Below are 224,818 nucleotides of genomic sequence, written 5' to 3'. Positions count from 1 at the left end.
TTGCCCCCTGGTGGGCGTGCCGGGTGGATCCCGGTCGGGTGCATGCGGGAATCTGTCTGACTGTCTCTCCCCGTTTCCAGCTTCAGAAAAGTACAAAAAAAAGAAAAAAAAAAAGAAAGGTATCTTTAAAAAAAAAATTTTTTTTTTTTCATATTTAACCTCAGATATGTAATTTCAGATATTTTCTGTCATTCTGTAGATTGGCTTTTCACTTTTTTGATAATGTCCTTTGAAACACAAAGGTTTTTAATTTAAAATCCAAATTTTTTTCCTTTTGTTGATTATGCTTTTGTTGTCATATCTAAGAATAGTTAGTTGGCAAGTCCATGGTCTTGAAGATTTAACCAAATGTTTTCTTTTAAGAGTTTTATGTCTTATATTTAGGTTGTTGATTGACGTTGAGTTAATTTCTTATATATGGTGTAAGGTAGGGGTCCAACCTTATTCTTTTCCATGTGAGTTGTCCCAGCATCATGTATTGAAAAGACTTTTTTCTTCATTTGATTGTCTTAGCATTTTCACTGAAAATCAATTGACTATAAATGTGAGGGTTTTATTTCTGGACTCAAATTCTTTTCCATTGATCCAAATGTGTATCCTCATCCTAGCTTTTCTGATTCACTTCTTAGCCCTCTTTTCACTCTTCTTTTCCAATTCCATATTATGGTTCTCAAAGCAAAAGGACAACTGGGCAGGAAGTGACAAAAAAGTACGGTTAGAGTTAATGTCAAATTTTTTCCATAGTAATAAATACATTTATTGGCTCTTAAGTGTATAGACTTGACAAGAGTTAACATGACTTCTTAAAACAAAATACCTGTATTTTGCAAACAATTAGACATTTTCTCTGATGCTATTATATCAGGGGTCCCCACACTGCGGCCCCCTGAGGCCATTTATCCGGCCCCTGCCGCACTTCCGGAAGGGGCACCTCTTTCATTGGTGGTCAGTGAGAGGAGCATAGTTCCTGGTCAGTTTGCTGATTTAAATTTACTTGTTCTTTATTTTAAATATTGTATTTGTTCCCGTTTTGTTTTTTTACTTTAAAATAAGATATGTGCAGTGTGCACAGGGATTGTTCATAGTTTTTTTTTTATAGTACGGCCCTCCAACGGTCTGAAGGACAGTGAACTGGCCCCCTGTGTAAAAACTTTGGGGACTCCTGTATTATATTGAGTGTACCAATACCTCCAACCCTTATTTGAAAGTGTCCATGATTATGTTTGTGGATATGCATGACAGACAAAGCTCTACTTTTACTTAGGCACTGCACATGGACTTTGTGTATTATGTTGTAAACACAATTTAACATTGAACATTGAAGTCTCCATACTGTCCGCTTCCAGGAATTTACTGTGGTGCCATGCACATGGTGGGTACTCAAGAAATCCAAGAGTGAATCTTCCTGAAGTAGATTTCCTATGCAAAATATGTGCTAGTATCTACACATTGTCAATATAATTTATTTCCCTAATTTAAATTTGCCATTAAGATAAATTATTAATTTTGTGGCAGGCATTCATTTTATACTAATAAATTCATTTTGAAGCACCCCAGTGGGTTTCAGAGTCAGTTATGAATAGGAATTATGTCCAGTTGACTGAGAAATTAGTGACAATTCATAGGCGTCTGTGAAAAGAGCTGGCTTCATTAACGTAGGCGGCACCTCCTGCATCGGCCACATTTCTACCCAGATGAATGATGGAGCATATGTTTTCTGACGTCCTTTGCTGACAATAGATCTTCTTTGTTTGTAGTTACTCCAAAACTGATTGATCATTTCTTTGAAGGGTCTTGTGGTCAGCGTATAGAGAATTGGGTTCAAAGCACTGTTGATAGGCAGAATAAAAATCACTACCCAAGAGGTTATGGTACCTGGAAGAGAAAAAGAAAATAGTTTTAGTATTTATGGATATTTGCATGTTACAGAAACCCCTTTTTCTTGTTTCTCAGCCCCTTTTGAGTCTTTAGTTTTTCCATTTGATGTCATAATTAAATACGCAGTCTGTATGTGTTTCCAGGATGTCTTTCCAGGGTGCCAGTGTTTGAAGGGAGTGCTGGTGCTGCAAAGTAAAAGGGTCACTGCTAAATAGCTTTTTGCAAACCCAGCAGAAAAGTATTCCATTAGGTAGAACTATATTTCCATCCAGTGATTACCTATTATTATAATATAATACCATCCTAAGAAAAACTATTATTTAGCATTAAATCATACCCTTTGAAATGTTTCATTTACTAGGTAGCACATATAGTATTGCTCAGAATATATTCTTATCTTTAATATTTTTATACTTTTCAACTATTTATTTGGTTTTAAAAAGTAGATAAGCATTTTTAGGCTTTTCATTAGCCATTTCAGTAAATACACCTTTGACTAACCTTATCTTAGAAAATCACTATAGTATATATGAAACTACCAATCACTCAGATTTTTATTAACATTTAATTAATTAATGCTATCTTCTCAGTTGCTTATAAAATAACGTACAATCACCACTGACTGTGGGATAAAACAAAATTTAAAATATGTTTATAAATTTTAAAAAATGTAAATACATACTGCATTATACCTACAGTTAACAGGATTCAACACATTTCTAAAACAAGTGTATTAAGTACATTTCATATTGTTGTGCAAACATCAATCACCACTATACATCTGAACTTTTTCATCTTGCCAAAATGAAACTCGGTACCTATAATAATTTCCCATCCCCTTTTCCTCCCAACCCTTAACACCATTTACAACCTTTCTGTTTCTATGAATGTGACTACTCTAGTAACCTCCTAGAATTGAAATCATAATATTAGTCCATTTGTGATTGGCTTATTTCACTTAGCATCATGTTTTCAAGGTCCATCCATGTTGTAGCTAGCATGTATCAGAATTTTCTCCCTTTATGAGTCTAAATGAAATTACATTTTGCATATGTAACACATTTTGTTCATCCATTCATCTACTGATGGGCCTTGGGTTGTTTCCAACTTTTGGCTGTTGTGATAATGCTGCTATGAACATGCGTGTATGAATGTCTGAGTTACACTGCTTTCAACTCTTTTGGGTATATACCCATTAGTGGAATTGCTGGATCATATGGTAACTCTATGTTTAATTTTTTGAGAAACCACCATGTTGTTTTCTACAGCAGCTGTGCCATTTTACATTATTACCAGCAATGCACAAAAGTGCCACTTTCTCTACATCCTCACCAATACTTGTTCCTTTCTGTGTTTTGTATAACAGCCATCTTAATGAGTGTGATGCACATTATTTTTAAATATAAAGAGTGTTTTCTTCTATTATCTCTCATACTCTTGGATAATGTCTTGAATTGCTATGTATCCCAAGAAGAATTATTTATCTTTTGACATAATTATACAATAAGCATTTTGACCTATGTTCCTTTCTGGTCATTGTTAGTATGGGATTACCAGAATTTTTTTTTAACTTAGTTTATTTATTTCATTTATTCATTTTGGTGGGGGGGGGCAGGAAGCATTAACTCCCATATGTGCCTTGACCAGGCAAGTCCAAGGTTTCGAACTGGTGACCTCAGCTTTCCAGGTCCACACTTTATCCACTGCACCACCACAGGTCAGGCTGAGATGACCAGAATATCAACACCATGACTGTAATTATTCAAATCATTGTTCCTTTGTTCCAATAGTAACTGTGGTTTTAGGCATTTATGAAAAGAACTCAACAGCCTCCTTGCCGTTAATTTTTTTTAAATTTTAATGGGGTGACAATAAATCAGGGTACATATGTTCAAAGAAAACATCTCCAGGTTATCTTGGCATTCAATTATGTTGCATACCTGTCACCCAAAGTCAAATTGTCCTCCATCACCTTCTATCCAGTTTTCTTTGTGCCCCCTCCTCCCCCTGTAACCACCACACTCTTGTCCATGTCTCTTAGTCTTGTTTTTATGTCCCACTTATGTACGGAATCATGCAGTTCTTAGTTTTTTCTGATTTACTTATTTCACTCTGTATAATGTGATCAAGATCCATCCATTTTGTTGTAAATGATCTGATGTCATCATTTTAAGAAATTTTTTATTAATGAAGAGAACCTGAAGTTCTCTGACTTCTTGAAACAAATTAGTGTGAAGGATCTTAATTTTATTTCTTGGAGGAACACTACAGAAACAGAAACATTATTTCTTTACAGAAAAGGAAAAAAGTTGTACCTGGTATTTCTACCTGAAGCAGTGAAAGAAGTTTCAGTACAAAAATGGGTATCCAGCATAACGCATCAGTAAATACAATAAAGAAAAACCGTTTGGCAAGGACCATTTCCTTTTTAACTTGATTCTGTATTTCAGCTGCTGTTATGGCACTTTGATGAACGCTGTAAAACATGCTTCCATAGGAAAAAACTATGGTGATGAATGCCACCAAGTTAATACCTATTTAGAACACAAAGGTTATGATTAATGTATATAAAACATTCTTTCAAATCAAACATATCCTTAGCTGTTATTTTTAAGGAGAAGATACAAAGACCATGACATGTTTTTGTTCTTCATGAGAATTACTAGGGTACTCAGAAATCACTCATTTTAAAAAATTTGAAGTATTATTGACACAGCGAGGAATGATGAAATGTTTAATTTTTTTTTTTTGTGAGACAGACAATAGACAGGAACAGACAGACAGGAGGGGAGAGAGATGAGAAGCATCAATTCTTCGTTGTAGCACTTTAGTTGTTCATTAATTGCTTTTTCATATGTGCCTTGACCATGGGGCTCCAGCCGAGCCAGTGACCCCTTGCTCAAAGCCAGCGACCTTGGGCTCAAGATAGCAACCTTGGGCGTTAAGCCAGTGACCTTTGGGCTCAAGCCAGCAACCGTGGTGTCATGTCTATGATTCTACACTCAAGCTGGCCACCCTCCTCTCAAGCTTGATGAGCCCACGTTCAAGCTGGCAACCACAGCGTTTCCAACCTGGGTCCTCAGCGTCCCAGGCCAATGCTTTATCCACTGCCCCACCATCTGGTCAGGCAAAATGTTTAATTTTGAAATGGCGTATTAAAATGAGATAGTGATTCATTATATATCTTGGGCTTATTAAATTAATCTTTCTAAAATTATTTTTTCATAATTCAATTATGTTGCTATATTTTGAAAAAAAAATTATAAGAGAAAACACTTGCATGTCTACTCAAGCCAAAGACTTCTCTGGCTACTTTGAATTTGTTCATATTATAAAGGCAAAGAATTAAAATATATTTTGCTTAGAATTATTAGGGTGAATGCATGAAATACAAGTGTTTAGTGTCTTGTTTTTTATTAAGGTGCATCATGTTGGAATTTCTATGATAAAAGAACACTAAAAAATCCCTTTAAGGGATTCTCATAGAATCACCCCAATGCCAATGAGAAAAACTGGTTTGTAAACCTGAAATAAAAATTTTGTAAGCAATTAGAAGGTATAAATAGGTTTATGTTGTGATTTATTATAACATTTGCATGAAAGGGCTCATGATACAGAATTTCTTACCAAGAAAAATTGTCACTGAATAAATCTGGGCTCCAATACTTTCTGTATCTTCTGAATGAAGAGGAAAACAGACTCCATTGTTGCCATAGTAATTTTTGAAAATTTCCTTATTGCTCAATGGAACGAAAGCCACTATTACCCCAATAATCCAAATGAGAATCAGCACTGTAATTGTTCTGCGTTTTCTAGGTCTTAAACATCTAAATGGATACACGATACAGATATATTTTTCCAATGTCAGAAATGTTAGAAGTAATACTGATACTTCTGTAGACAGAATGGCCAAAGATCCCACAAGCTGACAATGAAAACTCTCTATCCACAGCTGTGCATGCTTATTGTATTCTCCACGAAACTTCAGGTCAAAGGCGCCAATCACAAACAAATATATTCCCATTAGGCAGTCCGCACCTAAGGGATCAGTAAATTTCACAAATTCAGAGAAATTAATCGGTATAATGAAATTATTAATAAGCATTAAATTTTAGTATATATTAATATCCTATATACATATAATATATTTAATATACATATTTTAGTAAAAAATAGCCAAGTTCCTTCTATCTTGGAGGGAGGGCTAATTTTTACTCTAAGATTTCATTTATAGGTAATGACCTCTTCATCAACTTTATTTGATAATCACTCTTGTATCACCCTTATTTCTCTGTTCTCCTTGAACATGCAAGTCTGTGAGTGTAGGGAACTTGTCTGTCTTGTTTTTCACTCTGGTCCCATCACCTCGAACTGTGTAATAAATGAATGAAATGCAATTATGTTGAGTACTAGATTAGGGACGAAGATGGGAGTGTTGTTTGGTTTACTTCTCCCACTGCAATTCTCTCAGTTTAGTAAGCTAAAGATATCATCCAGAATCCCAGAGAAATAGTTCAGGAATTGCTTTGATAGAGTAAGGACTGTGAATTTTGAAGCCCGCAATTTAGAAGACACGAATCATTATGACGTGCTTTGCAGTCAGTACAATTTTAAATTATTTACCCAGAACTGGCTTAATCAAGCCTGTTCTCTCTGATGTTCAGTCCCCATTATTATATCTTTATCTGTTTCATTTTAGGCTCTCCTTAATTTGGGGAAGCAAATCAGCTATCAATATGATGCCCTAATTACATATCTATAAAGAGATGAGATTCTTTATTGACTGCACAAGCAGGCTACACAAAGTTCTTAAAATCATACCACTGTAGAAATCATAAGGCTGACCCTAATCCTTAAATACTGAAGTTACATTCTAGCCTTCACAAGGGAAATTGAGAGTCCTCAAAATTTTGTGACTAACAATACAGTGGTAAATAATTTTTGAGTTCTGTTTCTTAGGTTGCTTGCAATAAAGAAAAAATAGACATTAGACTTTGAATGAGGAAGGGACTTAGACATGAGACAGCACACACAAAAAAGTACACTATCACGGAGATTGATGCTTGCTTGAGGGAATACAGACAAATTATAGGCCACTTTACTATACTATAAACACCTAATGACTAGTTTCTTGCTTATTTTTATTTGTAGTCCTCATTTAACATAATACCTTGCACTTATATTTCAAAAACTTTTTCAAAATTTCATATGAACTACAAAAATTTTCTTTAGCTATTTCAAATTATAACTGCAAAAGATTCTAGTAGCTCAGAGACCAGAAAGACAATTATCTACTAAGTCAATATTTATGTACTGGGCATTAAACAACAGAAAAAAGTAAATACAGCTCTGAATATAAAAATGTGATCATGAAAGGTTTTATTCATAGTGAAAGACTTTACAAGCTTCAGTACTATACTAAATTATGTCTCAGAGAAGAGAGTTATTGAATGAAGGTTTCATTATGAGACAAAGGTAACAAATGAAAGCTTCATTAATCTGTGTAAGGTGATTGAGTTTTTGTGTTTTAAAGCATTGTCTTTCTTATCACTAAAGTAATTTTATTTTCATTGTAGTGAATGTAAAAACACCATATAAGCAAAAGGGAGCCAATTTTAAAATCTCATAATTCTGTCCCTGTATACTTATTTTCTAATAGCAATGCTTTTCTATAGTTTGAAACTGTAGTTTCTTTTCAATCAGTAAATACTCACAGCAGAGAGATATGATTGGCATGGCATGCAGCTTGTTCTCAGACCTGATATAAGGTCGCATACAAATGACAAAGATGTTTCCCAAGCATGTGACCACAGACACGACCCAGACGAACACTCTCTGGACGATGTTTGCCAAGAGATTCTCTAGAGACGAGATTCCATCCGTGTTTGGTTTACAACTGCGAACATGAGGTGCGTATCCACAGTACTGGAATTTCTTAAAATAGCTGATGTGCAAAAAGAAGATTTTAAAATTAATTCAGCCTCACTATCCATTAATATTTAATTTCTACATTTTCTCAGTAGAAAGAAAATGCCTTCCTATGAAATTCAGAGGAATGTAAAACATTAGGAATACTGCTTTAAGCCTAAGTTTCTCACTACCTTGATTGTATTGTAAACATGTGTATGACAGCAGCAATTTGGCATAATGAATATCCAGGTGTCAGACATGTCTTAGGATATAGATTAGTTTAGTATGTGAACAAGAGATTCCATCAAGGAAAGTTTTATTTGGTCTTAGTGTCTAGTATTTTTAAGCACACTGTTACATGTCTCCTAGTGTTGCTGCAACTAATACCTGCTTTTTAACCTTTGGGGAAGAGAGAGTGAAGTGCTTTCTTCTCTGTGCGCTCATGGCTTTCCTATTACAGAAGTCACATGTTCTATAGCTTCTTGCCAGCATGCCTGTCTCTCATACTTGCTTTTGGTACATATTTGTTGAGTGAATTCTTTCATCAATAGAGAGACCTCCGTTGTTGGTAAAGACATTACCTATATAATAAAAAATTATTATGGTGTTACCACCAACACCAACACTATTTATTGAGCAGTGCTCTTGTAGGCTTCAATTTCTCAAATGATCTCCATGAGGTAGACATTGGTATTATCAGGAGGAGGTGACTCTTCAATGGAAGCAAATTATTTGCTAGGAAATTTTCTAATAAATGTAGAAATTGGGATAAAATGAGAAACATTTTTGGCCTCAAAAGCCATGTACTCTGCAAAAAATGTAAATGATCCTTACAGTATAAAGAGTTGTGGTAATACAAGACAAAAACTTAACACTTACAGTATGCTGTTTTGTTTAACTTTTTCTGCCTCTCTCCCTAGATCTGCCGTGGTTTCTGCCCAATTCAAGTCACTTCCTTGAGTTATTTCTTGGGTTTTGGTAGCTACACCATTCTCCTCTAAGAGACTCTGATTTGCTCATTTAGTTAGTGTTTTACACTGTGTGGAACCAAGGAAACTTTTATAAGCATTATCTCTGAGGAATTGTGGAAAACAAAAACAGAGCGTCCTATGTTAGATTTAAAGTGTAAGCAAGATTATAGAGTGGTGGGGGCTGATGTGACACTTTCTAAATTATTGAGAATGATCATGACAAGGAGATCAGCTTAATACCTGTTGTAAGATTGCAGTCAATTAAAGAAAATGTTTCTAAAGTATATAATCAATGGTACTTTAAGATACACTGTTTGAATAAAAGATTTTTCAGTTTACCGTTGAATCCACACACACTTGCTTCAGTCATGCCCTGACATTGTGGGCAATTTTAGCTTCCTCCATTTATAGCAATTATTTATTTATAATTATTATGTTGCTTATATAAATTCCTACAACTTTATCTGGTAGCACTTATACTACGTGTACACATTATTAGCTAATTGATCAAACATCAATATTTATGAATGGCATCAGAGCTGAGGACAACTTATAAGACTGAGTGGGTTCTGTCATGTTCTCTGACATTCAAAAATTTCCTTTGATCTACCAAACTATAGAAAGCTAAATATTGCCCTGCTCGATATTAACACTTAAGAGTTAATTATTGTTTAAGTAAATTAGTCACTAGAAAATAATAGATTTGATGCATTGAGAATAGATGTATTAGCACAATGCATGTGGAAATATAAAAGATTAAAATCAAGGTGAAGAACAAGAAAAATAACTGCTTACATATGAGTGAGATTCATAAGTGGGCTGAACATTCTTTGTTGGATATTTGAAATTTCAATTCCTTCTAGGCTGCTAAAAAAAGCAAATATATTATCAAAATAACATATGTTATACAGGGTATAATAAAATAAATTTTTGTGGAAGACAATTTAATAAAATGCTGTTAGTTAACACATACTCTGAACCAAACATTCATACTCAGCCTGCCCTAGGCACTTACTTCCCCAACTCCTCTTTGGTTCTGTTAGTTACATGCATCTACCCATATATATCTCCCTTATTTGAATTTTTTGAATACCCATAGATCATGGCACAATGCTTTGTGTATAGAACTACTCAATAAATGTTTTTGGAATAAATGAGCAGGCATTATCTTTCAGACAATTTTAAAATAGCAGAGGAGTTTAACATTTTTTAAAATTTCTTAATAATTTAAAAATGTTTTTAATAAAACACTATTTTACTGAGGTAATACTTAAATTAAATGAATTTACACTAATCTTTTAAGGCAATTCTCTGACCCTAAAAAAATATTTCTTTATGCAAATAATTGTTTATATAATCTAGATATACTATCTTGAGATAAAGATGGGTAAACAAATTCCTAGAAATCCAGGGCTAATGGAGGAATGAATATGCATTGATATCTTCAAAGGACTGAAGCAACCAATCCAATATAAGCTCCTAGTGATTATAAAAAAATATAACTGATTCACCATCATATAATTTTTCATTACCAATATATAAGATATACCAATATTTATCAATTTATAGTCCAGTGAGTACTCACATGTTTTTGTGGAGCTAAATTGATATCCTGGGGGAAAAGCTTCTGAATTTAAAGATTCTATAAATATTATTTTACAGAATTTATTAGCTATTAGTATGACAACAAGAATTTTTATCATAAAACATCCCCATAATCATTTACTTACAGAGACTTGAGTTTGACAAGAGAATCAAATTGGTTTGCTTGCATTTTCTGGATTGGGTTATAGGAAAGATTCCTGTTTTTTTAAAAAAAAGGCAGCAATAAGTCATTCCCAGAAAGGAGAGAGGAAGGTGTATCTGTTGACTTTGGATTATTTTTAAACACAAACAAGTACAGTAATAGCACATGCCTCAGAGGGTGTATCAAACATTTAAATGAATCAATGGAGATAAAACATTTAAAAGAGTTCCTGGCTCGAAGTAAATACTCTGTGATTGGGTTAATGATGTGTGTGTGTGTGTGTGTGTGTGTGTGTGTGTGTGTGTGTAGAGAGAGAGAGAGAGAGAGAGAGAGAGAGAGAGAGAAGGCTAAGGCATGATCATGGAGGTAGAGTTGTAAAGAAATAGCTCCCATCAAAAAGATGTGGTGCCTGACCAAGCAGTAGCACAGTGGATAAAGCATTGGATTGGGACGCGGAAGCCCCAGGTTTGACACCCTGAGGTCGCCGGCTTGAGTGCAGGCTCATCTAGTTTGAGCAAAGCTCACCGGCTTGAGCCCAGGGTCGCTGGCTCGAGCAAGGAGTCGCTCAGTCTGCTGTAGCCCCCCCCCGCCCCCCCACTCATCAGGGCGCATATGGGAAGACAGTCAATGAACAACTACGGTGCTACAGTGAGGAGTTGATGCTTCTCATCTCTCTCCCTGTCTGTCTGTCCCTATCTGTCCCTCTGTCGGATCAGGTGTGAAAAGAATCATCTTAGTCAAAATTTGAATTAATAAAATCACATAAAATATTTTTACATAAATTATATGTCAAAGAGCGGTATATTATATATATTGTGTTAGCAATTTGTGAGGCATAAAATCAAAGTAAAAGGCTCTAGCTAAGAACAAAGAGGTAGATCAGAGTTATAGTACAGCAGAATCTAAATGTAGAAAATTTAAAAATCTTTGTAAAAATAACACCTTGAAACAAGAATAATTGATTAAAGGGAGGTTCTCAGGGCAAGTTTTTTTTTTTTTTTTTTTTTTGAGCGCGAACGCAGTCCCCCACTACCACAAATTATCAAATTATGCAGTCGAGTTTCCCACATTTGGGTAAATCGCAGGGGTCAGCACATCCGGAGTGCAATGGATAAGCCTCGCCCTGGAAAAACCACCTTCGTGATCATGGTATCTCCCCTGCCAGGTAAGTATGGGGCAAGTTTTTTTTAAAAAATTTATTTTAGATTAGACTATTAGGTGGCGGAGGGGGTGGCTACTGGGGGTGGGGCATTCCAGAAAGAAGGAAAGAGAGGAAGAATGACAACAAAAAATGAGTTGTATGAAAGAAACAAAAGTGAAGTCAGCAATTTAGTAATTGAATGACACTATCACAACATATTGATATGAAGGCTATATGTGAAAGCCCACAGTAACCATTATATTCAGTGGTGAAAGGTTGAAAACTTTTTCTCTAAAATTAGTAACAAGACAAGGATGTCCATTTTCACTTCTATTCAACATAGTACTGGAAGTCCTAGCCACTGTAATTAAGCAAGGAAAAGAAATAAAAAGCATCAAGATTGGAAAGGGAGAAGTGAAATAAGCTCTAGTCACAGATGAAATGACCTTTTCTTTCTCTTTTCCTTTTCAACTGAAAAGAGGGGAGATAGAGAAACAGACTCCCACATGCACCCTAAACAGGATCCACCCAGCAACTCCCACCTGAGGCCAATGCTCTGCCCATCTGGGTCCATGCTTGCAACTGAGCTATTTTTAGCACCTGAGGCAGAAGCTCCACAAAGCTATCCTCAGTGCCCGGGACAGATGCATTCAAACCAATTGAGCTATGGCTGCAGGAGGGGAAGAGAGAGAGAGAGAGAGAGAGAGAGAGAGAGAGAGAGAGAGAGAGAAGAAGAAGAAGAAGAAGAAGGAGGAGGAGGAGGAGGAGGAGAAGGGGGGGGTAGAGAAGCAAATGGTGGCTTCTCCTGTGTGTCCTGTTTGGGAATTGAACCTGGAACATCCACATGCTGACACTCTACCACTGAGCCAACTGGCCAGGGCCTGATGAAATGATCTTTTTTTTTTTTTGAAATGATCTTATGTGTAGAAAACCCTAAAGATTTTACACACACACACACACACACACACACACACACACGTTATAACTACATAATAATAAAGAAATTCAGCAAAATTCCTAAATTCAAAAACAATGCACAAAAATCAAATTCCATATACTTTCTATACATTAACAACAAACAATTTAAAAATAAAATTAGGAGCCCTGGCCGGTTGGCTCAGCGGTAGAGTGTCGGCCTGGCGTGCGAGGAACCCGGGTTTGATTCCCGGCCAGGGCACATAGGGGAAGCGCCCATTTGCTTCTCCACCCCCCCCTCCTTCCTCTCTGTCTTCTCTCTTCCCCTCCCGCAGCCAAGGCTCCATCGGAGCAAAGATGGCCCGAGAGCTGGGGATGGCCCCTTGGCCGCTGCCCCAGGCACTAGAGTGGCTCTGGTCACGGCAGAACGACTCCCCGGAGGGGCAGAGCATCGCCCCCTGGTGGGCAGAGCTTCGCCCCTGGTGGGCGTGCCGGGTGGATCCCGGTCGGGCGCATGCGGGAGTCTGACTGTCTCTCCCCGTTTCCAGCTTCAGAAAAATACAAAATAAATAAATAAATAAATAAAATAAAATTAGGAAAACAATTCTATTTACAACAGCATCAAAAAGATAAAATACTTAGAAAAAAGCAATATATGTGAAAGACGTACTTTGAAAACAAAATGTTGCTGAAAGAAATTAAAGAGGATATCAGTAAATTCTGTGTTTATGAATTGGAAGGCTTAATATTGTTAAGCAGTCATTACCATCAAAGTATTCTACAGATTTAATGCAATTTCTTTTTTTTCTTTTTTTTTTTTCTGAAGCTGGAAACGGGGAGACAGACAGACTCCCGCATGCGCCCGACCGGGATCCACCCGGCACGCCCACCAGGGGGCGATGCTCTGCCCATCCGGGGCGTCGCTCTGTCGCGACCAGAGCCACTGTAGCGCCTGGGGAAGAGGCCAAGGAGCCATCTCCAGCGCCCAGACCATCTTTTTGGTCCAATGGAGCCTCGGTTGCGGGAGGGGAAGAGAGAGACAGAGAGGAATGAGAGGGGGAGGGGTGGAGAAGCAGATGGGCGCCTCTCCTGTGTGCCCTGGCGGGGAATCAAACCTGGGACTCCTGCACACCAGGCCAACGCTCTACCACTGAGCCAATCGGCCAGAGCCTTAATGCAATTTCTATCAAAATCCCAATATCTATTGCAGAACTAGAAAAATGTACCCTAAAACCCATGTGGAATCTCAAGGGAGCTTGAATAGCTAAAATAATCTTGAAAAAGAAGAACAACATTGGAGATCTCACATTTCCTGATTTCAGAATGTGCTTCAAAGGTACAATAATCAAACCATGTGGTACTGGCATAAAAATGGGTATATGTATGGATATATGTATAGACCAATGGAATAGAATAGCCCAGAAATACACTTATGCTTATATGGTCAAAAGATTTTCAACATGAGTGTCAAGTCTGTTCAGTGCGGAAAGGGAAGTCTTTTCAACAAATGGCACTAAGAAAACTAGATAGATATCCACATGCAAAAAAAAAGAACATAAGACTAGGGGTCCCCAAACTATGACCCACAGGCCGCATGCGGCCCCCTGAGGCCATTTATCCGGCCCCCACTGCACTTCCGGAAGGGGCACCTCTTTCATTGGTGGTCAGTGAGAGGAGCACATTGACCATCTCATTAGCCAAAAGCAGGCCCATAGTTCCCATTGAAATACTGGTCAGTTTGTTGATTTAAATTTACTTGTTCTTTATTTTAAATATTGTATTTGCTCTTGTTTTGTTTCTTTTACCTTAAAATAAGATATGTGCAGTATGCATAGGGATTTTGTTCATAGTTTTTTTTTATAGTCCAGCCCTCCAATGGTCTGAGGGACAGTGAACTGGCCCCCTGTGTAAAAAGTTTGGGGACCCCTGACATAGATCCTTAACTTACACCAGTGATTTTCAACCAAGTGCTGCGAAAAATTTTAAAACATTAAATACTGATTAAGTCAGGGACACTGACCTCTTTTCTTTTAGATTGTCAAATAAAATAACAAAATAACACAACAACTGCTGTCTGGTTGTGAATGAACAAAAAGTATACCTATTTTGTCATATCAGCAAAAAATATAAAATACTTTTCGATGTGCAGCAGAATTTTAGTAATTAGTTTATGTATGCCATGAGATGAAAAAAGTTGAAAATCGCCAGCTTACATCATTTACAAAATTAACTTAAAATAAATCAAAGACCTAAATATGAAATCTAAAACTATAAACTTTTTTTAAATAAATTTTTATTAATGTTAATGGGATGACATTAATAAATCAGGGTACATATATTCAAAGAAAACATTTCTAGGTTATCTTGTCATTAAATTATGTTGCATACCCCTCGCCCAGAGTCAGATTGTCCTCCGTCACCCTCTATCTAGTTATCTCTGTGCCCCTCCCCCTCCCCCTAACTCTCTCCCTCCCTCCCTCCTGCATCCTCCCTTCCCCCACCCCTGGTAACCACCACACTCTTGTCCATGTCTCTTAGTCTTGTTTTTATGTTCCACCAATGTATAGAATCATGTAGTTCTTGTTTTTTTCTGATTTATTTATTTCACTTCGTAAAATGTTATCAAGATCCCACCATTTTGCTGTAAATGATCTGATGTCATCATTTCTTATGGCTGAGTAGTATTCCATAGTGTATATGTGCCACATCTTCTTTATCTAGTCTTCTATTGAAGGGCTTTTTGGTTGTATCCATGTCTTGGCCACTGTGAACAGTGCTGCAGTGAACATGGGGCTACATGTGTCTTTACGTATCAATGATAAAACTATAAACTTTTAAAGAAAATATAGAGGAAAAGACCCATGATGTTGGATTAGGCAATGGTTTCTTGTATATCACACCAAAAGCACAGTTAACAAAAGAAAAAATAGAAAATTGTACTACATCTAAATTAAAAATATTTTCATCAAAAGATACTATCAACAGAGTGAAAGGCAACCTACAGAATGGGAGAAAATATTTGCAAATTATATCTGAAAAGGATTTAATATATAAAAAATATAAAGAACTCTTACAACTCAATAACAAAAAATATAAAAATGGGTAAAAGACTTGAATAAAAGTTTTCCAAAAAAATATTTACAAATAAATAAGTAGATTAAAAGATATTTAATATTGCCCTGGCCGGGTGGCTTCAGTGAACAGTCATGCTGGTGCACTGAAATTGTAGGTCCGATCCCTGGTCAGGGTACTTAGAAGAAGCAATAAATGAACACACAAGTAAATGGAACAACTAAGTGGAACAACAAGTTGACCGTTCCTCTTTCTCTCTCTCTCACTCTCAAATCAATGGACAAATTTTAAAAAAAGATATTCAATATCATTAATCATTAAGGAAATGCAAATTAAAGCCACCATGAGATACCATTTCATATCCAATAGGATAACTATTATTAACGAAATAGAAAATAAAAAGTGTTTTTGAAGTAGTGGAGAAATTGGAATATTATATACTGTGAGAATGTAAAATGATGTAGTGTTATGCAAAATAATATGGTGTGTCCTTGAAAAATTAAAAATAGAATTACCATATGATCCAGGAATTCTACTTCTTAGGCTATATACTGAAAAGAACTAAAAGTGAGGTCTTGAATTGGTATTTGTACACCCATGTTCATAACAGCATTACTTACAACAGCTAAAAGGTGGAAACACCCCAAATGTCCATCAGTGGATGAATGGATAAAGCCAATGTTTTATATACACACAGTGGATTATTACTGTGAACAATAATATAAATTTATTCATTATAAAATTAAATAAATACAATTAATGAATTCAGATTGTTATTTACAATAAAGTATTCAGAAATTCTGACACATACTACAATATGGGTAGGCCTTGAAGACATTATGTTAAATGACATAAGCCAGTCACAAAAGGATAAATGTTGTATGATTACCTATATGGGATACCTTGGGTAGTCAAATTTATAGAAACAGAACATGGAGTGGTGGATGCTGGTGTGTGTGGGGGTGATAAAAAATTACTGTTTAATAAGTATGGACTTTCAGTTTGGAAAGTAAAAAATGTCCTAGAAATAGATGGTGGTGATGGTTGCCCAATAATGTAAATATAGTTAATGCCATTGCACTGTACACTTAAAATTAGTTAAAATGAAAAATTTTATGTTGTGCATATTTTTATCACCATTTAAAACATAAAACAAATTTAAAATAAAGAAATGAAGAGATAAAATTAATAGCAGTCTTACAATTTCGTGAGCTCCTTCAGATCCTTAAATACATGCAATGGAAGATTTTCAATCTTATTATTTCCTAAATCCCTAGGGAAATAATTGCAAAAATCATATTATATATTTTCTTAAGACTTTATTGTTCTATAATTGATTAAGAAATCATGATACTTCTTTTAATAACAATGCTACTAATGAGTTATATTGATTACCAGAAGTCTAAAAGTTTTAAAAAAGGGAGTGACATGGGAAAAGATAAAAACATTTTATCCCATTTCATCATTCCCTCAAAGATAAATACTTGGTGGCATTTAATCTGCTTCTAATAAGTACAATTTTCTAATTCAATCAATATGTGCTGTGCCCCTTCATCTTCCTTCCTCCTTTCATCTTCCATCCTCCCTCCCTCTTTCCCTTTCCCTTTCCCTTCCCCTTTCCTCCCTCCCTCCCTCCCTTCCTTTCCTTCCTTCCATCCCTCCATTCATCCCTCCATTCATCCATCTTTCCATCATCATTCCATGTCAGTAAGAATTTGGTTGGAAGCTTTAATTTTTCATTTTGTTTGGGTTTATTATGATTTTGAAATTGAAGTGAATATTCAGGAGCAAGTTTCTTTCACAGCTGATACACACTTGATCATGCATATTCCTTGGGCAGGATATTTCGTGTGTTACCTCATGTATATATAGAGGTCAGATTGCCTAAATGTAAGAAGATTTTTGACTGTAGCAGTTCTTGTGCTAGTTTTGACAGTGGTAGCAATCATGAGAATGTCTTGAGATCCTTCTAAACAAAATATTTCAATAATCTTGAATTAATTCTCCAGTGTGATCAAGAGATACCGAGAAAGCTTATCCACTTTCCATATTTACCACCAAATACTGTTAGTTGCCACAGAACATTTAGGAGAATAGATATTTTTGTTATGTAAATTAAGTTATTATAAATTAAAGTTAGGTTATTAATCTTTAAAGGGCAGGATAGTTTTAGATTAAGTTTTTAAAACTGAAAATAAAAAGCTGATATACTCTAATGAACACTGTAAGTATCTTTGCTGTAAATTTTCACACTTTCAACTGAACCTTGAGAGTATTTTCATCATTTACATATTATGGGTGAATTGTCTATAAAGATACATGGTTCTGACTTGACAACCAAAGGAATCTTTCTTTTCATTCTTTTCTTAAAATCTTTCAATAATTCACGACTGCCTAAAAAATAATGTTTAAACTGCTTAAAGTGACATAAATAGCCTTCATTCTAAATACCTTGCCACTGTCCATCTTTCCAGCTTAGATTTCTACCACTCTCTATCCAGTTAAAATGACTTTCACCGTGGCCTGAATACATCTCAGTGTTCTAAACTTCATGATTTTGCATGGGTGCTTCCTTCCGCCTGTAACGAAGGAACTTTCCTCCTGGTCCTTCTGGTGAGCTACTCATTTTCCAAGATTCTGCTCCTAAGTCACTCCTTCGTAACCAGGGAGTTTGGGTGTTCTGTCCCCTGTTCTCCAGTATACTCCTTGTGTATACTTCTTTCATAGCACATGTAGTACATATAACACACAGTGTATATAACATTATATTAAAACATATGTTTCTGAACATATGTGCTCCTCTTCTGAAAGATGCAAGTTCTTTGAGTATAAGAACTATACTTATTCATCTTGGGTAATCCAGGTATCTAGTGTTAATTTTCAACTAGCCCTTCTTTTTTTTTTTTTTAAACTTTATCAACATAGAGTTGGCATAAAATATTATATTAATTTCAGATGTTCAACATCATTGGACTTGTTATTCTTTCTATCCTCAGGTAGAAGACTATTAGTAGACTGAATCTGTCTGCTTTATGTATAAGTAAAATACATATATAAAAGTGGTGGCACAATTCCAGTTCCTTGTATGGGAAACCAAGTAAAATATAGATCATATTAGTAAGGTAATGTGAAAAAATAGATTTAGAGCTGTCCACTAGCATATGAAAACTCCATATATAATGTTCAACAGTTTCAGGTGGGACTGCTGGCTATCAGAGCAAATTCCAACATATAGTGCTTACATCATACATTATGTAATAGCCTACATCATAAGTAACATGTAAAAGGGCCATTTTTTCAGTTTCAGCTTAGAAAAGTTGGTTTTAACTTAATTGGACTTGAGAACTATTTCTGAATAGGCTCCAGAAACACATTACCACTGAGAGTAGTTGGTTTTTAAAAGCACAAATTCAATCAGGCACATGGCAAATATTTTCTGCTACCAGAACTTCTTAAAGTCTACTGCAACATGTGAATCCCACCTGTCGCCAATTCATTTGCCATCATTAAGTCTGTTGGTGTGATCAGGCCTGGAGGGGCACTGAGTGTAGTCTCCAACCCTCTCTGAAAAGGAGAGTCATCTTATTTTACATCTAGACCTGTTCATTTAAAGCTATTGCCATTTTCATCCTGTAAATCTCATTTTTCAGGCCAGTGTTTAACATGGGATTAGGCAGGCGTTAGGCAGGACTAATTACTGGCTTTGGGAGCCCTTTCTGTGGCAATGGTTGCTCTTCCCTTTACCTCTGAACCTGAATCAGCACTGGTTATGGAGTAAGCTGTTCATGTTCCATGTTCACTGCTGGTTACCAAGACTCAGTAAAACCTTCCCCTTCCTGCCACCATGAAGGTTGGGGTTTAGAGGAACTTCCTTCTTCTATTCAGATAATGGTTACATGTAGGATAAAACCAGGAAAAGCATGAACCCCTTGGCTAACTTGTATTTGAATAGCTCAGTAACGCCTTTGTGTCCCTACACAAACCTCTCCCTACTACTGAGAATGAAATAATTTCCTGTGTTAGGAAGATGTGCTCTTTTGCCAGATACCAGGAGTTGTTATGACCGATGCTTGCTTCTAATATCTGTATTGAGATTTCCTTGCACATGTTGTGAATTATTGGTACTATCAAAAAGTGTTTCAAGCTTACAGTTATAAAAAAAATGTTGGGGTTTCAATGGCTTGTTTATTGATGTTTAGAGCAGAATTCAGGAGTGTTTTCTGAGGAATGTTCCCTGCACTTGTCTCAGTTCACAGGTAAGGTGCTCAGAGATACACTCTAGTTATGTCCTTTACTTTTTATGAAAAAGTATTAATAAATCAATGTTCTGCCCAGTGAATGGCCAAAACTTATAGATCTGTTCACACCTCAGATTCTTTCCAAAAAACACAAAATCAAACTAGTTGCAAGCCCCAACTTTAGCAAAAACCCAACTGAAAAAATTATACTAAAAAAAAAAAAACTGTCTGAAGGACATGTACTTCATCTATTGTTCACATATTGTATTCTGACAAGTAGGCGCTATGTGACTGGATCACAAGGCTTTGGTTTATCAGAGAGTGCTTTAAAGCCCTTTGGAACTGCGGCATGGATTTTTAAAAAGGGACATTATGAATAAATAGCTGTTTTAATTTATTTCTCTCCTCCATTATTATAGGTTGGAATGTTACTCAAGGTGGTGTCTCAATTCTTTATGAATCAAGAATTATCCTTTGGTTTCAGAATCAGCAAAGTGAAGTCTTTTTATCTTAATGGTCTCTGAATCCTAACTCCTTAGGAAACTTAAAGAGAAATTTGATGTTCTCCTAGCAGTGGAGCATATTTAATCAAACTTACAGTTCATCTAGTTTCTGAAGAGGTGTAAAAGTATTTTCCATTAGGTGATTAATTTTGTTTTTCCCCATTATCCTGAAAGTAAAAAGAAACATACATTGTAGCTTCTTGATGTAACTGATAAATGGGTTATTAGAGGAGATTAAAACCCTGCAAAAAAAATCAAAATATTTTGAAGTAGTTTGATAAATTACTCAATTTAATTTTAATCTTAAATTTCCAAATATTTTAATAATAATTAAAATAAAACATTCAAATTTTAAAATAGGGAAGAGTTTTGCAAGGGAAATAGTGGACATCTCAACTCTTGAGAACAGGCTGAATATCATACAACAATCAACAAAATATGTCTGTTTAACAAAATACCCTCCAAATGATAACACACACATTTGGTAGTTGATGTGAATTAGGGTGAAGTTGCCTAAGGAAGTCCAACCTAAGCTGGACAAAGTTAGATTTCTAGTTTGGAACGTTGAATGAGTATATATCTTTCCAGTTCAATTCTACACAGATCTTACGTGTATGAACTGGCACAAAGGACGACTCATAGAAAATTCAAAGGATTCCCAATCCTTTAAACATTATGTGACATCCTTGGAAACTGGCCTTGTCCCACCCTTAAGTATCTATTTCGTCCCCACACTCCAAATCATAACTACCTCCTCCCAATATCTCTGGACCAGAAAAGCACAAGCACTTGCCAAGAGGAAACTCATAAATAATTTCTTCATGCAGAGGTTCTTTAAAAACAAATACAAGTAGGCCCTGGCCAGTTGGCTCAGTGGTGGAGTGTCAGCCTGGCGTGCAGGGGTCCCGGGTTCGATTCCCGGCCAGGGCACACAGGAGAGGCGCCCATCTGCTTCTCCACCCCCCCTCCTTCCTCTCTGTCTCTTCCCCTCCCGCAGCGAGGCTCCATTGGAGCAGAGATGGCCCAGGCACTGGGGATGGCTCCTTGGCCTCTGCCCCAGGCACTATAGTGGCTCTGGTCGCAACAGAGCGATGCCCCAGAGTGGCAGAGCATCGCCCCCTGGTGGGCGTGCCGGGTGGATCCTGGTTGGGTGCATGCGGGAGTCTGTCTGACTGTCTCTCCCCATTTCCAGCTTCAGAAAAATACAAAAAACAAACAAACAAACAAACAACAAATACAAGTAGAACAGAAAAGAAGTTCTAAGTTTTCAGATATATATATGACGAATATGTTTTAGGTGAAATTTAATTTCCTTTGGGCAATTTAGCTGAGCTATTTTGCATGATAATATAGAGAATCTGGCATCTAAAGACTGTTGAATTTACTGTAGAAGAGTTCAAATATTACAGTGACTTCAATCCATTGTAAGGGGAGGAATAATTGGAACAAAATTATTGTTGTTTCAGTGGTAGTTATTACATTGCCTAGACACAGGGGTCCTATGTATTCTAGTATGATGGTTTTCAACCTTTTCATGGTAACCTACACTAAAAAATTAAGCATTTTACGTTGGGACATAAAATACAACCACACAATCCAAGATTCTCAAAACAATACATTTAATTATCTGAATTGCATTCTGATATTTGTATTCAATTCAATTCAATTTTATGGAAAAAAATATGATCAGGGCATACAATATTGCTTTCATCACTCACTTATGAATTGCAACCCATAGTTTGAAAAACACTGTCCTGGAAAAATAAACCATAAATTAGGCAGCTGTATTTTAATATTAAAGGAAGCCCCAGAATCCTTCACTTTCATGGGAGAAGCAATGCGAATTTAAAATAGGCCAGAGTGGCATAAGGATAAATTATATTCAATAACATTCTAAGCTTTAGCTTGGTATCCATAATTATATACTCAGAGGTATAAACATTCTGCAATACTTTTAAATTTTTTAAATTGTAATTACTCCCCCACCACAGTCTTTGCAATAATAATTTGTAAAGAGCAAACATTCTTATAGATTAAAACTTTAGCCCTGGCCAGAGAGCTTAGTTGGTTAGAGCATCATCCTGACTTGCCAAGGTTGCAGGTTTGATCCCCGGTCAGGGCACATACAGGAACAAATCGACATTCCTGTCTCTCTCTCCCGCTTCCTTTCTCAGTAAAAATCAATAAATAAAACACTTACAAAAAAAAGACTTTAACTTAGTGTTTCTCAAACTGAGGAGGTCCAAACAGATTCTAGTCTATGAGAATTACTTTCCATTAAAAAGGATATTAACTTAAGTTTGAGAAAAACATGCCTCAAATGATATACTACCATTGTGATGTTTTATGTATATTGTGACTCTGTAGTTACCCTTAATTTGAACTTAGTGATTCTGCCCATGTGTTTCAGTTTCAAAAAACAAGTCAAGAGTGAATATTTGCCATAATTACTATGCAGGATTCTGCTAGCTTCTGTTCACATACACAAAAAGATTCATGTTCTTTGTAAAGAGATATAGCATTATTTGGAAAGGATAAAATGTTACTTACAAAGCAGTTAAATCACTGCAGGAAATAAAAGTCAAATTACTTAAATTATGGACATGGTTGCCTTCAAAGTCCCTGAAACAGAAAAATAAAAGATGGTAATCAGAGACATAAATAAATTGGTTGAGAATTATTTGCTTTTTAATAAAATCATTTTTCATATGCTGTTTCTTTTTATAAATAAATTTTTATTTTAATGGGGTGACATCAGTAAATCAGGGTACATATATTCAAAGAAAACATGTCCAGGTTATCTTGTCATTCAATTCTGTTGCATACCCATCACCCAAAGTCAGATTGTCCTCCGTCACCTTCTATCTAGTTTTCTTTGTACCCCTCCCCTCCCCCTCCCCTTCTCCCTCCTTCCCTCCCCCCGCCCCCCCGTAACCACCACACTCTTGTCCATGTCTCTTAGTCTCGTTTTTATGTCCCACCAATGTATGGAATCCTGCAGTTCTTGTTTTTTTCTGATTTACTTATTTCACTCCGTATAATGTTATCAAGATCCCACCATTTTGTTGTAAGTGATCTGATGTCATAATTTCTTATGGCTGAATAGTATACCATGGTGTATATGTGCCACACCTTCTTTATCCAGTCTTCTATTTTTTTTTTACAGTGATTAAAGCCTTTAAGGAAACTCTTGGCCAGTACAGCAAGAATCCATAAAAGAGTAGTGTCCTTAACATGTTCACCAAGTCCAAGTTGGCCCAACACCATGCCAAATCCCTGAAAGATGCAGCCCAACCCCAGTTCAGTCTGTTAGGAGCTGTCACAAGGAGCAGGAGTCCAGGAAAAGTCCACATCCAGGAAAAGTCCGCGTGGCACTGGAATTGTTGTCACCATTCTATACTTTGCAGCTCATGTCCAAGTCCCAGTGACCGCTGCTTCTAGTGGTAATGATTCAGGTAGACTGGAAAAGCCATCTGCAGCATGTGTGGAGATGGAGCTTTTGTTCTCCTCTGCCTGGAGAGATGAGACCAGGTTGCTTTTCCCTGGAGCTCTGTGACTGTGGCTTGGTAAAGAGAACCTTGGGATACACTAAGCAGTCTCGGTGTGGCTTCTTCAGTGTTCCTTGGTTTAAGAGTCCTCTTAGTTTAGTCCAAAGTTGGTTTTTCCAGATGATAGTTCTTAAAATTAGTTTGTAATCCACTTTGGTTCTGGGCCACATGCTGTTTATTTAATATAGATTCTTATATGTAGTGATATAATAGCTAAAAATAATATTTATGTATATTTAATGTTTTTTTCTGTGTTAATAATAAAAATGGTTTGAATCACCATATCTGTATCTCATGATTATATGGGCACTTACCTTATCCTGAGAAACATGAAAAGAATGAGAAATCAAATAGAAAATTTTTGTTATGGTGAGCACTGACTAATAACAGAGATTTAACAGTGGACTGTATTGGATATCTGTCCAGAGTTGCCAGTGGTGTTTCTGTACATTGGTGTGACCCTATCTTGCTGCAGCCTGAAGAAGCTACTTCTGCCAAAACAATCTTCAGCCTCCATCTCCCTTGCCTGAACACTCCCCAGAAAACAATTTCAATAGCCTTGAGCACTGTAAATGACCTCGTTTGCTTTACTGTGTTGCCACACAGGTCAGGGCGAGGAAGACCCACAGGCTGCCCATGGCAGTCCACTCCCAGTTCAGAGAGCTGCACAGAGGCCCTCCTTGAACTCTCCTGCTGTGTGACTCTGTCACCACCAGGAGTCTGATCTGAGAAGCAAAATTTGTCAAAAATGTTATGCTTTATCATCCTTTTCTGGCAACCCCGAAGTTATTCTTTCAGTTCGCTCTTTTATTGTTAGGTTTTTAGTGAAAGTTTGTAGAGCAGATTAGCTGAAGTTAGGGATATACTTTCAAGAGTAAACGCTGATCCTTATATTTACTCAGTCTAAACCAACACTTAGTTTACTGGTCACCATATAACAGAGCTATAGGAATAACTGTCACTCAAATATGAGCTGAACTGTGACACCGCTACTATAATCTGTAAGGGAATCATGGGTAGCATTAATGAAAGTGTCCATATTCTGTTGGCTACACTGCATCTGGAATAGCCAGTTTTATTTTGGGCATTGCAATAAAAAATAGACATTGACAAATCAAACTATATCTGGAAGATCTGGACATGAGGAGTCTAGAAATCAAGTCAGTTGGAGAAATGGGTGTATTTTTAACAGAGGAGATCAAACCAAGAGAGATATATTTGAAGTCAAGTTGTAGAAGATATCATTGGGCTTTTCAAAATTAGATTTACTGGTCGAAAGGCACAAAACATTTTAAATTTAAACTCACAATCTGTGGGGTCCAGAGAAGAGGCTTCTTGTCACTATAGATATTTAACAGGGGCAATACCGTAACTCAAGAATTTTGTAGAAAGGATTTCTATACTACATGGAATATTAAAATCTTGAACCTTGATTCTAGAACATCCTTTTAAAGAAAATTTTCAATTATTTTATTAAATTGGAAACTAAGCACTTCTAGTACTGCTGGTTTGGTCATGAGGATTGGCCAAGGTTTTGGCCTCTCACGTATTAATGTCAGACAGTGTTTATTTCCTTTTCCTAATTTATTGCTGTTGCCATGAATCTACCACCAGGCGGTGATGCTCTCTTAAGCCTCACAAAAAATCCTTAGTGATCTTTTCTTGTTAGCAGCTACTTATGAAACGTTTTTTTATTTTAAGTTAGTATTTATGTTTAAGTTAGTATTATTTACTAATTTGGAAAATCAGTAGGAGATACACATGGAGGCATAAATTGAGGAATTTTGATGACATTGTTAGCTTTATTTAATTTTAAAATGATTTGAACTTTGAGTTATAAGTTTGCTTTGGCTTTCTTCCTACAATTAGAGGCTCCAGGCCTGATAGCACAGATGTGTGTGCAGCATACATACGAGCGGAGGCATACAGATCTGCTTCTCATTCCCAGCCCCAGCTCCCAGGGCGATGAAAAGGGTGGCTTTCGTTTGTTTGGTTTTCCTGTTTTTTTCATTATTTGTTTACTTTATGCCTGCATGACTTTTCCTACTTGATGAATGAACCTCTGACCTAACCATTTTATTTTTCTCTCTATGCATGGCAAAACTTGCCAAAAGTAAAAATTTGGTTCTTTGTAGAACAACAATAATGAAACAAAAACACCAATAATCTTGCCTGTTCCTTCTTAACTTTCTCTCTAATCACCTAGAGGTATTTTAACCATGCAACCTCCTTAATCTTTACTTCCTCTTTTAAACATTTCTGGCTCCTATTTTATAGAAAAATATTGAGGTGATCAAGGAAGAAAAAGCCCTTGACTTTCTGCCCGACTTCTAGACTTACCTGTAAATGCACCTGGTCTCCTTCTAGTCTCAAAGGAAGAGATGGCCCTTCTGCTTTAGGCTAATCCCTCTTTCTGCTTTCTTGGGTTTGCTTTATGTATGTGTATGTCCTAAAATATACGGTCAATTTTGGTAAATGTTCTTTGGGCATTCTTTGTTTGCAGTTTTTTATCTATTGGGATTAGATGCAGATACATATAACAAAGACCCAAATATAACAGTATAACTACATAAGGAATTTTTTTTTCAAGAAAAAAAATATCAAGAATTAGGCAGTCAAGGGTTAGTATGGTAGTTTACGAACTTGTTAGAAACCCAGACCTTTCGCTTTCACTGTTCACATGTCCTAGTCTTCATGGTTCAAGACAGTGCTAAAGCTTGGCCATAGCATCCATTGTTCAGAGTATCCATAAGGAAGAAAAAGAAGGGTGTGTGTGCCTTTTTCTCTTTAAGGAGATTTCCCAGCAATGCCACACTATACTTCTTTAACCTCTTCAGTTAGAGCTTAGTCACGTGGCTAGATCTAGATGTAGGAAAGTTTCAAAAGATAGTGTTTTAGTTGGGCACATTGCTGTCCCAAATAAACAAATTCTATTATTGAGAAGAGACACTGAAGTTGAATATACATCAATTAGGGTTAACTTATTAAGTATGTCATTTAGTTCTCCATATCCTTTTATGGTTTTACTTGATTTTTCATGTACTGAGAAAGGTGGATTATTATCTCTTATGGCTTATGTAGGTATATTTTGCTTCTGTTTTGGTTGCTATATGAATCTATTTGGGGAATATATACTCATAATGTGACATCTTTTATTACATTGTAATATTGAAAATTGCAAACAATTATATTTAAATATCCTTCTGCCCTGGCCAGATAGCTTGGTTGGAAGGGCAGACTGATGTTCCTGTCTCTCTCTCCCTTCTTCTCTCCCTAAATAAATCAATAATTTTTTTAAAATTTAAATATCCTTCTTACTGTTGTTTAATGCAAACTGGCCAGATTTCTATTTAGATAAAAACTATGATGCCTGCTTCTTTTTGGTTGCATCTACATGCATGCTTTTGACCAAGCTTTTGTTTTTAATATATCTTAATTACCTAGTTATAGTAGAATTTTATTTTTGTAAATAGTACTGAGTTAAGGTTTTATTTTGAGTCAATTTGAAAATCTTCTTTTTAATAGGTAAGTTTTGCCCACTTATGTTTACTAATATGTCTAATATATTTGATTTTAGTCTGCTATTTGAAAACATTATATGGTTTTATAGATTAAAAACAGTCAACAAATGGTTTGCTTTTAAAAAAATTATTTCTTCTAATATTAAGAAAGATTTGTGTAGTTTATGATTACCATAATAATTAAAACTTTACATAGTACACTATATTTTCTCATTCTCAGAGAATAACAATACTTATAATTCCCTATCACCAAAATGATTAAATTAGTATATACTATTTTCCTTTTTGTTCTATCTCTCTTCTACTATATGATTTTGATCAATTATATGCCTTTTTATTAATGTCCATCTTAGAATAGTCAAATATCTACATATTGGTGGATTTATTGGCTTGAAATGACATCTCTTGTCTTTTAGGTATTTTCCTTTATAGTTCTCCGGTTTTTACTTTTTCACTTTAAAACTGCTTATGCATTTAAGATTATTATATCTTCTTGCTTAATTGTCCATTTTATCATTATGTGATATCCCTCTTTATTTCTAGTGATAGTCTTTGTTCTGAAGTCTATTTCTTTTTTAAGTATTAACCTAGCCCCTTCAGATTCTTAAAAAGTTAGTGTTGCATTTCTTATGTTTGTTTTATAATATGCAACATTTCTATTTTCTCTAGTTGCCTTAAGGTTTTTTCTTTTTTTGGCTTTCAGCATTTTGACTATAATTTGTCTAGTTATTTTTTTACTATTTCTTGGGTGTCCATGAGATTCTAAGATTTCTGGTTTATTGTGCTATATTAATTTTGGAAGATTCTTGGCCATTACTTTTCAAATATTTCTTCTGTTCTTCCTCTTCCTCTTCTTTTTCTGTAACTCTACACAGTTTTAAGGCAATTTTATATCATCCCACAACTTTTGGATTATCTGTTCTGTCTTTATTTCACTCTCTTTCCTCTTTCTGATTCAAATGGAAAACTATCTATTGACCTGTCTTCAAGGTCCCGGGTTCCTTCATCAGTTGTGTTCAGTCTGCGGCTAAGCCTGCTGAACTACAATAGTTACGTATCTGATTCTCTTTAACGGCTTCCACCCCTCTTTGCACATATGTCCCAGGTGTTCAGACGTATCGGCCACCATTTCTACTCTATCATTTAACTATGAATTTTTAATTTACCTGTTTGGTGGTTGTAAAATCCGAGTTATCTCTGGGTCTGGTTCTGTTGATGGCTCTATAATTTGACATTGGATTTTGTTCTTGTACTTTCAGGGATGGGGCTAACTCAGCAGCACTGCTGGCCCCCCTGCCCCAGAATCCCCCACACATTTAAGCATTTTCCAGTGCTCTGCAGCAGCACAGATCCTGGGCTGGAGAGGTTCTTCTGTCCCCTCCCTGGAGCAGAGTGCTTTTGCTTCCACCTCTCCTTTGGAGGCAGTGAATCTATGCCTAGTCCCAGGCCACAGGAGGATTTTCTGTCCCTTTCCCAGTGGCTTCAAGTTTTGCTTCATATAAGAAAAGTCTAGAGAAGAAGGTGGGGTTTGGTGCCTGTGTGCCACCAAGGAGGACTCTCTCTGGTTTCCTTACCTGCTCCCAGGTTTTCTTGTGAACTGGTGGAGGCCAGCAGAAAACAGTCTGTTAGGAACAGCCGACTCCCCCGAGTGTGGGGTCCTCAGTTATACTAGCCCACACTTAGCCTTTATGAGTTTATTAAAAGTTTAGCAGTTTTCTTTATACATGCTCGATGATAGTCAGCTCTTCTCCCTGTGCTTTGCCAAAGGTGTGATATTATATATATCTCATCTCTCCTGGTTATAACTTAGAACTCTGATGGGCTTGAAGAAATGAGGGTTTTATAGATTGTAAAGTTCTTTCTCATCAGTAGGGAGGGAGCAATATTGTCTCGTGGCTTTCTATAGCCTAAAGCACAATATTGTTGGGAAGGAACTGTAATATATTACATATATAGAAGACACATACAGGGATTGGCAAAAGTAGGTTTACAGCTGTGAGTACATGAAACACAGAGTTTATTCTTATATTATTAGTTATTAATTATTGTATTATATATTTGTCTTATACCCTGCATATTTTCTTTATAATTTATATTATACTCTTGAAATTGAGCCAAGTTGAATGAAGGCTAGTTCATTCATTTTCATTGCTCTGTGTATTATATTTTATTTTTTCATCCTTTTCCATGTCTTCCAGTAACTTGCTCCATAATATATCCTCACTGTTTTCTATAGATTCAAATTATTTGCTGGTTTCTTCTACTCATAAATAAACTTGCTCAGTCTTATTTAAAATTAAAAGTTTACTTTTCTGTCATGATCTTTTGTTTATCTTTGGCTATTGCCCATCTGTTCATATGCTTATTTATTACTTATATTTCTTTTTATCAAAATTTTTCTATTTTTACTGTAGTATTTACAGTTTTAAATTGCTTTAGAAAATATAATAAAGGTTTTAATCTGTTGTCTGTTATATATTTTGCAAGCATATTATCCTGGGCTATCATATGTCTTTTTCATGTGCATTTTTCTGCTAAATCAGAGTTAAAAAATTTTTTGGCCAATATATCTTTCAGATTTTCTAGTTTATACTTGCTAAGTAAAAATTAATGGGTAAAGTAAAGATAATTACAGTTAGTTTTAAAATAAATAAATATTTATAATGCTAAAATTATTACTATTAGCATTAATATTGAGATAGTCACTATCAGAAATGCATATGGAAAGAGTTATTTTGGATAGCTAAAATTTAAAGATGGCAATTTTAATAATAAAACATTTAAAATTCTACATCTTAAGTAATAAGTCTTAATCATTTTTAGTTTTATCAGAACTATATAAATGGCTGCCTTTTTAAAAGCAAAAGGAAAGTTTATTATTATATATGCACAATATATTTCACATTTGCTTCTGGTCTCAATGCATGATTTTTTAATTGCTAATTTACTTATGTAAATATTAATTAATTTTATTTATGTAAATATTAATTTTTCTCTATGACTAAGTTTGGATTACTGAATATGAACAACTATTAATGTTTCATCTGAATCAAAATTTAATTACAACACAGGATATTAAACTTAATTTGCCCTTTCCTTAATTACTTTAGCTTGTCATCAGTGAGGACACTGTGACAATACCAACATGCCCTCTGGACTAAATAATGATTTTTGGGATGTTTGGCTTCCCCTAACTAGTTACAAACTGTATGTTTTGAATTATTGTCTGCCTTTTATAGCATTTCCCACTCCTACTTTATTATCAGGCTGATAATTGTCACTTCTTACAATATATATATGTGTGTGTGTGTGTGTGTGTGTAAAGGGAAGCATTCATTCGTTGCCCACTAGTTGTGCATTCATTGGTTGCTTCCCATATGTGCCCTGACTGGGGACGGAACCCTCAACCTTGTCGTTTTGGGATGACCCTATTAACTGATGAGCTAACATGCTGGGGCCTCAGCATTTCTTACTTTAACTTTCCCCCTACTTTTAATTTGGCATTTTAAATTTACTGTGGGCTTAAAAACTAAACAACAAAAGTTTTGAGAATTTCCTATACAATAAGAAACAGAAGGAGTTTTCATATGATATTGCATATGCCACTTATTGATCAAACATTTTGATAGTTATTTTGGTTACTTATTTCTTCATTTTACCTCTATTTAAAACAAGCAAGTTTGTGGGGTAATCGAGTTCCAAATAGGTGGAATAGTACTTATCCATAAGCAAAGCTATTCTGCAACAAATTCCATGGAATATATTCTATTGTGATTAGACTTCAAACATAAATTCTAAGTATCATATTTTTATTATGCAGAATTTAGAAACTTTAGTCTTTTTGTACCAAATTAATAAGTGAATAGGTCAGCAGGGGGAAAGGGAAAATGTTATATAGAAACCCTAACATCCCTTCTATCTTCTTTCTGCCTCCAAGTTTTATTTATTTTTGAGATGTTTATTTTTGTGAGAGTTTAGAGCAGTTAGTTTAGATAATAGGGATGTTAATAACAAAATCATGCTAAAGTAATTTGAGAAAATGTGATATGATATTAACAATTTATCATTTTACAAAACTGGATATCCAGATGAACTAGGCAAAAGAAAAGTTAATTGACTTCTTTAAGAAAAGATACAGCAACTTACAGCCAATTCAGTCTTGGTATGTGCTGACAAAGAGGGTTATTAGGCAAATGGGTGAGAACATTATTCGTCAGCAACCTGAAAAAAAAAAAAAAAGAAATTTGAGAAGTCACATTTCTCTAGTTCTTTTTTTAACTTAAGTCAAACATGGCATTATAGTTATTCTCATGAAATCATGAAAATCTACTAAGTGTCTTTAATTTTTTTCTGTAGGCGTTGTTATATGTAAGTGCTTGTTAGTAATAAAAATGCTATCTGATATGGAGGAAGCAGTAATGTCAGTAACTGAAAGAAAACCGGTGCCTTTTGATAGTGGGCAGTGAAAAGAAGTGATTTTAAATGAATGTTATTTTTCTTTACCTAGATTAATATAGGGTAGTAATGTTGTGCTTAAGAGTATTTTAATAAACTATCACCATGAGGCTGTGTTCAGTTTTGATGGGCTGACATTGTAGAAGACAGAGGATGTGATAAAAGTTGTGAGAACTACAAGACAGCCTCATTAACTATAATTCATTAAGAAATAGTTTTCAGTTGAAAAGCCTTTTTAGGGTTTAAACAATTCCAAGTTGAATGCTTTTAAACTTAAAGCAGTAATTTTCATTCATGTCTTTTCTCTTAATTAAAATATTTGCTTTAATTTTAGTACTTACAAGAGCATAAGAGAATTTAGTCCATAAAAAGTTAGTGGAGAAACTTGACTGAGGTGATTATCTTCAATTACCCTGCCAGCCAGAAGAAAAAAATAGATTCACTTATATATTTTTAAAACATAAAGACTAATACTATAAAATGTCACATAAAATAAACATACAGCCATTCTAGTTTGTGGAGATCTTCAAAAACACCTGGCTTCAAGAAGGTTATTCTGTTATGACTAAGAAACCTAAAAAAAAAAGAGAGAGAAATGACTACAATAAATTTAATATTCCTGTTACTTTACTGTAAAGAAATGAAAAGCAATAATCATCCATCTTAAAATTTCTTATATACTCTTCTCATCATGCCATTTCCCAGCCTTTGAATCTCTAAAAGTTCTTCATCATTTAGGTTTTTATGTCTAGTTTTTAATTCTCTCGTAATTAATAAATAAACCAATCAGTCACGTATTAAATTATCCATTTATTCTTCAAATTGTTTTGAGCACGTACTTTATGGCATTAGGTTAGATGTACCACCACCCATGTCTTTGAGGGGCTTTGAGTCTAGAGGGAAGACAGCGTGCGAACAGGTTACCGCAACACTGGGAAAAGAGAGAAGGGTACAATATATGGCTGCTCTGACACTGCAGAGGAGGAAGCACCTGGCTTTGCTGGGACGAGGACTGCAGAGCATGAAGGAGTGAGCAAACAGTAAGGCTTCACTAAAGGAGGCACAATTGAGAAGAATCTTGGATGAAGATATGTCATTCACAATGCAAAGAATGGGTAGGGATTATTCTGGGGAGAGGAGATCACTTATGCAAATGCAAGAGGTAGAGGGTGAGTTAAGGGATCACCAGGTAATTCAGCGTGGCCTCATTTTGGGGTTGTGAGGAGACACAAGAGATGAACCCAGGAGGCAGGCAGGGGCTTGGGTTCTGGATAACAGGACATTGCATGCTAAGGAGTTGTTTTTTTGTTTTTGTTTTTTTCCTGAAGTTGGAAACGGGAGGCAGTCAGACAGACTCCCGCATGCGCCCGACCGGGATCCACCCGGTACGCCCACCAGGGGGCGATGCTCTGGTCATCTTGGGGCGTCACTCTGCCGCAATCAGAGCCATTGCAGCACCTGAGGCAGAGGCCACAGAGCCATCCTCAGCACCCGGGCAAACTTTGCTCCAGTGGAGCCTCGGCTGCGGGAGGGGAAGAGAGAAACAGAGAGGAAGGAGAGGGGGAGGGGTGGAGAAGCAGATGGATGCTTCTTGTGTGTCCTGGCCGGGAATCGAACCTGGGACTCCCTCACGCCAGGCCGATGCTCTACCACTGAGCCAACTGGCCAGGGCTGCATGCTAAGGAGTTTGACCCCTTCTTCCCTACGCAACTTCTCACTCTATTGCAGAGTAAACCCCTCTCTTCTATGTTGATCTCTTCCTTTGGGTTCCTCTTGTTGACATCTAGCTCAGTCTCTTTGGTGCAGCAATTCACTGCTCTGAATCTGCTGCCAGACAGTTTGATTCCTAGCTTTGTCCCTTATGTATAATATGACCTTAAGCAAGCAATTAACTTCTGAAAGTCTCCATTTCTCCAACTCTAAAATGGAAATATTACTTCCTCCTCCTTTAGGTTGTAACATTTGAGATGATGCATGTCATCAGCACTGGCCAGTCATACTCAGAACTCAGTACGTATTTAATGAGCTTTCAGCTCATGCCTCCCACTCAGTGTTTTTGCTCTTCTTTCTCCTCTTTGCCTATGATTCATATACAAGTATTAGTTCAAATTTTACTTTCACTGATATATGGACCACACTGATTTCTTTCTTTTTTTTCTCCACTCTGACAGATCTTAATTTGACATCCTGTAACATTTCTCCTAAAGGAATCTCCCCTCCCCCTACCAAGTTTGACTTTTGCTTAGGGGTAGTAAGGGATGATGTCTCATATTAGAACCACTTCCTTCCCTTCTTTGCAAACATGGAGCCTCAAGTGGGCACAAAGAAGAGGTCAAGAATAGCTTCCACACTTCCCCTGAATACCATAGGGGGCTCCCTTAAAAGCCAATGGAAACCCTGTGGTAAAGATTTGACCCATCCATGCTCTGTGTTCAACTGAGCCGTTCTTCACTGCTCTGGACCCAAAATGGTCCCTCTTTCACTGAATCATAATAGCAGATTTGGTCTGAAAGACACAGGCTTAGGACTTAATTCATTAACCTCTTTATCATTCTCTATTGTCGGGTATGTGTTCTACCCAAGAGTATAATATAAGCTTCTGGAGAGCGAGAGACATGCCTCTCCCCAGTGGCAGTGCAGGCTCTACCAGAAACACTGGAGGAAGAGCTGCTGGGAGGAAGCTAGTGTGACTTAACTTTCTATGCCCCGCACAGGGTCTGGCTGAAGGACATGCACACTTTAAGGGCTGATGAATATTTCTGGATGAAGGAGGAGCAGGTATCTAATGATTAACTATGAAAAACTAGAAGTCTGTGAAATCTTTAGTATCAAACAATATTCCAGTTCTATAAAAAACAACCATGGAGAGATAGCAGACACTTCCATTAACTCCCCAGGTCTGTATCATGTTCTACATCCAGCTACACTCAACCAAGAAGATGATGTTTAGTAAGTTTTGAACAGTCATAGAAGGGTTGGAGAGAAAGATAGTGAAGAACTTAATGAGAATTAGTCTAATATCGACTTTGGCTAGGTTGCTAAGACACAAAAGAACAGGGATGGGGTAGAAGGGAAGAGAACAAGGTTAATGTGATTAATGTTAAGGCTCTGAGTCTACCACAGCTTCTTTCGTTTTCCTTGTAAAATGATTAGGTGGCCTTCAATCCCAAACTCTGATATGGTAAGTTAGGTATCTGACTGGAAAGAGTTTCTTGGGTTAGGACAGAAAGCAAGGGGGCAGAAATTGAAATACAGGGAGTGGTTTATTCATGTCATTTCTTTTGGTTATATTTCCATTCCATAACTTCTTTGAGAATCTTAGTTTCAGCTGCTTGGTAAGACTCAATGAAATAGAACTTTGAGAAAGCCTATTTCAAAAAGCTTTTGTCTCAACCATGAGATACCAGTTCACGTCCATTAGGATAGTGGTTATTAAAAAACAACCCAAACATCAACAATACCACAGAAAATAACAAGCTAATGAAGATTTGGAGGAATTGAAATCTATGTTCTTTGCTGGCAAGAATGTCAAACGGTGAAGGTGCAGTGGAAAAAAGTACGGAAGTTCCTCAAAAAATCAAATATAGAATTACTTTATGATCCAGCAATTCCATTTTTGGGTATATATCCAAAAAAATTGAAAACAAGAACTAAAACAGATATTTGTATATCTATATTCACAGCAGCATTATTCACAATAGACAAAAGGTAGAAACAACCTAAATGTCTATTGAAGGATGATGGATAAACAAAATGTGGTCTACACATACAATGAAAGGAAGAAAATTCTGACACATGCTGCAACTTGGATGAACCTTGAAGACATTGTGCTATGCAAAATAAGCCTGACACAAAAGGACAAATAATTATGGTTCCACCTATATGGGCTACCTAGGGTAGTTAAATTCACAGAGACAGAAAGTAGAATGGTGGTTGTCAGGCTTCAGGGGAGAAGGAATGGTGAGTTATTATTGAATAGATTCGGGCTTTTAGTTGAAGAAGATGAGGAAGTTCTGGAGATGGATGGTGCTGATCATTGCATAACAACATGAATGTACTTAGTGCCACTGAACCGCACACTTAACATCATTAAAATGGTAAATTTGATGTTAGTATATTTACCACATTTTAAAAAAGCTTTACTCTTTAAACCTTACAGTGTTTTATATATTTATAAAAGTAGAATTAGTAGAAAAAGAATAACGGGAAGTCTTTGGGTTTTCTCTTTCATAAATTTTAATTATCTTCAAGCTTTCTCATTTTGATTAAGTTCACCCAGTCATTATTCCTAATAATTAGTCACCATGACTAATGTAGTATGCAATAATCATTATTATTATGTGCCAGGCACAGTGTGCCCCATTCTTCCCATGAATTTTCTCATTTGTTTCTCACAACAACCTAAGGTAGGTACTGCTATAATCTGTATTTTACAGTACAGGAAATTAATGCTTAGAAAGGAAAGTAACTGCTAAGTTCACACACCTGAGTGAGAAGGCAGGATGAGAAAACCTGTGTGACCCAGGACCCCATGCTCTTAGCCCCAGTACTAGGTGCCCCTCTGCTCTTTGCCCACCTCCTAGGCATTGCTGTGGCAGGAGGGCTGGTAGAAGGTGGAATGGGGCAGGCTGGCAGACCACTGCGGAATGGGCAAATTAATTAGTACTTACAGTTTAGTAAGATTGTACAGTCCTCTGAAAGAATAGATGGATATGTATCTAATCCTATTGTTTTGCAGGAACCTGTAAAAATGATCATTAAAAGGCAAATATAATGGAACAGCCTTTAAGTTTTGCAACATGAAAAGAGTTCAGTGGTTGGGTGAACTTTGTTAAAAAATAGTTAAACATACCTAAATAATTAGTGAAGCCAGATATCATACAACCGTGTTTTGCTATTATATTTGTGCATAAATAGGCTAGCTTTTTTTTTTTTTTTTAAGATTTACTTATTGAGTTTGTAGAGAGAGAGAGAAAGAGAGAAAGAGAGAAGGGAGGTAGAAAAGGAGAGGAAATATCAATTCATAGTAGTTGTTTCCTGAATGTGCCTTGAGCAGGCAAGCCCAGGTTTTTGAACCAGCAACCTCAGCATCCCAGGTCGATGCTGTATCCACTGTGCCATCACAGGTCAGGGTTTATTTTTATTTTTTTAAAGAAATACTAGTTATAAAGCTAAACAGGTAGTAGTTCAAATTTAATATTTGAATTTTCCATGAATGAAACTTTAATGCACAGTAAGGCACTCACTAATAAAACAGAAGTCATACTTTTTAGCATTTCCTGCTATAATTTTTTAAACTTGTTGTTTGACACAGTGCTGGCAAAAGTACAAGCATGTGACATCTTTAAGACCCCCAAATATATTCCATGTTAATCACAAATCTGCCAAGTAAGTCAACTTTTAATTTTATTAATTTGACACCCAAAGTCTTACCCCCCCAAAACATCTGAGGAACCTTAAGAGCAGGGGTCCCCAAACTTTTTACACAAGGGGCCAGTTCACTGTCCCTCAGACCATTGGAGGGTTGCCACATACAGTGCTCCTCTCACTGACCACCAATGAAAGAGGTGACCCTTCAGGAAGTGCAGTGGGGGCGAATAAATGGCCTCAGGGGGCTGCATGCGGCCCGCGGGCCGTAGTTTGGGGACGCCTGCTTAAGAGTATACATGACAAAGAGAAAAATGAAAATGAACAGAGTCAGGACTAAGAAAATACAAATTAGATAGGAATATCAAGACGAGCATATAGGCTTACACAGTTAATTAACTGAAGTCACACTGGAAGTTGGGCTGTGAGTCAACTGGAGGGCAAAGCAAACAGGTACCAGGGCACAAGCAATTGTATCATATTCAGCCAGTGAGGCTTTGCACTTCTATGGCCCTGGGTGGTGGGGGGTGAGCAAGTAAGGGCTCCAAGCATATTCTTACTCTGAGTGCTGGTCGCCATTTTCCTTTATGGTATTCTGAGTGTGTGTAGATCTGCAGTATACATTTTAGGAACAATAAGGGAGAAACTGATATGAATGAACAATCAGTTAATTAAAAATTTTGACTAAACGAGATTCCCTATTTGTCCAACAAGCAAGAAAATCTAACTTTGATTGTAAAATGTTATTATTAAATTTATTAGGCAGTTAGCAATTTCACAGGACATGTTGTGGCCCAATCACATAGTAGGTAATGTATCTTTCTTACTAATACATAGAAAGACTTTAATATGTTATTTATTATTGGTTTCTAACTATGGTAATGAGCCAGCAATAGACTATACTTTGTGGAGGATGAGCCAAGCCACACATCTACTAACCAATTAGAATTTTTTAAAAATTAGGCTATTTTGATCTTATATTATTTGGAACAAATTGGCTGTTCACAAATTAATTGAGTGTTCATTGTTTAAAAAGCTTACACTACTGTGATACGGAAACCTAAATTTTGATATTTTAACTTGAAGTCCTAACTTCTTTTAAACATGTGAACATAAGGTGGTGCTACAGATCAGAAAAATTCTCCATATTACAGAAATCAGAAGATAGCATAAGGAAGTGTCATCTAGAAGTTTTTGCACCAGGCATAATTTTGAAAAGCTCTTTTTTGCTGATTGATAAATACCGAGAATAAAGTTCTAAAAAGTCATTTTTCTTGGAATTTTTATTTTCAGATATAAAATAAACTTTTTGTTGATTATCTGGTTTTTAAGAACATTTCACTGAAGTGGATTAATTTTGCTTCTTCTGATTCTGCTTTATTACTACTACCTGTTATTTTAAAGAAAAATGTATAGATATATACCTATGTTCTAAGTTTTTCTAGTGTAAAACCCAAACTAAAACCAATACAGGTATAAAAATGAAACTAGAAATTCTGTGATGAGTTCTAGATATTATGGCTCAGGCACAAAATATTTAAACTTAACAGTTCATGTATGTGACCATATGATTTAGTTACATGTTGGCCCAAATAACAGGTTAACATCACCTGGGCCATTATGGATTTTGAGAGTCCATACCTCACCCCAAAGTCCACCTAAACTAAAGAGAAGCTAGCATGTCAGATACTACTTGAGGCCAAAATAAAACTCAACCTGCAAGGCAGATGTGAAAATGGAATTAAGTCCCCAAAACAACATGCTCAGTGGTTTCAAACCGCAACGACTTGCTGTGTTCAGTGGAGACTGAGTTCACAAACCTAGGGGGGAAACCCTTCTCTTTCTAATCTTGACTGCAGATCTGGTAAAATGCCTTCACATCTTTCTTTGAGGTGTGTGTTGAGGTGGTCCACTGTAAAACAGTGCAGGAGTAAAACCTGGTGGTCCTCGTTTTGGCAGAGTGTGGCAGGAGGATTTACAGCACACATTGTCTAGTTTCTTTGGAGACAGGTATCTACCATTTTTCTAGAATGGCCTCTGGAACTATTACTAAAAAAAAAATGTTACCTGGTAGTCTCTAGCTAACAGCTAAATAAGTCCCCCAAGAAGGCTCAGATGTAAGCAGTACAGTGTTGGTGTCCACAGAAGTGGGAAGAAACAGACATGCCAGAAAATGTTAATTAGTTTTAATTCCAAGAATTAAACTTTTTCTTACAGACTCCGAAGATCATGGTACTTCTCGAAACCATTAGGAGGAAGTTTTCTTATTAAGTTCCTCTGAAGTGACCTGAAATGAAGGTAAATTTTGATTTTTACTTGAAGTTTTTTTTATTTTTAAACTACAACAATATGGATAATTATAAACTTTATTTACATTAGCAGCAGTTTTCAGGAAACATTTTATTTCATGATGTTGTGCTCATCATATTCATAGTATCATTTAAACTAGGTCTAACTGTCAATTTTATATTAAAGATATTCTTGGCCCTGGCTGGTTGGCTCAGTGGTAGAGCGTTGGCCCGGTGTATGGATGTGCAGGGTTCGATTCCTAGTCAGGACACACAGGAGAAGTGACCATCTGCTTCTCTACTCTTCCCCCTCTCCTTCTCTGTCTCTTTCTCTGTCTCTTTCTCTCTTCTCCTCCCACAGCCATGGCAGACTTGGTTCAAGGGAGTTGGCCTCGGGTGCTGAGGATGACTCTGTGGCCTTTACCTCAGACGCTAAAAAATGGCTCCATTGCTGAGCAAAGGAGCAACCGGCCAGATGGGCAGATCATCACCCCCTAGTGGGTTTGCCAGGTGGATCCCAGTCAGGGCATGTGTAGGAGTCTTTTTGCCTTCCCTCCTCTCACTAAAATAATAATAATAAATAGATGTAATTAGGTTATAGCACTATAATTCTGACACAAAAATTAAAAAAAATAAAACTGTGAAAAAATTTTTAGTTATGTCCTCCTTTTCTATATTTAGCTAACAAACATGAAAACACATCTCAGTTTTTGGGTGACAATAAAAATAGTGCTTCTCTTTAAAACACATTCAAGAACTTACATAACTATATATTCTTCAATATTTCATTGTTCAAATTCCACTACCTTTACTTCCTTCTAAAATTAGTTATGAAGTGTGGTGATGGCTGGGCTGGGGGAAGTGGAGGAGGGTATGGGGGGGTAAATGGTGACAGACACAGACTTGACTTGGGGGGGTGAACACACAATTCAGAGATGCTGTAGAACTGGGCACCTGACACCTGGCTAATTATGTTAACCGGTGTCTCCCCAATAAAATTCAATTAAAAAATAAATAAAATTCATTATGAAGGAAACTGCTAAATGGGTACATACAAATGAACCATCTTTATTCAATAGGGTCAATTTTAATTTCTAATAAATTATATATAAATATTTTCCCTTGTTTCACAATTTGAAAAGCAGCTTTACACAGACTAGGTTCACTTCATTGTGGTTTCATTGAAAAGGACATTTTTTTTTTTTAAGAAAAGCAATGTAATGTAGTAGTAACAATATAAACAAGCAAAAAACCCTCAAACATTGCAGCGAGGATCCCTTGCACGAATCACACATAATCGTTCCATGTCTGTCTCTTTCTTTAATTGTGGAAGAATGGATTTGGACTAGATTAGCTCTCATAATAGGATATTATTATTACTAACATTTTATAGGATGATGGGATAGATATATGCTCATTGATAAATTATCTGGATATTGTTGACAACTGTGTTTAGATCTTATTATATTTATACTTTGTTAGACACTTTAGAGGATATATTGAAAAACCAAATTTTAGGTCTCCATGGAGTTTATGGCATTTCCTTTTTTTCTGGTATAGAAGATTAGGACCCCAATCACGATATTATAAGAAGAATGCTTGCTGTACTTAGAAGAGACAAGATTGAGGTCCTATGAGGGAACCCAAGAGGAGGACGTTAATTGCACCTGAGTTGGAAGGCTACTCTAGAGGAAGGAGGGATCAGTAAAGGTCTCTTAGATAATTTCTCAGAAATTTTGGTTTTTATTCATTGTGCCTAGGATTTATAGGCTCCTTTTTTCTAAAGGATGGCAAATATTTTCACAAATAGCATTCTCTGTGTTGGCGTAGTGCTCATTGAAATGGAAGGAGTAGGTATTATTATTCACACTCAACAGAACAAACCAAAATACTTTTTAATAGATTCTTGTATTTTAAAATTTAATATTCCAAGTTAGACTCTTCACAAAGTGAAGTGTGTGAGTGAAAGATAACAAATACTGTTTTTATTATTATTGTCAAAGTCAGCTCTCATTTTATAAAGAAAGCTCTTATTATTGGATTATATAGTTTTAATGATTAAATTCCAGGACCTTCAAGTCAGCTTTCAAAGTTAATGTTCAGCAAGTTGGAACAATGCATAAATAACCATATTTCTCTGTTTGTCTCTTTTGCACATTAGCATTTATATGAAACATCTTCAAAAAAATCCCATCTTTAATAAGTATTACTTGGATTATTGGCTTCTTTAATACTTATTTAAGATTAAGTCCATTTCTATGATAGTTCCAACTGAAAATATGAAATGAGCTCAGTAATAAAATTTGATATTTACTCTTCTAATATATTTGCTCTAAAGCCTAGAGTTTCTTTTCTCTGTGGAACTGAACAAACACTGGGATGAGATGTGATGCTGAGTTGATGTTCTCTAGAGAAAAGTAGAAATGGACAACCTGAATCAAGCTGCTCAACCCAAAGTGCAAGAAAATGCTTAAAGAAACCAGCACAAAATAAAATAAAGTGGTACAGCTATCAACTCCTAGGCTTCATTCTCACACTTCCAAATTCCTGTTGGAAATCTCCACTGAGTGACCTGTTAACCTCAAATTGAAAGCAGCATTTAAAATTGGAGTCTTAATCTTCCCCACTTACTATCAGCAGTCTCCCCGTTCCTGCAGTCATTTTGGACCCCTCCTTCACCATGTCATTCATGATCCCTGTTTGGTTCCTATACCAAGGGTTGAAAACTGGTGGTTTTCAGGTCTGCACACATCCCTTTATGTACGTTTTGTATGTGTGTATGTATGTATGTATGAATGAATGAATATATGCACATATGTATGTGTGTACTGATTCAGAAAAGCTTTTTATTCATTGAATTAATAAGAATGCCTTTAGGTGGGACATGTACTTTCTAGTTAGTCATTGCCTTATCTTCTTCCATATCACCAGCTCTCTCCTTACGTTCCTCTTTTACAAAGGTTAGCTGAATTGTTTAAGAATGAAATCAAATTTTATTTGTGAAAAAATAAAGAATGAGATTGGTAACATCAAGGTATTCTGTGGTAGGAATTTTCTAGTAATCTGATATAAGCCATGGGAATAATAATATTTTTCTTTGAAAATAGAGTAAAATCACCTGACCTGTGGTGGCACAGTGGATAAAGCGTCGACCTGGTAACGCTGAGGTCGCCAGTTCGAAGCCCTGGGCTTGCCTGATCAAGGCACATATGAGTTGATGCTTCCTGCTCCTCCCCCTTCTCTCTCTCTCTCTGCTCTCTAAAATGAATAAATAAAGTCTTAAAAAATAAAAATAAAAACAACATAGAGTAAAATCATCATACATATAATCCAGCCACTGCAGTCAGAATTTAAATCATGGGAACTCTCTGTAGGACCTCAGACTTTGGTGTAAGGGGATTATTATTTTTCTTTCCCATAAGACTAATAACTATTAAAAAGAGCTTTGGTGAATTGAGGCTAGGATAGAATGCTATCCTTAGTTTTGGTGGGAATGTTGTGGTTTAACCTGCCTGGTGTTCTCAGTTCATTATCAATTTGGGTAGACTCCTTAGGTGACTATTAATTAGGTAAATTCCCCAGATCCTTTTAATTTGATGGTACCACTGACCCCACAGCTATTCCTCATCTCTTATTTGGGCCTAGCATATGAGTTGCTGTGTTAATGTGGTGTGGTCTGAAAAAGGCAGGACGTGCCAACATTTATAAATTTAACAATTACTCCTATTTTGTCCTCATGAACCCAAAAGTCAGAGCCATAAGTTACTAAAACATTGGATAAAACAAAACAAAACAAAACAAAAAAACCTCAGCAAACATATTGGATTAAAATATCTGTTTTATCACAGATTTCTTTGAAAGCTTCAGCCAAATATGTGTTATTTGTGTTGCTGAAGTTTGTTTAAAATAGTACTATAGTGACAAAACACTTATTATGAGGATTTACTTTTTTACATATGTAAGTATGAGTTACTTAGAAAAAAAATTCATCAAGATCTCTGAGTCAAATGGGATACAGAAAAATTAGATTTTAAATGTGAAGTTCTGGGAATATTTTATATTCAATTTATTTTACTTGTTTCCTTTTTAATCTATGCATAAGAATATATTAAAATTTATGTTCAGTAAAGTCTAAAAGAGTTCTTTCAATACATCAAGTAAAAACTCAATAAAATAAGAAAGCTCTATATAATAGTTTAATTGGCAGCTTTTTTTTTTTAGTAACACATACAATTGATAGCAGCATTTGTTTAGATGAGATATGGTGACACTATTACTTCATATTATTGTTAGGAGGGACTAAAGTTAGTAGGTTGAATAATTTTGACTGGGGGTAGCATTAATAAATGCAAAATAAGTATCAATAATCATAATCGACCGTGGAGCAAAGACATTATTTTTAAAGAAAAGTGCATTATTAACAACGACAAGGCCTTGATTCCGATAGTTTTACAGGTGATATTATGGCTGTCAAGTTGAAGCCCTTCTTCTCTACTTACATTGAAACCACATTTGAAGAAACTGATGGGACAGCTCGCAATTCAGTCTCATCGCAGTTAAACTCCAAACCTCGGCAAACACATTCCGTGGGCACCGAACTGAGCCCTGATCAAGAGGACGCAGTGAGGCGAGAGGACAGCGAGGGACCAGGAGAAGGAAGGTAGTGAAAAGAAAGACACGAAAATTATTTAGTATAAAATTATAGCATGTCTTTCCGGAGCAATGTGGGCAGTGCTTTAAATTAAGGTTCCAAAGTTTGCTTTTAATTTAACATTAAAATAGTATTAGAACATTAAGGTATGAACATATGCAGATTTAAATAGCAGACTGCAAGCCTCCATTTCTTTCTTCTTTTTTTTCTTTTTTTGCAAATGCATGAAGTCATCTGTTCTTACCTTGGGAGAGAAGCTATGTCTGAGGGTGATATGACAGTGTGTGACGGGTCTTACTGTCCACATTAAAGCTGCTGCTTAAGAATAAAGTATTTACTGATGGCATAATCATTACTTTAATGGAGAACTAAATCATTTTTAACTATCAGGAAAGGGAAGAAGTAAATACTGAGCTATATATAGTGTTGGTAGATTCTTTTATTCTGAAAAATTCAGGAGTTTCTCAAAGGATTTTTTTTTCCAAAGGATTTTTAACCAACCTTTTGGCTTTTGCAGGGATGGAAGAAAGTCTAAAACACCATTTACAGGAGCGGACATATTTTTATACAAAGCTATTCTATTTTCATTAGTTGGTGTTAGAAAGAGGGAGAATGGGATCTAGGCCTTTGGACTTCACGTGGGGCTAGAGTGATAACCTGAAAGATGTGATCCAATACTTCTAATGTCTATGACAGACTAGCAATAATGTGTTCATAAAGCTAAACAGTAAAATTGGATTATTATTAGGCATAATAAATCAAGTCTGATTCCTGCCTCTGTGGGGAGTCGACAACTATTGAGAGCATGGGGAGTGCTTCCTCATTACATTTACTTTGAAGCCCTGAACTGTATAGCAGAGATTACAGACTCAAATGTCTACAGAGAGCAGGCAAAGCAGGTGTGGAAAGTGACCAGATATCCCCGTGGAACAGCATTTCCTAACTGTTGCCATATTAGGATAGGAGCATATATAGCTAAGTCAACCAGCTCCCTTGAAGATGCCAGAAATACAGTGTTTTCTATAAAATTATAGAAATTTAACTTTAAAAATTATAACAGCTAACATTTTAAAAGATCATAGGATGAACAAGAATTTCTATGAGAATTTCCTGCTTGCAGGCTTCCAGGTTTGACTTTTACAATAAAGTGTCGGGCCTGGTTAGTACTTGGATGGGAGACTTTTACAATAAAGCTTCCAGCGTGTAGACATGTGCCTTACTGGCAAAGTAGAGTTTCCCGTGATGACGCTGGTGGATGACTGCTCACGGCACAATTGGCCACAGCCTTTGAGACAGCAATGGTTTTCCTTTGCTCAGATATAGGGTGACAGGTATTCTTCCTCTCTTCCCAAATAACTACAGACAGACACCTTTACAAGATTGTGAGAGATCAAGTTAGTAACTTAGGTTTTGTGTTTTCTTGTAAACAGTGTCTCTGCCAAGAACTTTTATCATGGTAGTTTTATCATGGTAGTAAGCGTTTAGGTTATGGGCCTCTGAAAACGGATTCTGTCTTGAAGTAAAGGCTATCCTAACCTGAGGGTGTTTATGTTGTGGGGCAGTGAGGGTTTGGCAGGAAGATAAAGGTGCTGGGAGGGAGAGTAAGAAGGGTAGTGAAATTAGCATTTATTCCAGTGTGTTTTTTTTCTGTTTTAATACTGAGTTAAAAAAATCCATACACGCTGATTACAGGATACCTACAATGGGAAAAAATAAAAAACAACACCTAAATATCTAACAACAAAAGAATGATTAAGCAAATTATGCCACTTAAAAACATATGTTATAAGCCCTGGCAGGTTGGCTCAGTGGTAGAGCGTCAGCCTGGCGTGCAGAAGTCCCGGGTTCGATTCCCGGCCAGGGCACACAGGAGAAGCACCCATCTGCTTCTCCACCCCTCCCCCTCTCCTTCCTCTCTGTCTCTCTCTTCCCCTGCCGCAGCTGAGGCTCCATTGGAGCAAAGATGGCCCGGGCGCTGGGGATAGCTCCTTGGCCTCTGCCCCAGGCGCTAGAGTGGCTCTGGTCACGGCAGAGCGACGCCCCGGAGGGGCAGAGCATCTCCCCCTGGTGGGCGTGCTGGGTGGATCCCGGTCGGGTGCATGCGGGAGTCTGACTGTCTCTCCCTGTTTCTAGCTTCAGAAAAATACAACCCCCCCCCAAAAAAAAACATGTTATAGTATATTTTAAAAAGGTTTATAATAACAACCTATTATATACTTATAGGAATATAAGCATGTGTTGCTTTTAGGTTATGCTGAAATGCTAATTGAAAATATAATAATAATGGTTTGTACAGGAAATATCAACTATGTTAAAATAAAAAAGAATGACTTATGCACCTGCTCATTAGTACTGGTAGCTTCTGAGTAGTGAAATTATGAATAATTCTTTCTAATAAAGAATTCTTTCCAAATCTCTGTACTTTCCAAATCCCTCAAATTTAAAGTTTATGAATATATTAGTTAATGGTAGGTATACTTTCTGTAATACTGTTCTTGAGAGGTGACTATAAATGGGAATTTCTCACATTCATTTCTTCAGCTACAAAAGATTACAATCCATTCTCAGTTTAATTTCTAATACATCCTTATAATAATCTCATTCAGATAAAGTGGCACAATAGGAACCTTCATTCAAGTACCACTCCCAGATTTTACACTACACTTGCTATCCCATTTTTATGTTGCTTTTAAGTTTCAGAAAGATATTTAATTATTACCACCTCTCCTTGAATTGTAATTGTCTCTAAAAAACTAATTAAAAATTATATATTTGTTATTTACTAAGTATGATACAAAACTGTATTTTTGATACATCATTTATTGCATAGCTCAATTCCTGTTGTGTAATTATACTTGTGACAAATTTCTCTCAGAGTTCAGGATTAGGGAAAAATTTCTCTTGCTGACTTAATCTGTTTTCCTCCCATTTGTTTTTACTTTATAATCTAGACTATGAAAGTTACACAGCCCATTTTTCCTATTTTTTTTTTTAATTTAGAAAATTAAAGTTAACAGGGTGACATTGATCATCAAAAGTACACAGATTTTGGGCAAACATCTCCACATCATTTGGACAGTTGATTATGTTGTATACCCATCACCCAAAGTCAGATCACCCTCAGTCACCTTATATTTGTCCCTCTTTATACTCTTCCCAATATTTCTCCATCTTTGACCTAAAACTTATAAAATTAAGAACTAAGCCTTGAATGCAGCTACCGAACTTTTTCTCAGTGAAGATTTCCTTACTTTTCATTTTTATTCCCTTTCCCATTCACCATTGAATTTTTGCCTTTTTTGTTGTTAAATGTTATAAGTCTGTTAGTAGCCATACTTTTTAATTTTTTAAAAATTATTTATTTATTTATTTATTTTACAGGGACAGAGAGAAAGTCAGATAGAGGGATAGATAGGAACAGACAGGAATGGAGAGAGATGAGAAACATCAATCATCAGTTTTTCATTGCGACACCTTAGTTGTTCATCGATTGCTTTCTCATATGTGCCTTGACTGCAGGCCTTCAGTAGACTGAGTGACCCCTTGCTCGAGCCAGCGACCTTGGGTCTAAGCTGGTGAGCTTTTTGCTCAAACCAGATGAGCCCGCGCTCAAGCTGGTGACCTCAGGGTCTTGAACCTGAGTCCTCCGCATCCCAGTCCGATGCTCTATCTATTGTGCCACCGCCTGGTCAGGCTGTTAGTAGCCATATTTTTAATATGAATTGTCTAAAATCCTTTTGAAAATAGGTGAGATATAAAAAGATTTAATTAGAATTTAAGGAATGAAAAGTTATTATATATCTGGAGCATTTCCTCAATCTGTTGAGATTTTGCTGCTGTCAATTGTCATCAGTTTGGCTCAACTAAACTCATAAAAAAACTTTTTTAATGAAAAGTATATGGCCTGACCTGTGGTGGCGCAGTGGATAAAGCGTCGACCTGGAAATGCTGAGGTCGCCGGTTCGAAACCCTGGGCTTGCCTGGTCAAGGCACATATGGGAGCTGATGCTTCCAGCTCCTCCCCCCTTCTCTCTCTCTGTCTCTCCTCTCTATCTCTCTCTCTCTCCCTCCCTCCCTCCCTGTCTCTCCCTCTCCTCTCTAAAATGAATAAAAAATAAATAAATAAATAAAAGATTTAAAAACAAAAAACAAGGTAAAAAAAAAAAGTATATATAATAAAAAGAAAATAAAAACTATGTTTTGAGATAATGTGGCTTAATCCATTAATTGTTTTCATCATGTTAGCAGTTAAATTATACCTGTTAACTTTTTTCTTTCCCCAAAGCTTTTAGCTTTTCAACGATCAAGTAATTTGGTCTTCATACTCTGGGAAAAGTGAGGCTGAGACAGATTGTGGAGTAACCTGTGAGACTTATAGGAACCATGTACAGCCCCTTAAACTGGGGATTATTAGTAGTTTTTATTAATCTTATTTGAGTACTAAAAATATTAAAAACTAAAAAAATCTATAATTTACAATTTGCGATAGAACATAACAAAAACAAATAAAGGACTCCACCCCTCTCCCCAACCCCTGCTTTTAAACTAAAGTTTTGAAAAGCTAGGATCAAAATGATAATTCCAAAGCACAAATTTACATTTGCACAATTTATTAGAACAGACTAAATTTATTTAAAAGGAATTATTTACATAGATATTCCCAATCTAAAGTGTTATAGACTTAATGGTTAGGGTTATACCCTCTGACACCCCTCCAGTGTTTATGTAAGTATTTGATATATCACTAAACATAGTAGGTTATAACTAATAAGGCTTTTTTTGGTAGCTCTAAAGTATAGTTTATCCCTCAGAAGATCTTTCAAAATCCATACATTTTGTATGCTCTTCAATTTCACAATTTTCTTTGTATCAGAGTTTATAGTGACTGTAAAAAGGAGACATATAAAATGGAAACCTTCATGGACAGTAATTTTGTTTACAACAATACCTAACATGATTTATTACGTTTACACTTAAGATCCCTGAGTCATTTTTAAATAAAATTCTCACACTAAGACTGCATGTCTAATAGAGCTTGCAACGGGAAAACTATAACTAACTTTTTTTAAATGTTGGATCCAATTTTTAAAGACACAGTGTTCTCTTATAAACTCATAGAAACAGAGACTCAACCCCTTTGATTACTCACGGCATTTCGGTGTTTCTAACTCAAAGAGATACGGGAAAGTCGTTCTGTTGTAATTGAAAACATGTTTCTCAAATTGCACAGGCCATCCACTGGTGTCTTCTAAAATAAAGTCAGAGAGTAGAAAAGTTCAAGAAAACAAAAATTCTGGTGTGTTGGAGAAAACAGGTTTTCACTTTAAAATAAATGAATGATTCTCAAACTTAGTGAGATAAACATTATCTGGGAGCTTGTTACAAAGAGAGTTTCGGGGTCCCCCTTCTACAGATACTGATTTCATATGTCTGAGATGAGTCTCCTAGTCTCCGTTCTTCACAGGCACTCTAGGTGAAAGTAGTGTTTGGCAACTATTGTTTGGACCATAGTTTAACAAACAGCACTTTTAATGTATTAAAACATAACACATAACACTGTTCTTGGCATATTAATTATAACCCCTCTGTCTTCAATATAAAAACTGATGTTGGAGATTATTAACCTGGATACATGGTCATGACAGTTAAATTTAAAATGAAGGAAAACTATATGAGTTGTCGAGAGGCAAATGCATGTGGATATTGACTCATCAAAAGGATAGATGATGAGAGACACGACAGTTGTATTATACAGCTGATTGTACTGCTGGAACAGACCTGTGGTGGATACTATAGATTCACTCACTCAGCTTCCATTCAACTCCCCCTTCCCTGGTGTGCACCTGTAGAGCAAAGACTAAAAAGCTTACAACTTTCATATCTGTATAAACAGGATTTGGGGTGTATGCACATGTATTTTGGTTAGGAGAAGAGAAAAAGAAGTCCTTTTCCTTTATGTAAGTATTTGATATATCACTAAACATAGTAGGTTATAACTAATAAGACTTTTTTTTGTAGCTCTAAAGTATAGTTTATCCCTCAGGGGTTGGAAAAAAAGACATTGTGTAAGATGCAGTTGTAGCCCAGCAGGGAAGTTCAGGTGTTGCCAGCATTGTGTGTGTCAAGAGGCAGTGGTGTTGATGGGAGGGGCAGAGGATGAGTGCTGTCTCAGATTCTGGATTGCAGCTATGGTGGCGTGCTCTTGGATTTAATGGCACCAATGGGGCCTAGCTGATTCTCAACTTTCCAGCCCTTATGAAATGATAGATACAGAGACTGACTGAATTATTGGATTAAAATATGACTTCAATGACAGTATATATTTGGTTAGCTTGAGGAGCTCAAGTGGAATCTTGTGAATGAGAACAAAGTAATATATCTTTTCTGAATACATGAGTTTCAGTGGAGTTTAGTTTTGTGGTCTTTCTACAGGAATGTTGGCAACATTTTTCAGCATTTCTCCTACTTCTCCCTTATGGGCTTTGGGGAGAGTCAAGAGTCTCACAAAGTGTTTTGCTCTACTGGGCTCCAGAACCATCTACATATTTCCCCATATATAAGACGCTCCCATGTATAAGATGCACCTTAATTTTGGGGCCTGAATTTTGAAAAAAATATATTACATAAAGTTATTAAACTCGAGTTTTATTCATCATAAAATTCATACAATTCCTCATCACTGTGAAAACTCCTATCCATTAGCTTGTCCTCATCTGTGTCTGATGACGAAACACTGTCTTCAACAATGAGCACCAAAACAAGCGCGAAAAAAGCAGGAAATGCAAGTAAAAAATCTACAGCCACTGTATAAGATGCACCCAGTTTTTAGACCCCAAAATTTTTGAAAAAAGGTGTGTCTTATACATGGGGAAATATGGTATTTGTTTCTACGCTCTCAGGTTTTGAAGTTTATGACATTAAATTGTCTCCTTTTCATAGTTTGGCTGAGTTTGTTGAGTTTTTGGCAAGATTTTACTTTTAAAAACTTGGTTCTTATCTTTACATATAGAAAAACAAAAATTTTGTGAGAGATTTTCAATCTCCCATTTTAATAGAGAAATTAAATATTAGCATTTGGTACTGAGAGAACTAATATTTAGCAAATACCTACTAACCTGTCCTGGGGACTTTATTTCATCCTTGTAATTACTCTATTTGGTCATCATTGTCATCTCCATTTAAAAATTAAAAAACTGATTCTGAGAAGTTTAAGTGATTCCCTAAGAAACAGAATTAGTTAAAATAACAAAAGAATTAGAACAATTATATTATTTGTTTTCTAGGCCAAAGAAATTAGTTTATATTCTATCTGTAGAACATGTCCAACTTTTGTGTGACATTAGGTTTAAATATTTAATTACTACTATTTGTTTTCTATTTTCCTCTTGTCTGTTTCATTTCTATTACTGAGGTTCTTACATCAGAATTATGTGACTTATACAAAAGTGCATTTAAACATCAAGCAAGTGATTCCAAACTGGAATTTAAGTTCATCATTATTGTTATTGATGGAATCGTAATTGAAAGTATCGTAAGTCAGTAAGGTACTACTAAGAAAACAATTTAAAAAAATTTTCAGCGCTGGCGAGTTGGCTTAGTGGTACAGCGTCAGCCCTGCGTGTGGAAGTCTTGGGTTCAATTCTGGCCATGGCACACAGGAGAAGCGCCCATCTGCTTCTCCACCCTTCCCTCTCTCCTTTCTTTCTATCTCTCTCTCCCTCCTGCAGACAAGGCTCCACTGGAGCAAAGTTGGCCCAGGCGCTGAGGATGGCTCCATGGCCTCCACCTCAGGTGCTAAAATGGCTTCAGTTGCATCGGAGCAAAGGGTCCAGATAGGCAAAGCATTGCCCCCTGGTGGGCATGCCGAGTGGGTCCCGGCCAGGTGCATGCGGGAGTCTGTCTCTTTGCTTTCCTGCTTCTCACTTCAGAAAAAATACAAAATATATATATACAAATAAATTAATCTTCATATTAATGTTATAAATATTTATATGTTGATAAATGTTTTAAAATAAAATATGTGGGTAAGATATGCGGTAGCATTTGGCTCTGGCTATGTCGAGGCGTTGATTGTTTTTATAAATAATCTTTTTGCAAATCTACAGAGTAAGGGTGAAAAGTGAGTTTGCAGGTGTCTGAGGCCTTAACCTTGCAGGTGGCTCTTTGTAGGAGTTGAAGGTGCTCATGTTCATGTTCATATTCCTGACACATAGGCCCAGACCTCAGGAAACAGCACACGGAATCAGGTGAGTTGATCGCATTCCATAGCGCAGGGCTGTTTCTGTGGGTAGGGCTTCACAGCCGCTGTGAGATTCATAAGATGGGGAGGTTGGGTGACCGCCAGAGATGCTGATTTATCTCTTACTCTGTTTTTTTTTAACAGGACTGTATTTAACTAAACTTTTACGAATGAACTATTTCAATTTGCTGCATTTTTACCAGTAATGCTAGTGTGGTGCTAAATTAAAATCATGGGCTTTATGTTCTTTTCTAACCCTTTGTACCCCTACCATCAACTAACTTTCTTGTTCTTCTATTTTAAGGTTTTCACTATATGTGGCCTTAGTTGAAACATTTTAGTCTGACAAATTCAAATGAGGTAGTAGTTATTTATATTGTTTTTCTTCTCTCTCTTAAGCTTCCTCTTTGTTCACCCTTTGTACCTCATTGGATCTTATGCCCTCTCCCCCCAATTAAAAAAGAGGGAAAGAGGAGAACAGAGGTGATGGCAGAGGGAAGTGGGGACGTACATTTAGAATGCAGAAACAGGACAAACCTGCTGATATTTCCCCAAGTCACAGCATATATTGTGTGTGGAGATTGAAGCAACATCGTCAAACAAATAAGCTTTTTAGTATTAGTATTTACCTTCCTCTCTGCATTCCCAAAACATTTTGTTCCTCCCACAAGAAGAAGGGAATATAGGACACAGGAAATGTAGCCAAAATTAAAAAGTTGGAAGCCTAGTGTTTTTTAAGAAAACAGCTTTTGGTATATGTGGTTCTATATTTTAAATCCTGTATCCTTTATATTTTAAGAATGTATGGGGCAATGAGCAGAATGGTTTTTCACACTTTAGTAATAACCCCACTGAAATTTGATTCTTTGATTGTTTTTGAGACATCATAGATTGTTGTAAGGTGCCAAAAGCTACAGAATTAATATTAATATTTTAAGAAGTTTAAAGAACATTTTATTGGTTTAGGTTAGGCGTGCAGAAAGATTTTGTAAGCATGATTTCTGTACTTGTGTGATTAGCATAAAACCACTGTGGCCGATGGCACTGTGTTGTAAATGCAGAAGAGGAAGGAGACTTGGATTTTCTGATGTTCCGCCATACCTATGGGGGAAGGGTGAATAGCTAGCCAGGCACAGGAAGAAAAAGATTAAATTAAATTTTTTCTTATACTGATGAACCATTTACAGGCATATGTCCCTATGGAAACCACCCCTCCCCTCCTGAAAGCATGTAGTTAATGTATGCATCTCTAAACAAAAGGTATAAACTTATGCCATGATGTCAGGTTTTTCCCCCCTACCATGTATAATTAGGAGTATGTAAACAGCCCCTGAACTATTTTTAGGGTCTGCACTATTTGAGTCTGTTGCCCTGTGTCAGCCATATGCGACTGGTATATTTAATAAATTGCCTCCTTTAATAAAACTTTTCAAAAACTTATTTGGACTACATGACTCTACTAAAACCTGCGGAATTGTGGATTGGGTACTTTACAACAAGATAAGTATCAAGAGCACTATACTAAGAGAATATTGTTAGGGGGATTGTTTTCCAGTACTTATTGGCAGTACTGTATGAATAGCTTTGTTAAAAATATATACATTTACTAAAGTTTTCTTGTTTTTTTTTTAGCTAAAAATGAATGTAATAGATCTGTAACTAAAAACTGATGATATAGATCAAGAAAAATCTGGTCTTGCATGCTACATGAACTTAATAGATATTTGCTAATTGAATGAATGACTCAATGAATAGATGAATGATGAGGTTATGTCCTCAAAGATAGAGAAAATTCAGTTTCTCTAATGCTACAATAAACTGTGGGAACCTGGCTACCTATCAAAAATACAGGTTTTCAGGCTCCTTTACTGGAGATTCTGACTTATGTGGTAAGTACAGAGCCATGAGTATCTATTTTTCATAAATGCCCCAGGTGAGTCTTAGAGATTTCGAAGAACTGCATTACGAGATTCACCCCAGTCAGTCTTCTCATGTTGTAGTGGAGGAGAGCTAGCTTTAGAAATGGAAAAATTCTGCCAATCAGAAGAAACATATTTCTTTGCTTTAGCAGAGTTGCTGATTATTAACTGTCAGGTGGTCCAAATCACTCAAATAAAATGAACAGAAGTGGTCCCTAATTTAAAGGCACTTTGCTTATTCCTCTTAATACACTTACTGTAAGTTTCACACTATGCTCATTTATATTGTAGCGTATCTCCTTATGACAATATGGTAGGAAATAAAGTTCTTAACCCATGTATTTTTTATATGTCTCAGTGACCTCTTAGATACTTTTAATTTATTGTTAAAATGTGGCTCTTGGCCTGACCTGTGGTGGTGCAGTGGATAAAGCGTTGACCTGGAAATGCTGAGGTCGCCAGTTCAAAACCCTGGGCTTGCCTGGTCAAGGCACATATGGGAGTTGATGCTTCCAGCTCCTCCCCCCCTTCTCTCTCTCTGTCTCTCCCTCTCCTCTCTAAAATGAATAAATAAATTAAAAAAATTTAAAAAAAGAAAAAAAAAGGAAAAGAATATTGCTGTTAAAATGTGGCTCTTCCTGGCACTCATGAAGTGTGTAAAGTATATGAAATACAAAAACATTATTTACACCAAGTATTAGTTATAATTTAGTTTTATGAAAAAAAGTGGGTTAGACTTTAGAATTTGAATTCTGGACAGTGCATCTCCCTCTCCTGTGTTCTCAGATTCGCCTCATGTTGTCATGGGAGGGGAGGCTGGTTCCACGGGATGGAAATGGGAAAGCCCAAGTTTCCTGAATATACTGTTTTGTTGTGGTTCTATATTAGGCTTTTCTAAGATAGTTTCCCAGGATTCTCCTTGAGAAGAGAGTTCTGCAGTAAAATATGTTTGAAAAACACTGTATTTTATCCTGCCCACTTGGAATTAATAATACTTGCTAGTCGGATGATAGGAGAACTCAGGCAGTATAGAAATATCTCTAATTTTGTTTAATAAGGTGACCAATCATCCTCCTTTAGGGAAGACAGTCCTTCTTTTGTAAGTTCCATCCTCCCTTGAAAAGTGTTTTCCTTTTTGATACTGGAAGACTAATCTGTAAATGTCCATATTTGAGCCATGCAGAGTCGATCCACTGCGTGTGATGTGAGATATTTGTATCTAAATGAGTACATTTTTCTTACAATTATTATTAAAAATTAATAGGTATGTAAGCATAATTACAATATAAAATATTACAAATGTTTTTTATTATGCATTTATCATATTATAATGTATTATTTTATTTATTTATTTATTTTTATTTTTTTTACAGGGACAGAGAGAGAAAGTCAGAGAGAGGGATAGATCGGGACAGAAAGACAGGAACGGAGAGAGATGAGAAGCATCAATCATCAGTTTTTTGTTGCAACACCTTAGTTGTTCATTGATTGCTTTCTCATATGTACCTTGACCATGGGCCTTCAGCAGACCAAGTAACTCCTTGCTTGAGCCAGTAACATTGGGTCCAAGCTGATGAGCTTTTTTTTTTTTTTTTTTTTTTTTTTTGCTCAAACCAGATGAGCCCATGCTCAAGCTGGCAACCTCGGGGTCTCGAACCTGGGTCCTTGGCATCCCAGTCCGACGCTCTATCCACTGAGCCACCGCCTGGTCAGGCATATTATAGTGTATTATTGTTGCAGTGAATAAAATGTCTTTTATTTATGATATTGTTTTCTTCAATTTATTTTTGCCCTCCTTTTCATTGTAAAAAAGTTGGTCACCTTATTTTAATAGGATGCCATGCAGGTTGAAAAGTGCTTGCTTTTTGCAAATTTCAATGCGTAGATTCTGGGCCAGCAGTATCAGCATTTCTTGTGATCTTCAAATACAGACAAATCCTTGGACTCCCTTCTAGTAGCTCTGAATCAGAAACTGTGTAAATGGGGCTCAGCAGCCTGTACTTTATACCAAGCCCTTCAGCTGACCTGATGCCTGCTAGTGTTTGAAAACCACTGCTGGACTAATGAATCAACTTTCTAGGTGTTTTGAAATAGGTGATAAAATTGTTTGCATTGCGAAGTGAATCACTTCCGAACTTTAACAGGTATGATATCTGTTTGGAGTGTCTATTAAAATGCAGGTTTCTGGGCTCCTCGTTTACCTACTAGATCAGCGTTTCCAAGGATGGGGCTTGTGAATCGGCACCTTCCACCAGCTCCCAGGGGACTCAGCTGCAGCTTGTCCTCACAGTAAGTGTCCTAAATGCTCCATAGAGACTCAGAAGCCACTCCCAGTTTCCCTTGATGTTTAGATTTTGAATAATCAAAAGTGGAGCAACTTGTGCTTCTGTCAGATAGGAGGCCAGAACAAAGGAGGGTGAGGTGATACTCTGTGCTAAATGGTCTTTTATTTAAATGAAGATATAAATGCTACCCTTACACTGTGTACATGCTTACTGATGGATGAATGAATGAATGAATGAATAGGTGGTTAATCTACAAGTATGAGTTTATGAAAAGCAGAGCATTCCTGATTCTAAGATTTTACTCAATTCTCAGCATCCATTTTTGGGACACAGTAGAGCATCTTTCTCAGAAAGTAATAATCCCCAATGGCCCTGGGCCATTGGAATACACCTCTGGATGCAGCCTGACCAGGCAGAGCAATTCATCAAACTAGCGTGGAATGTCTTTGAATTGGAATGAAAACAGCAGTCTGCCAGACAGAATGCATTTGCCTCTTTTTGGACTCTTAATATCTTTGGCGATAACTCTTTGCAGAAATTAAGGTTGTGACATTGTCCTGAGCTTATTTTAAAAAAAACTGAGGCCACTAAGAAACTACTTTGTGTCTTATCTAGTAAAAAGTACCTTGAGATGAAAAATCTTTGTGGAGTTAAACCAGACATCATTTAAGCTTTGTTAGATAAAAACATAAACATATCTGAAGTAAAAACTTGGCTTGTATTTATAGAAAAGTCAGGGGCTCAGCTACTTAAATATTTCAATTGCTATTTTGAGAATAATAAGTAGAAAACCAATCATTTTTGAACATACTATTGTTGTAAAGTACCCGTACCTCAATTCCGCGGGTTTACGTAGAGACACCAAGTCCAGATGAATTTTAAGGAGTTTTATTAAAGGAGATTTATTAAATATGCCGGCCACATATTACTAACACGGGCATTCGCAGACCCAAATAGTGTGTGTCTGGGTCCAGCCCTTGTGGCAAGTTATATACCTTTGTTCACACACACACAGGTTGGCAGGAAAAAGAGGAGGGGGACAGGACATAACTCATTAGCAAGCTTACAACATTTGTCTACAGGACTCATAAAAAACATTTCTACACATCAAAACCTACAAGGTAACACAATAGCAAAAATGTTATTCCACATATTAAAAGATATTCCTAAATTTTCTAGTGTTCATTTGCCATTCATTTGTTTAGAGATATATATACATTAATTATATGCATTCAGGAGGGGAGGGGTAGTTTCCATGGCGCTAGGGGATAAATACCTGCAAATGGCTCATCAAATAAGAAAAGATTTTTTCAATCTCTCCCTTCTTGCTCCTGGCTAGCTATTTACCTGCTTCCTTACAGGCCTGTGGGGAAGGGAGGGAATCTAAATCTCCTTCCCCTCTTCATTTACAATACAATGCTATCTGCCATCCTGACTTGGTGCAAATTACACAAGCATAAAAACCATATCTACAAAATCTCTCTGCATGCCTAGCCCAAATTAATAAAATGTTCTTTAAGCTTCCTAGTAGAAGGGAGCCTCCTACACAGTACGGTTCTGCAAGCCAGGAAACTTTCACATTTCTTTCCCTAAAATATTAATATTAGTTTTGTAGCTTTTTGGTACCTTACTACACCATGTGTGGTTGTTTATTACCACACATATTTATGACCCATGTTACTTTTCCTCCTGTGTTTTTAACCTTAAAAAAAAAGACAAACCATCATCTTTAATGGAGTAGTCTAAAATGAGAACAGCCCGCCCTGGCTGGGACAAGAGATGTGGATCAGGGAGGGAAAGTGGAAGGGTTTTCTTTCCCTTCTTTCTCCCTGGGCTGACTCTGGGGGAAACCAGAAACTCCTCTTAACCTCATTACACCTACAAGACCCATTTCCATAGAAGGTCATCTTCTGAGATTCTGGGTAGACGTTAACATTTAGTGGGTATTAACCAACTATACCATAGAAAATGTATGAAAAGAGGTTTCCAATTCCCCTAGGGATTACTGAAATACTAACACGAAAACAGAGTGACCAACATATTCAATCTTTTCCTGTAGACAGGCTGCTAAAGTGCAGATCAGGTGAGGATGCTCAGAGTCTACAGATGGGATGCATCAGAACTCAGGTCTTTATGGTGGAGTAAGGACTACAACCTGCCACCGGCAGGAATGAGGTTGGGTTGCTTGAACCGCAACAGGGAACACTCTTTTGTACAGCCATCTGTTTATAATATAGAAGGAATGCAAGCATTTCACTTTGGAAATGCAGAGATCCTTTTAAAATAAAAATCAGGTACAGCAAATAGATTCCATAGCATCTGAAAATTTGATGCTATATTAAAAATTTATTTAAATTTACTACTAAGTTGGCCCTGAGTTTAAAATGGACATAAATGATTCCTGAATGAGAGTCCTCACCTTTTGTAATCAGGTTCCTTTGGCATTTACCCAGATGTATTCTCTGAAGCAGCTGAGAATTTCAGCTGAAACTGTAAAAGGTCCCTCCTTTTTGATTTGTCACTGTTGCACCAACGACTGCTCTAATGACTCTTTAAGACTTTTTTGGCCTCTAATCTGCATCTGTGACAATTCTGAGTAGAGATGAAACATCAGTTAGTGATACATGACAGAAACATATGAATATTATATGAGAATTATATCAAATGGTGTAACTTAGGGGAAAATTATACATTTCCATTTTGAAGTTTATCAGTAGAGATCAAAGTTAATATAAAAAGGGTGCAATCAACTTTGACATATGTATGTCTCTATGTGTATATAAAATCTGTATTGCTCACATATTTTAGGAAGAAAGGAATTCCTGTGAATTCAACTGGAAACTTTAAATCTATTGCTTCTGCTTACATTGTGTCCTTGAAAAATGTTCAGTGACTTGATGTCTTATGCTTTTTGGGGTGAGATTTTTAAAAAATATTCAGTAAAGTGTTTTGTTATAAAGAAATTATGAGTTTTCTAAGAAAGCTAGAAACTTAATACTATGAGTACTTGTTTAAGATGCCTGTGATAATATGAATTCTTTATAAATATAATTACTTCATATTTAGCTCAATATATGGGGAGTCAATTTAATTTATCTGTGTTTCACTTCTTTAATGCTTCCTTAAATTTTATTTCCATTATTTCCATTTGACTTATTTCTCCATTTTAATAATTATTATTGGTGTCAATGTTTAAATAGCTAAAGAGAAAAGGAGAAGTTTTTGAAGCTATGTTTTTGTTTGTTTGTTTTGTTTTTTTTTTTTTTTTTTGTATTTTTCTGAAGTGAGAAGCAGGGAGGCAGAGAGACAGACACCCACATGTGCCCAACCTGGATCCACCTGGCAAGCCCACTGGAGGACAATGCTCTGCCTATTTGGGGAGTTGCTCCATTGCAACTGGAGCCATTCTAGTGCCTGGGGCGGAGGCCATGGAGCCATCCTCAGTGCCCAGGGCCAACTTTGCTCCAATGGAGCCTGGGCTGTGGGAGGAGAAGAGAGAGAGAGAAAGGAAAGGGCAAAGGATGGAGAAGCAGATGGGCGCTTCTCCTGTGTGCCATGGCCAGAATTGAACCCAAAACATCCACACGCTAGGTTTATGCTCTACCACTGAGCCAACCAGCCATGGTTTGAAGCTATGTTTTAAGATATATTTTAAAACATTTATTTAAGAAAGAATCCTCCTATCCATTAGAAAAAGATTTTTTTATTTCACAATATACTATTAAGTTATAAATGATCACTTTAAAGTGATTTTTAGCTGTGTTTTTAAAAAAATTATGTTAAGGTATTGCACTTTATGTGACTGTAAATATATTTAATGCTGCTTATTGAAAAAGCCTGAGAGACCCGTGGAGGCATAGTGGATAGAACGTTGACGTGGAACACTGAGGTCACTGGTTTAAAACCCTGGGCTTCGCTGGTCAATGTACAAAAGACAAACAAAAAAGCCCGACTTGTGTTAAAATCACAAAGCTCTTGAAATGCAACTAAATCAACTTTCTAAAAAGACAAACTTTCTGACAATTTAGTTAACATAAAGCAGAATTTAAATATAGATGTCTAAAAAATAAAAAGCTTGTGTAGCATAAGTTACTCAAATACTATAAAATGAAGGAAGAAAGCTCACAACTGAAGAAAATTAAAGCAACAAGAAGCAAGAAGAGGCGGAGTGAAGTCACGAAAATGGCGCCGTGAGCAGCGCATCCGACAGATCTCCCCAAAATCTCAACAAATTTATCAACTAGAAACAGAAAAGTTTATCCTTGGAGCATTCCGGAGTTCCACACACACTGAAAGTGAAAGGACTGTTATCACTTGAATCTGAGAGACGGGTCAGAGCTGACGGTGTGAAGGAAGCTAACTATTGCACGGACGTTCATTCAAGCAGAGGAGGGAGTGTGCCTGTGGTGAGTCAACCCATGCGTGCAACTGCCTGCCCACACTCAGGAGCAGCAGCCTGGGCTGCGAGTGGCCGCTGGCGTGCCCTGAGAAACCGTGCGCGTGCCCGTGCTGCGGTCCGGTTGCAGAGCGAGCTCCCTTGCACCGCCAGCGTCCCCAGTGGCCTGCACACTGCGAGTGAGAGTCCCCAGCCACCGGTGTGCTCTGAGAGACCACGCGCGCGCCCCCTGCCGCGGTCTAGGAGGGGCGCTAAGGCTGTCTTCCCTAATCGGGAGATTCTCTCTGTGGGCGGGGTACCTCACCCAGCCATTCAAGCTAACAATCAAGCATTGGGGGAGGGGCGCGCAGACAGCCTGAAATACTTTCTGGAGCACAGCTGCGGATCCAATCACTGAAATTAGCTTAACCCACGAAATCTGCGCACCCACGGGGCTCTAATTGATAAGATCTCTCTCAGTTCAGCGATCCAAGACAAGAGACGTGATATTTTTCAGTGCCTCTTGCTAAAGGGGCGGGGGCAACTTTTGATTGACAGAGACTCCATATTCAGGGATAAACGCTAACAAGAGGGACTTGGCAGATATTAAGATCTATACAGCAAGCAGCAACTAGTGCCTCTTCTTCCCAACCAAAACAGGCTACAAAGTGTGGAAAGCCTGGGTTGAGTGGTCCAACTGAATGCTAGGCGCTGAACAGTCACCTTGACAACAATTGACTCCCAGCCCCGCCTGATTACGCTGGAGTCAGAGCCTTACTCAGAGCCTTGCGCTGAGTGGGGATAGAGTGGGGATTTCCCAGCTCTTTAAGCCTCTTACTCCCCAAACAGAAGCAGTGGCAGCCTCATAGCTGGATCACCAGGCTGCTAATTCAGGAAGGGGAGACTAGGAGAGAGACTCTAGGAAAGCAAACTCTCTCATTGTTGGCCCCTGCAAACGCCAACAAGCCTTGACTACCAGTGAGACTAAAGCCAATTATATGACATTGCCATAGATTCCCATCAACTGCAAATCCCTACCTAAGTGTGACACAGGGGCAGAGCCTGGGGTACAGAGTCACCGACCAGGAAGAGGGAGAGAAAAGAAAAAGGAAGAAGTTAACCTCTCAAAATCAAGAAAAATCCACAGACTTTATAACTTGTTCCACTAATTCTTTGTTGTTGTTGTTTCTTTCTTCTATCTTATTGCCTTTATTATTATTTTTATTTCCTCCACCTCGGTCCTTTTATTCTCTGCCCATCTTATGCTTCCCTTTTCTTGAACTATAACACCCATGAGTGTTATATTTTATTTCTTTTCTTCATCCTTACTCTCCTTTAGGGTTATACTCCAAAACCCTTAACTCTCACTCTCTCCCCTTTTGTTTTTTTTTCTTTTCCTTTTTTTCTTTCTTCGTTTCTCTTTTTCTTATTTTTTCCTTTCTATTCGTTTCTTCTTTTCTCCTTTTACTTTTCCTCCCATTCAATCCTCAATCACGAACAAATTATTTAATTTGGGACTCAAGTTTTTTTTTTTGGTTCTTTTTTTTTTTTGGTTTTTGTTTTTGGTTTTCTTTTGTTTGTTTGTTTTTCTGGCTTTTTGGGTACTTTTTACATTGTTTTTTAACTCACTAGCATTCCTCCCAACCCAAGGTCTCCATTGTATTTAGTCTTCGCTCCACTTAATACAAGAAATTTTTACTTATTATTTTTACTTTTATTTTTTCTTCTTTAATTATTATTATTTTTTCTCTCCTTTTTTCTGTTTCCCTCTTATCCCTCTCATCATATCTCTTAGTCGACCAACACTTACAAGCAAATCATTTTATGCTTGTCTAAGATTTTCTCCTTTTTTTTTTTTTGCATTCAGTAGGTCCCTACTCCCTTTATTGCCCCTTGAACTCTTCAACCCAAATCAGGCCCTCTGTTATAGGCAGTTTTTGTTCCATTTAGCATAATATAATTCACAGGTCTTCACGATATTTCCCTAAGGAGGGGAGAGGAGGGGAAGAGAAGAAAGAAAAGGGGAAATAATAAATTATTACTTTTTTTGTGTGTGGGGTGTTTTCCTTTTTTTTTTCCTTTTTATTCTTTATTAATTCTAATTAATACTATCAACAAGACCACTCTCAGATGCCAATAAGAAAAAGGAAATCGAATATTATGGATACAAAAGATAGAGAGATAACACAAATAGATGTGGAAAAATCTATGGAGAAAAGATTTAACATATTGGAAGCCTTGGAGCCAAATGACAGAGAATTTAAAATAGAAATCTTAAAAATACTCAGAGATATACAAGAAAACACAGAAAGGCAATTTAGGGAAATCAGAAAACAACTTAACGATCACAAAGAAATCAAAACAGAAATGAAACAAATCAAAACAGAAATGAAAAACTCAATTCACGAGCTGAAAAACGAAGTAACAAGCTTAGCTAATAGAACAGCCCAGATAGACGATAGGATTAGTGAAATAGAAGACAAGCAACTTGAGGCACAACAGAGAGAAGAAGAAAGAGACTCAAAAATAATAAAAAACGAGAAAGCCCTACAGGAATTGTCTGACTCCATCAGAAAGAATAACATATAAATAATAGGTATATCAGAGGGAGAAGAGAAAGAAAATGGAATGGAGAATATACTCAAACAAATAATAGATGAGAACTTCCCAAGCCTGTGGAAAGAACTAAAGCCTCAAATTCAAGAAGCAAACAGAACACCGAGTTTTCTTAACCCAAACAAACCCACTCCAAGGCACATCATAATGAAGATGACACAAACCAATGGCAAAGAAAAAATTCTCAAGGCAGCCAGGGAAAAGAAGAATACAACATATAAAGGAAGGCCTATTAGATTATCATCAGATTTCTCAGCAGAAACTCTACAAGCTAGAAGAGAGTGGACCCCAATATTTAAAGCTCTGAAAGAGAGGAACTTTCAACCAAGAATACTATACCCATCAAAGCTATCCTTCAAGTACGAAGGAGATATAAAAACATTCACAAATACAGAAAAGATGAGAGAATTTATCAACAGAAAGCCCCCACTCCAGGAAATACTAAAGGGGGTTTTCCAACCAGATTCAAAGAACAAAAGAAAACAAAACCACTAGTAACAGCTCCACCAAGAAAACAATAAAACCAAACTTAAACTGTGACAACAAAAGAAAAAAAGGGGAGAAAGGATGAAGATTAACAGTAGCAAAGGACGATGAAGCGCAGAAATACTCATAAGATAGGGTACTACAATGAATATGGTAGGTACCCTTTTCATTATTTAATGGTAACCACCCCTGAAAAAACCACCACAAAAACACTTGACTTAAAAAAGGTAGCAACAGAGGAAAGAAGTATGGAATACAAACAAACAAAAACAAATGATAGAAAAACAAAAGAGAAGAATCAAACAAGATACAAAACTAACAGAAAGCAATTTATAAAATGGCAATAGGGAACCCATAAGTGTCAATAATTACACTAAATGTAAATGGACTAACCTTACCAATAAAAAGACACAGAGTAGCAGAATGGATTAAAAAAGAAAATCCAACTGTATGCTGCCTACAAGAAACACATCTAAGCAACAAGTATAAAAACAAATTCAAAGTGAAAGGCTGGAAAACAATACTCCAAGCAAACAACACCCCCCAAAAAAGCAGGTGTAGCAATACTCATATCTAATAAAGCTGACTACAAGACATCAAAAGTACTCAGAGACAAAAATGGTCATTTCATAATGATTAAGGGGACACTGAATCAAGAAGACATAACAATCCTTAATATATATGCACCAAACCAAGGAGCACCAAAATATATAAGACAGCTACTTATTGACCTTAAAACAAAAACTGACAAAAATACAATCATACTTGGAGACCTCAATACACCGCTGACGGCTCTAGATCGGTCATCCAAACAGAGAATCAATAAAGATATAGTGGCCTTAAATGAAATACTAGAACACCTGGATATGATAGACATGTATAGGACACTTCATCCCAAAGCGACAGAGTATACATTTTTCTCTAGTGTACATGGAACATTCTCAAGAATTGACCATATGTTGGGCCACAAAGACAATATCAGCAAATTTAGAAAAATTGAAATTGTACCAAGCATATTCTCTGATCATAAAGCCTTGAAACTAGAATTCAACTGTAAAAAAGAGGGGGAAAAACCCATAAAATTGTGCAAACTAAACAACATACTTCTAAAAAATGAATGGGTCAAAGAAGAAATAAGCACAGAGATCAAAAGATAGATACAGACAAATGAAAATGAAAATACGACATATCAGAATCTCTGGGATGCAGCAAAAGCAGTAATAAGAGGAAAGTTCATATCACTTCAGGCCTATATGAACAAACAAGAGAGAGCCCAAGTAAACCACTTAACTTCACACCTTAAGGAACTAGAAAAAGAAGAACAAAGACAACCCAAAACCAGCCGAAGAAAGGAGATAATAAAAATCAGAGCAGAAATAAATGAATTAGAGAACAGAAAAACTATAGAAAAAATCAATAAAACAAGGAGCTGGTTCTTTGAAAAGATCAACAAAATTGACAAACCCTTGGCAAGACTCACCAAGGAAAAAAGGCACAGGACTCAAATAAATAAAATCCAAAATGAAAGAGGAGAGATCACCACAGACATCATAGATATACAAAGAATTATTGTAGAATACTATGAAAAACTATATGCCACCAAATACAACAATCTAGAAGAAATGGATGAATTCCTAGAACAATACAACCTTCCTAGACTGAGTCATGAAGAAGCAGAAATCCTAAACAGACCAATCAGCAGGGAGGAAATAGAAAAAACTATTAAAAATCTCCCCCAAAATAAAAGTCCAGGCCCCGATGGTTATACTAGTGAATTCTATCAAACATTCAAAGAAGACTTGGTTCCTATTCTACTCAAAGTCTTCCAAAAAATTGAAGAAGAAGCAATACTTCCAAACACATTTTATGAGGCCAACATAACCCTCATACCAAAACCTGGCAAGGATGTGCCAAAGGATGGCACAAAGAAAGAAAACTACAGACCAATATCTCTAATGAATACAGATGCTAAAATACTAAACAAAATACTGGCAAATCGAATACAACAACATATTAAAAAAATAATACATCATGATCAAGTGGGATTCATCCCAGAATCTCAAGGATGGTTCAACATAAGTAAAACGGTTAACGTAATACACCATATCAACAAAACAAAGAACAAAAACCACATGATCTTATCAATAGATGCAGAAAAGGCTTTCAATAAAATACAACACAATTTTATGTTTAAGACTCTCAACAAAATGGGTATAGAAGGAAAATATCTCAACATGATAAAGGCCATATATGATAAACCATCAGCCGACATCATATTAAATGGTGTAAAACTGAGGACTTTCCACCTTAAATCAGGAACAAGACAGGGTTGTCCACTCTCTCCACTCTTATTTAACGTGGTGCTAGAAGTTCTGGCCAGAGCAATCAGACAAGACAAAGAAATAAAAGGCATCCATATCGGAAAAGAAGTAAAGGTATCACTTTTTGCAGATGATATGATCCTATACATCGAAAACCCGAAGGACTCCACAAAAAGATTACTAGAAACTATAAACCAATACAGTAAGGTCGCAGGATACAAAATTAACATACAAAAGTCCATAGCCTTTCTATATGCCAACAATGAAATATTAGAAAACGAACTCAAAAAAATAATCCCCTTCACGATTGCAACAAAAAAAATAAAATACCTAGGAATATACATAACAAAGAATGTAAAGGACCTATATAACGAAAACTACAAGGCATTGCTAAGAGAAATAGAAAAAGACACAATGAGATGGAAAAATATTCCTTGTTCTTGGATAGGAAGAATAAATATAATTAAAATGGCCATATTACCCAAAGTAATATATAAATTTAATGCAATTCCCATCAAAATTCCTATGACATTTTTTAAAGAAATGGAACAAAAAATCATCAGATATATATGGAACTATAAAAAACCCCGAATAGCCAAAGCAATCCTAAGGAAAAAGAATGAAGCTGGGGGCATTACAATACCTGACTTTAAAATATATTATAGGGCCACAATAATCAAAACAGCATGGTATTGGCAGAAAAATAGACACTCAGACCAGTGGAACAGAATAGAAAGCCCAGAAATAAAACCACATATATATGGTCAAATATTCTTTGATAAAGGGGCCAACAACACACAATGGAGTAAGAAAGCCTCTTCAACAAATGGTGTTGGGAAAACTGGAAAGCCACATGCAAAAGAATGAAACTCGACTACAGCCTGTCCCTGTGTACTAAAATTAATTCAAAATGGATCAAAGACCTAAATATAAGACCTGAAACAATAAAGTACATAGAAGAAGACATAGGTACTAAACTCATGGACCTGGGTTTTAAAGAACATTTTATGAACTTGACTCCAATGGCAAGAGAAGTGAAGGCAAAGATAAATGAATGGGACTACATCAGAATAAAAAGTTTTTGCTCAGCAAGAGAAACTGATATCAAAATAAACAGACAGTCAACTAAATGGGAAATGATATTTTCAAACAACAGCTCAGATAAGGGCCTAATATCCAAAATATACAAAGAACTCATAAAACTCAACAACAAACAAACAAACAACCCAATAAAAAAATGGGAAGAGGACATGAACAGACACTTCTCCCAGGAAGAAATACAAATGGCCAACAGATATATGAAAAGATGCTCAGCTTCATTAGTTATTAGAGAAATGCAAATCAAAACTACAATGAGATACCACCTCACCCCTGTTAGATTAGCTATTATCAATAAGACGGGTAATAGCAAATGTTGGAGAGGCTGCGGAGAAAAGGGAACTCTCATCCACTGTTGGTGGGACTGTAAAGTAGTACAACCATTATGGAGGAAAGTATGGTGGTTCCTCAAAAAACTGCAAATAGAACTACCTTATGACCCAGCAATCCCTCTACTGGGTATATACCCCAAAACCTCAGAAACATTGGTACGTAAAGACACATGTGGCCCCATGTTCATTGCAGCACTGTTCACAGTGGCCAAGACATGGATACAACCAAAAAGCCCTTCAATAGAAGACTGGATAAAGAAGATGTGGCACATATACACTATGGAATACTACTCAGCCATAAGAAATGATGACATCAGATCATTTACAGCAAAATGGTGGGATCTTGATAACATTATACAGAGTGAAATAAGTAAATCAGAAAAAAACAAGAACTACATGATTCCATACATTGGTGGAACATAAAAACGAGACTAAGAGACATGAACAAGAGTGTGGTGGTTACCAGGGGTGGGGGGAGGGAGGACGCAGGAGGGAGGGAGGGAGAGAGTTAGGGGGAGGGGGAGGGGCACAGAGAAAACTAGATAGAAGGTGACGGAGGACAATCTGACTCTGGGCGAGGGGTATGCAACATAATTTAATGACAAGATAACCTAGACATGTTTTCTTTGAATATATGTACCCTGATTTATTAATGTCATCCCATTAACATTAATAAAAATTTATATATATAAAAAAAAGAAGCAAGAAGAAATAACTACATCTCATCATTTTTAGTCCCTGCAACACTAAAGACAGTGGTGACACTCTTCTATTCTTCCTAGGATGCTCCAATCTAGCCATGCAAATATAGTGGCAGCATGCTCGCTGACCATCTTCAAGGTTTTAAGCAGAGTTCAATTCTTTTTTATACTTTCTTTTATTTCTTTATTTTTAAAAATTATTATTAACTGAGAGGTGGGGAGGTAGATAAACTCCTGCATGTGCCTGGATCGGAATCTATCCAGCAAGTTCTCTACCAGACAATGCTCTGCCTGTCTGGGGCCACTGCTCCACTGCTTGGCAACCCAGCTTTTTTAGCACCTGACTCAAGGCCAAGGAGCCATCCGCAGAGCCAATTTTGCTGGAATCATTCAAGCCATGGTTTTGAGAGGGGAAGAGATATATATATATATATATATATATATATATATATATAAAAGGGGGGAGGGATGGAGAGGCAGATAGTTGCTTTTCCTCTGTGCCCTGAGTGGGAATCGAACTTGGGACTTTCACACACTGGGCCAACACTCTACTGTTAAGCCAGCTGCCAGGGCCTTTTTTTTTTTTGTATTTTCAAATGACTGTAACTAGTAGAGTTTCAGTTTTTCTTACAGAGAGTAAAAAATTTCAGATAAGTGGTAATAATAATTTAGTTTGTTAGCAAGTTCAAATACTTGCATACCAAATTGAAAACTTGATTCTAGTTTATTCCTGCTAGGATCATTTTGCATACTTTCCTGATTTCTGCTCACTTGGTTCACTGTTCAGTGGTTCACTGAATCTACTGTGCTTCTAGATGACAGGAAGAGCTTATGGAAACATTGCCAAGTCCCCACAGAGTTTCTGATTCAGCAGGTCTGGGATAGGGCCTGAGAATCTTCATTTCTAACCAGTTTGTGAATAATGCTGATGGGTTTTGTCCAGAACTACATTTGGAGATTCGTTGATTTAGTTGCATTTCAAGAGAGCTTTATGATTTTAACATAAGAAGACCAGGAACAGTTTAACATAGTATTTATTATATAGACATGTCTTCAAAAGTGTGGTTAGCTTGCTTTAAGGGATAAAAGAATAGAGAAAAAGACAAGTATAAAATAGGGAAGTTGAGAGAGTAAAAAAAGGGGCGGAGAAATGAGGGACAGGCAGAATGGAAGTGGATAGACATGAAAACAGTGGGACAGAAAGAGAATGGCTCACAAACCTACAGAAAGTGGAAAAAGCTTAGTCAGTACTCACATGCTTGATCGGGGATTTTTGCCCACTAAGGGACTAGGGAAAGAACAGTGAGGAATTCTCACCCCCATAGAAATAGCACCCAATACCAGAAGGTGTGGATTAGGATATCAAAATTTAGCACAGGGGCCTTGGTAGCTCCTGCTACCCCAATAATGCATTGTGCAGACCCAATTACTTGGAAATCAGATAATCCTGTATGGGTAGATCAATGGCCCCTTTCTCAGGAGAAACTTAGGGCAGCTGCTCAATTGGTACAAGAGCAGCTACAGCTTGGGCACATTGAACCATCTAATAGCCCATGAAATACATTTCCATATTTTGATCTTGTCGCCCCCTTGATTATCAAGGGGCATAGATGACCCTTACAGCTTATAGGTTTTCTGCCTCAAAATTATTGTTGTTCCTTTTTTCAAAGGATCAACAACAATGGCTCTGGGAAACTTCCACTAAATGGCAAATCGCTTTTGCAAATCAATGGACAACTTTATACTGAAACAGACAACTTAAAATCAGCTCAAAGATTAGAATTATATGCCATTATCATGGCTTTTCAGCATTCACCATATTCCTCCTTTAATCTATAGACAGACAGCAAATATTTACTTATGGTTTTTTCCACTATAAAGACTGCTGTCTTAGGGACAACTGCGGATGAACTATTTCAGCAGTTCCTCCTTCTTCAAAGACTTGTATGTCAACATAGAGCTCCATGTTTTAAAGGACATACTCGAGCTCACTCCATGCTCCCTGGAGCTTTAGCACAGGGAATGCCCTTGTTGATCAAGCTACCCAAAAGAAAATTATTTGGAGCAACCATGACAGATCGGACAATTCAGTTTCATACTATTCATCACCAGAACGCTGCAGCCCTGTGTAAACAGCTTCAACTTTTTTGGGAAGCAGCATGGAAGATTGGTAAATCCCGTCCAAGGGGTCCTATACTACAATCTGTCCCTTCATTTGGAGTTGACCCTCAAGGACTCCTACCAGGACAACTTTGGCAAATGGAGGTTACTCATATACCTTCATTTGGCAAACAGCCCTATGTCCACGTTACAGTGGATACTTATTCTGGATTTATATACATAGTAATCTCTGCCAGAACAGGAGAGGCTGCTAAGCATGTTATAGCTCATTGTCTGTATGCATTTTTCTATTATTGGATTTCCTAAACTGGTTAAAACTGACAATGCTCTTGCATATGTAGCAAAAGCATTTACTGTATTTTGTCAAACCTTTTGAATTATGGATATTTCTTACAATCTTTAAAGTCAAGGCATTATTAAAGCATACCCAACAAATATTTTAAGGTCAATTTAAAAAAATTTAAAAGGGGGAGTCATATCCTGGAACTCCTACAGGTCTACCATATCATGCTTTTTACTTAAAAATTTTTAAATTTCTTTTGAATGCTGATGAACAGGAGACACCAAATCTTCAAAAGTTCTGCAAACTTCTACCTTCTTTTATTTGATCCAGCTAATAACACTGTTTTGTCTTTTTCCAAATAGCTCCAGATATACGGAAAAGGTTTATATAGGCAGATGGGGATCCTCAAACCCCTCAGTGAGATCTTCTGAGCATGGCTTTTAAGGTACCAAGAGGCAGATAAAGCCCAATAGAGATCAGGTGAACTACCAGCTTCTAGGATATGCCCTTAAAGGCTTCAACGTCCCAAAGAAGTCTCATAGGAATCCATCTGGGTCCTGCTTCAATAGTGAAAAGGAAGGTCATTGAGCTAAAGCCTGCCAGGCTTACATGCCTTTGCTGTGAGGAAAAAGGGACACTGGAAGGTAGGCTTTTCCCTCGCTCCTCTAAGGGAGGGTTCAGTCTCTTCCAGCCCTGCTCCAGCCACCCATGACCTAACCCTGCCCAGAATGCTGGGTTTTGCCACTGAAGGCTGAAGGTGCCCAGGGCCATCGGCCCCATCTATGACACTGTGGACGAGCCTAGGGTATTTATTCCAAGAAGCGGGTAAACTGATCTCATTTGCACAAGGGCCACTTAAATATGTCTTGCCTGAATAGTCAAGGTTTTTTATTCTTCCCTCGAAGATCTCTGTTGTGGGTGTTGACAGTCCTATTTTCTGCTGCTTTGTTTAATATATAGTGTTTCCTTTATTCCTCCTACCTCAATGCCCCACTCATATTTCAGGCTGGGACCTACTCCTAATTTAGAGCTCTCTCTCCCCCTTTTGCCAAGTTCTATTGTGAATTTACCTTTGCCACCCAGCTTAGTGTATCCCAAAGTTCTCTTTACCACGCCACAATTGCAGAGCTCCAGGGAAAAGCACCCTGGTCTCATCTCTCCAGGCAGAGGAGAACAGGGGCTCCATCTCTACATATGCTGCAGATTGCAGATGGCTTTTCCAGTCTACCTGAATCATTACCAGCTAGAAGCAGCGGTCATTGGGACTTGGACATAAGCTGCAAAGTATAGAATTGTGACAATTCCAGTGCCATGCGGATTTTTCCTGGATGTGGACTTTTTCTGGGCTCCTGCTCCTTGTGATAGCTCCCAACGGACTGAACTGGGGTTGGGTTGCATTCACAGGGATTTGGAATGGTGTTGGTGCCAACTGGGACTTGGTGAACATGTTAAGGACACTACTCTTTTATGGATTCTTATTGTATTGGCCAAGAGTTTGCTTAAAGGCTTTAATCGCTGTTAAAAAAAAAAAAAAAATATATATATGTATATATATATATATGACTAGATAAAGAAGATGTGGCACATATACACTATGATATACCATTCAGCCATAAGAAATGATGACATCGGATCATTTACAACAAAATGATGGGATCTTAATAACATTATATGGAGTGAAATAAGTAAATCAGAAAAAAACAAGAACTGCATGATTCCATACATTGGTGGGACATAAAAATGAGACTAAGAGACATGAACAAGAGTGTGGTGGTTATAGGGTGGGGAAGGGAAGGAGGGGGAGGGGGAGGAGGAGGGGCACAAAGAAACTAGATAGAAGGTGACAGAGGACAATCTGACTTTGGGTGATAAGTATGCAACATAATTGAATGACAAGATAACCTGGACATGTTTTCTTTGAATATATGTACCCTAATTTATTGATGTCACCCCAATAAAATTAATAAAAATTTATGTATAAAAGAAAAGAAAGTGGAAAAAGCATTGAGAGAAAGAGAAAGTCAGGGAGATGGGGGGAGGAGCCATTATGGATAGATACAATTCTAATCTGATTTTTGTTCGGATTAAGTATTGTTTTAAGAAAAGTTAAGCCCATGCTTGTCATCAGAATTTAATTCTAAGTACCCGTATAAAGAAATAGGCCTTAATACTGTTTTCTAGTGTTATAGTCTATTAAAATTCACCAGGATTCAGAATAAATGAATATAATTAAGGGCCAAGTATACAAATCTACATAATTTATCTTGCCTCAAAATCAACTATAATTCAGATGTGGGAAAGCTTAAGTATCCCAGATCAGTAGAAAATACACACACACATACACACACACACACACACACACACACACCTACATTTACATTCAACTACAAAATCAAGAATGTAGAAAAGTACTATTCCTTCAGATAACAGCTACTATTTCAATGAGACATTAAATACACAAACTATGGTTATTCCCAAAAGTACTTAAATTGTTTAACAGACAGGAAAAAAGTCACGCAGGTGGAGACTGATTGTTGAGAATTAACATTACTGTTTGTAGGAAAAGCAATTATAATAGCAACTGTGGTAAAATCTACAAAAGTGGCTGCAATTGCTGCCCTCCCCCAATGCGAACCCCTTGCAGTGTGACTGCAACTTCTCTCAGTGGGAGGAAGGGTCAATCTCATTTCTGGAAACAGGTCTGGCCTTCTGACTTGGTTTAGTAAGGACTGTGGTGGAAGTAACACATGCCATCCGTGAGCTGAGGCTTTACGAGGCCTTTCAGACTTCTACTTCACTGCTGGGTGCCATGAGTCTACCATGAGAACAAGCCCAGCTTAGCGGGCTGCAGGACCAGAGCTGAGTCACCGGTTTATCTCAGCCAAGGTCCCAGGGATGAACACAAAATCGATGTGCAGAAAAGCACATGGCTGATCTGAGACAAACCCAGTCTGAGCTGCTGACCCACAGAATTGCTAGCTATATAAGTGGATACTTCTTATTAAGTCACTAAGTTGGTAATATATTTATAGCTGACATTTTTTGAGCGCTAATTATATTTTGGATATTTTGCTAAGCATCTTAGATACATTACCTTTACTGAATCTTTTTAACAACCATGGACACAGATACTTTTATTGTTCCCACTCTGCATGAAGACAATAGCCATTTTTACCCCTCTTATAAACAGAATTTATGCCCAGGCTTCCCAACCCTGATCACTACACTCCAATGCCATATTGCCTTCATCGGAATTTGCTGGTTGGTGAATCCTGAGAAATGTATATAACTTTAAGGATTATTAGTTTATAATTTGTTATTTTGGTCACTTAGTCTCCTTAAACTTAGCATAAAGGCAAGGGTTCCTAAACCTTTATCATGGAGAAACTACTTCTGGAGGTGAATTTGCTGCTCTTAGCAAGTGCTCTTCCTTGTTTCCTCCACCATGTCAATGCGTGGGAAGTGCTCAGGCCATCTCCCTATCTGAACTGCTCCCCTGCTGAGGAGGACATGGTAGGCAGTGAGCAGAACAAATAAGTTAGTTAAAAACAAAACAAAACAAAACAAACCCTGACCAGTTGGCTCAGTGGTAGAGCATTGGCCTGGTGTGTGGATGTCCCAGGTTCAATTCCCTGTCAGGGCACACAGGAAAAGCGCCCATCTGCTTCTCCACCCTTCCCCTTTTCATTTCTCTCTGTCTCTCTCTTCTCTTCTGCAGCCATAGCTCAATTAGAGCAAGTTGGCCCAGGTGCTGAGGATGGCACCATGGCCTCCGCCTCAGGCGCTGGAATGGCTCCAGTTGCAAAAGAGCAACACCCCAGATGGGCAGAGCATCACCCCCTAGTGGGCTTGCTGAGTGGATCCTTGTCGGGCGCATGTGGGAGTCTGTCTCTCTGCCTCTCTGCTTCTCACTCCATAAAAATACAAAAACAAAATAAAACAAAACAAAACAAAAAACCCCTTTTGTGTAGCATTCAGTTATTTTAACAAGATGATGTGTCTATGTATATTTAACGAAGAAAACACATGTATAGCCATTTAAATCAAAGGTAATTGTAGCTGAAACTGAGTGGTGCAGTGTGCTTGCTTACTCATGTTACTGCCTCTTACCCGCAGAGACAGTGTTCCGAGACGTTTCGTTCCTTCACGATGTGGTGCACTAAAACGTCTGTAATCCTTGCGGGAGTGGTAACAGCCAGGCCTGTTCAGTGTAAGTTATTTATGCAGCTCTTAGAATTGTCGTGTATGTCTTTGACTCTCCAAATAGTACCTCATTTTCTCATGAGTGAGAAATCTCATTATTTTACGTGATTAACCAAAAGCTCATTTTGCCACTGAGTCACATCTAGCCAAACAAGTTCCTTTATAAATTTCTATTTCTGAGGCTTCACACATTTGAAAAAATCTTAACTTCCTAGTTTTCCCAGATATACACTGGCCAGGAGCTTTTAAGGGTCATAAATATGGTTGCTAGCTAAGTAGTAGGGAAGCTGGACTTAGCGTTTCCTTCTTTTTTTAGGTCTCATCTTTCCTTCGCAACAGCAGTAAGCAAATGATAAGAAAGAGCAATTGCTGAGACTTCAACAGTGCCTGCTGCACACCTGTGCTCTTCCAATCCTTTACAGCTGTCCTCCCAAAGTCTTTCTGTGTGGGCACAATTCTAATACCCTTTTATGACATGAGGAAACTGAGGCAAAGAGAGGGTAAGAAACATTCTCAAGTATATGTAACTGGTCAATGTATAACTGGGTGATGAACTGTCAAACCAGGCAGTCTGGCTCCAGAGCCTGTGTCCTCAATGTTATAGCATTCTACCTCTGAGGCAATAACTGTGCAGGCTGATGCATTAAAATATTTACTACGTGCACAATCACTACTTTCCTGAAAGATTGCCTGTGATACTAATACATAGAAAAGAACGGCTATTTCAAGCTAATGAAATAAATGTAAGATTTCCTTAAGTCAGTGGTCCCAACTTTTTTTGGGCCATGGACTGGTTTAATGTCAGAAAATATTTTCACGGACTGGCCTTTAGGGTGGGACAGATAAACATATCACGTGACCAAGACAAGCGTCAAGAGTGAGTCTTAGACGGATGTAACAGAGAGAATCTGGTCATTTTCAAAAAATAAAACATTGTTCAGTCTTAAATATAAATAAATTGAAAATAATGTAAGTTATTTATTCTTTCTCTGCGGACCAGTACCAAATGGCCCATGGAGTGGTACCGGTCCGCAGCCCGGGGGTTGGGGACCACTGCCTTAAGTGATATGTATATTGTATCCTAACATAGTTTTCTCTTTTCCCAGTTCTGTTTTTGCTACGAGAGGTCTCAGGGACTTCACTGTCAATCCTCTTGCCCTGGTTCTTATGGTGACTACGGCGCGTCACTTACTACAGTGGTCCTCGTCAGCCTGGTTCCCACAGTCATCCACGCCGTTACAGTGAAGGTACTGTGGCAAGCACTTGGTGATATTCCCGCAGGGGAAATAGCCGAGGGAGCACTTGACTTCCTGTCCACTCCCATGAGCAACTGTGAGGAAGAGAGGGAAGAAAACGTTAATAGAAAGGCATTACCAAAAGTGGTCCACCGAAATATTTTATAACCATTTGGTCTTCCCATGCTGGCATGGACCCTCCATTGCCTACTAGCCTGACAGCAACTATTTTCCAAGAACCTTCACTTCAGTAGAACATTCTTTTTCAGGCCCTCAGAAGATGCCAGAATTCCCTTCTCACCTTTTTGCTGTTTTCCACCTGGAATGCCCACCCCAACTCTTTTTCTATGAAATGCCTGCCAGTATTTTATAGTTTAGCTCAAGTCCCCTTTCTCTTTCAAAATTGTTTTAGTGAATCAGGAATTTACTGTATTCTATTATGAGCTCAGAATCAAGCTGATCTGGTAGCGGAGGAGGAAGACGTGGGGGATGTCAGGCATGCACATGCCATGTGCTCACTCGTATGAATAGTTCCCGTGTGTGAGGCCCCATGCAGACGGCACTGAATAAAACAGAGAGAGTTCCTGCTCTTTTCCAGTAGGCTTCTTTCACTTAGCAACCTGTATTTAAGGTTCCTCCATTTCCTTCATGGCTTACTACCTAATTTGTTTTTAATGTTGAATGTTTTGTTTTTGTCTGAATGTGCCATAGTGTATTTATCCATTTTCCTACTGAAGGACATCATGGTTGTGTTCAAGTTTTGGCCATTATGAATGAAGTCATTGTAAACACTCCTGTGCAGGTTTTCATGTGGACTTAAGTTAACCAGGTCATTTTAAAAGGTTTATATAATTTCAAAAGTTATTGTAGACTCCAGTGTCATTCTGTTGCTTATTACTCTCACCAAGTTTGTGAATCTTTGACATTTTTTAGAATAATTTTCAATTATAAAGAGATAAAAGCAGAATAGTTTGAACAGTCAATAGAGCTTATTATGTAACAATGTATTTGTGGTTTATCATGAACACATGAAAAGAATAAAAGTGTCTACTTCCTTTGTACAGTGGGACATTTTAAATAATGAGACAAATAGCATTCTTAAAGAGAAGCAATTTCTTTCAGGGTTTGACAGTACTTACCTGTTTTAGAAAACATAATTTGATGAAGGAAACAGTGAAATCTATGTAATAATGGGCTGTGTTATAAATAGTCTTTTCATATGAGAAGTTATTTGGAAATTGTTAATCAATATTTTATCAACAAATTGACCAAAACAAAGAAGTTTTATATCACAGGACATCACTAGTAGAACACACATTTCAGAGACCCCAAGTGTACATACATATAGATAAATTGATCTGTGTCAACAGTGACTTTTTTTTTTAAATTTTTTTTATAGATTTTATTCATTTATTTTAGAGAGGGGGAAAGACAGAGAGAGAGAGAGAGAGAGAGAGAGTGTGTGTGTGTGTGTGTGAGAGAGAGAGAGAGAGAGAGAGAGAAGGGAGAGGAGCAGGAAGCATCAACTCCCACATGTGCCTTGACCAGGGAAGCCCAGGGTTTTGAACCGGTGACCTCAGTGTTCCAGGTCGACGCTTTATCCACTGTGCCACCACAGGTCAGGAAACAGTGACTTTTTATATATTTATTAATATATGAAGATATAAATGATCAGAAAAATTCTTTGATGAATTGTCAAACTTCAGCCACATTTGCTGTTTGAAGATGTGTTAACTAGACACAACTGCCTGTGTTTTCATGCTGCTGTTTTGAAAATTCTTCTGAGTAACTTACTTTCATGAATGTTATGCTTTTATGTCCTGTCTTTTAAATTTATATTTAGAAGCAGATCTAGCTCTTCAATGACTGTGGCACAGAATTAGTCCTATTTTTATAACACTATGATTCAACAGATATATTGGAAATCTTTAGGAGATCGTTAAAAAATAACTTTTTAATTTTCTGATGATCTCAAACAGACAAGTTACAAATACAGTATAAAAATGTTTTCCCCTCTGAACAATTTGAGAGTAAGTTCCAGATGCTCCATCACCCCTAAAAAGTGTGGTGTGTATTTCCTGTGAACAAGAACAGTTTCCTACATAACCATCAATATCAGGAAATTAACATGGATAATTTACTATCATTTAAACCTTAGAATCTATTCAAGTTTCACATATTGCCCCCTAAATATCCTTCCAGGTAAAAAGATCTAGTTCATAATCACTCCTTACATTTATTGTCATGTTTCTTCTGGAATAGTTTCTCAGTCTATCCTTAACTTTCACGACATTGACACTTTTGAAAATTGCAGGTTAATTACTCTGTAGAATGTTCCTGAATTTTGGTTGCCTGATGTTGCGTCATAGTTAGATTGAGGTTATGCACTTCTGGCAGGAAATTCACAGTGATGTGAATTAAAGATAATCCTGAAACATCTTACTGTGTCACAAATCAAGGAAGTACTCAAGCAACAATAAATACCAAAAGGACACCAAAGCTAGGTTGAACGAGTTTTCATTGGCCAAATCTTGGATAATTTGGACATCACAATTAATTATGATGGTTAGTGAATTATAACCCATTGAATAAAGTAGAAAACTTTTAATCCATCTGATAGAAATAAATAAATGAATAAATTGAGATTTTGATGAATGGATTTTTATATAGTTTTAAATTAACCCTCTATGAAATGCTAACTAAAAATGTGTTAATTACAAAGGCTAGCTTTACAGTGGAGGGGTTTGGGGCACATCATCTTAATCATGTGGCCAAAGTGATCACCCTCAGTAATGGGACAAAACTTGCACTACCTGAGAGGTTAAAATGTTTCAGGATTATCTTTACTTTCCCTGCCATGGCCTTCACATCAGCCATTCCTCTGAGGAGCTCTGGTTCCTTTAATAGTAGAATGATATTTAGAAGCCAAGATGTAGACTCTAGGTATGTTCATCGATATTGGGGTATCTTTGCTACCAGGCCCTCCCAGTGGACAGACTACAAAATACATGCATAATTGTTCATACATACACACATTTACATATCTATTTATCTCTAGATATAAACACTATAATTTCATCTCCAATTCCTAGACAACACTATAAGGTTTGGTCTAGTTTTCTTTCTTCACATACCAATAACTCTCTTCTCTTACAACGAGAAACCAACTTTTATTTTTCTTGTGGTTATTACCTGGACATATCCTCTTCCTACATGGATGTCCTCCTCGATCCCATTCAACTCTGATTATTTTGCTGGGCATCTTACCCACATGAGCACTCTCCTTGCTCTGTTTGGGATCCGAGACACAGAGCCAGGCTCTCTTCGTGGACATGCTTTCCTCCCCAGTAGGCCTGCCAAATTCCTCTCTGGTCTACCACAGCTCACTTATCATCCCAGCACAGATAAATACCTTTTTCGGATTTGACAAATGGCTTTAAGACTCAACTGTTCAGTAAGAGAAGTGCTAGAGTAAGGGGCCTATAAGTGATGTTTATAAACAACTTTGGAGAAGTTGAAGGGGAGAAGGATATGCCACCCCAAAATATGCCACTGTGGCATAAAGATTATTTTGAACTGAAGGCAACTGAGAAAAAGCAAACATTGGAAGAGCCCTCTGTTTTCCCTTTATCTGTTATTTAAATTAATTTTTTTGTGAAAAACCATAAATAACAAAATTTTAACACATTTTACATATACACCTTAGTAGTATTAAGTAAATTTACCTTGTTGTGCAACCATCACTACTATCCATTTCCAGAACTTTTACATCATCTTAAAATGAAGACAAAAAACTAGATGCCACAAAAACTGTGGCAATGCCTTAACCATATATGTATTGTATAAGTTGAGGGCCTTTTCCATCCCACCCTTGCCAAATGGAATGCTAGCTTCTCCCCTTTTATACAACACTAGACAAACTTCTTCAGTGATGTAATCCCTTGGATCCAAAGCTGCCATGATTACTACTAGTTCACTTTAAAAGAAGTATTCATACATTAAACAAACAGGAGTATAACTATTTGACTGCCTTACTAAGCAAATTATATTTTGATGAGTTGTTACAGTTCTTTCACTTTATAAAAAAAATCATATTTTATGGTAGTAATAAATCATAACATGAAATCTAGCCTCTTAACAAATTCTGTAAGTATACAATACAGTATTGTTATCTACAGGCACACTGTTTCAGAGCAGCTCTCTAGAATGTATTACTTTTGCATAACTGAAATTGCGTATTTGTTGATTAGCAACTTCCTATTTTCCTCAGCTCCCAGCCCCTGGAAACCACCATTCTAGTTTCTGCTTTTATGAGTTTGACTATTTTCAGTACTGCACATAAGTAGATTTATGACGTACTGTCCTCCTGTGATTAACTTATTTCAGTTAGCATAATGTCCTCAAGGCTCACCCATGTTCTCCCTATGGCAGAATTTCCTTCACAGAAGGGTCTTGGTATTTGAAGGTGAGGGATCACTGGTTGTATTAGATAGGATCTTTTAAGTGTGGTTGAAACGTCAACTTTTGAATAGTTTTGTATTTGAACTGACATACATATGGGCCTATAAAGGCTAAAAATTGGATACACTAAAAACAAAATTGGTAAAAATAGACCTAGACTTAGAGCATTGAATCTTGATAATTTAGTAACTGCATTTGATAATTAAAGTTGGAGCAGTGTGCAGTGATGAGAATATGTGTCATTGTTTACTGATCAGCCAGTATGTAGTGCTTAACAACACTTCGGAGAACCCATGTTCTGGTGTAAAATACTACACACACACACACACACACACACACACACACTGGGAGTTGATTATATTACCAAGAATCTCAAGGTGAAATAGGAAGAAGTTAAGCCCCTGAAGTTTCTGTGTTGTTCTTTGCATGTTTCCATGTTGCCAGTGTTGTGAGTGCAAGCAGAGTCAGAAGAAAGTCAGGAGGTAACTAACTCAAAATACATTACTATATTTATTAGGATTGTGGCCCTATTAGAGGGGAGGAATAAGAAAAGAATAAGAATTTAATGCACGGTGAAGATTTAGTGAAGGAAGTTGGTTACCACTTTATGTGGGCACAGAACTCTGCCTACTCAAATTAGGTCATAAAATTAAAAAGTTATAGATAAAAGGATATGACAAGAAAAATTGTGAAGGAATTTGAAATGGGCAAAAAAGATAAGGTTCATTGGGCCAGGTTATTTCCATCATACATTGTCTTTGAGCTATTTTACAACTCTGTAAGAGCTGAAGAAAATTCGTGGTGATGCAAATGATTTTTGATCATAGGTAGGTTGTGTTGGACAGAAACAGATTGTGAAATACAATGATTACTGGATCTTGGTCATTTTTGCATGTATTAAGCAAATTTATTTCAGCATTCCTACTGGCATACATACATGTGTATATGTGTGTGTTCTCAATTCTGCTTTGAATTGATTGTAACATCTTAGTGGGTTCCTCATTAGCAAATTAGTCAAATAAAGTCTTTGAGACATTTTAATTTTATATTTGTAGAAGAGTCATAATTTTATCAGTTCCTCCATCCTCCTCCTTCTTCTGCTTTTTAAAAACGTGTTGCTTGGCCCGGTGACGTCACGGAAATGGCGCCGTGAGAAGCGCGTCCGACAGCTCTCCCCTAAATCACAACAAATTTATCAACTAGAAACAGAAAAATTTATCCTCGGAGCATTCCGGAGTTCCACACAAACTGAAAGCAAAAGGACTGTTATCACTTGAATCTGAGAGACGAGGGTGTGGAGGAAGCTACCGCAGCAACGCTCATTCAAGCCGCGAGGGAGTGCGCCTGTGGTGAGTCAGCCCATATACTTGGGAACCGCGAGCCGCCGCAAGCCGCCGATGCGAGCCGCCACCGCGAGCCGCCGCGAGCCCCCGCGAGCCGCCACCGCGAGTGGCCGCGGCGAACCGCCACCGCTAGCGGCCGCCACGAGCCACCGCCGTGAGCCGCCGCGCGCGCCCGGTCCGGTTGAGCACCGCTGACGTTCCCAGCGGCCCGCACACTGCGAGTGGGGGTCGCTGGCCACCGGTGCCTGGAGCGCCCCATTCGCGCGCGTGCCTTGGGCATTCCACGCGCCCAGGGCGCCCTGCTGTCCCGCACACCCAGGGGGCTCCATTATCCTGTGCCTGGTGCGGTCCAGCCGCCAGCGGTGGGGCGAGCGGGAGAGGCTTGGGAGATTCTCTCCGTGGGCGGGGCACCTCACCCAGCCATTCAAGCTAACAATCAAGCGTTGGGGGAGGGGCGCGCGCAGGCAGCCTAAAATACCTTCGGAAGCACAGCTGCGACCCAATCACTGAAATTAGCTTAACCCATAAAATCTGCGCACCCTCGGTTCTAATTGATAAGATCTCTCTCAGTTCAGCGATCCAAGACAAGAGGCGTGATATTTTTTAGTGCCTCTCGCTAAAGGGGCGGGGGCAACTTCTGATTGATAGAGCCTCCATATTCAGGGATAAACGCTAACAAGAAGGACTTGGCAGATAATAAGGTCTATACTACACTAGTCGTAAGCAGAGACTAGTGCCTCTTCTTCCCTGCAAAAACAGGCTACAAAGTGTGGAAAGCCTGGGTTGAGAGGTCCAACTAAATGATAGGCGCTGAACAGTCACCTTGACAACAATTGACTCCCACCCCCGCCTGATTACACTGGAGGCCCTGACTGTCAGAGCCTTTCCCAAAGCCTTGCACTGAGTGGGGATAGAGTGGGGATTTCCCAGCTCTTTGAGCCTCTTACTCCCCAGGCAGAAGCAGTTGCAGCCTTATAGCTGGATCACCAGGCTGCTAATTCAGAAAGGGGGGACTAGGAGAGAGAATCCAGGAAAGCAAACTCTCTCATCGTTGGACCCTGCAAACACCAACAAGCCTTTACTTCCAGCAAGACTAAAGCCAATTATATGACATTGCCATAGAATCCCATCAACTGCAAATCCCTACCTAAGAGTGACACAGGGGCAGAGCCTGGGGTACAGAGTCACCGACTAGGAAGAGGGAGAGAAAAGAAAAAGGAAGAAGTTAACCTCTCAAAATCAAGAAAAACCCACAGACTTTACAACTTGATCCACTAATTTTTTTTTTTTTGTTGTTGTTGTTTGTTTCTTCTATCTTTATGCCTTTATTTCCTCCACCTCGGTCCTTCTATTCTCTGCCCATCTTATGCTTCCCCTTTCTTGAACTACACTACCCATGAGTGTTGCATTTTATTTTTCTTCTTCATCCTCACCCTCCTTTAAGGTTATACTCCAAAACACTTAACTCTCACTCTCTCCTCTTTTGCTTTTTTTTTTTGTCTTGCTTTATTTTGTTTTTTTCTCTTCCTATTTTATTTCTTCCTTCGTTTTTCTCTTTTTCTTATTTTTTCCTTTCTATTCGTTTTTTCTTTTCTCATTTTACTTTTCTCCTATATAATCCTCAATCACGAACAAATTAGTTAATTTGGGACTCAAGGCTTTTTTTTGGCTTTATTTCTCTTTTTTGCTTTTGTTTTTATTTTTTTTTCTTGTTTGTTTATTTTTGTGGCATTTTGGGTCCTCCCAACCCAAGGTCTCCATTGTATTTAGTCTTTGCTCCACTTAATACAACAGATTTTTACTTATTATTTTTATTTTTTCTTCTTTATTATTCTTTTTTGGTCCTTTTTTCTGGTTCCCTCTTATCCCTCTCATTATATCTCTTAGTTGACCATCACTTACAAGCAAATCATCTTATGCTTGTCTAAGATTTTCTTCCTTTTTTTTTTTTTTGCATTTAGTAGGTCCCTACTCCCTTTTTTTGCCCCTTGAACTCTTCACCCCAAATCAGGCCCTCCATTATAGGCATGATATTTCCCTGAGGAGGGGAGAGGAGGGAAAGAGAAGAGAGAAAAAAAGGGGGAAATAATAAATTATTACTGTTTTTTTTTGTGGGGTGTTTTACCTTTTTTTTTTTTTTTTTTTTTACTTTTTACTCTTTATTAATTCTAATTAGTGCTATCAACAAGACCACCCTCAGATGCCGATAAGAAAGAGGAAATCGAATATTATGGATACAAAAGAAAGAGAGGTAACACAAATAGATGTGGAAAAATCTATGGAGAAAAGACTTAACATATTGGAAGCCTTGGAGCTAAATGACAGAGAATTTAAAATAGAAATCTAAAAAATACTCAGAGATATACAAGAAAACACAGAAAGGCAATATAGGGAGATCAGAAAACAACTCAATGAACACAAAGAATATATTACCAAGGAAATTGAAACTATAAAAACAAATCAAACAGAAATGAAAAACTCAATTCATGAGCTGAAAAACGAGGTAACAAGCTTAGCTAACAGAACAGCCCAGATTGAAGATAGGATTAGTGAAATAGAAGACAAACAACTTGAGGCACAACAGAGAGAAGAAGAAAGAGACTCAAAAATAATAAAAAATGAGAAAGCCCTACAGGAATTGTCTGACTCCATCAGAAAGAATAACATAAGAATAATAGGTATATCAGAGGGAGAAGAGAAAGAAAATGGAATGGAGAATATACTCAAACAAATAATAGACGAGAACTTCCCAAGCCTGTGGAAGGAACTAAAGCCTCAAATTTAAGAAGCAAACAGAACACCAAGTTTTCTTAACCCCAACAAACCCACTCCAAGGCACATCATAATAAAGATGACACAAACCAAGGACAAAGAAAAAATTCTCAAGGCAGCCAGGGAAAAGAAGAATACAACATATAAAGGAAGGCCTATTAGATTATCATCAGATTTCTCAGCAGAAACTCTACAAGCTAGAAGAGAGTGGACCCCAATATTTAAAGCCCTGAAAGAGAGGAACTTTCAGCCAAGAATACTATACCCATCAAAGCTATCCTTCAAGTATGAAGGAGATATAAAAACATTCACAAATACAGAAAAGATGAGAGAATTTATCAACAGAAAGCCCCCACTCCAGGAAATACTAAGGGGGGTTTCCCAACCAGATTCAAAGAACAAAAGAAAACAACACCACAAGTAACAGCTCCACCAAGAACACAATAAAACCAAACTTAAACTGTGACAACAAAGGAAAAAAAGGGGGGAGAGGATGGAGATTAACAGTAGCAAAGGATGATGAAGTGCAGAAATACTTATAAGATAGGGTACTACAATGAATATGGTAGGTACCCTTTTCATTACTTAATGGTAACCACCCTTAAAAAAACCACCACAAAAACACTTGACTTAAAAAAGGTAGCAACAGAGGAAAGAAGTATGGAACACAAACAAACAAAAACAAATGATAGAAAAACAAAAGAGAAGAATCAAACTAGATACAAAACTAACAGAAAGCAATTTATAAAATGGCAGTAGGGAACCCACAAGTGTCAATAATTACACTAAATGTAAATGGATTAAACTTACCAATAAAAAGACACAGAGTAGCAGAATGGATTAAAAAAGAAAATCCAACTATATGCTGCCTACAAGAAACACATCTAAGCAACAAGGATAAAAACAAATTCAAAGTGAAAGGCTGGAAAACAATACTCCAAGCAAACAACACCCCAAAAAAAGCAGGCGTAGCAATACTCATATCTAATAATGCTGACTACAAGACAGAAAAAGTACTCAGAGACAAAAATGGTCATTTCATAATGATTAAGGGGAAGTTGAATCAAGAAGACATAACAATCCTTAATATATATGCACCAAACCAAGGAGCACCAAAATATATAAGACAGCTACTTATTGACCTTAAAACAAAAACTAACAAAAATACAATCATACTTGGAGACCTCAATACACCGCTGACGGCTCTAGATCAGTCATCCAAACAGAGAATCAATAAAGATATAGTGGCCTTAAATGAAATACTAGAACACCTGGATATGATAGACATCTACAGGACACTTCATCCCAAAGCGACAGAGTATACATTTTTCTCTAGTGTACATGGAACATTCTCAAGAATTGACCATATGTTGGGCCACAAAGACAATATCAGCAAATTTAGAAAAATTGAAATTGTACCAAGCATATTTTCTGATCATAAAGCCTTGAAACTAGAATTCAACTGCAAAAAAGAGGGGGAAAAACCCACAAAAATGTGGAAACTAAACAACATACTTCTAAAAAATGAATGGGTCAAAGAAGAAATAAGCGCAGAAATCAAAAGATATATACAGACAAATGAAAATGAAAATACGACATATCAGAATCTCTGGGATGCAGCAAAAGCAGTAATAAGAGGAAAGTTCATATCACTTCAGGCCTATATGAACAAACAAGAGAGAGCCCAAGTAAACCACTTAACTTCACACCTTAAGGAACTAGAAAAAGAAGAACAAAGACAACCCAAAACCAGCCGAAGAAAGGAGATAATAAAAATCAGAGCAGAAATAAATGAAATAGAGAACAGAAAAACTATAGAAAAAATCAATAAAACAAGGAGCTGGTTCTTTGAAAAGATCAACAAAATTGACAAACCCTTGGCAAGACTCACCAAGGAAAAAAGACACAGGACTCAAATAAATAAAATCCAAAATGAAAGAGGAGAGATCACCACAGACATCATAGAAATACAAAGAATTATTGTAGAATACTATGAAAAATTATATGCCACCAAATACAACAATCTAGAAGAAATGGATAAATTCCTAGAACAATACAACCTTCCTAGACTGAGTCATGAAGAAGCAGAAAGCCTAAACAGACCAATCAGCAGGGAGGAAATAGAAAAAACTATTAAAAATCTCCCCAAAAATAAAAGTCCAGGCCCAGACGGTTATACTAGTGAATTCTATCAAACATTCAAAGAAGACTTGGTTCCTATTCTACTCAAAGTCTTCCAAAAAATTGAAGAAGAAGCAATACTTCCAAACACATTTTATGAGGCCAACATAACCCTCATACCAAAACCTGGCAAGGATGGCACAAAGAAAGAAAACTACAGACCAATATCTCTAATGAATACAGATGCTAAAATACTAAACAAAATACTGGCAAACCGAATACAACAACATATTAAAAAAATAGCCCTGGCTGGTTGGCTCAGCGGTAGAGCGTCGGCCTAGCGTGCGGAGGACCCGGGTTCGATTCCCGGCCAGGGCACATAGGAGAAGCGCCCATTTGCTTCTCCACCCCTCCGCCGCGCTTTCCTCTCTGTCTCTCTCTTCCCCTCCCGCAGCCAAGGCTCCATTGGAGCAAAGATGGCCCGGGCGCTGGGCATGGCTCTGTGGCCTCTGCCTCAGGTGCTAGAGTGGCTCTGGTCGCAATATGGCGACGCCCAGGATGGGCAGAGCATCGCCCCCTGGGGGGCAGAGCACCGCCCCTGGTGGGCGTGCCGGGTGGATCCCGGTCGGGCGCATGCGGGAGTCTGTCTGACTGTCTCTCCCTGTTTCCAGCTTCAGAAAAATGAAAAAAAAAAAAAAAATACATCATGATCAAGTGGGATTCATCCCAGAATCTCAAGGATGGTTCAACATACGCAAAACGGTTAACGTAATACACCATATCAACAAAACAAAGAACAAAAACCACATGATCTTATCAATAGACGCAGAAAAGGCTTTTGATAAAATACAACACAATTTTATGTTTAAGACTCTCAACAAAATGGGTATAGAAGGAAAATATCTCAACATGATAAAGGCCATATATGATAAACCATCAGCCAACATCCTATTAAACGGCATAAAACTGAGGACTTTTTACCTTAAATCAGGAACAAGACAGGGTTGTCCACTCTCTCCATTCTTATTCAACGTGGTGCTAGAAGTTCTGGCCAGAGCAATCAGACAAGATAAAGAAATAAAAGGCATCCATATCGGAAAAGAAGAAGTAAAGCTATCACTTTTTGCTGATGATATGATCCTATACATCGAAAACCCGAAGGACTCCACAAAAAGATTATTAGAAACAATAAACCAATACAGTAAGGTCGCAGGATACAAAATTAACATACAAAAGTCCATAGCCTTTCTATATGCCAACAATGAAATATTAGAAAACGAACTCAAAAAAATAATCCCCTTCACGATTGCAACAAAAAAAATAAAATACCTAGGAATAAACATAACAAAGAACGTAAAGGACCTATATAATGAAAATTACAAAGCATTGTTAAGGGAAATCGAAAAAGATACAATGAGATGGAAAAATATTCCTTGTTCTTGGATAGGAAGAATAAATATAATCAAAATGGCCATTTTACCCAAAGCAATATACAAATTTAATGCAATTCCCATCAAAATCCCTATGAGATTTTTTAAAGAAATGGAACAAAAAATCATCAGATTTATATGGAACTATAAAAAACCCCGAATAGCCAAAACAATCCTAAGGAAAAAGAATGAAGCTGGGGGCATTACAATACCTGACTTTAAACTATATTATAGGGCCACGATAATCAAAACAGCATGGTATTGGCAAAAAAATAGACACTCAGACCAATGGAACAAAATAGAAAGCCCAGAAATAAAACCACATATATATGGTCAAATAATCTTTGATAAAGGGGCCAACAACACACAATGGAGAAAAGAAAGCCTCTTCAACAAATGGTGTTGGGAAAACTGGAAAGCCACATGCAAAAGAATGAAACTCGACTACAGCCTGTCCCCGTGTACTAAAATTAATTCAAAATGGATCAAAGACCTAAATATAAGACCTGAAACAATAAAGTACATAGAAGAAGACATAGGTACTAAAATCATGGACCTGGGTTTTAAATACATTTTATGAACTTGACTCCAATGGCAAGAGAAGTGAAGGCAAAGATAAATGAATGGGACTACATCAGAATTAAAAGTTTTTGCTCAGCAAGAGAAACTGATATCAAAATAAACAGACAGCCAACTATATGGGAACTGATATTTTCAAACGACAGCTCAGATAAGGGCCTAATATCCAAAATTTACAAAGAACTCATAAAACTCAACAACAAACAAACAAACAATCCCATAAAAAAATGGGAAGAGGATATGAATAGACACTTCTCCCAGGAAGAGATACAAATGGCCAACAGATATATGAAAAGATGCTCAGCTTCATTAGTTATTAGAGAAATGCAAATCAAAACTACAATGAGATACCACCTCACTCCTGTTAGATTAGCTATTATCAACAAGACGGGTAATAGCAAATGTTGGAGAGGCTGTGGAGAAAAAGGAACCCTCATTCACTGTTGGTGGGACTGTAAAGTAGTACAACCATTATGGAGGAAAGTATGGTGGTTCCTCAAAAAACTGCAAATAGAACTACCTTATGACCCAGCCATCCCTCTACTGGGTATATACCCCAAAACCTCAGAAACATTGATACGTGAAGACACATGTAGCCCCATGTTCATTGCAGCACTGTTCACAGTGGCCAAGACATGGAAACAACCAAAAAGCCCTTCAATAGAAGACTGGATAAAGAAGATGTGGCACATATACACTATGGAATACTACTCAGCCATAAGAAATGATGACATCAGATCATTTACAGCAAAATGGTGGGATCTTGATAACATTATAAGGAGTGAAATAAGTAAATCAGAAAAAAACAAGAAATACATGATTCCATACATTGGTGGAACATAAAAATGAGACTAAGAGACATGGACAAGAGTGTGGTGGTTACCAAGGTTGGGGGGGGAGGGAGGACATGGGAGGGAGGGAGGGAGAGAGTTAGGGGGAGGGGGAGGGGCACAGAGAACTAGATAGAGGGTGACGGAGGACAATCTGACTTTGGGCGAGGGGTTTGCAACATAATTTGATGACAAAATAACCTAGACATGTTTTCTTTGAATATATGTACCCTGATTTATTAATGTCATCCCATTACCATTAATAAAAATTTATTAAAACAAAACAAAACATGTTGCTTAACAGCTGTGAGAACCTGTTTTGAACCCCAGTGTTGGGATGAAGGTTATTTTAAGCTGAAGACATTTGAGAATCAATAGATACAGAAAGAGCATTCTGGGATCTTTGCTTACCTGACTAAAAGCAAAAACTTCTGGGGAATGAGGCTGCCCAAAATTCTCTTCTTGGGAAGGAACTATTCTCAGGAAAAAGACCAACTGAATACCTACTCTGAGTTTCATGGCCAAGAAGAAGAGAGAAAGACTACTTGCTTCTGCATAAAGAAACATTATCACAAACTTTCTCAGCTCATGTTTGCTCTAAACCTACTTGACTTTCCAAAGAAATTTACTTGTTTTACTCTGGAAGCCTTTTCTGGAAACCTTTCATCTCTCTAATTCAGGTATGTAAATTTCTCAGTTTAACCACAGTAAGCTAGCTTCTTTTGTTTGCTTCTGTTGGGATGCATACAGATAAACTTTCTTTTATTAATCTACTTTTTGTCACTTTAATTCACAGGCCCCAGGTGGTACACCTAAGCGGGTAAAGGAAAAGATTTTCCTCCTCTATACAGATCTAATCTGAACACAGGAAATGTGGACTTCCAGACCAACTGTCACTGAGGGTGTTCCCTATTGTTAGAGCTTCAGGTAGAATCATCCTGGACATAAAAACCTCCTGCTAAAACATTGTTGGCCCACAAGTAACCTCAGCTTGTTTGAAATAAAAATCCCAGTTCATCTGGTATGGTACAATTTTCCTCTCAATGTATATGTGTATTTCAACCATGATAAATTTTAGAATTAAATATAGAGATAACAAAGTGAATAAAATGTATAGTATTGTACTGTATTTTAATGTAGGAGTAATCTGTGCTTATTGGCAACTTAGTGTTTTTAAGTGTTTAAATGTGTAAGTATCATAAATTAGATAATTAAAGAATAACTTCAACTAATTTTAAATGTTATTGAATTTATATTTGTAATTTTATGTTATCAGAAAATCTGATTAAGTTAATAAGCAGCATTAAAATATTTGAGAAAATTTAACATTTACTATATTTAAAAATATATTTCTTTGGATTTTCTAGAGTTTTAAGTAAGCATTTAAATAGTTACAATAAAATCAACCATTACATTTAAAATGCTGTTTAAAAATACTTCAATATATTTAACTAACTTAGTCTTGACTGGGACTCTGTTAAAAGAAGTTCAGTTTATTCAACTTGAGTTAAATATTAATAAAATAACAAGTGAGGATGATTATTTTTATTTTATAAGATTTATAAATAGAATAATGTTTAAAATTGAAGTTAAAGGCTTACAAAAACAAAGTTTTTGAATTTGTTGCTATGATAAACTGGTATTAGTTTAAATCCCAAGTATGGTAGACGTTATTGGTCTGCTGATTCAACAGTAATCCCCAAACCTTGCTCTCTTGCTACCTTTCCTTTATAGAGGCTGACAAAGTAAAATACGTTCTTTCTCAGTGCCCTTGCTTCTGGGTGGCTAAGGCACAGTTCTTGCTAAGACCCATGGGTTGCAGCCTGCTGAGGAAGTCCCGGATGTGTTAGCTTTCCTGAAACAAGAGAAGGATGGAACTGTGTGCTTAAATACTTGCCTTGATCCTGCGTACATAAATTCTGTTGGGGCTAATATCACTACAGCTGTAATATTACACTCATAACTACTAGTCTGAAATTTTTTGTGTTCATCAACTTGACCTCATTATTCTCATTGATTTCTATAGTAAGTACAATTTATTAAGAAGTTTTAAAATCAATGATCACTTACTGTGCTTCTTCAATTTTACTCTTTTATAACTATGGTCTCTCTGCACTCCAAAATTTATTTTTCTATACATGTCACACAGCAGTCTGTGGTAGATTCATACAAATTCAAGATTTCTCACACTTTAAAAATGTATGTCCAGGCCCTGGCCGGTTGGCTCAGCGGTAGACCGTCAGCCTGGCATGCGGGGCACCCGGGTTCGATTCCCGGCCAGGGCACATAGGAGAAGCGCCCATTTGCTTCTCCACCCCCACCCCCTCCTTCCTCTCTGTCTCTCTCGTCCCCTCCCACAGCCAAGGCTCCATTGGAGCAAAGATGGCCCGGGCGCTGGGGATGGCTCCTTGGCCTCTGCCCCAGGCGCTAGAGTGGCTCTGGTTGCAGCAGAGCGACGCCCCGGAGGGGCAGAGCATCGCCCCCTGGTGGGCAGAGCATCGCCCCTGGTGGGTGTGCCAGGTGGATCCCGGTCGGGCGCATGCGGGAGTCTGACTGTCTCTCCCCGTTTCTAGCTTCAGGAAAAAAAAAATGTATGTCCAGTTTCAATGATCAATGTATTTTACACACCTTTTCTGAGATTTTGATATTTCTCAGGGGGTGAACATATACCTTGCCTAAGATTATATATGTTTTGTGGTTCCCCATCAACCAAGAAAATTTGGTCCAGCTCTATTTTTTTGTAGTTATTAGTAAAGTAATAACATTTTTCTTACATTAAAATATTGCCTATGCTACGTTAAGCCATACATGCCTTACTCCATCCATTTTTCAATTCTGATAGGCGACTCTTCACTGAGAATCTCTGTTTAGATGTTTCTATGTAGTTTAGCTATAAATAATGAAGGTTTACCTGACCTGTGGTGGCGCAGTGGATAAAGCGACCATCTGGAACAGTGTGGTCACCAGTTCAGAACCCTGGGCTTGACTGGTCAAGGCACATATGAGAGTTGATGTTTCTTGCTCCTCCCCCCTTCTCTTTCTTTCTCTCTTTTTCTCTCTCTCTCCTCTCTAAAATGAATATAAATAAAATCTTTAAATAATTAAAGTTCAGTGATTTCTGGATGTGAAGCCTAATAGAGGAAACAATGCTATTTAATCTCTGTGTATGTTCCTCTTGGGTGTGGGCATATGTATTTCGTTTGCAAACATGAACAACAAGCATTAAAGAAAAGGGTGAGGATAGCAATGGGAAGAAAAGGGCTTCATTTGAATCCTCTTTTTGTTTACTTTCAGGTTAAATTTATTTAGTTCTAAAGGTGGCAGCAAGTTCTTTTTGAATAAGGAGTGAATAGATGAGAAAGAAAAGTTTAAGAAAATGAGATGTAGTGCAAATGTTGCTAGGCTTATTTAACAGGGAAAATTCGCAGCTTAGAAGTGGGTGTATTTCTAAATACAAGTTTGAAGACTTCCTGACCACAATGAATGAAATATTAAATATATGATTATATTTATGTACTGAGAATTAAAGAATGTACAAGAATGTACAAGAATCGGGAAATTAATAATTTCAACAAACAATCCAATTAAGTAAGCAGAGGACCTGAATAGACACTTCTCTAAAAAGGACATACAGATGGCCAACAGACATATGAAAAAGTGTTCAAAGTCACTAGTCATCACTGAAATGCAAATTAAAACCACAATGAGTTTCACCTCACGCCTGTCAGAATGGCTATCATTAATAAATAAAAAAATAACAATCACTGGTAAAGATGTGGAGAAAAGGGATCCCTTGTGCACTGCTGGTGGGAATGCACATTGGTGCAGCCACTGGAAAACCATAAGGAGGTTCCTCAAAAACTTAAAAATGGAACTGCTTTATAACCCAACAATTATAATTCTGGACAGTTATTCAAAGAAACCCAAAACACTAATTTTAAAGAATATATGCACTCCTATGTTCACTGCAGTGTTATTTACAATAGCTGAGATATGTTAGCAATCCAAGTGCCCCACAGTAGGTGAGTGGATAAAAAAGCCATGGTACATATACACAATATATTATTATCTGCTTATGAAAAAGAATGAAATCTTGCCATTTGCAACAGCATGGATGGACCTAGAGGGGATTATGCTAAATTAATCAGAGGAAGACAAATACCATATGATTTCACTTACATGCAGAATATAAAGAACAGAATAAATGGACAAACAAAATTGAAACAGACTCCTATATATCGAGGACAGATGGTGCCAGAGGGGAGAGAGTTGGGACAGGGGCTAGGTAAGAGAGGTAAGGGATTAAGAAGTATGAATTGGCAGTTACAAACTAGGTACAGAGATATAAAGTACAGAAAATACAGTCAATAATATTGTAATAACTGTGCATGGTGGCAGATGGGTACTAGAAACATCAGGGCGAACATTTTGTAAAGTGTATGATTATCTAACCATGATTCTGTACATGAAACTAATACATATGAAACTAGCACACATAAAACTAATATAAAACTATACTGAATGTAAATGGTAATTGAAAAAAAAGTAAAAAAAATTTCAACTGACACTTGGTAGCAAAGTAGACTCAGCTGGGCTAAAACTGTAGGGCTCTAGTGATACAGCAAACACTGATGACGAATTTGGCTCTGTTAGTATGGTATAAGTTAATACCTAATGTTGATATAAAAAAATGCATCTTGCTTTTAGTGGTACTTGAAACTAAATTTTTGTGATTCCAGTTTATCAATTAATTTTTTAAAAAGAGCCCTAACTGAAAAATTAGTCCAATGCATAAGTACTCAAATAACTATTGCAGTCATAGTTGAAGCAAGTTGGGAAAAATGCTAAAAAATTTTAATAGCAACAGCAGAATCATTTTGATGAAGCACTTAAATGTCTTCCTACTCCTGAAAATCCTTTGAGATTAAGTGGATGGAAAAACAGAGGAACAGTCACATATGCTGATTGCCAAGTGAGACATAAGTTTTCAGTGAATATCAGTGACTTTCTTTTTTTTTTTCTGCCGGAGAATGAATTATTGGCATAACCCTACGACTAAAAAAATATGTACACACTTTGTATGTGTTTCAGGGGTCTGTGTGAACTGTAGTATAGAGAGAAGAGAAAAATGGTCTAGACTTTAGGAAGATATTGTAGCTTTCTCTTTGACTTTATGGGGTACCAATGTAATTCAAGAGCCAAAGTCAGAGAACCAGTACACTGAAATGTTTTCATAATGTGGTTTAGAGGAAATTGCACCAGTTTCCAATATAGTAAGGTGATATTGCTGTGGCTGGCTATCATTTCTGGGGAACACATGATTTGACCTGGGTTATATCCAAATCTTGTGTTCTTCTCTGAAAAATAAAATCTAATAAACATTTCTTAGAAGCTAAGTTCCTAGTGACTTATCATTAATAAAATAAAACTTAGCTTTTATTGTTGACAGATCTTGACAGAAATGCAAAAGCACTTACAATTGTGTCTAGGGAACTCATAAAAACACCCACTTTGCAAAATGATAAACCTTATTCTGTAACAACATTAAATGTTAAAATGGAAAATTTTAACATGCTTTCTCTGAAATCATAGCAGTCACTGCATTACAGGCAGCTCTGCTCACTTAAATTTAAAATAAAGTAGGTGAGTACATTGAATTAAAATGCTTATAGTGTTTCTGTATAGCTATGACTAGTGTAAGCACTAAGATAAGAGTTTCATTAGACTCTATCACATTTCCAGCATGCTTACAATCTACGGAAAATATGTTATATTTCTATTTTCTTAATTACTCACATCATCAAAAGTATAGAGGTAGTTTGCTAAAGTACTTTGCTAGAAATAAACCAAACCAAACCAAACCGAAAAACAGAGACAGACTTTCCCTACATTTAATCATTTACTTTTAAAGATAATTTCTATCTTAAGTGATGACTCTGTTAATAACTATTTCAGATATCTAAAACAAAACAAATAAAAATATCAGTCGTAATAGGACTGTTAAATTATATGGTATAATTACAAAACTATATACTTATAAACATAGTTCAACAATTTGAAAAGTAAGGTAGTATATATTTTCTGAGATAAGATATTCAAGGCATGTCATTAAGTACAAAACATATGTTGAACAATGGTCTCTACAGGTTGATCTTATTTATATAAAATAAAGGATTATATAATACTGTGTTTATAAAATTCTGATATATTAACAAGAAAGTGTTAACAGTGTTCATCTTTGGGAAGTGGAATTAATAATGTCAAGTGAAAGAAGAGATATTACTCTGCAGCTTATATCCTTAGAAAACTTTGGCCTATTTTTTTAAGTGAGTATTTCTTTAATAATGAAAAAGTAATCTGAAGCTATTTACAGATAATTCAAATATATGAAAATCTGACTTAACTATAGATAAAAATACCCTGATTAAACTATAGATAAATACTCCCTGATACATGGAGTCCTCAGGCTACAAAATATTTCCCTTCCTATGACAGTGATGTAACCTGAATTTTGGTGGAAGTCGAAACAGATCCCAGTCTAACACAAACGGAACACTTGTGCTTTTAGCAGTCCAAAATGGTGTAGGTAAGCATCCTAGGGGGCACCAGCTCCCTCACTTATATGCCGTGTTACTGCGTATTCTTCCACCACGTGCAATCAAACTAGTTCGTCCACATAGTGCATCAGTATGATGCTAACGGTGTAAACTGAAACACGCCTCATTTTTTTTTAAGTTTTTTGAGACTGTTGTAACCCAAGGACCCCCTGTATTGTTTAGTTTTCTTTAGACCTTTTGAAACAAGTTTGAAAAAGGCCAGTGGCTCTCAATCAGGGATGGTTTTGCACCCCAGGCAACATCTGGAGAAGTCTAGAGACATTCTTACTGTCACAACTTGGGGAATGCTTTTGGCATCTATTAGGTGGAATTCAGGAAGGCTGCTGAACATCCAACAATACACACAGGACAGCTCCTCAAAACAAAAATTTATCTGTCCTAAAATGTCAACTATGCCCAGGTAGAGAAACAAAACCCAAGACTAAGACATAGGTGAAGAATCAAAGTGAAAACATTCCCTACTGACAGATGGCTCACATGTGAGCTCATTTGTGGCACAGGCAATTATTTCAGCAGCTGCTTCTCTTCTAGTGGAGATTTTTTAATAGATTTAAAGAGATTTTACAAGTGGATAGACATTATCAGAGGGGACCAGTGCAGCTGTTGGAACTCTTGAAAGGTTGTGATTGATTGCTGTTGTTCTTGACAAGTCACTTGGGAAAGAGGTTACAGTTTGTTATGACCACTAATGCCAGGGAAGATACTCATGTTATTTATAACAATTAATTTAAGTACAAGGATTTTTAAACAATACTTGGATTACCAAGACAATCTCTCTGGAGGTTTCAAAAAACTGGATAGATAATTTAAATATATTTTGCCAAAAGTAAAGAAATCAAACACAAAATATTTTCAGGATGCTTGAATGAGTTCCCCAAATCAATGAATAATGTAAGCAGATGTTTAAAAGAAGCTATCACTTCAAGGAACATTTTAGACTTTAAAATATGGGATTTGGAGATGTATATACACACACACACACACACACACACACAAACACCTGAAAAAATTCAACTGTCTACCTTAATAAGTTGAAAAAAAATAGCAAAAATACTCAATCTCGCCTGACCAGGCGATGGCACAGTGGATAGAACATCGGACTGGGATACAGAGGACCCAGGTTTGAGACCCCGAGGTCGCCAGCTTGAGCGCGGGCTTATCTGGTTTGAGCAAAAGCCCACCAGCTTGAACCCAAGGTCGCTGGCTCCAGCAAGGGGCTACTCAGTCTGCTGAAGGCCCGCGGTTAAGGCACATATGAGAAAGCAATCAATGAACAACTAAGGTGTTGCAACGCGCAATGAAAAACTAATGATTGATGTTTCTCATCTCTCTCCATTCCTGTCTGTCTGTCCCTGTCTATCCCTCTCTCTGACTCACTCTCTCTGTAAAAAAAAAAATAAATAAATAAAAAAAAATAAAAAAATTTCAATCTTCTGACAAAATCCAGATTGGTTAATCAATCTCTCTTCATAATATTGCTTCAGTCTAGCTTGTCATCTTAAATCTTCTCCTATGTTATTTCACATAACTTATAGTATTAGCTCCCGATAAAGCAGATACTTTGTGTACCCAGAATTATGCCTTTCTCATTGCCTTTCCCAACCCAGCCTGACCCAGGGATAAGAACTATTTGCTGCCCCCAAATATGCCATGGGTGTTCAACTGTGGTTTTATTTACCTGTGAATATCCTATGCTTTTTTTAGAATTAGATACCCCCCCCCCCCCAAGCTTCTATTTCCTCCTCAGGCTGAATTATATGTCTTTTCTGTTTTCTTAGCATCCTGTGCTAATCACATTTCAACCCCGTGTTGCACTGAATATTGCAATTCTGTCCACATATGCCTCTTCAGTTAGCTTTCTGAGGACAGAGACCATGCTTCAAACCATGGTTGTATTGCTATTGCTTAGTATGATAGTTTAAGATGGCAAATATTTATGAATAACAAATGTGAAGATGTGCACTGAATTGAACTGAACAGAAATGGACTGATTTTTTATTAGTGCAATCTATACATTGTTACCACGTAATAGTCCATGCCATATTCCACTTATATTCTCCTTATATCATTAGCCTAGGAGAACATAAGGACATGCCTGTTGCAAATAACTTCCTATGGAAATCATGAAACCTAGAATAACTAGGCAGAATATGTTAACATTTTAGTAAGTTCGTATCTTTCTATTAAATCTGATCTGATTTTTGAAAATCTAGGCTCATTTATGGGCATCTGATAAGTTAGTAGATAACATTTGATGATAACAACTGAAGTTTTTTTCCCCCCTAAATTTTTTTGTTACAAAGACCCTTTGATCATTTATTCAGTGATATTTGTTGCTTCATAGGGAGGGTAATTTTAGCTGAGAACTGAGAAATATATTACTACCTGAATTAACTTTTAAATTTTAGCTGAAGCAATATTGAAAGCCCCAATTTCCATGGCAAGAGCAAAGCTTTTTGGGTGATAATGTTTCTTTTCCTTTACGTTCAAAAAGGTTGACTTGTCTGCAGGACTTAAGAGTTTATGTGTAAATGACACAGTGAGAAAAATGCACAAGTGATGGTTATTTTTATGTGTTAACTTGGGTAGGCTACAGGACCAGCTAGGTGTCATTGTGACAGCATTTTGTAAATGTCATTAGCATTGAAAATCAGTTCACGTCAAGTAAAAGAGATTACCCTCCATAATGTGGGTGGGCTTCATCCAATCAACCGAAAGCCTTGAGAGCAACTAAAGGTTCCCTGAGAAAGAAAAACTTCTACGTAAGGACCATCGTATCAGTTCTTTCCCAAGAGTTTCTAGCCTTATGAATTTCAAACTTGCCCAGACATACCTCACAACTGAGTAGGCCAATTTCTTGGAATTAATCATTTTCTCTTTATATATCTATATCTACATATACATATTGCCTTTTTTTTTTTTTTTTTTACAGGGACAGAGAGAGAGTCAGAGAGAGGGACAGACAGACAGGAATGGAGAGAGATGAGAAGCATCAATTATCAGTTTCTCATTGCGACACCTTAGTTGTTCATTGATTGCTTTCTCATTTGTGCCTTGACCGCGGGCCTTCAGCAGACTGAGTGAGCCCTTGCTCAAGCCAGCGACCTTGGGTCCAAGCTGGCGAGCTTTTTTTTTTTCTCAAGCCAGATGAGGCCTGACCTGTGGTGGCGCAGTGGATAAAGCGTCGACCTGGAAATGCTGAGGTCGCCGGTTCGAAACCCTGGGCTTGCCTGGTCAAGGCACATATGGGAGTTGATGCTTCTAGCTCCTCCCCCCCTGTCTCTCTCTCTCTCTCTCTCTCTCTCTCTCTCTGTCTCTCTCTCCTCTCTAAAATGAATAAAAAAAAAAAAAAAAAAAAAAAAAGCCAGATGAGCTTGCGCTCAAGCTGGCGACCTCGGGGTCTCGAACCTGGGTATTCTGCATCCCAGTCTGATGCTCTATCCACTGTGCCACTGCCTGGTCAGGCTCTATCTATACATGTATATGCATATACACATACATATAAATATATGTGTAAATAATACAAACAAAATTACTTCTTATATGTGTGGGTATATATCATATATGCTGATTTATTTCATATGTATATTTACTTCATATATGTGTATATATATATATATATGTATGTATTTCCTACTGATTCTGTTCTTTCATAGCCTTGACTGATTCCCCACGAGTTTTGTGCCTTCCTCAAAGATATAAGAACCCCCCAGAAAGCAAGAGGAAATGGATTAGAGGGAAACTCCATTCTCCTGGGCTAAGACCAAACAGATAATCTAGAGAGAGGATGAAAAACTAGTAGGACACCATGCCCTAGGTGAGGAAAAAGAGGTTGCTAACCTCAATTGAACCTTCTCTATCCCTACCATAGTGTAGCCACAGCAGAACCTAAAAGGAGAGGTGGAGTGTGTAAGGACGGAGGCAAGGGCCCCTTTTTACACTCTCTCATTTTATGAAACCCTGGACTGGATGGAAGAATACCCAGAAGTTTGCCAGGCTCCCCCATGGGGACAGAAGTAGCTCAGAATGAGTTAGCGGACCAGGCGAGGTCTCCTGAGTAGGAGAAGGAAGACGTAGACTGACCTACACGATGTAGTCAGCAGGAGCGTGTGGGGGAGCTTCACTATGACAGGGACAAAGGACCAGGAACCAAGAATGGGTGGTGTGGTTTCCTGTGCAAATGACTCAGCAGTGGACACAAAGGACCAAAAGCAGACGCCCTCCCACCAAAGCCTAGATGACATAGAAAGCATGACTTAGAGCACTTCTGCAGAGGAGACCAAGGAGGTGGAGAGCCCCGGACAGGCAAAATATTAACCCAGAACACTATGAAAGAAAAAAGTAGGAAGAAAACAGAAGTGATGGGATTACCTGGAAGTAGATGAAGTTTTCTCGTATATGGAGAAGTAGGCATTCAAGTTTATTTTAGTTACAGAGAAATGCAGGAACCTCCATGATTCTGCCCCTAAGTTCCTAAAAGAAGTTTTACTATTTCTGTTGTACTTGTGTCTGAACTGTGTGTTTTTTCAGTGTGAATAGCTGCAGCTGCATTTAAAAAATGGCACATTCTATTTTGGGTACATATTTTTATTTTTATTTCATTAAAAAAACTATTTATTGATTTTAGAGAGAGGAAGGGGGAGAGAGAGAGACAGAAACAGGATTGAGCCCACAACTTTTGCTTGTTGGGATGATGCTCTACTCAACTGAGCTATCTGGCCGGGGCTGTGGGTACATATTTTTAAAAATAGATTTAAAATCAAGCATTCTTGAGCTCCAAATGTATTAAATGGGTTCTTTCCATGACAGATCACTAAGATGAATTCCATCCTTACCCATTCACAGGCTAAGCTGCACCATGGAAATCCTCTGGAGCAAGGTCACTAACACTTGAAGGCGAGTACAGGAGTGGCTCATCCGGCACCACTGGGCAACACCTGCTTGGTTGCTTCTATGTGCTCAGGGGGCTTGTATCTGGGTAGCCTTCAGTAAATCTTTACCGAGTGAGTAAGCAGATCTCTAAGCAGAGTAGTTGAGATTCATGAATCTGAACTTTTAAAATTTGCAGCATTTAAAATTTTCCCCTTTTAGACCTAATTTTGCGGCAAAGCCACAGCCTCAGGAGCACTGAACTGTTTCTCCTGGACTGGCACTTGTATGGCTAAACTTGGCAGGAGAAAAGCACATGATCCACTTCAAATCTAGGACCCAAACCGAAGGGGGCCTTGAATGCTGATCAGCTGCTGTTCCCTTGTCCCTATAGGCTCAGTCTCCTAGAAAACTTTTATTCCTTCACTCCTCAAACCTTCAGCGCCTCCTCTCCTATGTCCCTACCTCAGTGATAAACGCAGGGCCATCAGCAGAGCCCCACTGCATGTCCCATGGACCACCCTCCTGTGCTCTGCCTCCTCGCCATTGCTATAGAAGAGCCATCTGTGCTCCTGCCTAATGTCAGTCCTTCAGCGGAGCTCCCGGATCCATCTCCTCTCTCCTACTCAGGGCACATCCAGTGATTCTCTTTTCTCTTAGTGTCATCGATCTTTACCTCTTTCCTGAATCATTCCCAACAGCCTGAAAACAGGCTGTCATCCCCCCCTCCCTAAAATCAAAACAAAAGAAAGTATAATTTCTCATGCCAGTTACATCCCCATTTCTTATCTCTCCTTTTTAGCAAAACTTGTCTGAAGTTGCTATACTGGTGTCTCTGACTCAACTTTTGCGTTTAGCTTTATTTCTAAAGTTTTGGAAATTAATTGACTACAATATTAACGTTCCCTTGTGAATTGGGGCTATTATGTTGGTGATGCCTTTAGGGAATTTTGAGGGGACTCGTGTCCTAAAAATTTAATCCTGTGCTTTTGGAGTTCTGCCAACTTTTTATAGTTTTTCTCCACAATTCTTCACTAGCTGTCGTCACTTCAACTGTCATTAATTTGTCTGCCTCTGCGGTCTCAGTACTCTAATCATCATTTCTAATTTATTGCTGGAATCTGCTGTAGCTAAAAATGCAGATACTAGACATGACAGACGTCTACGTAAACAGTGAGCCAATAAGCTATGAATGAGGGCCTGAAAAAGGATACAATTTTTTTCTCTTATTTTTTTAAATGTCTGGGTTTTCAAGAATCCAAGGGTTTTTTCGTTTTGTTTTGTTTTAGTGAAAGAGAGAGAGACACACAGAGAGAAAGAGAGAGAGAGAGAGAGAGAGAGACAGGTAGGAAGGGAGAGAGATGAGAAGTATCAACTCATAGTTGCAGCACCTTAGTTGTTCATTGATTGCTTTCTCATATGTGCCTTGACTGGGGGGCTCCAACTGAGCCAGTGACCCCTTGCTCAAGCCAGTGACTCTGGGCTTCAAGCCAGTGACCTTTGGGCTCAATATCTATGATCCCATTCTCAAGTCAGTGACTCTGAGCTCAAGCTGGTGAGCCCACACTCAGGCCGACTACCTTGCAGGTGTGGACCTTGACCTTCAGTGTCCCAGGCCGATGCTGTATCCACTGCACCACTGACTGGTCAGGCAAGAATGCAAGGTTTGAGTTTCTAAGATAAGTAATACTCAGTTAGGTGAGATATTATAAATATTGCGTAGGGCTTAGTATTCTGCCATGATAAGCATTTAGTAAGCATTATTTAATAAATGCATATGTTTCCCAACACATAGTCACAATTTCTAAACGTTTTATTTATATATTTCTAACATATTTCTCATACTATGAGAAAACTTTTTTCTTGACTCTCTGACCATCACATAGTATTTCTGCTCACTGATGTGCTAGCAGGAGGTTTTATTGATTACCTAGTTGTGCAGCCAAGAAATAAAGATCACAAATCAAGGGCAGTTGTATTTCTTTTTAATAGTTCTTCCATTCAGCATCTCATTTCCATTCCTACTGTCCCAACTGTGATTCCAATCTGTATTATCTCACGTCTGGGTAATAAATTTTTAATGGCTTCCTTTTGATTATACTTTAGACTTATAATCAGAGCATCCCCAAATGGCCACAACCTACATTTTTTAAACCTAAGAGTCCATTCATTAACCTTTCACGCAATAATTTTTTTTTTCTTCCAGGCTTTTCACATTTACTGTATTTTAGCACTAGGCTAAGCACTTTATGTGCTTATTTTATTTCACCTTCATAACTCCATTAAATAATCATTAGTATTATGATGTTACAGTTTAAGAAGGTAAGGCATAGAGGAGTGAATTACTTGGGGATCACAGAACTAGTAAGTGGCAGAACTAAAATTCACATTCAGGTCTGTCTGATTTCAGAACACGTGTTCTGAACCACAGTGCCTCTACTTGTCTCCCATGTGGACCTGCTTATGACTCGCTGAAAAATCATTCACACTTTTTGCTCCCTCTTTTTTTGGCCTATGACAGTGTCTTTTCATATCTACTCTTTCACCTAAGTCTTCTCCTTCATAATCAAGCTCAATTATACCTTTGAACTGACTTCCGTTTCTGCTCTGGGCAATCTTTCCCTCTTTCAAAATCTCTTTGTGTAAGGATAAGATGCTGCTTTCTTGGCGTATTTTATGATTCTGTTGCCCTGAGTGTTCCATGACACTGACCCACAAGTTCAAAGACAAACACGATGCCTCTACATAAACATTTTCTTATTGTTTCTTGACAGAGGTATTGGAGATGACAGCTTTATAAATGCAGAGTCATGCTTCTTATGGAATGATGATTTTCAATAAAGACAATAGTTTATTATCTTAGCTCAGGGGTCCCCAAACTATAGCCTACGGGCTGCATGCGGCCCCCTGAGGCCATTTATCTGGCCCCCACTGCACTTCCAAAGGGGCACCTCTTTCATTGGTGGTCAGTGAGAGGAGCATAGTTCCCATTGAAATACTGGTCAGTTTGTTGATTTAAATTTACTTGTTCTTTAATTTAAATATTGTATTTGTTCCCGTTTTGTTTTTTTACTTTAAAATAAGATATGTGCAGTATGCATAGGGATTTGTTCATAGTTTTTTTTTATAGTCCGGCCCTCCAACGGTCTGAGGGACAGTGAACTGGCTCCCTGTGTAAAAAGTTTGGGGACCCGTCTTAGCTTCTCCTTCCTTCAGTTAGAAAATAAATTTCAAAAAAATTAAAAATGGGCAGATACAGGTCTCTCATTAATTTTCCTCTTTAGAAAAGTTAAAGACAATGGTTTATTACCTTAGCTTCTCCTTCCTTCAGTTAGAAAATTTCAAAAAAATTAAAAATGGGCAGATATAGTTTACTCATTATTTTTCCTCTTTAGAAAAGTTTCCAGAAATAAGTGAGTGAATAGATGAAATCTCATTGAGAACTTTTTATTTAAATTCCCAAGATATGGGCAAGAGGGACCAAACAGAGCAGAGTTAAAAAAATATGTACTATGTATTCTGAGTAGCAGATGCTACGATACTGATTTAGTAGTAATGCTCTATTCTTAGGTGTGCCTCTGAATTGATGGGTAAATTTGGGCCAGTCACTTCATCTTCCTAGGTTTCAGATTTCCTCACATGTCCAAGGAGGAGATAGTACCACCTATTTTAATATTATTTGATACTAGGTAGAAGATGAAATGTTAATAAAAATGTTTGAAATAATTTTTGAGGGGAAGGGCAGGGAGAGAAGATCAGTAAAAGAAATTGAGAAGAAACAGACAATGGAATGGAGAAGCAGGGAATGAAGAGATCCACACAGACAGAGGAGACTCAGAGAAACTCTTGGTTGCCTGCCCATTATCCATTTCCCCGCTCCCCTCTAACAATGGATTTCCGTACTGTTTGTGGTGGCAATATGCTCAACACCAGGAGATGAGATGACTAAGCTTAACATCAATGGTACTGCTGTTTCCCACTTTCTCTGCTGCCTTGCTAGTTAGGTTTGGTGTGAGACCAAATTATCACCAATAAGATCTAAGAAGTAGGAGTCTTCTCGGGGAAATTTCTGGAAAAGCTATTGCTCTCCTGATAAAAGGGCAAAGATGAAGCTCATGCCACTCTTCCCTTTCTTACTGCTTTGAGCATGGACTTAATGTCTGGTATTATAGTAGCCATCTTTTTATGCACCAGATGGTGATTGTTGAACATAATAAGCAATGCACAAAAGTTAGTGGAGGAAAGACAGATAGAGCCTAGGACCCTCATGACATGGCTGGACCACTGCTCCAAGGCCATCAAATGCTTACTCTGGACTGTGTTGTGTGAATTATTGTTTGCTTAGGTCACTTATTTAGGTCTTCCTCTTGGTTTCATCCAGAATGTGTTTCTCATACAGAGGGGACTGAGGAAAATAGTAATACAGACTCTACCCTGGAGAGAAGCATGAGAGCTATGAGGGTATCTCGGTACAGAAACCGTGAAAATGACAGCCAACAGGTTAAGGCAAGGTGTGTCTTTAGGTTCAAAGTTTCAGAAGTAACTGAAAGTTGATAGATAAATGTGATGTCTTTCTGGCTGAGAATAATTAAAAGAATAAGTGATATATAAAAACAGAAAGTCCTGTGAGTCATAATTTTAAAGAAAAAATGATGCAAATGTGAAGAGACACATTAAGAGATCAGTCCCCCAAATAGCATGTTACTGGGACACTTCCGTGACAACATTTTTAACAGTCTTATGTTTGCAAAAGCTGTACTTGTAGATAAAATAAAAGAGTATTAGATCAGACAAACCCAAATTGAGGACTGTTCTACCCCACTGGCTACAGTAAAAATTTATGTCATTGTCTTCAGATTAAAGGAGACCACCTAGTTGTGGCTGACGAATGCAAGGTGCGATCCTGGGTTGGAGCTGGAATTAGAAAAAATATAATTTATTTCTATAAAGGTCATAGTTAGGACACACTGATGAAATATGAATATGGGCTTTATGTTAGATAGTTTTGTCTTATCAATGTTAAACTTCCTGAACTTAGTAAGAGTATGGGGGCTTAGAAAATGTAATTCTTACGATGTGCAGGCTGCAGTAGTTAGGATTGCAAGGTCATACATTGGCAACTTATTCTTAAATCATTCAGAAATAAATAAATATGTATGCACATATATTTGGTGAGAGACAGCAAATGTGGGAAAAGGTTAGCAGTTGCTGATTGAAAGGGAAAAGGTATATGGGTGTTCTTTGTAATACTTCTCTAGTATTTTTGTAGGTTTGAAATTTTTCAGAGTAAAATTTATAAAATTTAGTAAATATTTTAAATTTATTTTAGCTGAAACAGTTGGTAAAGTTTCTAGGTTTAAAAATTTGCATTTGAAAAATATTTAACTTTGTTTTTTGCCTGGCATTTGGGCATATTCCCACACAATTTTTGAGTAAATGTGAAATTACCTAGACACATACACATCTGCATGTGTGTGTGATGTATGTGTGCTTTAAGATTCCTGAGGATTATTGGTGTGAGACACAAAGAATTTTAATGCCTGGAATTTTTTATAAAATACGTTATTCCATATCATCTGTGTGTTTCTGACTTGGAGTCTATAATATTTCTACCCCATTTTTAACACAAAGAAAAATTTCAAAGGCATTTACAGGCTATGAAAGCTAGAAGTTTTAGTGATATAAATGTTTATGATGCAGAGTTAGGAGGATATTAACTTCTCTGAAGGGGAAATACAATAAGCAGAATTCTGACTGCCGTTAAGGGGCAGCTTGGGGCAGGTCTGCAGCCGACAGGTTAAGTCATCAAATAACGGTAAAAATTCTAAGGAGAGGTTGGATTTTAGTTTTAGATAGAATATACATTTGTATTAATCAAATGAGTGAAAATATAGTTTCTATAAATGGATAAATTGGCATGGCATTTACTTTTTTTGGGAAACAATAAACAAAGCTGTGCATTTTATATGCATAGACTTCTTTCAGTATACTCACTATTGCAAATCCAGAATGTATGTGATTTTCTGACTGTATTATTTTTAAAGAGTTAACATGGCTTCCAAATGCACATTTTATTTACACTAGAAGTCAGTGGAAGAACATGACTTTGTCCAGCTACAGGTGAGTCATTTTTCTTTTCATAAATGTACTAAAACTATTTTTTAGTTTTCTGTGACTTACAGTTATAACATTTCTAGCCATATTAAAAGTTATTAGCCTTGTTTTTTTCCATTTTTTACATAATGTTTACAATGTTAGCAAAAAGAACTCATCTTCAGTCATGTGTCTCTCTTAGTTCAATACTTGAGTTAATAATTACCTGCAAGAATGATATAATGCATTCTGATTTTAAAGATATTCGGGGCAACCTATTTCCCTAGATGGCATGTCCATGGTTCTACAATTTTTGTGGACATTAGAGATGTGCTGAGGGTTGAAGCTATTCCTGATGCATTTTCAATGATGTGCATTAAACTTTGAATATCATTTTATCCTATTCTTACTGTTATTTTTATAAAGAAAAATCCAAGAATAATGAATGTACATCTGTGCATAAAACTTTATCATGGAGAGTGATTTTGATTAAAATGTAAATTTATTAAAATGGAGGGAAGTAAAATATTTCTATACATATTAGGCTTTGGCCCTATGAAAATAATATTTTAAATTACTTATATAGGTGTTATTTTTCCACTTTTGGGAAGTTACAGTGGCCAAGTAGAATCTCTTATATTTGATGGCTGATACTTTCTTAGTAAGACTTTTGTGTTTCAAAGTTACTTGATGAAATAGTACAGTCGTACTTTTAGATAGTCAATGCCTTCTGTTTGATTCAAATGACTGTATAAACAACTTGTCCACCTACTGTCCATCAATTATATGTAGCTTTGTTAATAATGTTTTCTAGTATGTTTTACCAATTGCCCCATTTGCAAATTGGAGCCAAAAGCTCTATGCAGTTAAAGAAAGCAGAGAGAGAATAACACAAGACAAATAGGAGGGGTGGTAAGCACAGGCACAGTGTAGATCGAACAACTCTTTCGGGAACAAGAAGTAGAGCAGGGGTCGGAAACCTATGGCTCACGAGCCAGATGTGGCTCTTTTGATGGCTGCATCTCGCTCACAGACAAATCTTTAATAAAAAAAATAATAATGTTAAAAATATAAAATAATGTTAAAAATATATTATAATCCATTCATTTTCTACTGCTCATGTTCATGGTTGCAGGTGGCTGGAACCAATCACAGCTGTCCTCTGGGACTACACCAAATTTTTATTGGATAATGCGTAAGGTATACGGGTGGTTGTATGGCTCTCACGGAATTACATTTTAAAATATGTGGTGTTTATGGCTCTCTCAGCCAAAAAGATTCCTGACCCCTGAAATAGAGTAATAGTTGGATGCTTGTGGAGTGCAATGTGAAAAAAAGCCAGTCTTAGCATATTTAGGATTTTAAATAAAAATTTTGTATTGTATTTAAAACATATTTTGTGTATTTTATAGGTACTGGTCAGGGAGAAAATATATTAGAAATGCTTTAAGGTCCTAGGAAAACAATGTAAAAACCAATAATGACTTGACTTGTCCTTAGCCTCTACTTGTCTAGCGGCTTGAATGCAATGGCCACACCTCCTTTAGGGATTGCTTTTCATTTTTCACATTCTAGTCCATTTTGGGTAAGTTGCCAGAGTTACTTCTTAAAGAATACATCCCTTTATATCATTCTGTGTAAAACCTCCATGCTAATTACTTATTTACTATAGTCCGAAGTACATTCTGGAGTGTGGCTTACAAAGATGTCATGATCTAGTTTCAACAATTGTCTCTAACTTTATCTGTAATGCTTTGCTCCCACCCTAATCCCCAAATTTCTCATCATTTCCTTGACCTGCCAGGCCCTGTGCATTCTCTACAGTCTTTTCACACTCGACCTGTTCCTATGGTGCCTTCTCCTCTTGCCCTGGGAAGCAGAAAGTGGTAGGTCTGATCTGCAAATGGAAATGAGAATACTCCTCCTATAAAATGGGAGGTAATGTACATAATTATGTATTATAATTTGGTCTTTGTATGGTGAATGGAAAGAAGTCGGACTTCATTGTCAGATAAACCTGAGTTCATGTTCTTCATTAAGCAATTACAAGCCTGTGATTGTGGTAGATTCCTAAATTTGAGACTTAGTCTTGCATTTAGACAGATGAGCAAAACTTTCTCTTCAGAGTTGAGAATTTAATTAAACTACACTCATAAGTGTTTATCATTTAACCAGAACTTCAGTAAAGTACTGACTCTACAACTATAGTAATGTAAATAATTCATGTTAATAATAAAAGCACTATCTAAGTATATAGAATAAAGCACATTATAATATATATTAACACTCTGTAATAGTTCCCCAGAATAAATTTAAGAGGAGTATAAGTTCCTGGGGACTAACTAGAGGAGACTGTGATAGTGTAACTTCTAGGGAGAAGATGTGCATCATGTCAGACTATTGATCACAAACGCAGTTGTTTTTTTACCTTCCATCAGAAAGGATTTGTGGAAGCAAGTTCAAAAAAACCCATAAGGATCTGGTTTGGTTTTTTTTAATTTCAAAAACAATTTCATATTTGGATGTTTTTGTCTATAGTATTGTGATTAGACTTGGTTAGAACAACAGGAAAAGAAAGCATGTAGTAAAATGTAGGGGAAAGAAATTAAAAGTAAAAATAACACAAATGGTAGGAGTAAGTGGAATAAGAGTAATCGGCTTGGGCAACAGAATGGGAGAGTGGGAGGAAATAGTCCCAGAAAGAGTAATTATAGGCTTTTGAGTCATAATCTTTGAGTTAGAATCCAAACAGGGTGGGCACATTTTTGTGTGACTTAAAATATACTACCAAATTAAGACACCCCTTTGATAAAGTGAATAACCCTATCCACCATTATGGAAGTTTTGAAAATTCTGATATTCCTTTAGAAGTTGTTTGAAAGTGAAGTTGAACAGGTATACTCACTTGTGTCCACTTTATACTATTAGGAAACACAGCAAAAATATTTGATAATAAACATTTTGCAAATTCTCAAGTTCATATTTTACTAAGGTGTTTTGGTGTTTTGTTATAATCATTTCAAATTACTGTGGCTTCATGTTGATAATTCTTGCTTAGCAAATGCTCTGAGGCAGGAACAGAATAAACAGCCCCCAAATGCACTACTTTGGTTTTGAGTTGAAAGCACCCAGCAGACTCAGGAAGAACTTTTTGTTACTCCTTTAGCTCCTAGAAGAATTTAGATAAGCTGCCTGTACCAGGAAGAGAGCTTATCAGAGATAACTTTTTATATCAGAAAGACGTACCTGCAAGGCAGGGCAAACCCATCTAGGTTTTTTTGTTTGTTTGTTTTGTTTTTTTTTCAGGAGGGGACAGATAGGGACAGACAGATAGGAAGGGAAAGAGAAGCATCAACTCATAGTTGCAGCACCTTAGTTGTTCATTGATTGCTTTCTTATATGTGCTTGACCAGTTGAGCCAATGACTCCTTGATCAAGCCAGTGACCTTGGGCTCAAGCCAGCAACCTTGGGCTCCCAGCCAGAAACCCCTGGGCTCAAGCCACTGACCATGGGGTCATGTCTATGATCTCATGCTCAAGGTGGCAATCCTGTGCTGAAGCTGGTGAGCCCGTGCTCAAGCAGATGAGCCTGCACTCAAGCCAGTGACCTTGGGGTTTCGAGCCTGGGAATTCAGTATCCCAGGTTGATGTTCTATCCACTACACCACCACCTGGTCAGGTAGGGCAAACATCTGTTTAACTAGGATTTGCTTTTCTCATCTTCCTGCAAATTGTCTTCTTCCCTTTTGAAGCTCCAGACCCTTCTCCACTTCTCTTTAGCTCAGGATGGTCTATGAGCCTCAATTACCTGATGGCTAGGGGAGGGTGAAGGTAGTGTCTCATGTCTTTGGGGTTTCTGTACACATGAGATTTGTTTTTTCCTGTTAATCTTTCTTAGTCAATGTAATGATTAGACTGCTCGAAGAACCTAGGAGGGAAGAAAGGAAATGTTTTTGGCCCCTACAGTTTTATGCTTTTATGATATGTCCAAATATGTTTCTTTCTTGGTCATTCCTCCATTATCCTTCCACCACTAATACTAGGCAGTTAGATTTACTCATGGCCCAGGGAAGGCACAGCATCAAAGAACCTTCCTATAATACTGAAATTCTTGCTTAAGTTCCAAAGCTTTCAACTGCAAAAGCACAGGTGCTTGAGAGAGAATATTTTTTCTTTTTATTTATTTTTTGAATTTTACCACCTTAGGTTTGAATATCAAGGCCAAAGACTACAGCTCACAGAGCACTGCATCTTTCCACAACCTGTAGAGAGGATGAAGCATGTATGATGCGCTTGAAGCTGTTTTCCTGAACTTGATGAGAGTGAAATGTGAGAACAAATGTTATCTCCCTTTTTTAAACCTGCAGGGAAAAGGAGGAGGTGAAAAGCACCAGGAAAGTCTGGGGAATTACCCAAGCACAGGTGAGTTTTATCTCAAATCCTAATATGCAACCCAAGGACAGGGCAAGGCTCCAGCAGAAGTCATATGCCCTGTTCGGTGAGAGTGGAACAGGTAGCTATGGTGGAAGGGTAGGCTAGAGGGTATGAGTCAGTTCCAAATTTCCCTTGACTCCCAACAGATGACGAAGGATATCTGAGGGTTTCCTATGCTTTCCTTAGAAGCCTGGCTCTCAGCAGTCAAGAGGAAGTAGTGTTATTTGGGTGAGAAGCATCTGGATGATCTGGCCCTGGTAACTGGAGGATATGGAAGTGTTTGCATGCTTTGTAGGTGCTGATGCCAACACGGAGCTGGACGAGTTACTAAATCTCACAGGAAATGAACTACATTACTGTAGACCAGGGGTCCCCAAACTACGGCCCGCGGGCCGCATGCGGCCCCTTGAGGCCATTTATCCGGCCCCCACCGCACTTCCGATAGGGGCACCTCTTTCTTTGGTGGTCGGTGAGAGGAGCATAGTTCCTATTGAAATACTGGTCAGTTTGTTGATTTAAATTTACTTGTTCTTTATTTTAAATATTGTATTTATTCTTATTTTGTTTTTTTACTTTAAAATAAGATATGTGCAGTGTGCATAGGGATTTGTTCACAGTTTTTTTTTATAGTCTGGCCCTCCAACAGTCTGAGGGACAGTGAACTGGCCCCCTGTGTAAAAAGTTTGGGGACCCCTGCTGTAGACATTCAGCTCCCTGCCTGCCTTCCACTTTGATATTTCAGAAGCTGCCCCTGAACCTAGATTTTATTGGGCAGAAGGGGAAAAGAGTGGAGTGGGTAAAAAGTCTTAAATGATTTAGGCCATATTTTTATAAAAGTGTCTGATTTTTAGGCCAAGCTACTTTTTTTTTTTTTTTGAGAGGAGGGAAGATAGATGGACTCCCACATGTGTCCCGACTGGGATCCACCAAACTCTTAGGGTTGACACTTGAAAAAACTGAACCACTGGCTGCAAGAGGGGATGAGAGGGAAGATAAGAGAACCAGATGGTCGCTTTTCAAGTGTGCCCTGACTGGGGATCAAACCCAGGACGTCTGCTCGCCAGGCTAACGCTCTACCCACTGAGCCAACTGGCTAGGGCCAGCCAAGCTACTTTGAATTAGCAAATTTAAATCTCTGTCATGTTATGTAGGAGTCATGAAGTCTGAGTTAAGTCACAGAAACATAAAATTTTATTTCTGCACATCTGAAATTTGTTTTCTAAAAATATGAAAATTTTTTTTTACCATATACTGTACCTGGTTTTGATTTACTTAATATTAATGATGCTATAAAACTATTAACGATTAAAGTGTGTGTGTGTAATAGTTTATAACATTTCCCTCCACCCTCAAATTTAATGACAGAAAATGCTGGCATTGCATTTTTAACCTTCTCTGAACAACTCCTCACTCTGTCCTTTGGGGGGGGGGGAGACAAAAGCTGAGAGGCAAATTCTCCTGACAGAATTATTCCGAATAAAAAACAAATTTTGTACCCAAGAAGACTGTGCAGCAGAGGGGTGGGTGGAGTGGGAAGTGCATCAGGAGTGAGGCTGAGTGATGGGGAAACGAGAGGCAGATGGGGCATCCATGGCTTTGGATCAAAGAGAGAAATACTGTGCGAAAAGCCGAAGGCTCTTGGGGAGTGGAGAACAATGAGAAGAGGAGAGGGCGTGGAACCTGAGTAAATGGCGCTGTGAGATAAAGACTTGTGGAAACCATTTATAATGGACTATTTATTCTTTAAATCTTTTCAGAGGCATGAGTAAAGGTAAATACCCTCATTCTAGACAAGTTTTTTTCTCTTTTTTTTTAGTGAGAGAGAGAGAGAAGGAAAGGGAGAGAGATGAGAAATATCAACTCATAGTTGCATCACCTTAGTTGTTCTTAATTGCTTCTCATATGTGCCTTGACAGGGCAGGGGAGGCACCATTGAACCAGTGACCTCTTGGTCAAGCCAATGACCTTGGGCTCAAGCCAGTGACCTTGTTCTCAAGCCAGCAATCTTTGGGCTCAAGCTAGTGACCATGGGGACAAATTTATGATCCCACATCAAGCCAGAGACCCTGTGCTAATAAAGCTGGCTACCTCAGGTCCTCAAACATGGGTCCCCAGTCCCAGTAGATGCTCTTTCCAATGTGCCACCACCTGGTCAGACTAGATGAGCTTACCTGTGAACCCAGTTTATGACTCGATCACCTACAATAGCTTTATAAGGATTACACTAACATCATCACCAACACATATAAACCTTAGCTTACTCCTTACCCTGCGTCTATATTATGGGTGTCTGGTGATCTCACTGAATTCTTCTTTTATCTCTGAAGGCTCACTCTCTGTTTGCAAACACTATTTTTATTTCACACCATTTAGTACCATTCTTTCTTTAACTCCTCCATAACATATTGCCTTGTTAAGTTCCATCCTTCTTGATCAGTATCACATTTGTTTTTCTTTCTTCATTTATCTATTCATTATAACAATACCATAGGCAAGGTGTTGAGGGGCTATAATAATAATGAAATGTTTAACTTTGATTTATCTGTTCACATTTTAATTTAATTATAGCCTGTGTCTATTTGTGTCTATCCATCTTAAACTGTGAACAACTAGAGAGAAGGGAATAAATCTATTTAATTTTTTTGTGCAGCTCCTCCTTGGTAATAGACCATGAAGATAATATTGAATCTGCTATAGAGACTTACATAGAAACTTTGAAAAGGATGCCTAAGACTCAGCAGCGCTACAAAAAGATTTGTACAGTATAGAAATTTTTTTGGCATTGAAATAGATTTGATGGATAAAAGATCTGTCATATTATTTCAGGTCAATACTAGGGATAAATGCTCAGTTGCTGAGAAAAAAATTGCTTTTCAATAAGCAAACATAATTCTTCTTTCCAGGGAGCATAAATGGCGCTGTGAGATAAAGATCAGGGTTCAGGACTACAATCAGAGAGCAAAAATAAAAATCTAAATTTAACTTAGCCACACCAGCCACCTTTCTTGATCTTAACACAAAGAAGGAGGTTAAGTAGAGGTTAAGAGAACCTAACAGCAAGCTTGACTGATGATGTCCTCTCTTCTAAGTTGAAACGTGTGAGAGAGTAGGAACATTTATAAAACCATGAAGCAGTTTTACGGTTTCCAACAAATCAGACACAACTAGGAAAGTAAAAATGGCAAATTTTCCTATTGAAAATGAGTCAAGCCCTGGCTGGTTGGCTCAGCGGTAGAGCGTCGGCCTAGCGTGTGGAGGACCCCGGTTCGATTCCCGGCCAGGGCACACAGGAGAAGCGCACATTTGCTTCTCCACCCCTCCGCCGCGCTTTCCTCTCTGTCTCTCTCTTCCCCTCCCGCAGCCAAGGCTCCATTGGAGCAAAGATGGCCCGGGCGCTGGGGATGGCTCTGTGGCCTCTGCCCCAGGCGCTAGAGTGGCTCTGGTCGCAACATGGCGACGCCCAGGATGGGCAGAGCATCGCCCCTGGTGGGCGTGCCGGGTGGATCCCGGTCGGGCGCATGCGGGAGTCTGTCTGACTGTCTCTCCCTGTTTCCAGCTTCAGAAAAATGAAAAAAAAAAAAAAAAAAAAAAAAAAAAATGAGTCAAGTATGTCTAGTCTGCTCTGGGAAAAACCTATTAAAATATCAAAAGGCTGGGATGAGCTACAGAATATGAGAGAAGAGGATTAGGAGGAAGATAAGAATAAGAGGTTGGGAAGTGGATTTAACAGCAGCCTGGATTGCGTCCCACCTCTGAAGCCAGTGCCTGATGTATCTGGGAACTTAATCAGTTATTTTCATAATTTATATTTGCAATATAGGGCCTGGATAAAAGCTTCCTAAAACCTTTTTTGGAGCAGCTTATCTGATTTCCTTTAGTAAATCCAGGCATACACTTTTATAAACTTTCCTAATAATTTATCAATTCATGTTCATGTGCATGCCTGAATCTATAACACTAATTTCAAGTCTGTAAAGTAAGATTTATCTGTTTGTATGGCTACAACTACAGAAAAGTGCAGGGTTATGATTTCATTACCCTGTAAAGACCCAACGTTGAAACGATCTTACTAACTATACTAACTACTGCAAAAAATAGCCAGAATGTCCCTGGATCCTGGTAACCACACAATGGGTGTTTATGTGCAATCTGCATATAATATGTTTAATAGGCAACTATCTAGTATGGAAGTCTTAATTCATCAGGTGGGAATATTAGGGGCAAGCGGTGGTAGAAATAAGAATTCTCATTGCAAGTTTTGGACCAGGAGAGGGCAGCTTCTCTTTGTGTATATTTTGTCAGGAGGTATGGTGAGATAAAGGAATAAAGTGAATGGTTAAGATAAAAAAGGAGAAATTGAGTACTGGGGAGAAAGAGAAACTGGTTGATTAGAATTGGAAATCAGTATCTGGGCCATTGGAGGTCAGGAAAGGAAATTTTCCTGGGAAAAGGACACGAGTCTCACTGGGCACTAAATCGTCCGCATGTGGGAGAGCTGAACAGGAGAAATGGAACCCAGAGCAGGATTAAAACTCGAAGGTGGTGGGACAGTGGCCAGGGAGACCACAATTTGCATAGTACTCACTTCATCTCAAAGCCTGAACAAAAATGCAGATAGTCCCATCCCACATGATAAAATGGAAATCAGACTGAATGGTAATGGATAGTTACTACCAGTGTGGGATTTATTTGCTACCGAATCATGCATTGTTAATAACTTCAGGTCGCTTTACTCAATGGCAAAGAGACACTGCATTGCTTCTCTAAGTGCCTCTCCATCTCTACAAAGTCAGAAAAGATGTTACTCCATCTCAGGAAATTGTGTGTGTGCTGAGTTGGGGGGGCGTGGAGAGCGAGTTCGGGGTGACTATTCAATGTGAATGGTCTCAGCTGCACCTGGTCTCCCTGGTACTGGCCTCAGCATAGGCAGAAACATAGAAGACATGGCATTTTTTTTTTGGGGGGGGGAATGGGGGGTTAGAGGTGAGCTTAAGCACCTAGGTTTTGGTGCCCAATCTATTTTGGGGGGTCTCTGGAAGAGACAGCATCTGTCTTGAAACTAGAAGCAGAGAGTTTCTGATAGTCTACAAATTACCACTGAAAAAGTGGCGAAGTTTCTTCTACTGTAGCTTCACCAGACATTCATATAGTAATGCTCATTCCCATTTTTTTCAACCTGCAGCACCTAAAGACCCCCCTCACCTTAGAGAGATGGTCCTAAGGGCCAGATTCATGATCTGCACGGCATGTGATAGAAAGGGCTGTATCTTTAAAGACAGTTCAGCTGTCTGGGGAATAGCATAGGAACATGGGCTGGAGAGGGAGAGAGAGCGGAGATCATGAATACCACCACTGGGTCTTAATCTTCTTTGAAAATTTTAAAAGCCCCTTTCAGTCTAGTTCTCCAGGCCTGACTGGAAGCCTGGACTTGGGAAGCTGTATTCAGAACCCTTCTTTCCTCTGACCATTCTCTCTTTGCTTGTGGGAATGATTCAAAATGGTTATCTGCCAGGCAGGTATGTGAGAAATGATTATACTAGTTTAGTGTGTTGGCAAAGTCTTAATCTTGAGGCTAGGGTTTTGGTGGGTAATAAATTTATTTTTATAACTTCAGTGTAGATCCTTTCTATTTTAAGGTGATATTTTACCCTTCTGAAATTTCCTGCCTTTCTTATCCTAAATATGAAATTTGGAGACCCATATTTAAAAAGGAGTGAAGGAAGCCCTGGCCAGTTGGCTTGGTAGTAGAGCATCGGCCTGGCATGTGGATGTCCTGGGTTCGATTCCTGGTCTGAGCACACAGAAGAGGTGGCTATCTGCTTCTCCATCCCTCTACCTTCCTTTCTCTCTCTCTTTCCCTCCCATAGCCATGGCTCGATTGGTTAAAGTGCATCAGCCCCAAGCACTGAGGATGACTCTGTGGAGACTCCACCTCAGGCACTAAAAATAGCTCAGTTGCAAGCATGACCCAAGACAGCATTGCCCAAGACAGTGGTTGCCAGGTAGATCCTGGTCGGGGTTCATAGGGAATCTGTCTCTCTATCTCCCCTCCTCTCACTTGGAAAAAGAAGAAAAATAAATAAATAAAAATAAAAGTGAGAGAAGGATGAAAGAGCTGAAAATAAAAAGAAACAAAGCTATACAACTTCAGTTTCTTCTTATGTAAAAATGAGGGCATTGTTTTCTGTAAGTGTTAAGTTTCCCTTGAAAGCAAAAAAGTCTAATTTTATTAAACTTAAATTTAAAAAGTACTTGAGAGACTAGAGGAAATGAACTAACTAGATAGCAATTCACTTGGGACTTAGTGTGCTGGAGGTGGAAAAACTCTGTATTATTTTTCTTTAAATGAATTAGATAAAAGTCAAAGAAAAAAATGATTGGGATGGGGGTGGGGGTTGAGAAGATATATTCAGTGAGATATTTGAATCTATGTAAACACAGTAAATTAAAAAAAAAGAAAGAAAAGATGATTGGGAGACAATGGCACCACTAAATGTTTTAATCAGTGAAAAAGCTCATGTAATTGTATGGCCTCTCTGTTCAATACCATGCTCAACCCTCGAACAAAAACAAAAAAAATATTTAAAATTTAACTTCCTTTAAAGAAAGGGTGACTCTTTTATTAAAGAATATATTAAGATGACCTGCTGTCCTTTTTTGTAGCTAATCACAATTATGGTGAATTTTGGTTCAACTGAGCACTTTAACTAAAGGCAGACCTAGAATTAAGTTTGGAGACAGGGGCTAAGGAGAGAAAGCTGTGTTGTTCTTCATTGTAGAATGAGAACTTGACTTCCTGGGGCAGTAGGGGAGGGGAAGTTGAGGAAGAATAATGGGGGAGAGCGGTGGAGAGAGGAGCTGGCACAGTGACCAGAGGCAAGGGCCCTATGTGGCAGAAAGCAGCTGGGGAAAGAGTCCCCAAAGTCCCCCTCCCTAAGAACAATTCTTAGAAATTTTTTGAGAGCACTGATTATTTTTAAAAGTTATATTCATTATTACAAAATATTTGAGAAATAAAGTGACTCTAGTTAATTTAGGTAGTATTTAAATAGTTACACAATGAAATCTATGTAATAAAAAAATCAAATATCCAAATTACTATACAACTATTTAACAAGATAATATTAATTTCTAACACAAGTAGCAGGAGATCTCACTTTATACTGTCCTTTTCCCATTTCTCCATTATCTTTTGTTGTGATAGACAACAAAACTTATATTTGAAACAATCACAACTTGCCCCTGCTTATCTCTAAAGAAGGAAAGAGCTTTTGGCTTCCGAGATGGACTCTTGTCCTTCTGGTCAGGGTGAGGGTGAAGGTATGGAATTGAAGATGAGAGAGTGCTGGATCACTACACACAAGACAGAAAATACAGCTGCTGGTGTTGTGGTGACTAGAGGGGAAGATAGCCAAGAGGAAGGAGAGATAATGAGTACAGGTTTAAGCTCTTATTTATTGGTACTTCCTACGTGTATGCTCTGTCCTGTGTGCTGTAAACAAACATGCTTTCTAAGCAAAATCCTAGGCTTGAGTCTAACTTTCTATACATTCAAATTACTTCCAGGTGCACCCTAATTCATCAGTTACTGGTGTGCACTGAGAAATGTAAGTAAAGCAGGTGGTGCTAACTCACAGGAGGAGATTCATCAACACCGAGCATGGCTTTCTCAAACTTCCCTGGGATGGGAAGGGCCTCACTCTACGCTGTAGAAACTATTTTGTTTGGATTTACCAGTTTTGTGATCTTGAGCTCGTCACTCATTTTTTAATTGCTTAATCAGTAAAATAGAGAAATACCTATCTTGTCCAACCAGTGGCCTAGCCAAGCAGGTCCCCTGTAATTCTAAGATAATAATAGCTTTAGAAAGTATGAGAACTGAATCATGTTTTACTAGTAGAGGCCTTTTGAAGACACAGACTTGGATGGAAATCTCTTTTGCAACACTTAACTTGGGGGTGATGCCAGATATGCTATGTAATATTTTATTTTGTTTCCTATTTTGTAAAGTGAGAAAACCTCTTAGAGTTGTCATAGGCATAAAATCAGATAACGTTTGTAAAGCATTTGACACACAGTTCATGGTCCATGGAAAGTTCTCAATAAAAAGCAGATATAAAACAATCACACCCACTACAATCTTAGGGCTGGAAATCAAAATGGTATAAGTGTCTACAGTTTTTTCAGGCAAAAATTACATTTAATTAGAATAGCCAGCTCCAGGCATTTCAGTTTAACAATTTTTTCCTAATGTGTGAAATTATGCTGCAAAACTATTTAGTTCACAAGTGTAATAATTTGTTTTTCTTTGTACAAATCATGATGCACAGATTTGTTCATTTTCTTTCTATTTGAAACTTAAAAATATGACTCTAAATTCGTAGTAACAATGCAAAATTGTTAGCAACCTTCAAAAATATAAGGTGGAATATTAAATACTTCTGTAGTCTGCATATTGGAAAGTTTATTCTCCTATCTTTTGGAGGTGGGTAAATATATCAGTATTCTCTTCCATGTACTAATGGTCTGTTTCTCATGTACTAATGGGCTGTTTCATTCCTGTTCTTCATGGTTAGAGAAAATTATTGCTGGAAGATGTGTCAACACCAGGACTCAAGGCAAAGACCAAGTGGTGTTGTAAGTGTCCACTTGGATTCTGAAAGTGAGGACCTCATCATCTAGGTCAGTCCTTGGCAAAACAGTGAAGTGGATCAAGTTAATATTTGACCCCTTCTATTTCCGGTCTCATCACTGTGCCTTTCCTGTCCTGAGTGTTCAGTAAAGTGGTTATTTTTACTCAGTGACATGTTTAGTAATGAGTGGACATCTGCTGCTAAGGATTTATGATATCACTCTTCCTAGGGGTTGTTTTTTAACTTTCCACTTTGCAGTAATTCTAGACTCCTAAATAGTTGCAAAAACAGAACAGAGAGGTTCCATATACCCTTCACCCAGTTTCTCCTGATGCTAAAATCTTACACAACCATAGTACATTTTCTTTTTTCTTTCTTTATTATTAAGTGAGAGGTGAGGAGGCAGAGAGACAGACTCCTGCATGCACCCCAACTGGGATCCACCCGGCAAGCCCCTTACTAGACGATGCTCTGCACTGCTGAGGCCACTGCTCTGCTGCTGAGCAACTGAGCTATTTTAGCACCTGAGGTGAAGCCATGGAGCTATCCTCAGTGCCTAGGGCCAACTTTGCTCTAACCATTCAAGCCATGGCTGCAGGAGGAGAAGAGAGAGAGAGAGAGAGAGAGAGAGAGAGAGAAGAAGAAGAAGGAGGAGGAGGAGGAGGAGGAGGAGGAGGAGGAGGAGGAGGAGGAGGAGAAGGAGGGAGAAAGGTTTAGAAGTAGATGAGTGCTTTCCTTGTGTGCCCTGACTGGGATTCTAACCTGGGACTTCCACATGCTGGCCGACGCTCTACCACTGAGCTAACCAGCCAGGGCCCATAGTACATTTTCAAAACAAAGAAATCAACAGTATAGCTAACTAGACTATAGACAGAGAAATTTTTTAAGAATGAAAAATTTTCAAGGTTTCTAGGAAACCTTTACTGAATCTCAGAGTTGCTTTCTTTTGTGTGCACCTGTCTCATTGGTAATTCTAGATTAGCTTTCTGTCTTCTCCACTCTAGCCCTTCAGAGCAGGAATCATGGCACAGTCACCCTCCAATCCTGTTGCTTATTAGAGTAACTGGCATTCAATAAGTAATTTTGGTTAAAACGGGACTAATACTTGCTTAAGTCTCTAAAGGGCTTTACATTTTTAAAGCCCTTTTGTATATGTTATTTCTACTGAGATGTTCATGGGCTAGGGGAAAAGCATAGACTTTGACAGCATTCAAGTCTTTTTTTGGGGGGGAGCTCAGGCATCAATATTTTTATTTATTTATTTCTGTTTTGGTGGCAGAGACAGAGAAAGTCAGAGAGAGGGATAGATAGGGACAGACAGACAGGAAGGGAGATGAGAAACATCAGTTCTTTGTTGCAGTTCCTTAGTTGTTCAATGATTCATTTCTCATATGTGCCTTGACTGGGGGGCTACAGCAGACCGAGTGACCCCTTGCTCGAGCCAGCGACCTTGGGCTCAAGCTGGTGAGCTTTGCTCAAACCAGATGAGCCTGCGCTCAAGCTGTCGACCTCTGGGTCTCGAACCTGGGTCTTTCACATCCCAGCCTGATGCTCTATTCACTGCGCCACCACCTGGTCAAGTGACAGCATTCAAATCTTGGCATTTATTACCTTGAGTCTTCTGACAAGGTACTAGATATCCCTGGGGTTGCCTTCCTTGTGGAAGAACATAACATAACAACATAACAGAGTTGTTCTGAAGATTCAGAGAGGTAATTTATGTTATTAAAAAATAAATATAGGGGATGTGGGAGGCATATAGGGTTAAAGTTTTTATTGTCATTTTCTAAAATAAGGCTCAGAGTGGGTAAGTCATTGTCAAAAATCACAGAGCTAGTAATGATAGTCCTGCTAAGCACCTTAGGTCATCTGTCTTCCATCACAACTGTTCCCAAGCAACAGAAAAGTGGATTAACAAACAAACAACCAACCAAACAGAAACATGGGATTACAGAGATTTAAAACTTTGTCCTTACGTCACTGTTGACTTCTTTTGCTATATATACAAGGAATCCTCTCTTAGGTGGGGCTGGGTGATAAGAAAAACTAAAAGGTGAGTCATAGGTGTGAATTACTATTTATGAGTCCCTGTCAAGTGTCCCTCCACTCCACCGGCTCAACTGACACCAATATAGCCAGGAATTTTGCTTGCCAAACTGGGCATCAGATGCTAACGCTCTCATTCTCCATGGAAGGCACAGACAAATGACTGCTTAGAGTTCTCCAGTATTCATACTGCATTATAAAACCATTTTAAATAAAAAAAACACCTTAAATTTAAAAACTTTTGACATTATCATCAGCATTAACTGTTTTCTATTTCTGGTCATAAAAGTAATTAACATTTTTATTAGCAAAAGAGAACATGTAAGCATGGAACTTCCTACTAATCTGAAATGACTGGTAGCACATTAGCCAAAGTTGCTCATCAACCTGCCCCAAACATCTTTCAATACACAGCTTTGGATTTCTCCAGCTAGTATTCTTATTTTGGAAATATTCTTTTGATCTATGAATTTTACTGAAATGAAACAGGAGATAACAGATATTTTTATTGATTCATGAGGGTGTTAGTGGCAAATCCCAAAAAACTTGAGAGCTTAAACACTTGGATTATATCGAGAAACATTCGATTTCTGGTGGGTGCTAGTAATTTGACCCTCCTCCCCTCAGTTACAAAATAGGAATGCCAGTAATCAAGATTAAAGATGCAGAAAGCTAGGAGCTAAAATGTTTCTTCAGGATTCCGAATAATTGTTTTTTTTTTTTTTTTTGCTCCCACCTTGAGCATTAACGTGAGATACACTAGAGGTCAGGAGGAGAGGTAGAAAAAGAATCACTTTTATGTGCACAGGCCATCAATCAGATTTGGCAGGCAGAGTTTGCATTAAAATTTACTCTGAGCCATTCTTCAAGAGAATCTCTTTGTGTAAACAAACTATTTTAATTTTAAAAATTATTCATTTTAGAGAGAGTGAGAAAGAAAGAGAAAGAGAAAAACATTGATTTGTTGTTCCACTTATTGATGCATTCATTGGTTGACTCCTGTGTGTGCCCTGAGTGGGAATGGAACCCTCAACTTTGGCATATTGGGACGCTGCTCTAACCAAAGAGCCACCGGCCAGGGCTTAAACAAACTTCTAAGAGATAAGAAAATATAAACTTGCTTGTGAATTCTAAACTTGTTAAAGCTTCATCATTTTTAGCATCACATAGTATTAAAGGTACCCAGAAAGTTTATTGATTCATTTTGACTTTATCATCATTTATTACCCAAGAAATAAAACATTTCATTTCTATTTACATAATATAACTTAAATAGCCTTTAGTGCAGAATGACTCTTTCCCCTGATTAAAAAGATATTCTGAAAAGTAAACTGGCACACCCAGAGAAAGTGAAAATTGTCATTATACCAAAAGTAAAATGTCCATTGGAGCTCTTTGTATGTCTGTAGTTTTCATTGCTTTGTGTTTTCCTGTGTGTGTGTGTTTTTTTTTTTAAGAAACAGTGAAAGACCTTGTGATTTAAAAAAGAAGTTTTATGAATGCATTTTCCTCTGAGGAGGTACACTTATGAGATCAAATCACAAAGGATCAGGACATGAAACATTACGACTACACAGTAACTGGAACAAATGTGAAAACTTCCCAGGATATTTCAGTAGGTATATTCCTTGAACCCAAACACTTTTTGAGGATTATTCTTCTTGAAATATCAATAAAATTACCTATAAAATAACTGTTAATATTAATTAGACAAATTGGCTGTTATGTAGCATAGGTTTTATGACATGCTAGTCTTGCCTAACTACTGACTATGACAACATATTCCAGTTTTTAATAGCAATATCAGAAATGTATTAAGAATAATAATTCTGAAGGAATTACAATTTTGTCAGGGATAGCATTTTTATCTTAAAAGCATAAATGTAAGTAAAAATCATTTGTACTTGTGATAATTCCATCAAATACTAAGGTATACAAAATTAAATACTGAGCATACTTACAATATTTTCCAAAAATCAAGATGTAGAAGAAGACAGGACCAGAAGTCATCTCTTTCTTTCTGAGCAACTGATTAAGAAAAGTGAATACAATTTAGTCTTGGTTTCTGAGTCGCACACAGCTCACGGTGGTTGTGTGCTATTTCTGCCTGAAATCTTAGCAGCTATAAAGCCGTCCTCTCTCCTTTCTCTCTCATTTCCTCTCTCTCCCTTTCCATTTCCTCTTCTTTCCTTTTTTCCTTTCCCTCTCTCTCTCTCCCTCTCAGAATCTCTTCTTTCCACCCTCCTTCTCTAAAAGTCTTAATATCCTTCACACACACACACACACACACACACACACACACACTCACACACCCCACACCCACACTCACACGGACAGAGCTGAGCAGCAAGAAAAAGTTTCAGGCTTTTCTTGACGCTAAACATCTTGTTTCTATGTCCTGCGACGTCTACAGATGAGGGTGTGTATGAACTCTGACAAACGCTGGAACTGATCAAAGTCACACTACTGTAAAGAAATTGAACTAGAGATACATTGCAAACAACAACAAAAAAATTCCCTTCTATAACTTGAGCCTAGGAAAAGAAAAGAACAAAAGAACAGGGTAAAATGCCTTTGTGGAATTAACTACAGGGCAAGAATTAAAGTGTAACTACATCAATCTTTTATGGTCTCTCTGAGTTTAGTCCTTTGAATGGTAAGATGTTCTTTGAATAAAATACAAAGGAATAAAAAAACCCAAATCTTAAATTTTCTTGAGCTCGTGAGTTTTATTACAGTGGAGACCAGGACCTGTCATTGGTTGTGGAGGAAAGCTTTCCTGGGTTTGAATCATAGCCTGTTAACTTTGGAGTTGTGTGGTTGTTTACTCTTGGCTGAGCTCTGGCTTTCTCGAGGAAAATATCTACCCACCCAGATAGCTGTGACCATCAGTGTAATGTGTACTGAATGTGTGGAATAAGTCCTAGCACATAGGTGATTACTAAATAGCAGCCATTCGTACGATGATGATTTTTATTATTTTTAGCAGCGGGTAAAAGAGCACACAAAGGCAAACAGCATTTCCACGGAATGCATTTTCCTGTAACTAGGATACATCATCCTCATTTTGAGAAATTTGTTTTTGAAGCTAATATCTTCTAACCACTCCACATGTAGAATCTATTTAAATTACATGTCCTTAAAACATCGACTTCAACATAAGAAGCCTATTTCTAAATGGTTGCTTAAAGGTTATATGAACACTGCTTTTATTTTTCTTTTTTGTCCTGCAGAAGCAATTAATAGCATGAAGAGAAAAATGATATATAGGGATCTTCACAAGGTCTTATTCATTCACCAGTAGATTTATTTAGTGATGACACCGTTCTTTTGGCAGAAATGTTTATGGTTAGCTGAATACAAATGCTCATTTAATGTTTCTAATAAGCGTTCATTAAGTGTTTATTATTTATGATCGTATTTGAGATGTTTTAAGTGGTTAGCCACTTTTTTATTTATTTCAGAAATAGGGTTTCCTGGAAGAATACTAGGAGACATATCAAGGGCAGTACCTGAAGGGAGACGCTAAAGAAGCTTCTCAACAGGGAAGCTGAGGGGCTCGCTTTGGGAATCTTCTGGTGTAAAGCAAGCTGCTGAGACACAGTTTTCAAAGTAATCCCGATGCTATTTTGTTAGTTTTCAACCTTTTGCCTGAGCTGATATCACAGTATAGAGTTAATGGACCAGGCGCCAGGAAGTGCTCTTTAACAATTATATACATGCAGTGTATTTTTATTTCAAAATTATCAGTGCAAAGTTTCAAAATAATTTCTCATTTCACTAAAGCTGCATTAGATTTTGCTAAAATAGGTATTTACTTGAGGAAAGAATTTTAGACCTTTTTTTTGGACATCACTTCTTTATTTTGGCAAATACAATGAGGCTGGAATATTAGTTTTATATAGGTATATTGATGGAAAAAACCCAGGAGTGAATATAAAGTACCCCTATATTATATCATAGCAGGCACATTGGATAAGAGGATTTTTTAAAAAATAGTTTTTATTTTCCAATTACAGCCGACATATAATATTATGTTCATTTTGGATGTACAACATAGTGGTTAGACATTTATATAACTTCTGAAGTGATCATCCTAATAAATCTGGAACTCATTTGACACCAAAATGGACTTTTTTACTGTGTGAGGCGCTGTCCTTTGCACTATAGGATATTCAGTAGCATTGCTGGCTTCTACCACTAGATGTCGATAGCACTCTCTAGCTACCATTAAAAAAAGGTCTTCAAATTTTGGTAAATGTCTCGTGGGAGGCAAACTTGCTCCTGGTTGAGAACAATTGCATTGCAATGAAAGGCTTCCCTGAACAATGTTTAAGCACTGATTTTTAGCAGATAATTAAGATAGGATTCTCCTAAAATTTGAACCAAAGTGTTTTCTAATTTTCTTGTTCTGCAGTTTGAAGACATACATGAAAGAGTTTTAGAAAACAAACAGATGGTACATGATCTTAGCTTTCTCTTCCTGCCCACATTATTCAATTATAAACTTGCACTCTGGGCCTGATACAATCTGTGATGTCATTGCCTCTGTTTGGCTGAGCACCTTGGGACTTTCTACCCTATATTTGGTGCTGACTCAGGCTAATAGAGATTAACACCGTTTCTTATCTTGGAAACTCTTCTAAAAACTTGTTGAAGCTGTCTGAATAATAACAAAACCTTCCATTTGAAATTGTTTCTCAGAACAATCTAGTGAGTTAAGCCAGACAAGCATTATTAACCTGTTTGCAGTATCTAGATTCAACTTTCTATTTTGATTTTACCATCCCGCTGCCACTGAAAAACACTACTACATTCTTTATTATCATATTTTAAAATTAGATAATGACACTTAAGGGCTTTTGGTCATGTTCTGAACCTACTTGCCACCATAATTTTCAACAATAGAAACAGCCATTTTATTAAATGTTTATTTGATTGTAGACCTGGGAAAATCTCAGTGAAAGAGGTTGGTAAAATCTTTGTCACAGTCTCATGATGTAGAGATAGTCATAAATTAAACCAATTCATAAATTAAGAATAAATTCAATTTAAGAGCTAAAATGTATGCTGTCAAGTTACTCATTCTATGGACCCATTTCTAATCGACAGCTGTCAGTCAGGCTCATGAATCTCTAAGCCATACCAAAACATGATGGTAGTTGTTTTAATTTAGCATTAATTAAAAATTTATGAAATGACTTCTTGGGGATGATATCAATCAAAATGTGTAACTGGAACACAGCAATGAATAAGTAGAGGTATTTCAAAAGATATTTTGTACAAAATCTAAACAATTTCATCCTAGGTGAAAGTGATCAGAAGATATTATATTGTTTTAGCAAAAAATCAACCATTAAATGGTCAACTAAGTCTCATGGGGACTCATGTGTTGCCTTTGAGGTATATTATAGAGACATAATAGAATTGTGATCCTCTCAAAATTCATAGTGTAAAATGGGACAGGGTTTACAAGCTCAATTCTATCTATCTATCTATCTATCTATCTATCTATCTATCTATCTATATCTATCTATCTATCTGCCTACCTATCTAATCATGTTATGCAGTAAACCCAGTTGACTGCATTTGTTAAGTGCAAACTGTGCAGAGTTTAGCATTATTAACCTTGTTTTACTTGTTTCCTCAAACTGCTGTAATTGAAGACATTCAAGTTTCAGGCTCATTCTATTTAGATTGAGACTACCTATTTCAAGACTGACACTATCAGAGGAGTAATATAGTAAGTTGATTGAGCCAATGGATGGGATTTGGAAACTAAACCTGTTGTTTCATGTCTATCAAGGTGTGCACTCTCTCAGGAGCCGCCTGCCTTCCCCCCTCCCTCCCTCCCTCTCTCCCTTCCTCCTTTCCTTTCTTCCTTCTCTCCTTTCCTTCCTCTCTGCCTTCCTGCCTTCCTTCCCCACAAACCCACTGAGCATGCTCAGTCAGTATAGTTAGGCTTCAGCTCCTGCAGGTGTCTAGATTGCACAGTAGCTCCCCTGCTGCGCTAGGAGCCTTGCCTCTGACCCCAGCCCACATGCCTATGATTTAGCTTGCTCTTCACTCCATGAAGTCAATTTATAAGAGATTTAGGGCTCTTAGCTCCCGCCTAATAATCCCAGTGGCCTTCCCTTTAGGCACTATCAGTCTGTTGCTGATGCCTCTGCATGGCTCACTCGAGACTACCTGATTTGTGCAAGGGACATCATCTACATATTGGAAGGGAGAATAAAAGTCAAGACAGCTTTTTCCAGAAGTACCAGTAGACAATGGGGAGTTTAATCCCTGCTTTGCCACTGATTACACATGTAGCCTCTGTTAAATCACTTATATGCTCTGGTCCTTAGCTTAGCTGCCTCACTTGTAAAAAAAATAGTTGACCTTTTAGATGCACTATAACTCTGTCATTTTATAAAATATAATACTATGCTTCAAAGTAATTAATAAATTAGTACAAAGACAGAATGCATGCATATAAATTGCATAAACTATATTTTAATGAAATTTCTCGATAATTGCAAATTCATGCCATGAACAAAATGTAGTAAAGGAGCAGGAGAGGCCATCAAGGAGATGTACGGATACTATGTGGGATCAACTATGGAAGATTATTTTAAGGGAGAAAATCTGTGTAGAGAATGTGAAAGATAGAGAAGAACAATAGAAACAACATTGCACTTTAAAAACAAGCGAGTGCCAAAGATAAGCATATGCAAATAGCAAGTCAGGATGAGTCTAGGACAGAAAATAAAAATAAATGGTAATGAGGAACTATGGGGCAATCAGTTGTTGGAAAACATCAGACATTAGGCTGATTCGTGTATATATAAAAGTTGATATTAATTTCTGAGCAATGGGTTGATATAATCAAAAGGAGACTAATAAAAAACGCTAGTCTCTTGACCATGTGCTGCAAATATGAGAAACAGCAGACACTTAGGGAGATGAGGCTGTTGTGTAACGGATGTAAATCAGCCATTAAGGTCTGGTATGACTACAAAGGCATGCAAACACAAGCCATTGCCAGAAGGAACACAATCTTAATCATGGTTAATCATGAACACACTTTGACTTTAGAACAGGGATGTCCAAAAGAAATACAACGTAAGCCACACATGCAATTAAAAATTTTCTAGTGGCCACATTAAAAAAAGTAAAAAGAAACCAGAAAAATTAAATTTTTTTTGAAAAATTAATTTTAATAGTACATTTTATTTAACTTAATATATCCAAATCCTAAAAATTATTAAGGAGATACTTAATCCTTTTCTTTACTATCTTTGAAACATGGTGTGTATTTTATATATGCAGCAGCACATCTTAATTGGGACTAGCTCCATTTCAAGTGCTCAGTAGCCACAATATTGAACAGTGCAGCTTGAGAATGGTGCAAAAGCTTTCTTTAAGATTCCATTAGATTGCAACCTACTATATTAAAATCAGTAACAGGACATTAAACTGTTCAGTAGTTTTTAGATCTAATGATCAAACAAAACAAATTGTTTTATAATTAAGTAGAATTTTAATTAACAAGGGGGACAGCATAAGGTTACCAAACTTAATTTTGTCAAGTTAAAGATTCATTAAGGTGTGACAAAGGTAACATGGCAAATTTCACTCTAGTTCTTAAAGATTTTACTTGGAAGTGACATACACCATGTCTGCTCACATCTCACTGGCCTAACTTCAACGTGGTAAGGGAAAGGCAATCCAACCCCATGGCTGGGAGGAGGAGAGCAGAAATACGTGGATGAACAGCTCTAATGACAACTTCAATCTGCCTTTCTGATCACCTGTAGGCATAATATACTAATATCTCTTTTCCAAAGGAAACACTCCAGAAGTTACATCTCTTACTTATGACAATCCACTTCTCATTTTTGTATTCGTCAGGACTCATTGAGGTGCAGGTGACAGAAATCCAACTCAGTTGAGGTCAAGTCTGTCTATTTCTGTCTCCTCTCTCTCTTGCTCTCTCCGTCATTCTCTTTTGTTTCTCCTCCCTGCTTTATTTCTTTAGATAGACTTTCTCTATATGGTTGACATAATGGCTGCTATTAACCTCTGGTTCTTATCTTTTCAGGTCCATGATCCTCAAAGAAAGGAAACAACTCCTAGTTTAATTAAGGAGCTGCTGGGGCTCTGGTTGGTTGGCTCAGTAGTAGAGCATCGGCCTGGCATATATTTAGACACCCCGGTTCAATTCCCAGTCAGGGCACTCAGAAGAAGTGACCATCTGCTTCTCCACCCCTCTCCCTTTTTTTTCTCTCTCTTCTCCTGTCATAGCCATGGCTTGGTTGGAGCAAGGTGGCCCTGGGCACTGAGGATGGCTCCATGGCCTCACCTTAGGTGCTAAAATAGTGTGGTTGCTGAGCAACAGAGCAATGGCTCCAGATGGGCAGAGCATTACCTGGTAGGGGGCTTGCCAGGTGACTCCGGGTCAGGGCGTATATGAGAGTCTGTCACTCTGCATCCCTGCTTCTCACTTAAGAAAAATTTTAAAAAGAAAGAAAAAGGACTATTGGAGCCTGACCAGGTGGTGGCACAGTAAAGAGAGAATCTGAGATACTGAGGACCCAGGTTCGAAACCCCGAAGTCACCAGCTTGAAGGTGGAGGTGGGATCATCCAGCTTGAGCACTGGCTCACCAGCTTGAGCATGGGGTCACAGACATGACCCCATGGTTGCTGGCTTAAGCCCAAGGTTACTGACTTGAGCAAGGGTCACTGGCTTGGCTGGAGCCTCCTTCTATTAAGGCACATATGAGAAAGCAATCGGTGAACTAAGGTGCTGCAACTATGAGTTGATGCTTCTCATCTCTCTCCCTTCCTGTCTGTCTATCCCTATCTGTCCCCTCTCCCCCCACCTTATCTAAAAAAGAAGAGTTATTGGAACAAGATTCTGATTTTAGGTTACATATTTGGCCCTGAACAAAGCACTGTGCCCAGGGAAATAGAAATAAATATCTGAGACTAGATTATGTATTTATCTAGATGCCTAGTAGCTCATATAAGATAAATCACCATAAGATGGAGAATGGGTATGATTGGTGGGCAGGTCCATAGTCTGTTACAATCCAGATGTTTACTATGCTAGTAAGTATAAAAGAAAATGGTTCCAAGGCTTCAAACATTTAGGCAATGTTCAGAATTAGTGAGTAGAGAGGTAGGAGGAGAATGGGGCAGGGAACCAGGGTAAGGACTAAGGAAAAGAAAGACTGGCAAAGGGAAAAACAGATGATGCATAAATGGATCAGACTAATGTAAGCTGAATGAGAATATTGTCAGGCTTCATGAGTTGGTGTGTAGGGAACTTGTAAAATATATGGAAAGCAATTGTGATGATCACAATAGTCATAAATAAATGCAAATATTAAGAAGTGATATACAATTATAGAAGTATCATTTTGCTATGTGAAGACAGATCGATTTTGTCATACTATATACTTTCATTCTGGTGAGAGAACACTCTTCAGACTGTGCTACTGAAATCAGAAGGTGTTGGAAAAAGAAATTCTAGTTGTGAAAACAGAAATGTGTTTCTTGTTTCACATTTAATCTTCTTTTAGAATTGCTAGAGTCCAAATCTGAGTTTACAGGATTTCTGAATTGTGTCCCAGGTTACTGGCCATCGCACATGCTACATTTCATGAAAAAGCTATAGGGAATTTTTCAGCTTTTATGTTTTCCAGAGACTAAGCAAACATAATTGGGTCTGGGGATAAAAAACTTAAAAGACAGATTCAGGCAGCTTCCCATTTCTATCATGGTTATTGGCTGCTATTCCCCCTTTAGCGTGAAGTTGGGTTTTCTTTATAACTTGTCAATCTGTAAACATACCAAACAGTTGCATATTTTAAAGCGTCAAATACCTCACCAGATTTGATGTAGGGGAATGAGAAACTTTTTGTGTGGAATACTGCCAGACATGTGTAAGTGTTAGAACCAAAGAGTGGTGAAGAGGAGGTGCTAGAGAAACTGCAGCTTCAAGCAGGGCATAAATGGGCAAATTATGGGAGAAAGCCAAGTGGAATCATGATAATTCAAACTGGAATCAGCAATAATCAAACAGGCACTTAACAAAAACTTAGTAAACTATTGGACACTAATAATCACTAAAGAGTAAAAAAAGAGCAGGTAGGAGGATGGGGTTGGATCCTAAATGACCCAACCAATTTTTGTCTCTGAGGCTATTATTACCCAGGTGATGGGACACCTTAGACTTTGGTACCTGATACCTGGTGATTTCTTGGGAAAGGGAAGCCTGGAAAAATAGAAACGATTAACAAATTATGAAGAGTTGGGTTGGAGAGATCATGAATCCAGGTGCATTATGTCATATTACGACATTAATAGCCAACTTTATCTACTTGCATATTCTTGGTGACTATGATTGGATTCAACTTCTTTTCCTTCTAGCATAAGTAGAGATTAACGCCAGTTATTTACTCTTTGTTTATTTTCTGAAAATTAACTTTATAAGTCAATTTAGAATTTAGACTTTATAAGTCTTCACATCATAATAGTAGTTTATCTAGTTTTGAAAGGCTAGGAAAATTGGTGTTCTCAACATCATTAAAATGAGTTTCTGAGCAGGGTTGCTAAGACCATGCTTAATTATTAAACAACACAACAGGAAAAGCAATCCGAAGTCCTGAAAAGTCATTCTTTCTGAAGGTATCTCTGTCTTCTTCACAGAATTCTCTTTACCTGCACTAGTCATGTACGGCAGAGAAGCTAGTTTCAGAGAGTTGAGCAGTAAATAAATGTCTGTTGTTAATTTTTAAAAGTGCTTCAAATAAACATAAAAATATACAATGTCTGAAGTTAATTAAGTTTTGGGGCACATGAGGTGTGCCCCTGAGAGGCTCTCTTACCTGTGCAACCAGGACTAGCTTCTTGGGGACAGTGGCTCCTAAGAGCCACCAGGGACCTGGGAGCATATCCTTCCTCACTCCTGCTACTTCCACAGATTAGCTAACCATTGACCCTGAAACTCAGGACACAGAAAGAATTTGAAAAATAAGGGGATTCATATTCTTTTATATTTTCAACCGCTCCTCATTTTTCAGTAAGACTAAGGTAGATAGTATTGATAGAATGTGCTGTATTGAGAAATAAAATAAAAAATTAAAAAATAGCTTAGCTTTGTGCAGTATTTTCACTGTTTTGCTGTGTATTAATGCACAAGCTACAAAATGCAAATCACATAATTTTGGTGATTTTGCATGTGAGTTAAATGATCTTATATTTGCATTTAACACCAGCATTATTCATTATAAAGTTGGATGGCAAAATTCATGTTAATAATTGAAAATTTCTCTTTAGTTATAACAATATTAAGCAGCAAATGAAAAACACTGGGGCAGAGGAGAAAAAGAGGAAGGGGAGGAGGGGGAGGGGGGAGAGAGAGCAAGCTGCCACGGAAGAATAAAAGCCTTTATATTTTCATACCTTGAAGGGCACCTTTCCCCTGCTTTTTAACAAAGGAGTCCCGCATTTCCATTTGCACCAAGCCTTGTAAATTATGTAGCTGGCACCGTGCCTGTACCAACATGAAACTATGAACAGCTGTCAAATTTCCTTTTTCCTTTCTTCTCTGAGTCTGTTCCTGAATGGGGATATGGGAGCCACTTTGAAAATACTGCTGCCCCCCACAATGTACACTTAAGATGAGTCTTTAAAAAATGCATGGGTTTACAAGGTGTTTGACTGCAGAAACCATCTTCTCTCTGCACTGTTTAATATATACAAATTCTCTTTTTTGTCAGATTAATATAGTATTGTTGCATCTGCATCTCAAGTGTTATTATGCATATCTGAGAGAGGAAGTGAAATTCTTGTTCTCAGGTAGAATTATTTTTTTGTCTTATAGTTTATTTACAGCAAATATTAGGAGGACTTAAGATATCACAACTAAGAAGATGTCTATAATTTAATAATGTAATTTTCTACAATTCTGAGAAAAAATATATTTTATTGGAGGTGAGTGTGTAGCATCATGTTAAAATTGTTGAAATGACTTTTTATGTTATTTAATGACTTTAATGTTGTTGTAACTCAAATTGCCTAGACAGCAGACTTTATTTTTCTTCAATAAACATTTATAGCTTAAATGCCTTAGGACTTTATGTTCCACAACATCTGGCTTATAATAAACACCTTTAGAATTGTCCAACTTGGTTGGCTGTTAACAGTTTTTGACAACTGCTGCATTACAAATTATAGAATAAAATAAAAGGTGTATATCACATAAATAAAAATTATTTTTATTACTGAAAAAAACTTAATTAGTATAAATTGTAGAGATTAATCCTTTTAGTTATTTCATTATTTAGTTAACTGTTTTCTTTTCTCTTCTCTTCCTTTTCATCTGCATTCCACGATGGCACACTGCTTGTATTGTTAGAAAACAAATAGAAAGATATTTGCTCATGTGTTCATTATTTAGTCAATCAAAAATGTTCCTGAACCACCTAAATCTAATCTGGTTTAGAACAAGGAAAGTTAAAAATTAAATTAAAAAAATTGCAGATGTCTCCAAGACCACTCAGTAATATGTTTCTTATATTCCAGACACTGGAGGCTCAGGGTTCCTGTCCACAGGAAATTTTCTTTTTATTGGTGAGGACCTCTTTACACACGTATTGTGGCAAGTGGCCAGAGGAGGCTGAGAGCTGACATTGGAGCTGCACCCGAGCGACAGGATGGGGCATTCTCATACGTGGAGCCCTTCCTCTTCTTGGACGCAGCCCTGCATCTTTCGGCTTCTCGGCCGCCTGTCTTGCTGCCAGCTCCTTCTTGGGCTCCATCGTGGCTCCTGGTTCTCCTTGTGCAGATGAACATTATATTTTTCAGGGCACGCTAGAGACTTCCTAGAGACTGTCATTTCTCAATCTAGGCCTCTGGATCAATACCTTTTCGGGTAATGAATTTTTGAGAATCTAAAGAAAGACACAGAACTTGTTCCCAGATAAAATGAATATGCTCAGAAACTCTTACATTTTTAGGGGGTGAAAGGAACCTGCTGAAGACTATGCATGAAACTCACAGGCGTGCACAGACTCCAAGTTGAGGACCCCTTTTACTTGCTCTTCTTGGCCAATTTCAACCACACCTATGCACCCATGGCATTGGGCATGCCCTTGTGTTAGCTTCAACTCTATATGTCTGACTGCATTCTGGACATTCCACTGCATGTCCCCAAGTCACCTTGATTTAGTATGTTCAACAAGGAAGTAACACGCATCCTGCATTCATCACCATTTCTCCCTTACCTCCCCACCCTCTGACTGCTCCTACATACTGTCTGCTTGGTGAACAGCACCGCCATTGACTAAGCTATGCATCAATCATCCTTGCCTTTTCTTAGGCGCTGCCACAGCTATCATGTTTCTCCTCACTCCCAACGCCACATCTGCTTGTCATACTCCTACTGCCTTTATTTCCTTTATTTATGCCTTTTACTTTTTTCCTTGGATATTTTCAGAGTGGAGTGTCGTAGACATCTTGAAGAATGTGGGTTCTTGGAAAAGCCATTCAGAAAAATGGACGAGTTTGTTGATTTTGGACTGCTGAGTAAACGAGTGGTTCAGTCAGTTCTGATTAAGAATAAATTTTCTCCCTCTTTCCTAAAGTAACTTCCTCATGAAAATGCAATGGTTAAAATGTTACTAATGAATAATATTTTTTTTTGCCTAATCTGAAGAGAGTTATTAATTTTCTCTGTTATTAAGTTTACACAGGCTCACATCCTTTAATTTCCACATATTTTCATCAGTGTTTCTATTTTTGAATCTCTCCACTATTTTCCTCATACATATTAATGTTTAATTCAGAACTGGATGTTGGACTCTGGTCAATTCAACAATTATATATTCTTTGTCCTCAAAAAAATTGGATATTCTATGGTAGAAGGTGACAGAATGCTGATTATATTTACACATGAGATAATTAGGCAATGCAACTTAAGGCCATACAAAACAATGTAATAAGAATGCTGAAAAACATAAACGATCAAGTCAACATGTCTAGCACTGAGATGGATAGAAAAAAGTGAGACCAATCATGAACCATGAGACCAATCATGAACCCAATTAAGGGTTGCCTATATGCAGGTCAGGGGTTTTTGGTTTCAGGGAAGTCTTAATGGGAAATTATTGTGGCAGTTTAAAGAATGGCTGCCAAAGGAGACTCCTTTCTGTGGTCCTTCCACCTGCAGTTTTATCTTCCGCTGTGCTCAGAGGCGCCCCCTGCAGGGAGGAGCTGAGCTCTGATTCTCCCCCAAGTGGAACAAAGTCTGGGCTTCTACCTCTCTCTTCTACAGGGAGCAGTTCTGGTCCCATTTCTTTTATATACTGTTTTCTCTGAAAGATAATATTTGAACACAGAGCTTCAGGAGAGAAAAAGAAGGAAAATCATGGTTATGGATAACAAATAAAGTTACTTTGTACATAAACTATTCCTTTTCATTGCATGAATTTTCCATCAAAAGTCAGAATGTTAAAATTTTATTATACACAGCATGTTTACTATATGAATATATGATGAGTCTGTGTCAAGAGTTCCAAGGTTTATAAGATTTTACTGTTTGGGTCTCAAGTGAAAATTTCTTTCATTTTTTCTACTTGTAATTATGTAGAATTATAGAGTTTAGCCAAGAAAACTCAAGGCAAAGTCTGGGTCACCTTTCTGACTTTGGTGGGTAAGTTACCATTATTTACATTTGATAGCTATTATATTCAAGGCTCAAAAAAGTGACTTGTCCAAGATGTGTTATGGACAATAAATGCCAGTGAAAATTAGATCTTTCATATAAATTTGTATAGATTTTGCATTAAATATGCTTGAGTATGCATATTTTAGATACTTTGCTGATTAATATCCAGCAAGATATAAAAAAAGTCAGTGGATTAAATTTCTACAATTTCAACATGGGGGTAATAAATTACTTCATTGCTAACTATCATTCATTTTTTTTTTAATAATTGCTTAATGTTTATTAATTCTTACTGCATACAAGGCATTGCGCTAGGGTGCTTTATATATGCAAAGTAATTAATGCTCAATCCTATGAGATACTGTTTCTGCTGCATCACCCAATTCTCCAGTTGTAGTACTGATAGTATGTTTTCTTCTTTCATCTATGAAATTTTACTAAACTTGTAAATGGATGGTTTTTAAAAATCAACCTTTACCACTGACCTCTTATTTATCATTACCTATTTAATGTTAATTTTTTGAAATTTACTATGAATTACTTCATGCCTTGTACATGATCAATTTTTACTAATCTATAACGATTAAGAATATTCTCTAATTTTTATTATTCTTTTTTTTTTATTAAATTTAATGCAGTGACATTGATAAATCAGGGTACATTTGCTGAGAGAAAATATCTCTAGATGATTTTGACATTTGATTGTGCTGTATACCCCTCCCGCAAAGTTAGATTGTCTTCTGTCACCTTCTATCTGGTTTTCTTTATGCCCCTCCCCTCCCCTAACCCCTCTCTCCTTCTTCACCCCATCCCCCCTCCCCCAACCCCCCCGCCCCTGTTGCCATCACATTCTTGTTCATGTCTCTGAGTCTCATTTTTATGTCCCTTCTATGTATGGATTCATCTCAGTTTTTTTTTTCTGATTTACTTATTTCACTCCGTATAATGTTATCAAGGTCCATCCATGTTATTGTAAATGATCCGATGTCATCATTTCTTATGGCTGAGTAGTATTCCATAGTATATATGTACCAAAGTTTTTTAATCCACTCGTCCTCTGACGGACACTTGGGCTGTTTCCAGATCTTCGCTATTGTGAACAATGCTGCCACAAACATGCGAGTGCATTTCTCCTTTTCGAGCCCTTCTATGGTGTCCTTGGGGTATATTCCTAAAAGTGGGATAGCTGGGTCAAAAGGCAGTTCGATTTTCAGTTTTTTGAGGAATCTCCATACTGTTTTCCACAGTGGCTGCACCAGTCTGCATTCCCACGAGCAGTGCAGGAGGGTTCCCTTTTCTCCACATCCTCACCAGCACTTATTCTGTGTTGTTTTGTTGATAAGCGCCATTCTGACTGGTGTAAGGTGATATCTCATTGTGGTTTTAATTTGCATTTCTCTAATGATTAGTGATGTTGAGCATTTTTTCATATGCCTATTGGCCATCTGTATGTCCTCTTTGGAGAAGTGTCTATTCATCTCTTTTGCCCATTTTTGGATTGAGTTGTTTGTCTTCCTGGTGTTGAGTTTTGCAAGTTCTTTATAAATTTTGGTTATTAACCCCTTATCAGACGTATTGTCAAATATGTTCTCCCATTGTGTAGTTTGTCTTTTTATTCTGTTCTTGTTGTCTTTAGCTGTGCAAAAGCTTTTTAGTTTGATATAGTCCCATTTGTTTATCCTGTCTTTTATTTCACTTCCCCGTGGAGATAAATCAGCAAATATATTGCTCCGAGAGATGTCGGAGAGCTTACTGCCTATGTTTTCTTCTAAGATGCTTATGGTTTCACGGCCTACATTCAAGTCTTTTATCCATTTTGAGTTTATTTTTGTGAGTGGTGTAAGCTGGTGATCTAGTTTCATTTTTTTGCAGGTAGCTGTCCAATTTTCCCAACACCATTTGTTAAAGAGGCTGTCTTTACTCCATTGTATTTCCTTACCTCCTTTGTCAAATATCAGTTGTCCATAAAACTGTGGGTTTATTTCTGGGTTCTCTGTTCTGTTCCATTGATCTATATGCCTGTTCTTATGCCAGTACCAGGCTGTTTTGAGCACAATGGCCTTGTAGTATAACTTGATATCAGGAAGTGTGATACCTCCCACTTTATTCTTCTTTTTTAAGATTGCTGAGGCTATTCGTGTCCTTTTTTGGTTCCATATAAATTTTTGGAATATGTGTTCTATATCTTTGAAGTATGTCATTGGTATTTTAATTGGTATTGCATTGAATTTATAAATTGCTTTGGGTAATATAGACATTTTAATGATGTTTATTCTTCCTAACCATGAGCACGGTATATGCTTCCACTTGTTGTATCTTCCTTGATTTCTTTTATCAATGTTTTGTAATTTTCCGAGTACAAGTCTTTAGTCTCCTTGGTTAAGTTTACTCCTAGGTACTTTATTTTTTTGGTTGTAATTGTGAAGGGGATTGTTTCCTTAATTTCTCTTTCTGACTGTTCATTGTTGGTGTATAAAAATGCTTCTGATTTCTGAGTATTGATTTTATATCCTGCCACTTTGCTGAATTTATTTATCAGGTCCAGTAGTTTTTTGACTGAGACTTTAGGGTTTTCTATATACAATATCATATCATCTGCAAATAATGATAGTTTTACTTCTTCTTTTCCAACTTGAATGCCTTTTATTTCTTCTTCTTGTCTGATTGCTGTGGCTAGGACTTCCAGGACTATGTTAAATAAGAGTGGTGAAAGGGGGCACCCCTGCCTTGTTCCTGATCTTAAGGGTATTGCTTTTAATTTTTGCCCATTGAGTATGATGTTGGCTGTGGGTTTCTCATAGATGGCTTTTATCATGTTGAGGTATGTTCCCTGTATTCCCACTTTGCTGAGAGTTTTGATCATGAATGGGTGCTGGATTTTATCAAATGCTTTTTCTGCATCTATTGAAATTATCATATGGTTTTTCTCTTTCTTTTTGTTTATGTGATGAATCACATTGATTGATTTACGAATATTGTACCAGCCTTGCCTCCCCAGAATAAATCCCACTTGATCATGGTGTATGATTTTTTCCATATATTGTTGGATCCGGTTTGCTAATATTTTGTTGAGGATTTTAGCATCTATATTCATCAGAGATATTGGCCTATAATTTTCTTTCTTTGTGTTGTCTTTGCCTGGTTTTGGAATCAGAATTATGCTCGCCTCATAAAAGGAGTTTGGAAGTCTTCCTTCCTCTTGAATTTTTTGAAATAGTTTGAGAAGGATAGGAGTTAGTTCTTCTTTGAATATTTGGTAGAATTCCGTTGTGAAGCCATCGGGCCCCGGACTTTTCTTTGTTGGGAGTTTTTTGATAACTGTTTCGATCTCCTTTGGTGTAATCGGTCTGTTTAAGTTTTCTGATTCTTCCAGATTGATTTTTGGAAGATTGTATGTTTCAAGGAATTTGTCCATTTCATCTAGGTTGTCTAGTTTTTTGGCATACAGTTCTTCATAGTATTTTCTTACAATATTTTGTATTTCTGTTGTGTCAGTTGTTATTTCTCCTCTCTCATTTCTAATTTTATTTATTTGAGTCCTCTCTCTCTTTTTCTTGGTGAGTCTACTTAAAGGTGCATCAATCTTGTTTACCTTTTCAAAGAACCAGCTCCTAGTTTCATTGATCCTCTGTATTGTTTCTTTAGCCTCTATGTCATTTATTTCTGCTCTGATCTTTATTATTTCCTTCCTTCTACTACATTTGGGCTTTACTTGCTGTTCTTTTTCTAATTCTTTTAGATGCAGGGTTAAGTTGTTTATTTGAGCTTTTTCTAGCTTCTGAAAGTGTGCCTGTAGTGCTATGAACTTCCCTCTCAGCACTGCTTTCGCTGTGTCCCATAAATTTTGAGTTGTTGTATGCTCATTGTCATTCGTTTCTAGGAATTTCTTTATTTCTTCTTTGATCTCATTCTTAATCCATTCATTATTTAACGACCTGCTATTTAGTTTCCATGTGTTTGAGAATTTTTGAGCTTTTCTGCTGTGATTCATTTCTAGTTTCATGCCGTTGTGATCGGAGAAAGTGCTTGATATGATTTCAGTCTTCTTAAATTTGTTGAGAGCACTTTTGTGCCCTAACATGTGATCTATCCTAGAGAATGTACCATGAGCACTTGAAAAGAATGTATATTCTGCTGCTTTAGGGTGAAAGGTTCTGAAGATATCTATTAAATCGAGTTGATCTAGTGTTTCCAATAAGTCTGTTGTTTCTTTGTTAATTTTCTTTCTTGAGGATCTATCTAGTGATGTTAGTGGGGTATTGAAATCCCCTACTATTATACTATTGCTGTTGATCTCGCCCTTTAAATCCATCAAAGTCTGTTTTATATATTTGGGTGCTCCTATATTAGGTGCATAGATATTTATAATAGTTATATCTTCCTGTTGGATTACTCCCTTTATCATTTATGTAGTGGCCTTCTTTATCTCTTACTATATCCTTTGTTTTAAAGTCCAATTTTTCTGATATAAGTATTGCTACCCCAGCTTTTTTTTCATTTCCATTTGCATGAAACATTTTTTTCCATCCTTTTACCTTCAATCTGTGTGTGTCTTTTGTTCTAAGGTGGGTCTCTTGTAGACAACATATGTACGGGTCCTGTTTTCTTATCCACGCAGCTACCCTATGTCTTTTGATTGGATCATTTAATCCATTTACATTTAAGGTTATTATTGATATCTAGTTGTTTATTGCCATTTTCTTTTTTAAAGGTGTATTTCTTTTTTTTTTTTTTTCTGTATTCTTTTCCCACTTTATCTGTTTACACCAGGCCCCTTAATATTTCCTGCAGCATTGGTTTGGTTGTAATGAATTCCTTGAGTTGTTTTTTGTCTGGGAAGCTTTTTATTTCTCCTTCAATTTTAAACGATAGCCTTGCTGGATAAAGTAGTCTTGGTTGTAGGTTCTTGTTCTGCATTACTTTGAATATTTCTTGCCATTCCCTTCTGGCCTCAAGTGTTTCTGTTGAGAAGTCAGATGTCATCCTTATGGGGGCTCCTTTGTAGGTGATAACTTTTTTTTCTCTTGCAGCTTTTAATATTTTCTCTTTATCGCTTAGCTTTGGTATTTTAATTGTGATGTGTCTTGGTGTAGGTTTCTTTGGGTTTCTCTTTAATGGAGTCCTCTGTGCTTCTTGGATTTGTGAGAGTTTCTCTTGCATTAATTTAGGGAAGTTTTCAGCTATGATATGATTGAACAAAGTCTCTATCCCTTGTTCTTTTTCTTCTTCTTCAGGAACCCCTATGATGCGGATGTTATTTCTCTTCATGTTGTCACAGAGCTCTCTAAGAGTTTCCTCTGACTTTTTGAGTCTTTTTTCTCTTTTCTTCTCTGCTTTCATGCCTCCATTCCAGTTGTCTTCTAACTCGCTGATTCGATCCTCTGCTCTATCTATCCTGTTTTTAATTCCTTCCATTGTGGTCTTTATTTCTGATATTGTATTTGTCGTCTCCAACTGATTCTTTTTTATACTTGCTATTTCTTTATTTAGGTTTTCAAACTGCCCCTCCATTGTTGTTCTAAGATCCCTAAGCATCCTTACAATCATTATTTTGAACTCCGCATCTGGAAGTTTGATTATTTCCATATCACTCAGTTCATCTCTTGAAGGTGTCTCTTGTGGTTTCATTTGGATTGCACTCCTTTGTCTTCTCATCTTCTTTTTTTTATTTTTTTATTTTTTTATTTGTAGAGTTGATTGAGTCTAGGCTTGGTGTTGTCTGCCTCCAGTTTTCAGTTGTGTTATTTTTAGGTCTTCGTGGGTTGGTATCAGCTATTATTTGTAATCCACTTTCGGATTTGGGCAGCTTTGAAGTCTTGATTTGTTTGTTTTCTTAACAGGTGATAGTCTTGTTAACTGATCTCAGCAGGGGGCTTCCTTGAAACTGTATCCAGGAATGCTGTGGGTGTAACCTGAGATGCTGAAGGTCTCTTCCACCAACTAATCTCACTGGGGGCAGGGTTTTTTCTCAGCTTCAGTAGGGGGAGGTGTATCTCAGATCTCCATGGAGACCTGAGTTACTGCCCCTCCTCCCCACTTCTTGTTTTCAGCTGTGTCTTGTTGTGCTGATTGGAGCTGGATAGATGTCCGGAGATCTCTGATCCGGAAGCACTTCAGCTCTGTTTTGTGAAAGGTTCAGTCCCTCCCCCAGCTATGGCCGCCTCCAGCACGAATGAGTCAGCTTTTTTACTTTGTTTCTTGCATACCTTAGCCCCTCACAGTCTGTCCCTCTCCCTGTCTTTTCCACTTGGGAGATAAGCTGGTCTTTTCAACCCACCTTGCTCCCTGGTCGCCAGGTAAGTGGCTGTGAGCAGTAGTTTCTGCTCTTTTTCCTCTGTGAAATCCTCTCTGGGTTCTCAGCCTCACCCCCCTCCTTCCGTTCCTGTAAGCAGGGGAGATTCAGGCACTCCTTACCAGGATTATTGTGGCTTCCTCTTTGCTCCTTGGTTTTTGAGAGCTGTTCTTGCAGTTCAGTGTTGGTTTTTCATGCTGATTTTTTCTAAATTGATTTGTATTCCAGTTTGGTGTTGAGAGCTGGGCGTCTGTGCATCCGCCTACTCCGCTGCCATCTTCTGATCCCTCTATCATTCATTTTTTTTTAAAAAAAATTCTTTCATGAGTATTTTTCTTTCCTCTTTTTGGTAATCAAAACTGTCTCCCTTGCAGCAAGATTGCATTTTATTTTTCTAATGCCACTTATCATTAATACCTCCTGATTAAATCTTACCTTTGCTCTTCTGAGTCTTACCCTATCAGCTAGCCCTCTCTTTGCCCCTCTATGTTTACCTATCTGTTATTTCCTTTCCTTCATAAAACACTAACCAACTAGCTAGTTGTCTTCTTCTCTACCCAAGATGCCATTATCTTAAGTGACTTCCAGGTCCACAAGAACAACCCATACCATTTTCTAGAAGTTTCTTGACTTTTTCACCTCCCTGATCTTTCTTTCTACTTCATTTTAGCAGGCCTTCTGTGGATACATTGGGGACATGACTAAGAATGCCCCACCTCTGTTTAAAAACAAACAATTCCACTGAGGACCAACTCACCAATCCTTCTGAATACCTTAGGAATATGGTTCCAGTTTATACTCTTCAATCTTATAGGAAATGTGTCCAAGACAGCTAGCTATGTATAAAAGATTCATGTTCTCCCTTAATGCAGAGCTTTTGCTAGGAAGTGGCTTTCCAGCCAAGTTATTATATTTCTCAGTTTATCTTGATTTTAGGTGTGGCCACTAATTCTTGCCAAGAACCTGAGTGTAAGTAATGTGTGGCAATTCCAAGTCTAGGTGGTTAAGAAGCAAATATACTTTCTCCAGTTTGCTGGCTGAATATCATGCCCAGCAGTGACCTTGTAAATCATATGTTGAAGATATTCCGTCATCATAACTTCTGTCCTTGCATATTGGAGCAGAACCCCTCATCTCTCCTAATTAGGAACAATCAAGTGAGTAATTATGTTAAGCCATTGGAATACTGGTCTTTGTTACAGCAGCTGGTATTGCCTTATTATTAACTAAATATCTATATCCTTGATATTCCCCAGCCAATCTTGACTTTTATCTCTATTCAATTTATTTATTTAATCTTTATTTTTTTTGCTTCTACCACCAAGATCTGCACCTGCGGCGGCTCCACCCGGGCAGCTCCCTAGGTTTCAAGGCTCACCGCAGCGGCCCTCCTACTCGTCGCGGCGTAGCGTCCCGCGGGGGTGGGGGGCGCGCGCACCTGGCTCCGAGTCCCTCTCGCGCGCGTCACCGACTGCCAGCGACGGCCAAGTATGGGCCCAACGCTCTGGCGCCATCCATTTTCAGGGCTAGCTGATTCGGCAGGTGAGTTGTTACACACTCCTTAGCGGATTCTGACTTCCATGGCCACGGTCCTGCTCTCTATTCAATTTAGATTCCTTGATTAACACTTGTTTTTAACAACCTTTAACCAGGCAAATCTTTGTCCTAATTTATCTCCTGCTGGGAAAATCCACAAACTTGGATCAGTCTAACAGTGATCTATTCTGTTTATATTTCTATTATTCTGTGCTTTTGGGGAATTTTGCATAACTGTGTAGAGTTGGACCACTACGAATTCATGGTCTCCAACCTCATATGGATACTCAGTGTACCTCAATTATAATTATTTTTTATTTTTCCACGTTAACTTGCTCTCAAATTCTCTTTAGTGGTTATTTCAAGTATCCATCTTCAATTCTTTCTGCAGCCCACTGCAGTTTTTATTCAACTCCATAACCCCCTAAACCTTTGATCAGCACTGGCTGTATTGATGTCCTCCCTCTCTTTTATTGCATCATTCCCTTAGATTCTGTGACATCCATGACCCTGGTTTCTCTGTTTTCCTGGCTTATTATTCAAAGTCCCTTTGAGGATTTCTCTTTCTCCACCCATTCTTGATGGTTGGTGTTCCTTAAGGTTCTGTAAAAAGCTCTTCTTTATGTAATAGAATTCTCATCTCTTCCCATCACTAAAAGTTTGTTCCACATACAGATAACTCCCAAAATTCTATCTTCAAGTCCTGTCTTCCTTCTAAGCTTCAGAAACTTCTTTCTAACAGTCAGATAAATATTTACATTTCTATACCCATAGCACCTAAAAAAGTCACCATGTCGAAAAATGAGAACATTCTCTCCTGTGCAGCCTGATTCTTCTTGTGTAAAATATTGGAAATGGCATTGTCACCCACCTACTATCTATGTTGGAAATTGGTGATTTGATTTCTCCTTCCTTTGTCCAAGTTGTCACTTTTATATCTTACCAATATATTGAATCTATCAATTTCTCTTTACCCAATTGCTTCTTCCTTATTGATAGTATCCTCACCCATTGTGTGGATTATTATGACAGTCTCCATATTGGTCCCTGAGTTCAATCTTGACTCCCTCAATTTATTCTTTACATTGCAGCCTAAATGGTTGTTCTTAAATGTTTTTTTTTTTCATTTCATTCTCTTGCTTAAAAGTTTTTAAGGAGCTATGACCCCAAATAGTCAAAGAAATCTTGAGAAGAACAAAGCTTGAATCATCATGCTTCCTGGTTTCAAATTATGTTTCAAAGCTATACTAATTAAAACAGTATGATAGTGGCACTAAGACAACAAAGATCAATGGAACAGAATAGAGAGCCCAGAAATAAACCTACGCATATGTGGTCAGTTAATTTATGACAGAGGAATCAAGAATGTACAATGGAGAAAGGACAGTCTCTTCAATAAATGGTACTGAGAAAACTGGACAACCATGTGCAAAAGAATGAAATTGGACCACTATCTTAAACCATATGCAAAGACAAATTCAAAATGAATTAAAAACTTGAACATAAGACATAAAATCATAAAACTTCTAGAAGAAAAAATAAACAGTACAGTCCTTGACATTGGTCTTGGTCATTATATTTGACAACTAATGTGAAGGCAATAGAAGCAAAAAACAAACAAATAAAAAACCATGCAGGACTACATCTAACTAAAAAGCTTTTTCACAGCAAAGGAAACCATCACCCAAATAAAAAGGCAACCTACTGAATAAGAGAAAATATTTGCAAATCATACATAAAGAACTCATACAACTCAACAGTAAGAAGCCCTCAAACAATCCAACTAAAAAACAGACAAAAGATCTGAATAGACATTTTTTTTCCAAAGACAACTTACACAGGGCCAACATGTACCTAAAAAGTGCTCAACATAACCAATCATCAAATCAAAGCCACAATGAGATATCACCTCACACCTGCTAGACTGTTTATCAAGACGACAAGAGATAAATGTTGGCAAAAGGATGTGGAGAAAAGGAAGTCTTTGTGCATTGTCGATGGGAATATAAATTGGTGTATTCACTATGGAAAACAGTATGGAGATTCTTAAAAATATTAAAAATACAACTATCATATCATCCATAATTCCACATCTGGGTATTTATCTGAATAAAATGTAAACACTAATTTGAAAATATATATGCACCCCCATGTTCACTGCAGCATTATTTATAACAGCCAAGGTATGGAAGCAACTTAAGTGTCCATCTATGAGTAAATGTTATATTTATACAATGAAATATTATTTAGCCACAAAAGGAAGGAAATCTTGCCATTTGCACAGCACAGATGGAATTTGAGGGTATTATGCTAAATGAAATACTGTATGTACATATAAAATCTAAAAAAAATACATACACAAACACCAAGCTTATAGATGAAGAGAATGGAATGGTGTTTGCTAGAAGTAGAATGGCGATTGGAGATGGGGTGGGTGACACTGATGAAGGGAGTCAAAAGGTATAAAATTCCAGTTATAAAATAACTGTCACAGGGATGTGATATACAGCATGGTTACTATAGTCAATAATATTGTGTTGTATATTTGAAAGGCTGCTAAGAGACTAAATCTTGAAAGTTTTAATCAAAGGGAAAAAATTTGTAACATGTATGGTGATGGATATTAACCAGACTTATTGTGATAATCATTTGGCAGTATATACAAATATCAAATCATTTTGTTGTACACCTAAAATGAATATTACTTGTCAATTTTGTACCAATAAAATAATCTTTAATAGTTCTTTATTGCTTTAAAAATAAAGCAGCAGTAAGTAATTACTCATATTATAAGGGTAAGCACAGCCAATTATACACATCTATTGATCATTGGTAAATATTGTTCCATAGATTAATATTAGCAACAACATTGTTATAAGTATATTTTTATTATCTAAGTCAGGTGTTAGCTTTTTTGCAAAAATCATATAATTTATTCTTGACTGAAAATATTTATGCCTCTATCAGTTGCTGAGAGAGTTTTAAAATCTCCATCTATGATTCTGGAGTCCACTGCTCCATTAATTTTCATTTTTCTTCTTTTATTTAAAAGCTCAGTTATTAGGTGCATACATATTTATGATTATATATACTGCTCATAAAATTTAGGGGATATTTCAAAATGAATATGAAGTGATAAAGTATCCCCTAATTTTTGTGAGCAGTGTATTTCTGATATAGTGATCTTTTTATCATTATAAAATGCCCCTCTAGCTCTGATAATATTCTTTGTCTTGATAGCTACTTTATCTGATACTAATATATACTCTAGCCCTTCTCATGCTTATAGTTTTTTATTTAGAAAATTAAATTTATTGGGGTGGCATTGGTCAATAAGAGTACATAGGTTTCAGGTAAATCTTTCTATAGCTTTTGAACTGTTGATTATGTCATTACCCATCACCCAAAGTCAAATCATTTTCTGTCAATGTAAGTAGCATATTTTCTTCAACTATTTAATTTCAATTTATTTTCATATTTATATTTAAGCTCTATCTCAAAACAGCATACATTAGGGTCTTTAAAAATTCACCCAATAATCTATCTTATAACAATTCTAGTGGCATGTGGACTTTTCCTGGATGTGGACTTTTCCTGGACTCCTGCTCCTTGGGACAGCTCCTAACAGACTGAACTGGGGTTGGGTTGCATTTATTAGGGACTTGGCATGGTGTTGGGGCCAACTTGGACTTGGTGAACTTGTTAAGGACACTACTCTTTTATGGATTCTTGCTGTATTGGCCAAGAGTTTGCTTAAAGGCTTTAATCACTGTAAAAAAACCCCCCAGAAGACTGGATAAAGAAGATGTGGCACATATATACCATGCTATACTATTCAGCCATAAGAAATGATGACATCGGATCACTTACAACAAAATGGTGGGATCTTGATAACATTATACGGAGTGAAATAAGTAAATCAGAAAAAAACAAGAACTGCAGGATTCCACACATTGGTGGGACATAAAAACGAGACTAAGAGACATGGACAAGAGTGTGGTGGTTATGGGGGGAAGGGGGAGGGAAGGAGAGAGGGGGGAGGGGGAGGAGGAGGGTTACAAGGAAAACTAGATAGAAGGTGACGGAGGACAATCTGACTTTGGGTGATGGGTATGCAACATAATTGAATGACAAGATAACCTGGACATGTTTTCTTTGAATATATGTATCCTGATTTATTGATGTCACCCCATTAAAATTAATAAAAATTTATTTATTAAAAAAACATTTAATGCAATTTTTGGTCTAATTAGATTTAGGTCTACCATTTTACTCTTTGTTTTCTGTTTGTTATTGGGTTTATTGTTGTTCCTCCGCTCTTCCTATCTTGCTTCTGATTAGATTAACCGAACACATTTTTCAGAGTGAGCTCCATTTTGTTTATATATTGGGTTTACCTCTTTGTATTAGTTTTAGTAGTTGCTCTTTGGATTACTATATACTATACATCCTTAACTGTCAGTCTACTTAGAGCTAATATTGTATGACTTGATGTAAAATGGGGATACTTTACAACTCTATACTATTCATCTATTACCCTGTCCTGTTGTAATTGTTATGTATTATACATCTAGTTATGCTATAAACCTCACAGAATAGTGCTATAGTTTTTCCTTTAAAATCACATGTATTTGAAAGAAATTAATTATCTATTATATTGATATGTTTACCATCTTTGATATTCTTTATTTTTCCTGAAGATTTCAATTTTCATCTGGTATTATTTCTCATCAGCTTAAAGAATCTCCTTCGACTTTTGTTTTAGTGCAGTTGCTGTTAATGACTTCTACTACTTAAAAAAAATCTGGACATGTCTTTATTAAAGGATATTGTCACTGGATTTAGATGTTTGGGTTTTGTATTCTTTTTCCTTCAGCACTTTAGAGATGTTAATGTGTTCATTCTGATCTCTTTAATTTCTGATCAGACGCCAGGAGTCAATTGAATCATTATTCAAATTATGTAATTTATTGGTTTCTTTTTCTGGATGCTTTTAAGCAGTGGTGAGATTCAGCTGGTTCACACCAGTTCGGCAGAACTGATACCTCATTTTTTGTTGAGTTCAGTGAACTGATAGTTAAAACGGCACTTGTTATCAGGGTTTTCTTTAAGGTGGGTGTCTGGGCAGCTGCCCAGTGTGAAAATCACATTAACATTCCTTACTCTTTTTTAATGTTTATCAGCACAGCAGTGTATTCTAAGCGCCCATAGTAGTGTTCATTCTGTCCATAGGTGAAAAAATTGCAAGTGAGGACGCCAATCAAGAAGCAATATAGAAATATCCTAAATAACAGTTTTATTGTTCTATGTCAGGTATTATTTAATATTTTTTCATTAATATTTTAAAATTCTTTCTTAAAAATAATATAGTTTTATGTACCTTTTTATTGTTCTCATTTAAGTATTAAATGCATGAAATATTAAATTACTTTTCATATATCATTTTTTTGTACTTAAAAGAGTCATTAGGGCAGAGAACTAGTTGTTAAATTATTTGAATCTCACTACTGCTTTTAAGATTTTCTCTTTATTTTTAAATTCTGTAGTTTAACTATGGTATACTTAAGTGTGTTTATTTTGAATTTATTCTGTTGGAGTATTCTGAGTTTCTTGGATCTGTTAATTTTTTTAAAAAGATTTTTAAATTTTTATTTATTTTAGAGAAGTGAGAGAAAGAAATGGGGAGGTGCAAGAAGCATCAACTCCCATATGAGCCTTGACCAGGAAGCCAGGGTTTCGAACTGGTGACCTCAGCATTCCAGATCGACGCTTTATCCACTGCACCACCACAGGTCAGGTGATGGGTCTATTAATTTATGTCTTCCATCAAATTTGGGAATTATTTGTTTAGTATTTTATCAAATATTTTTTCTGTTCCATTTTCTGCTTCTGGAATTGCAATTACCCATATATTAAACTTCTGAATGTCCCTCATTCTATTCAAAAGTTGTCTGGCAAGTCTGTCATTTCCAAATACTTTAAAATTAGATCATATCTAGAGATACAGGTTGATATTAAAGACTATTTATCTCTTCAGTCTAAATATTGGGAAGAAAAAGAAAGCCCAACAAAATTAAGGTTTAATCTTAGAAAACATGTTTTTCATATATGATTGCTTTGCACACTTAAAATTCAATTTCTATTTCATTAACCTCCTTAAATATGTTACTATTTTATAAGCCATCTTTAATTTTTTTTAAGAACCACAGTATACTACTTAAGCTACAGTAAACTTCTGTGAAAAAAAAGAAAAAGAGCTTTCCCCCAAAACTTACATAAAACCTGTAATTACCCTATCTATAAAATCTGTGCAAATTGACTCACCAAAAGAAATGCAGTTTGTTATTCATCTAATGAGCATTTCAGTCGTCCCTCGCCATATCGCGGTTCACTTTTTGTGTTCTCAGTGTATTGCGGATTTTTAAATTGTATCTATCTAATTTTGTATCGTGGATTTTTTACTATATCATGGGATTTTGTGGTATACTGTATAGGTATTTTTATATATTTATTATTTTAATTATTTCATGGTAAAATAAGCAAAATAAGTGTGGGAAAGGTTAATAGTGTGGAAAAGGTTTATAAGAGTGGGGGGGAGGGTTTATAAAGCCTTAAAATATCTATAAATAATTAAATAAATATAAGGTTGCTACTTCACAGATTTTTGTCTATCGCAGGGGGTTTTTGAAACCTAACCCTCATGATAGACGAGGGGCACTGTATATGCAGGAAGGTATTCTATTTATTATGTTAAATAAGAGATGAGAACTACATATTCCTGGCCTTCAAGGAAGCTGTCCTTTGTCTGATTTTTGCTGGACCTACAGTAACTGATGCAGACACCTCCATATAAGTGGCCGGCCCTAATGCACTGAGGAAGTTACAGGTGTCACAACCACTCTCTACGTATATTGAATTTGGAGAGGGGGGTGGGAATTGTTATACACGTGTGAACTAGATTCTCCAGTGTTCTTGCATAATAATTATTTGCAAATATGAAAAAAAAGCCCGCAAAAACTGCAACAGTGAACAATTCAAAATTTTTTTATGTTCAGATACTGAGCCTTCATAAGGTTGACTTACCTCAGATTTGCCGCACTCATTGTGGACTTCATGTGGATCACATCTTCTGAATAAGAAGGTTACAGCTATTAAGTGTCGACATGAGACTTGAAACCAGCTCTACTGGGTAACAATCAGAACTCCTGTAGAAAGTCAGCCATCTGGGTTCCGATATGCTGTAAAAGATGAAGATTTACGTGATCCTTAGTTAACCTGTCCTATGCCCCTCCCTTAAGGAATACTCTGTCGTAGTCTGTGGCTGTATTAGGCTTCCCGGAACATGCCGTTCTCAAAAAACCTGATGTGTTCCAATATTCTGTGCAGGGTTGTGATTTACAATTTAAACTTTGAGTTGTACTCTGAGTTAACCACAAATTCCACAAAACTTGGGTCCACCAAATGGGATTGGGGCGTGGGAGGAAATAATCTTCTTTCGGTAATTTTTCTTTGGGCAGTGCTTTCTCTATGTTTCATATTAAAGTCTTTATTTGCTTTGACTTGGAAGGAGTTTTCTGACAGAGCATATTGCTTGGTCAAGCAAGTGACCTGAAATATGCATTAGAATTGTGAAATGTCTTGTGAAATGGCCAGTCCCTAGAGTGGAACCAGTTAGTCTTTGATGTAAATGGCAGTGGATGCAAGGATGCAGGGGCTCCACTTCAGGTGTTGCTAAAGCCTCCTCAAATAGGATCTAACTTGGAAAGTTAATCGCAATGAAAAGAGTACAGTTTCTGCTCATGCCAAGGGAGTCACTGAACTGATTTTATAAATTTAAAGAACGTGAGCAGTGCCTCAGCCTAAAACCCACTCAGGTTTCATGGATCTTGCATGATCTTTGACAATTCCAGATACACCTGTATCCAAATTTTAAGTTATTGTATTTTCTATAGATGCAGTGATTGTCCCAGGGTAGCTCTGTTATCAACCTTCTGGTGTGTTTTTACGTTGTTCATTTGGAAAGTCGGATGAAAGAAAGGTGATATAGCACTTTTGCTTTTAACAGTTACAGTTTAAACTATCCTGTAACTTTTAGTGCTTAAAGGGAACCTCAGGGAGATACCCAGGATTACTGAAAAGTTTCCTTCCATCTACAGGCAGTCCCTAGGTTACAAACAAGACAGGTTCTCTGGATTTGTTAAGCTGAATTTGTATGTAAATTGGAACAGGTATAGTTAGTTACCTATTAAACGCAACTTAGACAGATGTTTGTCTTAACGTAAATACTATTTTTGCTTTCTGTGTCTATAAATACTTAAACATTTTCAAACCTACAGAACCTATCTCGATTGTAACCCGGGAGCTGCCTGTAATGAGATATAGTAGTCTGGTAATTCCCTAGCTTTGTATCTTTGGTTCAATAGAAATATTTCACAGTGATAGATGACCATTGATGCAGAGTCTGGGTTTCTCTGTAATAAATTCCTTTGCCAAGTGGCAGGGGTTGCGGACTTGCTACTGCCAAGAGTGAAGCAAATGGGTGAGTAAAACTATCCTATGTGCATATCTCTGTGGAAGTTTAGTCTTGATAAAGGTCTTAATGCAGGAATCAGACTCCTGGCGGGCGGGCGGGTGGGGGGGGGGGGCGGCATACAGGACCTCCTGACAGAACCTGCTAACCATTCCTGGGCAATAACATTATTTGAGTTGGCAGGCAAGATGCTTGCCTTCTGATATGTTTGAGTAAGTTGCCTAGCAAGCCAAGGAGGGGTTGAATGATTAAACAAAGAACAAAGGATTCTTGGTTAAACTGAAGACTTCATTTGGGAACCAAAACTTTTAACAAAACTCTTGGGCTTTGAGCCACACATTTTCCCTGAAAAGTATGCAATTTTTCCAGTAGAATTTTGTTGAGGGTTATGTTATCGAGGAATGAGCTGAGATAGATATGTGGAACTTATTTAATGGCATATTGTATTAGAAATATGAAGACTTGCAGGAGATTTAAAACCAACTCTTGTTACAACTTTTTTAAAAATGGAGAAATTATTAAAAAGCACACAAATCATGTTTTAATAGGCTGTCCATTGTACCATTTCTTTCTTTAAATTCTCAGGCATGGTTTGGCGGTACAAGAACTTTGCAACACTAACAAATTTAATAAAAAGTAAATACGTGGGGAAAAATAAACGAGTCACATGGTTAATATGTGAAGGTAGCAGAATCTAAAGATTGGGGTTGCAATTACAAGCAAGAAGACCAGGCAAGTTCTACTGGCAACATAAATGGTATTCCAGGAGGACTGGATCTTCGCCGGCACCACACAGTGCTACTTTACAATACATCTAAGGAAAGTGTCTGAGCAATTTCTGTTGGATAGTTCATTTTATTGCAACTAGGTTTTATGTAAGAAAGAGAGGGAGAAGGAAAGAGAAAGAGAGGAAGAAAGAGATAAAAAATAGAAAAAAGTTATTTGGAAGTAGAATTTTATACATCTCAATACATTTGTAAAAAATATTTTTAATTTTTTTTATCCAAAATAAAACATGAATGTATGGCCAGGGGGCTGCTGCCATTATGGCCATTCACATGCAGGTTCTCACTGAATTTGGACAGACGGTAAAGAAATAGTGGAGCCAAAAAATGGTGGGCCATTCCTTTATTCAAGTCTCGCACCGGCCGAAGAGCAAACACACAGGGCTCCCAAAGCCCTGACACATTCTCCGGTTCCACAACCAGGAGAATTTTCTCTGGTTCCTCCTTGAATTAACGGCCCCACAAGCCTCAGAAGGGTTCCCAAAGCCCCTCAGCTCTGGTTCCCCACCTGCACACCTTCTCTCTCTCTGCCAACATGGCTTCCCCTTCAGCACTCTGCATTCTCTCTGCTCTCCTTGCAAAAACTGGCTGAGGCCACAAATCCCCCTTCTCCAGCAAACATTAGCAAAACAATGCCCCTCTCAAGCAGGGAGGTAATTTGCAATTTCACAGACCACAGATATCTGGCGCTGCCCAGCACCATTTTTTTTTAACAATAAAAGCGAGCAGCCCTGGCCGGTTGGCTCAGCTGTAGAGCCTCGGCCTGGCGTGTGGGGGACCCAGCTTTGATTCCCGGCCAGGGCACATAGGAGAAGCGCCCATTTGCTTCTCCACCCCCCTCCCTTCCTCTCTGTCTCTCTCTTCCCATCCCCCAGCCAAGGCTCCATTGGAGCAAAGATGGCCCAGGCGCTGGGGATGGCTCCTTGGCCTCTGCCCAGGTGCTAGAGTGGCTCTAGTTGCGGCAGAGCGACGCCCCAGAGGGGCAGAGCACCGCCCCCTGGTGGGCAGAGCATTGGCCCTGGTGGGCGTGCCGGGTGAATCCCGGTTGGGCACATGCGGGAGTATTTTCTTACAATCCTTTGTATTTCTGTTGTGTCAGTTGTTATTTCTCCCCTCTCATTTCTAATTTTATTTATTTGAGTCCTCTCTCTCTTTTTCTTGGTGAGTCTAGTTAAAGGTTCATCAATCTTGTTTACCTTTTCAAAAAACCAGCTCCTAGTTTCATTGATCCTCTGTATTGTTTCTTTAGCCTCTATGTCATTTATTTCTGCTCTGATCTTTATTATTTACTTCCTTCTACTAGCTCTGGGCTTTACTTGCTGTTCTTTTTCTAGTTCTTTTAGATGCAGGGTTAAGTTTTTTATTTGAGCTTTTTCTAGCTTCTTGAGGTATGCCTGTAATGCTATAAACTTCCCTCTCAGGACTGCTTTTGCTGTGTCCCATAAATTTTGAGTTGATGTATGCTCATTATCGTTTGTTTCTAGGAATTTTTTAATTTCTTCTTTGATCTCAATGTTAACCCATTCGTTATTTAATAACATGCTATTTAGTTTCCAAGTGTTTGAATGTTTTTCAATTTTTCTATTGTGGTTGATTTCTAGTTTAATGCCATTGTGATCAGAGAAAGTGCTCGATATGATTTCAATCTTTTTAAATTTGTTGAGACCGCTTTTGTGCCCTAACATGTGGTCTATTCTAGAGAATGTACCATGAGCGCTTGAAAAGAATGTATATTCTGCTGTTTTAGGGTGAAAGGTTCTGAAGATATCTATTAAATCGAGTTGATCTAATATGTTCTCTTTTTTTTGTATTTTTTGTGTTTTTCTGAAGCTGGAAACGGGGAGAGACAGTCAGACAGACTCCCGCATGTGCCCGACCGGGATCTACCTGGCACGCCCACCAGGGGCGACGCTCTGCCCACCAGGGAGCGATGCTCTGCCCCTCCGGGGCGTCGCTCTGCTGCAACCAGAGCCACTCTAGTGCCTGGGGCAGAGGCCAAGGAGCCATCCCCAGCGCCCGGGCCATCTTTGCTCCAATGGAGCCTTGGCTGCGGGAGGGGAAGAGAGAGACAGAGAGGAAGGAGGGGGGGTGGAGAAGCAGATGGGTGCTTCTCCTATGTGCCCTGGCCGGGAATCGAACCTGGGTCCCCCGCACGCCAGGCCGACGCTCTACCGCTGAGCCAACCGGCCAGGGCCGATCTAATATGTTCTTTAAGTCTGCTGTTTCTTTGTTAATTTTCTTTTTTGAGGATCTATCTAATGATGTTAATGGGGTATTGAAATCCCCTACTATTATAGTATTGCTGTTGATCTCTCCCTTTAAGTCCATCAAGGTCTGCTTTATATATTTAGGTGCTCCTATATTAGGTGCGTAGATATTTATAATGGTTATATCTTCCTTTTGGATTGCTCCCTTTATCATTATGAAGTGACCTTCTTTATCTCTAACTATGGTCTTTGTTTTAAAGTCCATTTTGTCTGATATAAGTATTGCTACCCCAGCTTTTTTTTCATTTCCATTTGCATGAAATATTTTTTTCCATCCTTTTATCTTCAGTCTGTGTGCATTTTTTGATTTAAGGTGTGTCTCCTGTAGACAGCATATGTATGGGTCCTGTTTTCTTATCCATGCAGCTACCCTATGTCTCTTGATCAGATCATTTAATCCATTAACATTTAAGATTATTACTGATATGTAATTGTTTATTGCCATTTTTTTCTTTAAAACTGTTTTCCTCTTTTGCTATATTCTTTTTTTCCTTTGATCTGTTTACAACAGATCCCTTAGCATTTCTTGCAGCCTTGGTTTGGTTGCAGTGAATTCCTTGAGGTTTTTTTTTGTCTGTAAAGCTTTTTATTTCTCTTTCAATTTTAAATGATAGCCTTGCTGGATAAAGTAGTCTTGGTTGTAGGTTCTTGTTCTGCATTACTTTGAATATTTCTTGCCATTCCCTTCTGGCCTCAAGTGTTTCTGTTGAGAAGTCAGAAGTCAACCTTATGGGGGCTCCTTTGTAGATGATAGTCTTTTTTTCTCTAGCAGCCTTTAATATCTTCTCTTTATCATTTAGCTTTGGTATTTTAATTATGATGTGTCTTGGTATTGGTTTCTTTGGGTTTCTCCTTAATGGAGTTCTCTGTGCTTCCTGAACATGAGAAATGTTTTCCTGACTTAATTGGGGGAAATTTTCCGCTATGATATGTTTGAACAAAGTCTCTATCCCTTGTTCTTTCTCTTCTTCTTCAGGAACCCCTACGATGCAGGTGTTATTTCTCTTCATGTTGTCACAGAGCTCTCTTAGAGTTTCCTCAGACTTTTTGAGTCTCTTTTCTTTTTTCTGCTCTGCTTCCGTGCCTTTATTTATCGTGTCCTCTAACTCGCTGATTCGATTCTCTGCTTTATCCATCCTGCTTTTAATTCCTTCCATTGCATTCTTTATTTCAGATATTGTATTTGTCATTTCTGACTGATTCTTTTTTTATTATTTCAATGTCCTTTTTTATATTTGTTATCTCTTTATTTAGGTTTTCGTAATGGCCATCTATGGTAGTTCTAATATCTTTGAGCATCCTAACAATCATTATTTTAAACTCTGCGTCTGGTAATTTGGTTATATCTGATTCACTTAGGTCCTTTTCTGGGGATTTCTCTTGGTTTATTTGTGTTGTATTTCTCTGCCTCCGCATTTTCTCTTCGCGAGAGTGGCTGTGATCACGCGCTTGGGTGTACAAGCATTGGTGGCCTTGGCCTTTGCCCCGCCCCCGTGTGTGACGTTATGCTCAGTCCTGAGGGCACTGGCGAGCACCTTTGCTCAGCTGTGGGTCTCCACCTATTTCCGGGCTTTCGCCCTGCCCTTGCAGGAGGAGCCTGTTCGAGGGACGGCTGCTAGCCTTGGTTCTACCGCTGGGCAGGACTGCATGCCCAAGCTCAGCCCAGTAGCGGAACTCCACCTCTTCTGGGCTTTTAGCTCCACCCCTGCGGGAGGAGCCGGCTACCAAGTCAGACTGCAAGCCTGGGTTGCACAGGCGGGGCAAGGCTGTGCTCGTGTGTCCTTGCTCAGGGGCTGGCCTCCACCCTTTCCGGGGTTCCTGCCCTTCTCCTGCAGCCTGGATTACAGGCTGCCGGCAGCTGAGCTTGATCGCTTTTGCACGCCCCCTTCTCCCCAGCTGGGCAAGATTGAGCTCACACCTGAGCCCAGTGGTGGCCAGCTGGCTTCCGCCCCTGCCAGCAGAACCGCACTTTTGTCTCCCGCTGCCGCCGGCCCTCCGGCGAGCCCTCAGCTGAGTGGGTGGGGGCGTTGCAGCTTGGACCCTAAGACTCACTACTGTAGACCCAAAAGCTCCTTCCTTCTATGTGACTCTGCTCTGAGTGCCGTGGGGGAACTTGTTTAGCTGCTCTCCTGCTTCCCTTTGCTGGTACTGCTGTTTCCGGGGGAAATATTCACTTCAACTTTGGGGAGTGACTCGTCCCAGGGATTAGGGTGACTATCTCCCAAAATGTTTCTCCCTGTGCCTCCTAGATTACACTCTCTTCCTGTTACTCTAGTCCTCTCCTCTCTCCTTGTTCCCAGGAGCCCCGGGTGAGTGGTTGTGAGAGAGTTTTGTGCAGTCCCTTTAAGAAGGATCCTGGGTCTGAGAAATCAGACTCTTTCTCAAAAACAGTATCCTGACTTGTTTCCAGCTAAATACTGTCCTTATGCCTCTTCTGGGCTCTGGGACTGCAGGCTGGGGCTTTGTTCCTGGGGCTCAAGACCCTTCCCCCTTTGCTAAACTCACTTCCCGCCACGCGAGTCTCTCCCTGCTGCTGTTCGCTCCGGGGAGCTGGGCAGCCCTCTCCATGTTTCCGCTTTTCCTACCAGTCTCGGTGTGGCTTCTTCAGTGTTCCTTGGTTGAAGAGTCCTCTTAGTTTAGTCCAAAGTTGGTTTTTCCAGATGCTAGTTCTTAAAATTAGTTTGTGATCCACTTTGGTTCTGGGAGGCGGATGTTGGTATGTCCGCCTACTCCAGCGCCATCTTCGAAAAATGGACCATGGTTTTAAAGAGCATTTTATGAATTTGACTCCAAAGGCAAGGGAAGTGAAGGCAAAAATAAATGAATGGGACTACATTAGACTGAGAAGTTTTTGCTCAGCAAGAGAAACTAACAACAAAATAAACAGCCAACTAAATGGGAAATGATATTTTCAAACAACAGCTCAGATAAGGGCCTAATATCCAAAATATACAAAGAACTCATAAAACTCAACAACAAACAAACAATCCAGTAAAAAAATGGGAAGAGGACATGAACAGACACTTCTCTCAGGAAGAAATACAAATGGCTAACAGATATATGAAAAGATACTCATCTTCATTAGTTATTAGAGAAATGCAAATCAAAACTGCAATGAGATACCACCTCACACCTGTTAGATTAGCTATTATCAACAAGACAGGTAATAGCAAATGCTGGAGAGGCTGTGGAGAAAAAGGAACCCTCATTCACTGTTGGTGGGAATGTAATGATGTACAACCATTATGGAAGAAAGTATGGTGGTTCCTCAAAAAACTGAAAATAGAACTACCTTATGACCCAGCAATCCCTCTACTGGGTATATACCCCCAAAACTCAGAAACATTGATACGTAAAGACACATGTAGCCCCATGTTCATTGCAGCATTGTTCACAGTGGCCAAGACATGGAAACAACCAAAAAGCCCTTCAATAGATGACTGGACAAAGAAGATGTGGCACATATATACTATGGAATACTACTCAGCCATAAGAAATGATGACATCGGATCATTTACAACAAAATGGTGGTATCTTGATAACATCATACGAAGTGAAATAAGTAAATCAGGAAAAACCAAGAACTGCATTATTCCATACATAGGTGAGACATAAAAACAAGACTAAGAGACATTGATAAGAATGTGGTGGTTACGGGGGGGGGGGAGGAAGAGGAAAAGGGGGAGGGGCACAAAGAAAACTAGATAGAAGGTGACAGAGGACAATCTTACTTTGGGTGATGGGTATGCAACATAATTGATTGACAAGATAACCTGGACATGTTTTCCTTGAACATATATACCCTGATTTATTGATGTCACCCTAGTAAAATTAATTAAAAAAAAACACACAAAAAAAACCTCTCAGCAAAGTGGGAATACAGGTTAAATACCTCATCATGATAAAGGTCATCTATGACAGACCCATAGCCAACATCATACTCAATGGGGTCCCCAAACTTTTTACACAGAGGGCCAGTTCACTGTCCCTCAGACCGTTGGAGGGCCGCCACATACAGTGTTCCTCTCACTGACCACCAATGAAAGAGGTGGCCTTTCCGGAAGTGCGGTGGGGGGCAGGATAAGTGGCCTCAGCGGGCTGCATGTGGCCCGCGGGCCGTAGTTTGGGGACGCCTGTGAATAGACAAAAGTTAAAAGCAATCCTCTTAAGATCAGGAACAAGGCAGGGATGCCCCCTTTCACTGCTCTTATTCAACATAGTTCTGGAAGTCCTAGCCACAGCAATCAAACAAGAAGAAATAAAAGGCATCCAAATTGGAAAAGAAGTAAAACTATCATTATTTGCTGATGACATAATACTGTATATAGAAAACCCTAAAGTCGCAGTCAACTGGACCTGATAAATGAAGTCAGCAAGGTGGCAGGATATAAAATTAATACTCAGAAATCAGATGTATTTTTATACAACAACAATTAACTGTCTGAAAGAGAAATTAAGAAAACAATCCCCTTCACTATTGCAACAACAACAACAAAAGGTACCTAGGAATAAATTTAAACAAGGACGGTAAAGACTTATACTTGAAAAATTAATACATTGATAAAGAAATCAAGGAAGATACAAACAAGTGGAAGCATATACTGTGTTCATGGTTAGGAAGAATAAACATTAAAATGCATATATTACCCAAAGCAATTCATAAATTCAATGCAATTCCCATTAAAATACCAATGACATACTTCAATGATATAGAACACATATTCCAAAAATTCCTATGGAACCAAAAAAGAACATGAGTAGCCTCAGCAGTCTTGAAAAAGAAGAATAAAGTGGGTGTTATCACACTTTCTGATATCAAGTTATACTACAAGGTCATTGTATTCAAAACAGCTTAGTACTGGCATAAGAACAGGCATATAGATCAATGGAACAGAACAGAGAACCCAAAAATAAACCCACACCTTTATGGACAACTGATATTTTACAAAGGAAGAGCATACAATGGAGTAAAGACAGTCTCTTTAACAAATGGTGTTGGGAAAATTGGACATCTATCTGCAAAAAAATGAAACTAGACCACCAACTTACACCATTCACAAAAATAAACTCAAAATGGATAAAAGACTTAAATGTAAGTTATGAAACCTAAGCATTCTAGAGGAAAACATAGGCAATAAGCTCTCTGACATCTCTTGCAACAATATATTTGCTGATTTATCTCCACCGGCAAGGGAAATGACAAGATAAACAAATCGGACTATATCAAACTAAAAATCTTTTGCACAGCTAAAGACAATATGAACAAAATAAAAAGACAAACCACCCAATGGGAGAACATATCTGATAAGGGGTTAATAACCAAAATTTTAAGAACTTGTAAAACTCAACACCAGGAAGATAAAAATTCAATCCAAAAATGGACAAAAGAAATGAATAGACACTTCTCCAAAGAGGACATACAGATGGCCAATAGGCATATAAAATAATGCTCAACATCACTAATCGTTAGAGAAATGCAAATTAAAACCAGAATGAGATATCACCTCACACCAGTCAGAATGGTGCTCATCAATAAAACAACACAGAATAAGTGCTGGCGAGGATGTGGAGAAAAGGGAACCCTCCTGCACTGCTGGTGGGAATGCAGACTGGTGCAGCCACTGTGGAAAACAGTATGAAGATTTCTCAAAAAATTAAAAATGGAACTGCCTTTTGATCTAGTCTTCACACTTTTAGAAATATATCCCAAGAACACCACTTCAATAATTCAAAAGAAGAAATGCACCCCTATGTTTATGGCCGTGTTGTTTACAATAGTAAGATCTGGAAACAGCCCAAGTGTCTGTCAGTGGATGAGTGGATTAGAAAGCAGTGGTACACATACATAATGGAATACTATGGGGCCATGAAAAAGAAGGAAATCTTACCTTTTGAGACAACATAGATGGACCTTGAAACTATTATGCTAAGTAAAATAAGCCAGGCAGAGAAAGAAAAATATCATATGACCTTCATTTGAGGAATCCAATGAACAATGTGAACTGAGGAACGGAATAGAGATAGAGGTGGGGTCACAGGGACCACAGGGAAAGGTGACAGAGGGAAAGGAGATGATAGCAAGAGATCAGAAAAGGAAAAGAGATTGGTGAAATTATACACACATAACAAACATTATAGAGAGCAGAAAAGCTAATTCTGGAGGAAAAGGGGGAAGGTGTTGTGGGGAGGGGAGAAGGTGGATGTTGTGGAGAACATGGGGGACAGAGGAATGCATTCCGGGGGCCACCAACATCTATGTAAACACAATAAATTAAAATAAAAAAAATAAATTTTCCTTTTAGAACACACTAGCCTTGTGTTTTTGGTTCAGCCCACGGTTTCTCCCTTTCAATAATAGACAGAATTTAGCCCCCTTACATAATTTACTCATTTTTTTTTACCTCATGCCAATAGTTATTATTCTACTTTTGTTTTTCATGATAAATTTAAATACTATTTTAATTCTTGTTCTATACCATGAACAATAAATCTTGATTTCCCACATTGTAATGTAAATTTTTCTTTGTCTTTTCCTTTTTCCTTTCACCAAATTTCTGGCATTTTACTTTCACTTTAAATTGTTACGGTTGATAAAATATAAATTTTATTTAGTAATCCTATTTAACTTTTTAGGGTTTTATTAAGTGATTGATTTGGAAATTTTAAAATCAACAAATACTATTTACTTTGTTATAGCTATGTAACTGCTCTATTCTGGCTAACAGTATGGCATGATTATATTTCCTTTCTTGGACATCTTTTTTTTTTTCTGAAAATATTACTGTTGGGCAGTGTTGGGCAGATAAAATATATTATGCTCACTTTGTTAAAGATGGCGCTGACCATGTTGAAGCCCGTCGCCCAGGTGATAATATTAACTGCCTTTCTTACTTGGGATGGGCATGATTATGTTAATATATGTTGGGGGATGGCTTTTGCGCCAAAAGGTTTTAAAAGGAAGAGAGGTCACATTGTTCCAGGAGAAGAGTGATTACGTTCTAGGACTGTGATGGCAAACCTTTCTATAAAAACTGCCCACTTTTTTCAAAGGATCAACAACAATGGCTCTGGGAAACTTCCACTAAATGGCAAATCGCTATTGCAAATCAATGGACAACTTTCTACTGAAACAGTCAACTTAAAATCAGCTCAAAGACTAGAAATATATGCCATTATCATGGCTTTTCAGCATTCACCATATTCCTCCTTTAATCTATAGACAGACAGCAAATATTTCCTTATGTTTGTTTCCACTATAAAGACTGCTGTCTTAGGGGCAACTGCTGATGAACTATTTCAGCAGTTCCTCCTTCTTCTAAGACTTGTATGTCAACATAGAGCTCTATGTTTTATAGGACATACTTGAGCTCACTCCATGCTTACTGGAGCTTTAGCACAAGGGAATGCCCTTGTTGATCAAACTACCCCCAAGAGAAAATTATTTGGAGCAACCATGACAGATCGAGCAATTCAGTCTCATACTATTCATCACCAGAACGCTGCAGCCCTGTGTAAACTGTTTCAACTTTCTTGGGAAGCAGCATGGCAGATTGGTAAATCCTGTCCAAGGTGTCCTATACTACAATCTGTCCCTTCATTTGGAATTAATCCTCAAGGACTCCTGCCAGGACAACTTTGGCAAATGGATGTTACTCATATACCTTCATTTGGCAAACAGTCCAATGTCCACATTACAGCGGATACCTATTCTGGATTTATAGTAACCTCTGTCAGAACAGGAGAGGCTGCTAAGCATGTTATAGCTCATTGTCTGTATGCATTTTTCTATTATTGGATTTCCTAAACTGGTTAAACTGACAATGCTCCTGCATATGGAGCAAAAGCATTTACTGTATTTTGTCAAACCTTTCGAATTATGGGTATCTCTTACAATCGTTAAAGTCAAGGTATTATTAAAATGTACTCAGCAAATATTTTAAGGTCAATTTAAAAAAATTTAAAAGGGGGAAGTCATATCCTGGAACTCCTATGAGTCTACCATATCATGCTTTTTACTTAAAAAATTTTAAATTTCTTTTGAATGCTGATGAACAGGAGATACCAAATCTTCTCCTGCAAACTTCTACCTTCTTTTATTTGATCCAGCTAATAACACTGTTATGTCTTTTTCCAAATAGCTCCAGATATACGGAAAAGGTTTATATAGGCAGATGTGGATCCTCAAACCCCTCAGCGAGATCTTCTGAGCATGGCCTTTAAGGTACCAAGAGGCAGAAAAAGCCCAATAGAGATCAGGTGAATTACCAGCTTTTAGGATATACCCTTAAAGGCTCCAACGCCCCAAAGAAGTCTCATAGGAATCCATCTGGGTCCTGCTTCAATAGTGAAAAGGAAGGTCATTAAGCTAAAGCCTGCCAGGCTTACATGCCTCTGCTGTGAGGAAACAGGGACACTGGAAGGTAGGCTTCCCCCTTGCTCCTCTAAGGGAGGGTTCAGTCTCTCCCAGCCCTGCTCCAGCCACTTATGACCTAACCTTGCCCAGAATGCTGGGGTTTGCCTCTGAAGGCTGAAAGTGCCCAGGGCCATCGGCCCCATCTACAACACAGGACGAGCCTAGGGTAGTTCTTCCAAGAAGCAGGTAAACTGATCTCATTTGCACAAGGGCCACTTAACTATGTCTTGCCTGAATAGTCAGGTTTTTTATTCTTCCCTTGAAGATCTCTGTTGTGGGTGTTGATAGTCCTATTTTTGCTGCTTTGTTCAATATATAGTGTTTCCTTTATCCCTCCTACCTCAATGCCCCACTCATATTTCAGACTGGGACCTACTCCTAATTTAGAGCTCTCTCTCCCTCTTTTGCCAAGTTCTATTGTGAATTTACCTTTGCCACCCAGCTTAGTGTATCCCAAGGTTCTCTTTACTACACCACAATTGCAGAGCTCCAGGGAAAAGCAACCTGGTCTCATCTCTCCAGGCAGAGAAGAACAGAAGCTCCATCTCCACACATGCTGCAGATGGCTTTTCCAGTCTACCTGAATCATTACCAGCTAGAAGCAGCGGTCACTGGGACTTGGACATGAGCTGCATAGTATAGAATGTGACAACAATTCCAGTGCCATGCGGACTTTTCCTGGATGTGGACTTTTTTTGGACTCCTGCTCTTTGTGATAGCTCCTAACGTACTGAACTGGGGTGGGGTTGCATTCACAGGGACTTGGAATAGTGTTGGTGCCAACTTGGACTTGGTGAGCATGTTAAGGACACTACTCTTTTATGGGTTCTTGTTGTATTGGCCAAAAAATATGTGTGTGTGTGTGTGTGTGTGTGTGTGTGTGTGTATATATATATATATATATCCAGATAAAGAAGATGTGGCACATATACACTATGGTATACTACTCAGCCATAAGAAATGATGACATCGGATCATCTACAACAAAATGGTGGGATCTTGATAACATTATACGTAGTGAAATAAGTAAATCAGAAAAAACCAAGAACTGCATGATTTCATACATTGGTGGGACATAAAAATGAGACTAAGAGACATGGACAAGAGTGTGGTGGTTAGGGGGGGAGGGAAGGAGGGAGAGGGGGTGGTGGAGTGGGAGGGGCACAAAGAAAACTAGATAGAAGGTGATGGAGGACAATCTGATTGTGGGTGATGGGTATGCAACATAATTGAATGACAAGATAATCTGGACATGTTTTCTTTGAATATATGTACCCTGATTTATTGATGTCACCCCATTAAAATTAATAAAAATTTATGTAAAAAAAAACCCCAAAACCAAACAACTGCCCACTTTTGCAGTGCTGGTCAACCTGGTCCCTCCTGCCCACTAGTGGGCATTCCAGCTTTCATGGTGGGCCTTAGCAGAGCAACCAAACAGCACCGCTATTGGCCCACCATGAAACCTGGAATGCCCACTAGTGGGCAGGAGGGACCAGGTTGACCAGCACTGCAAAAGTGGGTGGATTTTATAAAAAGGTTTGCCATCATGGTTCTAGGAGGAGCCCATGCTAGAGGAGAGCAGAGAAAGGCCACGTGGAGGAGAGGAGAGGCAGCCAAGATGGCAGAGTGCTGAAGGAGAAGCCAGTTTGTGCAGAGTTTGTGTAGAGAGGAGGAGATGGGGAACAGAGGTGAATAAGGCTGATGAGGTAGAAATCTTTGATTCTAGGAAACTCTGATAAGTCAGTAGCTTTGTGAGCACTGAATGAGTGGGTTTTGGAGCCCAGTGTGTGTTTGTACTTGTCTGCCGGGTGCAAGCTAGGATTAAAGAGGATGGCCCACCAGCACTTGGCTCCATTGTTTCATTACCGTCTGTCCAAATCTAATGAGTACCTCCATGGGCCTGGCAGCTTTGTTGGATGGCCGCGGCTACTGGCCTTATAGGCAGATAAGTTATTTTTTGCTCACTGTGTTAAAGATGGCCACTGCTCTCACGTGGTGATGCTCTCAAGTTATACAGCTAATTGCCCTTCTTGCTTGGGAAGTGGAGGAGTGACATTCACACCAAAAAGTTTTAAAAGAAGAAGCTAGGAGGCCATTTGAGAGAGGAGACCACATTGTTTCAGGGTAGAGAGAGGAGGAGCCCATGTTGTGGCAGGGCAGGGCGGCCACATGGAGGAGGCAGCCAAAATGGCGGAATGGTGAAGGAGAAGCCAGTTTGTGAAGGAGAAGATAGGGAACAGAGGTGAATAAGACTGGTGAGGTAGTAGCCTTTGATTTTAGGAAAACTCAAATGAGTCAGTGGCTTTGGGAGCCCTGAATAAAAAGGGAAGTGTTTTCCTGCTGTGTGTTTTTACTTGTGTGTTTTTACCTACACGGGCCAGGTGGTTTTGATGGTGGCCGCAGCTACTGGCTTTATAATTACTAATGTTTCTAATTTATTGCATGGACTGCTTTGTTACATCATGATATCTTCAGAGACTTCCTAAGAACATTATCAAGTCTATAAATATTTTGAATAGTTTTCCCCTGGAACTGTGTATCTTCCTGTTACAAGGTTCAGAGTGAGTTTACAATATATATTTTTTATATATATAACAACTTGAAGGGGTCTGATAAAAAGCAACGGTAAATATTAATGGTTACTTCTCCATTTTAACCTTTGTTGTTTTTTTTTTCTTCTTTTCTGAAGCTGGAAACAGGGAGAGACAGTCAGACAGACTCCCGCATGCGCCCAACCGTGATCCACCCGGCACGCCTACCAGGGGCGACGCTCTGCCCACCAGGGGGCGATGCTCTGCCCCTCCGGGGCGTCGCTTTGCCCCAACCAGAGCCACTCTAGCGCCTGGGGCAGAGGCCAAGGAGCCATTCCCAGCGCGCGCGGGCCATCTTTGCTCCAATAGAGCCTTGGCTGCGGGAGGGGAAGAGAGAGACAGAAAGGAAGGAGGGGGTGGGGGTGGAGAAGCAAATGGGCACTTCTCCTATGTGCCCTGGCTGGGAATCAAACCTGGGTCCCCCGCACGCCAGGCCGACGCTCTACCGCTGAGCCAACCGGCCAGGGCTAACCTTTGTTACTCCTTGACAAACATACGAGTGCATATATATATGTGCGCATATATATATATATATAATATATATATACTGAAGTAGGAATATGCTTGCTAGTACCTACGTCTCACCTAGTTTCTTTCTTAGATTTTTTTTCAGTCCTCTCAAAGTTTATATGTATGAAACAGAACTCATTTTCTACCTAACCCCTATCCCAGACTGCACCTCCTTAAAATGCAAATTTTCTGAATGCGTTAAATTGCTCTCATTCTCCATTCTTCTAGGCTTTATTCACTTATCTTTAGAGTTTTGTGGAAATCTCATCATGTCCTAGTTTCAATTACCATTCATTTGCTGATAAGTCTAAATCAGTATATCCAGCTGAGTTCTCTCTTTTGAGCAGCTCTCTTACCTAGTAGACATGCTGTCTGGCAGACTCACAGACATTGCAGGGCCAGCATGGACAGAGCCACATCGCCATCTTTCCTCCTGAATCTGCTCTTCCTCATGTGGTCCCAGCCTCACTGAGCCGAACCATCTATTTGCTCAAACCAGGGATTTGCCAATCACCCTTGACTCCTTTTGTTTCTTCATTCCCTCAGTTTTCACCAATCATTAATTTCTGTCAAATCATAAATATTTCTCAAATTCATTCTATTTCTTAATCTCTACTGCTACTGTTTTAACTGAAGCCATCATCTGACTTATGCCAACAGTTCCCCAACTAGTCTCTTTGACTTCCTTTACTTTGCTGTGCTACACCTCCCTCTCCATTTGCTCTGCTTGATCCCTAGGCAGTTCTCTCTTAGGTAGTTTTCCTAAAGGAAGACAGGAAAGAACCCTGCATATGAGATCAGATGCTCTTGCTAACAGTATTTCTACATTACCTCAAACTTCTACCTATAACAGTAGCTCGTTTTGTAGTATAATTTCCCCTATTAGCCTTTTCTTTTGAATAAATATAAAAATGTGTCTATCTTACACAATATTATGTTTCTGGTGCTTAGTACAATGTCTAGAACACAGCAGAAGCTTAAAACATAATTTTAGTGTTGAATAAACGAATGAATGTTGTGTTTAGTATTCCTTTGGAAGATTTTAATATTTTTAATGTCGGAATATTAAATCAGGTTAGTCATGTTCCAAGAGACAGCTCTTGACTGAAAATACGTATCTCACTTGGTTATTAAAAACCCATTATCTTAAATTTTGCTAGTGAATAGAATTTTTTCTTTCATTGCCTGAAAAAAAGTATTTCTCACTTTTAAGTTTATCTTACTTTCTACTTCTCAGGGCAATGAATGTGTATGATTTGCTGTTCTCTGTGGCCTCCTGGTTTCTCAGTACTCTCTTGTAATAAGACATTTTTAAAGATTAAGAAGATAAGCTTTAAATTAGAAGTATAATAAAGGATTATATCTACAAAGACAAAATATAATTGAATACAGATAAAAATCTTGGAAATACATCTGAAAAATGAAGATACATACTATTGTTGTAAAGTACCCAATCCACAATTCTGCAGGTTTTTGTAGAGACAGCAAGTCCAAATGAATTTTTGAAGAGTTTTATTAAAGGAGAAAATTTATTAAATATGCTGGCCGCATATAGCGTACACGGGGTAGTCTCAAATCATGTCTCTAAAATATTCTAGGGGCTGGTTATATACTCTTAATTATACATGGGCGGGGGAAAGGCCTGACATCACAGCATAAGATTATAACCTTTATCTTTACCTACACAGATTTGGGAAAAGGATGAAGGATGGGGATGGGACACAATTCATTAGCAAGTTTATAACATCTGCCTATAGGGTTCATCAAAAGATGTTTCTTCACATTAAAACTTACAAGGTAACACAATGGCAAAAATGTCACTTTACATATTAAAAGACATTTCTATATTTTCTAGTGTTCATTTGCTATTCCTTTGTCCAGAGATACATACATGAACTACATGCTTTCAGAAGGGGAGAGGTAGTTTCCATGGGGACAAATGCCTGTAAATGGCCCATTAATATAAGAAAAGGTTTAATTTAATCTTTCTCTGCCTGCACCTGGCTAGCTATTCACCCATTTCCCCACAGGTGTGGTGGAAGATCAGAGAATCCAAGTCTCCTTTCCCTTTGCATTTACAACACAATGCCATCGGCCATCTTGGTTTTATGTTAATCACACAAACATAGAAATCCCATCTATCAAATATCTCTGCACCTAGCCAAAATTAATAAAATGTTCTTTAAGCTTCCTAAAATATTAATATTAATTCTGTAACTTTTGGTCCCTTACAACACTATAGTAAACCTTTAAACCTTGAAATTATTATCGCAAGCATATTCTAAATGCCCACCATTTAAATTCTACAATTAGAAACTATCTCAACCATAAATTTAATACACAGAATGACAGATATGTGGTAACCTGATGGCCACATCACTTAATAACACTTTCCACAGGTTAGAAAAGTTATATGCTGGTGCACACTGAAAATTATTTCTTTCAGAGTGGGAAATATGGGCAAACCAGCACAGTACATAGTCACTTTTTACAAAATCAAGTATGTGGAAACGGAAGGGGATTAGGCTGTGCCACCCCAAAATATGCTAGTTTGGCATAAAGATTATTTTTAGCTGAAGGCAATTAAGAATCAACAGATGCAGGAAGAGATCTCTTTCCTCCCTTTTCTGCCTTAAAGCAGGGCATGAATTTCCCTTTGTGAAGGTGTCCCATCTCCTATTCCAGGAAGGGGAGAGCGACTCTTATCACCAGGGGAGAGTTGCCAACATGCTGAGTCTGCATGAAAAAACCTTACTATTGATAAAATAATCCTTATTTTACACGAGTTACCTCACATTGCTTGCTGTGATTTTGCCACAATTTATTGTTGTTCAAATCCCTAATCCTCTTTCCTTTGTTAAGATGATATATAAATCTCTGAATCTAACCACTTCTTCCAGTTTCATTTATTTTCTGGGAACACTTATGCATATTGTTGGGCAAATGAGTTTGTACAATCTGTATTTTTCTAGTTTTGCTCACTTTTATTGTTACAAATGGCACTGCCCATGTGAATGGCCACTGCCAGGTGATAATATTAATTACTTTCTTGCTTGGGAAGGGGCATGGTTATGCTAATGTGTGCTAGAGGGAGGGGTTGTCCTGGGGAAAAGTTTTAAGAGGAGGAGCTAGGAGGCCATTTTGGAGGAGGAGAAAACCACATTGTGAGAGAGGAGACCACGTGGTGGCAGAGGAGGTAGATAGCAAGATGGCGGAGTGCTGAAGGAGAAGCCAGTTATTGAAGAGTTTGTGCAGAGAGGAGGAGATGGGGAACAGAGGTGAATAAGCTGGTGGGGCTGTTGATTCTAGGAAAACCAGAAAGATTCTCCTGGTTGTGGAACAGGAGAACATGTAAGTGGGTTTTGGTGCCCCATGTGTTTGTTTTTTACTTGCTGGCCGGTACGAATCTAGAATAAAAGGTAATGGCCCACCAGTTCTTGACTCCGTTGTTTCATTATGATCGATCCAAGTTCAGTGCAAACCTGCACAGGCCAGGAGGCTGTGATGGAGGCCGCAGCTACTGGTCCTACACATATGTTAATAAAATATATATTCCTTTTCACCTGTTCATCTTTTCTCAGTTAAATCTTCAGGCCCCCAGGCAGTGAATCTAAGATGGTAAAGAACAATAACAACAACAACAACAACAAATTAGCTCTTTTTGAGAAAGTAATGATGGGCTCATTATCAAAATTGGAAGCACCGACTTACTGTGGCTTATTTCTGGCTAGTGTCTGGTGTATCCAGAGTTTGTATATCCAAATTTCCCCACCATAAATTTTTCACATTGCAGAAAATCTTTGCTTCTTACAAGCATAGGTAAATGAGTCAAGGTGAAAATGCTAGAGAGAGAAGATATAAGTGGGTTTTCAGATCCCTTAATAGTTGGGGAAGTTTGGAATCTAAGACATGGGGGGAATTCACTTTAGATAAGGATAGAAGAAGAAAGAATACATGAGGAATTATGAATAATAAAGAAGTGAATATGAGAGTTGATGGAACTTCCATGGATTGAGGCCTCTGGTTAGACTGGGAGGACGGGAGTATTACATGGAATCTTTTATCCTCAGTGTTTATTACTGCACCTGGATATTATGGGTTAAATTGTGACCCTTCTACCAAAATCTGTAAATTGAAGTCATAAAATCCCCAACACTTTAGAACAGTGTTTCCCAACCTTATTTGTGCCATGCCCCACCTTAACCTTTCTAAAATTTTTATGTCCCCCCCATGTAACATACATAATTTTTAACATTAAAAAATTGATTTGTTCACTTAATAAACATAAATGATAGGTTCTAGGAAGAAATCACTATGAAATTGTTAACAAAACACAGTAAGTAAAATTTCAAAACATATAATGAAAAACAGAAATTTAAATTCCAAATAATTTTAATACAGATTTTTCTATATTAATTTATTATTTTAATTTAGTGTGATCCTTGCGCTTGATGCTTGCTGCACAGAGATTTTATATTAGGTTCCAATTTGGTTAGCTTTAGTCTCAAGTCTCCACGTTGTGTTATATCCAGCCGATTTCTTTTTTTTTTTTTTTTACCAGTAAATCATTTACAGCACTAAATCCACATTCAGCTAAAAATGAAGATGGAAACGGTAGCAATAGTTTTCTTGCACATTTGGTTGAATTTGGGTATTTGATTTCTGTTTCCTCACAAAGCCATGCCATCGCTCCTTTGATATTAAATAAAGCTTTAACTGACTCATCATTTTGCAATTCTGCGAGTTCTTCTTGATACTGCATATTTGATATATCAGACAAATCCACTAACATTGGCTGCATTATCCATGTTGGGAAATCAATTTGTTTTAAATCAGAAAATCTTTCTTTTAAATCAGCTGATAGAATTTAAATGTATATAACAGCCGAATTTATTTAAATGTATATAACACATTTACTACACTACCACTGCAAATCAAAAGGTATCTATATTTTTTCCACTTGACAAAATTTTCTGGAAAGTTATGCTTCTAAAATTAAAATTGTCGTGCATGCACTATTATAGCCCCAATAAAATTTATAAAATATTAGTGCTTTCTAGCCCCGATGCAAGAAGTACTTAATAAAGAGTTTAATATTGATAAATATAAAATCAAATACTTACCAATTATATCTATACAATATATATGTATATTTATTAAATCAACAAGCTTTTACAACAGTTTTGACTGACACTTATTTCAAATTAACACCAACTGAATGATGTGAAACACTACAGAAGTTGCGATGGGCCAATTAGGTGAGAATAACTGTGTTGTTTAGCGAGTTTTTAAAACGTCTGGGGTTCCCAGCGGCAGACGGCATGCTCCGTGGTGAACCCAGGATGAAGTTTACTTGACGACACCAATCACCCAGTTGATATTTTGGTCTCGTCAAACGAAATTATACTTAATAATTATTTACCGCAATTATTTAAGAATTGCATTTTTTGTTAAATTTGGCACCGATATCTAGCATTGCATTTAAATGGCCCGGGGCGAAAGAGTTAAAGTCGTGTCGAGTCCATTTTCAAATTGCCCCCCTTAACTATTGAATTGCCCCCCTGTGGGGCATGGGCCCCATGTTGGGAAACACCGCTTTAGAATATAACTTTGTATATAGGGTCAATGTCAATGTAATTAGTTAAAATGAAGTCATACTAGAGTAGAGTGGGCCCCTTATCCAATTAGTGTCCCTTATGAAAAGGAGAAAATTTGAACACAGACACACACTGAAAGAAAACAACGTGAAGACACTGGAGAAAAGATGGTCATCAAAAAGCTAAAGATAGGCTGTCTAGAACAGATGCTTCCTTTATAGCCCTCAGAAGGAATCAACCCTGCTGACACCTGGATTTTGGACTTCTAGCCTTCATAACCATGAGACAATAAATTTCTGCCTTTTTTTTTTTTCCTGTATTTTTCTGAAGCCAGAAACGGGGAGAGACAGTCAGACAGACTCCCGCATGTGCCCGACCGGGATCCACCCGGCACGCCCACCAGGGGGCGACGCTCTGCCCACCAGGGGGCGATGCTCTGCCCCTCCGGGGCGTCACTCTGTTGTGACCAGAGCCACTCTAGCTCCTGGAGCAGAGGCCGAGGAGCCATCCCCAGCGCCCAGGCCATCTTTGCTCCAGTGGAGCCTCGGCTGTGGGAGGGGAAGAGAGAGACAGAGAGGAAGGAGAGGGGGAGGAGTGGAGAAGCAAATGGGCGCTTCTCCTGTGTGCCCTGGCCGGAAATCGAACCCGGGACTTCTGCACGCCAGGACGACACTCTACCACTGAGCCAACCGGCCAGGGCCAATTTCTGCTTTTTAAACAACTTACTCTGTGGGATATTATCATGGTAACTCCAGCAAACAAATATACTGGCCATGATAGTAGGAAGTTAATAGATGGTAAATTGAGTAGATAAATAAATAAATAAAAGCATAAGAGAAGAGATAATTCTCAGGTTGAGGAGAACAAGAGAAATTGCAATTAGTTGTTAGCATATTCTAAGGGTCAAAATAGTTCTGAGTTCAGTTGATGATTTGGGGAAAATAGTAAATTTGAAATTTAAATGAAGATAATGAAGTAAGATGATAAAATTAATGGTTTATAAATAATGAGATGGAGCAAGGGAAGGATAAACCCTTTTTCCTATCCCACTGAATTAAATGGGATTGGAAAAAATGAAACTTGAACACAACGAGGAACTGGGAATGTGGTATAAAAATACTTGTTATCTTCGCTGTAGTAGACCTCATGTTCATTGACATGTCACTGAAGTACTTTAGAGATCTCTTTTAAGCTAGCAGCATCCTTTTGAATAAGTCTTGGATATTTTTCCATGTACCTTATATAAAACTGTAAATGTTTCAGAGGTGTTTCTTCACACCTCTTTAGGTACGGAACCCATGATGATATGCTTTGGAAGCCAAGAGGAAAACACAAATACTTTTTAGGTAATAAATGTCAATATTTAGTCATTGATCTTCAAAGATGTGCTTTATAGGCAACATCTAAAAAAGTGAATAACAGCCTGACCGGGTGGTGGTGCAGTGGAGAGAGGCGTGGGATTCTGAGGGCCCAGGTTTGAAAACCTGAGGTTGCCTGGTTGGGAGGTTGCCTGACTTGCTCATTCAACTTGAGTGCAGGGTCACCGGCCTGAGCGTGGGATCACTGACATGACTCCATGGTTGAGCCCAAAGGTCACTGGCTTGAGCCCAAGGTTGCTGGCTTGATCAAGGGGTCACTAGCTCTGCTGGAGCCCCCTGGTCGAGGCACATATGAGAAAGCAATTAATGAACAACTAAGTTACTGCAACTATAAGTTGATGCTTCTCATCTCTCTCTCTTCCTATCTGTCCCTCTAATAAAAATAAATAAATAAATAAAATAACTGATAACAAGTGGCCTGCTTTGTTATTAAAAAATAGCAAAACAGGCCCTGGCCTGTTGGCTTAGTGGTAGAGCGTCGTCCTGGCGTGCAGAAGTCCCGGGTTCGATTCCTGGCCAGGGCACACAGGAGAAGTGCCCATCTGCTTCTCCACCCCTCCCCCTCTCCTTCCTCTCTGTCTCTCTCTTCCCCTCCCGCAGCCGAGGCTCCATTGGAGCAAAGATGGCCTGGGCGCTGGGGATGGCTCCTCGGCCTCTGCCCCAGGCGCTAGAGTGGCTCTGGTCACAACAGAGCGATGCCCCGGAGGGGCAGAGCATCGCCCCCTGGTGGGCAGAGCATCGCCCTGGTGGGCATGCCAGGTGGATCCCGGTCGGGCGCATGCAGGGGTCTGTCTGTCTCTCCCCGTTTCCAGCTTCAGAAAAATACAAAAAAAAAAAAAATAGCAAAACATTAAGAAATGACACAAGGATATAAATGTACTTTATGCTATATTTACATTTTGGTTACTATAGAAAAAAATGTGCAAGATGAAGTTTGACTGACTTGAGTGGATGCCATGGTTATGAAATTGATAATCAAAGCCTTTGTTCATGGTTACAGTCTCAGGGAGGTCAACAGACCTGCAACATTGTTGCTTGTTGAGCTTTGGAAAGACCCCACCCTAGATTCTTCATAACCTGGAGGTGCTGCCCTCTACTGGGCTTGGGTCCTTCTTATTAGAAAGGCTTATTTCTCACTTCTGGTTTTCCACTGCAATTATTATGCTACTAGTATTGTAGAGATAACTTAAACAAAATTATCTCTTGAAGTCACACAATTGGGATCATATAGAAAATTTTTTTTTTTTTTTTTTTTTTTTTTTTTTTAATTTTTCAGAGACAGAACGAGAGTCAGAGAGAGGGATAGATAGGGACAGAAAGGAACGGACAGAGATGAGAAGCATCAATCATCAGTTTTTCGTTGCAACACCTTAGTTGTTCATTGATTGCTTTCTCATATGTGCCATGACCGTGGGCCTTCAGCAGACTGAGTAACCCCTTGCTCAAGCCAATGACCTTGGATCCAAGCTGGTGAACTTTTTGCTCACACCAGATGAGCCTGCGCTCAAGCTGGTGACCTCGGGGTCTCGAACCTGGGTCTTCCGCATCCCAGTCCGATGCTCTATCCACTGTGCCACCTCCTGGTCAGGCTAGAAAATATTTTTTAGTGGCCACTTTCATAGTGGACTCATTCGTCTGGAAGGTAGGTAAACTGTAAGAAAATTTTAGAGTTCATATTCCAATTTCTTACGTTGGTGCAGGTAATTAAATGGTTTTTCTGCCTTGGATGTCATCTAAACTGATTTCTTCTTCTGTAGAACTTGGAGAGCTACCAAACTGCATCTTTTCACATAGGGCCTGAACTGTGGAGGTGCAGTGGATGAAAGAGTCAACCTGGAATGCTGACGTTGCCAGTTCAAAACTCCAGGCTTGCCCGGTCAAGGCACATATGGGAGTTGATGCTTTCTGCTCCACTACCCCTTCTCTTTATGTTTCTCTGTCTCTCATCTCTAAAAAGTGAATAAATAAAAATCTTAACATAGGGTATAAGGGAAAATATGGTACACCTCAGTGATAGTAATGTTCTTCAGAGAAACAGAACCAATAGAAGATTTAGCTATCTATCTATCTATATTATATATATATTAGAGAGAGAGAGAGAGAGATATTGAGATTTATTACAAGATATTAGCTCAAGTGATTTTGGAAGCTGAGAAGTCACATGATTTGCCATCTGCCAGCTGGAGACTCAGGAAAGCAGGTACACTTCCAAGGCCTGAGAGCTGCGAGGCTGGTGGTAGAGATTTCAATCTGTGTTAGAGGCCTGAGAAGCAGGCATGCAAAGTTCCTAATCAATCAGGCAGGCAGAGAGTGAATTCAATCTTCCTCTAACTTTATGTTCTTTTCAGGTTGTCAAAAAGTTGGGCGATGTCTACCCACATTGGGGAGAGCCAGCTGCTTTACTCAGTTCACTAACTCAAATGTTAGTCTTTTCTGGGAACATACTCATAGACACACCAAAAATAATGTGTAACCAGCTATCTGGGCATCCCCTGGTCCAGTCAAGTTGACACACAAAACTAACCATCACAACCACCCAACCCATGATACTGCTTTCTTTCTAGAACTTGACTGATTTCAGTTCCATGTTGCTATTCCACCAGTCACTAAGTCATGATACATAGTTCTTAGAGCTTTCCTAACTGATCATGTCCTGCTTGGTAGCCTCTTGTCCTAGAATAGATTTATGTCCCTTTTTCACTGTATCTCCCTCTCTAGGAAGAATCATGGCACTTGTTTTAGCCTGTGCTAAATTCAGCCAACAATCTCTTGACAGGTTTTCTTGTCACTCCTTAAGAATCCACCAAATTGCTAGACACACAGCAAATATTGCAGACATTATAGAAATATAGATGATGTTTTCACAATTAATTGCCTGAATTGAGAATGTATTAAAACAGTTTAACAATCGTACTGAGGCTTTCTAGGGAGCTTACAGTTCAGTGGGTCCCTCCCAGCCTACTTACAAATGCCTGGGGTGGCCATTTGAGAACCAAAGGAAACCTGGTGAGAAACAAATAGAATTCTGTTAAATATCAGGTTATTATTAATGTTTATTATTTTAGCTGAGATTTGTTGAGCACTTATTATGTGCCAAACACCAGAGCCAAGGTCTTTATGTTTAATAGTAATCATGAGGAAGGTATTATTGTCTCTATTTTTCAGATAAGGAAATTAAGGCTTAGAGTATTAAGCAACTTGCTCAAAGTCACACAGTTTACATGACCTGTGAGTGATCAGAATTTGAACCTAGGTCTGTCTGAATTCATAGCACATGGTCGTGACCAGAAGATAACCGTTGTTATTAAATTACATTTGAGAAATGATGGACACAACCGCTGTCCTAGAGCAAATACCTCAGCCTCATTGCTCAAAGTTGTCAGTAGCTGCCTCTAACTACTCAATCCCCTTCTCCAGCTTGCTCTTAGGTATTTATTTAACTCTGCCTCACATTCTTAGGCCTGTTTCCCATAAATACTTCCAATTTTAGGTTGACTGTCCTTGTACTACGTTCCCTTCAAAGGTATAACACGAGTTTGATATGAGGAGTGATTTTACCTAACGCCCACTACATAGGAATAAAGGGACAACTGAAGTTTCCTTATGCAATGACTGTATAACCTGCTGTGAATCCTGACCCTACTAAGAATATAAACTTCCATGACCCTGGTTATTATTCTCAGCATGATTTTAGGGGTTCTGTGTGCATATGTGTGTATGTGTGTGTGGTGCATACACATTGAAAGAACAAAGATAAAACATGATAAGTCATTTTTGATCTTAAGATCTCTTCATTTTCTTTAGTAATTGCACAAGAGTCACATGTGAAACTAATTACAGAGGGTCACACTGAGTAATGCACCAGTTAAAATGATTTGGTTTTATATTATTCAATAAAAGACTTAGCATAGGAAAAAATTACAATTTTTGTAAAAGTTATTTCTAAAAGGAGCCCAATAACTATTTTAAATCATAGGTTTAAATCTCTCTAGGTCGAATAGCTGTCTAGTTCAAAAAAACAATTCACTCTGAAAAATGCACATCTTGTTTTATTTACAAAGATCTCTAGTGTATTTGATTTGGCCTTTTCTACTCTACTCAGCAAATTGGTTTTAACCCAGACGTTTCATATGTGCTGTATTATTTGACCATCTGTTGTTTGTGACACATTGTTTTTCTCTCTAGGATTTATTTATTATTTTTAGAGTTGTCCATCAGTGAGCTGCCCATTTAAAAATGATATAGTCTTGTTTGCATGTGAGGTAATGTCAGTCTTTTTGATACCAGATACCAGCTAAATTGTCTATGATCTGGAGTTTCAGCTACACACATTTGCCCATGTTTTATATAAATATTATTGGGTTTTGCTTTTCAATAGTCTTAAAATATATCACTGTAGTAAATAAAGAAGGAAACACAAAATTATTATAGAAGTTCTAGTTTGAGGCTAGTATTCTCATGAAAATAAGCATTCCATTTTCCCTATACAACCCATTCCTAATAAATGAATTCCGTAAAGCAGCAGGATACAAAAAAAAAGATCCAGAAGTAAGTTGCATTTGTATACACCAATAATTAACTATCAAAAAGGGAAATTAAAAAAAAATCCCATATCCCATTTATAATTGCATTAAAAAAGTACCTAAAATAAATTTAATCAAGATGTAAAAGGCCCTGGCCAGTTGGCTCAGTGGTAGAGCATCGGCCTGGCGTGTAGGAGTCCCAGGTTCGATTCCCAGCCAGGGCACACAGGAGAAGCACCCATCTGCTTCTCCACCCCTCTCCCTCTCCTCTGTTTCTCTCTTCCCCTCCCGCAGCCTAGGCTCCATTGGAGCAAAGTTGGCCCGGGTGCTGAGGATGGCTCCATGGTCTCTGCCTCAGGCGCTATAATGGCTCTGGTCACGACAGACCAATGCCCCAGATGGGCAGAGCATCATCCCTTGGTGGGCATGCCGGGTGGATCCCGGTCGGGCGCATGCGGGAGTCTGTCTGACTGCCTCCCCGTTTCCAACTTCAGAAAAATACAAAAAAAAAAAAAAAAAAAAAAAAAAGATGTAAAAGACCAGTAGCGTATTCAGAAAATTATAAGACACTGAAGAAAGAAATTGAAAAAGATATAAATAAGTGGAAACATATACCATGTTCATAGATAGGAAGAATTAATATCATTAAAATATCCATATTATCCAAAGCAATCTATAGATTCAATGCACTTCAATCAAGATTCCAATGGTGTATTTTACAGAACTAGAACAAATATTCCAAAAAACTTTTATGACACCACAAAAGACCCCAAATAGCTACAGCAATCCTAAGAAAAAAGAATAGAATTGGAGTAATCACTCTACCTGATATAAAACTATACTACAAGGCCATAGTAATCAAAACAGCATGATGCTGGCATAAAAGCAGATATATAGCTCAATGGAACAGAACAGAAATCCCAGAAATAAACCCGTGCCTTTATGATCAAGTAATATTTGACAAAGGAAGCAAGAGCATCAATGGAGTAAAGACAGTCTTTTCAATAAATGGTGCTGAGGAAATTGGACAGGTACACACACACACACACAAAGAAACTAGGTACTAACTTACATTACATTACAAATGAATAAGTTCAAAGTGTATAAAAGACTTAAATGTAAGTTACAAAATCATAAAAATCCTAAACGAAAATATAGGGAGAAACCCCCGTTTGAGTTTAAATCCTCCTTTAGGCTTCCAATTGACCAGCTGCACTCCTTCCAGTCCTTGACTTCACCTCTAGGGCTTCCTGAGTCAGCCAGGGCACTCTGGCTCTGGAACTCAGCCAGACCGGCTGGGGCACTTTTCCCTAGGCCGAGTGCCGCAGTTTCCCTGCCTGGTTGCCTTCATCTTCCTGCTGCTTCACCAGAGCCCAACTGGGCTTGGCCTAGCCTGGAGTGGCCTAAGGGGCCTCTGGTTCTCCCAGCAGCTCCAGCTTTGCCTTAACAATGTGGTTGGCAATATTGCACTTAGCCCCCACACAACCTGAAATGAAATTATTGATTGGCTACAGCTTAAAGCCCAGTTAGCTGCTTGTGATTGGTTGCCCTTAGGTTTTAATTTCATAACCCTGTGATATTTATAGGCTTAGATTTTGGCTTGTTAATGGAGGCCCTCTCAGTATCAGAGCCACATCAACCTAATGGCCTCCTTGCTTTAATTAACAACTGTTGGGAAAACAGCTGTGTTAGGCTTGCTTGCTGGTGTACCAGCTGCAAGCACTTTGCTTGATTAGTGTGTGAACATGTGGCAGAGGCACGTGTGCATAGCCTATGTAAGGCTATGGGCGCTTGTGCACAGAAGGGATTGCGGATGGCAGATTGTGGATTGCCTGCCTGCCACCAGGCCCTGTGAGCTTGGACCTCTAAGGGGTTTGGATGAGGATTGTAGCAACAGACAGAGCACTTATGGAAAGGCACTGAGGTCCGTTAATAAAGAGCCGTATGGTTAGTTGCTGTAATGAACCTTCACCTTTGGTGATTTGCACAGACATCTGGGCTGTCTATCATGGACTGATCATTGAACAGTATAATGGACTCTTGGACTGTGACCAGAAGGGGGGACTGGCTCCCTTGATGGATGGACACATTGCTTGTAGACAGTACTATGAGAGACCCTGATGGGGGTGGGCAGCAGCTGTGGAGGCCCTCCTGCACCAGGAAGCTGCCCTTACCCAGCTGCAGAGATGCACCAAGGTCACTTTCTTCAATGGACATAGCCCTGGACTATATAGGCCCTCCCACCTACCGTAGGGTAGGGGGCTAGAGGTGGACCTCCAATTAGCTCCTCAGGCAGAGTGCTCAGGGAGACACTGTAAAGGGCACCTTTGTAATTATTGAGTAAGTTGTGCTGTTGCAGTAGTTTGATTGTTTAGGCAATATACCTCACTCCACACACAGGGACCAATCGCAGAATACACCTGTAGCACAGATTGTGAGGTGAGCAACCCTAAAGGGGGGAATGTTGGCAAATAGCTGTGTTAGGTTTGCTTGCTGGTGTACCAGCTGCAAGCACTTTGCTGATTAGTGTGTGAACATGTGGCTGAGGCACGTGTGCCTAGCCTAGATAAGCTATGGGTGCTTGTGCACAGAAGGGATTGCGGATGGCAGATTGTGGATTGCCTGCCTGCCACTGTGAGGGGCCACTTTTGCTGTTTGCTGGAGAATAGGTTTCCCCCTGCCTGTTTGCTTGTCCACCGTTACGAGAATCTATTAAACAGTAATGGCCCAATGCTTTCTGGCTCCACAGTTCCTCTACTGTCTGCCTGAATCCAATGTGGACCTATCTGGTCTTGGCCACTGGCATCATAACAATTAATACCAAAGCCACATCCAGACCACTTGGATTACAATACCTGGAGTAAAGACCTATGCATCAACTTTTAAGCTCCTTGGGTGATTACATTAAGCAATCAAATTTGATGTCCAACTTCATATAAAACCAATTAATTAAATTATTTTCAAGTTATATATAATTAGAATCAAGAATCAAATTACAGAATGAATAACCCAATCAATCAATCAATCAATCAATCACTTAATTTAGAGATCACTCTTGGTAACATGTCCTCCTTTTCATACTGATATTTCCTTGTCCTGAAATTAACACAAGAACCGGAATTAGTGTTTTAGTGATAAAAACTGGGGAAAATTTTATAAAATCTTTTTTTAAATTTAATCATTAATTTTATAGAGAGAGGAAGGGACAGAGAGAGACAGACACATCGATCTGTTTCTGTATGTGCCCTGACTGGGAATCTAACCAGCAACACTTGCATATCAAGATGATGCTTTAATCCAGTGGTAGTCAACCTGGTCCCTACCGCCCACTAGTGGGTGTTCTAGGCTTTCATAGTGGGCAGTAGCAGAGCAACCAAAGTATAAATAAAAAGATAGATTAACTATAGTAAGTTGTTATATAAAGATTTATTCTGCCAAACAGCGAAAATCAACATAAAGTACTTGGTAATTATTATTATATGCTTTAACTTGCTGTAACTTTGCTTAATAAATTTTATAAAGTTACTTCCCTACTTTATAAATCACCATTACTGTAGAACCAGTGGGCAGTTAGAAAATTTTACTACTAACAGAGATACAAAAATGGGAGGTAGGTATAAAAAGATTGACTACCCCTGCTCTAACCAACTGAACTAACCAGCCAGGGCTCTATAAAACCTTTTATTATTAATTTTATAAAGGATACTTTTTGAGAAATATTATACTTAGCTTAAATTTTAGAGAGAGATTCAGAGACAGAGAATTATTCTAAAATAAAGGAAGGGCCATAGACTCAATCTAAAATACAAAATTTGCTTTTAAAATATTTAGGGGGAACCCCAAAACGCATGATTTGTTCAAAAACAAAATGAGTAAATTCAAATGATTTTTGAAAAACAACTTGAATAAAAAAGCAATAATTTTGTTTTGTTCAAGAAAACTGGCATTTGAGGGGGTGGGGGAAGCAATGAATAACAAACTTTCTCTCTCATGGATCAGTGTCAACCGAGAAGTAAACAGGGTTTGTCTTTGTCCATGTCTGATTCTTCTGAAATCTGATTGATTTATAAGTTCACTTAATAGACAATGTTATAAGTATATGTAGAATACCTGAAGATCCAGGGGTTAGAAACAGTCTTATTTATACTATGTGTCAACTTAATTTAGATTTTCAAAAGGAAGAATTGAGGTACAAAAACATTAAGTGACTCATTTAAGGTCACCCAGTTTATTCAATTAGTATAAGAGGGAGAAGTCTAAGTTTACTAATTTAGTATTATAATATTAATGTGTCCATATCCCAGAATCCCAGCAGGTTACACAATAACCTCTTTTTCCATGAATGCTGTTAAAAGAAGAAAACATTTACACCTCTATTAGAGCTTTGCTCTTTGAGATTTCCAAAACTAATGGTGAGTTTTAATCTTTTGACATTGGTAAATGGAAACATTCATCCCTGAAGAAGACCACTGCCATAACCAGCAAACTGAACAAATTCTTCATGTTTATGGAAAGATCAACACGTAGTGTTTCAAAGTTTGCCTTTTTGAGCCATCTGCTATGTCTGTCATCAGACCAACTGCATAAACCAGCACCTGGCCTTTCCAGAAACTGCTGGTTTGCACCCATGAATCATACTGCTGATCTCAAGTGGTTGGTAACTCTAATCTTGCCATCAGAATTGGAGTTTTCTGTCACAACAAGGGTGATGAGTGCTGATTAGGAATGGGTTGTGTAAAGAAAATGGATTATTTTCATTTTTTACACACCTTCCCCTGTCTCTCTGTCTTTGGACTCCTTTCTTCAGTTCCACCCCCTCCCCCCCAGCCCTTTATCTTTCCCTTCACCTCTGTCTGCTTCAGACTGGAAATTCCTTTTTTAAAAAGATTTATTGGGGCGACATTGTTTAATAAAATTATACAGGTTTTGGGTGTATAATTCTATACTACATCATCTGTATATTGTATTGTGCACTCACCACGCCAAGTTAAGACTCCTTCCATCACCATTCATTCATGTCCCCTTTACCCTGGTCTACCTCCCCTACCCCTCTTTCACTATGTTAGTCATCATACTGTGTTCTGTGTCTATTAAGTTGTAATTTTTTTTTCATAATCCCTTCACCTTTTTCACCCAGCTCCCCAACCCCCCTCCACCCTCACACCTGCCAGTCTATGCTTTGTATCTATTATGTTTCTGTTTTGTTAGTTTATTTTGTACAATTACATTCCACTTACAAGTGAAATCATATGGTAATTGTCTTTCTCTGACTGGCTTATTTCACTTAGTGTAATAACAATTATAATGCAGGTAATTATGATGCAAATCTAAGGTTGAAAACCACAACAATAGTAGTTGCTACTCTTTGCCAAAGAAAAGAGATATATGTGAGGAGGAAGAGGAGAAGTAGGAGAAAGAGGAGTAGAAGGGGGGGAAAAGGGGGAGGGGAAGATCTATGGACAACTATCTTAAAAGATTGGTACCAACTTTTATATACAAATGCCTCAGACTATAGCCAATTCTTATAGCACATAAAAATTTCTTCACGTGCTATTTAGAAAACACAGCGCATTTAAAAACTATAATAGCATAGCTATTATTTCTATAAAACATTTAATTTCAAAAGGTTTTTTAATATATTAAGACTTCTGTATGCCTGACCAGGTGGTGGGGCAGTGGATAGAGCATCAGCCTGAGATGCAGGGGACCCAGGTTCGAAACCTCAAGGTCGCCGGCTTGAGGATGGGATCAACAACATGACCCCATGGTTGCTAGCTTGAGCCCGAAGGTCACTGGCTTGAATCCCAAGTTAGCTGGCTTAAGCAATGGGTCACTGGCTCGACTGGAGCTCCCCACCTCAAGTCAAGGCACATATGAAAAAGTAATTAATGAACAACTAAAGTGCCCCAACTATGAGTTGATGCTTCTCATCTCTCTCCCTTCTTGTCTGTCTGTCCCTGTCTGGCTCCCTTTACTAAAATCTAACTAACTAACTAACTAAATAAATAAATAAACTTCTGTAATAATTTTTTTTCCACTTCTGTAATAACTTGATCCAGAAGAGAGGTAACCACTGATCTCCTACCTAGTTCTTCATTTTCCCCCCTTTAATTTACATTCAGTTTACTCAAGAGGCCGTGAACAATGTGGAATAGAGATTATGTGGAGCTTAGTGAAATCAAAATGACTTTCAGCAGTTTTCTATTCATTTTGTCTTACTTCTGTAATAGCTATGACCGAGAACAGACGGTCTCTGAAACACAAAGGTTGTAGATACACTGTCACCTCGAACTAAAACCTCTGATGGCTCTGTGGTACAGATAGGTTATGGATAATGAAATACCACTTTCAGAATTTGACATCTAGCTATCTTTGAAGTTAGATTTCAATTTATGCTTGTCATGAACTTTACTAGTGCTTCTATTATATCCAACATTCACACAATAGGTCAGTGTAATTCATCCCAAATTGGAGTGTGCTTTAAAAGCAAAATTATTGTGTAGTTCAAATTAGAACGGAAATCTTATCCTTATTTGTGGTATGAATTTGATACTTTACCATTTAATTGGGTTAGCTTTGAGTCTTGGTCATGTGGCTCATGGTCAGAACTCATCTCAAGATCTCCAATTCCCAGGTTTTAAAATCCATCCTATTTATCCTAAACCTTTGTCTCGTTGCCTGGAGACCACTCTTTTATAATAAACAGGTGCCAGAGATGAGTTTTACTTCCTGTCTTCTCTTTCCTCAATTTATTAATACTCTTCTCTGATTCTCTTCTAAGTTTTTTTTTTTCAAGTCTTTGGGTCTCTATTCATCCATCTAGGTCTATTACTTTCTTCATTTTGTGACAGGCTACAGGAGCGCTCCTCATTTTGACTGATGTATTTACCAGGAGCCTGGATGATTACTGTTATATATTTGGGAAGGAGTTCAGAGAGTAGTTTTTTACTTTATATGCCTAAGGTTTTTTTATATTATGTGAATTTTGTTTTGTTAAAAGTTGAAAACTTTGACTATAATATGCAAAGAAATTGGGAAAGAGATTTTAGTTCAGATGGTAGGAATGAAAAAATGAACTTCCTATGATATTAGATATTTTTAACACCATTATAGTCCACCCTTAAAAAATTGGATAGAAATACCAGTATCATATTTATTAATATTTCCATTTTAAGCACTCATTTGCATGTGGCACTGATCAAGAAGCTGAACGCATTAGAAGTTGTATACTCACATCTTCACTCTCAAGGAACTAACAGTCTGGCTGTTTAGAAAAGATGAAAAAATTCCAACAGAGAATTCAGTACATTTTAACACTAATCTTTTTTTTTTTTTTTCTTTTTTCTGAAGCTGGAAACGGGGAGAGACAGTCAGACAGACTCCCGCATGCGCCCGACCGGGATCCACCCGGCACACCCACCAGGGGCTACACTTTGCCCACCAGGGGGCGTCGCTCTGCCGCGACCAGAGCCACTCTAGCGCCTGGGGCAGAGGCCAAGGAGCCATCCCCAGCGCCCGGGCCATCTTTGCTTCAATGGAGCCTTGGCTGCGGGAGGGGAAGAGAGAGACAGAGAGGAAGGAGGGGGGGTGGAGAAGCAAATGGGCGCTTCTCCTATGTGCCCTGGCCGGGGATTGAACCCGGGTCCCCCGCACGCCAGGCCGACGCTCTACCGCTGAGCCAACCAGCCAGGGTTTAACACTAATCTTACCTTCCTGATATACTGCATGTTGGTAGAGAATATTATAAAACCATCATATTGACACCATTACACATCTATGAATTCCTATTTTATCTGGATCTTCAATAGCACTGACTTAATTCTAATCAATTGCTTTTCCTGTATCTCACCTCAACAATCCCTGGGCTGTCAGAGGTGGTCCCTAGTTGTCCAGTAACTAACCCTGAATGATTATGGTAGGGGGATAGTGTTCCCAGACTACAAGCGCCTGAAAAGAAGAAGCAGATGGGGGTATGGACTCAGACTGATTGATTCACATATTAAAGACATGCTTCCAGGCAAAAATCATTTACTATTGCCAAGGAATAGCTAACTCTGGGAGGGGCAATTCCTCCCTGATCAGCAAGGCCCATGTCATGCTGGTGGTTAAGGCCAGGCAGGTTCACAATGAATTCAGGCAGACGGTAGAGAAACTACAAAGCTGGAAAGCGTTGGGCCACACACTTTATTGGGGGCTTGTAGGGATAGGCAAGTAAACAAACAAGGGAAAACCTGCTTTTCACAGTGGAGGGCAAGGGATGAGGAAAACTGCCCCTCATGGTGGCGGCTGCTGAGGGAATCAGGGAACTGCACCTTGAAGTGGCAGGAGAGCGATCTGGCAGAATCACTTGCAAGGGAAAGCACCCATAGCTTTGCATAGAGACACACACGTGGCTTCCTGCCACCTGCTCACACACTAATTGTGCAAAGTGCTTGCAGCAGGGAAACCAGCCAGCAAGCCTAACACAGCTGTTTTCCCCACAGCCCCAGATGCCGAAACAAATACCATCAACAATTCTTTTGTCTTATGAATTGTCAATTTTCTCTCATAACTGTTTCTTTGTGAGGTTTTATATCATGAGAATTTTATTTTGTTAGTGAATTTTGTTTGCTGAAAGAGAGAGGGAGGGAGAGAAATAATTTAGAATAGCTGAAACAGTCTTGCAAGAGAGAACTAAGAAGACTTTCACCATTTTATTTCAAGAATTACTATAAAGCTACAATAATTAAGACATAGTGGTACTGACATCAGGATAGATAAACAAATTAGTTGAACAGAATAGAAAGTTCACAGATAGACATATAGAAACCAATGATTTATGAAAAGGTTGCCAATTCAATTCAATGGTAAAACAAGTCTTTTTAACAAATAAGGTTGAAATAACTGGTAAATACATGGGGAGAAAGTGAATCTTAACATTCACTCCATACTGCACTCAAAATTAATTTGAGTGAAAAATGAACCCAACATGAAAATTATAAAACTTTTAGACAAAAAGCTTTTTGTCCGTGAGAAGAAAAGCTTCTATAATACCTTAGTGATCTTGGAGAAGGCACAGATTTCTGAGGACAAAAACTATTACAGAAAGAAAACTAGAAGCCTGGCATGTGGTGTAGTGGATAAAGTGTCAACCTGGAATGCTGAGGTCACCGGTTCAAAACCCTGGACTTACCTGGTTAAGGCACATTAGGGAGTTGATGCTTCCTGCCCCCCCTCTAAAAACAAAGTTGAAAGAAATAAAGAAAAAAAAGAAAGAAAACTAAGAAATTTACCTTACTGAAATTAACATATAAGGAATATCTCAATAGTAAAAATACTAAAAGACCAATGAAAATGAGGCTCTTGAACAGATACCTCAAGCCTAAAGAGGCTGTTCATATGGCTGATAATAAAGAGGAGAGGTGCTCACCATTATTAGTTATCAAGAAAATACAAATCAAGTTCATAATGAATTACCACTTCACTCCCATTGGAATGGCTAAAATTAAAAAGATCAATAACACCAAACATGAGCGATTAGGTAGTACAACAGGAACTCACTTTAACTTTGGAAATCTTAGTGTTGCTTCTCAGCCTTGGAAGTTCTCCAGGTGAAATTCGAAACTGCCCTCCACACTCAGAGGTCAGAGACAGAAGAAAGAGGCCAACTAACTACACCAGGTTGGTAGGTGGCAAGTTTAATAAGCAAGGGAACTTCTTGTTTGCAAGATGAACAGATCTCCACAGGTGCCTGCCAGATCTAAAAGGTCATATTGAAGCCTGAATGAGATTCAGTCATGTATTCACGACAGATGTTTGCAACAACGTGCATTACTCGGTCAAGGGTCTGTCCTTGAATTAGCTCCTAGTGTGGGAAATGGTGAATGAAATGTACATTCCAAGTAGGGGGTAGGGAGGAATAAGGAGCTTTCAATGACCCAAGTCCAGGTCGCAAGTCAACTGGCAGCCTCGATAACCTCCTCCAACAGTTATTGTCCACCCAGGTTGTACAGTAATGTACAGTTTTGTTTTTTAAAGATTTTATTCATTGATTTTAGAGAGAGGAGAGAGAGAGAGCAAAAGAAGAGGGTGGGGATGGGTGGGAAGCATTGACATGTAGTAGTTGCTTTTCATCTGTACCTTAACTCGGCAAGCCCAGGGTTCTGAACTGGCGACCTTAGCATTCCAGGTCAATGCTTTATGCAGTAGTGTTCTTTTTTTTTTTATGTTAAAATATTATTTTTATTTTTTTTTATAAATTTTTATTAATGTTAATGGGGTGACATCAATAAATCAGGGTACATATATTTGAAGAAAACATGTCCAGATTATCCTGTCATCCAATTATGTTGCATACCCATCACCCAAAGTTAGATTGTCCACTGTCACCTTTTATCTAGTTTTCTTTGTGCCCCTCCCCCCTTCCCCTCTCCGCCTTCCCTCCCACACCCCCCTCCCCCCCAGCTCCGGTAACCACCACACTCTTGTCCATGTCTCTTAGTCTCGTTTTTATGTCCCACCAATGTATGGAATCATGTAGTTCTTGGTTTTTTCTGATTTACTAATTTCACTCTGTATAATGTTATCAAGATACCACCATTTTGTTGTAAATGATCCGATGTCATCATTTCTTATGGCTGAGTAATATTCCATAGTGTGTATGTGCCACATCTTCTTTATCCAGTCTTCTATTGAAGGGCTTTTTGGTTGTTTCCATGTCTTGGCCACTGTGAACAATGCTGCAATGAACATGGGGCTACATGTGTCTTTACGTATCAATGTTTCTGAGCTTGAGGGGTATATACCCAGTAGAGGGATTGCTGGGTCATAAGGTAGTTCTATTTTCAGTTTTTTGAGGAACCACCATACTTTCTTCCATAATGGTTGTACTACTTTACATTCCCACCAACAGTGAATGAGGGTTCCTTTTTCTCCACAGCCTCTCCAACATTTGCTATTACCTGTCTTGATGATAATAGCTAATCTAACAGGTGTGAGGTGGTAGCACATTGTAGTTTTGATTTGCATTTCTCTAATAACTAATGAAGATGAGCATCTCTTCATATATCTGTTGGCCATTTGTATTTCTTCCTGAGAGAAGTGTCTGTTCATGTCCTCTTCCCATTTTTTATTGGATTGTTTGTTTGTTTGTTGTTGAGTTTTATGAGTTCTTTCTATATTTTGGATATTAGGCCCTTATCTGAGCTGTTGTTTGAAAATATCATTTCCCATTTAGTTGGCTTTCTGTTTATTTTGTTATCAGTTTCTCTTGCTGAGCAAAAACTTCTTAGTCTGATGTAGTCCCATTCATTAATTTTTGCCTTCACTTCTCTTGCCTGTGGAATCAAATTCATAAAATGCTCTTTAAAACCCAGGTCCATGAGTTGAGTACCTATGTCTTCTTGTATGTACTTAATTGTTTCAGGTCTTATGTTTAGATCTTTGATCCATTTTGAGTTAATTTTAGTACAGGGGGACAAACTGTAGTCGAGTTTCATTCTTTTGCATGTGGCTTTCCAGTTTTCCCAGCACCATTTGTTGAAGAGGCTTTTTTTTCTCCACTGTGTGTTGTTGGCCCCTTTATCAAAAATTATTTGACCATATATATGTGGTTTTATTTCTGGACTTTCTATTCTGTTCCATTGGTCTGAGTATCTATTTTTCTGCCAATACCATGCTGTTTTGATTGTCATGGCCAATACCTGTTTTGAAGTCAGGTATTGTAATACCCCCAGCTTCATTCTTTTTCCTAGGATTGCTTTGGCTAATCGGGCTTTTTTTATAGTTCCATATAAATCTGATGATTTTTTTTGTTCCATTTCTTTAAAGAATGTCATAAGAATTTTGATGGGAATTGCATTAATTTATATATTGCTTTGGATAATATGGCCATTTTGATTATATTTATTCTTCTTATCCACGAACAAGGAATATTTTTCCATCTCATTGTATCTTTTTCGATTTCCCTTAACAATGCTTTGTAGTTTTCATTATATAGGTCCTTTACATTCTTTGTTATGTTTATTCCTAGGTATTTTATTTTTTTTGTTGCAATCATGAAGGGGATTATTTTTTTGAGTTCGTTTTCTAATATTTCATTGTTGGCATAAAAAAAGGCTCTGGAGTTTTGTATGTTAATTTTGTATCCGGTGACCTTACTGTATTGGTATATTGTTTCTAGTAATCTTTTTGTGGAGTCTTTGGGGTTTTCGAAGTATAGGATCATATCATCTGCAAAAAGTGATACCTTTACTTCTTCTTTTCCGATATGGATGCCTTTTATTTCTTTCTCTTGTCTAATTGCTCTGGCCAGAACTTCTAACACCACGTTAAATAAGAGTTTAGAGAGTGGACAACCCTGTCTTGTTCCTGATTTAAGGTGGAAAGTCCTCAGTTTTATGCCATTTAATATGATGTTGGCTGATGGTTGATCATATATGGCCTTTATCATGTTGAGATATTTTCCTTCTATACCCATTTTGTTGAGAGTCTTAAACATAAAATTGTGTTGTATTTTATCGAATGCCTTTTCTGCATGTATTGATAAGATCATGTGGTGTTTTTTTTGTTGTTGTTGTTGATATGGTGTATTACGTTAACCATTTTACGTATGTTGAACCATCCTTGAGATTCTGGGATGTATCCCACTTGATCATGATGTATTATTTTTTTAATATGTTGTTGTATTTGATTTGCCAGTATTTTGTTTAGTATTTTAGCATCTGTATTCATTAGAGATATTGGTCTGTAGTTTTCTTTTTTTCTGCCATCCTTGCCAGGTTTCGGTATGAGAGTTATGTTGGCCTCATAAAATGTGTTTGGAAGTATTGCTTCTTCTTCAATTTTTTGGAAGACTTTCAGTAGAATAGGAACCAAGTCTTCTTTGAATGTTTGATAGAATTCACTAGTATAGCCGTCAGGGCCTGGACTTTTATTTTTGGGGAGGTTTTTAATGGTTTTTTCTATTTCTTCTCTACTGATAGGTCTGTTTAGGCTTTCTGCTTCTTCTTGACTCAGTCTAGGAAGGTTGTATTGTTCTAGGAATTTATCCATTTCTTCTAGGTTGTTGAATTTAGTGGCATAAAGTTTTTCATAGTAAGCTACAATAATTCTTTGTATATCTACAATGTCCATGGTGATTTCTCCTCTTTCATTTTGGATTTTGTTTATATGAGTTCTTTCTCTTTTTTCCTTGGTAAGTCTTGCCAGGGGTTTGTCAATTTTGTTTATCTTTTCAAAGAACCAGCTCCTTGTTCTATTAATTTTTTCTATAGTTTTTCTGTTCTCTATTTCATTTATTTCTGCTCTGATTTTTATTATCTCCTTTCTTTGGCTGGTTTTGGGTTGTTTTTGTTCTTCTTTTTCCAGTTCCTTAAGGTGTGAAGTTAAGTGGTTCACTTGGGCTCTCTCTTGTTTGTTCATATAGGCCTGAAGTGATATGAACTTCCCTTTTATCACTGCTTTTGCTGCATTCTAGAGATTCAGGTATGTCGTATTGTCATTTTCATTTGTCTATATATATCTTTTGATCTCTGTGCTTATTTCTTCTTTGACCCATTCATTTTTTAAAAGTATGTTGTTTAGTTTCCACATTTTTGTGGGTTTTTTTCCTCTTTTTTGCAGCTGAATTCTAGTTTCAAGGATTTATGATCAGAAAATATGCTTGGTACAATTTCAATTTTTCTGAAATTGCTGATGTTATTTTTATGGCCCAACATATGGTCAATTCTTGAGAATATTCCATGTACACTAGAGAAAAATGTATACTCTGTCGCTTTGGGATGAAGTGTCCTGTAGATGTCTATCATATCCAGGTGCTCTGGTGTTTCGTTTAAGGCCACTATATCTTTATTGATTTTCTGTTTGGATGACTGATCTAGAGCCGTCAGTGGTGTATTGAGGTCTCCAAGTATGATTGTATTTTTGTCAGTTTTTGTTTTTAGGTCAATAAGTAGCTGTCTTATATATTTTATTGCTCCTTGGTTTGGTGCATATATATTAAGAATTGTTATGTCTTCTTGATTCAACATTCCCTTAATCATTATGAAATGACCATTTTTGTCTCTGAATACTTTCGTTATCTTGTAGTCAGCATAATTAGATATGAGTATTGCTACGCCTGCTTTTTTTTGGATGTTATCTGCTTGAAGTATTGTTTTCCAGCCTTTCACTTTGAATTTTTTTATCCTTGTTGCTTAGATGAGTTTCTTGTAGGCAGCATACAGTTGGATTTTCTTTTTTATTCCATTCTGCTACTCTGTGTCTTTTTATTGGTGAGTTTAATCCATTTATGTTTAGTGTAATTATTGACACTTGTGGATTCCCTATTGCTATTTTATAAATTGCTTTCTGTTAGTTTTGTATCTTGTTTGATTCTTCTCTTTTGTCTTTCTATCATTTGTTTTTGTTTGTTCATATTCCACACTTCTTTCCTCTGTTGCTAACTTTTTTAAGTCATGTGCTTTTGTGGTGATTTTTTCAAGGGTGGTTACTATTAAGTAATGAAAAGGGTACCTACCATATTCATTGTAGTACCCTATCTTGCGAGTGTTTCTGCACTTCATCGTCTTTTGCTACTGTTAATCTCTGTCCTCTCCCCCCCCTTTTTTTGCTTTTGTTGTCACAGTTTAAATTTGGTTTTATTGTGTTCTTGGTGGAGCTTTTACTTGTGGTTTTGTTTTGTTTTGTTCTTTAGATCTGGTTGGAAAAACCCCTTTAGTATTTCCTTGAGTGGGGTTTTCTGATGATAAATTCCCTCATCTTTTCTGTATCTGTGAATGTTTTTATTTCTCCTTCGTACTTGAAGGATAACTTTGATGGGTATAGTATTCTTGGCTGAAAGTTCCTTACTTTCAGGACTTTAAATATTGGGGTCCACTCTCTTTTAGCTTGTAGAGTTTCTGCAGAAAAATCTGATGATAATCTAATAGGCCTTCCTTTATATGTTGTATTCTTCTTTTCCCTGGCTGCCTTGAGAATTTTTTCTTTGTTGTTGGTTTGTGTCATTTTCATTATGATGAGGCACAGTAGTGTTTTTAAGCACCAAATTTTATTGCTCTTCATCATGTGTGTATACATTATACATACAATATACACATAATGTATACAATTACTTGTAGTACTAGAAAGTAAACTGAAAGGAAAAGTTTTAAAATATTTGTTGTGATTGCCTATGCATGAAAGGAACCACTGAAATACAACATTCTGTAGGTATATTGGATCCTAAGATAATACTACACATCTAGAAGGTCACAAATACTAAATGGGGAAAGCTGTAGGGTATGGAATGGAAGTCCAAGGATAGGCACGTCAGAGGAATTGGTGAGCACTGTGGGAGGAGAGATGAGGTCAAGATGGTCTGTTTAAAACTGCATTTCTGAGCCAGGTGGGAAAATTGTGTGTGGGTGTTTTGGTTTGGTTTAAAAGATGATGTCAAGGAGAAACAAGCATACCATAGACATTCATTCCTCCATGCTCAGGAAAATACAGCCTGGAAAATTCTTACTCATTCATTAAGGTACAGTTAAAAGATGGCCAGTTCTCTCTAGCTTTCTAGGTTCCTACCATCTCCCCACTCCATTAATTTCTTCCTGTCTCTCCTGTTGCTTCCCCTAGCTGTTTAAGTATTTCTATTACAGCACTGAAAGGTACATTTAAACTATGTCTCTTTTTTAGATTATGAATTCATCAAAGGCTAGATTTAATCTTAGGAGTTTCAGTTCCTAGAATGCAACTTGAGATAAATTGAATTCTTAAAGTTTATACATGCCAATGAATCATGGTTTTTTTTAAAAAATAGTATTATTTGTCCTGGCATGATTGATGCCTTAGGAGTTTGATAATGGATAGATCAAAAGTCTTCAGTGGTTTAGTTTAAATTCTTGAAGTGAAGGTCCTAGCCAGTTGGCTCAATGGTAGAGTGTTGGCCCAGCATGTGGATGTCCTGGTTAATTCCCTGTCAGTGTACACAGGAGAGGCACCCATCTTCTTCTCCCCCTGTCCCTTTCTTGCTTCTCTCTCTCTCTCTCTCTCTCTCTTTCTCCCTCTCTGTCTCTCTCTCTCTTCCCCTCCTGCAGCCATGGCTCAATTGGAGCAAGTTGGCCCAGGGTGCTAAGGATGGCTCCATGGTCTCTGCTTCAAGCGCTAAGAAGAGCTCAGTTGCTGAGAAATGGAGCAACGTCCCAGATGGGCAGAGCATTACACCCTAATAGGCTTGCCGGGTGGATCCTAGTCAAGCGCATATGGGAGTCTGTCTCTGCTTCCCCTCCTCTCTCTGAATAAAAAAAAAATTATTTTGAAGTGATATTTAAAATATCTGAGTACATTTATAATTTCTATGATTCAAGGACCCAGATATATTTAATACAATTATAAATACAGGTGGGGCTAAAGTCAGTTTACAGCTGTAAGTACATGAAACACAGTTTATTCTTGTATTGTTATTTATTACTTATTGCATAATTATTCCACACCAACAACTGTAAACCAACTTTTGTCCCACCTTATATTTTATCAATATGTATTTTATTCATTGCAAGTTTCTTTGACCATTTGTGAAAAGAATTCTAATTTTTAAGAGAGTTATAAAGAATAAAATCACAGTGTGCAAATGCTTCATTGCTTGCTCTTCATGAATTTTTCAACTGACCTGAGGAATTTTAACCTGGACTAAAATATATTTCCTCAGGCTGTATCTAATTCATGGCAACAGATCAGCTGAAAAAATATTCTAAGAGTTACTTTTCCTTGTTTTGATGACCAATGATTTAAATATACTGTGTATACTAGCAAAGACTATGAGTGTGATTTGCTTTTAATTTAATTAATAAAATTTGTTGAATGTTTACTATTGCCAGGCACTGCTAAATTCAAATTATCAACTTTGATATACCATTTTGCTAATAAGAAAATTATAACTTAGGGAGTAAATAAATTATTTAAAATATTTACTTTCTAAATAAATAACTTACTAAAATGGCTAACCCCACTCAACCAGCAAGTGACTGAACAGTGTAACGCCAAATTCCATATTCTTAGCCACTGTGCTATTGCACCTCCAAAAAGGATAAATGAAAAACAGCTACTGAACTTGATTCAAATAGATTAAAAAAAGACCTTCAGTAATTCTTTTGGTTCTGCTTATACAAACTGATAGGTCTAGAGAGACTCAGAGTGTTCTTGGCAAATAACACAATTTTGCAGGATTTAAAAATTACTCTTCAGAGCATCATGGAACCAGCCTCAAACCCATCTGACTTCTGTGCTTGAAATTCCAATCCTTTGTGAAATGGCTGAAGATCTTTAACACTGGAAGAAGCTTCAGTAATATGGCCTTCGCGGATCTCTTTTCCTGCCTCAGTGAGGACGATGGTGTGAGTGAGGCTAGGGTGAGTGAGAAGGTGGAGACCATTTCAGAGCAGCAAGTGTAATGCTGGGTATAGTGTATGTGTGTGTGTGTGTATGTGTCTGTGTGTGTACTTCGTGAAGGTCAATTTTAATTTAAAAACATTCAAAACTATTTAGTTAAAAAATGAAATCAATAAATGAATTTAACAAGGATATTTTTATCCTATCTTGTTTTGTAAAGGCCAGTGTATATATACAGTTTCAGAGTTAGAAGTGCCTCAAGTATTTGGGGGAGGGAACATGTTGGTTTATATACGTTTATTTGTAATAAAATTTTTAAATTATTTTTAATGACCAGTGTGTTTTTTAAAACTTGTAAGCAAAATCTTCTAAGAACATCCAAACCCCAAAGAGCTAATCAAACACATGGATATGGCCTTTTGGATTTTTTGCACATTAAATCTGAAATGTAACTTTTTGCTATCAAGACCAAGGTAAGAAACTAATCAAACAAATAAACTGATAAATTACAGTATTTGAAAATGAAATATAGCATACATTTCTGTAGAAAAACAAAATAGCCCTGGCCAGTTGGCTCAGTGGTAGAGTGTGGCCTGGTGTTTGGATGTCCCGGGTTTGATTCCCAGTCAGGGCACAGAGGAGAAGCAACCATCTCTTTCTCCACCCCTCCCCTTCTCTCTCCCTCTCCCTCTCCCTTCTCCTCCCGCAGCCATGGCTCGGTTGGTTTGAGTGCGTTGGCCAGGCACTGAGTGTGGCACCATGAAGCCTCCACCTCAGACACTAAAAATATCTCCATTACAAGCATGGTCCCAGATGGACAGAGTGCTGTCCCCAGATGGGGGGGTTTGCTGGGTAGATCTCAGTTGGGGCACATGTACGCGTTTGTCTCACTATCTGCCCTCCTCTCACTTAGAAAAAGAAGGAAATAAAAAAGAAAAACAAAATAAACCAACATATGGGCTGTAATGAATGAGTATTCTACTTTTCTTTTCTTCTCTTTAAATTTATGCTATGTTCATACAGAGAGAGAGAGAAAGACTGAAGAAGGTGAAGGAGAGGATGCAGGGTATGGGCTATTGTAACACATTAGATCAACCCAATAGTTCAGGTGTTTTGGTAAGCAGCTGTGAGAAAGGTTAGTGATTTCCAGCCTTCCATGGGTCGGGTCCTGTTGCTGGCAGTAAGGTGGGCACTTGATTTCAAAGAATGCCAAAGATAGCATAAAACCTACTAAAATTAGACCAGAATACACTTCTCATGTAAGTATGTGGACTAAATTGGAGTACCAACTTACAGAAGAACTATTAAGCTCTACATTAGATCTGCCGTAATAATTAAATTTTGCTCTGGGATCTACAAGCCACTTCAAGTTTCCTCAGTCATTGATGTTTCTTAGAATACCACTGCTTTCTTTCCGGGTCTGAAGCAAGTTCTGGTTAGAATGGAAAATGTGGCCTCTGCGGCTATTGGGGCCACATTTACCTCACTTTGAGTCCTGCTGAACTCGCACTCACTATTTGTTCCCCAGAAGTTTGTCCTCACAGGGCATGGCAAAAACTGTGTGCAACTGGGGAACAGGAGCTGCACACACATATTAGCCCATTGTCCAAAAAGACTCCATTTATAAAACACAAGTTCAGGCATAAAATTAGTAAGAATTTCAAAACAGCAAATACTAGCAGAGCACTAAACTAAATGTGGGGCCCTTTTACCCAGTGCTGTGTGTAGACATTTCAGTTAGATGGATGTATATAGTCCTCAGAACTCAATCGACTTAAAAAATATGGGCCATTCATTATATGTGAATTGTAATTGACTAAAAAAAATAAAGCAACAAAAAACTACATCCCCAATCTTCAACTAATTGTAAAACTGCAAAAACTTGTTATACTTCATTGATTTTTCTGGTGACTAATCATATACTAAACAAAATGGATAAAAAGCAGTTAGCCTCCTTTTCTGTTTCTTCTCAGCCCTCTGACCTACTTCAATAGTTACTTAAAAGTGGCAAAACCATTACACAGTCACAGAGGGTAATTTTTTGGTCTTGCTCCATATTTTTTTAAACAAAGAAAACATAGTTATAATACATGACAAAGAGGATTGTAATGATCAGTCTGTAATTTCAGCTGAACAACCAAGTATTGCTGCTTCTTTTAAGTCTCGTTAAATATGTAATGTGCCTGCAATTCATGAGAAATTTACATTCTTTTTTTTCTATGACAGTATACACCCCCAGACAGAAAAGGGTATGATAAGGATCACAATACTTTGCCTCGATGTATTCTTTTGTCCTGGTCAAGAATGCATATTGAAAGATATTTCCCTCAATGCCATTATAATCACCTCACTGAGAAGGAATAAAGTTCAGTCTTGCGGAGACTTCTGTTCATACTGAGTTTTCACATCTGCAACGTGATCAAGAGCTTTAAAATACTTTCTTATGATTTTATCTTACTGTTTCCCAACCACTAATCTTAAGAAGGATGGTGAATTATTTTCACATTTGTCTGTAGTACGGAAGCTAACATACTGTTTAATTATTTCTTATTCATGGAGGCAATACTTGATAGAGATACTTTGTGAAGAGACTTATGAATACATTTCCCACTTTACTGCTGTGCTATTTGTCCAGAGGTAATATCAACATTTTGAATACTTGCTATACTTAAAATAAAAAATTCCTTAAAGAAAACACTAGAAATGAGAAAGATTTCAGGCATTCAAGAATTTCTTTAAAAGCTAATTGCAGCCCAACAAATTTCCTATTGCCTTTATATGTAGCCTATATGAGGTAATTTTCAAGGTTAGACTAAGGGGTACAACCTGGGAAATCAAAAGTATTTATAAGCCTGGCCCTGGTCAAATAGCTCAGTTGGTTGTCCCATATCAGAGAAGTTGCCAGTTCGATCCCCATTGAGGGCAGCTACAGGAGCAGCTCAATGTTCCTATCTTTCTCTTTCCCCTTTCCTCTCTCACTGAAATCAATGGAAAAAAAATAAAGTACTTACAAGTTTGTTGTACAGAAGAAGAGCACAGACATGGAATAAACCTTCTGAATATAAAAAAACCATTACTTAGCCTGCCAGATGGTGGTGCAGTGGACAGAGCATCAGACTGGGAAGCGGAGGACCCAGGTTCAAGACCCCAAGGTCGCCCGCTTGAGCACAGGCTCATATGGTTTGAGCAAGGCTCACTACCTTGAGCCCAGGGTCACTGGCTTGAGCAAGGGGTCACTTGCTCTGCTGTAGCCCCCCAGTCAAGGCACATATGAGAAAGCAATTAATGAATAACTAAGGTGCCACAACAAAGAATTGATGCTTCTCATCTCTTTCCCTTCCTGTCTGTCTGTCCTATCTGTCCCTCTCTCTGTCTCTGTCACAAAAACAGAAATAACAACAAAAAAACCATTACTTAAATTCTTATTACCTGAATTGCTATTACAGTTGACCTTTGAACAATGCAGCAGTTAGGGGTGCAGATCCCCAGTGTAGTTGAAAATCTATGTATAACTTCTGAGTCTTCAAAAACTTCAGTCATCCTTGGTATCTGGGGTGGGAGGTGGCGCATAAAGAATTAGAGCTGCAAGATTCCTTTGTGTCTCTCTGATCCCAAAGAAATACGCATTACTAACCTTTACTCTCAAAAATAGCCCTTGATGACCATTTTTATTTTTAACATTATGGAATACATAGAAAACTATACAATATACTGGTGTGAACTGGGGACTCTATACAATGTTTAGTGAAAAGATCATTACATTTATTTTAGATGGTATAAACATACACTTTGTAGATTTAAATATTGAATGTGCTTAAAATTTCCAAATAAAGCCTGACCAGGTGGTGACACAGTAGATAGAGCATTGGATTGGGACGCAGAGGACCCAAGTTCGAAACTCTGAGATCCCCAGTTTGAGCGCGGGCTCACCCGCTTGAGCACGAGGTTGCTAGCTTGAGCCCAAGGTCACTGGCTTGAGCAAGGGGTCATTCACTCTGCTGTAGCTCCCCAGTCAAGGCACATATGAGAAAGTAGTCCATGACCAACTAAGGTGCCGCAACGAAGAACTGATACTTCTCATCTCTTTCCCTTCCTGTTTGTCCCTATCTGTCCCTTTATCTGACTCTCTGTCAAAAAAAAAATAAAAATAAAAATAAAATCTTTCAGAGTTTTATTGAAAAACCTGTACTTGCTTTCATGAGTATAACATTTTAATATCAAGTTTTATGCTTTCAACGGCTATATTTAATTCATACTTAGGTCTTGATTAATACTTTCAGAAGATGACATCTTCACTTTTTGCTAGTCACCATCAAAGATAAATTTTGTTCAGATGGCTATGTGATTTAAATAAAATCATTTTATTGACCATTCAAGTATTTTTAACAGTTGAAATTATATTTAAAGTAGCTTAAAGTAGCTCTTCATTTTCTTTCTTCAGAAATAAAACACTGAAATTATTATTATTACTATTATTATTATTATTATTATTTTTTTTTGCATTTTTTTCTGAAGCTGGAAACAGGGAGAGACAGACAGACTCCCGCATGTGCCCGACCGGGATCCACCCGGCACACCCACCAGGGGCGATGCTCTGCCCCTCCAGGGCGTCGCTCTGCCGCGACCAGAGCCACTCTAGCGCCTGGGGCAGAGGCCAAGGAGCCATCCCCAGCGCCTGGGCCATCTTTGCTCTAATGGAGCCTCGGCTGCAGGAGGGGAAGAGAGAGACAGAGAGGAAGGAGGGGGGGGGTGGAGAAGCAAATGGGCGCTTCTCCTATGTGCCCTGGCCGGGAATCGAACCCGGGTCCCCCGCACGCCAGGCCGATGCTCTACCGCTGAGCCAACCAGCCAGGACCCTGAAATTATTTTTAATGTTAATGAATTTTGAATGTACCTGAACTTTCACATATCAGAATCTCAAAATAATGATGAGGCTCTAATTTTCAGCACGAGGAGGCATGTTCTGAACAAGATATTGGCAGTCATTTGGAGCTTTTTTCCTCACTTTTGCCAGGTGGTGGTTGAACATGTATCATAGCTTCATGAATTGAACTTCTTCCCCAGTTCCCTGCTTTGCCGGTTCTAGCCTCCTTAACTTCCTGAGCCTTGCTCCCACTGTCTCCGCTCTGGAAGGCCTCGACCTCTGGGGGGCCTTGCTGAGTTTCCCTTTCCTACACCAGGACCTGGAAATCCTCTCAGAGCAGTACACAGGGACAGTCATAGTGTCATATATTTCTTATTTCTTAAGGACCATGGTCCTTCATTGTCTCGTGTTCCGTGTTTTTAAAACTAGTGTCCCAAATATTTTGTCTGATATTCTTGAGTGCTTCAAGCAGGAGGGTAAACTGTGACTCTGTCTTGGCCCCAGGCAGAAGACTATAACTTATAAAAGAAGGATAAATACATAAGGGATAATTTTTAACCAGAGTTTATTGGAAACAATTATTAAGTGACAAAAACTATTTTGCAACTACTCTTTCACAGTTGCCTGGGTGACCTTTTCTGGGGCAGAACTTTATTGGTGAAAGGGTCATATTCTCAGGTGTCAGGATACGGGTGGGGAGACGGGCAGTTGCGATTCCTCCTTGGTGTGCTTTACATTTTAAATGAGCATATATATTTTTTAAATTTTATTTATTCATTTTTAGAGAGGAGAGAGAGAGAGAGAGACAGAAAGGGAGAGAGAGAAGGGGGGAGGAGCTGGAAGCATCAACTCCCATATGTGCCTTGACCAGGCAAGCCCAGGGTTTCGAACCGGCGACCTCAGCATTTCCAGGTCAACGCTTTATCCACTGCACCACCACAGGCCAGGCGTCATACCTCTGTATAAACAGACCTGGTCACTAACTCTTAGTACTTGTCTCATATCTATCTGAATTTCAGAACAAGCCAAAAGTCCTGGACAAGTTGAACATATTTTATATATTTTATTCTAATATCTCCAATCTGCTAATTTTCTGGCCAGATTCATTTGAATTTCAGTTAGAATTAATGCCAGACACAGCAACATGCATATCTAACTGAAGTTCAAAGATAACTTCCCATCATTATTCTCTGACAGTTCCTGCCTTCTCTCTGTTTCTTTCTCTGAAAGCAGGGAATAGTTTTATGTGTAAACTATTAGCTTGTCTTGCTATTGCATGACTCTAAACCAAACCTAGTTTTGTCTTTTACTATCTCTGTAACACACTGCACAAATTCTATTACATTTTTAAAGTTTTCCAAGTTCTTTTCAGATAGGACACATTTTTCTCTGTTATGGGCCAATGGAGCTAAACTTTCCATTTGGTTTGTGAATTCTATTTAGGATTGTATTAAAGAGAAACATGTAAACAAATCTCTTAATTTTGTTACTGAACCAGAAAATAAAAAGATCTTGTTAATTTATAAAAACCCTTTAGGGATTGTTTCTACAAAATAAGAAAGCTTTGTTGCCCAGAGAGATAATAGAAGGCCTTCCAGTAAGCTGCAAATACGTTGTAAACAAATTCAGTGAGGAAATCTGTTGGCAGGGTCTGGTCCGATTTTTATCTGGATGATTTTATTTCCACACGACAAACTTATTTAGTGGGAGTTGAACAAATGCTTGAGGTGAAACGGACTGAAGGGAACCCTGGGCAGACAGTGTTTCTTCACGTTCCTAAGACAACTCACAGTTGCATGACCATCTCCCTCAATCGTTTGCTTGTTAAGCGAGGACACCCATTGGATGTGCGAGCCCAACTGCAGGAATCAAACTTCTTAGACCAGATTAATTGCAGACAAATACAACTGTATCTCTTATAAACAAGTACTAGTGAGAGTGGACTGCCAGCCTTGTTTCTGAAGAAGCATACTTGACTTCACTCTAATCCTCGCAATCTGTTCCCCGGACACTTGTTATTTTAGTGACTGTCTGCCAAGAAGCCACTTGATCAGTGCATGGAACATTTTTCTGCTAAAGACTTCAGATGTTCTCAAATAAAAATTATTTTTTGTCATTAAATTTATGAGTCTGATTTGGCCAAGTAATTTATCTTAGACACAGAGAAGCAGGTTTCTTACCAGAAGTAGTTTTTTCATTTTAATTTAATTTTTTAATTAAGTGTTTTGGGGTGATATTGGTCAAGATCATATAGGTTTCAAGTGCACACGTCCAGCACACATGATCTGTATGTGGCGTCGTCTGCCCACCACCCAGAGTCTAATTGTCTTCCTTCACCATGTATTTGGCTCCCTTTTTTTTCTTTTTCTTTTTTTTTCCGTTTTCTGAAGCTGGAAACAGTCAGACAGACTCCTGCATGTGCCCGACAGGGAACCACCCGGCATGCCCACCAGGGGGTGATGCTCTGCCCCTCTGGGGCGTCACTCTGTTGCATCCAGAGCCACTCTAGCGCCTGAGGCAGAGGCCACAGAGCCATCCTCAGCGCCCTGGCCGACTTTGCTCCAATGGAGCCTCGGCTGCAGGAGGGGAAGAGAGAGACAGAGAGGAAGGAGAGGGGGAGGGGTGAAGAAGCAGATGGGCGCTTCTCCTGTGTGCCCTGGCCGGGAATCGAACCCGGGACTCCTGCATGCCAGGCCGACGCTCTACCGCTGAGCCAACTGGCCAGGGCTGGCTCCCTTTATTCACCCTTTACTACTTCCCCACCTCCTGCCCTCCGGTAACCACCACACTGCTGTCTGTGTCCATGAGTTTCAGTTTTACATCCCACATGAGTGAAATCATATGGTTCTTAGTTGTTGTTTTTTGACTGACTCATTTTTCTTAACATAATATTATCAAGGTCCATCCATGTTGTCACAATGACAGTATTTCATATTTTCTTATGGCTGAGTAGTATTCCATTGTATTTACGTACCACGACTTCTTTATCCAACCACCTACTGAAGGGCACTTTGGCTGTCTCCATGTCTTGGCCACCATGAATAATGCTGCAATGAACATCGGGGTGCACATATCTTTGCAAAGAAATGCTTTTCAAGTAGATATCCAGAAGAGGGATTGTTGGGTTATATGGTAACTCTATGCTTAACTTTCTGAAAAACTGCCATACTGTTTTCCATAGTGTCTGTATCAGTTTACATTCCCACCAGCAGTGAATGAGGGTTCCTTTTTCTCCACAGACTTTCCAACATTTGCTATGACCTGTCTTGTTGATAACAGCCATTCTAACAGGTGTGAGGTGGTATCTCATTGTAGTTTTAATTTGCATTTCCCTAATCCCTGACACTTACTTACTTTCCTTCAAGGATCTTTACCATTAAAAAACACATACAACAAAGTCTGAAGGCAAAGTGGCTCTCTTTGGCCAGGGAGGACTGTGCCTGGGCTAGTGGCAGATGCCAGTCTAGGTCCTTCTGTCCTGCTCAACCTGCCCTCGCCCCTCAGGCATCAGTTCCAATTAGCTGGGTTTGACTTGTTTGTACACACAATGCAATGCTGGCTGGCCCAGGGATTCTGGGATGTTTCATTATTAATAAACACCTTCAATTTGGATGTTATGAAAGTACAGAGTCCTGGTCAAAACACAAATATTTTTCTCTTGGTTAAGCTGAAAGCCAAAATAAACTATCAGAGGAACCAAACAAGTAGCAGACTGTGAAGCCAAAGAGGTGAAGGTGGTCTGGGAGGTCACTGATGTTCTGTCCAGGTAATGGGGCACTTAGCGTCTGACGTATTCCATCACTCCCAGTGAATCCTCAGGGTGGAGTTGATCCATTCAAATATAAATACTTATTATTCAGGGACAATCCTCAGATATTCAAGTAGAACTTGGCTTTCCCTGAATCCTCCTCTCATGTGAATTGACTACTCTCTTTTATTCTTTTTCTTTCTTTCTTTTTGTTTTTTTAAGTTTTTCCATTGATGAGAGAGAGAGAGAAAGGAGCAGAGGGGAGAAAGAAACATCAACTCATTGCTCCACTTGGTTGTTGACTCATTGATTGCTTCTTGTACATGCCTTGACTGGGGATATAACCCAGGACCTCGGCATGCAGGGACAACACTCTACCCACTGAACTGTCCAGCCAGGGCCCCCTCTTTCTCAGTATTGGCTGTTTCCATCTCAAGCAGTCTGGTCAAAGATGCTTGTGTGGTTTCTCACAGTGAGAAACTGGTTGGTTACACTGTTTCTCTATCCAGATGAATTATAGTTTTTCTTTCCTAGGGTTGACTCAAACAGCAAATTTGAAACCATAAAACATCAAGTATCAAATGGTTAACTTTTAATGACTTGGAAATTGTTCTGGAACATACCTCCAAATGGCTAAAAATATTCTTTACTGTGGTAGGATGGAAAATTTAAGGCATAAATTTGAGGCTGATTTTAATATCTATTGCATGAGTAACTGAATGTGGAGTGTAACTTTTCTACAGCTTCAAAATTATGGCTGAAACCCAAAGCTGAAGACATAAGGCACTAAGTATATCCTAAGCCATTAACAGCGGCCAGGGATTATTAAGTGGCATTTTTTTCTACCGCCACCACTGACTATCATCTCTCGTCCTCCCCACACACCCCATTTCCTTCTGTTGTTCCAGAACATGAGGGAGGAAGAACACAATTTACAGCTGGAGGTCCTCCCTCCCTTGCCCGTGGAGGAGGAGACAGTGGTGCTTTTATATCCATGGAGCCAAGTGAGTCAGCTTCCATAAAATCTCATGGAGATTGGGGGTGTCTCACTAAAGGGGAGAATGACACGTGTCTCTGAATATTTGCTTAATGCAGAATCTGAAGACTTATTCTCTTGCTGAAAGTATAGTTTGCTTTTGAAGGGTATCAGAATATGCCACCCCAAAACATGCCACTTTGGCATAAGGATTACTTTGAGCTAAAGGCAAATCAACAGATGTGAGAATTAACAGATGCCGGGAGAATTTTCTGTCCTCCCCTTAACTGCCTAGGGCATAAATTCCCTTCAGTTCCCACCCTAAACCAGGGTGAGAAGAGAAGAGCAATTCTTGTCACTGCAAATGAGAAGTGGATACCAAGATGTTTGCATAAATAAATCTTACTATTTAGCCTTTATTTTCCCCTAGTTACACCACATATTTGTTAAGTATTTTCCCAAAATTTGTCTCTTGAAGCCGAAACCCATTTTCCCCATGAATCTAACCACTTCTTTGCATTTCACTTATTTTCTGTGAATGTCTGTGTATGTAAATAATAATAAAAAGTATGTTAGATGTGTCTTTTGTTAGCCCCCCCCCCTATGTAATTAATCTAGGCACCTAGAGGAGATGTTTTTCCTTTCTGACACTTTTCTGGTTTCGCTCACTACAGGAAAGAAAGGGAAGTGCTGGACTGTGTCTCTGATGTCTGAAGACACCTCGTGATGAGGTTAAAGAAGATAAGCTATCACATTCAGAGAGGACACCAGAACCAGATGGATTCAGCCTAAACTAGTAGTTAAAGCAGGGATCCCCTCGCCAACACCATGGAGGCAGTCAGATATGGAAAATGTTATCTCCACTCCCATTTCTATTTTGTCCCCAAATCCGGATTAGCAAACGTCTATAGAAGGATGAGAAAGAAATGTCTCAGAGACAAACCACACCCTCTTCTCCACTTTGAACAATAAATCTTGCTTGGGGTGGTGAAAGAGTGTAAGAGAGGACAAGAGCTCTGAGTTAAGTGTGAAACTCAAGTTTACAAAAAAAAAGAAAAAATGAATAGCACCAAGTCCGAAATACTGGGAAAAAGATTGTTCTAGTAACTGAACAGCTGGAACTAACTTAAGACATTGTTAAGGTAACAGACACCTGGAGAAGCCAATTTGATACAGTATTGTTGGTGAGCACAGCTGACCAAATAGTACCATTTGGCTAGTAGCTAATGTATTAAATAGTGCTATTCTAGACTCTTGAAAAAAAATTGGGGTAGAAGCAAAGGTAAAGATAAAAAAAGTTCTATGTTAAAAGATATTTTCTTTTCCTGTGAACTTACCATATTTCCCCATGTATAAGATGCTCCCACCCTGGCCGGTTGGCTCAGCGGTAGAGCGTCAGCCTGGCGTGTGGGGGACCCGGGTTCGATTCCTGGCCAGGGCACATAGGAGAAGCGCCCATTTGCTTCTCCACCCCCACCCCCTCCTTCTTCTCTGTCTCTCTCTTCCCCTCCCACAGCCAAGGCTCCATTGGAGCAAAGATGGCCCGGGCGCTGGGGATGGCTCCTTGGCCTCTGCCCCAGGCGCTAGAGTGGCTCTGGTAGTGGCAGAGTGACGCCCTGGAGGGGCAGAGCATCGCCCCCTGGTGGGCAGAGCGTCGCCCCTGGTGGGCGTGCCGGGTGGATCCCGGTCGGGGGCATGTGGGAGTCTGTCTGACTGTCTCTCCCCATTTCCAGCTTCAGAAAAATACAAAAAAAAAAAAGATGCTCCCTTGTATAAGACGCACCTTAATTTTGTGGCCCAAATTTTGAAAAAAAAAAACAAAAATGTATTACATAAAGTTACTGAACTCAAGTTTTATTTATAATAGAATTTATACAACTCATCATCACTGTCAAAACTCCCATCCATTAGTTCCTCATCTGTATCTAATGACGAATTATTGTCTTCAACAATGAGTGCCAAGACAAGCACAAAAAGCAGGAAATGCAAGTAAAAAAAAACCTACAACCACTGTATAAGATGCACCCAGTTTTTAGACCCCCAAATTTTTGAAAACAATGTGTGTCTTACATATGAGGAAATACAGTACTTATTTATTCTTTTTTAAAAGGTTAGTATAGATGCAGCAATGTGTACCATCTTGGCCAGGACTTAATTTAATCCAGTTTAAGATCTCTGCCATTTAAAAAATAAGTTACATATTTAATGACTCATTTGTTGGCTTAAGTATTGAAAGAACAGAATACTTAAGATTCAACTCTGCTAAAAACAGCTATAGAAAATCTTCATTTAAGATAATTTTCTCATGAGTCCTTTTTCCAGAAATATTGACTTTGACCTTAAAGTAAGGTTAAATGTCATCACCCCTTACTTAAATTTATTATGTTCCTCAATATTTCTGTCTTCAATTTAATTGTTTATATCAAAGAATGGTTAAATTAAAAAGTTATAAAAGCTAGAATTGACAGGTATCTTTCCAGGGCGTATGAATTCTTTACAGGCCCCGGCCGGTTGGCTCAGTAGTAGAACGTTGTTGACCCAGAGTGTGGATGTCCCAGGTTCAATTCCCGGTCAGGGCACACAGGAGAAGCAACCACCTGCTTCTGCACCTGTCTCCCTCTCCCTTCTCTCTCTCTTTCCCTGCTGCAGCCTCGGCTCAGTTGGAGCAAAGTTGCCCCAGGTACTGAGGATGGCTCCATAGCCTTGTCTCAAGTGCTAAAATAGCTCAATGCTGAGCAACGGAGCAACAGTCCCAGATGGGGAGAGCATCGCCCCATAGGGGGCTTGCCAGGTGGATCCCTATAGGGGCACATGCGGCAGTCTGTCTCTCTCTGCCTCCTCACTTTTCACTTGAGAAAAAAAAAAGGATTCTTTATAATACAATACCCCTGACAGAATCAAGATGAGTAAGATGGTATTCTGCTCCATTTCAGATGGGAGATAAAAGAAAGCTAAGTTCTCCACAGTTTCTTAACAATGTAAACCAATGGTCTCATTATTATTATTTGGATTAATTGAATGCATATCCTTTCATTATAGCAAACAGAAAAGCAAACAGCTTCTCTATACTGATGACGCGGTGGTACTGTCACGAATCAGGAGAAGCCCTTCTTCTTGATTTCCTCCTACTATTGTGACAACTAAAATGAGTCTTCTTAGCTGACGATGTCCAACATTCAAATATTGAATATTTTTAATATTTTTATCCATCAACTTGGCTGTACATTGTGTAGTGAACTCATTCTGGCTGGCTCAACAGGAAGAACTGCTGCTCCAAATTCATTATTGTCATCAGGGTTTCCAACTGGCTGCCTGAAGGTCAAATTCTGCCAGGAGACTGGCTGCCTTTGGGTAAAGGGCATCTCCAATTTGCCAACGTCCATACAGGGCCCCATTATGCATTTATTGACACCTGAGGGCTTTGGAATCGGCAACCTTCATTCTACTCAAGCTCTCCTGGGGTTCCTCTATAGTCAAGGCAGCTCACTGATAATACTAGCTGACCTTAACCATTTCCAGGCCCATCACCTACATGTTGGTCTATGGGGCTCACCTTAGTGTTGATACAGGCTTTTGAAAAAAATTAAAGACCCACTGTAAATACTGGCCCTGCTGTCAATTCGTTTTGGAGTCCCCAATTATTCAGCTTCTGCCAATCTGGGAATAAATGAGAGATGTTGGGCAGAACCTGTATACAGGAGCATTTGTTAAGTTCCTCTAGGTTGTCTCCTTGTAGCAAGTTAGATCAAAAGCCATCTATTTGAACTGTATTATCTTTTCCTATAAAAATGTTTCTGTTCCTTGAAATAAAACATAGTATTGTCTTCTTGGCATTATAAAGAAGAAAATTAGCCCTGGCTGGATAGCTCGGTTGGTTAGAGCATCATCCCAAAGCACAGAGGTTGTTGGTTTGATCCCCGCTCAGAGCACATACAGGAACAGATCAATGTTCCTATTTCTCTCTCTCTCTCAAATCAATAAATAAGCATTAAAAAAAAGATGTTGAATAAAGATTTCATTGCTCAATGTCTTCATATAAAGACACATAGGATGCATTTCTTTATTCCTAGTGCTGGAAAAAAATTGACTCTTGTGAATTAGCGTGCGTCTTCTTATTCGACAGAGAATTTCCTCAACTATAATTTTTTTTGTTTAACCCTGGCTGTCAGAATATTAAAATTAACTGAAAAGTAACTCATGGCTGCTTCTTTACACAGTTACTCTACACTTTCTCTATATGGTTTCTCATTTTTCTTTTATATTTAATACTTTTTTATATGTATGTGTATAAATTTGCTTGTAACCAATTTCAATGACCTTTTGAAACTATATGGCTTAAAACTGCAAATAAATCATTAATTATGTAATATAGCTGTATTGTAATATGCCAAATAACTAAAAAATTTTGGGTCTGTCTTACTTTCCTCCCTCTCCGTTTTTTAAACAAAGAGGAAAAAGTATAGAAAAATCTAGTGTTTTAAAATATAGATTTTGGGGTTTTCTCTTTTGTTTTGTTTTATTTTAGGAAAGAGTAGGGGAGATAGTGAGGCAGACTCCTGCATGCACCCAGACTGGGATCCACCTGGCAATGCCATCTTCGGCCGATGCTTGAGTACCATGCTATTTTTAGGACCTGAAGCTGATGTGCTCCAATGGAGCTATCCTCAGTGCCTAGGGCAGTGGTTCTCAAACTTTTTGAAGTCCAGGTGCATTTAAAATCCTATAAATAATTGTAGGCGCACTATATATAAATTTCTGAGAAATACAGTGTGTCCATAAAGTCATGGTGCACTTTTGACCGGTCACAGGAAAGCAACAAAAGATGATAGAAATGTGAAATCTGTACCAAATAAAAGGAAAACTCTCCCAGTTTCATACCTATTCAGTGCAGTTTGATGCAGGTTCATGCACAGATTTTTTAGGGCTCCTTAGGTAGCTATCCCATATAGCCTCTACAGACTTGTCACTGACTGATGGCCTACCAGAACAGGGTTTCTCCACCAAACTGCCAGTTTCCTTCAACTGCTTATCCCACCCAATAATGTTATTCCTATGTGGTGGCGCTTCATTATAAATGTGCCAATATTCACGTTGCACTTTGGTCATGGATTCAAATTTAGCGAGCCACAGAACACATTGAACTTTCCTCTGTACCGTCCACATCTCAACTGGCATGGCCGTGGGCTGCTCTGCTGTATACACAGTGTTATGTCATCATCTGCGCAAGTGCACATGCTGCCACATCATCCTACAGAAACTGGGAGGGTTTTCCTTTTATTTGGTGCATACTTCACATTTCTATCGTCTTTTGTTGCTTTCCTTTGACCGGTCAAAAGTGCACCATGACTTTATGGACACACTGTATGTTATAATAATTAAGTCAAATATTAAAGAAAAATATATAAAGTCCAAGCATGCTTTTATGGTAATTAAACAAAATAAATACAAAATTAAATTTCTCCTGAAATTAAAAAACATTTTTGTTAAATTTTTTGAGTTATGCTTTTTAGAATTCATAAAAGAGGGGTTAAAAAATAAAAAAAAAGAGGCCTGACCTGTGGTGGTGCAGTGGATCAAGTGTCAACCTGGAAGGCTGAGGTCGCTGGTTCAAAACCCTGGGCTTGCCTGGTCAAGGCACATATGGGAGTTGATGTTTCCTGTTCTTTCCTCCTTCTCTCTCTCTCTCTCTCTCTCTCTCTTCTCTAAAATGAGTAAATAAATAAAAATAAAATGCTTGACTTAAAAAAAAACATTGAGGTTTCTAAAAAAAAGAAAAAAGACAAAAAAGTTATCTTTTTATATATATATAGATACATTCTTAGTAAGATTTAGTAAATTCGGCAGGTCCTGACACGAATGTGTTGTTTTTCATTCCTGTGTTTATGAGAAACATTAGCCTGATGTGTTCTAGCGATTTCTTCACTATTTGGGCATATATTTGTAAGCCAAATTCTAATTTCCTCGTCAATACATTGAAGAATTCCTCTCTTTCTACTCTTAATTGTGTTGAGGGTAGAAAATCCTAGTTCACATAAATAAGATGTTGAAAATTGTAGTAAAATGTTCAAAGCTTTTTTAGATATTGCCACATATTATTCTTTTATAGAAATCCAAAAGGCTTCAAGAGACAATTCCTTATGTTTAATCATCAATCCAAATCAGTGGATATAGCTGCCAGTTCTTTTTCTGTTAATGTTAAACCAAAATCACCTGAAGCTTCCACGAATGGGTTTCTAATCCAATCGTACTGTTAAGTGTTAAGTGATGGAAAATGCTATAAATTAAATTCTGCCCATCAGCCTTCAAGTCCTATTTTATTTACACTTAACTTTTGCTCACTTCCAGAATCAGATTCTTCATTATCACACTTCTTTTTGAGAAATCTATCCATTTTATTTGGGTGTATTTATCTAAAAATAATATAATGATGTGTTAATAATAAATATAATAATGATGTGTTAACAAAAAGAGCAGTATTTCCGTAATGAAATGGTATAATAGAGTAACTATATTTATTTTTATATCTGGGCACATGCCATGTGAGGAGCCACTGAGCCACTTCACCTGCAGGTGTTGTAAAGTACCAAAAACTACAGAATTAATATTAATATTTTATTTTATTTTTTATTATTATTATTTTTTTGTATTTTTCTGAAGCTGGAAACGGGGAGAGACAGACAGACTCCCACATGCGCCCAACCGGGATCCACCCGGCACTCCCACCAGGGGCGACGCTCTGCCCACCAGGGGGCGATGCTATGCCCCTCTGGGGCGTCGCTCTGTCGCGACCAGAGCCACTCTAGCGCCTGGGGCAGAGGCCAAGGAGCCATCCCCAGCGCCCGGGCCATCTCTGCTCCAATGGAGCCTCGGCTGCGGGAGGGGAAGAGAGAGACAGAGAAGAAGGAGGGGGTGGGGGTGGAGAAGCAAATGGGCACTTCTCCTATGTGCCCTGGCCGGGAATCGAACCCGGGTCCCCCGCACGCCAGGCCGACACTCTACCGCTGAGCCAACCGGCCAGGGCCAATATTAATATTTTAAGAGGCTTGAAGAACATTTTATTAATTTGGGTTAAGGTGTGCAGAGAAATTGTGAGAATAGTCTCTGTACTGTGTGACTGGCATAACCAGGATGGCCCTTGGCATTGTATTGTAAATGCAAAGGGGAGGAAAACATGGATTCCCTGACATTCCACCACACCTGTGGGGAAAGGGGTGAATGGCTAGCCAGGTGCAGGGAGAGAAAAGCCAAAATAAACCTTTTCTTATAGCAATGAGCCATTTGCAGGCATTTGTCCCCACGGAAACTACCTCTCCTATGTAAGTGTGTGTGGTTAACACATGTGACTCTGGACAAAGAGATGGCAGATAAACACTAGAAAATATAGGAATACCTTTTAATATGTAAAGAGACATCTTTCTACCATTGTGTTGATTTGTAAATTTTGTTTTCTCCAGAATGATGTATGGCTTGCAAATTGAACATGGTCCTATCATGTTAAAGGACATATGACTATAACCAATAGTGGTAAAGGGCTCCTAATTACAATTTTTGCTTCTGTACTTCCCACTTACAAAACTATAAAAACTAAGTAGAACAAAGGGCCGACACGCTCTCCCTCAGACTTCTGTCGGAATTGCCACCGCTTGGCCAAAGTAGACAATAAAGCTTTGGTGTGTAATCGACGGACTTTGTTCGTGTCTTCAACGTTTCGGGTCCCTCCGGATTAGGCTTAACACCATGAACCAGCGCAGCTAGTAATTCCAGGTCCTGAGTGGGAATGGTGCAGAATTAAGAAAACACATGTAATTAAGAAAATACGGGGTCAGGAGGGCCCTGTAACTGCTGTTGGCAAGAACAAAGTGCACCCAAAAACCTCATCTTGCTTTATTTATAGGGAAAAGTGAGGCCATTAGCAAATCAATGGTCTCTGACCATGTTTCCAAGGCAACCCAAGAATTTTACCAAGTGCAGAAAACCCCCACCATACCTATCATCTTAACTTTACTCCAAAGGATAGAAGAAACTTGCCTCCAGTCTTTCTAGGGAACATGGGGGTATTGTAAACAATCCAGCACCACAGCTTAACAGCCTTTTGCAACCCAATCAGGCAAGTGAGGTGGGGGGGTTGGGACCAATTCCCCACACCTCTGTCCCCCAAAAGTCTCAATTCCAAAAACCCTGTTGGTTTTTTGGTCCCCAACAGGCACATATTACTCTGGAATACCATAGGGTGCACCTGGAAATCTTCTAGAGTGCACCAGTGTACCCTGGCGCACACTTTGAGAACCAGTGACCTAGGGCCACACTCGAACCAATCAAGCCTCTGGCTATGGGAGGAGAAGAGGGAGAAAGGGGGTTAAGGGAGGGGGAGAAGCAGATAGTTGCTTCTCCTGTGTGCCCTGACTGGGAATCAAACCTGGGATGTCCATATGCAGGGCCTACGCTAGCCACTGAGCCACTGACCAAAGCCAAAATATAGATTTTCTTAAGGAAATAAAGAGGCACTCACACTTAGCACCAGATATATTTCTTAAATGCTACTTGTAAAAGAAAATAAGGACATTTCTATCTACTGTGGCAAGTTGTTAAACAAATCAATGTATACCTATGCACTGGAATGCTATGCGGTCATTTGAGTAGATGCTGCTGTCTGTTTGGTAGGTGAAAGTTGTTTAGAATATTATGCTACAAAATAATATATAGAGTGTGTTAAATTTTTGTTTTGTTTTTAGTGCATGACAATATCTGAAATGATATGTAACAAAGAATTAACAATAATTGCTACTGGGTAGTTGAAATTATAAGTATTCAAACTTTTATTTTTGCTTACTTGTATTTTTTAACTTTTTAATATATAAAATATTTTTAAAATTTTTATTTTTTTATTTTTTACTTCCTTCTAATTCTGTTAAAGCATGGGGGTTTTATAAATTTCTTGCTTCTACTTCTCAACATTTGCACTGACACCTAAGGATGCCATTTTAAGAGCACGTTTCTTGCCATTTCCAGGAATGTTAGTTAATCCTGACTCAAATCTTAGGAATTTAAAAAGTATAGTTTGTCCCATAGTCTACTATAAAATAAAACACCATTCGGCTTATGGGTGGTGTCTGATTGATGTATAGGATGTAAATATGAAGGTAGCTATTTGAAGAACTGTTCGGTTTATGGGAAGATTAGAAGTGTGGGTGCCATCTGCCTATGGGATTATGCAGTTGAAGTCAGAAAAATCAGGTGCAATGGTCTGTGCTGCAAAAACCTCACTTGGAACGAGTCTCTCACTGCATCTTCCCAATATGACAGCGTGTGCCTCTACGGCAGTTTGTGTTACTATGCTTTCCTCTACTAGCTAGTAAGAGACCTGACAAGACTGTGTCTTATTTAGACTTTTATTCCTTATAGTGACTATGATAGTGCTCTGCACCTTGTTCACCTACAGTAAGTGTTGGCTCTTGGGTGGTAGGATAGAGTGAAAAAATCTTGGCTCTTAAAAATTCTTGGTTTGTGACCTTCCACACTTACCTCTACCCAACAACATCTTATGACTAAATGTTTAATTTCATGGAAAAGAGGCAAATTAGGAAGAAGGGTGTTGAAAAAGGCTCCTTCCAGGATTGACAATGAACAAAAGGTTGAGACACACTATTCTACATTAAAAGCTATGAAACACATTATCTATACTTCTTCCTCATCACTACAACCTCTATATCACCAGTAGGCCTCAACTGTTTTTGTGTAACATGGTCATTGTTTACAAAAATGAAGTTCATAAGCATTTTGAAGGTGGGGTCCACAGTTTTTTTATGGTTATATTTCTCACATATAGCATATTTTCCTTGTGGTCTAAAAGAACTCTTCATTAACCTTAATTCAACTCAAGTTCTATATCTTACCATCCTCAATGTGTGGCTGTTCCTTTTCCCCAGTGTAGTTACCTGGATACATGGTTGCAAGTTCTTCTGAAGAAGGACTGGAGGGATCGTTGCCATCTATCTTTGCTATGATGGTGCAGAGTGCTTACTAATGGAGTTCCAGGTATGGAAGTTGGCTTACATTCTGAAACCGGGCAATGGATCCTGATTTTTAATTGGGGCACCTGCCCTCAGCTTCCTAATCATTCATCCTTAATTTTGATTGTATAAATGTGCATTGTCCAATATGGTTGTTCTATATGGATTTTAAATTTTAAATAAATTAAAATAAAATATAAAACAATTACGCTTTTCAGTTATACTTTTCAGTTATATCATATCCAAGATCTCTCATTTTGAGAATCACTATGTTAAATTACTGGCAAAAAGTGAAATTTCAAATTTGCAAAGCTCTGGTAATTTCCTATGTGTTCTAAACTCTATTTACAACTTTCAGATGGAGAAGAAAAAATTTTTACCCTTGCTACAAACTGAATCTGCCCTGTGGCAGCAAAGCTGCTGGTATTTAACCACCGAGCTTGGAGGAAGGAGGGTTTTGCTCTAGGAAAGTATCCTGTCACAGATTCCTGCTGTCCTAGCAGTCAAGTACAAATGCTCTTCAATTAGTTGTCTGCCTTTGGTAATTTCCAATGCCCCATATTCATCATTTTTGGCATTTCCCCCTAGTTTGTTTTGTTTTTTTTTTAGTAGAGAAAGAGATAGAGCTCAAAGGGACAAATGGGGACAGACAGGAAGGGAGAGGTGAGAAGCATTAATTCTTCACTGTGGCACCTTAGTTGTTCAATGATTGCTTTTTCATGTGCCTTGATGGAGTGGGGGAGCTGCAGCTGAGCCACGGACCCCTTGATCAAGCCAGAAACCTTAGGGTCAAGCCAGTGACCTTGGGGGTCATGTCTATGATCCCATGCTCTAGGCAGCGATCCTATGTTCAAGCTGGTGAGCCCACGCTCAAGCCGGATGGACCGGCACTCAAGCTGACCTCAGAGTTTTGAACCTGGGTCCTCTGCATCCCAGGCTGACACTCTGTCCACTGCGCCACTGCCTGATCAGGCTCCCCTAGTTTTATATTATTCTTTGGGGAGAGAAATCACTGACCTTTTCATGTTTCCCCATATTAGAAGTCTCTCTAAGGATTCGCTTTTAGATGGTATAGCCATTAACAGGTAATTAATTCTTAGTAAACACTTTAATAGTGCCATTCATATAAGTACTAATAAAGTGTCTCTTAGGCATATAAAATGAAATCAGATCACTTTTCTGGCAAAAGCTTTTAAAATCCACACACTTATCTTTCTCAGAGTAGGATGTCCGTGTTCTGTCAATGGTCTACTAGGCTCTACAACATCTGTGCCCTCTTTCGACCCCCACTGCTCTTTGACCGAATTTCCTACAACTGTATTTATCACTCCCTTGTACATGCTGGATTTTCAATACTTATTTATTGAATCACTTGAATAAATTAATGTACCTCGTGCTTAGCAAGGTGAAGAGAAACATAGTAGATCTGAAAGAGAGAGCCATAAAGAAGGTAAGACTGAGTCTCTATTCTCCTCCCCCATAATTCTTCCCCAGCTAAAGATGCTTATATTGGAGATACTGGTTATATATGTAAGATTTCTCTCCTTGTCTCTTATAATTCACTATGGGTATGGATTGTCAGTGGAATGAGGAAGAAGTCAACTTGAAAGACACAGTGAAAGATTTTCGTCATGAGGAAAGTTGTTTTGCCTATGTAAACCTTAAGAAAATCTAATGCACATACCTTGAACCTGAGATATTTTCAATTTACACTCTTATCTGCTATGAAATCAATAAATACCTCCGAGTTCTGCAATCCATAGCAGTCTCTTCCTAATTATCTAAGGGTCTTCAATGAATCCATGGCTCCTAAGGGATGGTTTTCATAATAATAATAAAAATGTTAATAATAACTAACATTTAATAATAATTAATATTTATTTAAAATTACTTTGTGTCAGGCACTTTTAGAAGCATTTTACACGCATTATCTTATTTGATGCTTCTAACAACTTTATAATGCAATTGCTGTTGTCATGCCCATTTTCTTTACGAAGAAACTGGAGCACAGTGAAGTTATTTAAATGGTAGATCACAGAATTTAAGATCCAAAGTGAATGTCACAAGAATTTACCACTGCAGAACACAGAGATTATTTGAATAATAGTACCATTATTTTCTCTGTCCCCACCCCAGGCAAACTTGCAGCTTGCAGCTAAAGCCATAGAGCTGTGGTCCAGAGCTTCAAGAAATTCCTCTAGACCACTAGTTCCCACAGGGGCTATTTTTGTCTCCCAGGGGATGTTTGGCAATGTCTGGAGATATTTTTGATTGCCGTACTGTGTGTTTGTGTGTAAGGCACTATTGGTATCTAGTTGGAGTTGGTAGAGGCCAGAAATGCTGCTAAACATTCTATAGTGCATAGGACAGCTTCCTACGACAAAGGATTCTCTGGTCCCAAATGTCAGTGGTGCTAGGTTGAGAAACTCTGCTCTGGACTCCCTCTTGCTCTCAATTCTGAATCTGCTTTCCTTCTTTTGTCATCTCTAGTTTCTGTCCCATGTCCTTTTCTTGCTTTCTCTTTTTCTGTGGCCATCCGTCAGATTGCTGCTTCAGTGACTGTCAACTTTGGCCTGATTATAACTTTGTATAGATTAATATGCTTCTGGCTATAGGTAACAGGAATGGCAGCTCAAGTGGGCTTGAACAAAAAGGAAATTTATCACACACAGACATGCATCTATAAGTAGGGTAGGGATGATATGATCAGAGTGAGGTCAGATTTATTTTCTCTGTGACTAACTCTGCTTTTCTCTTGTTCATTGACAAACTTGGACCTTAGGTTGGCTTCTTGCATGGTTATAAGATGCAACCAGCAGCAAAGGGCATTACTTTCATGACTCATAATACAGTAAAGAAAAATAGAAAGCTTTTTTCTTTTCCCAAACCATAAAATACATCATTTCATTCATTCTGATTGGGTCTGATGCACACCCAAACCTAGACCAAGAATTTTTGAAGAGGAATGCCATGTCTGGGTTGGCTTACTCTTCAGGATCTATCACTAGAACTCAGCATAGGGTGGCCAATTAAAAATAAGGGTGAGGAGCCCTGGCCGGTTGCTCAGCGGTAGAGTGTCAGCCCGGTGTGTTTAAGTCCTGGGTTCGATTCCCAGTCAGGGCACACAAGAAAAGCACTCATCTGCTTTTCCACCCTTTTCCCTCTCCTTTCTCTCTATCTCTCTCTTCCCCTCCCGCAGTCAAAGGCTTCACTGGAGCAAAGTTGGCCTGGGTGCTGAGGATGACTCCATGGCATCTGCCTCAGGCACTAGAATGGCTCTGGCCGCAACAGAGCAATGCCTTAGATGGGCAGAGCATCACGCCCTGGTGGGCATGTCAGCTGGATCCTGGTGGTTGCATGCGGGAGTCTGTCTGACTGCCTCCCTGCTTCTAACTTCAGAAAAATACCAAAATAAATAAATAAATAAAAAGAGTGAGGGAAGAGGAAAGAGGAGGGGAATGGATACTGTACAGGTTACCAATTGAACCCATAATACCTGCTGCCTACTGTCTAGAAGATGTTTCTTTGTACTATTCCTTGCAGCTCATGGGCCAGTCCCATTCCTTGCTCCTTCCTTGTCCTCAGTCATAGCTCCTGGAATCACAACCCAGACATCTCATCTCATTTTTTAAACAACCCAGATGAAATCTCTGGGAATGAAGTTAATGTGAAACTCTCCGAAGATGTGAGACTTAAAATGGCGTTTGAAATGTATCAAAAATTTAGATGGGCAGCTTTTCTTTTCAATGAAACAGGTTATAAAACAAAATAATTAGAAAGAGGAGAGCTGGAATTTTTAAGAATTACAGAATAATACATAAAACCTTTTTAGGGAAAAAGATTTTTATATTCTCTCATAAATCAGGACAACAAACATTGTAAAAATAACCTAAATTTTTAATAGTTGTATTAAATTCAGTCAATTTTGTGAAGAACACTTTATAGTAATATACTGTGTATTAAAATAAATTATGTGATCCAAATACAATCCCTGTTGAGTGTGTCTTGAAGAGAATTTGTACTTCTAAGAGTGGAAGTCAGACAGGGTGCCCAAAAAGTAAAGCAACAACAACAAAACCAAAATAAACACTGTACTTTAAAAAAACAATCTTAACTGCAGTTTCTGATTTTAATTTTACTAATGTAATTAAGTTAATTTTCATTAGACTTTTGTTTCTAGAGGTTAATCTTTTAAAAAATATAAATGGTATATGAGGATATATTTTTAAGCATTATGATTTGTGCCAGATGGCTATAATCTACTCTGAACTTTTAAAAGGTGATAGACAAACCACACTGCCAGGTAAAGTCTTGAATTTTAACACATTCTTTGCACTAGACAGACCACAGTTAAGTTCCTGAGTATAGATAATGAATATATCTCACTCCCAGAAGTGCCAATTCTGTTATTATTTTAACCATAGGTTTTAGTCTTTCATGTGTTCATATTTTTCCATATTACATGAAATAGGAATCCACTAGTGGTGCAAAAAAAATAACAGTGAGTATCAATGCTTTTTGCCTTTTTGCTTTTTTTCATATCACTATTTTTTATTTTGGTTTTCCATTTATATTACTTACATCAGAAAGTAGGCAAAGTCAAAGCAGTCCTAAAGAAAAAGAATGAAGCTGGGGGCATTACAATACCTGACTTCAAACTCTATTATAGGGCCACGACAATCAAAACAGCATGGTATTGGCAGAAAAATAGACACTCAGACCAATGGAACAGAATAGAAAGTCCAGAAATAAAACCACATATATATAGTCAAATAATTTTTGATAAAGGAGCCAAGAACACATAATGGAGAAAAGAAAGCCTCTTCAATAAATGGTGCTGGGAAAACTGGAAAGCCACATGCAAAAGAATGAAACTGGACTACAGTTTGTCCCCCTGTACTAAAATTAACTCAAAATGGATCAAAGATCTAAACATAAGACCTGAAACAATTAAGTACATAGAAGAAGACATAGGTACTCAACTCATGGACCTGGGTTTTAAAGAGCATTTTATGAACTTGACTCCAATGGCAAGAGAAGTGAAGGCAAAAATTAATGAATGGGACTACATCAGACTAAGAAGTTTTTGCTCAGCAAGAGAAACTGATAACAAAATAAACAGAAAGCCAACTAAATGGGAAATGATATTTTCAAACAACAGCTCAGATAAGGGCCTAATATCCAAAATATACAAACAACTCATAAAACTCAACAACAAACAAACAAACAATCCAATGAAAAAATGGGAAGAGGATATGAACAGACACTTCTCCCAGGAAGAAATACAAATGGCCAACAGATATATGAAAAGATGCTTATCTTCTTTAGTTATTAGAGAAATGCAAATCAAAACTACAATGAGATACCACCTCACACCTGTTAGATTAGCTATTATTAGCAAGACAGGTAATAGCAAGTGTTGGAGAGGCTGTGGAGAAAAGGGAACCCTCATCCACTGTTGGTGGGAATGTAAAGTAGTACAACCATTATGGAGGAAAGTATGGTGGTTCCTCAAAAAACTGAAAATAGAACTACCTTATGACCCAGCAATCCCTCTACTGGGTATATACCCCCAAAACTCAGAAACATTGATACATAAAGACACATGCAGCCCCATGTTTATTGCAGCATTGTTCACAGTGGCCAGGACATGGAAACAACCAAAAAGCCCTTCAATAGAAGACTGGATAAAGAAGATGTGGTACATATATACTATGGAATACTACTCAGCCATAAGAAATGATGACATCGGATCATTTACAGCAAAATGGTGGGATCTTGATAACATGATACGAAGCGAAATAAGTAAATCAGAAAAAACCAGGAACTGCATTATTCCATACGTAGGTGGGACATAAAAGTGAAACTAAGAGACATTGATAAGAGTATGGTGGTTGGGGGGGGGGGGGAGGAAGAGGGAAAGGGGGAGGGGGAGGGGCACAAAGAAAACTAGATAGAAGGTGACAGAGGACAATCTGACTCTGGGTGATGGGTATGCAACATAATTGAACGACAAGATAACCTGGACTTGTTATCTTTGAATATATGCATCCTGATTTATTGATGTCGCCCCATTAAAAAAATAAAATTATTTAAAAAAAAAAAGAAAGTAGGCAAAGTCAAGATAAAGGATTAAACTAAAATGAATCTATTTGTCTCCTTATTGCTTTGCTAAATCATGTATATATTTTTCTGAGGTAAGAAGTTATTTGTAAAAAATAAAATTTTGGGATTCACTTTGGATTAGATATTGTTTTTTAATGGCAACAAAATATGAGTTCTAGAATTTGAAAAGTAGAGAATGAACTGCCATACTTATATATAACTATATTTATAGTTACAGTCACTAAAATTGTTTGAATAAAATTTTCATGAATGAAATGTAAACATCTATTTTAATTTTAATTTTGGTAAAAATAGTCAAATGATTATAAAATTCTTTTTATTTGGGGACATATTTTATGCATGCACACACATATAATTTATTTTTCAGAAAACCAAGTGTTGTGAACTGTGGTATTTCTTAAAATGCCATAAAATTTAACTTTAACAAGAAAATTTATTGAACAAACTAGAAGTGGCTGTACTTTTGGCATAAGGGTTCTTGCTTCTGAGAATACAAAATCAAAGAATTTTCTTTAAAAAATAAAAAACAACAATAAAATCTCACATAGTTTCTGGGATGCTAGCTGAAATGAAATCATAGCTTATAAATAAAGTCAGATAGATCCCTTTCTGGCTACCAAAATAAATTTAAAAACTGAGACACTTTTCACAGAATCCAATGAAAGATTTTTTTTAAACCTGCATATATATCTGGTGTACATTTTTATTATCCTCAATCACCTAGAGAGAAACATCTAGGTGTCTCTACTCTAAATGATTTATTGGGGTCAGCAAAACATATCAGAGACACTAATAACAAAAGCAAAGAAATAACAGCAAAAGCCCTTGTAATAAAGGAGACATAAAATAGATTCCTTATTTGGGTAAGCATTGTCTTACCCAAGTGGTACAAGCTGCTTGTACCACTATAACAAAATACCATACACTGAATGACTCAAACCACAAACATTTGTCATAATTCTAGAGAACAGAAATTTCAAGATCAGGGCACCAACAGACTTGTGGTCATTGCGAGCCCCCTTTCTGGTTCACACATGGTCATAATCTCCCTATGTCCTCCCATGGTGGAAGAAGCAAGGAAGCTCTCTTGGGCCTCTTTTATAAGGGCACTAATCCTCCTCATGAGGGCCCCATCCTCATGATATAACTGCCTCCCAAAGGCCCTACCTCTAAATACCATCACATTTCAACATACAAAATTTGAAGTAACACAACAATTCAGTCTATAGAAGAATGTTTTAAGAACCTGATGTAGGGAAGGGCCAGGCAGGATAAAAATATTCTTTCAGGCTCTTTCTGTCTTTGCATCATGACTTAATCACCAAACTGCTTTCCAGATAACACAGCCACAACAGACAGCAAGAGTCTACAGTAAACCTAGTGGCCCACTAGAATCATCTGGGAAACTTAAAATGCTAATGCCCGAGTCCTTCATCCAGTTATTGAAATATAATCTATTGGGAGTGGGGTCTGGTATTAATATTTTTAAAAATCCCCCTTAGGTGATCTAGTGTTTAGTCATATCAGACCCACTGATCTATAGCTTTGGAAATAGTGAGATGAAGTCAAAGCCAGGAATGACGAGGAGACAGAGGAAAACACAGAGCAAACAGGCAGGTGTCCTGAGAGGCAGGTACTTAATCAACCTTGATCAGTGGCCCTGAGTCTTCTATGCTTAATTGAGTCATGAGGCCTGTGATGTCTTTTCAGGTAGTGAGGAGCTATGTAAACCAGTGGCCCCCAACCCCCGGGCCGCGGACTGGTACCAGTCTGTGGGCCGTTTGGTACCGGTCCGCAGAGAAAGAATAAATAACTTACCTTATTTCCATTTTATTTATATTTAAGTCTGAACAATGTTTTATTTTTTAAAAATGACCAGATTCCCTCTGTTACATCCGTCTAAGACTCACTCTTGATGCTTGTCTCGGTCACGTGATACATTTATCCGTCCCACC

General features: G+C 38.1%; 1 protein-coding gene and 2 non-coding genes across 3 annotated transcripts; all 3 read right to left on the bottom strand.

The window, feature by feature from the left end:
• Positions 1–1,518: 1,518 nt before the first annotated feature.
• RXFP1 (relaxin family peptide receptor 1) lies at positions 1,519–135,460 on the bottom strand. The gene is made up of 21 exons (XM_066252689.1): positions 135,293–135,460; positions 134,103–134,259; positions 126,789–126,931; positions 124,609–124,675; positions 76,377–76,514; positions 49,355–49,453; positions 44,054–44,159; positions 39,482–39,553; positions 36,570–36,641; positions 32,402–32,473; positions 32,241–32,312; positions 31,591–31,665; positions 22,926–22,997; positions 20,471–20,542; positions 16,836–16,907; positions 10,490–10,561; positions 9,555–9,626; positions 7,593–7,822; positions 5,506–5,916; positions 4,194–4,412; positions 1,519–1,875 (listed from the first exon to the last, which is right to left on the bottom strand). Exons 1-21 carry the CDS (start codon positions 135,458–135,460, stop codon positions 1,574–1,576), a joined length of 2,763 nt encoding a protein of 920 aa, XP_066108786.1. The 3' UTR covers positions 1,519–1,573.
• LOC136321386 (U1 spliceosomal RNA) lies at positions 11,513–11,679 on the bottom strand. Its single transcript, XR_010728644.1, has one exon. It is a non-coding gene; the product is annotated as a U1 spliceosomal RNA (small nuclear RNA).
• On the bottom strand, positions 80,202–80,331 carry LOC136321336 (U6atac minor spliceosomal RNA). Its single transcript, XR_010728598.1, has one exon. It is a non-coding gene; the product is annotated as a U6atac minor spliceosomal RNA (small nuclear RNA).
• Positions 135,461–224,818: the final 89,358 nt, after the last annotated feature.

The sequence above is a fragment of the Saccopteryx bilineata genome, chromosome 1, assembly GCF_036850765.1.
Source record: "Saccopteryx bilineata isolate mSacBil1 chromosome 1, mSacBil1_pri_phased_curated, whole genome shotgun sequence".
NCBI classification, from domain to species: domain Eukaryota; kingdom Metazoa; phylum Chordata; class Mammalia; order Chiroptera; family Emballonuridae; genus Saccopteryx; species Saccopteryx bilineata.
Note: the sequence above shows the minus strand (reverse complement) of the source record. Positions and strands in the feature narration are given on the sequence as shown.

What these genes read in the sequence shown, in the direction of transcription:
- RXFP1 (XM_066252689.1), bottom strand. Translation starts at nt 135,460, where the DNA reads ATGGAGCCCAAGAAGGAGCTGGCAGCAAGACAGGCGGCCGAGAAGCCG. An exon ending in CTTCAGAAACTAGATGAACT is followed by an intron (nt 16,908 to 20,470) that starts GTAAGTTTGATT and finishes TTATTTCCCTAG; the next exon opens with GGATTTAGGAAATAATAAGA. An exon ending in CTTGTCAAACTCAAGTCTCT is followed by an intron (nt 9,627 to 10,489) that starts GTAAGTAAATGA and finishes TGCTTTTTTTAG; the next exon opens with CAGCCTAGAAGGAATTGAAA.